We start from the raw sequence: 243793 nt of genomic DNA, 5'->3' as shown, positions 1-243793 counted from the left end.
CAGGCCCTGCTGCGAAGCAGGCGATGAGCACTGTCAGGTCACAGCATCACAGGCACAGGCAGCTGGCAAGAGTTGTGCTGCTGCATCTCCTGCAGCCGGCCGTCCTGGGAGAGCACGGTGGTGGACCACCCCTCCCAGCCCAAACTCGCTCCCCTCCCAGGCAGCCTCGCTGCATAACGAACGTTCATGTTGCAGCAGCACCGTCTCTGCTCAGCGGCTCGGGGGGCCCAGCCTGCGCACGCCAGAAGCTGGACTGACCCATGTCAGAGGTGATTAATTTATCAGGCTTTTGGCACCCACCACTCTCCGCCAGAAAAACAATATCCCAAATTCCAGGCCCTCCCGCCCAGCAGATGTGTCTGCGGCGAGGGCGACCGTTCCAGCCTGTCTCGCAGAAGCTGCCTCAGGGATGCAGCACCCGGGACTCCTGCACTGCCAGCTGCCTCCCGATCCCCACCACGCATCCACAGGAAAACCTCCACGGGAGCAAAACCCTGGGGCTTTGCACCAGGCTGCCATCCCGTGGGTCCAGCCTCTCACCCTCCGTAGGTGTCTGTGCTGCTAGCCACCAGGATGGGTGAGCAGCCTGGGAATGTGGTGGGTGCCAGGATGCTGCCCCACTGAGCCCTCGCATCCCAGGGAGGAGCAGCACCGCCCTGTCCCGGTGCTCAGCACCCTGTGGAGCTGCCTGGCATCAGGGAGCGTGTCTGGGCTTGAACCAAGAAGGCACTTACTAAGGCCTAATTAAACTGGTGTTAGTCTGTATCATCAGGGAAAGACGCCAGGTCTGTAAGGGACAGATTAACAAAGTTGTTATCATTAGTGGAGAGGGTCAGAGGATAAGGATGAGGCACAGCACCACTGCAAATGCTAGCTGACCCCTGCAGCTTGCCCTCCCCACCTCTATCAGGGTTTTAAAGCAAGAAACCGTCAGGGCAGTGATATCATTCAGATGTTGCAGAGCACTTGGATGTCAGGTGGCCAAAAAAGGGGAGAGATTTTTCTTCCTCTCCCCCCGCCCCGCTGCCTGCCCCCAGGTTTCAGAGGAGGGATGGAGCCCATCAGAGCCCAGGGCCAGCCAGCCCCTCTGCCTCCCAGCATGGCCACAGGGAGACCTGCTGCCCGGCTGAGGTCTGAGCTCGCCCTGACGTCAGGGTGAGGGGTGGAGGCGGGAGGAGCACAGGCAAACAGCCTCTTATTTATCCCAAAAGGTCACAAGCGCCTTGGAAGAGGCTGGAGCTGGATCCCTGCGGTCCAGAAGAGGCCAGGGTCTCCTCGAAGGAGAGGTTTCACAATTCATCTCATTTGTTCGCTGTGGCATTTTCATCACGGTAGTTCGACTTATGCAATTACATAAAAAACATCTAATGAAATCTCGGTGACACAAAACATGAACGTTTATATTGGCCTCCCCGTGCCGCGGAGTTGATCTTGGCCGGGGCGTCCAGACAGACATTCTGCATTCTTCAGAGATTAAGCACTGAAACGCTCCGGAGAAACCCAGCTGCCCGCTCCCCCTGCAGCCGCGCCGCTAATTCCAACCACATGCTCGCCGGCCGGGGAAAGGGAACACGTACCTTACACACACACACACACGTGGGTACCACCAGGGACCCAGCCTGGCACCCCACGCTGCCCCCATCCCCACCCCCATCAGCACAAGTACTCGTGGGTCTCTGCAAATAAATACATGCACAGCAACGTGACAGTGTAGTGGGTAAAGGTATAAATAAGATACAGCAGCAAAATCGTTAGGGCAATAAGAGGAGCGATGTCTAATGTCATGCTCTAGCAAACTTGAGCTGGGGCTGGAGCCCCTGCGCCTGTGATGGTGATGCCACCCATGCCACAGCTCACTGGGTTATCAGCCTGTGAGGTGTCAGGCCCCTGCCAAAATCAATGAGCCTGGGAGGCTCTGGGCAATGAGACCCTCCTCCTGGTTTGGTACCCACCTCCATTCTTTTCAAAACTCTTCTGTCTCCCATTAAAAATCAAGCTGATCTTTGAAAAAAGGAAAAAGAAGGGGAGGATGAGGTGTGGAGGGCAGAGAGTGGGTCCGTGGCAGTGCATGAAGAGCCAGGCAAGGAACTACAGTGTTTCCAGGGGTAAGGATGGGACAGGGATGAGGGGAGAGCACACCCCACCCCGATGCTGCCCACGTCACCCATCAGGCATGAGCTGCCCCAGACCCACAGCCAGGTGCCACTGGGCGATGCTGGCTGTGGGTGGCCGCAGTGCTGATGAGCAGAGCCACCTTGCCAGCACCAGCCAGGGCACATCCCACCGCGCATCCCTGCTCCCACCACGGCCATTCCCATGTTTTAAGACCCAGGGCAGTGACTTGGCAGCAAATCCCCATCCCAGTGCCCACTGCAGCCTGGGAAATGCAGCTCATCCAGCAAAAGCACCCGTGGACAAACACGCTGTGCGGAAAGGCACCTGTCATGCCAGGTGACACCCAGCTGGCACCACCAAAGCAAAAAGCAACCGCAGCATCGGTTGCATCACCCCGGCATGTGGCTGGCTGCAAACGCTGCGCGAGACCTCACTGCCGTTGTGGGGTGAAGAGGGGTGAATCCTCACCAGCACTGGCTCATGCCACTGGTGATTTCTGCAAATATGGGTCGGTTCAGGGACAGGGACCAGCACCAGCTCACTGGGCCAGGTGTGGCCACCGGGCTCCTGCCCCTCACCACTGGCTGCAGCTGGAGCTCTTGAAAAGCCCCAAACTGCTTCTCCTGCAAGGACAGGGGGTCTGAAGTGAAAACCCACTGGGGAACCCGCCAAGTCCACCACCCCCAGCCCCCCTGCCTGTGCCCTCATTTTCAGGGCAGAACATTTCTGACATACTACAAACCATCAGCAAAACAAGATGTCAGGGCTGTAACTGCTGCTGGCGTCAATTCTGCCGGGGCGTGGGAGGGATCCAGCAATAACAAGGGGGGGCTCAGCAAGCAGCAGCCCCCTCGCTTGGGTTGCAGCCTGGGCTCCAGCCCCGCGGGCGCATCGGTCGGCTGCCTGCATGGGATGTCTGCAAAGGCTCGGGCTTTATCGCCTTGCGCGGGAGGAGGAAGAAAGACAGAAGTGGAGGGGAGGGGGGGCGGGAGGGGAGAGAAAAGGAGAGAGGAAAAATAGCCCCTTATTCCACTTTCATCAAGGAAGCATCCAGCCGTCCAAAAAATTTAATGTCATATTTTAGCAAGAAAAACAGCTGTTGTGGTACTTTAAGGCCCAGCATATTTTGGCCAGGGTTGCATGTTGTGGATATTGGCTGAGTCAAGGTTAGCTGTTAAAAGGCAGAAATTCTAGACCCATACGAAGAAACATCGCGTTCTTTTGTATCCAGATAATATTTACTCCCGGGCCTGTTTTGTTTTGTTTTCTTCTCGCTCCTGGAGGGGGGCCTGGCCGTGGGGCTGTGGCTGCCCTTGGCATCACTGCTGCATGGGTGGGGGGGCTGCGGGCAGGGCACAACACTTTGGGGACGATGGAAGCAACCGGAGAAGCAGGGGAGGCTCTGCCTGGCACCTCCAGCTAGAGGTTTGCCCTCCGATTTTCAGCTCTGCCTGGCTCTGAGCCATGCCTCGTGCCGAGGGAGGGACCGCGGGGCAGGAGCCAGGGGGTGCTGCCTGGTGGGAGGTGGTGGGTCCATCCCAGCAGCACAGGCACCGGGGGGGGTCAGTCGTTTCCCCAGGGTGCCGCAGAGAGGATGGGGACCCATGTGATGCCCGCTGGTCTCATGGCACAGCACCCACCATTTCACCAGTCAGACCGGGTCAGGCTTTTATTCCTCCCAAGGGATAAAGATGCCAACAAACCCGTTGCAGGCGAAGGGGGAGAAGGGGGAGTGAGCTCCCATGCCATCCATCCCACCCCCTGCCCCAGGAGGTGCAGCTCTACCCCGTCAAAGGTGCCAGCGCACCTACAAAACCCCTGCAATATTAACCCCACAAAAACAAAGTGCAATTTTAATATGGTGTTTTGCAGCTTTGTCTTTTCATAACTTTGTCCTGTTAGAGCCTATCTGTGGTTTTCAAGCTGTCAGCCATTCAAACACCTGTATCTAATGTCAGTCCCCAAACCAGCCATGCCCAGGCTGCCGCGCGCAGGACAGGTCAGTTCCCTCCACAACGTCACAGCTCCTTCCAGCTCCCACCTGTGAGGTCCCACCTGTGCTGTGCCTGAGAGCAAATGCAGCTCCTGGGTCTAGAAAGGTGGGATGGAGGGTTGCATTTATCCTGCCTGAAAATGAACCCCCAAAAATCTGGACACAGACCCCCCCAGCTCCACAGCCCTGTGCCGAGCACGATGCCACCCAGGCTGTAAATGACTCATCTTCTCATAAAGCTGGTTTGCTAAGGAAGAAAGAAAAGCCTTTGCCCTGAAACAATTCCTCTGCGCTTGCCAAGCTCAGCAGGAGCAATCCATGCTGTCTCTCTGCTTCTCTGGAGCGCCCAGCACCGGCGTCCCCCCACCGTGGTGCCAGCTTCGGAGCCAGACCCCCACCCTCCCCCCAGCACCAGGGCTTTCCTCCCCACCTCCTGCCCAGCACCGTGCCTTATGAAACACAGAGCCACCAAACACACACCCGCATATGTTGCTAACCTCAGACGCTTGGATAGAGAAGGCTGCGGATGAAAAAAAAAAAGAAAAAAGAAAGAAAAAGGGGGAGAAAAAAAAAAAGTCCAAGGTGGAACCACAATGTTTATAAAATGGGTCACTGAATTATACATAAAAATATTTTCCTTGTGGATGCAATTACTTCCTGGACTTGTTATTCCACAGATGCTTAAGTTTGCCTCAAGCAACTCCAATAAATGCTTTACAGTCTGCTAGATCAACAGTAGCAGCGCTGGAGCGAATTGAGCAGCGCTGTTTCAAATTTGTCAGAAAACCACACAGTGTTTTCATGCGCACGTTTTAGAAACCCAAACAAAATGATTCCCAACCGTCGTGCTCCCTTTCCTTACGCTTTTAATGGGTTTCACATGAGCTCCTCCAGACACGGGCAGAGCCCTAGGGGCTCGGGACACCCGGGCAAGGGCTCCCCAAAAGCCAGGGAGCCCCCGGGAGGCGATGGGGACCGAGCAGGGGCAGCACCTTCCATCCCTCTGCCATGTAAACCCTGCTCCTTCTCGCTCCCAAATTTTCCCGTCTCATCCTCCTGCAAGGTCTGGCTCACCCGTTCGGTACTCAGGGGGGTGGGGTGGGCAGCGGGATGTATAACTGGCTTAGGAGGCTTTCCCAGGGGAAATGAATTTTGGGAGCGAGGGGTCGGGGCCGCCCCTACCTGCTGCTGTGGCTGGAGGAGGGTGAGGGAGAGTTCAGGGGCTGGAGAGGACACACGCCTTGTGGGGTTTAAAAGTGCAATGAAAAAAACGCAGAAGAGCTGCAGCAAAGCTGGTGGGAAGGGAAAGGAGCTGAGGAAGCAGCCGGATGGTTCCCAGCGTGGGCACAGGCTGGCTAGAACAACCTCCCCATGTCAGGGACACATAGCTGGGGTTTTTCTCCTCTATCCAGCCACTATCTCCCCTTGAGTTTCACAAAACTCACAGAAACTCAAGTTTACGCGTGGAGACGCTTAAAGGTTATTTTTAATGAACGTAGGGCTTGGCCCAAAGGCCCCTGAATAAAATCCTGGCCCATCTGGTGCATCTGGAGCTTCAGAAACCTCAAAGCTCCTTTTGCAATTGCAAGTGTTTAGTGCCACTTTCAATGACCTTGAATAGGAAAGCAGTGGAGAGCCGGAGTGTTGGGGGACACCCCAGGATCACAGGGCAGAGTGCTGTTCTGCCAATAAAATAAATTAATAACTGCCCAGGAATACTCAAGATTCACTCCAGGACTAACAGGTGGCTGTAACAAGATTATCCCATTAACAGATTGCCAGTTGAGCAGAAATGTGTTTTCAGGTCTCTGCTTTCACTCCAAATTTCATCCACGAGATTTTCTGTCAGCAGGATAAATAGGTTAAAAGGTGCCTGCAAAAATAGGCTTATAAAAAGCTCCTTATTCTCCTGCTTCAAAGACGCAGCTGCCTCCCGTTCCCCCTCGTATGGGAATCCCAGCTCATCTTTGCCTTTTTATAGGCCACTGCAGCACTTGGGCTCCTCTCCTGCTCTTCTCTGCCAGCAGCCAGGACCGATGGCTGCCTGCTGCCGTGTCACTGCCCCAGCCAGGGCACAGCCTTGTCCCCATCCTTTATCCCACGGGGAGATGGCACACAGCATGGAAGTCCCATGAGACCCAAGAGCGCATCCTCCTCCTCGGCGAGGGCACCCCACCGACCGCAATCCCCAAACTCCCAGCGTGGCAAATCAGTTATGAGCAATCCCCACCCCACCACCAGTGGAAAACGCTTTGCTGAAGGGAAGGAGCCAGGTTTCCCTCTGCCCTCGCTCCCAGCCCTGGGATGGGGACGGGGATGTGTCCCCACGGCCGAGCCGCACATAAGGAGCTGCATGACTGGTGCGGTACTGCCCGCCTTGGGGGTTAAACCAAGGGCCCTGCAGGGAACGCACAGGCATTTTTATTTGGAATTAAGTCCCAGCACATCTTCATTTTCAATTCCACCACTGTTGAAAAAGAAACATAAAACAAGCACGAGCAGCGGGGAAGGAGGGAGGAAGAAGGCAGCACTGGGTCTGCCCATGGCCCCAAATTAGCCGCAGAGAAACGTTAACATTCCTGTGCTGGCCCTTGGCCATAGGATGGAGCAATTCAGGAGACAGTGATGCAGTCACTGGCAAACATGCACACGGTCTGCGGGTCCCCATGCCACAGCCAGCGTGCAAAACCCCAGGGAAAGAGCTGAGATAGGGTGGGAAGAGCACAGACCCTCACCCTGCTCCCAGGGATGGACTCGAGGTGCTTTTAAATGCCACGAGTGGCTTTCCTCCCAAGGCAAAGCGGCTGGAAATGCCATGCAAAAGGTGACCCGTTCTACGTGGGATTTCACTGTAGCTGGACACCCTGCAGCTCCAGATCCCCAAAGCAGTGGTGCCCAGGTTGGAGGGGTCAGATTCTGCCTCCAGATGTGAGTCATTGTGATCTGGGGGTGATGGGCAGGACAGCGCAGGGGCGAGTACCCCCTTGGGGGGGGGAAGCATAGCATCCCTCAGAACTCACCCCATGCCAGCCCTTACTGCAAACATGCATCAACCCAGGTGCCCCCCAACTCCTGGGGTCCCACTGGCTCACCGCAGACCCCAACACCCTGCTGCAGACCGCTCAGCACCCCACACAGCATCCACCCAAGCCCCAGCCTAGGCTATGCCTGGCTGCCAGGGCAGTTTAATAACACTGGCCCGCACCCTGGCACCCACCGGGCGCCCCAGCCCTCCTGATTTTGCCATTTGCCAGGTGCTGGAGGCAGCGTGCCGCGCTCGAGCGCCAGTGAGGGCTCCAATCTGTTCCTCATTAGGAGGGGCAGACAGCCCAGCACGGGAGTCTGAGCCCTAATCTCCTTTCCAGTTGGTATCCGTCAGCAGATGTACAACAAGTGGTTGGATATTTTAGCGGGCATGTGTGTGACAGAGCTGATAGCTTTTTTTCCAGCCGGGGGAGGGATAAAATGCCGTGGCTTGAGCCGAAGCTTTGCCGGTTGCACGCGGAGCCCGACGGCAGGTCCCAGCGCCCCAGCACGGCTGCCAGCTTCGCTCCGCCGGCGCGGTGGTTTATTTTACCAAGGTCTTTCTTGGAAGAAGCAGTGATGAAGTTAACAGCCTGTGAGCCATAATTGGCTCACATTAAATCAAGGAAATGATATGTTTTGTTTTGCCCCCCTTTTTCTTTTTTTTTTAAAAAAAGTCATATTAAACAGGAAAAAAACACGTAGAGCCAAGGAAGGAGCAGGCAGCAGCTCCTAGGAATTTGGGGGGAGATTTGTGTCCCAAGCATGAAGAAATCCAGTCCTTGCCATCAAAGAAAAAGCAGCTTCACTTCAAAATACCTAGCAGAAATGCCCATGGGTGAGGGAAATCAGATAAAAAAAAAAAAAAAAAAGAACAACCCAGTCTGTGGCACCACAACATGCACTGCTTCAAAGCCTGTCCCAGCAGCTCATGGAATTGAAGTGGACACACTAAAAAAAAAAAAAAAAGTTTTGCTTAAAAAAATTCTTCTTGGAAGTTGTTTTATTTATCTCACCGCCTCTCAACCAACACAGAGTGTCAAATACTTTTCTGGTGCCTTAATGCAGCTCTGGATATACAGAGTATTTCGGAAAGGAAACTTTCTTGTGCTTGTTCTTTAAATTCTGGGTTTAGCCCCTGTAGCTACATCCTGGATGTGAGCTGAGCCGGGTGATGGCAGAAGTGTCCTCCCAAGGCTGCAGGTCACCTAAGCCATCAGGTCTTGGGAGGGATAACATCCAGCCTGCCCTGGACACGTCCCTGCAGCCCAGCAGGGCTTGGCTGCATTTCCACGCTTGCTGCCGCAGTCGCTGCGATGCAGCCTTGTGCTTACTGGGCTTTCACCCATCCCCATGAGCGCCCAGTGCCACTGCTTCACAGCGCCTGAGGCCCCTCCCAGCTCAGCACTGCGGCACCAACAGCCCCCAGGACTTGTTCCGGCTGGAGGCAGCTGCAGCAGCATCTCAGCTCATCCTCCCAGCGCTGGATTTTGTGGAAAACCTGAGCCGTTTCCCAGGGCTGGCCCATCTGAGAGTACAGCATCCCTGGGGGTGCTCAGCCCCTGCTTTCACACAGTATCCCTGCACAGATGTGCCTGCATGAAGATCAGCTGCATCACCCGAGCAAGGCAAGGCACAGATTTATAGGCTGCAAGGATGAGGGGGGACCAGCTCCCTCTCTCAGGAGCCACCACAGCCCTGGGGAAATTCAGGCTCCAGAACAGCGTGGCCCTGCACTGCCTTGACACTGCTCACACACACAGGCCTGGGCTAGCAGCCACCCAAAAGCTGCAGCAGAAGATGGACGCAGCGAGTGACGAAGCCACCACATCACATAGGAAGGGCTGGAAACCTGCAACCTGCCTCCATGTCCCCTTTTTATCCACCGTCTCAATGGTGGGTACTTGTAGCTGCATGCACTGGATGTTGTGGGTCACAAGATTTCAGGTGACCTGAAAAAAAGCCCCACAAGCAGGAAAAACCATCCTGCTTTTGGTGAATCCCCCACCCAGCTGAAGATCACACAGACATCTTCCAGCTCATCCCAGCTTCTGTGTTAGCCAGGTTGGAAACGGGACACCAAAATCCCTCACTCTAAGCGTGGGGGGGTGAACAAATCTTCCATATGTGTGGCAACCAAGAAAGCCCCCAAATTCAACCCTTTTCCAACGTGAAAACAACAAAAACTCCTCAATGGGAGATTGTAATTTTGTTTGGAAATGTCATTTCCAAATGGCACATGAGAAATCATGCTCTGACCTAGCGTTGCTGACAGGCAAGTATTTATTCCTACAGAATTTCCACATAAACCCATCACTTTTGTCAGTAGGTCTGGACACAAGACGAGGAGGAGGAAGGCAGCAAGAGGGGAGCCAGGAGGCACAGGGACAGGCAGCGACAGAGCTTTGGGTGCTGCAAGCCCCCAGGTCACTGCAAATACGACGGGTCTCCTCAAGGCGTATTTTTGAGGCAAGATGTAGCCTTTCCAACACTTTCATAGCAAGTATCTAGTATTTTTTCAAACCTAGTTATACTGTTTTTTCCAATACATTAAACCAATACAAGCCTCTGCTCCGGAGCCCCGCAGCACTTCATCATTCAACACCACTGCTCTCGCCCGTGTCGGAGCAGAGCGGATCCTGTCCGACATACATTTCTCAGTCTATTAAGCAGAGTTATTCTTTTGCTCAGTGTTTTGATACTTACAAAGCCATTACCATCCCTCGCATGCACATCCATCATCAGGCCTTCAAACTCCAGAAAGTCCCAAAAAACTATTTTCCACTCACCATGCAGCCTGCCAGGCTCTGTTCTTCTACTCTGCGTTCCTTCATCCATCGAAAGACATTTCAGCAAGTTCCGAGTCCAACAAAATAAAGAGATGGCAGCCTGAAGAGGTGGTGATTTTCTTCTGTGAGGGGGGAGCGGGGCAAAGGATACAGCAGGGAAGAGCTGACTTCTGTCTGCCTGGTTGGAAAAGCTAACCTGGGCTCCAGGCACCGGTGCCTGCCGGGGGTGCAGGGCACCATTTTGCAAAGCCCCAGGTCTCAGAAAGCCGTGGGGGGAGCAGCTGTAGCTGCCCCCTGGGCTCAAACACCCCCAGTTCCACAAGCACCACAACACAGGGGTGCATCCAGCCCAGTGCTGCCCCCCCCCCCTCCTTCCATGTGCCCCCAGCACCCTGCAGTCACCAGCCACCCCCTGCGCTGCTCTGGAAACCCAGCACTTGCTGTTTGCCCACGTTTTGCAGGGAGACGGTTCACCATCACACCTCTGCACCGCCCCGACGGCTCCCAGCATGGACCATGTGCTCCCCAAAGCCCCCCCAGGTGCACGCACAGAGCAGCGCCGGGCTGCCAAGCACCAGCTCTGCTAGGGCCTCACAGGATGCGGGTGACACAGAGAGGAGCAGCCCTGCCCCAGCCCAGGGCAAACCAGCTGCGGGGCTGCCCCGAGCCCAGCGCAGGCACCCAGCGGCGCTGCATCTTGACCCAGCAATCACCAGGTCGGACTTACGGGGAAGATTTATGAAAGGATGTGGCCAGATGAGCGGTAGAGACGACGAGTCTTGAGGAGTGACTGATTTCTCCCTTACAAGAGGAATAGAAATTAATTTATGAATTTGGTTAGTTAAGCTGCCAAGTGGCTTTGATGCAGTTTATGTTTTTGCATATGTTCATGATCTATTGCACAGCTGTTGGGGGAGGGGGTGGGGGGGAAGGTCCTATTGAGCTGGAGCAATGCATCACTCTGGCTGAGGCAGCCAACAGCTCTCAGCAAAACCAGATTGCCCTTTAATGGGCCACGGGCTGGTTTGCTGCTTTCCCAAAGCGGGCGCCTCTCTCCCCCTCCTCGGTTCACTCTGGAGGGCCTGGAGCCCTGTTACTTGCTGCAGAGGCAGGGAGCGGGGCAGGACCCCCTTCCCCATGCCCACGGCCGAGCACAGCCCACCAGAGACACCGCTGATGTGTCTTCTTTCACCTTGCTCGCCCCTTCCGCGGTTTGGTAGGACCTACAGCAAGTCAGGAGAATCCTCAGGGAGATGTGGAGCAGGGACAGGGGGTGGGTGCTTTATTCCTTTACCCAAACTGCACTTCCACAAAGAAACCATGGAGCGCAGAGCATGGATGTGGTGCTCACCAAAAGCAGGCGTGGGGACCCATTACACACACCGAGGGACCCCCACACACAGCCAGGGAGGGACCTGCCGGCGGGCTCAGCCCCGGCTCCCCCAGCCCAGCCCAGTGCGGGCGCCAACTCCCCAGTGCTTCCCGGCGTTACAGGTGCTTGGAAGTTTTTCAAGACACAAAGTAATTTCCTGTTTGAAGCAGCTGACAAATCTGCACAGAAACTGGATAACCCCTGGCGTTTCAGGGAGATCCGACTGCTCCAGCTCAGGGCCCCTCTCCAATACACTATTCCCCCCCAGATATAAGGGGCAGGAGGGTGGGTTGAGCACTCCTCTCTGTCCTGTGCCCAAGTGGCCTCAGGTTTAGGACAGATACTGCACCCTTCCATGAGGTTTGTGACAAGTGCGTACGGCAGCTGTGTCCCCAGGAGGTGCCCAAGCCTGGAACAGGGTCCCAGCCCAGCCCAACACCGTTCCCAGCCCAAGAAACACCCAGCCAGCCTTTGCCGTGTCGCCCTTCTCCCTCCCCAAATCTCCCACAAACTTTTTAGGGGGGAAAAACCCCCAACTTGGTAATTAAATTATCACATAAATAGAGCAAAACCAGCTCATGCACATTTATCAGCTTGACAATTTTTTTAGTTAGTAGTTGCTTTGTAACCAGAAGAATGAGAATTAAATCAGACACAGGCAATAGCCCTTTTGGGGCAGGAGGCGGCACTCGGGGCTCCAGTGCTGTGCGCCCACGTGCTGGGGTCACACCAGCATGGCCAGGCTCATTCTGCTGCGACAGCAGATCAGGTCCCAGGCTTGTTTTGCTGGGTCCCAGGGGCTGCAGCAGGCTGCTCCCAGCCACCCAGCACCCAGCCGGTGCACCCAAGCACAAGCTGACCCTGAGGAGCTGCCAGAGAGCATGGGGCTCAGCACCCTTGCTCCTGGGACAGGGGACAGCACAAAGCCCTGGGCAGGGAGGAGATGCAGATCCTGCTTTCTGAAGTCCCTCGCTACAAGCCACATCTATCTCCCAAAACAACCAAAGGGAGGGAGATGAATCAGCCAGAGGTGTTGTCGCATGCAGATGGCCATTTCACAGTAGTCTGCTCCGAGTTGCCTTCTCCCTGTCCAAGCCACCAGCCCGCACAGCCAGATCAGCACCCAGCACTGCCACCGATTCCTCACACCCCATCAGGATACATCACCTCTCCCTACTTCAGTTTTTGCAAATGGGTAGCTCCCAGCCCTTGTCTCTGAGACACGTGAACATCCGAAGGATGCCCAGATGACAGACTCACCAACGCGCAGAACCCTTTCCTCCACTCGTCCCCAGGCACGCCGCAGGCCAGCAATGCAGGGTTCACCCCTTTGCTCTAAGCAATATTGCTCCCAGCAGGAACCCACCACCCAGCACACCGACCTCTTCAAGAAGCCCAAGAGTAGGGCTGGCATGACGCTGCACAGGGCAGCACGCTCAGCCCCACCACGGTCCCAAAAAGCAGCAGCCAAGCAGCTCCAAGATGGAAAGACCCAGAGATAACTAATCAGCAAAGATAGAACAAGCCAAATGACATCAGTGGAGTAAAAGAGCCAACAATCTTCCAGATCCAAAATGCAATGCCTTTAGATACTGACAATTCATGGTTGCTATGTCAGGGCACAGAATTTTGCAAAATCTTGCACAAGGAAAATTGATGGCTTTCCTTGTGGAACATTTTAATGGCTATGCTCAGCTTTCCCAGGGGGGTCTCACTTTCTCAGGGCATAGATTTGCCACCACTTACTTGATTTGGATGAACTTTCTGTCAAAATCAACAAGGATTTGATCTGCGCTTCCTCCTTGCTAGAGATATTCATAGCAAAAACAAGGATCAGAGAGAGGAAAAAAAAGAGAAAAGCCCTTACCTTGCAGCAGCCTGGGCCTCAGGAGTCCTCACAGCCCCATTACCTGGTGAGCATCATCATGCTCAGCACCTGCAGCTTTTTTTTCTCCCAGTCCAGCCCCAGCAACACCCCCCTACCATTGCAGAGACTCAGTATGCCCAGTTTTGGGCAAAAGCTGAGGCCTGGGAGGATCAGAGGGGATGAAAGATAATGTTCTCAATGAGTGACCTTGGGGAATTTGAAGAGGAAGGATGCTGCAAAGTCACGCTGTGAAATTTGCAGCATCTTCCCTCTTCAGATTCCCTAAAGCCACTCATTTGCAGATTTTCCTTGGTCTGCAAAATGCAACCAGCAGCAACAGATCCTGGCACCTGCTGCCCCACATAGGGCTGTGACCTTGCACAGAGCATCACCACCCTGGGAGCAAACAGGCACTGCAAGCCCAGATACATGGAACGAAGTGCACGCAAGGGAGGTGACCGATGGCATTTGCTGATGGAGGGGAAGCTCAGGGCACAGGGACCAGCTCCAGGTCAGCTGGAAGTTGTTGTGACATCCCTGCTCAGACCAACACAGCACTGGAAAGTTTCTGGATGAGCTAGCTTGCCACCCTGACGCCCCCTCACTTCATGACCTCTCTTCCTGTACAGAAATCACATCCCCGAGTGCCTGAGTCAGCTGTAAATCCCCATCATCGATCAGACATGAAATACAGCACTTGATGGTTGTGGAAGGGGAACCAGATTGCACAGAGGGAAGAGTATAGCAGCCCCTGGCTGGCGCCGAAGCACCACTGGGGCTCCCACGTGGGCTTGGGGTACAGAAACCATCCAGGTGGTCCCAAAAGCCCCAGGAACTAAAATGAATGATGGAAACAAGAGGAGCACTACAGCAGTTTAGGGAAAGACATCTTTTGCTAATAAAATCCAAGTGCAAAGCCAATAGGTGTGTCCCTTCGCTTTCCTGCAGGGTGAGTTTGGACCTTGCAGCCCCCCAGGACCTGTGCAGGATGTCCCAGCACAATGCTACCTGCTGAGCCTTGTGGGGTTGGGGGGATCAGGGCAAGGGGGCAAAGGCACCCATGGGCAGCCCAAGGCCCTCAACAGCTGCACCTAATGTGGCAGAGATGTCACCCTCCCCTTTTCCATCCTCATCAGCACTCTTCTTCATTCCCCTCACCTGCTCCCTGGGCCCCCTTTGTGTTCACTTCCACCTCGTTTCCTCTCCTTCCTCTTCCTCAGCTGACCTCTTCCTCAGGTCTATGTTGAAAACCCTTCCCTGTTTGTGGTGTGGAGGCTCGGCTCGCACAGATGCAGTTTATCCTTTTAAAAAGAAGCAGGGTTTGGCCAGTCTAACTGGTGCAGACTCCTCGAGGGGAGAAACATGGTCTTAGCCAAGGGACATTTCTGCTGGTGGAGATGGCTCTGCAAGGATTGCCCCCTGTATGTGCCGCTGCAGCGATGAACCCATTGGTGTCAGTGGGGGCTGGGAGGGACAGGGGCTGGGCAGGCGTGGGGTGAAGGCTGCAGAGCAGCATCATTTCCCCATGGCTCTGTGCCTGCGGGTTTTCTGCCCCCTCTGTTTCCTCCCCGAGGCCAGGCGAGCGCAAGCCCACAAGGCACAGATTTCTCCGATTAGGCAACACCAGGCAGCCTCTCCCCTTTCGCTTTCAACCGCCTCTTGCTCCTCATCCCCGGCAGCAGCCCCAGCATCCAGCCCGAGCACAGCACCATCCGCACCACCACGGGCACCGGCCACGGCACTGCCATGGAGTCGAGTGCGCGAGAACCCCTGGTGAGGAAGACGAGCTCCTCGTATCAGACCTTCTCCAGGAGTGCTGGCAAGAGGCTCGACAAGGAGTACCTGCAGTAAGGGCTGGGCTGGGGCTGTGGGGTGGGCTGTGCCCCCAGTCCCAAGAGTGCCAGACTGGGGGGAACTGGTGGAAGAGCTGCCTCATACTGCTGTCATTCCTGAGTTGCCTTGAGATGGGGTCTCATCCTGCCCAGGGGGTGCGGTGCTGGGTGAGCCTGCCTGGGAGAGCTGCGGGTATGCGTGCTGGTGGGCATCCGACCCTTGTGGGGGCATGAGGTCCTGCTGGGAGGCACAGGGGCTTTGAAAGGAGCCCCCTCCCTGCTCCACCGGCACGAGCCAGCTGCCGGCTGGGTCCCTGGTGCCACCAGGCTCCAGCTTCTGCTTTTCTCGGTTTGAACCTGCTGAAAGCTGCCTGGTGTGGAGGACGGCATCAGGGCTGCCGGGGGTCGGGATCCCATCCCCTGCTCGGAGAACCTCCACCAGCCTAGGGCTGTGCCAGCCATCCCCCAGAGAATCCTTCCATGGGTGTCACGAGAGCCTCAGCAAAGGCTGGGGGAACCTGCCAAACAGAGTTAGAGTTTCCGCCAGCTGCAGTAAGGGCACCCACCACATCCTTCTCACTCCGTCTCTCCCTCAGGAGCCTCCACAACAAGCGGCTCTACCTGGCTGCATTTGCCGCTGTCCTGGGGAACTTCAATTTTGGCTTTGCCTTGGTTTACCCCTCGCCCGTCATCCCTGCTCTGGAGGCTCACCCCAGCCCTGCGCTGAGGCTGGACCAGCACACAGCATCCTGGTTCGGGGTAAGGAGCGGGGCTGTCCCCGCCAGGGGCAAGGGGCAGAGCCATGGGTGTGTGGAGGAGCCCAGACCCACCAAAGCCCCTCTCTGTGCCTCCCCGCAGTCGGTGTTCACACTGGGAGCGGCAGTGGGGGGCCTTAGCGCCATGCTCCTCAATGACCGCCTGGGCCGCAAGCTGAGCATCATGTTCTCAGCGCTGCCCTCCGCCGTGGGATACGCACTGATGGCCGGTGCCCAGGGGATCGGGATGCTGCTGCTGGGCCGCGTGCTGACGGGCTATGCCGGCGGCGTGACGTCTGCCTCCATCCCGGTAAGGTGCCGTGGGAGAGAGCTGCCCGGGGATTTGCATGGTGGGAGCTGGGGTGGTGCCGTAGCAGAGCTTGGGGTGTCTCGCTGCTTTTTGGAGGCATTGGCAGAGCTCCAGGGCTGCGGCTGGGCCATCGGGGAGGGGGAGGATGCACTGGGTTAGCAGCCCTGGCATGGCCAGCCCGAGTTGCCCCCACGGTGCTGGGCTTTCTTGCCTGCAGAAAAGGGAAGGCGGGTCCTCAGCCCTGCCTGGTTCCTCCCGGCAGTTATTTCCTCCCTTATTTACCAAACGCTGACCTCATGCTGCGTGCAGAGGGGAAGGCAAGAATTGAGTAACCCTGGGGCACATCCTTCCAGTAATTGGAGTCTGAGCATCCCTCTGGAGCACTTCTCCCCCACCGTGCTGAGGGAGGGAAGTGGTGGTACCTGCAAGGCTGTCCCCTCTGCCTGCCAGCACCAGCTTATGCCACGGGACCACTCAGATTTCCACCCTAAGAGGGCAATTTCCCAGCCGTTTGGGTTTCCCCTGCTGCAACGGATGACTTTGAGGTGACAGAGGACAGGTTTTGGTGGTGACAGCTGTATATTGCAGCTCCATTAAGCATGTGCTGTCCCTGTTTCAGGTCTACATCTCTGAGATCTCCCACCCCGGTGTCAGAGGCATGCTGGGCGCTTGTCCTCAGATCATGGCAGTGCTGGGCTCCCTCGTCTTGTACGCGCTGGGCAAGTATCTCAGTGGTTGGAGGGCGGGAAACCCTCTGCGAGACCTCAGGGAAGGGAATTTGATTTTAAACAACTTTCTCAGCAAGCTGATGGACCCCTTCCCCTCGCAGCCAGCTCACAGCCACCACCATGGGTGTGCCAAGGGCGTCTGGGCAGGATCACCCACATTTAATTTGCACTTGCATGTGAGCTCAGAGGGGTGAATCCATAACCCACGTGGTCCCGTGGCCATTACCGTGCCAGCAGACCCGAGTGCTGCGGAGGCTTGGTCAGGGCTGAAGAGCAGCATGCGATGAACTGCATGTGCATCTCACACCAGCATGTGCCCTGGCTGCTGCAGGATCTGGCTGGATACTCTAAGATTTGGGGGAGCTGGCTGGAACTTCACCATATCACACAGCTGAAAATGCTTCTTTGCTAAGGAGAAAAATGTGCAAAATCACTATTTTTTTTAGATCTCTTTTCACCCGCTAAATTTATTAAATTAAATTATTGGGGTGCCCACCTGGAGGCATGGCCAGGACACCCTTCCCTGCACACTTGCCGCTCCTAACCGCGCTGTTCTGGCAGGGCTGGCCCTGGACTGGCGCTGGCTGGCCGTCACTGGGGAGGTGCCCGTGCTCATGATGATCGTCCTGCTCTGCTTCATGCCCAACTCACCCCGGTTCCTGCTCTCTCGGGGGAAGGATGACGAGGCCCTGAGGTCACTGTGTTGGCTGCGGGGCAAGGACACGGACTATGCCCGGGAGTATGAGCAGATCAAGGACAGCGTGAGGAAGCAGGTGAGGAGGCTCACCACCAGCACGGGGGACGTGTAATGTGAGAACAGCAAAATCCAGCCTCCTTTGGGCAGCTCCTGAGCCATCTTCTGGGTGCCACGGTGGTGCCCAGAGGTGGTAACACCTCGGCTTTCTGGCTTTGTCCCCTCCAGAGCCCACGGATTTCCTGTGCGGAGATAAAGGACCCCTTCATTTACAAGCCCATCCTGATCGCAGCGGGGATGAGGTTCCTGCAGCAGCTTTCAGGTGTCACCTGCATCCTCGTGTACCTGCAGTCAATATTCAAGAAAACATCCGTCATCCTGGTGAGCCCTGGGGTTCAGCCTGCCTTGCCTTCAGTGATGACTGCCCAGTGCTCAAAGTCCCCTGCAGCCCTCAGACCCCAACTCTGAAGCCTTTTTCAAAGTGCCTGGTTGGCAGCAATTGCCAAGCACGTGCCCTGCAAACGGCTGCATGAGGATGGGGAGTGGGACTGGCCCCACTCTCCTCTGAGCTTCAGGCTCTTCTTTGCTGGCCTCTTACCTCAGGAGGATAGCTTTGACAAAGCCACCAGCCAGAGCCGAGACAACACGTGTTAGGAACCTGCCCTTTCCCTGGCTCTCCTATATCAGCTTCCCCACTGCTTTTGCCATTGCAGAAACCAGAGTATGATGCAGCTCTTGTTGGCTTGGTACGTCTGTCCTCAGTGGCCATTGCTGCTGTGTCAATGGATAAAGCTGGGAGAAAGATTCTTCTTTTTGTATCAGGTATGTTTCTCCCTCACTGTTGTGCAAGAGAAGCTCTTATTTAAGGATTTCCAGAGTGGAAACTTCAGCTGTACAAGACTTGGGCAGGGAGCGGGGGAGGTCTCTTTAGTTTGGCGGTGGCTCAGGTCCTGAGCAGAGGTGTTCCTGGGAGCTCCATCCTTGGCACAGAGGGGATAACTCACACGTCAATTCCGCTGTCCTGTTGTATCTCTCCACAGCTGCTGTCATGTTGGTCTCCAACCTGACCATGGGGTGCTACATCCACTTCATGCCAGCTTCTCAGAATGGCACCACTGCCAACAGGACCCTGGTGAGCTCTGCCAACCTTCCTCCTGAGCCGACAAACTACATCACCCTCATCCCCCTCCTGGCAACCATGTTCTTCATAATGGGTAGGTGCCAAGAGCACAGGGCTGGGTACCAGCTTGGGGGGGACATTTCTCATCTGAGGCAGGGTGATATGGAGCAAGGAGATTGGGCTTGGAGCTGAAAGGCAGGCAGATGTCCCTGGAAGACCAAAAAAGATGGCATCTGAAGTCACTCTGAGGACTGACAGAGCATGAATGGGGGGGAGTAATGATTGATGGGGAACAGGGCAGGATTGCACAAGGCTCCTCTTCTGCACTCCTCAGTGGGCTTTGAAGCCTCAACAACCTCACCTTACCTGTCCTCCCTTGTAGGTTATGCCATGGGCTGGGGCCCCATCACCTGGTTGTTGATGTCGGAGATCCTCCCTCTGAAAGCCCGTGGGGTGGCCTCGGGCCTCTGCGTCGTCGTGAGCTGGCTGACAGCCTTCACCCTGACCCAGTTCTTCCTCCGGGTGGTGGTGGGTACTGCCCCGGGAGGGTGTCCGGCAGCCCCTCCTCAGACCCTCCCCGCACAAGCTCACACCTGCTTTCTGCCCTACCTTCCAGGAAGCCTTCGGCCTCGAGGTGCCCTTCCTCTTCTTTGCTGTCATCTCTGCTGGGAACATCTTATTCACGGGCTGCTGCGTTCCAGAAACCAAAGGCAGGTCCCTGGAGCAGATCGAAGCCTTCTTCAGGACCGGCCGAAGGTCGTTCATGAGGTAGGAGCTTCCATCTGCCGCCGTGCCGGGCTACCCATCCACGTGCTCAAGGGTCACGGAGGAAAAACCGCCATGCTGCTGGAGCTGGAGGCTGGAGCTTTCTGTGAAGGCAACAGGAAAGGAACAGGCAGCAACAATCATCTGGCTTTGGATGTAGAAGTTGCCAACTGGAACTTCACCTTCTCCCATCATTCAACACTACCTGTTACACTTTGGGCAACGTGTCAACCTGAGGTATGGGACCAGTTAACCAGCACCAGGCTGGAGATAAAGATGCCCTGGAAAATGAAAGGTGTGGCTGCAGACAAGAGACCACACATGTCCTTCGCTCAGCAGCCACCAAAGCAGCCCCAGAGCCTGAGGGTTTGGCTGGAACAGAGTTAACCGCTGTAGTCGTTTTGGCAAAAGTTCAGCGTGTAGTTGCAAGAATAAAACGGTGTTGCTTCTAACTGCAAGATGTTGCCTTGATTTGCAGAGGAGGGAGCTGCAGGCAGGTGGGATGGGAGAGGCAGACGAGGACGGTGACCAGGGGACCGCAGCAGCCTGCAGCTTCCTAGATGAGTCTCACGTGCTTAGGGACTGTGAAAGAGGCAGAGCCGGACGCTTTGTACAAAAAGCTGCCACATTTTATTGCTCTAAAAACACACATTACGCTAGAAGCCTAATGAACAAGACCAAATACAGTTCACAAAGAAAATCCAGGACAAAACAAAGAACAGGAACAGACAAACATTCAGCTGTAGTGCAAGTGATTCACGGTGGGAAAGACACAGTGGGCACTGACAATACTTTGTACTGGGGTGGGTCCTTCCCACCACAGGGTTTTACTCATCCACAAAGAGGAAGGTAGATGCACCTCCATCACGGTTGTGTGTGGAGCCTCCACCTCCACCACTTTGCGATTTCAACTGCATAGTTAGTAGCGCATTGCTCTTACCCCTTTCCTGCATGTCCTGCAAGAATAAGGACTTTTCAATTTATTATTATTATTTTTTTTAGAGCCTAACCCTAGGTAATACACAGCTGCAGGAGGTGGTTATGGCTGCGAGGAACAAATGGCCTGGCTGAGTATCATGTCCAACCTAACTCTCCCAAAAGGGCAGGACAAGGGCTGAGCTGGGAGATGCTTTGCCCAAGCGTTTGTCCAACCTCCTGAAGTGCACTTGGCACCACGAGGGCTGGCAGAGCTGCTTGTGTCCTCCCATCCCTGGAACACTCAGCCTGCTGTGACAAGGAAGCATAGAGTAACATAGCATATGTGACCCAGAGCTCAAGGTACACTTGCTACCATTTACATCCCCTGCAGCAGGAGATGAGAGAAAACACCTAAGAGAAGATGTGCTTTACCAGAGCATTAATTTAAAGCAGCTTGAGACAGAGGAAGAGAAATGGACCGAAATCAAAACCACAGAAAAAATTCAGCATCAGACCTAACATTTTTGCTGCTGAGACCCATTTCCAGAAAGATGTTCAGCCCTGGCTGAAATATGCCTGTTTCTAAGTGTGGACTGATTACGAGAGGCCTCCAGAGCTTCTGGTTTCCACTGACCTTCTGAAGATCAGGATCTCTGGCAGCCCTGTGCTAGAGCGCTCTCTTTCTCACATGGCTATGGACCAGGTCTTGACATCTTCAATTCAGTGAAACCCTTCCCTGAAGACAGGGGATGCTTTTTTTCTGAGGAAAAAATGACAAAGATGGATTGAGCTTCCCAGGGCTTGGGCTAAGGAGGAAATGCCCCAATATGCAACGAGGTTGGACCTCTCAGGTCCTGTGAGAACCTCATTGGAGAAGTATTTTCTAGGTGACCTCCTTTCTTCAACATCGAAAGTCTGAGGGTTTTTGCTACATTTAGAGTCTGAGAAATCACAGTGGCTCTTTCCAGAGGTAGAATGGTCTTTTTATTCACTGCACACACAGAGAATCAATTGGTGTTACAAAACCAGCTCCTGCCCAGAGCAACGAGTTCTGGGCACACAGCAGAATGTGAGCTTCTCTTCTTCTCTTCACACCCAACGGGCAGCCCCAGGGGATGGTGGAGCTCATATGCACAAGTGCTGTCAGCTTCGCGACTGCCTGGGACACGGAAGAGTTGCACGCTGTATAAATGCACGTGGGTAAGAAGCTCACAGCTCATGCGGTGGACGGTGTAACAGTCCATTGCTAAGCTCACGTGTGCTGCCAGTACCCAGGTGTCTTTCCACACTTGGTGTCAACAACTCACTGTAGTCAACACGTCACCCACTCTCTTGAGTTCTCATGTAACAAAACTTCTGTCCCATCATCTCCCAAGAGGACTTTCCAAGACGGAGCAAGCAAAACCTCTTCCATAGAGACCCCACAGATTAGCCATCCAGCCTGGATGCCATCAGCAGGGATTGGGTTGAGCCTGTAAAATCTCTAGAGCAGGGCTTTTAACTTCATTTATCCTTACACAGCTTCAAGCACCCTGACGGTGCCTCTAAACACAATTAATAACCACCATGCACTGTGAATGGGCATATTAACTACTGTGATGCTACTACTCTAAAGGTCCTTTCTATCTCCACAAAAACAGTCTCTTGCCCACACGGAGGTGAGACCATCCACTAACTGTTACTACAACTCTGAAAAGCCATGGGTGCTGTCACCAAGCCATGTCAGCGATGGTGGCAGCGCCTGGCTTGGCTTCAGCTGCATCAGACGGGCACAATTCCCAAGAGCTCCCACTGCCGACACACATCTGTAGGAGTCAGCACTCTCGGAGCACAGATCTGAGACCCCTCCTGTTGCGGCAGGCACAGACACTGAACAGAGCCAGTGCCTTCAAGGGTTGTGATCAAAGGCTCCAGCTCAGCCCTAACAGAAGAGTCCCTGAGGCCCCACCAAAAGCGTGGAGCTTAGAGCTGAGCTTTGCAACCCACTAACAGTGGCAGAGCTGATGCAGACTGTTCACTTGTCTTGGCCCCAGGGTCAGACCCAACTGCCACAAAACACATCATGACAGCACAGCTGGCGTCCAAGGGACTTGTGCCATTGGTGCCAAGGGAGCAGAGTGGACCCGTCGGTGCCAGTGAGCCCCCCAGGTGACCTGGAGCAGCACCTGCCTGCAACAGCCCCCGGGACTGCTGCTGGTCCATGGCATTAGGACAATCAGGTGAAGCCAGCGAAGCTCCTACCAGTTCTGTGGTTCATCACCACGGGCGTAGATCAGCCTGCAAATGCTCCTCTATTGCCACTGCTTTACCCTTCGCCTCCCGTCACCAAAGCTACTGTGGAACTACTCACAGAGCCAAGCAGTCACTACCAAAGACATGCTCACAGCTACGTGCATCAGCCTGCAACATTCTTCTACTAACACTACTTAACTCCCCAACCCCCCCTGAAATCAAAGCAGACATCCTGTTTGCTAGGCAGGACTCTGCACGTGACCCAGCCAGTGAAGGTGCTGCACAGGGACACGGCTGGCTGGAAGAGCAGAGCGGCCACCGCTGCTGAGCACCCTGTGGGCTGCAGTGCATTGCTCCTGCTGCACCCCGTCGCTGCAGGCAGCATGGCCAGGCTGCAGCCCCTGCACACGTGCACGAGGAAAGCCAACGGCCCCCGTATTGCATGCAGTGACGAGGATCAGCCCAGAGCTGCGGGGTCTATAATGGCACAGCTCTTATTGCCACAAGCTGTATCTGGGCTATTCTGCGTCCCAGAGCAGCTGGTGTCAGAGCAATCATGGTCCAGAGGCGGGGGGAAGGGGCTTAGCACAAAGTGGCTCCCCAGCATCCAGCTGCAAGGGCCCATGAGTGTGAACAAACCCAAGGCGCGTTCCTGACCGGTGTAAATCCTCACACCTCCCTCACTTCCAAGGAAGAAACAACAGCTCAGGTTAGCTGGCAGCTTAGCCCCCCCATCGCCAGGGACCCGTCGCAATGCACACACTGCCCCGCACCCAGCCACCCCCTCGGCAGCGGCTCCATCCAGGCTCTGCGGGGACCTGCTGGTCTCATTCAGCTGATGCAAATACACACCGCACCCAAGGAAGGACATGCTGGATAGATCGTTTTCAACAAGAAAGCCACAGAGTGGCTGGCAGACAGACCCTCTAACAGACAGCAGTCAGCCTCCCACCGCATTTCCCAGAGCACAGCACAACCCCCCTGGCAGCCCAGGGATTCACATGGGACCACAGATGCGGGAGCTCAGCTGCCAGGGCAGAGGAGCCAGAACAGGCTGCAGTCCCCACCACCACTGTTCCACCACAGCTGCTACCTGCCCTAGCTGCCAAGTGAGTACCATCCTCCAATCCAGCACTTACAGCCCAGTTTTCCTCCTTTCTCCCTCCCAGAAAAGGGGGAAAACAACCTTTGTCAAGCTGGTGGCCCAGAAGAAGACAAAGGGGCCAAAGGACAACACACTTTTCAAAAGTCTGAGAAATGCTCTGAAGGCTGAAGTAGGGTTTTACAGCATCCCAGTTACGGCAGCCAGGGCTCTCCCTAGGCTCAGAGACCCCTGCCAGTGAAACAAGGCAGTCCTTGAAGGACAGGAAACATAGCACTCTTTTATCCTATGTCCAGACAAAATGAGTCTCATCAAAATACTTAAATAACTAGAAATAAATTATTCCCCCTTTTCCTAATCAACAAAAAGCAATCATGTAAAAATCAAATAAATTAAAAACTCCGGAAGAAACCATGATGAGAAGAGGGGGACGTGGGCTTAGTGAGCAGTTTTGTCCTGCATGGTACAAAGCAAACAGAAAATAGGGTGTGAAAACCACTGATGGAGCCTGGAATAAAGCAGCAAGACATCCCAGCTATCCACACTGAAACAGTGCAGACTTCTCTGTGTTTGCAAAGGAAGGATATGCCACCTTCCCATACAAAACCAGCTCAGGACTGATGCAAAAAGAGCGTGAGCCCAAAGACAAAGGCTGTACCAGACAGAAGCAAAGAGCTGGTCCCTTGCTCAGAGGGATGGATCGCAGGAGCAGGAGCAAATGCTGGGAGTGAGAGACAACAGAGCAGAGTCCCAGGCTCACGAGAGAAGGATGCTCTTGCACATCAGTAAGCCTTACACCAGCAAAAAATCCCACTTGGCTCAAGCCATAGTACCCCTTTTCAGCTGAGGTAAAGCAAACCTTATGTCCCTTCTTCCCCAGTAAAAAGAGTGAAGCTTAAGAAAAGTACCCTTATTAAGACAAAGTAATTCTTATAATTCAAGTAAATTGCAGTAACTGCCTGCAGCTGTATCCAGAGGAAGCAGGGCTGTGCTTTGTGGGTGCCGGGATCTGCCCCAGCACCTCTGGCAGCTCCTCTGCAGAGGGGGTTATTGTCTTTATGTGGGTTTTTTGCTGGAAGTCCTTTCCCATGCAGGGATGCTGCCCATGCCTGGCCTAACTGGACCCATATTAAAATATAGTCAATGGAAGAGAACCAAGCTTAAGCACCACCATGTATTGCTAAACCCTGGATTAGTGTATTACACCTGGAAAGTGCCACACCAGAGACTGTTACTACGTGCAATCAGGTTCTGCTCAGGTGTGAGGCCAGCAGCTCCCTGACTCCCATGAGACCAGTACAAGCAAGGAGCTGGCACGTGAGCTCTGTCCCTTCTCACCCCATCCAGGGAGCAGTCCCCAAATGAGCACTGCATCCTCGGCTCATTATCGGGCATCACTCCAAAGAAAGGCTACCTATTCAGGCTGGTAAAGCAGCACTCAAAGAGCCAGCACCTCTGCAGCCAAAAAAAAAATAAATTAAAAAATAGGGGGACTGGGAGATATTTTGTTGAGGGTTGAGAAGGAGAGAGGGGGCAACACGCTGAGATCTGGCTGCTGGTGTGAGAAGAGGGCACAGCCGGCCCCAGCCCCTGAGATTTCCAGTTGCTGCAGTGTCCAGGGAAATCGTGGCGTAACAGAGGAGGGAGCGGGCAGAGGGAAGGGCAGGGTGGATTTCCATATCTTCACCATCTCAGTGTCCAGGAGAGGTTACCCCAAGGTTGTGGGCTTCAGATAGCCTGTCCCTCCAGGTCCCCTGTGAGCTTCTCTTCATCCATTTGCTTCTGCTGCTGGTGGATCCGAGCGTAGGAAATGGCATCTCCCCTGCAGAGAGAAGGGACAACGTGGGGATGTGAGCTCCGGGTGCCCACCACGGTGGGTACAGCACCTGGCAGAGGGGTCCCCCAACCAGGGCCCAGGCTCCTCTGTGCCAAGGGATGCCAGGAGTGAAATGAGACTTTCTGGACTTCTCCAACCCCAACAGGGCTGCTCACCACCCCCAGAGCTGGGGCCATCCATCCAGCAGCTGCAGAAAGAGGGCTGGGACCCACAGGGCAACCTAGATTGAGCTCCCAAGGAAAAGCTTAGAGCTTCAGCAGACCCTAGGACCTTCCCTCCCAGAGCTTTGAGATGATGGCGGGGAGATGTTCTTTGGCAGCATTCACACCGGAAAGCACGGTTAGTACAAGAGGAAAGCACAGCCTTAGGGAGGCAGATGGGGGTGAGGGCTGGAGGTCCACCTTCCCCTTCCCTCCCCTCCACAAGCAGACAGATCTCTCTTACTTTTTGCCAAGCGCTGACAGGCCATAAAGCACCCCGGTGGCAAATGCAATGGCATTTCCAAAGAGCGTGGTCAACGTCAGGCTGAGCATGACAGGGAACACAGCCATCCTGGAAGACAGAGGCAGCCCTCAAAACCGGGCCCCACGCCCCATGGGATGCAGGGATGCTCATCCACTATGGCACGCCCACGTGCATCCCAACAAGGTTCCTAGGATGGTTTTGCCACCACAACACACCCCAGGAGCATCCTCACCCGCAGTAGAAAGCAGCTTTCTGCCAGGCCCGCAGCTTGTCCGCCCTCGCAGAGACGGCATTTGCAAACTCGATAAACTGGCAGCAGAAGGGGGCTTCGCACAGGAACAGGACGAAGGCGTTGAGCCTCCAGATAGAGCAAACCAGAGTTAATCCTGCCCGCGTGGTCCGGAGCGAGGGTGAGCAATGCTCCCCAGAGACCAGTCACCCCCATGCCCAAACGCAGGCAGAAGGGAACGGCAGGGCTGGACCCCACTGCACTCTCCCCTCTTCCTCATAACTCCCACACCCTGGTGCCCAGGTTTATTTTGCATCAGGGTATCTCAGTATTTACATCAAAAGGGGTAAAGAAAGAACATAAATAGAGTAAACCCAGCATCTCAACTCACCCAGTGCAGCAAGATCTGGCAATTCATGGAGCCTGACGGACACTCCACGCACACCCACTGCCCGAGCACAGCAGCTCTGCCCCTTGTTCAGTGGTGTCTAACTCACCGAACCTCCCTCCCCACAGAGAAAAGAAAAGAAGCTCTGCTCACATCATCCACACGCCGGCTGCGATGTTCAGGGGGTTGATGGTGACACAGTTCCAGAGACCAGCAAAGCACAGGCTAGAAAGCAAAGAGGCTTTCAGTGACCACAAAGACCAAGTCAGTGCACCCCCAGAGCCCGGCAGGCAGAGCTGCTTCTCCTCCCAGCCCTGCCCTGTGATGGGACCTTGCACCCATGCCAGCACGTATTTGTTTTCTTGTGTTTGGGGCAGTTTTGCAGAGGAGGGGCTGCCAGAAGAACCCTCGCCTTGGCTGGCACCTCTAGGTGCTGCCGAGCAGCCCTACAGACCAGCATAGGAGGGTGGGTGGAAAGGTCCGATGCCTGAACAGGAGCCCGGGATGCAGGGGAGGGGGTTTCTTCCCAGCTCCTCCAGCTGCCTATCTTTTTACTCTGCGTACTTGGTGTCTCAGCATGCCACTTGCACAACTATTTCTACTTTACGTAGAACAACAGAGCATTTGCTTTTACATGGAGTGACGTAACTCCATGGGCACATCATGTGGCACCCTGGGTTTTATTTGCTAAGGAACTACTGCTTTGTCCCAGGATGGACAGAGGTCCCAGCAGGCACCCATCTCTGAGCAACACAGGGAAAGTTCAGGAAAAACATGACTTGCAGCACCAAGACACACTGGCACACAATAAATAAAGCAGAGGTGATTCCAGTCTCTGTCCCACACCGCTGGTTCTGTGCAACTCTGCTAGAGATGGGCAGAAAAGAGCCAAGTTTGGGTCTCCGCTAATACGAATGGAAGCAGATACAGCAGAGCCCAAAATAGCCCCCGGCACTCTGCAGTGCAAGGAGAGGAACCAGCAGCAGCATCCAAGGCAGGCTGCACACATCTCCTTCCCGCCTCATTAAACTTGCAGAGCGGTCCTGACACTCGATACAGCTCTTCTCCTCTGCTGATGCCAGCAGCCTGCCACCGCTCACCTGGGAACCTGAGCCCGGGCAGGGAGGGCAGTGAGCAACACATTGAGTCCGCAGTAACCACCACCACCCTGAAAAACCCCAGCTAAAATTATAGAGCCCTTAAAGGCTGTCTTGGGGATGACAGGCGGCACAACGATGAGCAGCAGAGTCCACCTCTGAGAATAAACCAGCCTGGGTTCGGGTATTTCATGTCTGCTGGTGTTTTGCTAGGGGGGTCCCTGAGCAGAGCTGCTGTGAGCAGTCCTGACCTTCAAGAGCCTGGCACATGTTTGCAAGGTTTCTTTTAAGCAGTTACTGCTGAATCCTCAAAGTTCCCTTAAAAATAATTATCAGTAGTTACCGAACCGGGAAACAGAACTGCAGGCCTACGACAGACCCATCTAAGGTCACCCCACAATAAAGCGACCTCCTGGTTTTAGGAAACCACCCAGCAAGTTTATTTTTAAAGGCTTCCTAGGACTATTCTGCAGGAATCAAAAACTTTTGGAGAATCCTGCAAGAACAAGAGGAGGAATGCCAGAGGACATGTTAACATCCATGCTCCAAGGGCGCTTCTCATCCTCCCAGAGCAAAGGGACCACTGTCAGTGACATGGCTTAGCGGTGGGCTGGGCAGTCCTGGGTTAAGGGTTGGACTTGATGATTTTAAAGGTCTTTTCCAACCTAAATGATGCTATAATCCAATAAACTGAGGCACCGGGGTGGGATGATCTGCTCACAGTCACTCATGCAAACAGCTGGAGAGCTGGAAAAGCAACGGCAAGCAGGATTGCTGGGAGCAGCAGGCAGCATGGAGAGCAGGGCACAACACGGAGGCTTCTGATTCTTCCCTGTGACCAAGAAACCCTCGGATGTTGATGGAAGAGGAGCTCAGGAGAAGCACCATAGGCTTGTGACACTTGCTCTCCCCAGGAAAGCACACTTCTGAAAATAATGTTGAATGATTTTTCTGGCACTTTATCAATCAGCAGAGCCACAAAAACCAGCATCTTGACTACCCCCAAAACACAGCCAGGGCTGGGGCAGAACCCTGCCTGGCTGAACAGCACGGCGGAGCAGAGGTCCAGCTCCAACATGGATCTCACCACAGCACAAATCGAGGCAGGCAGAATATTATTTTCCAAGCAGGCTTTTGGCCTTAGCTTTTTTAATCGAGCCAACCAGGCATTGTTTTGTCAGGGTTCTGGTTTGGTTTTGTCCTCAAACACCCCAAAACAGCCCTTGAGCGCTAACTGTCCCTACAGGAGTTTCAACTAAGCAACCACCTCGCTTGCCAATGGACTAATGACCCTGCAAGCCTGAGCTGAGCAAGCCCCTACGTCAGCATGAGCACCAACCAGCGGGAAAGGAGTCAAAGGTTTATAATCACAGGAACACTGCACTCGGTGGCGGCTGCCAACAGCCACCGAGATAACGATTCAGTGACCTTCAGTCTCCTTTGCAGTGCGGCACATCCCACAGCAGCCTGGTACATCCTTGTGCCCCCAGGACAGGATCAGCTCCTGCCTCTGTAGCCAAAACAGGACGGAGCTGCCAAGGCAGGGACTTCTTTTTGCAAAACAGAGGCCTCGCAATGGGTTTAAAATGCAGATAATGCTGGATGGCACGTAAACTATGGCAGATAGACAGTTCTGCCATTTGTTTAACTGCTGTCCCACCTCAAATCCCTGAAGGAACACAAATAACTGGGAGCTAAAATGGGGGGGGGGGGGGGGGGGGGGGGGAGGGAAGAACGCCACCCCCTACAAAGCCTCTATTCATTTCAAGCAGCTGGTCACTGTCCCCAACACAAGCCTATTTTTGCTCCTCGAGCATTTTACAAAAGCCACAGGCTCTCCTCATCCTATTACAAACAGGAACACAAGGAAGAGAAGGGACTTGGCCAAGGTCACCAAGCCAGCCAGTGCAAGAGCGAGAAACACATCCTGATCTTTGTTTGCCTTGTTCCTGCTCCAGCCCCTGGACCTTTCTGGCTTAGGCAAGTTGTGGGCTGCAGGTGTTTGCATGTGGCAGGCGTTGTCTGCTGGTCTCACCTCCACTAACAAAATTTCTCTTCCTTTCTAGAGGGATTTTTTCCTTCTCTAAAAAATGACCCAGCCCTGTAGCTCAACATCCTTATACATGAGTTCTGCCCTTTCATAACAAGCTCTGAAAAGAGCAGCAGACTCCAGCCTTGCTGTTTGCTTAGTCACCCCTTTATCAAATGGCCCACCTTCAACAAGGCGATGATGAAGAAGGCGCATTTTGAAGGGGGGCATCACTAGCACAGGGCGTTGGAGGGTTGCCTCTATCCACAGCTCCCTACTCCTGAGAGGAGTTTGTGTCTCACGCTGCCTCATTCTCCGCCTGATAAACCTCCTGAAGGGAGACTGTCAGGGCTGGAGAGCAAGCTGCCTGGCTCCCCAAATCACCAGCAAGCCTGTTCAAAGCCTGGCTCTTCTTCCAAAAGCTGCTTCTCCCAGACACACCCGAATACGTAAAACTTGTCAGCTTTTCCTCTAAAAACAAGCCACGAGTTCTCCGAGCTGTGAACAAAAGGTTGGGAAAAGAATCCAAATATAATGGGAAAATAATCCAAATATAATTCAGCTGCTTTGAAACACGTATGCAGAGGAAAAAAAAGGATGTCTTCAAAGACTCACACTTTTAAGCCACACATGAGCAGATCCAGCATGAGGTGAGCGATGCCACCAATGCCACCCACCAGCTGTCCTCTCCTGCTCTGCACCCTGAGCTCTGCAGGGGCCAAAGCCATGTAAGAAGTGCCGAGGCTCCGGCTACAGCCCCAGCCCGTGGGAAACACGCCGCTATGCTAAACCCCCACCTGGGACCTGCACTGAAGACACGTCCCAGCTGGTCTCTTGGCCGCCTGCCGGGACCAGAAGCGCGGGGGCCTCAGGCAGAGCATGGCGAGGCCGCTACGGTTTGCCCCATAAGAGCAATCCTGCCCAATCTTTTCACACCTCCAGAATTTCAGCACCTAAGACATAAAACAGTGAAAGCAGCATATGTTTTCCCAGCCTAGCCAAAAAGGGCTGCAACGAGCCTGCCCGACAGTACCACGGTCTACAAGGTTGGCTGCAAAAAACACCGTGGGCTGGGCGGTCGAGTCCCGAATCCTGAGGCAAGCACGGGAAGGGGCAGCGAGAGAGGGCGTCAGACGAAACGCTACAGCCAAGGGAATAAATCAGGGCTGACTGCACTGGCTGAGAAACACTCTTGTCTGACTAGAAGTTGTGGACCTGAAGCAGAAAATATTCTCCATCCTGTGCGCTGCAGGAGGTCAGACTAAGCGGTCATAACAGTCCCTCCTGCTTTTAAGAGCTATTAATCTCTCCACAGAATGTAGCAAAACAGCACTACAGGACAGGCTGATTTCTGGCAAAGTTGCAAAGACTCTTTCCCTGGGAAAATTTTTTTTCCAGCAGCAGGTAATTCAGAGCGCAGCCAATTCACTTTGCTGTATGCCGGCTCCCTTCTTCTCTGTGTCCAAGACTAAAGCCCTTAAAAAACACACAACACAAACCAAGTCCATTATTCGCCTTCAGAAAAAAACCCAAAACCACAGGCAGGCCCTCTGCAATCAACGGGAGTGATGGGAAACAGCACTCAGGATGGGGAAAGAAAAGAAGTTGCAGGAACATGCAAACACCCAACAGACAAATAAGATGAACCAAATCCCATGGCCCCTCTTCGCGCCCTGAACCTGCCCCTGCTGAGCACCCTGCACCCCATGCCTGCGGTAAAACCATCACCTAGCTGGTCTGCCCACAGCCCTCCTGCAGTGCCTGGGACTCGGCTGCTGCTCCCATCGCTTCCAGCAAGCGCTGCGTCCAAGAAGAAACTCGAGGATTTGTAGATCCCCCTGTGACATCCCTTCTCCCAGGTAAGTCCAGCAGGTCTAGTGCACGCCAAGCGCATCCCTCGTGTGCCAGCTAAACCCACCCCACGCTCCAGGGACATCCGCGGCTCTTCAGCCCCAAACACAGCAAACTCGCACCTAGTGCAGCCACAAACCCGTCCCCCCGAATGGTGCTCGGTGGCATGCCCCCCCTGCGCAAACGTGACCCTAACAAGAGGCAGGGGGACCCCTGACGCGCGCTTTCGCATGCACGAGCGGAGCCGAGGGGGAACCTTTGGCTGCAAGGGAAGGGGATACTTACACATGCCCCCGATGACCCCGGCCATCCTGCAGAGCCACCTGTACCACCAGGTCATGCCATCCTCGGCGGAGGAAGCCGCTGGGTCAGGGGCTGCTGCTGCTTGGAACTGCTCATCCTGAGAGCTCATCGCACCCCTGCTCCCGGGGGGTCAGGAGGCAGCACCCCGCTTCCCCGCCTGAGCCCCAGCAGCACAGGATGCTCCCCACCACCCCAGGTGACGCTCCCCCCGTGCCCCGCTCCGGCCAGCCCCTAAACCCAGCCCTGCTGCTGCTGGGCCTCTCCCTGCATCCCCGTGCAGGGCCTGGCCCCCGGCAGCCCCCCCCCAGGGCTGACAATGGAGGGTCTCTGCCTGCAGCAGCAATGCCAGCGGCCGTGGGAGCTGCCTCCACGTCTGCCTGCGTATTGCATTGTGGGTCCCCTCCTCCAGCAGGCAGGGCTTTGATGTCACTCTCATTAAAAGGCTGGTGGGCAGAGCTCATCGTGTACATATTCATAAGCAGCCATGCAGCATGCATTGCACACCAGGGCCCGGGGTGCACGGGGGCTCTGGGTCCCACTCCCCCTGGCTGGTGACTAAGATGCTGTTATCCAGGCAGCCAGCGCACGCTCAGAAGAAGGGAAACACAATTTTTTTGTGTTAACATGAATTTAGCAGTGGTAGAAAATTCTGCCCTCAGGAGAAGAGGGAAACACTCCCCTTAAACTGAACAGAATACCGTTTTCTCCCTAGAAAATGGGAGTAGAAGTAGGACTTTGCAAGTCACAGGTGTCCCAGTTGGCAACCTGTTGGTATCCAAACAAATGGTACAGGGAAACAGCCTTAATTCTCTTAAATTATAAAGACAACAGCTGCATTGTTTGCAAATTAACGTGGAGCACACAGTAACCACAGCACATCTCTGCAGACCAGGGACTCTGCATAGTTGATCTGGAACAACAAATAGCAGTGAGACTTGGGATCCAGAGCAGAGTGGGAAGACAGATCCCATCTGCTAAAAGGTTACAAAAAAGGATTAAGAAAAGGATGTATTTTCATTAACATCTCCTGTTAGACAGGAAATGAAGGCCCAGTGCCTGCATCACCCACGCACTGCAGTGGGATAGCCGATATATCCAGCTCCTCAAGGATCTCGCTGCAAGAATCTACTTTCTAGCTCTTCCAGGAACGGAACGTAAATCTGGAGGCTGGCAAGCAAAAACCTCCAAGTTTAACCAGCAAAAAACAACTATTAAGAAGACAGAAGAAAACAGGATTTTTGCAGTTCTAAGAAGATGCCAGAAAATTCGACTGAAAGAAAGCAGAAGCAGGGTTAACACTGCCCAGACAGAACCATTTATTGCATCCAGAGTAAAGAGCAAGGGCAGATGCGTCCAGCCAGACTCCAGGTGCAGAAAAGACCCCTTAAGTGGTATATTGTGATTTTGAGGAAGATGACAGATTTGGACCAAAGCATGGTCCAATGTTCAAGATAGTAAATAAAAACAACCCCAAAAAAAGGTATTTAAATCAAACTTGAGTCAATATTTGTCACTGTTTTAAAATGCCTCTTCCTGCTACAACTTATATCATGCAGCCTCAATCTCTCATTTCACAGTGCCTGTGAGAAGAAAATACAAGCAGATTAATAGCGCAGCTACCGTTCTTATCTGAGTAAATATGTCTTGGCACCAAATCCGTTGTTAAGAAACAGAATTCTTTTATTTTCCCATAGAAAAGAAGTACTGGTATCTGTCAGATATATACTAGTAGAACCACAGGAGGGGTGGCTGGGGAAGGACCTCCGGATGCTTTTTAGTCCTCCCAGATAAAGCCAGCTAGCTGTTCACCAGGGCTTGACCAGGTCAGCAGTGCCCCAGTCTAGCCAACGCCTGAAAACATTCAAGCTTTCAGAGTGACCTGTCCTGGCGTTGCACTACCCTCCTGGGCAAAGAAACACTCTTGCCCTCACACGTCTCTAGTCTTCTTGCGCTAGCTGTTTGTCCCCCTACACATCTTTGTCTTCTTTAGAACATTCCGGGATTTCAAGGGACCTCAGCTTTAAGGGGCATTTACATAGTGAACTTAATGGCTAAACCATAATTGTAGCTACTTGTGATATACAGAGGTTTGTACCGGGACACTGAGCCACTGAGAAATTAAATGATTATCCTAAAAGGCCACGGTGTATTACAGAAGCAGGACCCTGAGTCTTCAGTGTCCAAGCCACTAACTGCAGACACGTGAACTGCATTAATACCAATCAATACAGACAGAGAATCCATATGAGGACTATTTGCTAAATATTTGGTAGTTACAGGTCTTTCGCATCACCTTTATAAATGTTAACCGAGATCCCAAAGGAATGAGTAGATATTATTGTTCGTACTCCACTGATGGTGAAGCAGCTGCAAAAAGATTAAATGACTCATGTGGCCTCGAGCAGTGAACAGGCAGCAGTGACTAATTGGCCTTTCTCAGTGCAGTGGCCCTGGCCCCTTTTATTTAGGCTCGATAGCATGATATTCAGCCCAGAAACTGGTCCGGTGATCATTAACATTTTCATGGAATTCAATTTCAGCTTGGCTTCCTGTCGATTCCCAGAAGAACTGATGTTTCCCATGGAACACCATCGTCTTCATGGTGCTTACATCACGGACCTGCATAAAGAAAGAGCAAACCATTGCATCATAGCAACCTACAACTGAAATACCCACAAAATACTGGGGACTTGTGATTTGGTCACCTATGGGGGAAAAGCTGCCCTATACAAAGGTTAGAAGAAATATATCAGCCAGCAGCAGTGCTCATTCCCCTCTATGTTTACATTAACAGAGATCAGAGCCTGACACTCTAGGATTTGTGATTGAACTTTGCATCTAGATGGAAATCTCTAACAAGGAGATGTGTCCATTCACATGCAAATCGGCCCCTTTAGGTTTCTGACTCACCAGGATGTAATTAAAATGCGTTTTGTTGCTCTCATTGTCTAGGTCAATGTATAGGGCTCGGATAGCTATGCGATGCTGAGGAGCCACAGTGATGAAGGTCCGACACACTACTGCTCGCCTTCCGCCAGGCAGTTGCACAGGATTCACTATTTCACCTTGGGGACCAAACAGCTGCTTGTCACAGTCTGAGACGGGGAAAGGGAGCAGGAAAGAAAATGATTTAGAGAAGTGTCCAGCATCTCCAAGAAGAAATAAGTTAAATTAAACACAGGCAGAAAAGTTTCTCTAAGGATTTTCATCTGGGGAACCTCCAAGCATCCGCAAACACCTGCAGGGGCTTGCCTTTAAAACGGAGGGGTAGTCCAGAAGTAATAATAACTTTAACACTCCTCAAGAAGGGGCTTACTAGCTGCTAAAAACGAAGCAAGACTTCCATAGATTTCCATAGGCAACCATGATCCGTGGAACTCTGTGGGCCTTGTCATGGGTGACGATCTAAAGGAACAGCAAAGCTGTCAGTAAGGTACCTTGGTAATATTTTTTAGTTGCAGTTCTGCTGTTGTACTGAAGGATGACCCCGTTTCCTGGCAGCAAAACACGCTGTTTCACAATCAGCGTATTCGTTCTGGAATTTATCAGTGACAAAGGGAGATTCCTGCAGCCTGTCCGCCACATCATTCGCCCAGAAAACAGCACTACCTCACCTGGAATGGACAAGCACAGGGACTAGAAACACATTTACTTTAAGTAAAAGGCTGCAACCTATCTTATACGAGTCTGGAATCAAGTAATTTCTGCATTTTGTCCTTATCTTATCAAAATCTGTCATGAAAACAGTCCAGTTAACTAATCTAACTGTACTGATTCCAGCATCTAGAGGGTATGTTACAGGAAGGGTTTGTACAAGCAGCTTCTTTAACCCCATGAGGTCTTTCACCTCATATCTATCAACAAAACAGGCAAGAAACCATTACGTAGGGGGAGGAAAGGCATCAGGTGCGTTTAGTCCCATCGAGCAACAACGTGGTGGGACAGAAAAATTTGTAAGACGGTTTCAGATTTTACACAGTCTCCAAGGCAGCAAGAACCTTTCAGGGCACCGAAGGCACAGGGGAGCAGATCTCCCAGGGCCAGGCCAGCCCCCCGCACACCGCGGGCAGTACCTGCGCTGCAGTTGAGGGAGCTCGCCAGGATGCTGACGGTCACCTCCTCCCTGAGGGGACGTCCGATGGCCACCGTGCAGTCGCTGCTCTCTACACCCATCATGTTGATGACCCCAGTGGCGTTAAGAAAGAGCTTTCCACAGACATCTGTACAGCAGAGACAGATGAGATAGTGTCCTGGTTTCGGCTGGGGTGGAGTTAACTTTCTTCTTAGTAGTTAGCACAGTGCTGTGTTTTGGCTCTGATGTGAGAACAAGGCTGATAACACACTAACACTGTGGATAATGCATCCAGAAGGAACGACAGCTGCTGAAAGACAGCCCCTGTTCCCTTTGCGGCACAACGGACACACAGCACACACCTCCTGGGTAAAGCATAGGAGCTCGCTGCTGTCCCAAGGAGCCAAGTCAGAAGAGCTTTGGGAAGCCCAGGGAAGGGAGTTATTGTTCCCAGCTCAGACAATATGGGCATCTCATGGCATGCTGGAAGGAACAGCATGTTGTCCCTCCTCATCAGAAATATTCCCTCACGCTGCTGTCCCTGTACGGCAGTAGGGTCACCACAACCCAGCTGCACGCAGCAAGCACCTCTCTCTACTTTTTGGTAGTGTCCTCCTCACCTCCACCGGTCTCTGTCCCTTCCCGAGGCACAGCTGGCGCAGCAGATGGAGGAAGATCCAGGTCCTTGGAAACTGCCTCTTTGGTGGCTGCAGCTGTCATCGGAGGCACGGCTGGTGTCCCTGCCTGCAGCTCTGCGCCACGGGACCCGGTCCCCACCACCTGCTCAGGACAGGGCCCCGCGGAGCAGCCACGTACCACAATGGCCTTGGGGAAGTGCCTGCAGAAGATGGGGTTCACCTGCTTACGGGTTAGCGGGTTGAGGCAGAAATCCTGCCGTGTCTGAATGCCATTCCCACACGAAGTTGAACACTGCAGAGGAAGAAACCCACAAGCCTTTATACGTGTGTTTCAGTTGGTATTTAGAAATAAATACATTTACTGGCTCAGACACAATCTTTTGTTCACTGATGCTGTTCTACCACTTGCCCTTTCAGTGCTCTAGTTCCACCAGCAATAAGACAGCCCACCTCCAAGTGGATTTTCCAAACTATATCTTTGAATTGCAGAACCACTTCCTAAAAAATCCGAAAAGACCCACATTTCAGAAGAAAACACGCCAAGGGCCATTTTTAATCTGCTGGCAAAACCTTAGCTGAGAAAGGTGGGAAGCAGACCTATAGCTGCTAAACACAGGGCAGTGGAAAAGATGGAAAACATCCCTCAAAACAGTTTAGCATTGCTGTGGAAAGTAAATATACAAGGCAGAAGTAGTATTTCTCCCCCATATGTTTTAGGGAAGCAAATGGCACTGCACTGGACACCCAGTGCTGCATCTGAACAGAAGCAAATACCTCTGACCACTCGCTGAAGCTCCATTCATAAGAGCACATTCGGATGACACAGGGGACACGGGTAAGGGGCTTCTCTGCCACAGGACACAAACGCTCCTCCAGCAAAACCTCCTTGCCGTGGTGAATCTGCACACAGGTGACCAGCTGAACAGCTAAGCCAGGGCCACAGCTAGAGGAACAGGGGCCAGCTGGGGTTACCTTCCATCTGACAGAGGATGTGGAGGAGAAAAATTAAGTCAGTAATGAATCCCCACCCTCCTCTGTCTCTCGCTGTAGAAAATGCGCTGCAACTCCCTCATCCTTCCCTTCTGCTTCCCAGCAGCTTTCTTCACCCCTCTGCCTCGCACGCTTTGCTGCCTACAGCACTAAGAAGGCAGCCTTTGAAACAAGGCTGGGCAGCCTGGAACAGCTTTGGAGCTGGACCCAAGCAGAGGGCATCCACATTTTGCAAGCCCACAGACTTGAAGTACGCGTTGAGCCTTACTCTGTGTCCATTACAGTCTTCCCCAGGGTGACATACGCAGGCTTAACTGCAAAAACAATCTTTATCTGCCTCCAAACACACATCACTCTGAACAGTCAGATCAGAAACAGACCCAGCGTATTTCATCCTGGGAGTGGCATCCTGCAGAACGTAAAAAAGATTCAGATGCCGGTGGCTTTCCAGTCCCACAGCAAATAGGGCAGGGTAAGCTCTTCTCTATTTATCAACCCTGAGCCATATCCTAGACGACACCATACATGTTCATGAACAACTGCTCTTCCCCAGTGCTTGCTCTTGTGACCCATACCACTATCTCGACCTCAGAGGGCACAACTCCAAATTACACGGCTCCCGCTCCTCTGGGTGAGGCAACCCATCACACTGCCACAATCGCTTCTGCCTTCTCCCCAGCCTCCCTTGCACAGCAGAGGAATTTGTGCGTCACCTCTCCTCCACAGCTTACACTGCATGAGCCCATATTGTAACGCCACCTGGGAATAATGCAGCCATCTGTCACCCTTCTTCACTGGATTTTAAATCCAACCAGTCTATGGAAGTACAACTGGAATTCCGTTAATGCACACACACACACTGGCTCATGTTTGAAGGGATCAGCACTCACCCCACCGCGTGCAGTCGGCAATACTATAAATCCTAAGGAAGGTGCAACCAATTTCCTTCAGTTCGCAGAGCAGCTATTCCAGATTCTTAGAGCATTTAATTCTAGCTACTTTCCTTGATGCTATGTGAAACTGTACAGCTGGCAAACATGTCACCACCTTTTGCAATTATGGATTTGTTCCTACTTCCCCAGCATAACGAGGGATCAAGAGGTTTTCAGTTTTCCCCTGGACTCAAACTCCAAAGACTTCACCTAGTTCTGCCTGAGAACATACCAGCCCAGGAATGACTCCCAGTTTGCTGAGTATGGGCCAGTGCTGCTGGTTTTGCAGCTGGCTGTGCCTTCAAAGCAGGGGAGAGGAAGATAACATCCTCCGAGTAGCCTGGCCCTTACTTTGCCATGTCCCTGGAACTAGAGAGAGGAAGGAAAGACCCTTCACTGGCTTGATGTCTCTTGGTAAGTGCTTTACCTTGGTGGGCAGGGACGGAGGTCGCAGACTTCCATCCTGCTCTCTGGCTTTGGCACTGGATGACAGTTTTCTTCTTGGGTTTCCTCTTTGGTGTCAAAAGCCACACATACATACTGCACCTGAGTCTTACCTAGAAAGGGAAGCGATCTTACTGCATGGCATGCATGCAAGAGTGGCAAATAAGCCAAGCAGTGTCAGTCGCATCTGTGTGTACAAACCAAGCCCCAGGCACACTTATTGCAGTCATCCCACCAACTCTGAAGCACAGCAGCAGCCAGCCAACCCTCTAAACTATTCCCCACCTCAGACAGACTCAAAAAAATTGTGATCAGAGCTACACATGCACTTAGAACTGTAGAGGGGAAAAGACCAGGTCCCTGAGGTTCCTAGGCACCAAGCTCACACCTACAGCCAATAGTTCCCTACAGCACTGAAAGATCTCACCTCTACCACAGGAGACGGAACACTCGCCAGCCAGAGGGCTCCAGACATACACAGTCCGATTTTCCAGTTGGATATGCCCAAGTGACTCTGAAGTCTGAAGTAATTGTGCATCTTCCTCCTCAGAACAGAGCAAAAAGACCCAGACTGACACTGACATCTGCTTTCCACACCAGTCCCAAGCTAGGGAAGCTGGGGGATACCTCCAGATCAAGCCTACAACATATTTGCTGTCACTGAAGAAGGAGGTACATTTAAGCACTCTCTCCATTTTTGCAGAACATTTAAGTATCGGGAATAGTTAAGGAAATCCAACAGCCAAGACCCATTCTAATTCACATTACCTGAAAAGAGATACCCGAGACTGAAAAAAGCATAAACCAGTATCTTCCCCATCTGTAAATGTAAACCTGGCTGTGGGTCCCCAGTATGGATTTGGACTGGTGATCCTGTGCTGAGAAGCCCTCTTCCCTGCTAGCAATCCTCCCTACCATGTCAGAACCTCTCTGTTTGCCAGTGAGGTATTTCCTAGTGGACCAGGGGTTATTTCTGTTTCTGTTTTTTTTTGGAGTCTGCAAGGAGAAATGAAGAAAGAACACAAGTCAACAGCTGCCCTAAACAAACCACCGCTATGAACTGATGAACCCAGCAGCATAAACTAAGAGGGGACAGGGCTGTCTGAAGTGACAGGATGAACCTTTAACTGGGCAGGCACCCTTGGTGTCAACCACCCTCCCAGACTCCAGTAGTAATGTGGTTCTCCTTAACAGGTAGCCTCCCACAGACCACAAGTGCAAAGCTCCCAGTGAGACTCCTGAAACAAGCCAAGCCAGTAAACTCACTTTGTCCCAGCCTAAAGGGCAGACATTGACCACACAGGGCACAATGGAGAGGGGTTTCTCTTCTGCTGGGCACAAGCTGTCATCCACAACAGACTCCGATCCATCACGAAACTGAACACAGGTCAGATTCTGCTGGGCAACTCCAGTTCCACAGACAGCAGAGCATTCGCCTATCTGAGACATCTTCCACCTAAATGGGAAGTAATTGTATCACCCTATTTCTCATCTGCAGAATGGTCACACCACCGATTACAGAAATAGGTCATACAGAGGACTCAGCTTCGCTATTCCAAGAGCCTTGTCTGGATGTGATTGAGAGGACAACTGCTGGAAATTTAAGTCCTTGCACTGACAGCTTTCTAGAACTAAAAGCACCTAAGCTAAAGAGCTATACTTCACAGTGTAAAGAGTTTTATTAAACACTAAAATGTCTATAAGACCTATGTCTGGGCAGGCTTGGCTCTTGGTCCGCTTTCTAGTCTAATTAACACAAGGGTCTCTCTAGAGTAAGACCAAATCTTTGTTGGCACAATCTTGGAAAGGATGTAAGCAGACATCTTCTTCTGGCCGTGCCCCCAAACTATTTTCATTTAGCAGGCTGCTGTAAGGACTGTCTCCCATTCATTCAGCTGATATTTCAATTACCTTATGGGACCAAGAATGAAAGATGGTTTGGGATCTGCTACACTGTTATAATTAGGAAAAAACTACTTCACACCTCTCCTGGTTTTGTTTTTTTTTCACCTTGCACAATGCAAATGAGGCTGCAGAGACTGGGTTAGCTGGCAGAAAAGAAGCAAGCAAAGCAAGAATTCAGCTGAGCTTCCAGAAACACCAACCTGTACAGGCATGGCTCCATGGCACAGGGCTTCTGCTCTGAAAGGGGCTGCGGGCGCTCCAGACACCACTGATCCTCTATTATTTCATTCTTTGTCTGGTCAAAGCACACATGATCCACTGGTCGTGTCCCTGGGATGCAAAAGGAAAAGGAAAAGGAAAGGAAGTGATCAACAAAGTGAACAGTTCACCTCTATCATGCTAGGAAGATGCAGTAATTTTGCTTTACTCACATCATCGGTGTAAGAAAATACCAAATTTGGGAATACAGACATTCTATAAACACACAAACCCCTTATTTCTCATAAAACTTTTCCTCAAGGGTTTTAAAGTGACTTTCCAAGATGAACACCCCAGAATATGAGAAGTTTGATGGATAAACCACTGCCAAAATAGAAAGATTGCTCTAAACTGGCCATTTGCAAGAACACGGTTATCCATCATAATTTGGTCCAAATTACTCCTAACGATCTTGGTGCCTGACTGATGAGGGACAGGTTGCTGAAAATAAGCTCTAGCAGTCAGCCATTTTTAAATGACACTGTAGAACTAATCACGTAACATCATCACACAGCCTGTGTACCCTGACAGCACCATGCCAATGTCCTCAGAGTGATCATTAATAACCAAAACTAGACTAGAGGTACTGGAAGAGGAACTGCAGACTTGCAGCGCCTGTGGCATGCAAGAAATGAAATATTCATCAACTACAGCTATAAAGAAGATCTTTAACAATATCGAACCTAACAGGTAAAGCAGGTGAAATTCCAAACTCAAAAAAGTTACAAGCAAAGCTGTAAAGAGCCTTCATCGCAATGAATGAGCTACCCACAGTGACAGGCATTCCTGAACCTCAAAAAGCACAATTCTGAGAAGCAAATGTCAAGAAACACTCAGCAATGTTAGCTTTTCACTACCCTCTTTGTTTTCAAATAACGTCTATTGGCAAGGAGGGCCTGAGCATCACTTTCAGCTCTCAAGATGCAATTTCAGCTTGGATTCTCAACTGTCAGTTAAGTCCCAGCTTTCTCATTTTTTTTGTTTGTAACTGCATTAGCTGGGAGGCCCTAGAGCATTTTGAGTTCTTTACTTCAGGGTTTCAGCCATCAGTTCACCTGGGGAACGTGCTGGAGAAAAGCTCTCCAGACATAACCAGACTTCCATAAGTATTCATGAATGAATTTTCTAAATCCTTGTCATAAAAGTCTTCAGAGGCTTGCCAGTGTCATCTGTATTACCTGGTAAACAAGATGTCAGACCGTCTACCACAGTGATCTGTTACAATCTGCATTATGATTTCTTCAGGGAGACAGAAAGGATTAGCCATGGCACAGGAATAGAATTCTAAGAAGGAAGTTTCATGATTAGCTCTGAGGCTTTAGTTAGACACTAGATACCACTTCGGTCTCAGACTTTTGATGTTTAGCCAACTTCAAATTACAGTCTTCAATAACTTTGAAAAATCTGAGAAAATTATTTAGTCTTAAAACCAAAAGTTTGGTTAAAACCTCTTTAAAGATCCTCTTCACAATGGAATGTTTTCACTATCATTGTGATGATTCAGTTCATTTGCTGATTTGCTAATTTAGTTCAGAAGATGTGCCACTCTGATTCAGTTTAACACTGGCAACTGCAGCTCACGTTCAGCAATTTGCTTTTAAACTCAGTTCAGTTGTTTAGTAAGTTCTAACCAAGTATCGCTGATGTCCTGTTTCTTTCAGTCAGCCCAGGAGAGCCCACAGAGTCAAGATCTGGGTGACTACCAGCCTGACAAATGAGAAGCCTGCCCAGATGTCTTCAAGAAGTAAAGACTGAGTAGGGCTGCCTCACCTTCCCCACAGGTCACTGAGCACGGCCCCTGCTGAGGAACCCACACGTACGTCAGATTCTCTCTGGGGACAAAGTAGCTGAAGGCGATGTCTGGGTTGGTGACGTTGCCATATTCTTTTCCATACCTTCGATAGACCTGGTGAAGGAAAAAGTTGTGGTCAATGCACAAATCAGCTCAGGCTCATTCCTTAGAACGGAGATAAGAGAAGCTAGTCTCCCTTCTTCCCACCCAGTCCTGAGCCTCGATGGCATGACCCTCAATTCTTGCCAGATGCAGTCAGAGTACTCGCCCTGGGAATTCTGTGCACAGGGCACTGAAAACAGATTAAGCCAAGCAAAAAGTTTAACGCAGTACGCTTTTCCCCACACAACCATCCCCCAGAGCTGCAGAAAGCCTGCGGGCAGCCAGCCCTCAGCCTTTCCCAAAAACAGCAACACCACCACTCTTAGTGGACACCATCTCCACTGGCCTTGGACACAAAGCCTACTGCACCTGGGTTCTGCACTGCAGCAGAGCCACACAAACTCAGCGTGGCCAGCTCTGACTGGCTCCTTTCCAACTCTGCTATTTTATTTCACCTGTATTTCAATTTCTTCTTGTGTTGGTCCATCCACATGGACTTCCTCCAGGCTTGGCAGGTTGTCCTTGGTGAGAAACACTTTGTATTTGATCTGGTTGTCTTCCAGAACCGATGGATAGGTGACGTTCAGTGAAATTTTCCCTTTTCCAGCAACCACATACTCTCCTTTAACCTTCACAGCTAGAGCAGCAGAAGTATCAAGTGAGGTTAAGAGATATGATGTGGTCACCAGGGCCACCTGGTGTTGGCAGCTACAGACTGCCCATTTGCTACAAACCAGTTTGATCCAAGTTGGCCATCCTAAAGAGCATGGTTTCTACCACTTCCCACTGAAGAGCATCCCACAAACAAATTGCATCATCAGGAAATTTCCTCCCAAATTCCATTTTCTTGGTTTTACAGCCTTGTTTTAGCCCTGCCTGTAGTCCCTCCTCTCCTTTTCATTCAACTCACCCAAGTGTGTGAAGAGTGGTCTCCGATTGGTAACGTGGACCAAGGTGGTGTTATAAGGCAAGGACAGAAATGTGACGTACTCTGGAAGGATGGAAAGAAGATATGGTCACCTTCCACTACTGTACTGCTGTTAAAAAGGCTGGGGATTACAGATCAACCTCTCTTCACCCTACTAGCACGCTATCCATTAGAGGATAAGCCTTACAGGCAGCAACAAAGCTTAATTGTAGACAAGGGTTATCTAGCTGAGGTAAAAAATACCAGGTTACAACAGTGATGGCCAGCAGGCTAAATTCACACTGCCCTTAGTGTTGTCAGCTTGGCTCGGACATAGCGATGGTGAATACAGCAAACAAAACTGAATTCTGCATCCCATTCTCATCTTTCTTTCCTTCTTTTTATGTTCTCTGCTAATATCTGTATGTGATACTGCAAGAGACAGATCAGTTCCCAAATGGATGTTTAACATCTCAGAAAGCATCTGACATAGACCCCAGCTCCCAGTAACTTACTGGACTTCCCAAATGGCTACATTGCTGATCCATGTCCAGAGAACTATGACCACTCTGACTACACAACAGCTACCTCCCTGCTACACATCTTAGCCGTCTTCTCTGTTAACTACCCAAACTCCGTTGCCATATCCTCCATAAAATAAAATCAAGCAGAAACAAGAAGCCACATACAGAATATTATGAGCACTGAATATGCATACCAATATGCACCATGCAAATACAGCAACGTAACACTGAGCCTGAGTGCGGGGACTACAAACCTTTAGCTTTTCCTTCAGTGTAAGACCCACTCACTTCAGTGCAAGTGGTATTATCGCCCCCACAGACCTTGCAAGAGTCCATTACCTTCTTGGAGTGCATCTGGCCATCACACCCGAATGCCTGAGCAAAGGGGAGAGTCTGTCAAGACTTGCCTATTCTGAGAATAAAAGAAGCGAATGAAAGTGACATTGCCTGAATCCCTGAAACGGCCTTTTTCATTTGTCATGTGACTTTAAGAAGACAACACAGACAAAGATGCATTTGCACCTAGACCTACCACTATACAGCAGTATGCAATGCCAGGGGTTGCAAAGTCTTAGCTGAGAGCACAAGTTTCATTAATTGTGGGACATTTTCTTTCCCATAAGAAGCAGCCCAGAAAAGTTTCTCCTAAAACAAAGGCTCTGCACTCCCTCTCTTCTATGAATTCTTCCGGGGGAGCAGGGGGGCGCAACCTGGTAAAGCCCAGGAGAACAGTAAACACGAATGGCACGTTCTAAAGGAATCTTTAGGTCCCCAAACCCCAAACTCAAACCTAGCTCACATCCTTCGGCCTGGCCTTCGATCCCATGGAGCTCAGAAAATAGATTCTATGCTCATTCCCACGAACGAGACCAATTTACACAAAGGTGCAGGAGGATCTCAGCAGGCTTAACAGCAAAACATGTGCAACTGCTGAATTTATGCTAGAGGCACAGATCCCAGGCTTTGGATGCTGCCATAAGATACGTAATCGGTGCCAATGGAAGAGCAGAAATCAGAGCAGTTATGTCTACACCCTCTGCTGTTCATTAGGGGGAAAGGCATTACAACGCATGGTGAAGACAAGGCTAATGAGAAAAACATAGAATTTTAAGAGTGTAATCTGGGAATGTAAAGAAACAACAGAAAACATACAACCCAGTCAGCACTGAGCAGTTACTGAAATGCAGACAGTGCGGGGGAGTTATATTCAAGTTCATCATGAAAAAATGCCTTTCTCACATCCAATCCAGAACAACAACAACAACAAAAGTTATACTTCAGTTTTGATAAGTGATACTGCGACAATCAATTTGCCGAGCTCTGATTCCCAGGTTTTACTCTTGATTTTGCTACAGACTCTGTATGTTCAAAATATGTAACTTTTCTCCAACAGAGTCAGCATTTTATAGGGCTATTTATACCATGCAAACTGAACAGCTAACGATGTCTGTTCAACCAACACATAAACCAATTGCTTCTTGGATTAGGGATGAACAGCCTTACATACTTAACGGCATAATTAACTGAATATATTATCTAGAGGGCATTGGCACTAGATGTACAGACAGAACAGTAGATTTGTTGGACTCCATCCAATAAGCTAGGAACAAAACCCTCTTTTAAGAAGAGCTTGCTCTGTCATTTAAGATACCTTTTTTTTTTCCCCCTGATCCTACTAAAACAACTCCTTTGGTGCAGATTACGTGTCAGAATTTCACCTGGATCCCCCAGGCACTTACTCTACAGCTTCCCATTACACACAGATTGAAAGCCCCATGGCGCTCCGAGTCATCCTGCTCACATCTGGTTCCATCTACGAAACTGTCTTCGCGGCTTACCATGAACTGGTTTTCAATGGCCCTGCACATATGCTTGCATAGCATGTCCCCTGCAGGAGGCAGGCAGAAGAAGAAAGGAGTTACTCTTTCAGAAAAACACGTGGCTGACCATCAAGCAACGGGAAGAAGTCAAAAGGATCTGGCAGAGAGGGTATCCAGGTTTCATGTGAAAGCCAAAACAATCAGTGAAACGGCCTTTTGACTTCAAAGTACAGACAGATCCAGGAGCACTCCCTTTCACAAAGAAACCACAGTTTCCCGGTTTTTCCTTACCTTTGGCAAAGCCAACAGCAGAAGTCCAGGTATAAAAGGATGGTGCTTCTACAGTGAGATACAGTGGCTTTAAATTTGTTGCTGCACATTGTTCAGCCATAAAGTCCTGCTGGGTCATCAAACAGTCCTACAACCCAGAGAGAGCTGTGTGGGTAACGAAGGGACTGAGCACAGGCTCCCAGGAAGCATCTTACCCGATAATTACAGGCGGAAAGCAGCGGCTGTGAAATGAAGCACCAAAACAACTCCAAATAAAGAAAATCACTTTCAAGGGAGGCTGCGGGACATGCAGAGAATTGCGTTTGGAAGCTGATTATCTTTGTTATTTATACAAAACAAACGGATAAGGAAAACAGGCACAATACAAGAATGTCCCTCTGAAGAAAACTATCATTAAGTGAGCCACTGTTTTCTCAGCATCTGCCCTGCTATGAGGGCATAAAGAAAATACTTCATTACACGTGAACAGCGCTATTAAATAATACTGCTGCCTTCAGACACAGTGGAACAAACACCTCTCCTGTTGCGAGACAGATGAAGGCTGTATTCCAGACCTTTAGTCCTCCTTCCCAGAGCAGTCAGCTGTGAGACATACAGTCCCAAAGCATACAGGTCTCAAAGGGTTAAACAGCATTAAGAAAAAAGCTCAGAAGATGTGATGAGCTCCATTACCTGAGTATTGCACATCTCTGCTTGAACGCTGGCACCACGGCACTCCTGCCCACCAAAAGCAGGCCTGGAAATGACAGAATTCCTCAACAGGGGCACGTTTGTCCCAGGCAAAGAGCAGGACTCTGAGCCCATGGCCCTGAATGAGCCCAGGGGCACTGCGAAACCCCCAGCCCCCCACCGCTTACCTGGGGTTGTTGCAGAACCGCTGCCTTAACACAACCCCACCTCCACAGCTGCGGGAGCAGGGGGAGAAGGGGCTCCAGCCAGACCACTGCCCATGGACTACAGCCATGGGATTCAGTTCTTCCAGAGAGCTGCACTGTCCCTTGGAGCACCACTAAGGCCAAGAATACACAAAATGGGCAGCAGCACCACAGTGAACCCAGCAGGGCTGGGATCTACAAGCACAGCACAAGACCCCACCTTTTGGCAGGCCAGACTATGAGAGAAGCCCAAGCTGAATGAGACGCCTTCCCACAAGAGGCTAGAAGAGTCCTATTCCTAATTGTGCTCCAACACAAGGACAGGGTTAAAACGAAGAGCTGACAGAGCATTTCAAGTAGAAAGCAAAGGCTTGGAAGAGAGGTCAGATGCCAGCCTATAGAACTGCAAAGCAACTCCAGAGACAGGACAAGGTGGAAACACCAAGAGCAGCTGGTACCAGTTTATGACTGGAGCATCTGGCATTAGCTCCCTGGCCAAGGGACAGTGAGTGCCACGTACCTTCCAGCCACCACCAATGTCTTGCTAAGAGTTCCATAGCACCCACACCAGGGGCAGCAGCCTCCTTACCTTATTGATTCCACACTCAGTGCCATCCAAGAGGGGAACAAGAAGCCGAGTACAGCTGGATTTGTCTGCTGGTTGTACATGGCATGAGAGAACTTCACAGATGTCCTGATGCGACAAGAAAATCAGGGAGTTCAGGGAATCACTTAGGCTCATCAACACAGCAGTCCCCAGAGCTGCTCCATTTAAATGGACCTTTGGTTTCCCCACAGCTACCCAACAACGCCAGCAAGTGCCTTCATTGCTCCTGCTATGGGGCAAAAGCTGTGGGCATGTCAAAAGGCCATCACTTCCAGCTGTAATGCTATGAAGATGATTAACTGAAGCAATTAAAGTTTCACCCACCTTAGTGCTTCCTCATTAACAAAACATGTCCAGGTGGCAGCTATTAGCCATGCTGCATTTCCCAGGCAGGGGGACTGAGCAACGGTGGGGGAGCTGAAGGAATCCAATGAACAAGAGCTCCCTAAGCCAGGACCCTGAGTAAGTGCACCCACCATCAGTGCCACCAGCACCACCACGCTCCTGTTTGGACAGAGGGCTCTGGGTACTCTGCAAACCTTAAAGGAGCCTTATGTGGTGACAGAGAGAAGGGAAGCATTTTAAAAGCCTTTGAAGGTTTGTTCTTTGCCAAGAAATCTGTAGCAAGAAAGCACCTTTCATCCCTTCCTAATAAAAAAGTCCCCAGCTCCCTTTTCCTGAACCTTGGCTCCAGAACATTTCTCTGCTGCCCCTAGTAAGACAGACAAACTTTCTACCTACAACATTGCTGTCAGCAAAGGTGCATGCTGTGGCAATGCTCCCGAAGGCTATTTTACATTGCTCATCTGCTCCATAGTACAAGCCAGGCTTCCATCCAGGGATGCTGCCGTCCATGTCCGGCAGGTCATTTAAGCAGTTTGTTTGGCCTGTGCTGATAGAAACATAAGAAATATCACTTTCCCAGCTGCAGGCAGTAAGGACAACGACATGTTTGCAAACTTGTACGGAGTTTCATTCTGGGAGTTGGCTGCTGCTTTCCCAGACAACACATGCTTACTGTGGGCTGTGATGGATTTAGTCGCAGCAGCTGCCTGGAGATGCTCACAGTTCCCTCCTGCTGAAGCTATAACAGAAGCCCATTCCTGTGCTTCCCTCAGCCAGCTCACAGCCCACAATGCTTCTTTAAACCTAGATGCTCTGACATTTTAACTAAAATTTCCAGGCTGAGCTAGTGTCTGAGAAGTCCAACACAGGCCAGGCATTAGTCACTAACCAAAGTAATTTCCAATCCCTTGAAGCAAAAACTGGGTTCAAGCTCAGCAACAGACACAAGTGCTAAGAAATAACAAACCCCTAAGCTTTTCAGTTCCTCACCTACTGAGAATTTTATTTTATTTTGTTCCTTGGCTTCTTCTGCTCTCTCCTAAGCTCCCAGCCCAGGGGGCACATGGAACTCAACCATCCCCTTACCTGACAAAGGCCAGGAACTCTTCTCGGCTGCACTGCGACCAGGTGAGGTCGATGCTGTTGTGGTTTCCTGCTGAACCCATGATGTAACCACTGCTGCTGCACTGATTCCCCTCACCATCGTGGGGGATCCCCAGACTGTAACAGAAGCAGCAGTGCCTGAGAAGAAACCCAGCAGCTGAGTTCCCTCAGAGCCTCTCTTCTCTAAGCAAGGGCTGAGCTCCCTCTGCAGCCTTTCCTTCTACTGTTGTCACAAAAGGTCTCCTCTCCTCTTTGCAGCTTATAATTGTCAGAGCATGCAGGAATGCAAGACATGCAAAGAACTCTTTCCAAAAGTTTTGAATAATCTATAGGAAACCCCCTGTTATACCAAGAGATCCTTTTCCTTCTTCAAAATCCCTTAAAACTGGGGAATGTTTTCACATACATACAAATAAAACATATTGAGATACTGTGGGGCTTTCCTACTGACCTGTGCCCAATCTCATGGGCTATGGTGACTCCAAGGTCAAAGCCAGTGTCCTGGGTAATAACACAGCTCCAGAAGGAGGAGCAAACTCCACCTAATTGAGTCACTCCACGTAGCTCCTTGTTCCCATCAGGTAACTCCAGGTCAAACCTAAAGTAAAGGAGACAGATACAGAGGAAATAGCAAAGAACCATTGCAGCTAATAAAGTCAGGTCTAGACAGGTCTAGACATTCAACTGAATTTATTTGCACTTTCCTGATCTAACTTTGCCAGCCACCTAACATTTATTTTGATGCATGGAACTCCCTGGGGGCAAGACAGTAGCAGTAGGGCCCCACAAGTGCCCACTGCTCAAAATCTGTGGTGACTCTACATTAAAAAATCCTGATGTCCCCAGGTAAGCAGAACCGAATAAAATGACCTAAACCTATTTGCAAAAGACAGAGAAGTATCACAATCTCTTTGAAGAAAGAGCACCGAAACAAAGCCATTGCACTAAAGAAAAGCTTGGCTTTGACAAATTTAGCCAAGGCAATTTACAACAAGGAGCCTGAAAGTCCCACAAAATGTCTGAGTCAGAGTAGTATTAGAAATCTTCCATGGAAAGCACCAGTGGGTTTTCACTTCCAGTTACTGTTTGACTTCTCTGCCCACAAAAAGCTGCAGTGGGTTTGGCTGTGCTGCTCTGGAAGCACATAATGTCTGGCTCAAGTCTGGCTGGTCAGTGCTTGGGGAATATTCCAGTTCCTTCAGAAACTGAAGCAACAGCCCCTCTGTCCAAGTGCATGACACTAAGACCAGGAGAACAAACCCACTTTCAAAGACTCTGTGATGCCCAGCTGCTGGAAGACTCAGTACAAAGCACTGTAACAGCTGGACACCAGTCTGTTTCCAGTCCTCTCCCAGGGCAGGGGAGCTGTAGTACCTGGTGACGTAGAGGACAATGTCAGCATGCTGGGGGTCAGAGTCATTCTGGGGGTTGACCTTCTTGCTCCACTCACAAACACTGATCAGCGAGGAGGTGATATTGGTTGTGATGTTCACCTCAGCCTAGAGTGAAGACACATGTTCGCACATTTCACACACCTTTTAGCAACCCCTTGGACAGCACTTGAACATAGTCCTCCTTGCTTACCTCTGGTTCTCTCAAAACAAGCATTTGCATAAGATGAACCCTGAAATGAGCACCCAGCGAGGCATCTCTCAGCAGCTCTGCTCCCTGTTAAGAGAATGAAAGGATTCAATAAAGAAGGCACTTGGGTGACTCCCACTACCTGTTCCCAGTAACAGGGCTGCATGCACTACAAAGGTAACACACCTGGTAACCGTAAGGGGTAACCATAAAATCACGGGGAAGTACAAAATTAAAGTATGCATTACAGATGTAAATAAATCTGTCAACAGATAAGAACTGTGGTTAGATTTGTCAGATACTCTGAAGCAGAGAGAATAATCTGCATGGAAAACAAGTTTCATAGGACAGAAGAGTGAATCATGGAATCACAAAACAGTTTGGGTTAGAAGGGTCCTTAAAGATCACCCAGTTCCATCCCCCTACCACGGGCATGGACACCTTTCCCACTATCCCAGGTTGCCCCAAGCCCCGTCCAACCTGGCCTGGAGCACTTCCAGGGATGGGGCATCCCCAGCTGCTCTGGGCAGCCTGTTCCAGTGCCCCACCACCCCCACAGTGAAGAATTTCTTCCTAATATCTAATATAAACCTACCCTTTTTTATTTTAAAACCATCATCCCTTGTCCTTTCACTACAAGCCCTACTAAAAAGTTTGTCCCCATCTTTCTTACAAGCCCCCTTTAAGTACTGAAAGGTTGCTGTAAGGTCTCCCTAAATGCTAGAGGGTTTCTTTGCAATACGCGCACACACAGAAAACGCATTAAAAAATTCTTAATAATAGCAAAGGAAGGCATTTAGATAAATCCTGTAATAGAAATAGAATGCTGAAATGCAAAATGCAAGATTAATTCAGTGGATGTGGTTCAATCTCACTGAAAGCAGCAGGGACTGGATCAAGGCTCTGGTGATAAAATACTTGTTACTGTACCTGACTTACAACGTTAGTAATGAAATGAAAAGCTACATTTTCTATGTGGGTTTTAAAGCTACAGCCCCAAAGCTTCTGACATCCACTTTTACTCACGCAGCTCCGTGTAGAAGGGAAAGTTTGCCATGCAGTGCCAAGGGAAGCAGAGAGGGACACCTGGCACATGAGCAGTGCTCTCTACTAGGCACAGGTAACCACAACCACCTCTGGAAGTGCACTCAGAGGTCCATCTGCCTGTGTCACAGCCTGTGACACTGTGAGCTCTCACACCGGGACAGCAATCCAAACAGCTACTCACAATGTTCAGGTTGGCAAGAATATATCGCTCCGTGTCCTCTTTGTGGTACAAGTAAACATCTGGACCGGCTATGACCATCAGCTCCAGATGTTTGACAGCTCCCTCAGCCCTCTTCTGCAGGCGAGAAGGAAACTGCCCTGCTGAACAGCACAAAAGGACACAGCAAGTTTAAAATGGCAGACAACACAAAAGGTCCTACAGGTCCACTCCCTCTTCCTGAAAGACTAGAATAACCCAGCTGGAAGACCCCTCCTCCAGTTGCTTGCTCAGGTTTCCCACTTCTGCTGGTTTCTGTCACCTGCCAGCATCCTTAATAATGCACTCATGCTATCAAAATAACAAATACCTAAAGGAAAACACAGTAGTTACACCTCAGTGAGGTAAGAAACATATTCAAGTATACTCAATTATTTGAAGACACAAATTTTTCCTCTGAGCTCATGCAAGCAACCCCACAGCTTTTCCCAGGTGAACCAGCAGGGCTTCCTCTCCACGTACATTACCTCTTGCTGTATTTGCCTCTCTTGTGGCACTTCTGAAGAGAATGTGAGGTCTGGAAAAGCCGAGGTCTTTCAGCAGAGCCACATCTTTTTTTCTGACAGGCCTGATATGAATCTTTTCCTCATCTGCAGTGACGACTCCTTGCTAAAGGAGATGAAATTCCACCTCTGAGTTATTCCAAAGACATATGCTACCAGTGGAGAACTGTGTGCCATACCCTTCTTGTTTCTCCTTTGTGATGCTCAGATTTATTAAATGGATGGTTCACACGTTTGGCGCATCAAGCTGCAAAGCTACAAAGGCTGTAAGAGCTTGTAAGAACAAGTTCAGTGCATACTCACCAGCTGCCCTTCACAGTAGGTCACTCTACATACAGCCCCAGGAGGCCGCAGTGGATTTCCACCTGCAAAGCAGTTGCCTGAGAATCGCTTCAGTAAGCTAAAGGAAGAGTTCACCACTTGATTGCTCACAAAGGAAGAGGAAAGGAGGGCATGATCCTCTAGAAATTCGAAGGCATAGAGCTCTCCCCAGGCCTCAACAGAGCAATGCTGAATGCGGCAGGACGTCAGCCCAATCTGTTCTTCTCTACAAGGGCAAGTTGGCTCGGCAAGGACAAACTCAGGTACTGAAAGAAATGAAACAAGACCAGAACAAAGCAAACAGTTATGAGAAACACTGATACACAGAAAACAAAATTAATGATCTATCTTCCTAGGAAAAAATACTCTCCAAATGACAGCTGTGGCCTTTTGGGGTCATTGTGTCAACAGACAAAGAACAACTATGCTTTCACATATCCCAAGTTGAGGATAACCTAATTGGGAACAGACAACAGCTCTGAAACTGGCTCCTCATTTTTCGGCACTTTCGCTGCAGATAAGAAGAACAGTTCATTTTAACAAAGGCTGAGACAATTTTACTTCCTTAGATACTAAGTATTACCAAGTGAGAATTATCGTAATACAGACAGAGACACTGGGATGAGCACTAGGTGAACTCACAAGCAGACAATACCCTTCCTTTAAGGATTTGAGAGTTCAAAACACATCTTTATTTCAAACTATCATCAATCCGGACCCGGAACACTAGCGTCTCCATGTATTTATGTTTAAAAAATTAACAAGTGCATTTAAAATTATTTTTAGTTTAAGCTTCCCACTCAGAAGATCTGGATCTGTTAATCTCATAGAAAAATACCAGTACAGGGAGTAAGGACCCCAACAGAAAGGTGTGAAAAGATTTACCCTATCTCCTCCAGCAGATTTTAAATACTGACCAAGTTCTTCAACAGCTTTCACACTGAAACGTGGATTGCCTCACTAACGTGACTCAGAAATGCTAAATGCTTGTCAGATCAGGGTTTGTTAATAAGTGTTCTTAGTGTTATCAAACGTACAGGGTTAGAAATAAACTGACAGATGTGTTCTAAAATCAAGAAGGAAGGAGCTCTGCATACCATCAGACACTGAGCTGGTTCCAAAATAAGAGAAAACATCTTCTGCATCCAAAGCGCTGAGAAATTTCTGCAAGAATAAGAATAGCTTTACATTTTTTTTAAGGAAAACAAATGGATACAAGACTATCGCTTAACTGAACCTAACCTGGAAGGAACGCCAGCGAACAACTCAACAAGTACCAGCGCCAAGTTCTCACGGCTTTGTTCTGCGCTAAGCACGGGCTGCACAACAGCACCCGGAGGAAATAGCTTTATCTTCTTGATTAGTGAGTTTGGCTGGATTTGGGCTTAGAACATGTTGTGTTGTCTCTTCTGGTTTTTTTCCTAGAAATAAAACAAGCCTTCCTGGAAACTGCGTTTCCGAGAGGTCAGACTCACCTCTCGGGACGGTGACGGCCAGCAGGAGCCCAAGGGGAGCATCATGAGCGCCCGGATCGCCAAGCTGACGAGCATGCTGGAGGAGCCGCGACCAGCGCCACGGCCTCAGCGCCGGCCCGGGGGTGATTCAGACGATGTTTGGCCCAAGGCATCACGTGGAGCGGAAGGGACGAGCGCAGGGTTTAAACAAACAGGGGAGCTGACCCTCTGCGGAGGGGGGCAGGCGGGGGGGCAGCTGCAGCCCAGGTTTCACCCGGACAGCTGGAGGGAGAGAGGCTTTGCGCAATGTTTGCAACTTGACTTCAGCCAAAGAGCGCGGCAATAACGAGTTTTGCGCCAGCCTTAGCGGCCAAACACACGAGAGGCGACTGGCGGGGGGAAAGGGGCTCGCTGCTGCTCCACCTGAGCCTGGGCAGGGCCCACGCCTCGCCACGGCAGCTGCCAGGTCAACCCACGGCAGCTGCCAAATCAACCCACGGCGGCTGCCAGGTCAACCCACGGCAGCTGCTAGGCCCTCCCCGCCGTAGGCCCAGCAGGAGCCCGGAACCGAAGCGCGGGCCTGCGTTCCCCACCGGGCGGGTGCGGCGCTGCGCGGCCCCGGCGTGGCGGGGAGCTGCAGCCTCGGCCCGGTTGGGACTCGCTGCCCCGCGGGGGCTGGGGGGCCGCATGGCGAAGCAGGGCCCCGCGGAGCCCGAGGCCCGCAGGACGGGCAGGAGGAGGAAGAGGAAGGCCCGGCGCGGCCGTGGGGAAGCAGCGGCGGGGCCCGCGCCACAAGGCCCCGGCATGGCGGCGGCCCCCCCCCGCAGCCCCCGGGAGTTCTCCTCCAACTGGAAGGCGCTGCAGGAGGTGAGGGGGGACCGGGGCACCCGGCTGGGGTGAGCCGGAGGCATCCCCGGGGGCCTGGGGCGGGGGAGGCGCCCGGGGGGCATCCTGCCCTTCTCTGAATGCGGTTCTGCTTTGTATGTGGTAATTACGAAAAAAAAATAGATATTAATGTGTCAAGAAAGTGCGGTGGGCAGGCACCTGGGATGGCCCGAGCCGGATGGTGCCAAGCAGCCATGAAAGGCAGGATGCCAGGAGCCCTCAGGAGAGGTGCTGGACCAGAAGTGGAGGGAAATAATACTTTTTTCCCTTTTTTTGTTTTGTTTGTTTGTTCTAGCTACTCAAGCAAAAGGCAAATAGCGCTAATGAGTCCCTTTCTGCGCGTCAAACATTCACGACAAAGCACCCAGTCAAAGCGGGAAATGGCCAGGGAGTCCCAGCTGTGAATGGGAATGTGGTGAAGGCCAAATCCACACATAAAACAGGCAATGGTTCTGCTAAAGACAGCCCTCCTCTGGCTAAGGAAAAATCCAAGAGCGTTGCAGTGGATGAGAAATTAAATAATACCAAAAGCGGTGGAAAAGGCTGCAAAGAAAAAAAGAAAAATGGCAGTATTTTAAAGGAGAAAGGTAATATAAAACATAAGAGGAGGAAAGCTGAAGAACATGCAGAGGAGCAACCCAAAGAGTGAGTACTTCAGGCATCATATGTGTATGTGGATATTTATTTTGGGAGGTGTACTTAAGGAGCACAGAGCAGTACATTCTAAACAGCTTCTTCCAGACCAAGTTTTGGGGAGAAATGAGACACATGCTGCCCCTGCTCCTCAGATATAGCAACAAACCTGCATAGGTGACAGTACTAGACTAATTTTCCTGGGGATAATTTCTTGATTTAAAAAATAAGTATGTTTTTTCTACAATATAAAGGTGCAAGACTCCTTTAAGACCATTAAATGTAATTAAATCTTTACTTACCAGGGCTGAAATCTGGTTTGATGACGTTGATCCAAACGATATTGAAGCAGCAATAGGACCTGAAGCAGCAAAAATTGCTAGAAGAAATCTGGGACTTGAAACAGGCCAACCCAAACAGTCTGTGGAGCAGGTGCTGGTTAAAGAAAAGGCTTCTGAAGGGTGAGTGGCATTCCAGCGGGAAGGATGGCAGCAGAGGCATTGAGATTATCTTCCAATAACTGTGATTTGCAGGTGCACAGCATAAGCTGACATCTCCCTGCATCTGCTGACAGATAAATTGCTGAGTTTCCCCAGTTCATATTGACGTGTGCACCTTGTGAACTCTGCTGTGGGGTCGCTGTAACAGAGGTGTCACCATGCTGTCCTTTGTCTTTTAGGCTGACACGAGCTGTAGCCATGGACTGTGAGATGGTGGGAGTGGGACCGAAGGGTGAAGACAGTATTGTGGCTCGTGTGTCCATCGTGAATCAATTTGGAAAGTGCGTTTATGACAAGTATGTCAAGCCTACAGAAGAGGTGACTGATTACAGAACAGCTGTTAGTGGCATACGCCCTGAGAACATAAATACAGGTAGGAGGTTTGTTTGGGTTTTTTTTTTTTAAAATGTTCTTTCAGGAGGGAAAAATGTAACAGGTTATCACAGAAACATTACTGGCTGACTTCGGAAAAAGTTTTAGACCTATTTTGGGAAATGGAAAACAAAATGTCTGAATGCTAAAAAAAACCCACCATGGGAAGTACTTAGTTTACAGAGTGGTCGCTAATGCCCTAGAAGAAATTAACTTGTGAATTATGTTATGGGAATAATAGCAATAGAAGCAAATAAACTTCCTATGTTCTTTATGGAATTCTCTATGCTCTTCTGACAAGCAGAAGATTTAGCATACTATACAAATGTATGTAACTGCAGTCCTAAGGATACAATTGCTTCCACAGCAAAGATGCACTGTTTTAGCTGCTGAAACAATTGCTTAGTTGTCTTATGCATATAATGGCAAGCATTTCCTTGTGTGGTATTTTTAGGTGAAGATTTTAAAACAGTTCAGAAGGAGGTCGCCAACATCTTAAATGGGAGGATTTTAGTTGGACATGCTTTACGCAATGATTTGAAGGTATACAGCTGCATGTTTGTTACTTTGGGGACAAGGCTCCAAAAGATTTAAAATTGATTAAATTTCTAACACATTATTCAGATGAACATACCTGAACTCCTGGGAACTACAGCTTTATCACTTACCTCAGTTTCTTGTAATTTCATGCTACATCAATTAGAGCCCTAGCCACTTGCTCACTAAAGTTCTTCAGCTTCCAAACTCTGTTGCTAATAGCACTGATCTGCCTCCTAAAGAGCCAGGAAAGAAACAGAATGATGCAAAAGCCCGTCTGCATGTTTGCTTAGTCCCCAGAGCTCAGCAGTCTGGTCATGGTTACCGGAGACAGCTATCTTATGTCATGCCATACCAGCACTGCAGGTAGTCTCTGCAGGCGGTGCCTCCAGATTAATTTGTTTCTCATACCCAAGTAGAACTGTGGTTCTTGAGCCCAGCCAGTGTCTGGATGATCTTGGTCTTGTTCATTCATGGGTTTGAACTGTCTCTTGCAACGGATGGAAGGAAACAGCAGGAAGCTCTACGTTCACCTGTATAAAGTTCCATGCAACAGCACACTTTTGGACTGGAAATGTAATTTCTTCTAGGTCCTATTTCTTGATCACCCTCAGAAGAAGATACGTGACACACAAAGATACAAGCCTTTCAGACAGAGAGTCAAGGTAAGAAACTGATGGGAAAGCACGCCTCATTTGACTCTTGAGCTGCTGACCCCCAGCTGCTAGCTCACTCCTACACTCGCCTCTACCTGACCCTGTTCCTTCTTTCCTACCTGAAATGGGGATGCCAGTCTTTTGTCATTCAAAAATCCTTGTCTAGTTGAATGCTTAGTGATTGAAATAATCACCAAGTTACATAGTTCAGTGCAAACATCACCAGTAATACCTGTGCACAAAATCTAGTGGCTCTTACATTCTTGAGCACTTGCATGGTCTTTGTAATGCTTTTCTGGACAGCAAAATAAGGTGATAGAGTCCTCCTTGTGGTAAGGCTTATGCAGTCATCTTAATGGTATCGTTTCCGTAGGGATATAAAAAAAAATAGATGGCTTCACGTTTCTGCAGGAGTAAAGGTTCAGATTATAGGGAGATACTTTAAATTTTGTAACTACAAACTCAGGTTTTCTTTTTCACAACAAACAAACCTTAGGATTATGGTAATACAAAAAATCCTTTCAGCAGTGCATGCATAAAGCTTATAATTCATTATTCTTGACAGTTCACCAGTAGAAGCAGAGATGTGCTGTACTTTGAGGAGTACACTTAAATGAATAATTTATATATGCACACACATCTATGTATGTTTTTCAAATAGTGCAAGACAGCACGATTCTACCTTTTCTGTTTCTAGAACGGACGGCCATCATTGAAACTGCTCTGTGAGAGACTGCTGAATGTTCAAGTGCAGACATCGGAGCACTGCTCAGTATGTATCTCATCAGAACATAACATTTTTGGGTAGATCAGCAAGGTACTACACATTAGCTCTAGGATCTGGGTTCAATCCAGAATGCTGTGGTTTCTATCTAGTCTCTTATTGAAAGTTAGCAAGCTCTGCTGGGACACCATCCTGCAGTGAGATTGTCACCTAAGCTTGCTTACCATTGCATGTCTCATAACACTTTGATTATTTTCTTATTTTCAACTATTTTACACAAGTCAACTGTATTTTGCTTAAATAGTAATTCTTGTTATTGAAGATACCCAGGGGAAAAAAGTAATTCTCAAGTATTGACAGCTTACCTTACAAGCAGCACCCTGCACCACTGTATTGTGGTAGGTTGCATAAAATAGCTTGAGAGCCTACTACTGAATCTCAGGAGCTAGTTCCTTTCTTTCAGTGGACGGGAGGATATAGCAGAGCAATGAACTGAAGAAGCAGGGCAAATTGTGACCACGTACTCTTGTTCACAAGAGTATCAAAAAGATATCTCCAAGATACCGTATCGAGTATTTTTCAATATATATCTATCTCAATGTATTTTCTGTATCAAGAGTATTTTTTCCATTATGGCTTTCCAGCTCACAATCAGAAAGAGAAATACGTAGCCTTGTGGTGGGCCGTGCAGTCTGAATACGTACTCATCCCCTCCACTAGTCACAGAACCTAAATCTAGAAAGAGATTATGAAATGTTAATTGAAAGGATGTATTAAAGTGATGGAAGATTTAGCTGCTTATTAACAACAATGTTCTTAAACCATGATTCAACTATGTTTCATTAAACCTCCTGTTGCTTCTGTTCTCTTTTAGATTCAGGATGCACAAGCAGCTATGAGACTGTACACCTTAGAGAAAACTAAATGGGAAGCTGCTGTTAAGAACAAATCTAACAACAAAAATTGTAAAACTTGAATGATTCTACCCTGTGTTTTTATCTGCAGCATTTGCTGGTTTCGTGTCACATTCCAGGGCAAATCTAGAAAGAACTCAGAACCGACAGCAGCTACTTCATAAACACCAATCAAAAGGCAATACATCTAACCTGGTACCTGAATGCTGCCACACAAGAATACTTCTAGTATCCCCTTTCTGGATGGTACCTATGCCTAATGCCTACCATTGTCTTTAAAAAATACTCATAACAAATGCCTGCATTTGTTAAGTACTTCAGTTAAATTTCTGCAAAGGAAACATACACTGAGTAAGTTTTTTTTTTAAAAAAAAAAAAGGTGGTTTTAAATTACACTAGATGAAGGAAGAAACTGTTATTGGTTTGCTGAAACACCCAAGACTAAAAATCTTTATTTCAGATACTTAAAAGTCTACAAAGTAAAGTGAATTCTTATTTACTGCTGTTAGTCTCACAGTTGTGATACCTAAGTGAACAGAATATATAACTGTTTATATATTATTAATAGCCCAATATTAATCTTTCTGGTGAGAAAAAACCTTTACGGTATTTCTGAAGGATCCAAGCTTTTTTTATCTGAACCAGAAGTGTACAAATCTTGTTCTTGTACAAAAAATTTCTTTTACTTCTGCAGTTTCAGAAGCGTTGCATCCACAAGGGTCATTATCTCCTGGAGAGAAATGTGAGAATTGTCAAATAAAAGGTTACCTTGTTGCTTCACTTATTTTTATATTCATTTATTAATAAAAACACTGTATCTAACATAGGTCTTTAAAGTGGCTGGTGTTTTAAACCTTTGTGGGGTCTGATTCTGCAAAATCCAAAGGAGCTATCATTACCAGACTGAATACTAATGCTATGATTTAAATAATCTAAATGGATACTGGAAGGTTACAAGGACTGTGTTTTGGAGATTTAGCAGTTGCATGTCACATGCTCTATTGCTAGAATGAGAGTGTTCTGGTCTGTCTGTGCTGTCAATGGGACATGAGGAACGATGAATAAGGTTTACAACGGAAGAGGGAGCTTTCTTCTCTTTCATGATTTTTCTGCATTACCTTCGAGCTGCAGCGTTCATTAAAACGGCACAGGCAATGCATGCAGGAGACACAGGAGAGCAAGTCTGCATTTAACTGTCTTTGAGACAAGTTATGTAAACAGCCTTACGTGTAACTAAAGAGCAATGTTATAAGACTAACCAGTTCTGTTGGCTTGATGAACAAACTTCTAATTACTAGTTTCTTGACAGCAAGCTGTTGCAAAGGTAATACTAGTGTAACACATTAAATAACTTGAATAACCTTGCCGTCTCTGGTGTCTCAACAGTTACCTTTTTTCAGTATGACTATTGTTGAAATTTAATATAAGTTAAATCTTCAGACAAACTGTGACAAGGGCTTGTTTTGTTGGGTTTTGGGGTTTTATTTTTTAAGGATGCCACTTGCAAAAAAATAACTGGATATAATATACTTATGCTTTATTCCTGTAAACTTTAGCCTGTTTTAGTGTGAAGGATGTGGTAAATTAATGCAATGCAATGTTGCAAAAGACCAGAACAGTCTTAAAAAAAAATTACAGCATAAAGGAAAAAAACCTTCCAACTACTTGTTTTCAGTAGTTAGAAATATTCTTACAAACTCACTCTTCTTATACACCTATACACTTCTGTAAGTTTCTGCACTATGTAATTCCAACTATTTGAAAATTATAAAATCCATAACCAGAAATAACAGGCTAAGCATCCAACTCCTATTATCAGGGACTTCTACATACCATGCTAGATGGAAACCGGATTTTTATTTCAGACAGCAGGTCTTCCATTTTCTGGGACAGCATATCCAGCACAACATCATCTGTAATGTAAACGAGCAGGATAATTGACGGTTACTCACAAGGCTGAAGCTAAAGGAGAGCAGAGAGAGGACAGATCTACACAAAGAGAAGGCAAGATCACATAAGATCAAGTTACAGTGTTGTAACATCAGAGTGGCATTTATAATTATTCAAGAACAAGTGGAATGAACTCTCGGTTCTAATTCATTCTCCCTTCTCAGATACCCAAGTCTTTCCTGACCCTGAGCAGCTGCTGTTACAGTTTTCTTTTGGGAGTGAAGGAGAGGAAGAGACTCAACAAATACCACACTATCTTACCATACTGAGCCATCTCATTAATCAGCATACAGATGTTTTCCACCACTTCTGGATTATCAAAGTGAAGGTGGTAGGCATCTTTGATCAGGTTTATTCCACTGCCTTTTGAATCCGTTATAAATCTCAAAGCTGATATTTCTGAAAGGGAGACAAACACTGCTGGGCTCACTGATCACTGCAAACTGCATTATCTGCTTTCCAATCCGCTGCTCCAGCTAGCACACATGTAATATTTTTTCCAGGAAGTCATGCCCATTACTTTCAGTCTTCCTAAAAGCTATGCTGAAGCACATCTGGGCAACAAGTACAAGACCATATATGCAGCTGACACTGTCGTGCAGGACAGAAGTGGTATTTGAATGTTTATTGTTTTCACATTGATTCAGCTCGACCCTTTTACACTGTTGAAACAACTTCATTGTAATATAACAAAACACTCTCAAGTTATTAATAGATCTGATTATACTGATCTAATACTTCTCACACATGCATGCTGGGTCTGTGGAAAGAAAAAAATTTGCACCTTCAGTTTCACTGTTTCCTCTTCCACTCTGTCCTGCAAGAAAAGATTAACTCGGTAGGACAGATGTCAATCCCAATCCCACTATGAACTCTTGAACTATACAGAGACATCCACTTCTGAGCTGATTTGCTATTAATAAAAAAAAGAATTGCTGAATGTTACCAGATAGCCTTAGAAGGCTTGCTAATGCCTGGCAGGCATTCTTCACCAGCACTGGTCTTTCTGGGTTCTTCCTGAGTGCATCCAGCAGAAGCGCTGTTACGGGCTCATACTCATTTTCAGTTAAGCAACCTTAAAAAGCAAACCACACACAAAACTCCAAAGCTTCAATATTCTCAAAAACCTTCAAAATGCTCCTCAGCATTTCAGATTTTGGCTCCTGTTTCTAAAAGGACTTTTCAATTATGTGAAAAATTACAAAAAAGCATGTGAAAGCCTGTACTGCAGTACAAAAGGCCAAATAAAGTCTTTATCGTGACTTGATCCAGGTCTAGGAGAAATTTCTGATATATCTTCTGTGCCAAGATTCCCTTTCATTCTCCAAGCCAAAAGGAATGGCCAGTCCTGAATATCCAGCTTGTTCTGCTGATGGGTACTTGAAATGAGATTGCTCAGGGTGTTTATTCAGCTCATCTTGGTGAAAACAATGGCGTTAAGCGCAGGGCAGCAGGTAAAGGTACAGCAATATTCTTTCATGAGGAAGAAATAAGACAGAGCAGTACTGCAAGAATGTGTTCTTTAGTGCACATGATAATGACAGTGATACTTTATTTTTTAATCTGAAATATAGTTCCCAATTTAAAAAGCAAATGGCATAAACCCAAACCTCCCAGCCCATGCTGCACAACACTAATGCTATGTTCAAAGGAGTAACACAAATGGGATTGTTGGTCTTAAGAGATAAGCTGGAGTGCTCTGCACAATGGGGGTTGTCGTAGCTGCCCATCGTTACAGTAATCGTTATCGGTACCTAGTTATATAATTGCTACAGCTCATCAAAAATGGCTTCATTAGGGAGCATTAGAGAGCAAGTACAGGGAAGACTGGTTAAGAGAGGATACAAGTTCCAAACTCTGCTGCCATCTGCAGAGCCTGCTAAGGCCAAGCAGCCTGTGTTTCAAGGCTCCTCACTGACAGACGTGGTCTGGCACACTAGCCTTTTCCATGCACAGGGGACAAGAAGAAAAGGAAAACACACCTTGGAGTGACAATGCCCATAAAGCTGAGCAAGCAGACTCCGTAACTGTCCCGTTCTGGAGGTGCTCTTGAAGGACCGCAGAGGTCACAGGAACAGCACTTTTCAGCAATGCTTTGTCTACATTATTCTCTGAATTACCGTAACAAAAAGAGAATGCATCAGTTAATCAAGTAATAATATCACAATTTGACTTACAATGTGCATGTATCAGTAAAACCTAATAGGTGATACCATTGGAGTACTGCGACATTATTTTAGTATGGACAGCGGCAGAGGGAAGGAATCCAAAATGTACAAAACCACATTCAAATTTTACAGAACTGACAGTAATGTTTATTGCAGAAAGGTGAAAACTGGCTCCTGGAGAAGTTCTTTGCCATTTAAATTATACATGGGGATCACAGTAAGAAACCTCCAAAAATAACCTCCTTTTCGACAGAATACGGTTGGCAGGATGGATATTTAGTTCCATAAATTAAATGGATGGTTTGCTGCACAGAGGGAATAAAACACACCAAGTACAATTGTGCACATTCTGTGCTTTCAGCCTTCCTTAATGATTGCAACACCATACACCTAGACAAGAACATGTCATAGAAACAAATCCCCTAAAAAACTCCCAGCATGGTCTCATTAGAAGGGGTCAGCTCAATCCATCACCCACAGCTCTCCAATACTGTCAGGTGACAGTAGTTTAGTTCTAAGGCAATGGGAAGAGTACACTTGCCACCTTGCCAGTCACATTTCTCCTGGAAAAGCAAATCTTGATGTCCAACTCAAGATTTACACCAGTGCTGCCAAGAGAAATGTGATTCAAAGAAATAAGGTGCTATTAATTCCAAATGCTATTCTGATACCTAACCTAATATGCTATTTTCACTGCACTCCCTCTGCTAAAAGCAGAGCAAAACCCACGTGACTGACAAACCAGAAACTGTGCGTACCCTTCCGTTACTGACGGTCTACTCATAAGCCATATCTTGGCCTGAACTGTAAGAATTTGACTTTGAAACCTTATCACAAGAAGGGTTGCTAAAGTCTGCATTAGATTTTAGTCTTCTCTCATATAACTCCAGATCACTTAAAGTTATTCTAGTAGTGCTGTGGAGACATCTCTCCAGAATGTGAGAAAGAAGAAAAATCCAGTCCCAGCAACAGGAATGTCTGAACCCTTTAGGCACAATACCTGCTGCCTTTCAGTCACATGACTCTAGGCACAATACTTGCTGTGTTCTACTTACCGCTCACAGCCAAGCTCCAGAGAACTCCACAGCAAGAGAAGCAGATCTTTTCATTATGAAGATAATTTCTTAAAATTGACAGGAGGTCTGGAATTACTCCAACTTTCTTTAGATTCTCTGCAGCAACTTCTGAAAACCAAATTATATGGAATCTGGTATTTTTGTCCCACTCACTGTCCTCGCAACAGACAGCAATTACATATTTAAACAGCAGTAACAAACCAGTAACAGGATACCATCAGCGGAACAAAAGAAAGCAAGAGAACAGACCAGATTCTTTTAACAAGATGCACTTAACCATACTGTTTAGCACAAGCAGCCCTTTCAAAAGGATGTTTGGCCATCCTTTTTCCTTACAGACCTGAAATTTGCAAAGCAGTAAAGGAACTGCAAGGGTATAAAATACTACTTTTCCAATCTTTGCAACCTAGCAATTCAAGCTACCTCAGCTTCAGAATTAGGAAACACTGTATAAAAAAAGTTTGATCTTAGATGGTAAGTTTATTCGTACTTGACACACTGTACTTTTTTTTTTTTAGATTACACCCTTGCTGTTAAATCCTTCTGTAACCATTTATAAAAATGGTTGACTGTTGAACTGACACTGAAAACAAGTAAAATACTATAAATATTTAACAATTACAAACTCAGGAGAAAAAACAAAGTACAGAAATTAAGTAGGATAGTTTCAATTCACCGTGGCACAGTCAAAAATAGAATCCAGGTTCTGTGCCCTCATTTTCCCAACCACTACTATTTGCACAGTTTGTACTTGTTTCTAAAAAAAGATGAAATGCAGGACCACTCTAGTAAATATAATTCTGTGAGTACCTGAAGCATCAGCAGTGTATCTAACACTTCCAGGAGTGTTATCTTACCAATATCTAGTCAGTCTTGCCATTCTCTACCACTATTAAAGTAGTACCTACAGACATCCACATCTCTCAGTGAAGTCAAGTTCTTAATTATATCTTAGATTAGATTATAAAAGGAGAAACATAAGAACATTCCCCAAAAGTGAACAAGGTGACCCACCACTGGCTGAAATCATCATCAATAATGTGCAGACCAACGAAAGTAACTCTTCATTTTCAGAGTGTTTTCTCACTGTGTCTAACAGACAGCTGGTCACATTCTCATCCAGGGCCATCACCACATCCTGTTCTAGAGCTGTCAAAAGTAAACATTTTAACAGAACAAACATTTCAGTTCAAAGCCTTATTCAGGCTTTGAATAAAGTCTGAACCCCCTGCTGCCAGACTAAGGAAAACATTCCATTAACAGCATTTCTTCACATAACATATCCAAAAGTTACTTAAAATTTTCTTTTGAGACACAACTCTTGCTATTTTCAAGCTTGTATCGCTATCAGGTGTTACTAAGGTAAGTTGCCAAGAAAGTGACAGCAGGGACCACACAAGAGACCAAAAAATGCTTTTATGGTTTTAAATTCCAGAACACTTACTCTTATTTATGCAGTCTAGTAACACTCTACGTAACATGAAAACAAACTTGGTAGCCTAAGATCAGTAGCCTGGTTTAAATTTAAAATTAACACCAACACAAAATTAATGTACGCTAGTCCTGAAGAAAGTTCATGAGCATCCAGACTTTATTAAAGCTAGTGATTCCTCTATTACTTTAAATTTATCCCCTAAAATCATTACTGGACCGATTTAAAACCTTAGCCACTACACCTAACTTTACAAGAAATAGGCTGTATTAATCAGGGTAAGTTGGAAGTCTCGTAACTGTACCGTGACTAAGAACTTCAAGCAATAAACTGCAACCATCTACTTGTAACTTGAGAGAATCTACATGAGTCTTCATGGCAAAAGTAATCAGTTCTGTGAACGCTGGCAAATAGGGCAAGGCTGCATGGAAAAGAAATTATTTGAGACAACATTCAGTTACACAGCTTAGAAGACTCAGTGAGTATATATACTCCAAGCACAACAGTTCCAGTTTCAAATAAATTACAGTCCCTGTGGACAGTGTGATACACCAGAACAACACTCTTGAATCAGAGAACAAAATACAAGTATAGATGGAACAATACAGAGTGAATGTTGTAGTCTCTGAGAAATGTCTTTTATTAAAGACAGCTGCAAACGTATGCAAGCTAAGTGTAGCTGGCACGTTCCTCATTAAGTCACACTGGCATTGTTCACTGGTCATGTAGCAAGTTGTGCAGCAGAACATTGTGCATGAGCCTAAAGCCACGCTTTTAGAACCTGTGGAGGGAAGTATTTCATCAGGGCCCCTAGTTCTAGGAAGACTTTGAGCTTTTGGAATACCTAACACAGCTATTCAGTGTATCCGCAAATATATGATCAAGTGTTGAGGAAAAAACGGATGGTTTTTAGAGATCCATTTTGGGCATCTTCAAAGCTGTGAGCAGTAGTCATGATAAGCCATGGTGCAGAAGTGCCAAACAAGTCAGTCAGATGCGTGCACAGCCTTGTGCTGCCATCAATAGGACTGAGTGAGAATCATGAAGAACCATTCATTAATTTTTTTGGAAAAAAAACAAATTATTTTTCTTTATTGATTACAAATATGCACACCCCTGTGCTTTAACATCATAAGCCAATGACAACACAACATCAAAATGCTATCACTATCAAATGATAGTGCATTTTATAACTGAGGTAACAGTGCTTTGAAAATATTAATCTTGATCTGAAAGATTAATCTGAAAGATGTGCAGATGCTGGGAGAACATACAGTTCCGCTCACACAGCTTTATTAGACACACAAACTAGACATATGTAGCTTCCTTTTGCTCTGTCTTACAGCCCTAGGTATTACCCCCCAGTTGCCCCAATGCTGATATGAATTACCTTCCTCAAATGTCAGTTTGCCAGTTGACCTTAGCTGCCAACTGAAATATCACTAAGTAGTTTTTTTCCAGTGCCCATTTTTCTCATCCAGTAAGACATCTCTGCTGTTCAACAAAAGCATTTACAAAACAAGTACCAACACAATCACATCAATTAGTGGCCTATTCCAGTACATTCCAAAAGTGAGAACTAGGAAGAGAGAAATTTCATTCTCATTTAATTCCTATTATCTCAAAACGTAAGGAAAGAGCAGAATAAATTAGTAAAGCAGTGCCTTACCACTTTTATCTCTTGCAAAGCTGGCAAGGTGCTGAATAGCTTCAGCCTGTACTTCTTCTATATCCCAGAAAGCCTGCATAAATTCTATATAAACCAAGAAAATTCTTCTAACCATCCAATACAAACACTTACAAAAAGCACTCAGATTTTCTCTATTCTGTCCAAGAACTGAATTTATATAAATGAAAATAATGTAATTTGTGATTGTTGAAAAGAGAAAAACTTTTCCCCTACTGCATCAAATATTTAAATATCAAAGTGTTATGATTCACCTGTATAATTGTGTATTTGGCGTTATATATTTTGTAGACCTGTTTGAATATTAAATCAGAACAGGGATAGGGGCTTTGAATGCATTATTCCGATAGCCTTCTCACATTAAGATAACTTCCTTACTTCCAAGGAAAATAACAGAGCAGATCCTTTGCTGGCATGAATTGACAAAAATGATCCTTCCTCCAAATAGCATCCCATTTTATTTCAAGTAAAATGAACACCCAATAATTCATTTTCAAGTAGAATACATGCTGACTGGAAAACACATGGTTTATTTCCTAGGAAAAATCCCCATTACATTAGTTTTCCTTATTACCTAGAACACTTGCAATTCCTCCCTCAAGGAGCACATCTATTACTTTGGGAGGCAAAGACTTTTCCAGTTTTACTGAAGACGCACCAGCAGCAGTTAGACATTCCCTAATAAATGGAACATCAGTCAGATCCCTATAATTATGAGAAACAAAAGCATTACCTGTAAGTTAGAACTAGTAAGTTACAAAAAAAAAAAAAAATAATTCTACAGGCTTTGTTTCATTTTGATATAAAAAGCTAATAATACTTCCTTGAAGACTGGATTATTTTTGACAATACTTAAAACAATTTACTTCAAAACAGGTAATGAAAGAAATTACACTGAGTAAGCCATGCCTCAACTTCAAGTTGATGGCTTGTAAAATTGTGTATAACATGGTTTGTAATGTAACTCTTCAAAAAAAACACCTCACACATCAGAATGCCTACTTCTGAATGAAGACTAACTCTTTGACTCTTAATAATGCAATTAGTCAAGGCAGTAAGATCAGCAGCCTTGACAATCTCTTTCAATAAGTAGCTAACATTCCCATCTTTGTCAAGGTAGGTGAGGTTTAGGACTAAAAAATAACAGACGGAAAGCATCCAGAACTCACTTTGCTGTGGGTCTCAAGCTGGGCTGAATCTGTAGCATCATACATAAAATTGGAAATAAAGGCGAAGAGCTGTTATCTCCATTTTGCAGTAGTGTTAGAACTCCCTCAAGACGGCCAGTATCCTGTCTAATATCCTGCAGCAATGAAGTTATCTCTTCTGCCTGTAAAAAGCGTAGTACCAGAAGAGCTTTCACACACTCATTTACAGATATCCTGGCGGGCCCATGACATTTTAAATCTATAATGAAACATTACTACATACATTCAGAACAAAGCAGGTCGACATGTCAAGTAGAATACAACCTAGAGACCAGATGTCAGACTTCTCAGTAAAAGAAAAATGAAATGTTTCCGGAGCCATCCAAGACTTGCTATCTGTTGAAATAAGAATCATACAGTCATGTTGCTGACATTGTACTATACACCATTTTCTGCATGAACTGCAGGCAATTGTTTTATAATTTAGAGATATCCTGCAGAGATTAGACATTTTTTACTGGGAATATGCCACAAAAGACTAAGAAACACACTATAACTAATCAACAATTTTCTAAGATGTTACTGCATATGTATCAAGCTAAAAAGGAATGGTATCTGTTGCAGTATCCGAGATTCACAGATGTATCTTTTTCAGTTGTGAACACAATTAATGCTGCAGGCAACTGCCCATGAATATACTATTCATACTTTAGAATACAAATAGCATAATGCAGAGAACAGGGAGGGAAGATAATTTTTTTGCTTTTTCACTGATTTTTCTCCAAGGACTACAAATATCCACCATAACTGAATCTTTTAAAAATTAAGTAAAAAAACAAATATCTACTTTCTTCCACTCTTATTTTCCATTTCAGCTCATCTGTCATAAGTGTTTCTGTACTGAAGTCGCTCAGCATGAAAGATGCTTCACCAATCACAAGTATGTTTGATGGCTTGAGATTTCTGCAACACAAATATTTTCTGTCAGCCTGTGAAATTAGAGTCTAATGATACTAACTACAGGTTGCCAGCATCTTTACACATTAGAAGGTTTAGGTTTGGGGGTTTTTTGTTTTGGGGGTTGTGGTGAGTGCTTTGGGTTTTTTCTGTTTGTGTTTTTTTATTTTTTTTTAATATACAAGTGATAATCAACCAAATGCTTTAAAATTTGTGATTGTGACAAATTTATCTGTACGTAGAATGCCATGGTTGTCTCTTACTTTAGATATACAAGGTATACCTTGTCCATCAGTCACCAAAATGTAAGCATTAACAGAGATGATAGATAATCTAGTATTAAAAATAGTATTAGAATTACAGCACATTTAAACACAGAGAAAACCTTGTTTAAATGGATAATTCTAGACAAAACTCAATAGATGACTTCGGAAGTCACAGAAAAATTATCTATATATGAAGTCCAGAATTTCTGCCTCCTACTCCCGCTTTTGGAACAGTAAAATTCACTGCCTCTGAGCAGCTGTGCTGAACCAACAGACATTGCAAAGAACAATGACCAGACAGAGAACAAGATTTCTACTCACCTGTGGAAAATATTTTGTTTGTGTATATAAAACAAAGCATCTACCATCTGTCCCAGAAACTTCAGAATCACCTGTTGAGGGGAATATACATGAAAGTGTAACCAACAGAATAACTTCCAAATACCTTTTGGAAGATATGTCCAAAACCACCCTTCAGCAAAACACTGGCCTTTGAAAGTTTTGGGGAGGACTTTGAGAAAGAGGAAATACAGAGTAAGAAATATAAAAGCAGTGAGACTGTCAGTTCAACTAGATGCCTCTTCATTTACCACATCTGTTATTTTTTCTGACTTCTGCCTTTTTTCCTTGATTACAGATGAAAGATCTCCTTGGCCCGAGTACTGCATTACCAGACAAAGGAACAGAGATGATATCTGTAACAAAACATTACACCAAAATTGTTTAATTTTTTGCAGGTAATAACATACCCAGTAAGAAAGATAAAACTGAGCACCTGGCCAAACTGATGGCTGTGATGTTCACTAATACCAAGGCGTTCTGAGAATATTAATCTCTCACAGAGGAGACTATATTTACTTTCTTTAATAAAAGATACAGCATGTTTGTTGGTTTGGGGTTTGGGATTGTTTTTTTTTTTTTTTGGGGGGGGGGGGAACAGATAACAAAAAATCCATTATCAAGCATCTTATGTGAAGCCATATGGGACAATTCAAGTCAAATATGCATCCGTAAAACCAACACAAATTTTGCCTGAGCACCGGAAAAAATCTGCAAGTTAGTCAAGGCTTTCAGCTTCCTATAGTGTCCTATAAAAATGTTTTCATGCCTGCATGAAAAATTGGTACTGCACGCTGATTCACATCAGAACCTGTGAGTCAGTGTGCAATACTGCCATGCAACAGACTCCAATCCATGTAACTTCACAGCTTTTCAGCATGTTTATTTAGGAGTTTAAAAAGCAGGCTTCTTTCAAATCAAATAATCTCTTTTAGTATCTCACATTAATGACCCCAAATTTAAACCTTCAAAAATGCTCACATGCCCACAACATTGAACATGTGTGCCCGTTTGCCCAATCCTATTTCATTCTCACCTCATTATCCCAAGTCACAAACAATTCCTTGTAAGTACAGATGTTTGGATGATGAAGTTTTAGCAAATCCATGGCCTGCATAGAATAAAAAAGATACAGAGAGCTTTCTATACAACTACACAGTCCTTCCCATTGACAGAACTCTAAATAATATCCTAAGCCAGTTCCTGACTTGGTCATGTTGCGTGTCTGATCAAAGTCTTGGAATGCGCAAGCTCTGTTACATATTTGCATGCACAAGCATCAAGTTAAGGAAAATATTTCACTAAGACTCTACTCAATGTGATGCTGTAAAAGCCTTGCAAGATTCAAGGATATAAACTGCTCCTTTAGGAGATGATACATAACCTCCTCCTTCAGTTCTTAACTTCCTAACCTGAAAACACATCTTAGAATATGAAAGACGAGATGATTTTTCTAGCGTAACCATTCTTTCCAGTAACCCCTATGCAAGCTCAAACCTCAGAAAACATGCCACTAGTGAGATGCTTATCTCCTTGAACCTGGTTTCCGCGTAGGAGTCTGTTACCAATTACTTCAGCAAATTTGCTGATGATACAAAAGATAAAAAGAATTCAACATACTCTCCTACAGTCGTGTTTGTGGCTGTGCAAATACAACAGAAAAACTAAGAAAAGCCATGCCCCCAGTCGGCACAACTGCATTTATTTCAATAGATGTGTACATCAGCAGAAAAATGGGATCAAACTTCATCAGTAAAGCCAGTCTCAGTACATCAAGAGGTCATCTCTTGAGTAGGATGAAGCATCTGTACAGACGTGCCTTCTCACTCATTTACAACTGCAGATATCATGCATACTGGACACGGAAACTAATCCATCATGTGCTACTTCACATATTTTGTTGACACAAATTTTGGTATTCTAGTAGTATTTCTGATGTTTCTTCTTACTCAAGCCACTGAAACAAGTTTGCATACACACACAAAAAATAAGGGACAAAGGAAGAAAAACAGTCAAATCATTCACACCAAAAAACATCTGAGAAATTAAGATATAATGAAATGCTAACTAGAAACTTAGTTATTGAAAATAAACTATGAACAGACCAAGAGTCTCCTTCAGCTTCAAGGCCAAAAGGATGAGCTTTGCTCTTTGTCTTCAGCACAAAACAATCTCTGAAAAAGGACTATCCTCTGAGAACAGCTATCCATTTGAACCCACATATTCAAATAAAAGAACAATATAAAGTCCTGGCCTGAGGTCAAGCAGAGGGCAGTGAGAACACCCCTCATATAGTTCTACCTGATCATCTTGACTATTTACTTAGTTAATCCTTGTAGATAAAAGGCTTTGTTCCGCTAAGACTTTGGTCTTTGCAAATGAAGTAGTAAAGCAAAACTGCACTGATACCTCCTTCAAGGCCTCATTTGCTTGCTTTTCTTCAATGCATTCAACCTGCACCAAACAAAAGAGAAGGATGAGTTTGTAATATAAAGGCAGGCAAACTTTAAGCCAGTACAACTGTGCCAAGAGGACTGGAACTGCAAACTGGGTATGAATTAGCGTAAGTTTTCTGTTGGGAGATGGCCAGAAACAGAGTGTTAAATGAATTCACACCAGCTAACCAGTCCTTCTCCCACACGGTCAAAGCAGCAGCAAGCCAGGTGAAAACACACTGGACAGACATAAATAGGCTGCTCCCCTTTGCCCAGTTTTAACCTCAATATTCTAGTAAAGTGACCTGAATGTTCTAATTTCCAAAGCAGCAGCACAGTAAACCATAAGCCTACCCTTACTCAACGGCCAAGCCACCTAATGTGTTCGTTACGATCAGAAGGGCCCATGGAAATGGCAAACATGCCAACAGACTCCTGTTTTCCTAGCAACCACCTTCTCACCTGCTTTATTATGTACTTCTTCTCTGCACTCTTCTCTGTTTTCAGTTCTGCTACCACTGCAGTGCCCAGCGCCCCAGGCTGGAGCTGCTCCAGCACCTGCAGCACAGGGGCGACACCGATACACCCACCCAGCTCCAAATAGCAGCACCACAGCCCCCTGCCTCCCCAGATGCTCTCCACACAGCACTCACCTCCAGCTCCCCGGCTGGGGGGCCACAGGCCTTGTCCCTCCCGGGAAACCCCCATCATTTCCCTCCTACTACTGGGAGCAGGGCCCATCTCCTCAGGGCTGTGCAGGCCCCGGTGCCCCCCCACCACGCAGCCCTGCCCTCAAGGCCACACTCTCCCAGAGCCACCGACAGCCCCTCCCCACGGTCACAGCACTGGCACGCCCGGAGTACCCACACCCCCTCCCCCAGGCCGCAGCCCCCCCCCAGGGCCGGGTACCACACACAGCCCCCAGCACCACCTATGGCACCCACAGGGCTGCAGCCGGCCCTTCCCGCCGAGCAGGGCCTGGCCCCTCGGCCAGCACCTGGTATCTCTCCATGGCGCGGCAGTGCCCGGCCCCTCAGCAGGGCAGGGCGGCTGTGAGGAGCCCCCGGCCCAGCGTAGCCCCTCAGGCACCGGGTGCCTAACAGGGCCGAGCCAGGCAGGGAGCGCTCCCCCTTCCCTTAGGTGACGTTTTCAGACCAAAAAGCTGCCGCTATACATTGAAGGAGAAAAGAAGAAAAAATAAATAAAAATAAAATAATAAAAACAAATTAGAAACGGAACGGCACAACCATATCCCCCGCCGCTGCTCCACACGCTGTTTCAGCGGGGTGTGCGGCCTCTTTAAGAGGGCGGCACGCAGGGGCGGGGCTTCCCCGCCCTCCCGGCGCCACCGCCCCGCCCCGCCCGCGCCGGCGCTGCCGCCCGCGCGGCGCCTTTAAGGGCTGGCCTACGTGGCAGCAGCAGCCGAGCGGCGGCGCGGCCCGGCCCGGCGCTCCCTCCCGCCTGCCCGCCCTTCCCGCGGCCCTCAGCCGAGCGTGAGGCCGGGCCCCAGGCGCGCAGCAGCCGGCAGCGCTCCCCTCCTGCCGCCATGGGCCAGAACGATATCATGAGCACCGCTGAAGACTTCGCGGATCAGGTGGGTGCCCGCCCGCTCGCCCTTCCCCGGCTGGGTGGCCTTTGTGCGCTGGGGCCGGGTGTGAGGGGGCGCCGCGGCGGGCCCCGCCTGAGGAGGGGGTTATGGCCGCCGCCCTGAGGGGCCCAGCTGGGCTGCGCTGCGGTAGACTGGGATGGCGGCGGCGCGGGCCTGGGGCCTGGTCCTGAGGAGGCTGGGGGCTTCCTGGGCCGCTTCGGCTCTGAGGGGAGGCTGGGGGCTCGGTTCCCCGGCGGCGTGGGGGCGGCTAGCGCAGGCCCGGCGGCTGGGCTGCTGTGGGAGCGGCTGCCCCCTGCCCTCACGCGAGGCTCGTGTCTGCTCTTGAGCCGCCTGTACGGCGAGGCAGGGGAGTTCTCCTTGGGAGCTGGGCTTGGGAGTTCTTGGGAGCTGGGCTTCTCCCTGGGAGCAGGAGGCTGAGCTGCTCTCGCTTTCTCAAAAGCTGTCTGGCTGGCAGATAGGGGGTAAAAGGGTGTGGGAAAGCGGGGTGAGGTGGTGGTGACAGGAAAGCAAAAATTGAAGCCTTGGCTGACACTTGGAAACCCAACCTGGAAGGGGTTTGCCAGCATTGTAGTACTGAGCTCAGAATTAGGGCAAAAGGAAGGCAAACAACCTGGTGTTGTCTTGTAATCTTTTTTTATATTTGCTTCGGTGGAAGCCCTTACAGATTTGTCTGTGAGATAAAAGTTTGTGATCTCTTATTATATGTGAGAGCAGGAACATTTTGATCTGCTAGTGATGGTGTTAGGAAGATCTCCACTGTCATGGTGATTCATCTAATTGAAAATAAGAGGCATCTAATCGCGTTTAGCAAGTTCTCTGGAAAATCTGATTCTGCCTGGTTCTTCAACTCTGCCGATGGAAGCAGCGTGAGTTGTGTGGTGCACGCTAACACGTCACAGCTCTGAGGGGGCTGTGCTGCTGCCTCTGTGTCTTGAGCCCAGTTTCACTGGGAAAACCTGTTCCATACTTCCTCCCCACCCCCAGATGGAAGACTGGTCTTGGAGACAGAGTTTCTTACGGTGTGTGGAGTATTCAGTTTAAGGGGTGTCCGCATCATCTTGGTCATCCTCTCTTTGCCCTCTCCTTTTGGAGAAAGTAAACTATCACTGTAGTGTTCAAATTACTTGCCAGAACTTACAAGCTTGTTCTGACCTTTTCATAACACTTCCCTGTTTATTCCTGTGTGATTATTTCTAGATGTCTTTAACACCCCTTTTTTCATACTACTGAAAGCTCTTTTGTCCAGCTGAAACGCAGTTTGCTTCCTCCCGAAATGAGTTTTAAATGGCACAACTTTATTTGTGCTTGGCTACATTCTATTTAAAGGTGAGTCTTTCCTTTAGCTGCAGAATTTGCAGTGTTTGCATACACTTACCCATCAGATTGCAAAACAATTTTTACAGCTTTCCAAGTAACTAACTCCTTTGATAATTCTGCCTCCAAATAGCTGCCTTGTAGCTCAGTGGGATACTTTCAGTACTGTGTGTGCTGCTAAAACTCAGTATCGCACCAGTGTAGGAGTGGAGAGACTTACTAAACAATAATCCTGGGTGTATATTGCAAAGTTAACACTTGGCATTACAGCAGCTAGTTAGTTCATCTTGAATTAAAAAAAAATACTTGGAACATTTGGACTGAAATGATGTTGAAACTCCCCTCAATGGAGGTGGAGGTCATGAGGCTGGACAGTGGCTCTTCTGGGAGCTGAATGTATTCTCAGTGATAGCCTTGCTTTCTCCACTCCTTGTACTAGTGTTCAAGACTTAAAGTCTTAATTTTTGTAGCATAAAAGCCCTGTGGGAAAATGTTACAGCTACTTCCATGGCTTATCAGTAAGTCCTGAATGTCTCTTACAAAAGCAAGAGTAATCTTGTTCCTTAAATTCAAGAACTAAAGCTTAACTTTTCTCAGATACTGTAATTTCCCTTTGAATTAGCAAATTATGCCTTGAGTGCCAAGATACTCGGTAATAACAAGTGGCTCTTAATCCAGAGGTGAACTAGTGCACTGAAGGCATGGTCTTACAAGGCAGCTAAGCTTGCCTGACAGCTCCCTGTCAGTGAAAGGGGTTGTCCTGTTTCTCTCAAGGCTACGTTCCCCTTTTCTCTCACACGGCACTCTTCTGTCACTGGACTGTAGAGCTGAACTGGCAGGGAAAAAGTGCAGTTTATTTTTTCCTATTGGTTCAGTTATCCACTTGTTTAGGTCAAGTAAGCACCAATGCTGGTGGTGGGATCACTTGTGATGAGAACTGGCCGTTAGTTTAGCTTGGCTGTACTGTGAGTTTGTAGCCCACAGGTACACAGTATGGCTAGTGAGCAGTTCTGCTCTGAGCTCTTGGCAGTTTCCAAGGTCCGCAGCCAGCGGAGGAGACAGCTACTTGGTGGGTGTTGGGAGGTGGTCCTGTTGATTTCAGAGAAGGCAATTTGCTAGATATTGGGGAGGCTGGGAAAAGCTATTAAGGGTTCTTAAAATCTAGGTGATACACAGTGCAAGAAAATCAGGATCTTGGTTCAAAATGATGCCCAACTACAGGCTTTATGGACTGGTTTGTTCTTTGAGCACCAGCCCAACGTTACTAATAATTTACGTGCTTGGAAATTAAGCCCTTTTTTAGTCAGTCTTGTTAAAATATTACATGCTAAGCCCTTCAGTGCAGTCAGAATGTACTGCTGACATTATTGTACTGAAAATAGCTGTGTCTGGGACCTGTACTGATTGTTTGGGGTTATAGAACTGGTTGTCTCTCCTCTGTAATCCCTGTAAGAGGGAGCAGATTTCAAGCAACTTTTCAAGTTTCTTTAATAATCTTTAGGAATGTGGGTGCCTGGTATTTCTGCTGTTCTAAAAAAAAAAAAGTTATGGACAAACATGCAAGGAAACTATTGAGTCATTGTACTGCACTGAAAGGGCTGTAAGGGAGATCCAGACTCTGGGGGTTTTATTTAATTTTCCAACATAAATGCTGATGCACTAGTTGTTCAGCTAGTTCTAACATCTTGGTATCCTATTTTGCAGAAGACGGAAGGGAGAAGAAAACATTTCATTGTTAGTCTGAACTTTTTTTGTGTGTTATATTAAAAAACCTGAATTTGGAAACATTTTCTGTAACTTCATCATGTCACTGCGCTGATTCCTTATCATTATAAGCCAAATGACCTAGTTGGAAAGGCTGGGAAATAATCTTCCCATAAAGAGTGATAGCAAAATGCAATACATGACTATAAATCCCATTTTACTGATTTGATTAATAAATAGCCTTTTTGAAAAGGGACGGTGTAAAGCGCGCTTCAGAAGTGAAAAGCATTGTCATGAGAAATCTTCCTGCAATTAAAAACTTGATTAAGGTTGGCAGTGTTCTAGTGGGTCAGAGCTCTCTTCTTGCCTTTTGAAATAAGTGGGAAAGCCTTGGTTCCCAGTTTTCACAGATAACTTGTAGACATTGATTAGCCCAATGTGATGGGTGTTGCAGCCCCTGTGATTTTTTTTTTTTTTTTTTCAGGTGGGATCTCCTTAAGTGGATACATACAGGCTGGTGAAAGGAAGTGATAGGGATTTTTTCCTATCTTAAGAAATAGGATTTTTCTATCCAGAGGATTGAGCATACTATTCCAGAGATGATCACAGGTGTCCCAGGCTGCTAGAGGTCTGTGGCCTCCCAGAACAAAGCAATCCCTGAAATGAATAAAAGCTAGATATTTGGAATATGCCTTTATCAGAAGCTCTAGACTAATAATAATTGTGTGATATAATAATTATGTGTGTGCAGCCCCCAAGAAGGCATTCTGCATAGATTAGCAGACTGCTGTCCATCACCATGCTCATAACTTCCCTGGTCCAAGAACACACATGTACACACAGAGCAAAGGTGTTTACTTGGACAGAATGTACCTAGATGACAGCAAAAATTCCCAACATCTGGCAGCGTATTGGTCTTAAAATATCTGTAATTATGCTATGGTGTATACACTTTAACAAAATGGACTGGATTTTTAACAAATTTGGAACTGTTAGAAAGCATGGTAAGAGTCAAAACAGAATCACTTTAATACCTGTCTTGGGGCAGGTCTGTTCATGGTTTTCAAAAGGAGGCTTGAAATATTCAAAATAGGTTTTGAGCAGAGATGTGATTTAGGGATCCCTGGATGTTCTTGTGCATCTTTGCTTGTTAAACTGAGAGGAGCATTTAAATCTTATCTTTGCCTTTCTAATCCCGTTAGAGGGGGAAGTGGCAACACAAAGCCTCTCTAGTGTGCTAGTGACTTGGCTGCCAACACAGAACCAGCTGTTCTTCTTTAAAATAGTTTTACTTCAGCGTTTTGTTGTTTTTTCTCAAGATGTTTTGCTTCTTGCAAGGAGACAGTGTGTGCTAAGAACAGTTGATGAAAAGCCCACAGCAGAATAAGCCATCCAGTTACTTGATGTCATGAGTTTAACGCTGCCACCTCCATCAATCTCAACAGTTTTGATTTGGCTTACATGTGTTGTGCTCAGTGGAGTGTGTGTTTCAACCTCCCTGTCTTAGTTGGGTATTTTATTAACTGCAGCTACCAGGTTTTCCCATGTTTGCTGCTTTTTTTCTGTGTGAATCATAAAGGAAATAGGAAGTGGTCTCAGGCTGCAGTCATTGAGCCACATGTTGCTAGTGATGTGTAGGGACAAACCCAGGATGTCTGGTACTATTAGTTTAGTCCCACTTCTGGAGATCTCCTGTTTCTTAGAATTTACTGTCTTTAGTTAAATTCCTTAGCTGATTTATACCCAAATCCTCTAACTGGGAATTCCCTTGATGTCTGTTACTTTCTAGAACTACCATGTAATTGTTCTCTTCTTTCTCTCTGGATCTCCATGGCCAGTTGTTCTGTTGGTTTGGATTTTTGTTCATACAGTCTGTTTCTGAAGCCTGTTTACTTGAAGCTTGCCACGTACAGAGGTTTCAACTTGTGGTAGCAAAGTAAATGCAGCTGCATGAGGTATGGATGTCCAAAGATGACATGTGTCGTGATAAGGAAGCTTAGCACCGCAGCTGCCTCAGGCTTTACTCTTTCTGACATGGCTTAAGCTGATGGGATGTACACACTTATGTTTAACAGATAGCGTTAAATTCCCTCTATATGCCATGAGAACATGTGAATGTTAAATGTGTTCTTGGCTTCTTCACCTGGATTGTTGGCAGTCGTTTGGTTTCAGGGAAGGGGAAGATTAGATCAGTTCATGTTGACCCACTTCACAACAACAAAGATGAGGCCTAGAGGCAGATATTGTCTTGAGTTTGCTTTCCCCGCCCCCCCCCCCCCTTTTCACAGCAGCATGTTTTTCCTTTTCTTAAAGATGCCCAGCTGTTGTCCTGTTTAATCCCCTTCTAGACCAAAGTTGCCTGTTCTGTGTCTTGACAAGGCGAACTTAGTTTACAAACCACTTTTGGTTTTGTACTATTTCCAAAACAACTTTATCCTTAGTATTCCTCAGCAAGTTTGTCGAAATGCACAGTGAAATCTGGGAGAGGAGAGATCTGTAAACCAAGATGTGTGTCTCTTTCGGTGACAAAGATCACAAATTTTCTTCTGACTCATTCATCCAATCATTTCTATGGTTTAAAGCCTGAAGTGGCAGCCCTGAGTCAGAGTACAGCTGCACTTAAAATGCCCTTGATTAACTTGAATCCCGACCCTTAGACTCTGGATGCATGCAGTACAACTAGTGTAGTTTGTCCCGATACTAGCTGTTTAACTGACTATTAAGCAGGTTTGATGAATTGCCTTTCTTGTGATGACCTTCAGTTACACAGTGAGCAAGGCTTGGCATTTGCACAGGATTTGGAAGAGTCTTTAGTATTTACTAATTAATGTGGCAAGAATAAACTTCCAGAAATGGCTTGAGTCTCCTTTCGCTGCACTTGCATATACGCTGGAAGTATGCAATGCTGCCAGAACTTTTCAAAAAGATTCTGCGTAAAAAGAAACAAATCAGCTGTATTGTCTGACTTGAAGTCAATGTAAATACTGAATTATGAAATAAAAGGCTTGTGTGCCTTTTCTGTCCATTTTTTTTAATACAGTTCAATGTGGTCTGGAAGATGCCCGTACACATGTTGGCTCCCCCACAACTTTTCAGGTTTGAAGTATTCTAATATTGCATAAACTGTTTGACACGTCAGACTGTGGGATAATGGGGTTTTGTTAAATGGCTCCACAGAGATCCCTGCGTTAGAACTAGGAGGAGGAGTCTGGCAGCTTTGCGTGAGGGCTTGGCATGGGCATTTGCTTTCACAAGTGTCAACCTGCCCAAACTACTCCTGTCATCTGAAGGTACAAAGCTGCTGGATAATCTTGTAGTTAGTTTTAGATTAAATTTACATTTGTTTCTTACTGGATTGCACTTACTCAAACAGTAGCATATGCTGACTCCAAATACGTTCTTCTAGTGATCTGGCTGAGCTGAGTCTGTGCATGAAATGGGCCAGCCAAGTGCCAGCTTGCATTCTGAGTGACAACCAAATCCTCATGGAAGTCTCCATTAAGTAACAACCAGTGCTGTTCAGGAAACTGGGTGACAGTTAAGCACTTGTCATAATCCAGAGGCTGCAAGTTTTCCTCTGCACCTCGCAGTCCTGTAGAGCATGCTTGCCCGGACACTGTTTGGCAATTCTGTTTGTTTCTTGTAATTATTATAATTGTAGAGCAAACTCGCCACTGGGCTGGCAGGGTAGAGGGGTATGTGGGACTAGGTACATCTTGCATTCACAAGAACTAAAGCTCAGCAGCCTCTGCTGCACAGTGATATAGTTTCCTTTTAGCTAGTACACTGAACTGTAGGTGTAAATGCCTGTTTTCTTTCTGCAGAGAATGCTGGGTTTAATAGAAGTAGAAACTGTGTGTACTTGCATGAAACGGCACCCTCCTCTGTGCAGCAGCTACGCTAATCTAATAGCTGCTGCTGCTACACAAGTACACATGCTTTGCACTGTTGCCTTTCTGAGCTGTTAGAGGGAACTAGCTTGGCAGAAAGCTTATTAATTATTTTTTTTAAGCTTGTACAGAGTTAGTCTTCTGTCAGCCTGACTCCCTCAATCAGTTTGGTACAGGGTGCTGAGTGCCTGAGCACGTGGGTGGGAGAGGATTGCCCTTTCAGCTCCTGGCTATCTGATAGTTGAACTGTAACATGAAACCCTGAGGAAGACAAACTAAACCCAAGGTCAGCCCTCATCTGGTAAGAGCTCCATCAAAACACAGTTCCTGTTACATAGAAAGGTGCTGCTGGATCATGCTTTTCTCCAAGTCCTTGTCTAAAATGCTCTTTGGATGGAGCATGGCAACAGGTTCTGCTGCTGCCAAGTGTTCCCAAACTGGAGTGGAGAAGAATTGTATTAAATCCAAGTCCCAAGTATGTGTTTCTCTCTGGATGTTGATGACCCTGTGTGCATGAGAACTGTTGATCTCAATCTGCAGAGTGCATGGATCTGTTATGCCTTGAGTATCACCTTGCCTTCCTTCCCTGCTAACGATGGTGTCTGCCCATGCAGTTCCTGAGAGTGACGAAGCAGTACCTTCCCCACGTGGCCCGCCTGTGCCTGATCAGCACCTTCCTGGAGGATGGCATCCGCATGTGGTTCCAGTGGAGTGAACAGAGGGATTACATTGATGGCACATGGAACTGTGGCTATTTCCTGGCCTCCATCTTTGTGTTCATAAATCTCTTCGGGCAGCTGAGTAAGTGGCTCTAAGGCTGTTACGGTGGATGCCAGAGCGCTCCAGTGTGTCTGCCACCCTGGCTCATGTAAGCACTGTGAATTGTGTGAGCACAGGATGCCTCGCTGATTTCTTAATAGCCATTGACAGCTTAGAACGGATAGTACTACATTGGCTGAATGAAAAGAACTCTTAATTGACTCACTTCAGCCTATCTTGGAAGTAGTCTTAGAGAATTTATTGTGACACACTACCTCTGAGTCACAAGATGCCAAGAATCCATTACTACAATCTGTTTTCAGTTCTGTACCTATATCTATAATCACATACCACACCCCTGAATTCTCTAAATGAAATACTCATGTTTTCTTAAATAGGGCAGTGTTAAGACTTTCTCAGCCTCCTATTTTTATGGGCATTAATCTCAATGGCAAGTCTTATCCTACAGTTGTACACTTAAGCCTGAGAGAGTGCTTGTGTCAGAGACTTTCAAAGCCCAGGAATCAAAATAATCCCAGAAGTGGAGCTTCTGCATGTGTGCAGGGTTGCCTTGGGGCATCGGAAGTGGAGAGGAGTAAAATTCTTTTCTGTTTATATTGTCTCTGATGTACTGTGTTTGATTCTTCTGCCAATTTCTTGGCCTGTGTCTGAGTTGGGATATTTATTTAGTCTCATTTTTGTGTAGTCAGCTTAATGTAGCTACCAGTCTTCATGTAAGTGGCAAAGGCTGTCAGTGCTTTGTGATGGAAGACTTGAGGAGGAATATAAAACAAAAGCTTTCAAGGAAAAAGAACATAATGTGTTTGCCCTAACAGTTATCTCAATTAAAAAAAAAAAAAAGGCAAATCCATAATTAGTTGAGTTTCTTTTTAACTTCTTTTAATGCTTTGATAGCTGCTGTACAGTCCTGTGTTGGGGACTGCATTCAGCATGTGCTTACCCTTTATAAAATAAAAGGTACTTCTGGAATGATATTTTAAAATGCACTAAAACTTCTAAGTTCTTGAACTGATTTGTGCCATTAAAATTTCCTGTCTGGTGTTCTTTGTGGCACATTTGAAAGAAATCGGTCTGCTCAGTTCAAAACCAGTTGGCATTCCTGCAGCATCTTTTCCTGTGCAAGCCAGAAGTGTAACTGTGTTCAATTTCCCCAACTCAGGCGGCTGTATCCTGGTGCTGAGTAGGAACTTTGTGCAATATGCCTGCTTTGGACTGTTTGGAATTATAGCATTACAGGTAGGAAGCTTAAGTCTTCAGCCCTTCTAAACTGTATCTTTCAAATCTTCTCTCTTAGCCCCAGTCCTACCAACATATTTAAATACAACTTGCAACCCTGGAACTTTTCTCCACCTTGGCCTAGTGCCAGTCCTCAATGGCATTGAACTGTTTTGCTGCTTCTGTCCTTCTGATGTGCCCAATAGATCCTTGGCTGTAATTGCAATTAGTCAGCTGGAGACATCAATTCAATACTTGACCTTGACCAATTTAGCAGAAGTAACTTGCAAGTCACCTGTATGTCAGTAACATGCCAAATGTGGAACTTGCAGTTGCTTTGGCCTTCAGCACACAGCTTTTAGAAAGGACTGTCCTCCTCACAAAGGATCCTAGCTAGGAGCATCCTTCCTGTCCAAAACCAACGCATTTTTGCAGGGGCTAATGTGAAAGCCGAATTCTGGCTTCTGTTCCCTGTTTTACGCTGACTCACTGGACCACATTCATGTAACCTACCTTGTTTTGTTCAGTATAACATACTTATAATTGACTTCTACTATGGATAGTACGGCCTTGAGATTGTAACAGAAATTCAGAAATTACATGGTGTCTTAACCTGTTTTATTCTTCGCCTAGACTATTGCATACAGCATTCTATGGGACCTGAAGTTCTTGATGAGGTATGCCTACTCAAAAATTTTTATCAAAATGGAACAAAAATTGTTGGCTGTCACTGCTGCTTACTGACAGAGGAAAAGATCTTTGTACATAGTATTTACTAGAAAGATTTTACAAATTACACATTTATGTTAAACAAGAAATGACAGCACTTAAAATGAGTAGAGTCTGTGGAAGGGAAAGACAAATCCCAACCCACTGGCATCTGAGTGCTTCTGTTACTAATGTCCTTGCTGAGAGCTCACAAAACTGTCCAAACTGGACAGGGAGCTTGCTATTATTTCCTAAATAGCAACTGTGCTTATGCATGACTGAAGCAATTTTCCAAGAAAACTAAAGCATGCAGATACTAGAGTGGTTTCTGGGATTTTAGATCTCTAACATCTTCTCTAAGTAGAAGAAAGGGTTCTTAAACATGAGCTTTCTTGTCAAGTCCTAGCTGTTACCTTTTTACCACTCTTCCCTGAGAGGAGGGTGGGGGGCAGCACAAAAACTGCGTTCTGGGCTTACTACAGCCCTGGAAATTTGTAACCTCTTTAGCAGTACTGCTGTTCTGTTTCCTCAAAGCAACTTCTGAACTACTTTGGCATGTGTGGCTAAACCTGAGGTACAGAGTAACTTCAACGTGATTAAATCCATGCTGTAACAAATGCTAAGCAACTTTGCCTGAGCTGTGGGTGCTGGGCTTCCCTGGCAGGCTGTATGTGTCTGGACAGGCTTGTGGAAATTTTGTGTACAACACTACTGTTTCAGCTGTGAAGCCTAATGCAGATGTGCAGAGTAGGTCACTCCTCACTAGCATGCAGATTCTTACTGAGTTTAAATTGTCAGATGAGACTTAAAATCTATAGATCACTGCAAACTGTAGTAAATGGCGCTTTTTTTTGTTCCCCTTTCTGTAGGAATCTTGCCCTTGGGGGAGGCTTGCTGCTGCTTTTGGCTGAGTCACGCTCAGAGGGGAAGAGCATGTTTGCTGGTGTTCCTACCATGCGGGAAAGCTCTCCTAAGCAGTATATGCAGCTGGGGGGCCGTGTGCTGCTGGTCCTCATGTTCATGACACTGCTACATTTTGATATGAACTTCTTTTCTGTAAGTATCTGAGTATAAAAGTGTGAGTTAAGGAACTAGAATAGAGTACCAGCTCCTAGATTGGCTGTAGGACCTGCTCAGCGAGTCTCTTTTAGTAGAATTAATGTTTAGAAAGTTATTAGATCATCTATGCCATGACAACCTGTTCTATTGAACTATCCATGTCTGTTCTTATGTTTATGTATCTCTTAAAACCATCAGCTTACACATTGTTCTTTTTTCCTTGCAGATTCTGCAGAACATTGTGGGCACAGCCCTGATTATCTTGGTGGCAATTGGCTTCAAGACTAAGCTGGCTGCCTTGACTCTAGTCATCTGGCTTTTTGGCATCAACATCTACTTCAATGCCTTCTGGACCGTCCCAGCCTACAAGCCCATGCACGACTTCCTCAAATATGATTTCTTCCAGACCATGTCTGTAATTGGAGGTCTCCTCCTCGTGGTTGCACTGGGTCCTGGTGGAGTCTCCATGGATGAGAAGAAAAAAGAGTGGTAACAGGAATAGCAACACTTCTTGGGACATAAAATACTAAGTCCAGAACTGATTGTCTATGGATTCAACAAAAACTGCCAGCATTTTACACATACATGTCCCCTTCCTATTAAAGGCACAGATGTTTTGAATTTGATTTACAGTGGCACCAGTAATATAATAGATAAAATCCTATTTCTTCAAGGAATGTTGCCTAGGCTTATTCTAACTTCCTAGATTTGGAACTAACCCAAGGAACCTGCATTTTGCTGATGCCTCAGTGAGTTGCAGTAGAACAGTTGCTGGTTTTAATGTCAGCAATGTTTTAAAATTTGAAATACTGTGAGCAGATACAGCTGTATCATTCAGTGTGCTGTTGGGTTCTAGCTATAACTGAAAAAGTGGATCCCCTTTCTCACCCTCATCGAAACAGTTTTGTGCATAAGGAGTTCCATTACTGGTTATAGCATTGCTTATAAAGGTGGAAAGCAGCATCAAAAAAAAAAAATCACTGTTATTTTGCTGCTCAGAGACCTGTAACTATATTTTTGTTTAACAGCAGGGGAGGTCTTTCCTGCCCCCAAACAGAAAGCAAAAAGAAAAGCCTGAAAGTAGTTGTACCTCCCTCTAAGTAAGGAAAGGGAGAGGGTTTTCTAACATGTCCCAGTCCTGCTCTTGAGGGGAACAAGGGAGAATCCTGTATTGCTAATCAGACTTAAAGAAGGAAGTTGGGGAGATACTCCTAAAGAGACATAATGTTAGATCCTGTGAAAATTCTGTGCCAAAACAACTCTCTTTCCGCGCCCCCCCCCCCCCCCCCCCCCCCCAGTTGTCCCTCCTGAATTCCCAAGAAGGGAGCCAAGTTGTGCTGCAGGTTCCATAGTAAAAGCTCCTTTCTGCTATTAACCAGCTACCATCCATATATGCCCCAAATCCATATCTGAATTGCAGGTTATTGGTGAAAGCGTCTTCAGAATTACAGAAGCTCCCCTTTTCCCCGCACTCAGTACATGCGAGATGAGAGCAGCCAATCTTCTAATCTGTAGTCTTTGCTTCTTAGATTCACTTCAGTCTGTCTCTCAGCTGTAGAAGTCCCAGCTGACTGAACAGCGGCAGAGCTGGGGTGCTGAACTCCCGAGTGCAGCCCCTGCTGTCTGCCGTCTCGGGGTGCACCTGAGGTGCGTAGGGAGGAATGTGGAAGTCAGGGGTGTGCTGCCATAGCCCCGGTTCTCAACTCTGTATGCAAATGGTTATAGCTGAAGAATGCAAGTGCATTCACTGTGCAGTGAACAAGCAGCCAGGGATGTAACTTGTGTGTTCAGAGGGAAGAACTCCTCAGCATGATGGTGAGGAGACAGGAAGGCCCTGTTTTCAGCTCTCGGTGCCACAGCCTCTGTGCCATGAACATGCTTAGTGCTGCTCAGAGGAGGCATTTTGCCCTCTGCTAGTCAAGTAGGTGAACCTCTTTCACTAGAGAAGAATTCTAGAAAGCGTGAGCCCTACCAACTTGCTTACATGACATTGATTCCTTGCACTGTTGTCTCCCTTGAGAAAGCTGCTCAACTGTTTGTTCAAGGAGTAATTCAGCTGAATGTCTCCAGCAGGAGCTATTTACCAGGGTCTCCTGGTAAGGACACTAACCTGGACAGTTCAGCTTAACGGTTGCTTTTTAGGAGATGAAACTAGGCAGAAAGAACTGATGACAAATAGTGATTTCATCATCTTCAGGGGAAAATAGCCTATGAAATAGCAAGATGTGGTGCTGCTGAAGGAAACTAACTGGTATTTGGGGGTAGATGGGAGGGGAAGCCAGCATTTAAGGGCAGGTCATGAAAAAGGTGTTCTTTTTTAAATAGGTTTTGAAAGAGAAGTTTCCATCTCCAGTGTTCACTGTGCCCATCTCTCCATAGTGAACCAAAACTGTCCTTTACATTACACATACACAGCACAGGATGCTTTTTCTCAGTTTCACTGCAGGTCTTACAGTAGTTTTAGACTACATCAAGGCAACCATTCTCAGATACCTTAACTGCTGTTGATGTCAGTAGCATTTATAAATGGAATGATAGAAAAAACTCCTGTAAGCACTGCTTAAGTTGGCTTTCTCAGCTTTGTGTCCTGTCTTAACTAAAGAGCTGGATGACAGACTAGTCTGAAATACTGACTGGTTTGTGAAAATAAAGTCCCCTTTCCAACAAAATACCCCAAGAAAAGGAACTGAATACTGTCCCTTGCAGCAGAAGTATTTCAGTACTAAAGGGGCACACTAGGTAAGGGCATTACAAGGTATTTCTAGGCAGCACGGTATGCACTTACTAACTGTGAGTCCTGAATGCAGAAGGTTCTGGTTTCCTACATACGCTGCTGTATTCGTGCATCTCCCAAAAATACAGTGACCTCTCCCCATGGCTGAGAAGCTCTCACAAGCAGGATGTCAGCTATCAATTGGCTGTGCAAAGTGTTCTGGAATTCATTCTGAATATATTTTTGCTCTCTATGTGGAAAAATAAGTATAAATTCTCATTTTATGCTGTATTTTGTACCTTAGTTGTGTTTGAAAATGTTTTGATTTTTGGAAACAATCAAAATAAAACAATGGCATCTTTGTATCCACTTGGCGTGTGTGACTGGTAACACTCTGCAGATAGGCTACCTGGAAATGCTGGTTAGTGGACTTGGGCTTTCTCTCCCATCTTCTGAAAATCCTCTTTCCATAATGGGGTCTGACCGCTGGGCTGCCTGGCCCTGACTGCACCAGTCGTCCTTCCCTGGAGGGGGGGGTGTGGGGGTGTGGCTTAAGGCTGTTCAAATACCAGTTAATTCCACCCCACTATTCCCCTCCCCAGTAACAGTTAACTAGAATGGGCAAACACTTTGTCTCATGCACCTGCCAGCATTGTTATACAACAGGCTTCAGGCTGTGTGTTTATCATAAAATTTATTTGCCGTTGGTTGCTTTCTTTAAGTTCTTGGGGTTTTGATGATGATGACTCTTGAATTTCTTCTGTAAAGGGCCTGACTGTTTCTGTAGAGGAAAAAAGGTTAAATCAGCTCATTCCTAAAACCCAAATCCAGCCTGGCCTAAGAAAGCTTAAAAGAGAAACAGTGTGGTCTCCTTTATCACCAGAGACACAACAAGCACAGAGCCAGCCAGGATCTTTCCTTGCCCTGCCCTGGAAGTTGGCATTTTCTCTGTGACGAGGGTTTCATTCGATACGAACGGTGACAGCCTCCCTGCAGCAACAAACCTAAACTTCATCCAGTCTTAACTTCACAGTTTGATATGGTTACAAAGGGTCTAGCACCTTCCTCAGGGGCTGCCCGAGAGTGTGAAAGGTTTATCCATCTTTATGGATCTAACATCTGCCTGCTTCCCACACTGAGAAGGACCGAGGTGCGTCCCATAAGGCAGGACCTGGCCAGCTCCTCAAAAGAGGCAGAAAAAGGCTCTGGATTGACCCTGTGACTTCAAAAGGGTTTAACTTGTGTTTGCGTGTCTGGGGAGGAAGGTTACAGAACCCACAAGACACGCTTCACTCTCCCTGTTAAGACAGCGTGCAGCAGGATCCTGTCAAAGATGAGCTCTTTATACAGGCAGGAACATCCCTAGTTACTGCGGACAGGATAACATTTACTGGTAGCAATTCACGCCTCAGGATGCGAGTCTGGCTGGCACACAGGGAAAGTCTGTTCTGAGCAGCTTTGCACCTTCTGCTGGTTCTCAGACAGGAATAGATCAGACAAACACCTACGGGAGGGGATCCCAGCTCCATGCTCCCCTGCTGCTGCAGTGACTCCCACCTTTCCTCTTTTGTTGCCAACTGCTCTGCTGACACGTGTTCTTCCACCATCCTTTCTGTTCACCTCACCATTCTGCTTGGTCCCATCATCCTCGCTGTCTGTTGCAAAGTCATCGCTGCCTTTTGTGGTTTGTGGAGCTGCTGGGCTTTTTTCTGGGAAGAGTGCAGCTAAAACACAAAGATGTAGCTCAAAATCAGCTCCCTGTGCACACAGGCTCTGCCTCCCCCTACCTTTACTTTGAGGGCATTTTGGAAGGTGATTTGCCAGGCTGCTTCCAGTCAGCAAGCATCTGTGTGTCACTACCGAAATACTCGGGGAAATAAACACGGTGGTGGTTTAATCTGCCCGGTGCTCTCACTAGCCCGTTCTGGCAAGGCAGCGCCTCCGCCTGTAAGCCAGCAGCATCGCCTGACCAACCTGTCAGACTCAAGGACTTGCTGAGAAACAAAGCAGCAAATCCCAGCGCAGTGCATCTTGTATCCCTCCCCCTCACACTTTATGTGATCCAACTCTGGTTATTACTTAGTGATAACTGCTATTTCTTACTTGGTGGTGATAAGCTTTTTCAAAACCCAAGAACCCCAAACCGGATGGAAGTCACGTGCCTTCAGCAACATGAGCATTATAAAGAAGCTGGGAGAAAATTAGCCGACAAATTCCCTTCAGGACATAAAGGATACCAATGTTCTTACGTGGATACAGGTCACTCATGCTGTCATCTGTCTCCTCTCCACCCTCGTCGCTGGACTTTGGCTCCCAGAATTCCTCTTTTCTGTAAGGCTGCCTGCTCCCATTCATTTGGTCATCAGGGTGCTGCGTCTGCTGCTTCTTCTGTCGCAAGCAGGCAGGGACGTACTCCACTCCTTCCTTCTGGCACTCCTCGTCTAACAGTGCAAAGCATTGGGCAGCACTTAGTGAGGCTGCCCAGTCACCCATGTCCTTTTAGTACCCAACTCTAGCTTACATTAAATGCAACTCAGAGGTATGCCAAGCTCCAACTCTATGGAATCCACAGCAACAGTATAGACCATGACAGACAGGAAAGATGTTAACACAGAGGCTGTGCTGGACATGTGAACCACCCTCTCTGGGGAAGTTTCAGAACTGCTCCTCTCAAGTCAGGATGTTCCAAGGTATTTGCTGGAAGGTGACTGCTCCCTACATCTGGGGTCCTCCTTCCTAGCTGAGGGGCACACACAGCAACAGCTGTACATTACTGTCAATCTAAGGAAAACTGATCCCTTCACACAGATCTACTGGAATCTCAGCAGCGTAGGGAAAAAAGTTGTCTGGTTATATCTTCAGAAAAGCTACTTACATCTTTTTAGGGCCTTCTGATAGCGCTTCCCTTGGACATGACGCAGCACGTGCTCTGGAAACTTGTTGATGTGTCTGAGAGTGAGCTTGCAAAACAGCTGGTGTCTGACAGACACAGGAAGAAAGAGCCAGCAACAGGGTTTAAGTATGCGATGACTTAATAACTTTTCACTTACAAGCACTGTGCTCAAAGTTGATACTTTATAAAGACTTTCCCCATCTCCCAAAACCCATAAAGACTCAAGAACTTTGTAAAGCTCAGCCACTTTATGTCTAAGATTGAACAAAGTGTAAAGCGTAATGCACAGAAGGAAGAATACCTACAGATTCTTTGTGCTGGGCACTATGTGGGGCTCAAACTTGCCATAGTCAAACTCTCTGGCAGTCTTTACCAGCCGCTGATACTTCTTGCCATTAGTATAAGCCTGCAGCTCCGACAGTCGACATGGCATCTCATGGCCTGTCAGCCTGCATCTCACCTGAAGAAAAACAGTAGCTGGTCAGGGAAGGCCAGGGGGCTACCCCAGAGCTGGGGAGGGCAGGGGAGGCCTCAGGCTCCCACCAGCGCCTTCCTCCGACTTCTACAGCGAGAGAAAAGCCTCCGGGCCAGGCACCTCGCTGGGGCTGAGCCCACCTGCCGGAGAACTTTCCCGGCCCGCTACCAACCGGTCTCGTCCCCCGCGACGGCCCCCTCCGGAGTCCCGGCCCCGGCCTTCCCTCACGAACCCCTCAGGGAGGCGGCCCCAGTCCCCCCTCCGGGGGCGGCCCCGACCCTCATGGTGCCCCTCCGCCCCACACGGGCCGGCTCCAGCCTCACCTTGCCCGGCTCCGCGAGGCTAAGGAGCGGGTGCTGCCGCAGGAAGAGCCGCTCCTTCTCGGGTACCGCAGTCATGGCCGCGCCGCCGCCAGGCGCCAGCCCCGCCATAGAGAGGCGCCGCCAGAGCGGAGCTCGCCTCCCCTTCCGGTGCCAGCCTCGCCGGGGAGCAGCCGGCACCATAGAGAGGGGCGGCTAGAGAGGGGCCCGCCCGTCCGTGCCGGGACTGTCTGGGCCGGACGCGGTGGCGGCGCGGGGAACGGTGGCGGCACGGGGAGTTGCCATGGCGACGGGGAGGCTGCTGCTGCTGCGCGCGGGGCCGCGTCTGCTACGGGAGCACCGGGGCCGGGTGAGGGGAGAGGGACCGGGCCGAGAGAGGGGAGAGGGGAGCGGGACCGGGCCGGGAGAGGGGAGCGGGAGAGAAGCCGGGCCCGGGTGAAGGGAGAGGGGAGCGGGGTCGACCCCGAGTGAGGGCTGAGGGGAGCAGGGCCCGGCCGGGGGAGGGCTGAGGGGAGCGGGCCCGGGCTGAGGGGAGCGGGCCTGGACCCTTGTGAGGCCCCGATCTTGCCCGGGGCCCGTCCCCGCCGTCGCCCGTGCGCCCGGCCGGGCTCTGGCCGCCGTGGGTCGGTGCCCCCAGTGCCGCGGTGTGGGCAGCGGTTTCGCTGCGCGGGGCGGAAAGTGAGCAGAATCGGAGGCACAAAGGCTGTAACGCGGTCCGTGTGCCGCGCCAGCGTGGCGGGAAGGGGAGGAAGCAGGTGGGCAGGTGCTCAGCTGTTTCTTTCAAGAACAGGTTAAGACGGTGTGTATGTTTGCTGGTGGCATGGAGGGAAACAGAAAGGTCATTTGCTGCCCTATAGTCAGCTCTGTAGCTGGAATTTGATTTTATTTTTTTTTAAATTATAACCTAACCCATAGTGTTTCACAGGCAGTTGCTCGGATGAGACTTAAATCATTGGGTAAACAAACTTTTGTGCAATCATTGGGGCAATTGATACCATTTAGATACAAATTTTACAAATCTTTCTTATTTCATGCAGGTATCACATTGCTTGATCAGAAGAACGTTTTTTGGACATCCCCTAACTAAAGCAGGTTCTGGTCTGGTCCAGCAGACTAAAGGTAAGAAAAGATTTGTTTGGCTTTTTCCCTGTTTCAACCTTATACCAAGAGGTGACATTTTCTGCAGGAATTTGGCTTCTCCTGTCCTGTACGAATCCTATTCCTCATCCTGTTTTTCTCTAGATGTTTGTTTGAGGTTCTGCAGACCACGGAGTTCTACAACAGCTGCTGACACATCTGGAGAGGACATCCTACTCAAATGGGGCCTTTTCCTGGTGCCTCTGACCACATTCTGTCTCGGCACATGGCAGGTACAAATAAATATTTCATTGTTTAAAGAGATGAGCATTTGAAGGCTGTCAGGTTTTTCTATCGCTGGCTGTTCAATCTAGTTCAAATCACATGCAGGGTAAAGATTTGCTGTTATTTTACATTTCTGTTTTCCAAGTGTCCATTTGTAAGCCTTTAAAGGGCACTTCTATTTCAATATAAATATTTCCTCACAGTCAGTAGCCTCCATTTTCATATCTCCGATTACCCTGTTTTAGGCCAGGTCTTCTTATGACAAAGATTTCGAGACTTGCTGGGTTTATTACATTTCTCTGTTCTACCATGAGGAATTACTTTTGTGTTTGTGTGCTTTCAGGTTCAGCGACGAAAGTGGAAATTAGATTTGATTGCACAACTGGCATCAAGAATTACATCAGAGCCCATCCCTCTGACCTTAGAGTAAGGAAGCTGAGATAGTTTATTATCTACAGAGCACTGACAATGTGCTGGGGATATTATACATGGTTCATGTGCTAGTGAACTTATGCTAAACTAAACTGTGAAAATGAAGGAATGCAATGGGAATCAGGATGTGCAAGCAGATTTAGGATAGAGATTCTGTTAGTTTTCTTATTTTTAGTAAAAGAATAAGTGAATGCTTCCCTGTGGGATACTCTAAATGCATGTAAAAAGGATGAATCTCTTAGGAGAATGTGATGTGTAATTTATACCGTATGTATTCCTCCTGGAGAAGGAGGATTGGTAGCTGGTGTCTGTGATGTCCCAGAGGAATTATTCCTGTAACAGGGAGTCTTGGATCAACAGCAGTCCCTGCCCCAGGTGTGGAGCAGTTGTGTCAGATATGAGAGAGATTTTTAAGGTCACTTGGCCACATGGCACAACTCATCAGCAGTTCAGTTGTTTGATTTCATGGGATGGAAAGGAAATGCTCCACGTTGGTTGGATGCGCAGGCAGCGTATCCACCTGCTGATCAGCTGTGTGTGCCATTGAGGTGGCAAGAAGTGTAAAAAACCTGCTCTCTCGATATCATGATCATCTTAATTTGGTTCACTGTAATAGTAATAAAATATTAAGCCAGCTGGGTCTGGAGTGAACCATTAGGGAAAAGGAGAATCCCACGATAAAATCCCCTAATTTGATTTGCCTGTTGCAGCCATGATTTTGTTTTGGTCTTGTTCCATGCAGCCCCATGGAACTGAAGGAGTTGGAGTACAGACCTGTAAAGGTCCGAGGGCATTTTGACCACTCCAAGGAGCTCTATATTTTGCCACGGTCACTTGTGGACCCTGAGCGAGAAGCCAGGGAAGCTGGGCGGCTGACATCTCACCCGGAAAACGGAGCAAATGTCATTACTCCTTTCTACTGCACAGAACTAGGGTAAGTTAATGACAGTCATGGTTCATGTGAACAACTTGCTTTGGTTTTGAAAAGCTGAATCATGGTAGTTGGGTTTATGTAAATCACTCCCTCTGCCTTAAAAGGCATATCTCACAGTCTCTTAGGTCATGGAGGCTTGATTCAAAATTGTATTTTAATTCCATATAACGTGCACTCAGATGACAAAAAAAGTGGCACCAAACATGAGTTGCTTCTTTCTTTGGTACTTAGTCCTAGGCAGCAGCAGGAATAAATTTCCTTTCACTGATGAGCCATACTTCTTTATGTAACCCTAGGGTCACAATTTTAGTCAACCGAGGATTTGTGCCCAAAAAGAAACTGAAGCCGGAGACCAGGCTGAAGGGACAGGTAAGGGGGATCCAGGCAATGCTGCATCTTACCTTCTGCCCTTTGATTTCCCAGAGGCACCACTGACCCAGACAGGCAGTAGCCATGGTCAGCATCATGGGAGGTTACTTAAATAGCCATTGCACTTTTCAAAGAAGGCAAATCTTTTCTTCCCACCTTCTTGTTAAGTAAATAATATTTTTTACAAACAAGGAGCTGTTCTTGATTTTTTCCCCTGCTGTTAACAGCACCGCCCCAGTGCAGGGCATGACCAGTTGATTTATAATAAGACTCTGCAAGTGCTGTATTTTTCTGCCAGGACCGGATATGCCTGAATAGAAAATGAACCTTGAAAGATGTTTTTTTTCTCCTCTGCCTTTCAGATTGAAGATGAAATTGACCTCACTGGGGTGGTGAGGTTATCGGAAACCCGGAGACCTTTTGTGCCTGAAAATAACATCGAGAAAAACCGCTGGCACTACCGTGACCTGGAGGCTATGGCAAAGGTGACCGGCGCTGAGCCCATCTTTATCGATGCAGATTTCAGTAAGTCACAGAGGAACCCAACCCCATGTCCAATTTATGATAAATCCCCCTTTCCGTTCAGTTAGTTATTTCCCCTGGGCACTTGGAAAGGTAGAATCATAGAATCATTTAGGCTGGAAAAAAACCTTTGCAATTGTGAAGTCCAACAAGATATCGCACCTCTCTTCTAGGTCTGCTGTTGTGAAGGTGGTAGGCAGTCCGTGCTGGGGGATAGTAGCATGCTCAGAAGAGATGCAGGCGGTGTTCCCTGCCCTGAGCACAACCAGTCACTTGCTGTAGGGCTGCCTGCCCCACAGCTCTGGCTTTGCTGGTAACTTGGGAACACTGCTACCTGAGGAGTAGGGCATCCACAGGGCTTACTGCCTTCATCCCATTTCTCACAGCAAGGACAGCTCTGCATAGTACAGACTAAAGATTTAACTTGTGCCCTGTGTCATACCTATAGGAAGCACAGTCCCTGGGGGGCCCATCGGAGGCCAGACAAGAGTGAGCCTGAGAAACGAGCACATGCAGTACATCATCACCTGGTAGGTTGTGCAGACAGCACTGACTGGCCTTCCATCTGTTTCTTTTGAATGTAAAGCTTTGCCTGGCATTCTTGCTCCTGCATCAGTGAGGCTGGATGAGCTCCCAAGCTACAACATCCTTAAGTTTTAACCTAAGTAACACTGGGAAGGCTATTTGAAATAATTACTGCACTGCAGCTGAAGTAGGGAGGTCTGGTCTATCTTGAAAAGGTGTAAACATGTGCTTTGCTTTTCTTTTATAGGTATGGCTTATGTGCTGCAACTTCATTCTTGTGGTACAGAAAATTTATACAAAAGTTACCTCTGTGAGGTAAAGGGCTAATTTATTTTGTACTGCGGTCAAGAGCAGACTTCTATAGAAGACAGCAGTCTGATCAGTCCTGAATAACTGAAGCACCCAGTTTCAGAGCAACATGTTCAGTCAACATGCAGCAGCTACCCAACTGCAGACAAGACTTTAAGCAACGGATGCAGACTGAACACATACCAGTATGATTTGGCTGCAGGTTGGAAGCATTGAACTTCAAAACTGTGGCAGTTGAAACTTGTAGCAAAACTGAATTATGCAATTATCTCAAGGATCCATTTTTCTGTTGTGGTTGGTAGTAAGCTACATTTTATCTTCTCCACTGCTGTATTTTCCAAAAGAGAGCAAGGGATTTCATGAATCGGTTTCTTTGCACTGAGTAGTCATTCCTGAAGTCAGGAGTGGTTCACAGCAGTTGCATCAGAATAAAGAGGGCCTATTTGTGCCTGCTTGTGACTTGCATTGTGCATCTTGCATCTTAACAGTGACAGAGCTGAGCTCAAGGTTACTGGGGATACTAGAGTCAAGCTGGATAAGGCCACCTGTGGCTTGGAAGAGCATGACAAGGGCTAGCAAAAACAAGTAGTAGCTACCTCAGCTGGAGCCTTGTCAAGCTTGGTAGCCTCTCACAATGCTGCGAGACCAAGTCAGTGGGTCAGGTAAGAACAGAAGCTGGATTAAGTACTCATAATGGAGATGCAGAGCCATTTCCAACCAAGATTTGCATAAGCAAGCTAGGCTTAACAGCCACAACTAGCTGAGCCCATTCAACTTCATGATCACAGAGCATGTGCTGTGGTCAAAGGAGAGGAATTACTACATAGGACTGGTCATTATGGGCAGTTGTTCATGTGAATGGCCTACTCCATGCAGCTGTTCTGTGCAACGCTGTTCCATCACTTGATGGAAGGCAAACAGAGAAGCAAGGTGACACTGATGAACTACCCAATGCCCAGAACACTCCCAATTAACACAGATCACTGTAACTTCATCTGGGGGTTTATTCTTTTTTATGTACACAAAAAAAGGTAGTAATCCAGTACATCTTCAGCCCAGCTTAGTAGCCAGTTCTTTAGCCTTGGCTTTTTCAAGCTTAGCAATGCGAGCCACCGATTTTGGACCCAAGACATTACCACCCCAGTGACGACGGATCTGCAAAGAAGTGAGAAGAGGTTAGATGCCTCATACAGCTTTACCATGTCATTCAATCAACTCGCTGAATTCCGTGCCTTTTTGCACAAGAAGAGCTCCTTGAACTAGGAAGCCCTACACTGTTTTGAGACAGTGCAGAGATACAAGAGTTTAAAATCTTTCCCCACAAATAGTGCTGGATTCAGCCATCACATCTGGACTTGGGAGTTCAGCCTAGCAGAAGCTGTTGCCCTCTACAACCCTAGCCCCATGATAGCTGCTTACTTCTACCTTGGTGACAAGTGTTCATGTTTTACTCCACCCTCAGCTAAAAAACCTGGACACACTGTAAGCAAGTCTAGGTACAACACACCCAACAGGCTTTAAGCTAATGTCACTATGTCTGAAATAACTTGCATTTCTCTGAGAAGCTTTTGAGAGTGTTAACAGTATAAACTGTAAGACAAGACTAGCAGCACAAATAATTTTACCTCGTCATATCTGTCATTGTAGTTGGTCTTGACAGCCTCCACCAGCTTTGCAAGGGCTCCCTTGTCCTCCCTGTTGGTGATAGTTTTAGTCATAACAGCAACATGATTTTTCAGGTAAAGCATAAGCATCACTTGCAAAGGGTTAATGACTCCAACCATCAGTACTTTAGGAACCTGCACTGCTCAGATTAATAGTTTTTACATATTTTAGAGTGACCATCCATTTTAGTAAACCAAAATGATCTATCTTCAGGATGCAATAGGGCTCTTCATACAAAAGGACATCGTTATTAGAAATTCTAGAGGTAGTATTTCAGTTTTACTGCTTTTGAACTAGAGACACCCAAGGTTGCTATGTATCTGCCCTACAGTGTGCTTATGGGCAGTCTGCCTTCTCCACAGAGAATCAAACCTTCACCCACAGAACACTTACGGGTTAACTTGGGTGAAAGCAACAGAGGTGCAGGTTTTCCTGTGGACCAGTCGTCCCAGTCTGGCTTTACCCTTGATGATGCAGTACGGCACTCCCATCTTACGGCACAGAGCTGGCAAGAAGACCACCAGCTGAAAAAAAAAGGAGAGCGTGCTGTGTAACTGAAGGACAACATCTTTTTGTGCTTTGAATCAGCCTGGTCTGTGGCGATTGCTCAGTGTTAAAAAGCTCTTTTTACTCTTCATTATTAACTCAGGTGAAGAAATTCATACATCACTGCAAAGGCCAAGCTTCATTGTATATCAGGACAACTAGGAACACACAAAAGCATTCCAGTTCCAGTAGATGTGTCTTTCTGCATTCTCTTTTCATGCAATAAGTTTGCCCTAAAATGCATTTTCAACCCCAAGTCCGGTTCTGGCCTCAGCTTAAGTTATGCAGGCAGCCTGCAAAATGTACCAGTGAGCGTTCTTACCTCAATGGGGTCTACATCGTGGGCAATAACTACAAGCTGAGCTTTCTTGTTCTCTACCAGAGTCGTGACACTGTTGATACCTGAAAAACAAGTTATAGATAAGCTTTGATTCTATGCAGTTGATTTTCAGAGCTTTTGTATAAGCCTCATACAACCAGCTCAGATTCCACAGCACAGTTTCATTATGAAAGTTATGAAAACTTTTCATATCCACTCAGTTGCACAAAGCAGCTATTCCATGGACAATTTGCTATAGCTCAGGGTTAAAAAGCTCGTCTATTTTGCTCTTCACTTTGAGCTCAGGTGAAGAAATTCATACATCATTGCAATAGCTTGTCCAGTCCTGCTTGGTTGAAGCAGAGCACTAACTCTTCTTACCAGTTTTCTCTCAAAGTGCCACGCTCCTACAGACATAAGTTGCCAAGTTCATGGACTAAGTTACCTGCTCGCAGGACTGGTGGCCGCTTAGTTGGAGCATCTCCCTTTCCTGCAGCTTTCTGCTCAGCACGAGCCAGTAGCCTCTGCTTCTTCTCTTGCTTATTTTCTGGCCTGTATTTGTGTGCCAGCTTCAGAAGCTGTGTAGCTGAAAGAGAACATCTACTAGTTAGTTGCATGACCTGAAAATGTAAGCGCTACTTTTCAAAATACTGAATTGCATCAGCGATCTTAGTGGTTGTCATCAATTGTATTTAGCAAAAATTTAACATCATTTGCACAGCGCAAGAGCAGAACACCTTTAGAACCCCCGTTTACCCCTACGTGCACCTCTGCTGGCAGTGAAAGCTCCTTCACTGTTTGGATGAGGAAATGCCTGTGGACCCCCACAGCAATTACAGTTAAAAGTGGTGCACTTTCTCCTTTAAAGCAAGCACCTTGTTTGGCAACACCTACAAGGGACTTGCTCTACACAGGTCAAAAGTTTCTTACAAAGACACTGTCCCCTGGAAAAGACTATTTACTCTTTCACAGAATACCCTGAAGCTCCTTCTTCCCCAGTTTCAATGTCAGCCTGCAGGATGCTGGCTTTCCCTCCACAGCCTGCACTCACAGAGATTTCTCAAACTGTCTGCTTACATAGTTAAAAGAACCCCAGGTGGTTCTACATCAAACTGGAAGAGCAGACTCCGATGGGAACACACAGTTAAGATAACCCTGGGTTTGGGTCATTAAAGAGGAACTTTGGCATTTTCTATACCCCTTTACAAAGTACACAGCAGCTATCAAGGCTTAACCCAGCACGTGCAGACAGCAACTTGCTGTTCACCTCACCCCAGTCACTACTAAAGCCTCCCTAAAATGCTTCCAAAGATACTCTCCAGCTTACTTTTGTTAAGTCTCATTTCAGTTTCTTTCCTCTGCTCTGAGGCACATCCCGTTAATGACCCAAGTCAAGAGAACTGCACAGGCCACATCCTTACCTGTCTGGCGGTCCAAAGCCTGCGTGAACTGGTTAATTGCAGGAGGCACCTTCAAGCGTTTGTAAAGAATAGACCTCTGACGCTGCAGCCTGATGTACCGCGGCCATTTCACAAAACGTGTGAGATCACGCTTCGGCTGGATATCCTGTCCTAAAAATACAGACTTTAACTCAAAGCTGTTCCAAACCCACAGAGCCACAGCACAGAACAGGCACGGATGCATCAGTGATCTTGGTGGTAATGTGTCAGCACTATCCCTCAGATAGCAAATATTCTTTCACATCATCTGCACCCTGTACAACAATGACACTGCCCAAGTCTGAATTGATTTACCGCACCACACGCAAAAGAGCAAGATTCATCACAACAGAATCATATAATGAAACTGTATAATATGGGAAATTCAGCAAATTGTCCATAGCACCTTCATACACCTAATGGAGGGCAACTCTTTTAATTGCAAGCAACCAGGCCTCATCACTCTTGCCACTCCACAGCTTTATTACAACATGCTTCTGTTTACAATTTAGACATTTGTCCATACAACAAAAAAACCGCTGGAGCAAATAGCCCAAATATCCCTTTACTCACCGATGCCAAAGTTCTTGGGCCTCTTCTCAAAGAGGGGATTGACAACCTTCTTAGCCTCCTGCTTCTTCACTACAGCAGGGGCTGGTGCCACCTTCTTGCCCTTGGCCTTCTTCCCTTTCGGCTGTAAGTAAGAAACACACCCTTCTTTCTTTTGCCTCCAACACCTGCGTACTGGAGAGCTTTCAGTCCGCCTTGGAAACGCGTTTTTCCCGGCGTTTCAGCGGCCCGGCCGCCTCCCGGCGCGGCCTCGCTCCTCCGGCGGCAGCAAACGCTTCGCTGTGGCTTTAATAGCTCCACGAACCGCCCGCGGATCTGCTCGGCCGGCGCCCCCCAGCCCCGCCAGCAGCGCAGACAGCCCCAACGCGGGCTACCGGCCACCCAGCCCGGCCCGGCATCCGCGGCCCGGCCGCCCCACTGCCCGAGGCGGGAGAAGCCCCGCGTCCCCGGGCCACGCTGCCAGGCCGCACCGCTGCGGGCGGGCCGCAGGCCCAGGCCCGGCCCCGGGCACCGCCACTCGGGCACGGACCACCCCTCCCACGCCTCCCCGCGAGGCCGCGGCCCGACGATACAGGCGGATGACGGCGGATGACAGCGGCCCCACCAGCACTTACCATCTTGGACGGCGGAAGAGAAAGGCGGAGCGGTGCATGCTGGGAAATATCTACGGGGCGCCACCGCTCCTCTCGCGAGAGGACGGCGCGGGGCGGGGCGACGCGGGGCGGGGCAGGGCAGGGCGGGGAGGCGCGGGGCCGCCATGGCGCAGCAGAGGGTGCTGCCACAGAGCAAGGAGACCCTGCTGCAGTCCTACAACAAGCGCCTCAAGGATGATGTCAAGTCCATCATGGACAACTTCACTGAAATCATCAAAACGGCCAAGGTGGGTATGGGCCGTAGCTGAGCCCTGAGGGGAGAGGGCCGCGCCCGCCAGAGTACCCAGGCTCCTGAGGGGAGAGGGGCGGGTTGTCCTCCGGGGCAGCTCTGAGGAGGGGCCGGTTGTCCCGGGGGCAGCTCTAAGGAGGGACGGGAGTGGGGTCCCTGAGGGGAGAGGAGATGGCTGCCAGGGGAGAGCGAGGCTGTGAGGGGGGAGATGGGGGGACCTCTCTCCCGGTGCCGCCGAGGGCAGCCGGGGGTGCTGAGCCGGGGGGAACCACAAGAGCAAGCGGGGGGTCAGCAGAAGTGATGTGTGGGTGCCATAGGTGGTCCACACCTGCCCTAGGCCTCCAGGTGTGGATTGAACTGAAAGGAGATGCCTTACAAGATAGAAATCATCCGTCTGGATTTTAGTATGTAAAGGTGGGTATGTATCCTTTTCTCTTTAGATTGAGGATGAAACTCAAGTGTCTCGAGCAACTCAAGGTGAACAAGATAACTATGAGATGCATGTCAGAGCCGCAAACATTGTGAGTAGCACTCTGCTGTACAAATCAGCGGGCAGCACATCCTTCAGGTACTGTTGGGTTCAGCGTTGCCTCTAGGGCAGCCCTATTAACACTCAGGAGGACTGCTGTTAGAAGAGTTAACCTGCTGTTTGGAGTGGCTGGGGAAGGCTGGGTAGCCTTGCTTGTTAGCTATGGGCTCCTGTCAGAATCCTCACGTGATTGGGAGTTTTTACTTTATTCACTTGGGCTGAAGGAGCAGCTTGGGAGATCTTCTTTTAGAACTGGAGCAAAGCACTGTTTGTGTTGATACTGTGTTGTCATGGTTTAACCCCAGCACGTAATCAAGTGCCACACAGCCCCTTGCTCACTCCCCCCTCAACCAGAGGGGCGGGGAAGAGAATCAGAAAGGAATTTCCATTTCTTCTTCTGTACAGGGGACACCGATTCTGACAAGTGTTGGTCTTTTGCATCACGCGGTGCGGGGGCCAAGGTAACTACAGTGCTCACCACAGGGGCTGGAGCAGCCGCAGCACCTGGCACAGGGGCTGGAGCAGCTGTTGTTTCTGCTGGGGAGGCTACGGTAGTTACAATTAGCTGCTTAGATCTCCACCGGATCCAGCAGGTGAAAATTACATTCAGTATTGCTAGCAATAGGGTCAGGACCTGCGCTACGGTGCTTCCAATGGACCAGAGATATTCAGAATTTCCAGAAATCCTAAACACTTCAGTAATTAGCCCTGGGGAGAAGGGGGAGGTGTGGACCCCACCCATAGGCTGACTCTCCGGAAAAATGAAGGCAAAGGTGCAGTTGTTGGCATTCCCCGCCAGGGACCACCTGACACACAGGGGTGATAGCACCAGCGCATACACAGACCAGATTAGGTTTACAACTAGTGAGTCCATCATACCATAAACCAGTACAGTATAGTACAGCACTATGACAGCTTTAGCCCAGGTCCCAGGGAGAACAAACAGCACAACAGGGAATACATACTGCAAGTAAATTGAATAATACAACCCTGTGACCATGGGCAGCAATATCAAGAGCAGAAAAATCAGCATTGTGGCCAACGATTATTGATCCAATACAATGAATACTGATGCAAGAAAATATAGTGAAAACCCTAAAACTCTGCTGTAGACAGGAACTGCATAGATAACAGAAACATCAACATGCCAGCAAGAGCCTGCTGTCTGTGGGCCCACTCAGCACTTCAGGAAGGGACAGTTCATACAGATGTAGATGAGCTCAACAAGAATGTAAATAAGGAGTCATCTAACAAGGACATGCTAACGCTAAAAGAAAACAAACTACTGAAGTGATAAGACTCAAAGACACTAGGGTAAAATAATTGTGGTAGTGGGAGATCACGACCTCCTACTCAAATGCCCCCCCCAAAGAGGATGGAGCCCCTGCTCGACCTCCTACTCAAATGCCCCCCCCCAAAGAGGATGGAGCCCCTGCTCAGGGAGCATGTGTAGTGAATTTAAAATGAACTGTACCTTTAAACTGAGGCGAGAAAGCAGCTAAGCAGTAATTAGTTAGTAGATATAGACTTTGGGCAGAACTAACCAACTTCACTGTATGAATATGTATTATGAATAAAATTAAGGGTGCAAGTTAGGAGGAGCAATCCCCCTTGCACCTGGCACTGCAGTAAACATACCTGCTTTATAACTCTCCTCAAGTTGTGAAGTACGATTCCGCATGTCAATACCAACAGCAGTTTTGTTCTAACAAAGTCTGGCTGGCCCTGTCGTTATCCTCAACCCTTCGAGCCCCAAGTTGGGTGCCAAAAAGCACTGTTTAACTACAGCCAGTAATTCAGGGCCGTGCAGCCGCTCACTCACTCCCCCCTCATCCAGAGGCAGGGGAGGAGAATCAGAAAGGAATGTAAAACTCAGGGGTTGAAATAAGAACAATTAAATAATTGAAAAAATAGAAAACCAAAAGAACAGTAGTTATGAAAACAATAACAGTTATAACGAGGGGGAAGGGGAGAGGAATTAAATCCACAGGGAAGGGAGAAAAGCAAACTAGTGATGCACAATGCAACTGCTCACCACCTGCTAACAGATGCCCTGCCAGTCCCTGAGCAAGGACCTGCAAGCCTCGGCCTACCCCACCCCCCCTTTATAAACCATGGGGTTGATGTCCCATGGTATCTCTTTGCCTAGTCCAGGTCAGCTGGACTTCCCTTGTGTCCCTTCCCAACTTCCCGTAGCTTACCTCTATCCCAGCCGAAACCAGGACATAAGTGCTATGTGATTTTTCTCCCTGCTACAAGGTCCGAGCTGGTGAGTCCCTGATGAAGCTTGTGTCTGACCTGAAGCAGTTCTTGATCCTCAATGATTTCCCTTCTGTGAATGAAGCTATCAACCAGCGCAACCAGCAGCTGAGAAGCTTGCAGGAGGAATGTGACAAGAAGTTGATTGCACTACGGGATGAGATCTCCATTGACCTGTATGAGCTAGAAGAAGAATATTACTCTTCCAGGTACAAATAGGGCGGTGGACTTCTGCCTTATTACTCCAGCCCTTTTGGGGTAGTTAGACCAGACAAACAAGTAGTCCTTAGAGTACAGGTCTTGAGAATGTTCCCAACAAAATTTCACTCCTGTTTTTAATTAGGTCAGACTTTGTCTGCAGCTAAAGCAACTGCCTTTTTCTTGTTGATCCTGTACAGGGTGTTGTCATGGTGAAGGAGGTACTCACAGCATCCAACTCTAGGTGCATGCTTTAGTTGGCTAGATTTCACAGATCATTTGCTTAGGCTTCCTTTGTAATCATTGTAAAAGGAGATTAATTTCCTTTGGGGGTGTAGGCTTCTGAGTATCCCTCTGGAGGAACGTCTGTCTCTCCCTAGAGAGAAGAGATTGATGTGATCACCACGTCTTTGTGGCGCGTTCTTTCACAAGTGACCTGGTTACACAGCGTGCCTTTTACCTTGTAGTCCACTGCCCCCAGCTGCCTGAAGTCCTGTTGGGGTAAACATTTGAAATGAGCAACAAAGACTTGCTCAGTTTCATTGAATTATGAAGTATTATGATAGGATTTTTTATGTAATAATGACTTATTACTGATTAGTTTGTGGGGTTTTTAGTATTTTAAAGAGTCTCTTAGAAAACAGGCTTTAGAGAATTCAGACACTTTATTTTTTTATTTTCTGTCATGCACTCCAGCACTTCTAGTTGATGATGCAGTAAATGAAAGCAGGAGAAAACAGTAAGAACCTGATTATTTTGGCTGCACTGTCCAAGCTAAGTGAAGTCAGTGCAATAATGCTGTGACTTCTAAACAAAAACTTAACTTTTAAAAATCTTATTTAAAATTTCAATGACTAAGTTTTCTATTTTTGCCTTTCCCTTCTTTCTAAAAATGCTGAATGCCTATAATCCCAGCTAAGTCAACCAATTGCTCAATATCTTTGGAAGTTAGGCCATTGTTTATGAGTAATATATGTATTTTAAGAGTAAAAAGATAATGATAAGACACAGCTTAGGAACTGCTACGACATTGGAAGAAAACTAGAGGTAAAAGTTTAGAGTTGTTTTTCAAACTTTACTCAGTTTTTAGGGGGGTGGCAAGGGATCCTAGAAATATCTCAGAAATGAAGAGTGACAGTTGCAAACCCAAGCACCAGTCCAGGCCCCACGGCTCAGGCTGCATACAGCACAGCAGTGAGCCGTATCCACAGTGATGCAGTGGGGGACCATAGTGCCTCACTCGTGTGTGCCAGACATGCTTCCCTCACACTGTTGCCCGACTGCCACCACTGTGTGTCTGTAGCTTTAATGTTTGAACGAAGGGGTTTTGACCATTCTGCTAGTCTGTTCACCAGCCTGGCACCAGACGCCATGTGAAGCAACCCTTTGTAACAGAACTAACATCTAAGCACATCTAAGCACTTCATTCTAGGGGAAGGTGTCCCTGCCCATGGCAGGAGGGGTGGAACTAGATGATCTTTAAGGTCCCCTCCAACACAAACCATTCTATGATTCTATGAAATGTTGGCTTACACCAAATGGATGTGTCTTTGTGCTCACTTTTGTAAGAGTGGATATGACGTGAGGAAACGTGGCAACTCTACAGAGCTATGATAGTTTCATGGAAACCTGTTATCATGTAGCACTTAGTCGTTTGCTTTTAGCACTTATTCCCTTCCTGTGCTCTTTCCTGTCTTTTTCTGCACCAAAGAAATTGTGTGTGCGTGTGTAAATAGAGAAAGAGTGATTTATTTGAAGTCCTTTTATAATTAGAATACCAAGATATTTTTAATGAAAACTTCTTGTCTAATGTGGGGAAAAAGGGTTTCTGTCAAGTCACCTGCTCATAGAGTCATAATCATGTTTAAATGGCTGCAAATGCAGTAGCCAGGTTGCCCATAAGGGGGTATTCCGTGCTGTCCTGGGGGCCTGGCTGGGGTTGCCTTTCTGCACCATCTGTTACTTTCTCATGGGTCTTGATCCCACAGGATTTATAAAGAGGTGTGCAGTCCCATGAGGCCAGGGCATGGGTTCCATACAGCCATCCTGCCAAACTGCTCTCCCATGCTCCAGTTTCCCTGAAGGTCACTGCTTAGTTTGTTTTAGGTTGTCCCTCCAGAGAAGGCCATAGCAAAGTGAGCTCCCTGTGGCCACACACCTCCGGGTGCCGAGCTGCGAGCTGCCCCAGGCTGTGTAGCTTGTGTGGTCTCTGTGCACTGCTCCCACCTGCTGCGAAAGGCCTGTGGAAGGGAGTGTCTCCTGCCCAGCGTTTGTCACTGCCATTGTGCTAAAGGAGCTGAGGAGGTAGCCCCTTGCCCGTAGTGAGTAACTAATAGGATGTCTCCATTGTAGGGTCAGGTTTCATTGCCAGGCTTTAGAAGTGCACATGGGTGTTTTGATGAGGAGACCTGAAAGCAGGTCGTTGAAACTAAAACTTGTTCTGAAGGAATCTTTGCTTTCAGTCCCTGTGTTCAGGTAGTTTCCTAGAGCTGTTCCTCTGTGCACAGACCTGGCTGTATGCCTCGAGGGGAGTAGTGAAGTCTCTTCCATGAGCTGAGAAACCCTCAGTCAAAGGATGGAGTAGTAGGCTGGCTGGTGCTGTTATGGGCTGTGCAGTAGCTGCACATTGACCCTGACATCTAAGGAGTTCTACATTGAGAGGCAAAGCTTAGACTTTTGGAACTGTTCTAACTGGGGCAGCAGGAAAAGCAGTTATGCTTCTGATGCAGCTCAAATTTTGTTAGTAACTCCCCTGCCAAGATGTGGTGGATGCTGTGACCAGGTTCTCCTTGGAAGCCGTGGCCTGAGTTCTAAGACTGACAGAAAAAGAGTCATAGTTCTGGTTCAGTCCTGAAGGTCTTTGCTAATTGAACCCAGCCTCACTCTGCATTGGGAACTGTAGCGAGGGGTGATCTTCCAAGGGATTTTACAAAGGCCCCAGATATAAAACTTGTCTGTATCCACTGGCTTCTCACTTCTACTGCAAAACCAGCTGGGTGACACTACCAGAAAAAAGCTTAGAAGCAGATGCTTGCAGCTAGTGCTTTGCGTGCTTATTCTCCAAAGCGGTAACTCCAAGTCCAGCTTGCCTTCTGTCATCCTAAACCCCAAACTTGCATTTATGTTCCATTGCTCCCTCCTCTGAGATCACAGGAGCTGTCTTGAGTGTGGGGTCAGATCTCAACATGTTTGATGTTTGTGCAATTTCACATGTCTCATATTTCAACACTTAATATATCTCCCTAAGCACCTATTCAAGTCCTTACATTAAAAATGTAAATAAAGCTGCAACAACAAAATCACTTGACCCATTGGGTTTGTTTTACTCTGAATGCAAGCAAGCTGCTTTCTGCTCCAGCACTCGCTTTGTCTTGGGTGTCTCTTGTGTGTGCAGCTCCTTCCTCTCTTTGGAATTTATTTTGTTCCAGTTTCTTCCATCATTTCTCTTTTTAGTTCTCAGCCTTTCCACATTGTGTTTTCCTCAGAGCGCAGGCAAGAATTATCCAGTTGTTTAAAAACATTACTTTCCCACACTGCTGGTTAGTTCATCCAGCTCTATAATCTACAGCGATCAAATCCAGCAAGCTGCTTTTAGAAGCACTGTTAGTTCAGGTTCTGCTGAAAATGGTAGGAGCCATCAGTACTTCATAATCAGGTTGAGGAGCTTCAATAGAAGACCCAGACCTTCACTGGAGCACTTTTTTGAAAGGGCAAGGGTGCAAATAGGTTTCTTTTTTATCATCACAGGGACAGACCCTAAAATAATTGTGCTGAACTTTAAATTTAAAGCAGGGTTTATAATTTTTTCCTCACATAGGTTGTGATCTAATTCCAAGTAAAGTAATTGCAGATGAGGTCATTGTCTCACTCAAATCAGTAGCAGAACTCCTATATTTGGGGTGCCAGGACTTCAGCACAGATCTTTTCAGGGACGCAGAGCATCTGGACTAGAACTGAGTCTCTGTTTTAGTTTGTAGCAGATGTTCTGCCTCTGAAATTCCCCTGATCCTCACCAGGCCTGTGAGGTTCAAGACCAGCCCTTAAGGGGTGTCTTAGGAAAGGCCAGTGTCACAAGACTTGTCATGAATTTGTGAACGCAGACCTTACCTCCAGGAACGTTTTTTGCCATTTTCTTAATGCTTTGCTTCTGTCTTGCTCCCCTCACCCTTTCCCTCCCTCCCCTCCTCTCTTATTGCACCTGCTGTCTCTCCTTACTGGGGTTGTTTTTTCTGGAAAGCTACAGTCTGTGTGACAGCAATGATCTTCCACTGTGCGAAGCCTACTGGAGACAAGACTTTGCCACGTTGTCCCCCGAAAGCCTCTCCATGCCTCTGACAGCTGCCACAGCAGAGCAGAGTGTTGCTACCTCCCAGAGCTCAACCCCATCGCACCCTCACGTGAACGGGCATGGGGCAGGCCCCACGGAGCACTCCTGAAGAGGATCCACTGCTGCTGATGGTGTTCCTCCTGGCAGCACTGCACTGCTGGAAGTCTTCCACCTGCTGTACTGCGCATCTCCTGCTGTCAGGAGAAGGCACTGGAGCTGTGTTTGCAGGTTTCTGCTGGCTGGATAGCCACAGGGCTTTCTCCACCCCTGGGACATTGCCATGAGTGTTCCTCTCCCTTAAGAGATAGTGATAAGTAAATACCAAGTTGATTGTTCTAACAAGTTAAGAGTTAGGTTTGCTTTTACATGATAGTTTATGTGTAGAGTTCATTAGAAATCCAGTCTGTTGCCATATGAATCTCAGTAAGTACACGCCGAAGTGTTGGGAGTTGAATTTGCTTGGGATAAACTTGAGCCAAATGTGGGGGCAGTACATGTTGTGGGGGTTTTAGCCTGCTTACTGACATTCTGGCTGCATTAAAGCACTCTCAGGATGGCAGCCAACAACCTCCATTCTACTTTAGAGTAAGAATCTTGTAGGCAGTCTTCACTGTCAAAGTGCTTCACGAACTTGAACTTCTTGCTCGCAGGCGCTGGGGAGGAGGCTCAGGAGATTATTATTGAAGAGCAGTGTACTCCCTTTTGAGGAGGATGGGGCAGACTGAGCAATCAGACTGAGGTATTGATGTTCCCATTTGCTTGAGGCCACAGATAGAACATGCTTTCATTAGTCCGATTCATTTTTCACTTAACAGAAGTTGTTAACATAGTCTGAGCTAACATGAACCCAGTATTAATGCTGGCTAATGGTTTTGTCTAATAAAAAATCTTGAGATGAATGGGGTGTATGGAGCAGTGAGGGATACTCGGGTACTCTTAGTTTCCTTCCAAAGAAACACGTTCGGTGCTTGTTCTGCAGCTGTTTGGCACTGGGCACATCTGCCCTTCCCCTTTGTGGTTGTTGGTCACCCAGAGCCGTGCAGCTGAACTGGAGCACGGGTGGGCACGGCGGAGCTACGGGTGCATTCCAGCCGCGTAGCTGAGCTTCCCAGCATTCTGCTGTAACATTGGTTTCCTAGGATGTGAATTTTGGTGTAATTTGTTTTCTTTTAATTTTCTTCCATTCCGTTTATTTTTGTAATTAGGTGATTTAATAAAACTAACTCTTTTGTATAATTTTTAAGGCGTGTGTTTTCAGCCACCAGGCTTTGTGACAGCAGGATATTACAGGGGATGTGCTTGGATGCCCCGCTTGGGGCCTGTGCCACTGAAATCGTCCTTGCTGTTAGGCCCGCCCGGGCCGGTACGGGCCGGCCTCTGATCGCCACCACCGGTAGCCGGCCGGGCGCTGCACGGGGCCGGGCCGGACCGGGGGGCTCCCTGCGGGTGGCTGGGGGCCGACCGGAGGAAACGGGGGCAGCGCGGGGACCCCGGCGCCCGGGCCCGGGCCCAGACGGACTGCGGCAGAGCCCCGTACCGGAGCCAGCGGGCGCTCCGCTGCGGCGCCTCATGCGGCCGGGCCCCGACTGCCCGCCGCGCCAACGTCACTTCCTGCCCGCCGCGCTAACGTCACTTCCGGTCGGCGGCAGCGCACGAGGGGGGCGTGCGGTGCTGGCTGTGCCTGAGGCCTGCCCACGCTGAGGAGCTGGCAGGGCAGCGCCTCCCCTAGGGCCCGGCCGCCCCGGGGCCATAATGGCCAGCCTGGCCGCCCAGGACTCCTACCTGCAGGGCTTGGCGAGGAAGGTCTGCGTGCAGCACGCCCCGGAGCCGCGGAAGAGGAAATTCGGTAAGGGAGCTGTAATGCTTCGGCTTCTGGCTCTCCCGGCCCGTCCATGGGATTCCGGGCTTGTGGCAGCCCTGCCTCCACGGGGTGGTTAGCCCGCGGGAGGGGCATCGTGCTGTTTTTTAAGGAAAAAAAACTCGAGGCTGCTGGGCATGTTTTGCAGGTTGCACTGTTGGTCCTGGGAGTCCTTGCTGTTGTGCACGTGAGGGTTGGTTCTGGGAACTGGGATTTTACTGAGATGTGCAAGCGTGCTTGGTCGAAGTCCCAAAATGTGTAATTTTTTAAGATTGAGATATGCTATCGCAATGCTGGAACTTTGGTCTTCAGTAATAACTGAATGTTATGAAGTGGGAACGTAGCATTGTCCTATTTTGCTTAATTTGGTTTTGTCTTCTAGTGTCTAAGCCAGGTCAGCCTGAGGATGCTGGCAGACAGCTCAAGAAAAAGAAGAGAAAGAAACCCAGGAAGCAAGCTGAGGAGACAAATGCTCCTTCAGTCAAACAGCTGGTCTCTAATGCCAGTAAACCTACTGCAGGACAGAAAGCAGCCCTTCAGGCCAGCAAATCATCTCCACAGGGTGTTACACAGAGCAGAAATGAGTGTTCAGCTCCTGGTAAGAATACCAGCTTTGTCAAGGTCATGTTGAAATTACCTGAGCTGAGATGGCTGCTTTTCAGTTGCTTCACACATGAATAGTTTTGAAATCCTTTAAGAAGTTCAGCTGAAATAAAAACATCTTGCTTATGCTGTGTGCCAAAAAAACTTTTGCTTATGTACACAAATTCGTAACATCACCGCTGGGCGGCTCTCTGGAAATAGCATTTAAACTGATTTGCAGAGTGTTTATGTATTTGGGTTGCTTCTGGGAATTATCACATGGATGCAATCTCTGTTGTGCCAAGTTGTCTTTCCACTATGAATGTGAAAAGCTTGATCACAAAGACAAGACGTCCTTAGCATCTTGGTTTCCACTAGCTTGGTGCTTGTCAGGCAGCCAAGGGGCATGCCAGGCCACTTTGGCTGGCAGCACTGGATGATAATACAGGCAGAAAAGGCAAAATACTAAAGCGGGGGTCCTCAAACTTTTTAACCAGGGTGCCGGCGCACAGATCAAGTGGCAGGAAGTCATGTGTGGCTGCTTAGTTTCACCCCCCAACCCCCGGCGGGGGTGGGGCAGGGGGGGGTCTGTAAATACTGGGGGCTGGATTGAGGACCCTGGTGGGCCGTATCCAGCCTGCGGGCTGTGGTTTGAAGACCCCTGTACTAAAGAAACCAATGAAATAGAAACTCTTGGTTTGTTGAGGTTTTCCATTCTATTCACAGCATGTAAGGAGTTCTCAGAGCTTTTCCCATAGCCATAGAAAGTTCTTCTGTTTAGCTAGTGCTGTCTTTTTAAGTGTTTTTATTTCCTTTCATTTTCAGGGAGCAAAAGTGAACTGTTTTCCCCTTCTTTTTCTGCAATGAATCTCTTGCGTCAGAGACTACATGAGAAGATTAAAAAAGCTTCTGGACAAGTATGAGAAGTCTTAATATGTATCTATACGTGTGTTTATGCAATGTAAATTCTCCCTAGCCTCCCAGGGGATAGGGGGGCAAGACTATGACCTTACAGGGCTCAGAAGCTAATTCTGTCTGCTAAGGATGTGCCTGTAGGTATTGCTGGGAGACCTGTGTGCGTTCTGTGTAAACGCATGAGAAGAGCTAGGGGACTGAGCTGGAGGAGAGCATGCCTCTGGTGATTTTTAGGAAAAAGAAAAGCACTAAGAGCTTGAAAGGGAATGTAGCTACCAGGTGTTGAGGGAGAGTAAAGGGTTTGAAATACCTTTACTGTGTTTAGTATCTCTAAAAGCTGAGCCCACAGCTCATCACAAGTAGTTTCTTAGGAGAAGTGTAAGATCAGGAACTTGGGGACCTCTCACTTTTCATTCTGCTTTATCCCTTTAAGGTTTCTGATTCATATCCATTCTTCTTAGGATGATGCCAAAGAATTACCCCCTGCAGTCCTGGAGAAGAGGCAGCGAAGGAAGTATGAGAGAGAGAGAAAGAAGCGCCGACGGAAGGAGTTGAAGATGAAGGCAAAAACAGAGAAGAAAGAAACTGAGGAGGTACCAATAGAGCCAGAAAGCAAAAAGGAGGAGAGCACAGCTGAGGTTGTCTTTAACAGGGTCGAGGTCCATGGGGAGAATGAGTTGAGCAAGATCCAGAAGAAGAAGGAGAAGAGGAAAGCGGTGAAAGGCAATATCACTCCTCTGACGGGCAGAAACTACAAGCAGCTGCTGAGCAGGCTGGAGACCAGGAAGAATAAGCTGGAGGAACTCAAAGATAAGGACCAGAAGAAAGCTGAGGAGCTAGAGAACAAGATGAAATGGACAAATGCGCTCTATAAGGCGGAAGGCGTGAAGATTCGTGACAACGAGGAGCGTCTGAAAGAAGCTCTGAAGCGTAAGGAGAAGCGTAAAGCACAACGCCAAAGGCGGTGGGAGGAGCGGACGGAAAAAGTGGTGGAAAGGATGCAACAGCGGCAGGAAAAGCGTCGCAAGAACATTCAGAAGAAGAAGAAGGATAGGATAGAGAAGAAGAAAGCCAGGGCCCGGAAGAAAGGCCGGGTGCTGCCAGAGGACTTGAAAAAAGCTGGTTTATAGCGAGCAGGAGGCAGCTGGTGCCTGCAGCCCAGGAGCTCTGCTTGTGGGGACTGGTGGCGAACTGTCCCTGAGCCCACCCTCCCTCCACACCCGAGTTCACCCCGGTCCGCCTGCCCGAGGGCTGCGCGAGCTGGCCGGGGTCCGGCAGCAGGCGCTGCCCTGGCTTCCCAGCTTGATAATAAAAGAAATCCCGCTGTGTGTTTGTTCATTGCGCTTCCGATCCTAAAGAAACGCCTTCCCGGGGCTTGGATCTCATTGTACTTTTCGTCGCGGGAAAGTACCGGTTGCGGGAGAGCGGGCGGGAGGGAGGGAGAGGCGGGCGGGGGCGGGGCAAACCTAGGCCCCGCCCCCCGCGGCGCCATAGCAATGGGGAACGCTGCGCCCCGCCCCTTTCTGTTGCTGTGACCGTGTACCGGGCAACTACGGAGGTGGTCGGCGGCGCGGTGTCAGGTGAGGTGAGGCGCACGGACGTGAGGCGCGGTGCGGTGGGGGGCGAAATGCGGGGTGAGGTGCGAGCTGAGGTTCGGTGAGGCGGGCGCCGGTGCTCCGCTCCCCTGAGGCGACCCAGCAGCCGCCGGCCCTGCGGCCGGGCGCTGCCCCTAGGGTCACAGCAGGGCCCTTTCCCCCTCGGCCCCCCTCCCCTCACACACCGGTAAACCCTCCCACAGGTATTTGTAAATCCTCCCAATGCTTTACCTGTAGCAGGATTAGTAGATAGTGGAAACCGTGCGGCAGGCATAGAGTTTCACCATGAGGAGGGTCTTCCCTTGGCCTTAGCTTATAAATCCCAAATCTAGAAACAGGCCTGGAAGCCAGCTGGGGCTGTGCACTGCGCTCGGGAGATCTATTGACAGAGCTCTGAGGCTGAGGTAAAAAACAAGGATAGGGTAAGGCCAAATGAATTAATTATGTTGATCAGTTTTTTGCTGGCTGTTAAAGTGACCTCAAACCAGAGATCAGTTTCAACCTTTTTGGATTTCATTTGGTTTAGTAGAAAATAGTTGTGTTATCTTCAGCATGTGCTTTCTAATGCATCTATAGGTGTTCCTGTGTCTTCAGTGCATATCAGGATATATTAACCAAAGACAGAATCATTACGATACAGCCGTAAGGTAAATTAAGAGGCATAGCAAGCCAGGCAGGGGCATTTCGTGCTCTGCTGTTGACTTTCCTTGTTATCACAAGCAAAGCACACAATCCAGTTTGCTTCAGTTTTTCCTTCTGAGGAAAGGGATATTTTTTTTTTTCTCATACTGGAAACAGCCTTGGATGAAAATTGTTATGCATGTGCCAAGTAGTGCTTGTTATTCTACCTTTGCTTTCTGGCCTTTACCTTGCTATTTTTGTCATTTTGTTGTTATTCTCTGTTTAGTAGACTGGAAAGAATTCTAATCGTTTTGATTATGGTTCTTTGAAGGTTCACTTATACACTCTTCGGATGAATTAAGGACCAAGACTAGGTTTTCTGTAAAGAGTGAAAGGCTCACTTTGGTTAAGGATTCAGAAACTTCTGCTGATGCCAGGCTGTTATGTTGAAAGAATGCCATACAGTGATGCCACAGAAAAGCCACCATTGTTCAGGTAGAGAACAGCATAAAAATGCCATTATATTATTCATGAGTATAGGTCTGAAGTTGTAAGATTTGCACTGGGAGCTAGCCAGACACCTGAATTCTTGATCACAACATTAATGACTTGTAATAGACTGTCTCCTTGCCTGATGTAAATTGGGTATAATGAGCTCCTGCCTCTTACAGTGCAGGTTAACAGGCTAATATTTGCAATGGCATACATCTTGTATGGTTTCTCTTTTAAAAATAAAGTGTATGTCGTTTTTGTTCAAAGCAATCTAGTTACATACCTGGTCTGATAAATTTTTTTGAGCTATATTTTAAACTATTTTAATGGTTTACTTGATGAGGCAGTAATGATTATGTAATAAGCAAGAAAAGAAATTGGTCTGTCCATCTTTTTCACCCTAACCATTCTGCTGACTGATGACACTCTTATTCTTGCTTCCTCCAAGGAGAAACACATACAGTGCCCCAGCTGATGAGAAGAGCGTTGGGCAGATAAAAACAATTTCCACATTTCTTACTAGGTTTTACTTACCAGTTGGTAGATTTGTATACCTTTTAGAGATAGTATGATTATCTTTGTAGTTTACACATACTAAATCTAGCAGTTATTGCTTTTATGCCATCATAGCAGATTTGAGGTTGTGACCAACCCAGGCTAATCTGTTCAATTAATCTCAGAAGAAGCAACATTTATTCTTTGAAGGTAGAATGAGTCTTATGTTAACTTAAATGTTAGATTTTGCCAATTAAATTTAATCTTATACCCATTGCAAGTCCCTCCTCTTACATATTTATTACAAATCAAAGCTTTATTCTCCTTCTGTTTCAGAGAAGCTACATTTCAAAAGGCTTGGAAAAGTGTAGATATAAATCCACCTGAGGAAGTCAGAGCCCTACCTGATTTTGTCGGTAAAATTGTTCTCCTTTAATGTCAGATATTTTAATTTGCTTTCATAGGAGGCACCATACATATAATGGTTTTAGCTGAATCAAGGTATAAAATCAAGCTCAGAAATGACCTGACACATTTTTGATGATTTGTAGGTAATTCTGAGGATAAAGAGTCTACTCACAGAAAAAACAGTTGTAAAATTGTCAGTCAATTACAGCATGTGTTTAGATGGTAAATTCCAGTTACAACGTAAGCAGATCTCATTCATGGAAGTTGCAATTTTTTGTATCATACCTGGAATTACTTCATAGCTTCCATGTTTTTATCCTTCTGAAAATCACAAATTAATGAAATAAAAGGAAATTTTAAAATATGCTTTACTATTTTTAACCTATATTTGCATACATTTCCCATCTCGTGGAAAGCTGTCGTGCACTGTAATAGATGCACAAATTACAGAAGTCAGAATGTGGATTTAGTGATTCATTGTGCATGCATTATATATTCTTCAGCAACAGTTCCAAGCTACATCATCCTCACTTCTCTCTTGGCAGTTCCTGAGAAAGCAGGGAGTGATATCTTGGAACGCTTGTCAGAACGCCGGCGAGACCGTCATTATGAAGCAGTAAACTCAATGGATCATGAGCTTGACTGCATTGCCAGGGTAAGAGTGGATTTTGTGATCCAGATAGAGTACCATATTAAGGTCAGGGCCTAGTATTCAAGAGATAAGACTGACTTCCTTACCTTTTTAGGAAATGGAACCCTTCTTTTTGGAATCTGGAAAATTCCTTCTGACAGAACTGATGGAATTGGATACAAAAATTGAACTTCATTTTAAAAAGATTGAGTGTGACACTGCTCTGGAAGGTTTCTCAATTGAAGTAAGGCAGCTCAAGCCATTGTCTCATCTTCAGTTATTTGTAGCTGGTCTGCATAACATAGTTTCTTATGTTTTGCTGTAGTTTTAACATATAAATGCTTCTTTTTTTTTTTTTTTTTTTTTTACATTTACTTTTCAATGACATTGACAGAAAATCCTTCTTGCAGGGTTTGGAAGAATTGCGGAATATCATCCATCAGGAATGCTTGACCAGAAGGAAGTGGATTAAGAAAACTATTGAATCCTTTAAAAACGCTGAAAAGAATCGAGCTAATAAAGTGAGCTGTAGTCCTAATAGCTGTTAATTGAACATAAGGTTATTATTTGCTTGTAATGCTGGATGCAGAACAAATAGCTTGTTTCCATGGGAGTCAAAGGGGTCTGCCAGAGGTTTTGTTGTGTAGGTGATTCCAGTCTTCTCATCAGTAGATCATTCTCTCATTTTATGCCCACATAATCAGAAGAAGATACTTCTTTTCCAGTTACACGGTCTTTGTTTTGCCCACAATTACTTGTACTAAAGATGCAAGGAATATGTGAGCTGCTTTTACTTTTCTACAGGGTAATTTATGTCAAACTGTCATCAGGTCTAATGTTATTTTGTTGGGATATAATGAATCTGCAGCTGAGAAGGTGCACATGTGTGCTCTAGCTAATTTTAGTTTGGGTAGGCTGGGTGCCAGTGGCAGACGTGCTCCAGTTATGTAGGCTTCAGTCTGACCTGTCAAAGTCATTGGACAAACTGTAAATGTTTGGATAAATAAATGAATAAGTCCATAAGGAAGTCCTTGCTGCTTTGTCCTTGCGGGTAAGCAAAGGCTATCTGTTACACCTGTGTCAGTTTGTCCTGTCTTTGCAATGTAGACATGATGAATAGGTCCAACAGTATCACCAGTAACTTTTGTGCTTGATTAGATATGAAAAATACCAGAGATTACCATTTTTGCTTAAACTTCCTGTCTGCCTAAAACAACCACTGGTGAATTCACTACAGATATTTGAAAGGAAGTTGGTTTGACTTTTAAATTCAGCTTGCAGCCTGTCTGCACAGCACTCAGTTATCACAGATATTAAAGACAAAACAGTTGAGTCGTAACAAATGGAATGTTTCAGTTACTAGTTTTATGAATAATTTAAAAAAAACAGTGTTTAAGATATGTAAGATAGATATTTTAAGATTCACTTCTCAATCTATCAATTTAATTTATTTCAATGCAAAAAAATGTCTTGTTCATATCATTGCTTAACTTAGGAACCTGACAGTTGAGTTATACAGATTGTTATTCTTTTATTGCACAGGTAACAGATGTACTGAGGAAGTATACTCTGATACTGGAGCAAATTTCCTTCTTCTTGGCAGCTGATGTTCACAGGTTCATGAATGATAAGGCCATGGTAAATCTTTCATACTGGGAGTCTGTTTTAACTACAGTCTGAATATTCTCAGAATGTCTTTCTTTTTAACTGGAATTCGTTATTTCTGCCTATCAATCACTGCAATATAGGAGAGTTTTCTATTTTGCAGGGTATTTTTCATCATTTGTATTCTTTTTACCTTGTTTTACATAGAACAGGTAATTATTATTTTTTGCATGTTACATGCTGCTTTTATTCCTGTTTGTATTTTTTTAATATGCAGACGATTAACAAACAACTCTTGGCTAATCGGAGGACAATTGCCAAGCTGTTCCATAATTTGATGAAATCAGAAGTGAATAAGGAATTATTACATCAATTGAAATGGGAAAACAGAGTTAAGGACTGGAAGCTCATCCAAAAGAACTGTATAGTTCAGAGTTTCAGGTCAGAGATTTTACAATTACATTTCGGAGTATGAATAACACAAAGTGACTGGTGTTTCCTTGTGTTTTTTTGTAAAAAGTAATGTTTTATCAGAAAGCTAAAAGAATTTGGCATTCTTTTTTTAGCTGGTATGTATAAAACATATTTTGTATTTGTATTTCAAACGTGATTTTTTCCCAAACATATACTTACTTCAATGTATTCTTCCATCCTACAGAGAATTTATGGCAAATGAAGAAATACAGAATCCCCCAACTGTGAAAAGAGAAATGGAAAATATGATAATGGATCAGATTGTACTTAGTGGAAAGAGACTGGAGTTTTTGCAGCAGCTTGGGTATGACAAAAGAGAGAACAGGAGGAAAGGAAAACAGAATTCTTTTTAGGGTTAATGAGAGACTTGACTATGAAATACACTTTGCTCCTTTTCAGTGTGTGATTGTACAATGCAGCAGTAAGGCAGGGCCTAAACTTGTTTTGTAAAGCACTTTTTAATGGATAAATGCATTACTGGATTTTAGTGCACCAGTTACACTAAATTGGGGGTGACTGAGGGCTAGAAATGCAGGAACACAACAGTTAGTGTTATTAACATTTGAAAGAGTAGAAAGGGGCAGACAAGGATGGGTAGATAAGTAAGAATTGATGATCTTGTCATGGCATTATTTCTGGGGGGCTGTTTAATTTGAAAATGAATCAAAAAGGACTCTTGATAGAAATCTAACAGTGCTATGTTTGAACGTCTGTCCTGACAAGAAGATGGTTTGGGTGCAATGCATTACCATATTTACAGTTTTTCTTTAATAAGTATGTAGCAACAATAGATTACAGTTAGTTTCTTGTCAGTAAATATTGGCCTTGAAAAACAGCAGTCATCTTGTTTTATTTTCATTGCTGATATGGCTGTAAGTAAAATAAAGCACAGTAGTATGGTTACTCCAATTCATAATCCCATCAGTTCTTAAAGGGTAAAATCATATTTGAAGATATCTGACTCTTGTTTCCTATTTCGATAGTGATTTATTCCCTCCAACACACACAAAAGCTGAGATAAATGAATGGTATGGATCTTTCATGAAGTTAAACAAAAGTATAGGTAAGTTGGGAAATCATAAAAACAGTCTGGAATTCAAGCAATCCTTTCATTCTGTTTTCTAGGCAGTAATGTAACAGTTGCTTTGAAAGTATATGTTTGCTATATGCTTTGTTCCATGTGCCTGCCTGTACTTTCTAAGTTGCCCTGAGCTAGCAATAGGACCAAAATAAGCTGCATCACCTCCCTTTTGCCAGCACAAGCATTTTTGCATGGTGAGATCTAGCAGGATCTGACTTGGTTAGCACCAATCTGGGGAGAATAGAAGGTTAATTTTAATGCAGATTGGTTCTCAATCACACAAAATTACTCCTTTTTTTGCATGATCAAAAAATCTCCTCTTGGAGAATGAGAGGGGCAGTATTTGAGATGCTTCCTTCCTCTGGGTCCTGGCTTTCTCTCTGTGTGTCCACCTTCTGTTTCTGCAGAGCGTATCCTGTCTTAATGTTTGCAGCCTGTATAGTAGCAAAGAAGTTGCTAGTGATTGTAAATAACTCACTACTTTTAAGCATAATGATAAAAAGATGTGTATTAAACCATCTCATTTTATTGGTTGACACTACTGGGATATATTACCTGTGCTGAGACTCAGCAGAAGTCCTCTGGCATGTTTCCATTTCACACTGCACTGTGAAATACAGAATCTTTACAATGGTTTGTTCTTCCATATCCTTCAGATACCCACAATGTAGAGTGTATGATGAAAATACGCGTCCAGTATGAGATGGTCCAGCAAAAATGTCTGGCAGAAATGCAGTTATGCAAGGTTAGTATCATAGCTTTGCCAGTTCCTGGAAGGACTGTTGGTAACGGTATAGAATGTGTTTTTACAGGAATGTGTGATTGAGGATCCACCAAACACTGAGATAACAAGTGAAATTACTATTTAACCTCTGTCTTATTCTGTTAGAATTTTGTTTCACAGTAGCATGTGGTATTTGTACTTGAAGTGTGTAAAAGCAGTAACAAATGTCAGTAACGACAGGAGTACTGTCCCATATGTAGGTGGAGGACGCAGGGTCAGAACCTTCAGCCTTTGTGCTGATTATCTTGGGAAAAAAATTCTACCTCTCTGCCTCAGTTTCTCCCTTTGTGTCCAAATCGAACTGTACTATTTACTAACATAATGTGAGATCTAAGGCATTGAATATGTCTCTACCCATTCACAAAAGAAGAAACACTAAGTTTAGCCATACTCTCTAAAAGCCACACAATATTTGTTATATTAATGCATGCTAATAATTTGACGTTCTTTTCATTTAGAATAAGCTGTTGAATCTGAATGTTTGCACAGAAAAAGAGGCTGAAGAAACTGTGAATTCTGACTTCCTTCACTTGACTGAGAAACTTAAAAGTCGGTTTGAAGAACTGGAGTGTATGGATGTACGTTTATTACATTTATTTTTATTACTCTCTGGGAGTAGTCTGTTCTTCCTGTGCTGCTGCCTGAAATGCCATACGCATCTTAGGCTGTTGATGGCATGTTGGAAAGAGGTCCATAGTCTGACTGAATACCTGCCCCACAAATAAAAAAAGTTTGGTTGTGATTCAAGGAGAAGAGTACATAAATGTTTGGTTTATGTTTATAATAGGTTATCAGGGATGAATTAGGTATAGCCCATCCTGCCTGGAGGCAGAGGAATGATTTAAATGATCTCCTGGATTTCTTTGGATCCTGTCTTTTATGATTCCATGCATGAAAATGACTGGGAAGTTGTTCCTAAAGTGATAGATGGCCAGATACTTCAGGGTATACGCAGAACTTTTTGATTCTGTGCTTTATGTATCAGAAGAATAAACAGAAGTTTTATACTGTCAGCTTCTAGAACAAAAATCCACATTCTTATCCAGTTTACTTGGACTACTTTTTCCCCTTGAAATAGAAGAGACAGTGTTGAATACTGATAGGCATAGGCAGCCTTTTATCATGTTCTATGTCCCCTTACTCATTCATTTCACTTTCCAGCAAACAGTTTTATAGTAACTTCTTCACTTAAATGTATTTCTTTAGAGAGACTTTCAGGAGCTGGCCAAACACAATGAGCAGAATTTTAGAGACTTGTACAGCTATTTTCAGGAGGTTATCAATCTCTGGGATGTCCATCAACTTAAACTGTCCCAGCAGCAAGATGAACTTCAGAAGAAACTAGATGACTGCAGATGGAACCAGGACAAATTAATACAGGTATAAACTTAAAAACAGGGATGTGGTGTGATGTAAAGAAAGGAATTCTTAGTGCAGAGAACCCTCTGGAATTTAAAATACCTAGTATAAAATTTAAAACATGATCTTTGACATTTATACTGGAATTTCTCCAGGGTAGGTTCATTCTGTCAGGTACATTTTTTGCTAACTGCTTGATTCACACTTAATGTACAGTCATATCTTATTCTTGATATGGCAATGGTGATAAAGATTGTATTTTGTGTATTAAGTCACTGCAAGTTTCTATTACTCGTAAGATCTTGTGCAAGTATAGAGTCTTGTTTGTATGTCAGGTTCTCATATTACGGGTATAATGTGCAACTTGGGGTGGCAATGTCAGAGATGTTCATTATCTATGAAAGATCTTCATAACAGATGAGTTTTGGTAAGGTAGCTTCCCTTCTTGGTGTAGAATATATGTACATAATTAAATTATTTGTATCCTAAATAGTTATAAAGCATTTTAGTAATTACTAGATCATTTTTACTGGGTTCTTTTTATGTGGCCTTAGGTGAAGGAAACTAACCTGGATATAATTTTGTATAAAATGAGAACAGCAAGCTCTGAAGAAAAGCTGAAGAAACATTTGGAGAAAGCCCTTTCTTGTTTAGATGGCATTAGAGCTAGGTATGAATTTTGTAGTGCAAACTTAAAAAGTAAAGCGTATTTGAACGTTGGTTGTACTACTTAGGTGTTGTTTATGCTGTAGTGGGAAGGCGTGGAAGAAACCTGCTTGCTACTTCATGTAAGAATGTAAAATAAAATAAATTCCATATTGAACAAGGTCAAGGCAAATAATACCCACATTTTAGAAGTAGGACTAAGGAAGACTGGTATAATTTAAAAAAATATACCAGATTGGTATTCTTATGTAGTTTGCCATGTCATCCATGCCACTGGCATAATTATTTATTTAGAAGGTAAAAGTGATAGTTCAGATTCTTGAATCACAGGGATCAGAAAGTAGGTCTGTGCCCTCACCTGTGCTCACAGATATGATCTCTTTCAAAGTTGCAAGGACTAGAAGTTAGTAATAACTTACTTTGGCTATCTGAACGTATTTTGCTAATCTTTGTGACATTTCTCATGATCAGGCATTTGCATCTTAAAAGTCACATCAAAATTGGGACATACCACTCTCCTCGCTGGAGTTCTCAGCAAGAGGTTTGAAGATTAAGTAGCCATAGAGGAAGCAGTTATATTTTCCCACCCAGAAGGTCTTTTCTGTCTGTTAGATCAGAAGCATATTAGGAGAGTGATATGGACCCGAGAGGAGATGCACACACCTAACACTGTAATTGTGTTTAGAGCTGTTGGTTCAGTACTCCTTATATTCGTTAGGACAATTAAAAAAAAAAAAAAAAACCAAAGGTAACATACCTTTTTAGGTGAGTGAAAAATAGAGCAAGAGGTTGCAGAGATGGAATGTAATCTATCTGAACGTTTGAACACGTACATAAATTCCCCATAATGATCTTCATATAGGAGACAAAGCAAATGTAAATGAACACAGGTGTGAACACTGATTTTTTTCTTGAATCAAGACTCAGCTTGAACTATTAGTTTTCATTTCTAAGTGAAATGAAAATAAACCAGGAAAGCTTCAGTTCCACCTGAGCATGACACAGAACTAACATGTAAAAAAGTAATTTGACCTCTCACTTCTAATGTTCCTTATGTAAGCAAGCACAGGTCTGGCATTTGGTGTTGCAGCACAAGCAAGCTATCAGGCTGCAACAAGGCTTTACCATTGGTCAGATTCTACTGTCTGTGCTATAGCTCCTTTCTCCAGAGGCCAGACCACCCTACTCCTCCCCCATCTAAACCTCTCTCCCACACTCCTCACTCCTCGGGCTATTTAACTACTCAGCAGGAATGAGTTACAGCTGCACATCATCCATGTCAATCAACCCACTGCTTTCTCGGCAAGGCCACAGCTGCATATTACCAATGCCAATCAACCCACTGCCTTCATTCCTCTACAGTCTGGGATGGTTTCCCATCCAAAATGAAAGATCTGAAATACTTTATTGTGAATATTTCTTAACTTTTGTGCATTTATATATTTATAATGAACTAATCTCTGCTAACATGCCAGGATGTGTTTGTATTCAGGCTAAAACAGTTATAGCACAATGTTCACCCTAAAGGTTTTATGAGATTGGTTGTAAAGTTAGATTTGGATTGAAAGACATTGTAGTCATCTTTCATTTTATTTCTATACATGCCTGAGTCTCTTAAACAGTGACCTTAAATTTGACAGGTACAAGGCATTCAACCAAGTTCTAATGGATGAAGTAATGGCTTACCCAGAAACTGTTTTGCAGGAATTAATTTCTTATAGTATGTCCATCAGCCAGTATTTTAATGTGAAGGAAATCTTCAAACAGGTATAAAGAAAACAAACTTCTAGTTTAAAATCTTACTGGTGTATTCATTTTTCACTTTGGGGAAAATTTACGTTAGCTTTAAAATTTAGATTATATAAACTAAAACGTTTTGGCGATAGGACCAAAGTGCTTTTGGCAGAAATAGAGGGGGGGGGGGACACAAACCCTTTCTTTGTTCCACACTTATAACTCTGTCCATGTTACAAACTGCATTTCAGCAAATTCACTTGCCTTTAAACAGAAAACTGCAAGGTAACAAAATCATATTAATCAATTTGAATGTTATAGCTTCTTTAGAAGTGATACATTCAAGGTTATCATATCTTATTGAAATAGATACATTTTAAGAAGGAATATGGATATCTTATAAGCAAGCAAATCCTTAATTTTAAATTGGGGGGGGGTGTGTTGTTGTCTTGCTTTTAGAACTTGCAAGGAAAGGTGGACTCCACATTCCAAGATCAAGGTAATACCTCAATGATACAAACAGATATTTTTGCTTGCTTGCTTTTCAATCTGTATTTCTTTGGATAATGACCAGTAAAACTCTGCTTTAACTGGACAGAACTAGTTAAGGCTTCAGAAGCTGAACATCTGGTGGAGCAGCAAGCTGAAAGCATTGTGCAAGACGATGAAGGAGAGGAAAAGACAGACAGTTGTCAACAAGAAAATGAAGAAAGAAACACAACTGAGAATGAGGAGGCCTTTCCACAGGAAACTGAAGCAGCAGAGGAAAAAGAAGATGGGGAGAGCATGCCTCATGCAAGTGGAGAAATTGAGCATGCAGGACAGGGTGTAAGCTTTACACAGGTAAGTGAACAAGAGAATAAATTTGAAAGTGAAGGTATCTTGCGCAAAATAATGATGAATAGGAAGTCTTATTTTTGCTGAGCTAAGTCTAAATTCCTTAAAATAGATTAGATTTAGTTTGTACACAAAGCATACAGGAGTCATTGTTTTCATTCACTTCTGGACTATTAGGGCTTTAGATCCTTTTTATGGGCTAACGGAGTGTATAAAACAGATTACAACCATTCTTTTTGCACTGCTTTTACCCTTGTAAATAACTTTTGCATAGTTGGGGTTTTTTTGAAATATCTTTCTTTCTTTCATCATAGTATTCTTAACCCATGGTGAATGATTTAAGCTGTATTTTTATTTAAGTATTATTTTTTCAGGTCTTTAGTTACATGAATTTCTTACTATAACAAAAATCTTTTAAAACATTGGTGACTCTGCCTATGGAGACTTACAAGCATATTCTCTGTATGAATTTTGTCTAAATGGAGAATAAGAACATGATTCTTAATATCGTTAGGATTCTTCCATTAGCTTGTGCACTGTTGATTCTATGCTTATACCTTTCAAGGTAACAGATGATGATTTCCAATTGTTTCCTAGGCTATGTTCAACAACAGCAAGGCAGAAAGCTCTGAAATTGCCACTGAGAGCTTTTCCACTTCTAGTGGAAATTCTTACACAGTTCTTGGAGTTGAAGAGGCAGAAAAGACTGACATCCCAGAGACTTATTTTACAAAATATGAAAAAAAAGAATCACTTCCTATGTACCTGAGAAATGTACTTATCAAAGAAACAGTGTTTGTAGAGCTGAAGAAAAGGTTAGTAGAAGTGTCCCTTTAGGGAAGAGAAAAATTCCAGCTGTTTGAAAGAAACATTAAACTAAAGATGCAAAAATTACCTAATTATTTTGATGTTATTCCTCTTTTTAAATTGATAAAGTTAAGAGAATTTTTTTATATTGCTTTTCATCCATGACTCTAAGTACCACATAAGCATTTAGCTGTTACAGAACATTATTTAGTGAGAAAACATATTACAGAAAGGCAAGTAATTTGCCCAAATTCCCTGCAGAGCCATGAAGGTAAAATTCCTGGTACTTAGGATATGCAGCCAGCTCAAAATCTCTACCAGTATTGTGCACGTGGTAATGAAACCATACTTTTTTATAGTCAGAAGTTCAATTCTTAGATTTAATATATTCAGTAAATTCCTATTTATTACTTACTGTTCCTTACTGTTTTCAATCATAGGATTCGCCTCTGCATTTTTGAACACTTGGAGAAATGGTTTGCAGAGTCCTTGTCCAACTCTGGTGCCTTTGTAGCTGCCAGGCAAGAGGAGCTGTATTCTAAACTTCAGCTGCGTCTTCACTTGCATCAACAAAGGCAGGAGGATATAAAGACAAACATCTATGATCTTAGAGCTGGTAGTCACTTTTATTACTCTGAGCATTACATATCTTCATTTAGAGATGACCATAAGTAGACCAAAATCTATTTCAGTGTCAGTTGACTCAGTAGCAGAGGACAAAAAGAAGCAGTTGAGCGTCTGCTATTCCTAGTATAATGTTACTCATATATTTTTAAAAAGACGTTTCTTTCCTATAGCTCATACTGGTTTGTGCTATGTCATGTTTGGAAAATAGCCTGCAGTGCCTTGATCAATTACTTGATTTTAAAAGATGTAGAACATTCAGTTCCTATCATCAATATTTGTAAATCCTTATTCTCCTTGAAATTATTTAACAAGTTTGCAATGTACGAAAAATAATTTTAAAAGTGTTGCAGAAGAAGGATTAGCAAGTGTTGAGAGAGATTAAATGCCAGGGCTTGTCTTCTGAATACAGGAGAGGAAGGATGTAGCTCTATGAAATTTTACTGAGCAGCTACAGATTGGCCACTAACCAGAACTCTTTTTTTTCTTTTTTTTTTTTTTTTTTTTTTTTTTTTTGTATGAGAAGTGTCGTTTTTTTCTGGTGGAAAAAAATTGAGACAGGTTTGTTGGTCTTGTTGGTCTTTACGTATAAACCAAAAAATTATCTTTTGGGAGAACAGGCGAATAATTTTTCAATTCCACTTTTTCCTGCAAAGAGGTCAGGTGCCTTTTCTGACAGTTTTCTTGAGGCTGACGAGCTGGCTTTTGACTTGTCCAACTGTCATTCCAGAAGGGAGACCAAAAATGATTTCCCCCTCCGCCCAAAATAAGGCAAAGTGTATTTTCCACTAAAAACAAAAGACTCCTTTACCTTTACTTTTGTTACAAGGCTGAGAACAAAGAGATAATGGAGATGACAGCAGTGACCAAAAATAAAGGAAAAAGAGAGCTTAGAGCAGAAAAGACATTTGTGATTTGAATGGATTAGGAGCTGCCAGGGATATATGTCAAACACAGGAGAAAAGTCAAAGAAACAGAATCAGATGGATTTTATTTGTATGTTTTAGACTCTCTGAGATCTGGCAGTTTATTTTACTGCTGCTTCTGATAACAGGTTGGCTGGTGGTTGTGATAGTCCTCAGTAAACAGGGAATAATGACCATATTGTAAAATTTCTTCTCAGCGGAGCTGTTGCTTCACAGAGAGCATCTAGAGTGCCACTGTGCAGCAGTGGTGGAAGCTGTGGAAAAGGAGAAAGCTGAATTTCTCAAATTTCATGATTACCAAAATAACATCATCAAAAACTTACATTCACGAATCTGTGACATGGAGTCCACCTTCCTCAATGCTCCTATGACTCAGAAGTAAGTGTGCCACAGGTGTTGCTGGCTGTGAATTTCCATAGTTAAATAGTCCTGATTACCATCTGAGATGTTCCTGATTTGCATTCTGAATCTATTTTGTATGTCATTATTTCTCAATGAAGACTGCTTCATGAAACCTTAAGAAAATGTAAATAATTTTTGTTTCCTGTATCTCTCCCTGAAGAGATTCAAATCAGTAGTGAAGGGATGACAATTTTCATATATTTTCAAAGTGCTGGCAGTCTTAAAGTAGAAAAGATGTTTCACCTGTTCAGATGTTATCCAGTTTACTGAACCTGCACAGTAATAGCGATTGGTTTTGCAGGATACTCTTCAATCGCATCAATTGCTTGCTGATATCTTCCAAGTGTTCAACAAAATAAGCACAGTTCAGTGAGTTGCTCTCAGAATAGTAATACACTCTTGTGTTCTCAGATTTTGTTCATGTCTTTACAGCCAGCAGTCTGAATCATGATCTATGCTCCTCTTTCTATGTTTTCCCTGTCTTTTATTATTTGCTGTTAGGTTAGTTTCTTCCAGCAACAATCTGGTCCCAGAGCTCCGTAATCATCTGGAAATGATCCAGGTTTCCCTGAAGAGTTACCAGAAATATTTGGAGGAAGCTTTAGGAAAATTAAGGAATTCAAATGTGAATTTTCTCAAAGCTTGCAGGTATAGAGATTTCATGGGAGTGTTGTTTATAAATAGTTACCTATTTCTGGGCATCAGCATCTGTTGCATGGGCAGAACAGTAAAATTACAGCTTATTTTTTTTATTCATCTAGTTTGCCATTAAACAAATTTATTTTGTTAAGCCACAATTATACTTTTTTCATCACATTTGTGTTGGTAGCTGTGTTTTAGAGCTGTTTAGCTACTATAGTCTTTGAGAAAAGGAGCACTTATAGCTACTTGCTTTTACTTTGTTGGTTGCTTTCAGATTATTTTTGGAGGGAGGTAACTTTTCTCCTGAGGAGGCAGTGTATTTCAGCAAGCGTCTTTCGGAAGAAAGTAAGCGTATTGACTCCTTTGAAAGTTCAATCAAGACAGACATGGAGAAAATGAAATCAAGCTGCTTGGATCAGGTGTGCAGAGTTTCATCCTTTCAAATTATGTATGATATTGGCATATTTGATGTGATTTATAATCAGCCTGCTCCCAGATTAGGACTGTAAAACTGTTCTGTGTGTAATTACATGATGGAAAAAATAAGTAGAAATGGTGAGGTTTGTTATTTAAGTTTTAAAAAGTGAAAATTAATTAGTTCTGTCTCTTGTTTCTGGTATTCTTAAAGGCTACCGAACTTATCAATCACTCTGAAACAAAGTTGCGTTATCTCTTTATGAATCGAGTCTTTCTGGAGAACATCCAACGATTTTTGAGAAATCTACGAGTGCAAATCAAATCAGAGGTACAAACAGAAACATCAGAACTTTGTTTAAATGAATTATAATAATTTTTCTTGTATTGCATTGAAGAGATTTTTTGGCTGAATGCAGATTGGACAAATGTTAAGTGACTTTTTATATTCATACAAAACCTGTTTTCTGCCATTATCAGCTTAAAACTATGTTTTTACTACTGCTGCAGTTATGCTGGAACACTATGGTCTAGCAGCACATTGAGTATATACTTCTGAATGGACCAGCACTTTTGTGGGCTGCAGTAAAGGACATTAAGTGTTGCTTTTGTGAATTATTGTTTTCAGCTTCTCCTCTGAGTACCAGTGATTGAGCGTTTTTACCAGTGAGTCTAGTGGTTTCAAAGTGGCAACTCTAAAAATCTCTTGAATAGGATTTCAATTCACCAATATCTCCTTCTGCTTTAGGTAGAAAAATCCAATTTGCAGGCAGCAACATTAAACTCTGATCTGGAGATGCTCCAGCAGAAGATAGATGCTTGTGCTCACCCTACTGTAGATAAAGAAGTAAGTTCTAATTAGCACAATATTATATTTAATTTGACTTGGTATTGATTTGACTCACTGTGCATGTTTGTATGATGTATAAACTAATCTTTTTGAGGTAGACTTATGTTTATATGCATTCAGGGGTTGGGCGAAACCAGTGCTTTATAACAGAATTTTTGCTCAGGAAGGTCCTGTACCTCTTTTCCTGTTTGCCAAACAAAAACCTCAGTCTCTGTACAATCTCATGGATTCCACATGTGTAAAATAAAATGGCAACAGAACAGAGTCAAATGATGTTGTATGCAATGGTTACTGTATTTTAAAAGTCTGAAATAGCTAGTTTGGTAAATACCTTCTGTATTATCATATCTTTAAGGCTTTGACTTCTGAAGAGTTGTATGGTTTTGCCAAAGTAGTGTTGCAAGAACTGAAAAAGAGGAGCCAGTATCTTGACTGCTTGCTACTAAAAACAGTGAGCCCACATAATAATGTAAGATAGCATTTAAGTTTTCTGCATTGAATTCAATGAGTGAATTTGTGTACATATATGTTTTAAAGGTTTTTCAGAATCTGTGCTTTGAATTTTCAAATGAAGAAAGATGCTTCGTTATGCCAAGCTGTCCAAGACATTGTAACATTAGGTCAGCTTTTTTAAGAGGCTGCATAAATCAGCGCTAAGTTTACTAAAAGTTTAAGATGTGCAGCATCACAATGAGTTACTCAGTTCTTTCCAAGAGTTTATTTTCAAGGTGTAGCACTGTTCATAAATACATATTTCACAGGTTTCTTTAAGTAATGTTTTAAAAAGTTAAATGTGTCCTGAAGAGATATTTTTTATCAATTGGGTTTTGGGTGGTTTTTTAACTTCCTTGTCTGGAAAGTCTGCCTTGGTTTTGTAACCTACAGTGAATCATTGTTTTAAGGGTACATAATTAAATACTGCTTATGATAATTAGGCATCTCTACTCTTAACTACTTTTAAGCCTCTCAGAGTTGTATTGTTGTAACAACATTACTACTGGAATTACAAAAAAGTTTCAGCTTGTGAAATACAACAGTGTAAGTCCGGGAGATCTTCTTTAGTCATCAGTAATTACATGTAACACTTTCACTAATTGTCTGCTACAGTCCACAGGGTTTCATTTTTCTTCCCATTTCAGGAGGACTTTACCCCTCTTGCAACAGATGTTTTGTTACAAGGTCCAATTGCTGTTACCATGCAAAGAAGCGCAGGTGTCAGAGCTGAGAACAAAGTGTTGGTGACGGGGCTGGATCCTGTCAAATATCCTTTGTTAGTTCCAAGCAGCATGGAAAAGCCTGCAGTTGATGATTTAGCAATAAGCGTTATCAAAAATTTACTTGAGTAAGTACTTTTTTGCTTAAAGGTATTTTTCTGTATATTTGCTATAGATGCCTCTTCTCTTCATGAGGTTCATAACACTACAAGGGGCTTCACCGTAGTATTTCTACATCTATATTCCTGAAGCACATAAAGGTTTTCCTAAATTCATATTTTGTAGTTTACCTTTCTATATACAGAACTATTGAATATCTTGTTCACAGGTAATTTACCACATACTTTTTGATCCAGACTAGCTTTAAAAATCAGTCTAGCTGAGACTTCCCTTTTTAAGTACAAGATTTCTAATAGCCAATACTGCATTGTGAGTAATAAGTGACATCTAGTTTATAGCACTATGATACATTTTAGGTATTACATTTTTGTGTTCTAGAGCCTTATTTAAGTTAAAAGGTGATTATGTGCTACATAGTTGAATCAACATACAAAGTGGGAAATGAACAGTATGACAAGTGTGTGATTTGCAAATAAATATTTTAATGCAGTGCTTCTTGTAGAAATTTTAACATTCCAGTTAAATAGTTAGTCCCATGAAAGTTCTTATATTTACCATCAGTTGAAAAAGTAATCCTATCTGCTAAATATTATCTCAAAAATTTAACTGCACTTAGCACACGGTAGGGATGGAGACATTGCATAGTTCTCTATATAGTATATAATATGGTATATAATATAAAATATCAGAGTATTCAGTAGCCAGTTAGCTCTATTTTTTTTTTGTTGTTGTTTCAGAATAAACCCATCCAGAAAATCTTCAGACTTAAATAAGGAAAGAAATGATCACTCAAATTCATTAGGACCAGGTGTGCCAACGTTTCTTTTAATATATTATATTCCTTTAAGTTGTAGTTCCTAGCATGTCTCTGAGCAGGTCTGGCATATGCCTTACATGCTAGTTCTGAGAGAGTTGTGCATCCCAGCTTTTTTCTTGAACATCTTTACTTCACAATAAGATGATGATTTTTGACTCTTAACCAATGAAAGCTGCAGAACAAGAAAATAATTTTAGAGAGTACCCATTTTGTACCCACTGATAGCAAAAGGGAAAGGGGGTGGAGAAAAAATTAGAAGTCATGAAAATAGATAGGAGATCAGGGATCCTTCTCACAGTGTATTATCATTCACTCAAAGGTGAGTGCAGAGGTAACCCCAACTGCTCCCTACCCAGCATTCCCATTTCCTTATCTCTTTTCTCCAGAGCTTGACTCCTCCAGCGACTCCCAAAGATATCCTCTCTCTCTTCTGCATTCCTAAGACCCCATCACAGCAAAGACTAGGGACGTAGCCCATTCATTCTCATTATTACTCCCTGCCTTAATGTTGTATTAAATCTCCTCCCACCTACCACAAATTTCTATGACATTCCTGTTACTTATGCCCCAAAGCTCTATTGCTGTTGCCACTGCTGGGTTACTTCAGTTCTGTCTGCCAGAAATGATTGTTCCTATAGTTGAACCCTTAATGTTGTAAGGAAACATTATAGACAGACATGAGAAAACAATTATATATATTTTTATAAAAATATAAGAAAAAAATCAGTTGGCATTTATACAGTATTCTTCATCTTCTGTTGATAAAGATAAAGCAGCTCGAATTCATCCCAAATCAAAAAAGAAGGATTCAGTTCAAATTCATCCCAAATCAAAAAAGGATTCTCACTTAAAAGTACCTGATGAAGGTCCTCAGAACTCTGCTACTCAAAGCAGTGCAGCTCAGACCACCAAGAAGTCATCTTTTAAAAAAAGAATGCCAAAAAGAAGGTAAGACCCCTGAAATGAGGAATTCCACTTATAATATTTCCACACAGAAATTTACCTAAACTTTTTCCACTGCCTCTTCTCTGCAAAATTCTTAATGCTTATTTGTGTTAGTCTTCTTTCCATCTGTGCTTAACATTTGAGATCTCTTTCCTGTTTATGTCCTCATGATCAGCTCTGCTTTTTTTTGTCCAGATTTTGGCTGGGAAAACATTCTTCTTTTTCTCCTTTATCTGCTGTTGTTTTGTGTTTTGAAGTTGTTGAAATATAGACTGACCCCACTATTAAATCAGTATGGCTTAACTTTCAGGTCTGGTGTCCAAATAGTATGTCTTCAGCTTAGTTCGTAGATAGATGAAACGGGCTACTGTAATAATGAAAACAATAGAGAAGTTTCGAAGAGCTGTTGAGGAGAGAATCCCAAGAATTTTTTTCCATCAAAAATTTTTTTTCCACATAATACTAGTTTTAGAATTACAGTTTTTCTTCAGTTTCATGTCCATTATATGACTGACTAGCTCAAATAATCAGCCAGAGAAGGGAAATGCTTGTGGATCATTTCAAATTAATGTTTTGCCTCCCTAGGCAGCAGAAACGCACCACATCAGTTCTCAGTGACCAGAGATTCCAGATATTTGGAGAGAAGCCTCCACAATCTGAGTAAGTCTTGTAAATTTGTAGAAATAAAAGTTAATGTGCAAAAAAACCCTACCTATCTATTTCTTTATTTATAGCTGTGAACTACAGAGTTCACCATTGAATTTTGAGGTATTTAATCTTGATAGTTATGGATCAAAGTGTTTACAGAAAAGTTCCTTTTTGTAGCATAATAATAATAAATATAAAAGTGATCCATTTTGTTCTGTTTAATGTCTGAAATGGGTGACCTCATTGGAGCCCATTTTGTACACTTAGAAAAAATGGGCTGGAAAATGTAAAATAGCCTGTCTTTCAGTTATTTTCACCTCTGAGAAGATCAATACATTTTATACACTACATTCTTGTGCTCAATATTACATTTATATGAATAAGGAAGGAACAAACTGTTTAGGAGGTGAGTATTAAATGGTTCCATTTTCCTTCTCCAAGAAAATTATATTTTTTCTTGATATGTGCAGTTGTACTATATAGATTTGAGATATTTCATATGTGCCATGCAAGACTATTAGAATTAATGCCTAAGATGTTTAAGTGCTTGGGAATTTTGTTCTAGTATTTCAAAATACTTCCAGTAAACAGCTAGACCCACCTTCAAATATTTTTGCTTTATCTAAAATGCACGGTATTTTCAATTTTTAGATATATATATGTGCATATATATAAAAATTGGCTGAGATTGCTTTTTTCTTACAATGATGTGGAATTGTTCTCCAGTAAGCATATACAATAGCTCAGAGTCATTGCTGCTTCTGAAGAGAATCTGTACTAATGGGGCTGAAGGTTCTTAGTTGTTCTGAATATTTGTGTATCTCTGAAAAATGTATTAAAATAAACCTGAACAAAATATTTGAAAAACAGTAAATATTGCCAATGGGATTATTTTACAGTGTGATTTTCTCTTTTTTAAATTTTGTTTTTAACTTTGTTTTCAGTACTTTTAAGGGGATTATTATGAATATTCTCTGGACAGGTAATAACAACTTGCTCTGCCTTGCTGAGGTAAGAAAACTCCGTGTTGTTCTGTCACTTTTGCTTTCATAGGTCTAATCCTGTGTCAGCTAAATTATTTGGTTGTTTGCAAGGTTCACATGACCATACAAAAAATTTCCATTCTTCACCAGTGCATCTAATTTTTAAATAGTGTTTGACACTGTGGTTTTAATCACAGGTTTCTTTATAAATATTAACTAAGCATTTCAGAATCAAAGGAAGAAAACTGGTCTCCAATAAGAGTGTGGCCGATAGCCTTAAGTATCCCTGCTACTGTTATATGCCTAGATGTGACTTGTTTGAATGTGTTATCAACAACTTTTCTTTCTTATCTTTACCTTCTGAAGGAGTTCTACCAAAAAGAGAAGACTGAAATCATAATGCGTGAAGATCTGCCAGAGACATTTGAACAATATGCAGAAGTGCTCAAACAGAATCTATTGTCATTGCAACGTCAGACAGATGATTATTACAATTCCTGTCTTAAAGGTAAATTCAGTTAAGACTTTTAATTTCTTGTGCATGTAATTTTTCAGTTATGTAAACTGAAAATTGCAGTGATTGAGAATGATGTAGCTTTCTTAATCCGTTACACTCAGTGGAAAAACTCCAGTTGATTTTACTGGAAATTGGGCCAATATTGTCTTTTACATATTAGCAGCTATGAAAAGTGTGGCAGAAGGGCACATCACTTAGTTGAAAGACCTGTACAAGGTCACATATTTTAGTAAGTGTATGTTTCTCAAAGCATTGGACCTAGAAAAACGAATGGCAGGGAGAGAATCTCTGAGGGAGAAAACTCTAGGTTGTTTGACCTTAGCAGTGTACATTCAGTCAGCCGAGCGTTTTTTTTACTTGCAATGAATATTTCTGTGACACATAAACACCCTGTCTTTTCCAAAAAGAATTTCAGGATCAGCTGAAGTTGTTTGAGAAGCAGCTCCCTTCTGTCTCCCAGTTGGCAGTTGATAGTCTTTTTAAAAAACACGAGCAGGAGCTCAGCTATTCCACTGGTCAGATTCAGCACATCTTCGATAAACAGCTGCAAGACTGGGAAAAAAAGAAGGTATGTATCATATTGGAATATATTGGACATATTGGAATGCTTCCAGTGTTAGCAATGCTAAATGCATCGGAATTATAAAATTTACTTTTTATTAATCTCACTGTTCGCTGGATTACTGACTGCTGAGCTAGCCACACATTTAGTTTCTATGTTTGCAGTTAGTCTGTTAGTCTTCTACTGGAAGCTTGGTATTGCTAGTAACTCAGTCCCTTCTATCACTGCTTCAAGCATTGGTCTGCCTCTGTATAATCTTGTACAGCTCTGCCTGTCATTTTACACTTAGATTTTAAACTCTCTAGGGGCTGTGACATAGTGGTATGGCTATAGAACTCATACTGTATGGATGCACTTCTTTGTAGGTACTATGACATAAGGATAATGAAATATCATTATTTACTATCTTTCAAAAAAGAGGTATATTTTATCCAGGAGTATCAGAACTGATAAAGGAATCATAATAGAGATTACGCAGAAAATGTTACAGAGCAGTATCTTGAGATTTTATTCCTCTGAGTATTAAGTTCAATTCAGGAAAAAAGTACAAATATAAAGATATAAAAAATATCTTGTTTACCACTTGATAGGAGAGATTATTATTTGCTGACAACAAAAACCAAGGTGAGATCAGAGGCCTTGTTCTCCAGCAGATAGGCAATTTGGTATATAAGCACAACAAGGTTTATTTCTAGACAGCCAAGGAATACACTAAATTTTGTCTTTCTGAATACTTTATATAAAATATGTGGGGTTTGCTTATTCCTTATTATGCCTCAATTGCACATTATTTACTTAGGGCATTTCTTTCTTCTGTATTTACCGAAAGGCTGTGCACAAGAATCAATTACATCCCTCCCTGGGACACCCAGACAACTTACTTCAGCTGGATGGTTTGTACCAAGACGAAATAAAAAGGCAAAAAGACCAAGCTGATGGTATTCGCCTCAACACACAGATGCTGCAGGTAATTGTAAAGCCGTTGCTTAGTATGGACTTAGATGTTACATTTGGAAAGGAGAGTACGTGTTGGATACATTTTTCCTCCCTGTCAAACTGGAAAACATTTTCCATTTTAGGCAATCCTGTTTATCTTTTATGTTAGGTATTACTAGCATTAGATCAATATATACATAACTGCATATGCACATGTACACGTGCATAGATCTATTGTGGGGCTAACTGATCTGATCTTTTGTGCCATACATGGAACATACTGAGGAGGAGACGACTTAGATATTAATAGCAGAATTATTGGCTTAAAGTGTAAAGTGGGAGCAACAGTGACATCCTCTGGTTAGTTATGTTACTTGCAGACAACAGATGCCTGGAGGGGTTTCTCCTGTGTGCATTTCATTAGTGCGAATAATTGACATTTTTCTACACGATATTAAGAACTGGAATAAGCAGAATTTTATAGGAGAGATCCAGGAATCAAAACACTTTCCCTGCTCCATCCTCTAGGGTTCTTGAAGGTCAGTTCCCCGGCATTAAAGGCCTTTGTTTACTTCTCTCAGGCTACTTAAAATTCTATCCTGTCTGCAGAGTATATATACTTTTAATTCTGAAGTAATATGTCCTTCTCCTCTTAGCTCTGCATACACGCATGGAAACACACATTCCCTGTTTTAGAATAATACCTGGCCAGAGCACTTCCACCCAAAGTACCTGAAGTCTAAAATGGCCTTTGCTTTGGGCAGAAGGATGCATTTACAGACAGCTGGTTTTATCAGGTTTAGAAGCTTAACCCAAATATACAACTACTGAGCACCTATGCACAGAACTGTAGTGTCTTGTACTTTAGGTAATCAGGTGGTGTTTGGAATACAGCAGAGAGGCACTTTTAGACCCTTTCATGTGCAACTTACAGCCTTTTGTCTTGCCTGCAGCTGCTGCAAAATGTCAAGTTTGGACACTTGTGTAGTTCTTTTGGAGCTAAACTAACAGGAGAGGAGATCAAATTATCAAAGGAATTCGTCTCATTTTTTTCCAATGTCCCAACAGGACTGTGTTGCTGAGCGTGCTCAGAACTTTTTTTCTGCACTGGCTGCCTTCACCGAAAATCTGCTCCTGGAATTAGATGAAAGTATCACTATTGATGATGTACAAGTAGCAAGTAAGTAAAGAAGAGATTGCTTGTTAAGGCCTCTGCTTCCTTCTCAAAGATTGCAATCATCTTTTCCTAGGAAGAGGAGACTTTTATATGCTATAGTACTTTAAATGGAAAGTTTTGCATGATCAGGTATGCAAAGCTATTTCTTGAAAGTGAAGAGCATCTAGCTGCATATAGTTACTTCTAAACAATTGTATTACTGCCATTGTTTTGTTGCTGCTGAGTATATCTTCTATTATCTCTCAGAAACTGAAATACCAAGAGAGGAGACATCCACTTTAATCTGTCATAAAGAATTCGCACTTCCTCTAGAAATCCATGAAGTTAAACAGTTAATTGAACGTGGGAGCAGGTAATGTTTGAAGATGCTGAGCACTGCTTTATGTAATTTCTCTTCTCTAAACTAGTATCGGGCACTGTCCTCATGGTTTTTTGCTGCAGTTGTTGAAACTGCTGAATACTATGCTCATCATTAGTGATGTCATTTAACTAGCTATGGGACAGTTTGGGTGGGTAATGATTTTAAAGAAAGAATAGCAATGGATCCAAATAAAAGTGAATTATATGTTGTATTGTGAAGTGATACAATTTCAATTATTGCTATGCCACTTTTAGCCACTTTAATAATTCAACACTTGCACACTATATTTATAGATCTGAATTTTCACTCAGAAGATATGAATTCTATTTACTGTGCAGAGATCCTGAGGTTTTCAAAGAAAAGGTGGTTGTACTAAATAATACAGCATTTAGGGTAAACCTTTTGTGGAGATGAAAAAAGTGATTAATCTTTTGCACTTTTAAGTACAAGTAACATGAATTAGTATGATCTGCTCTATTTTCTAACTTTCTCTCTCATGAGTTTTGCTTGCTTATTTGTTCTGGTTTTTAAAGGACTTGGCCAGGAATACCCATGACTACTATAACAGGCAATTCAGACTATATTCTTTGCAGAGAAACTGCATCAGTTAGAACAGCTAAGACTACACTGGGCCACGTAGCAGCAGTAGAAGCAAGAGATGCTGCATATAAGGTTGGTCTGTGGGAAAGGACTGTGAGTGGGGCTACTACTGTTGTGGATTTGTCTTTTCAAGAAGAACATTATAGCTATGTATAAGTTATTAATATACACAATGTTTTCAGATCTTAAAGCCATATTAACCGTGTGTAGAAATCCTTTCTTCTGTTTGTTTCTTTGTGATGTTGTCAAAAGCAGACAGTTGGTTTCTCAGGGAACCCTCTCATTCAGATACATTACAACGGGGAACTGTTTCAGCAGAGAAGCATGGATGGCATTAGAAACAGGACACTTCATGCATTTTGGCAGCATCACAATTCAAAAAGTAGCTGCTGCCACAATGCCATTTCAATACAGCTTGCTTTCACTCATCTTTGTAAAGCCTGCAGCTCTAACCTTAGACAACAAGAGGCTGATTTTTCCATAAAAGGTGAAGGGCTGTGGGGTACTTTGTACCTATCTTAAATCCTGAACTATCACAGATCATTGTTTCCATCATAAAAATGATCATAGAATCATAGAATTGTTTGGGTTGGAAGAGTCCTTAAAGAACATCTAGTTCCAACCCCCCTGCCACAGGCAGGGACACCTTCTGCTAGACCAGGTTGCTCAAAGCCCTGTCCAATCTGGCCTTGAACACTGCCAGGGATGTTCTTCACTAAGTTTACTAGAGGAATGAACACATTCCAGACAACTCTGAGACTCTGACTTGCACTGACTATAGCTTGCAAAACAGCAGTGCTCAGCAATTAGGAAATAAATGGTCTGTGTTTATGCATTTGTCCTGGAAGTAATTGTACTTCCAGTGAACTGAAGCAATTTTAAAATTTTATTTTTTTTTAACAGGGAAATATAAAATACACTGTCAGCAGTGGCAAATGCCATCAAAACTACAAATTTGCATGAGTGTTTTATGTATCTAGTTATGGTACCTAAGCACCTGGCTACAGGACAGTCTAGTTATGGTACCTAAGAACCTGGCTACAGGACAGTTTTGAAGTGAATGCAGCTTGTCAGCAGGGTGTGATATAGTAAATGCATGCCACAGAAATATTTTCCTGAATGTATGTTGCATTAAAAATACAGTATTTTATATTTTGGAGCATATACCCTTTAATAAAGGTGCCTTGAGGTTTTCATGGTAGTCTACAGATTTCTGTTTAGGTGAAATACCTTTTTAGTAGCTTTGTAGTAGTTCAGTTCATACTGGTGATTTAGGAAGTTCCAGCAAGGGCCAGAGTGCTTTCTGTGTTTGGGATGCATGCTTTCCTCTCTATTCTCTAGAGAAGGCAGCTTTTTAATCTTATGAGCTAATAGAGGTGAGATTAAGGTCATGCATTTTTGGCAAAATTTACATTTTGCTAAAAAAATTTCGTTTCAGAAGTCTGTAAAGGGAACACAGAAGGCAGACAGTGAATAATTTGTTGTTCATAAAGTTCTGTTATCAAAGGCAGAAAGTTAGTGGCCTGTATGCAATCTTCTGACACAGTGGATCAGGACCTGGTTTTAGGCAAAGTAAAATTATATTTCATGCTACCAATTTTGTCATTTATTGTTGTTGTTCTGTTGTTGTTGTCATTTGTTGTTGTTGTTCTCATTACAGAAATACAAATGTAAACTTGAGCAGCAGTTTGCCCAGATCAAGGAAGAAAGTACAGCTCGGCTGCTGACAGTTCAGCGTTGGGAAAATTGGTGGAAACGATCTGTCCAGAAGATTAAGGAATTGTACAAATGAGATCAGTCAAATTTTGCTGGTGTTCTTCTGCTCTGAACTGATGAGTTTGTGCTAATATCGTTGATGTTGTAAGATGTAGTCCAACAGAATTTTCTAATTATTTTTATTTTTTTTGCACTGAACAACTGCCATGGCAAAAGGAACTATTTTTTGTCTTTTGAAATAAAAAAATCTGACGAATGTGCTGTAAATGAAATGCAGACTCTGTGCAGTGCTTCCTAGCTGGATCTCAGCCAAGTAAAGTTAACTTGTTGTGGTGCTAGCTGTAATATGAGAATCTGAAAAGCTGGAAGCTCAAGCAGTGGGTTTGTACTGAAGTTCATGTCCAAGCCTCAGGCGTGATTGAATACGTCTGTGGCATGGCGCAGTCCAAGGTTATAGTAGTCAAAGGCAGCCTGTTTAATAATGGAGTCCAGTGAGGAAACTGTTTCTTCGGCACAGATGAAGCCTTTCCTACGGATATCCTCTCTTTCTTCGCATTCTGAACCACACTGTACTCACAACTCGCTACTTCAGTTTTAGAAATCTGAAATAGTTGATCTGCAAAGAATATTTTGCACAAAATGGTCTACAAGTGAGGCATTTATCCGCAGTCCAGAATGCTTTCCAAGGCAGGGCTTGAAGATAAAGTACTGCTTTGTTCTGGGAGGTCCAGCAAGTTCATTTAGGAGTAATATAGCTACTTTCAACCATATCGCCTTTTAAAAAAACTCTCTGAACAAATTCAAGGAACCTGAGTAACTATTAAAAATCTTTTAGCTGTTTCTTGTGTTTGTTAGGAGATTCTGTTGTTAACTGCAACCACATCTATTTCATTTTTGTTTGCATTCATTGTGAACCCTAGGGTTGTAAATCAGTTGAGGACAAATATGGTAAATGTCAGTGAGATGGTTTTAGATGCAAGGAGATGTTCTGAACTCATCTGGCTCCAGTATTCATGCAGATTTGTAACACAGAAACTGATGCAAAGTTGGAAAGCATCAGCTGTGCTCCTAATGATGCAATACTTCAAAATATGTGTATTAGTTTTCCTGAGGGATTAGATGTTTACTCCGAAAAGACACATGAAAGTACACTATGCCTATTACAACAGCTGAAACTGCACTAAAACAACCAGAACTCCCATGTCTTTTTTTTATTTTGTGTTAATTTTACTATTCAATTTGAGGATAACTTTTATTGTCCTTTCTTCTAGCTGTTCATTATCTGTCCATCCCCATCAGCCAAGTTCTGTGCTATCAGTCTTCTGAACGCTGTGGCAGTAAGTGCGTGAGGATGGTCAGGTGCTGAAAATAAGAATCCCCAGGAGACTATTTGCAAAGTGGTACTGTCTTATGTTTTCATTTATGCTTTGGGGGAAAATTTCAAAAGGATGTTTATGAAATTGGAAAGTGATATCAAGCAGAGAGGGCTGCAAGCGCCACGGAAAACAGAATTCAATCAAGGCTTGATGTTTCAGAGAACCGAAGAGTCTGAAAATGGAGAATAATTCTATAAAGTCACATACAAGGTTTTATATGTCATGGACCTGATTAGAAGGACCAGAGTAGAAAAGGGAAGGACACATCATAGCCTACAGATATGTAAAGGGAGTCCCCAGGTGCATGATCACGGTCATAAAAGGCAGAGACCTAAACTGCAGCAAGTGAGATTGTGGCTGGAAATTAGGAAGCCTCCTGATGCAAAGGGCAATAAAGCACTGGCCTAGGTTGCCTGCCTACCCTCTGTGTAGCCAGCTCTCAAATTATTGAAAAACAACTGTTTGAACACCCCTCTGCACACTTGTCCATTTTGCTTGTGCCAGAGGCGTCAAGCAAAAGGTCCGATACATGGCACTGAAAAATCCTGGCATCGGTGTGGCAGCTGCCATTACAGAACAAGCACAGGAGTTAGATAAAACTGGTCAAAGCACAGAATGGCAGCTAGAGAGGAAAGCCTGGTTGTAAATCCTTCTACATTTGTGGATTTGCAGCATTTTTAGGCAAGAATCTAGAACTGTTCAGCATGGAATCCATGAAGGCTTTAAATGGTGGAAAGCCTTAAGATTCATATTTTTTTTTACAGTGGGATTTTGTGATGCTTCTTGGTAAAAGCTGATTAGATTGGTTGACAGGAGAGTGAGGAAGAAGCACCGGAGAGCATTTCTGTATGGCATAATAAAGCAAATTAAAGAACTTTTTGCTACTTATCTTTTTATAACCAAAGAAATTCAAGTGGAAAAATTGTTACTGACTTTTCAGCTCTATTGGCACTGTTGTATATGCCTTACCAAGGGCCAAGACAGAAAAGATCTCTGTGATGCTTAATTCAGCCTCCTCCAAACAAGCGCCCTGTACCAGTTCCTCCCACTATCCGACTGTCTATAAATAGGAGATTGACAAACAGTCCCTTTTTTTTTCTTTCTTTTTTTTCCCTCCCCCCAGGCTCCAGTCACATGCTAGGAAGCACCGTGCTCTAATGCAATACTGCATTACAGTCCCTACAGCAGCAGCCTGGAAACCTTGCCTTGCGGAAGAACGCTTGATGTGGCTGCAGAGGATGCTGGGGAGGCGGAAGTAAGCTTGCACACACAAGAGACTTATCTGCAGTACTGTAGTTCTGTATTCACTGGAGGTAATAATGAACGTAGCCTAGAACAATTAATATGCCTGTAACAAGCCCCTTTGGAGGCCACATGCAAAGGCTTTTTGTGTTTGTCACAGGGCCCCTGGTTGACACTGTGGGAACCTTTACTTCCCTGTGAGCAGAAAGAGGATTAATTTGAGCTTTTAAGGTAAGTTGGACTAAAGGAAGTTAATTTTTATGGCTGTTAAAAAGGAAGCAATTTCTTTGACTTACAGAGAAATACCATTACCCAATACGCATCGTTATTGTCATGTAAGATTTCTTTGCTTGTATGGAGCCTCATTTTACCTTCCTCCTACATGCACCTTTGGAGGAACCTGTCCCTGGCAGTTATTCTTCTGTGAAAGTTGGAGTATATCAACTAAAGTTTTAACTGTATTAGCTCTACATATCACCTGATATGATTGGTTTTGGTAAATTTATTAAATTGCAAAGGGTGCATGCTTTAGATGACTAAATGGGATCAACAGAAAATAGATTCAAATCAGGAGGGCTCCCCATGCACTTATAACTGTGATTAGATCTCACTGAAACCAGGTTTCTCAAACGGCTTACAGGAACTGCCTCAGTGACTGAGTGCACTGGCTTCTACAGTCTGCTGGTTCTTTCTGTGTTCCTGATTTCAGAAAGACTGAATTAAAATGAAACTGCTTGGAGACCCTCATGGTCTTATGATAAAATAATCGATTTCTCTCACAGTGAGATATTTATAGACAATTTCCCTTGCTTTTTTTGTTCTTTGCAGATTGAAAGCTGCTGGGAGTAAGAAGTAACCCCTCTGAAGACATGATTTCCAGGAAAGTGGTGGGATCTTTTGTCTGTATGCTTGTTGTTACTGTGTTTATCTGGTAAGCATTTGCTGACAAGCTTGGTCATATTTAAAACATCCCGTCTATATCTCTACTGTGGTAAAAAGCATAGCAGCAGAAAAATATGTGGTGCATTTAACGGAAAGCCCCTGTTAGAGCTGTAAGAAAGAACAGTAATTCATATAATAGATAAAGTAACACTAGTAGAGGGAGAAGCCTCTGAAGGGAGACAGAAAAAAAGACCATTGTGTCTGAATTAGGCTGCTAGCACCATATCTGACTCACAAACAAATGCTCAAGTACAGAATATTCCAGTTACATTTCAATTCAGCCCTTAAAAGAGATGATTATCTGTCTCTTCAAAAGTCCAAAATTACTCCAATGTAACTAGAGATAGCTTTGGAGCTATCAAACATTGTAACTTTCAAACACCAAGAATGGTTGTAGCTTTGAGTATCACTGGCTACAGAGTATGCCTTACAGATTCTCGAGCAAACTCAAACATTGTTTGAAAGGAATCTGAGATCGGGCATTTCTATTAACTATTAAATTATTTATTATTAAATTATTGTTAATTATACTGTATTTCTGATGTTGCAGTTTACTCTTATTTCACATTGTGGGTAGTTGCATTTCAGTGGTAGTTAAGTGATTGTAAAGAAGAATGTATATAGATTGTGATCAAAACTGAAGGGAGAAAAAGCCTATGCAGCCGATTTGTCTGCTATGTAAATTAAAGGACAAACATTTAAAGTTCCTGGAAGTGTCAATATATTGCATATTTATGCATTTTGGGCATTGCCTTATGTGTTTCCATTTGTGTATGCTTTTCAAAAATGCGTAGCTCTACATTTTGCAGACCACTTGATGTAAATAATAATACTTTGGACCTGATGTTACAAGCTGGATGCTTCTGGACTCGTTTTGACCTGAGCTTCCCATTTATGCCTTAGCAGCAGTATATTACGTTAAAACATGAATACACTGGATCCTATGCTAATTAGTAAGGTAGACACAGTTAGCCAGAGTTACTTGTCAAAATCTGTGCTGGATTCTCAGAAGATCTTGGAAAATCCTAGGAAGATATCTTTCAAGATTACCTATCTTAAAATGTTTCTTTGCTATCACAGGGTTACGGCTTGGAAAAGAAAAGTGCACTACCTCCCATATTATCTGCCTTGCCCTGAAATCTTGTAAGTATCCCATTTTGTATGTCATGAATAACATAAATCATTATTATAGGAGCTGTACTTCACTGACAGTATAAATGGTTATTAACAAGTAGTCACCATTTTATTGTGGAAACAATTCCACATTTTATGAATCTATAATTAGTCACTCTCTTAAAAGGATAATGATGTAACCTTTTCTGCTTTAGTCTGCTTGCCCTTCAGGACAGCTCTGTATTTGTACAGCATGAGTGAGGCTTTGTTTGTTGTGAGTCACAGACACCAGGACCAACAGGTGAACATTGGCTTTTTTATCAGGGTGTAATCACACATGTGCACATGTACACACAGGATCTCACTGTGCTTTGAGATGCGGATTAAGTATCCCAGCTCGCTAGATGGAGAAATGCCAGTCAGAGAGGTGAAATGAATATTCACATAAGGAGTTCTGACAGCATCAGGAACACCCCCCTAGTCCCCTAATCATGTTTCTTTTCTTCACTCTGTGATCTGTGCTCTCCACTCACTTCATGCATGTATTTGTGTCATGGCAGCATTCAAGTGGCGGACAAGAAGCCTGCTCTGAACAAATGAAAGGGTAGCCACTTCTCCAGAAACCTTACAGGTTAAGGGGTCAGCTTCACTGCGTGATGCAAACTAATGTACAGTTAAGTGACTTAGTATGGGTCCCAAAAGCTGTCTTGAAGCTGCGTGAAAGAGAATTTACGCTGTGGAAGGGCAGGGTACATGGCCTAAGTGACTTCACTGCCACATTGGACCATAGTTATAACATGACAAGCCACAGCTTTTCCCATCCTTTGTCATGACCTACTGATCTTGTAAAAACAAAACAAAATAAAAAATGCAAATAGAAACAGAGGCATTTCTGATTATTTCAAGCCATTAAAAACCATTGTGCCCAGTAAGATGCTTATTTCTCTGAATGCTGTTTAGAGCATGATATATTTCAGGTAGTTCAGTTATGCAGCGAAGGGAGCACATAGATGACCAGTACTGACAGTCCCCCAACAAGCATGTGCTTCCCTGGATTTTGACCCCTAAATTCTGATTTACCCACAGACTCTGAGAGCTGCCAGCATCTCTCTGTCCCTCTTCTGTTGTGTGCTCTGTTTCAAAACTGTTACTCGCCTGACAGCCCTTGAAGGTGCGTACAGGCACTGTCTAACTCTCTCTACCAGGCAGAGCAGTGTGCACAGCAACTGGAGTGAGGACTTGGATGGCTGTCAGTACAGCAGCAGGTCCTGAAGCTGAACCTGGTTTGTATTTTAGGAAAAGCATTACAATCCCTTTCTTTTCCCACCCCATCATGCAGCTCCATGAAACTTCAATATACAGAAGAAAAGTTAATCCAACTTTTCCCACAGTAAGTACCAGCTTTTTGTATTTCTTGACCTTTAAACTGCTGTTCCTCTGTTCTGGGCATATTCATGTATTATTCAGTGGATATTTCTTCCTTTTTACAGATTATTTTATCAGCAGCCAAGAGTGCTGGCTCCAAAGTAAGTTTCTTTGTTTGATCTTTGTCATTTGTTTCTGCTGACTTTTGGTTTGAGTGCTCTGCGGCACCCACAGTTTCAAAGTCCTGGTGCACCCTGAACAGTACCTTGTTCCATGAGAAGCCTAACCATATGGGTATGTCTACAGCTGTCTATGCCACTCTAAGATTGTGTTTAGTCACTGTATACTTGTTAACATACCTCCTGTAAATTCCTAATTAATACATTAGCACACACACGCAGCCTGTCTACATGGTTGCTGCCAGGAACTCTTTTGGAGATGAGAGAGATGTAAGAGCTGGAAGACAGTGAGAAATACCTTCTGGAACGGTGTTGTAGCTGTTACCAGCTGTGGCAGAGCTTTGAGTCCATTTCAGGGCAAAAGCAAGCAGGTGCCTTGTGTGACCTTCAGCAATGATTTCAGCTAACCTGCTGGATCTTAGGCTGGAACAAATTGCGGGTATTCACACAGCCAAGTCCCTGTGAGAAGCCGTCAAACCAGTGAGTTTAAACAGACATGGAAGCTTTCAGGCAGCAGCAGCAAAGAAGTGACTTAGGCAAACACTCCTTGCCAGCTCATGTTTGTCAGCAGTCTCCTTTGGGCCAGCTCCTAATACCTGGCTCTTATCTCTAGCAGTTCACCTTCAACAGCCATCATTCTTTCGCATGTTAATAAACCCACCCTGTTGGTACATATCTTCCCCCCCAACCCCTGCTATTTCAACAGGCTGTGCTAGGCCTGAATATTTCTCTCTTCCATATTGGAATAAATTAATGTGCGAAATCAGCGAGTATATACTGGACTAAATGAGGAGAGAATCTTGTAGCTTTTAGTGCTCTATGTCTTCTGAAGGGAGTTCACTAGCACACACTGTGAGGATGCATACCATGGAAATGAGTCATTGGGAAACCCAGTACAGCCCTTAAAAATGAAATGAAAAAGTGCCCTACTTAGAGGAGCAAACTTGCAGATTTCCTTTTCTTTCTTTCTCTCTCCCCCCTCATACAGAAAAGGATAATTAACCCAGAAAGAGAACAGTTCAGTTAGAACATTTCCAACAAACCAAATTCTTCTTCCTGTATAATTTAATCTTTTAATCATAAGCATTATCATAGGAGGGAGTGAAATTGTTATTCTTGTATCCACTCAGACTGACAGTATTAGATCTGGGTTGAAAGCGTACTGCTGCCTCAGCTATCAAACTGCTCCCCACAGGTCCCTTGGTTTGGTTCTTGTGCTATTATTGCTTGGGAGCGTGTCAGATGGGAGACTGCCTCAGCCTCCAAATGTGACCATGTGCTGCGCGTGACAAATTTCATTAGCAAAGGGCTACAGATCATGGTCTGGGGCGAATGTGAGCAGGCTAGGGAAAATTACACATCATAAATGGCATCTTGTTTTAGTAAGGTAAGAAAGAAACCCTGAAAACAAAAAAGAAATTTGAAATAGCATTGCATAGCTGTAATAGGGCATAATCAGACTCTACTGCATGTATATTCAGTATTTCCACTACCCACACAGGAGATTGAGGATTTGCTATAACTTTGTTACACATTTGCATGCTGGCTCACATACAGAATTTTAAATTATATCTGAATGTGTTACAGCTATATATAAATACTGGAAAAATAAACTGTCATGCCACAAGCTGTGTTTTAATAACACAGCAATGGTGTATATTTTTATAGTAAAGATTTTCATTTTATTACTTGTATTTTAATCTGTATGTAGCAATCTGCACCAGACTGATAGCAAATATGCATAGCTTCTCATTCTGTGAGTTCAGTGGTCATTAGACTCCTCAGCAGAAAAGGCCTATGAGCGTAAGTGAGATTTTAGTAGATCCTCGGGTTTTTGCCAATTTGTTAAACAGTGCTTACTTTCATCCCAGGAACTGAAACGTCCGTGCTTTGTAACTGTAAACAAGAGGGCAGGGGAAAAAATTCTGAAGATAATACTATCCATAGTGAGTTAATGCTGATACACACACTCTTCTTCTAGCTGCCTTTTTAGTGTTTCTTTCCCATTTACTGGCCTTGAAACAAAAAGGAACAGTTACACTTCATTAACGCTCCCTTTCTTTTCCTTCAGGCGTCAGGATGTGCTGACAGTCACACCATGGCTGGCCCCCATTGTCTGGGAAGGAACCTTCAATTCTGAGATCCTACAGGCCACTGAATCTCACCATAGGGGTGACAGCCTTCACCACTGGAAAGTAAGTGAACCGCTCAGTGGGCACAGTTCTTGGGTTGATATACTTCCTCCGTGGAAAGATCATTTTGGCTTTTTTTGCCCTTAGCAGAGTTCTGAAGTCTGCCCCGATCTGTAGTAAACTTTTATGCCCATGTATTGTGTCCATAGTCATAGATAGCTGCAAGGTAACAGACTCAACACCTAAGGTACCTGAAGCATGGGCAGTATTTTCAAAGAATAGCGTGTTCTTTCATTGGTCAACAGAGGGATAATCCACTTGTTCCTTGTCTTCCGCTATACTTTACCTATTGCATGTGCAGTGTATGGATCCTTGCAGCAATAGCTAGTCAACATTCTTCATCCCTTTTCTTCCATTAAAGTACCCTTCATAACGCACCATACACCCCGTTGTCCCTGCTGTGCTGTTCGTGTGTTGTGTCTGCACAGATACACAAGGTTTGTGGGCCACTTCTTGGAGTCAGCAGAGAAGCATTTCATGAAAGGCTGTCGGATGAACTATTATATCTTCACTGACAACCCTAAGACAATTCCCAATGTCCTGCTGCAACCTGGACGAAGGCTTGTCATTGTCCCCATCAAGAAATACCCCAGCTGGCAAGAGATCTCCATGCTCAGGATGGAGGCTATAAACAAGCACATAGCTGAGATGAGCCACCAGGAGTTGGACTACCTCTTCTGCCTGGACATTGATATGGTGTTGTACAACGCCTGGGGCCTGAAACCCTGGGTGATAGTGGCAGCCATACACCCTGGTTATTTCAATGTCCCTCGAAGCCAGTTCCCTTATGAGAGGGGGAGATCTTCAGCAGCCTACATCCCTGATGGAGAAGGGGACTTCTACTATGGAGGAGCTGTGTTTGGAGGGCTGGTCCAGAAAGTCTATGAGCTCACCAAGACTTGCCACATGACCATCCTGATGGACAAAGCCAATGGGATCATGGCAGCCTGGCAGGAAGAAAGTCATCTCAATAGGCACTTCATCTCCCACAAACCCTCCAAGGTGCTTTCTCCAGAGTATTTATGGGATGACAGGAAACCAAAACCCCCTGAAATTCACCTCATACATTTTTCCACAGTGGATAAGAACTACAAAGAGATATGAGCTTGACCATTTGATCCCTGCAGAGACGTCCTCCACACAATCAAACCCACTGAATATTAGCTTCCACAGAACATGCCCCACCATCAATTTTTGTTCCCAGTGTGAACAAACTGAGCAAGGAACCTGTGGGTAGTTTCTGTGGACAACAGGAGTCTTAATGCATTTTGGAAGCAGCAGCCAAAGTGGAGGTGAGAATGAAAAGGTTTCTAGATTCCTAATCTTTGTAAATACAAGCATCCCACTTAAGGCTGCAGCCCGCAAAAAGCCATGCAAAAGGCCAGTTATCAAATGCGAGGCTGTCCTTATATATAGCAAGGCTGCAGATGCTTTTGCCTGAGCATTTTCCTGAGGCCTAGCAAGATGAAAACGGTATTTGACATTCCTGTGAAGATGACCTAGAGTTTTAGTAAAGACTTTTTCACTTAAAAAAAAAAAATGGACTTCACAGGGCAATAAATTTTTGTGCATTGTGACTTAAACTCACACCCTTTATCAGGATCAGGAGGAAACTTGTGCCCAGAGTAAGTTATCCCTGATCAGTGTGCAGCAGGATTTCTTGGACCTTCCTAGCAGGGAGCTGGTGCAAGCCATTGCCAGTAAGAATTCTGGTCTGACAGGACAAATAGTGTGAATTCATACAGCAGTTATCTTCCAAATTCCAATCTGTGTTTTGGAGACCCAAGTTTAGACAGAACTGGCACAGCCCAGACCTAGACTGAACTTTTTTGGGTTTATTTCAATCACAGATGTGCTCTGAACCTTTTCCCTGATACATGTCTCTGTAGATCAAGTAATCTTTTCCAACACAGAAAATCTGGTATCGAGAGGTTCATGTTCCCATCCATTGCTTCAATCCTTTCCAACTTTTCTAAGCTCTGTAAAATAAATTGGCTAGAAGCTGCTGGAACTGACAGTAAGAGCTGATGCATTTCCAACAAACAGGATGATTTAATTTTATAATGAAATGCTCTAGTGAAACTGTGAGTTCAGTCTAGAGCTGGAAGTAGGCTGGGATTAACATTTTCTTTGCATGAATGTGATGAGAAGCTGAACCAGGCATTTTGCATCCTTTAAAGCCTGACAGCTCACTCGGGTGAATGGGGAGGGGGGGTTTCAAACACAGGAGAACAGCCATGGCTTGCCAACGACGACTGCATAATTGTCAACTGAGGTCACAGCATGGAGGTTCGTGTGTCACCTCCCTTGCTGCAGCATGTCTGCCATAAAATCTTCTCCATTACCTCCCGAGGCGTGCTACCACAGGGCTTTGCAAGTCTGTGCCATGCTCGTTTAACGTGAGCAGGGAGAGAGACCACAGGAGCAGCAGAGGACAGTGGTGCTGTACAACGTGGAAAGGAGAAGCAGGGGTGAAAGGGCTAAGCTGACTGTTTCTAAGGGAACAGTTTTAAAAAAAAAAAAAAAGGAAAAGAAAAGAAAAAAAGGCTTATTTGGCAGAGAGAGAGAGAAAAGGGGGAAGAGGTGCCTGACTGTTCTTGCTTCTTTTCACATGAGGAAATTGCTGTATGGCAGTGTATCAAGTATTCAGAGCTTTAGGGCCCCATCACTGATTGCAGATGACTTAACGAGCCATTTCAGTCCTGTGTGAGCTGGCTGAAAATGGCACTTGCCAGTGTCATTGTAGGCATTTCGTCTTCCAGACAACTAATTAGAAAAGCTTTCACAGTACCCATAATATAAATAAGGTACACAGAATATCTTCAGCCCAAAACCCCTAGTGGCAGTTGGGTCTGTTGATTCATGCTTTATCCAGCGAAAGGTCTACCCTATTATATTTTCTCCATGTTCTTAGTAATGTGGTGCTGCAGGAAGACACCCCACTGCATAACTAAACCAGAACTGAATCCCCTGTGAAGATGTCTGTCTGGTAACTGGGCACCTCATCTAACCCAAAAGGGTGAAGAAAGATCCTTATCTAAATATTTCCCAAAAGATTTATTCCCTCCAAACCCAGGAATAATACTGTATATTTCTTATTTGGAAAGCAGTTAAGTGTCCAAAAGCCATGACTGAAACTATGGTCTCATTATGCTAGCTGCTATATATATGCATATGGATTCTTTTACAAGCCAGAAGGAACTGCCTAGTCAGAGCTGCACAGGACAAGCCAGATAATTCTATCTCCCGATATCAGTATCAAGCTCACAATACACGGCTGGACTGGGCTAGATCTCTTAGAAAAGCATTCAGATCCAATAAAAACATGGAGTGATGTAGCAGCCACACATCCATAGATCAGCTGTGCCAATGGCTAATTGCCTTTGTGCCTTAATTCTGCTCTAAATTGGTCTGTGTTTGTAGGCATTGGGCTTCATTCTGCCATACTAAATTACATGAATTCCCATGTGGATACTCATAGCCTATACTAAATCCACTATGAGACGACGTTCTCCAGCACAAATGATGTGTGACCGAGGGCGGTCTGTGTTTCTGGGGTTCCTGTTCTGAAATACTTTTATAATAGACTTGCTCTCCAGCTCTGCTTCCGAGCCACCTTTTGGCCAAATCCAGGACCCCGTGACCCCGTGATTGACACAGTAATGGCCTGATTTGTGCAGTGTGAAACATATTTATCTTCCTGGCAGGCCTGCGGCTTCTCCCCAGGGGAAGGTCTTGTGTCACATGTTACGTGACACAGTTCTGCTTGACAGGGCTGTGATTTGAAGCAGTACCTAGAAACTCCCTGTGTCTCCAGAAACACACTCCCCAGTGCAGTGTGGGAGATGCTCCCTGAATCAGCTCGTGCCCTCCTCTAATTAACGAAAGCCTGGGCTTTTGTTGTCATCTCCTGCTGATTAATCCCCTTCCCCCAACACCAGCAGCAAGCTTTCTCATTTGGAGTGTGCAGCCTGAGGCTTGTGGGCAGTGTGGGAGCTTCACAAGGACCTACTTTCTGATCTGAATTCCCCACCAACATCCACTGCTCAGTGGGGAAACTGAGGCACAGGGTAACAAGGCATCAGAGCGACACTCTTGCATGTGAGGTCTTCTTCCATTCGCCACAGGGGACAACACTGTCTTGCCTGTCCTTGTGCCAAAGGAATTTGGATGTGGAAACACGCACGCAGTACTGCATGAAAAGTGAATCACCACATGTAAATAAATCATCAGCCGATTTATGCTGCCTGAGGATCTGATGATGCTTTCAAGGTATTTCTGACTCAGGCCCCTGTTTGTCCTTAACTAAGCCTCAGATCAGTAGCTTGTTGCCTTCCCAAGGGCCCCTTGTTCCTTCCATCCCTTTCTTTCTGCTCGGCTGGAACAGACTCATCATTCATTGTCTATCTAATTTAAGAACCCATCTGACAGGCTTTTTCTTTTCTTGTCCTGGCTGGTGACTTGTGTGGTGCGTTCATGCCAAAGGGAAGACTTCTTTGGGGGGCAAGAAACAGAAGCTTCCAGCACTGAAGATGATCCTAGGTGGGGCCAGACTGTGATCCTCTCATTCTCCCCATGGACAGGACAAGAATCATTCCATTAAACCAAACTAGCACCCTTTCCCACTCCTATTCGGATTCCCTTAACCCTCCCACAGGTGCTGGCGTCTGACATTATTGACCAGAAAAAGTCGTTTTGAACCACTTTGGTATGCAGCGGTAGTTACAAAAGGACTGCCTTCTCTGAGATCTGTGGCTGGGGGGCATGGAAACAAGATGGTCTTTGAGCAGACGCAGATGAGGAAGAATAAGAACATCAGTTATACATTCCCTGCATAAAACCAGTTGGGAATAGCCATATACGCCTGGCTGGCTAAACGCAGTTAAAGCAGTACGGTAGTAGAAAGGAGCTGGATTCTGCAAGCTCACTGCCAGAATGACTGGCTTTATTCTTCTACCCTCTATCGTACCTGTTCAGAGAAGGGACTGTCTCGTGTCCATGCAGGGGCCAGCCTTGACCCGTCACTAATGAATATGAGACAGACGGAGTGAGGTTTTTTCTCGGGGGGAATTTGCTCTAATCTCAAAGGGCAGCTCTAAGCACCAGGGTTACTATTTTCTCACTTGAATCCTCCCCTGCTCTGCTTCGCCCCACTGCCCCAGCAAGTCCCTGTGGGATCCCTGGGGGTGACACACACACAGAGCAGCAGGTGTCCAGGTGGAGTGACAATGATAGCACCGGGCGCTTTCAGGGACAGCAGGAACTGGAGAAGGAATTGACAGGAATGAGTTGCACTTTGCTCACGCTAAATCACCACTCCTGCAGTTCTGCTCCACATGTAGGTCCACACAATCAAATAATTTAGGAAAGGGTTCCTGGCAAAATGCATTGGAGGAATGACTTTTAAATGTCTGCCTACCCACCCGACTCCCTCCTTTCTCAAAATGTAAGAGTAACGCTGTACTGACTCGACTTTTCTCAGGCTATATTTAGACTAAACATAGATCCACCAAATGTTGCTGTTTCATGTAAAACTAGTATGACGCGACACGAATCGAAAGGCAGCCTTAACCAGAAACCTCTGCTGCCTGTGTGCCCACCTCATCCCCCTGCTCCCCCCTCTGAACCTTTAGCTAATTTAAAGCAAGTTAGATGCGTACAAATTACTTTTTAAAAGTGCTTCATTCTAGGGCGAGGTTGTTGGGGGTTTTTTGTAGTGAGTTTTGCCAGCAGCAAATTACCTAGTTATAAACCTTTTGAAGTATGTATTTTCCCCACTGTTCAGCACTGACACCATTACTATAATTAGAACGATGTTGCTCAGTGGCAGCATCTCGTGCCAGCAGGAGCGCCCTGGCAGCACCTCCTCCGTTCCTGGCCATGCTCCCCCCGGGAGCCGCTGGTTCTGCTGCCCTGCAGCCCTGGGGAGCTGGAGGGGCAGATGTGGGGGTCTGCGCCTTGTCACCAATTCCCACTGTCACCCTGGCAAAATTGTTTTTCCCGCTGGGTGGCTCCCGGGGCAGGGGCTCGTTAGACACGGGGGCACCTGTGGGTGCCGGGGGTGTGTGTGGGTCCCCAGGTGTGCACCCCTGAGCAGGGAGCGCTGCACTTGGCCTTGGCGAGTGACGCAGCCGTCTCCTGACATCACTCTACGATGGCACATGTCATCGGCCTCATAAATATAAACGGTGGGTACCGGAGCCGTTCACGTGCAGCCTCTCCGTTTCCAGGGCAACCCCGCTGGCTCAGCAGCTCACGCTCCAGCACCTCGACGGCGCACCCCGACCTCCGGCAGCTTTTTTTCCCGGGGTCCCTCCGTGCCCCCGAAACCCATGAGGCAGCCAGGGGCAGGTGTCTGCGCGCTGCCGGCACGGCCCCAGTGCGGCGGGGTGCCGGGCTCACCTCCTTAGAGGTGCCCCGCGGGGCGGGGGGGCTTGCCCGCCGAATGACCTGCTCCTCTGCCCTGAAGCTCCCCTCTATTTATAGCTCGCCAGCCGCGCAGTGCCATCCCCCCGCGCGTCCCCGGCCAGCGCTGCAAGGTCCGTTCCTACGGCCCCGCGCGATGGCACCCAAGCAGGCGTGGGGGCGCAGGGCACTCGGCGGAGGCGGCACCTGCAGGGGTACAGCCCCCCGCCGCGCACCCACCTGCCGGCGCCTCCCCGGGATGCGGGGGCCAGGCCGGGCGGAGCCGGGCACGGCCCCCGCCCCCCGGCAGCGGCGCCCCCGCCCCGCGCGGTGCCGCCCCGCTCGGCTCTCCCGGCCTCGGCTCTCCCGGCCGCGCACGGCGCTGGCGGCGGCTCCCCGGGGGCGGCGGGGCCCCATGGCCGGCGCGCTGCGGGCCCGGCCGCCGGGCGGCGCGGAGGGGCGCTGAGCCCGGCCCCGCGGAGCCCCGGAGCGGCCGGCGGAGGCTATGCGCGGGGCACCATGATGATCGACACTCAGGTGAGCTGCGCCTTTCGCCCGCCCGCTTGGTCCCCCCGGGGCGCTGCCAGGGTGCCCCGGCTCCGGGGCGCAACCGCGGGGGGAGCTGCGCTCGGTCCCTCCGGCACCCAGCTTGGGGGGGGGGGGGGCTCGGGATGAGTCCGCGGTGCGCCCAACGCGTGTGCGATGCCGGGGAGCGGGTGGGCTCTGGCGGTGATGTCCTGGGGGTCGGCAGGTGCCTGTCCCTCGCTGCCGGCTGGCGTAGGGGGATACCGTCCAGACCCCTGCTCTGCGGCGTGAGCTTTGGCGAGGGGGAAGCAGCCTTTGCGGGGGTGTGCGTGCGTGTTTGTGGATCTCATGGCGGGTTTTTTTCGCTTTCTCTCTGCGTAATGGGTAAGTGCGGCCAGTAGAAGTGGAGATGAAGGATTGAGAACGAAAGCAACACAGTTCGGGACAGGGTCTGGCTGTCACTGAGATGCCGCAGCCGTTCATGGGCTGCGTGGCTGCTGGCAGGCTGCGAGGCTGCTGCGTGCTGTGCCAGCGAGCCGGGGCCGCAGCTTGCCAGGCAGCGCCGGGGCCAAGGGGCACCAGGAGGGCCCTTGTTCCTGCCTGGTGTGTCTGTGAGGCTAAATGAAGCCAAATTGAGCCGAGGTGGACTAAAGCTCTACGCTCACAAACCCACTGGTGCTTTTGGAGCAGGGGAGGGTGAAGCGAAGGCATGACATGTGGGGGTCTTGCCAGGACGTGGCACTCTGGTCCTGATGCTCCTCTGAGTGTGTTCATCCTCGTGTTCCTCTCCCACCGCAACCCCTTCCCAGGGAAGGAGGGTCTGTGCTGCTGCCCTTGTGGGGGTGGTGGGAAGGTAAGTGGGTAATACTGGCTCCTGGGAGCCCAAGAATGAATAAAGGGAAGGGCTGATGCTGTGATGGAAAAGTGGGCTGGGATCCATTTTTGGACTGGAAAATGTGCATACCAGAGCCGCCTCCTGCACCCAGTGGGTCCATTTGGTCTGGGCCTCATTTGCCTTGATCTAGCCCTGTAACCAAAAGCTAAATAAGCTCTGTTGGGGGTAAGTGTGTGAGGCAGGAGCTGGTGCCAGCATGCATGCATGTGGGATTGTGGCACATCTCTTTGGAAAAGGGGATTGGCAACCAAAATACCAGGGTTTGGATCCTGACCCTGCCAAGGGTCAAGAGCAAGAGTACTGTCACCATGGCTGTGAACTGGGGAGCATAATCTTGCTGGGAGATCCAGAAGATTAAAGGCATAAAGCTGTCTGGAAAAAGATGTCAGCCTGCCTTCCATGTTGGGGAATGCAGGTTGCATTCCTACAGAGTGCTTTGTATTAAGGTCTCAACTTTAGCCTTCATGTCACTTTTTATACTTAGTCCCATTTTATATATGGGTAAACTGAGGCACGTAGAGGTATTTGTTACAAGCCTGGGATTCTGCATGGCGGGTGTTACAGTGGAGAGCACAGGTTAGAAGTCCTGATTCTGCCTGCATGTCCTGCATGAAAAGGATGAGCCATTTTGCTGTTTGAGGGGTGCAATTCATTGAAGTCCTGTCACTTGTGACTACTAGTTAAGAGGAATTTCCAGCTGTGCCTGCAGCCGCACCCTGCCAGTTCTTATGGCTGTACAACTACATTTTTCATGCCTCATAAATGTTTCTCTCCCTGGTTGCTAAGGGAAAGACCCACACAAACAACTGGGAAAACTGAGTGCTGCAAAGTAAATAAGCTGAGCAAACAACAAGATTCTTTTTTTCATCTCTGATCTAATTGCTGCAGGTGTGTTGTTCAGGGTGTCATGACATGTGAAAGCAAAGGTTCATGTGCAAAGGTGAACTGCAGCCTTTAAAACCGAAACCTGCACGTGAGTCAGAAGGTGGCTTCCATCCTGAACCAAGCTCCCAGAGGCTGCAGACTCATCCCCTCTCTCTCCTTTACAGGCCATTTGGGCTGGAGAAGGGAACAGATGGTGGACAAGCAGTCTTGGGGCTGGCTGAGGGCAGGACGCAGAGTGCCTGAGTGCAGGCAAGCAAGGCTGGAGCTGAATTTGTTTGTGTCTCTGTCATCTGCTGTGAGGTAGAGAAGGGAGCTGTGTCTGAAGTGACTCCAGTGGCTAGGAGTTAAGTCTTGGTGGTGCTCTGCCACGGGCACGAGGGTGAGTTGGCAACAAGTGACAGCAAGTGAGAGTCCAGCTGGCAGCAGGGTCTGGGAGGAAGCTGGTAGAGAGATGAAAAGTCCCTCCTCAGCGTGGTTCAGCTGCTCCATCTGGAGCTCCCACTCATGCATGTGTGTATGTGCCTGCAGACAGGGCTGATCAGACGTGAGCAGAGGATGCAATGACTGCTGTAGGCTCCAAGATAAATCTCTGGGATACTGTAATGATTGATTTGACATCCTGTAGCTCAGTGCAGTTCATTATCTTCAGGGTCAGTTTGCTTTGAGATGGCTCTTTATGTGAAGAAAGGAGGGGCTTTCCAGAACTTTGTTTATTCTGGGCATCTTTGGGGTTGTGTTTTTTCAGTTCCTTGCAGTGTTTTCACTGTGCCATTCCCTATGTGGTGCCTGGCTCCTGGACCTTAAGAAGCAGGGGTCCTGATCTTGCATGGTAATCTGAACAGCAATCTGCACTATCCATCAATGCCGGTTTTGCTTCTGATACCTTTCCCATTGCTATAGCAACACATGTCTCGTGGAGGATGTCAGCACGCTTTCCAGGCAGTGTATGCAGAGAACCAGCTTCACCTGCCACCAGACTGCAATCACTTGTGGAGCAGGGGTGGCTAACAGGCAACTACACACAGCTGCTGGGGCTGGAGGTGCAGAGAAAATGCTCTCAGCCCCCTCAGGCTAACCCTGCTCCCACCAAGCGTCCCCTGACAAAGAGCATCTGGCAGTGCATGGTATCTAGTGCCAGGATCTGAGATTTCTTTCCAAAGGAGATGCTGGGGACGGTGTCAGCTAGCTTGCTAAGGCTCCGCAAGTGTTAGGGGCTGTTTGCCTCTTCCCCCCTCCCCTTGCCTGTAGAGAGGCTGGAAGATGTGCTTCACCTGCAGGGTGCTGATGGAGGAGGGAGGTTGTTTGCCTGCCTTTACCGAGTGAGCTTGCTTCACACCCTGCAATCACTAAATGGGCTCTGGGACACTCTCTCGTTCTGCTCTGCCTCCCCATCCTGCTGTCCTTTGCTCTTCTATGCAAACCAGAGGCTGTGCCCGGTGGTTCAGCTGCGGGTGGCTGTCAGGGCTGCGGTAGGGTTGCTTTCCCCCTGCAGGGCTGCTTGCTGCTGCCTCCGTGCCTGGCTTGGTGCTGGCTGGGGGTGCATTCTGCATGCCACGGTGACCGGCGGAGCGGTGCCAGCCTGCCCGAGTGCCTTGCGTGGGCAGCCCGCGGCTGTCGGGGCGCTCGGGGCCAAGTGGGGCTGTGCAGCAGATGGCACTGTTGTTTTCCCTATGAGTTATTGCCTGGGTTTTTTGCCTTCATCAGTGCTGAGAAGTGGCAGTGGTGACGCGAGCTGGGGCATGGCAGGCGCCTGGCTCTTGGAAAGGGACGTGCGTGCCAGGCTGGGCTCTGCTGCGAGGAGCAGATCCGCTCAGCGGAGCTTGATGTGTGCATCTTACTCACCGAGGAGAAGCTGTTTAGCTTCTTGGTGATGATTAATATGAGCCGGCTCCATCCTTGGAGACCTGAGGTCCAGTCCCAAAGCTGCTGTGAGACCTCAGCAAGGCCATGCCAATGACCGTGTCCCTGGTATGAAAAGAAAGCCCTGATCCACAGCTCCCTTTTGTGCTGGTTCCCACTGTTACCAGTCAACCCATCCCCCAGCTTTCCCTAGCACTCTGTAAACAACAGGCAAGCGCCTGACCTTTCCATCAGCAGCGGCTGGGAGAGGGGCCTTTGCTGCTTTCCAGGCTGCCACATCTGCGCTGGTGTGGGTGCAGGAGGACTGAGATAGGTGCGTGGGGCAGTGTGGTGGAACACGCTGCCGGGCACTCAGGAGTGGCCGTGGCAGCTGCTGGCAGCGACAGAGCAGAGCTGTGTGGGGGACAGCTCAGCACCCAAACATCCAGTTTGCTCTGCCTGGGGCCAGCCCCCAGCTGCTGCGGGATCTGCTGGCAGCGACGGAGCCTCCAGATGTTAGTAGGTTTTCCTGCTGGGCCTGCCAGAGTCCAGCCTGAGTGACCTGGAGTGAGGGTTCACCCATCTGTTTTCCTTGGGGATTTGCATTTTAAATGACTTGATTTCTTGGGGACCTTTCGGCTCCCAAGTCATGCCAGGTGCGCCTGCGCATTCACCCTCAGCCCTCGGCCCCTTGTCACCTAGCGCGCTCGGAGCAGGCGCTCTGCGGGATATCTCTATGGATATTCACTTTCTCTGTTGATATTCCCCTGCATTGCAAGTTTTGGCCATGGGTCAAAGACAATGTTTGTAGACATGAGCTGACGTCAAAGGCGGCTTGGTGGTGGTGTGCCAGGGGATCACAGAGTTCCCGCTCCCTGGAGGCCTGGGAGCACAGTGGGAGTTCATCCTCTGCACAGATTTACAGCCCACTCTGTGTTTGCTGAGCGGTGCTCTGGTGGGCCTCGCTGGCTCCTGCCTTCCTGTGCTCCGGGATGGAGAACATCGCGTGTTCCCTTGAGGAGGTGTAGCTGCAATACTGTGTCCTTCACCCTGCCTGCCTGCAGAGAGATTTCAAAGGTGGGGGGGGAGGAAGGAAAGGAGCAGGGCTGAGGGGGTCGGGGTGGGGGGAAGGAAGGGGCACAGCTGTGCCCCGATGGGTCACTTGCCTGCTGCTGCTCAGAGAGGGTGGAGAAGCCCTCCTTTGGTCTGCCCTGCTCCTGTGTAAGATCTGGAGAAAATCAGGCTTTAGACGTGGCGCCAGAGCTCTGGGATGTCAAGGCCTCCCAGATAAGGCTCCACACTTTCCTGTAGGATTTAGAAAGGAAAGGGAGGAGTGGGGGAGAAAATGAGGTGTGGTGTAGATACAGACTGCTGTAACCAGTGCTGTTAGGAGGGATTGCTTGTGTGACAGGAGAAACACTCCTGGCATTATCAGAGGGGAGGATGTGCTGCTGGGGTGTCGGTTGCTGGCCCAGCCTAGAGGTGATGCTCTGCCGGGATTCACTGTGTGGCTTTGTGAACCTGCTTGCAGCTTCCCCGAAGGCACATGCTGGCTGATACTACCCTGAAAGCTGAGTCTGGCTTGCACCCTTGTGGGCTTCTCAGGACGTCCACTGTTCCTTTTTATCTTTTCTCCTCCATGCGGTTCCAATCTGTTCCCTGCTCCCTGGCTATGAACACCCTGCCTAGCCTGAAGGCAGGAAGCAAACACTGCAGAGGCCACGTTCAGTGCGAAGGAGCCTGCCTGGCTCCATGCAGGCTGTCGGCACGGGTTGGGGAGGTTGGGGTCATCTCACAGGCAGGCCGTAGGCCCCTTTGAAATCTTTGACAGCTGCCCTGCTCTTTTGGCCCTGCTGCCTCCATCTCACAGCGGATTTCCCACCGTGTGTTTCCTGCCCGTCCCTCTTGGCCCTGTGTCCCATACGGTCGTGGCTCTCCGCCTCCCTGGGGAACAGACGCCACCGGCATGAGAAACAGCAATAGGCGGCCAGAGTGTCACGGCAAGGTCCAGGGCAGGCGGAAACACTCTGGTCGGGATGGCTCTGCTGCATACCCTGCTCAGAATTAGGGGGAGCGGGAATACAGCCAGCCCTTGCCTGCTTTCTAGCTCCTTTCCCCAAGGAGGTTGAGCAGCCCCAGGGGGAGGACCAGCGGTCAGGTCTGCTGGGAAGGGATGGAGGTGTCTTCCCATGGCAGTGCTGGTTGTGGTGTGCAAAAGCTTTGGCTGTGCAGACCCAGAAAACCGCTGCTGCCTGTGCTGTGGCGTGTCTGCGGGGCAGATCTGGTGGGTGCACACTGGGAGAGGGCAGCTGGTCCGGGACAGGGGCAGCTGAGGGAAGAGGCTGAGCTGTGACTGTTTGGAGGCTGGAGGAACAGTGGGGTCTGTTCTTTTTCTCTGGGAGAGGTCCCAGGTTAACTGCCTCGTGCCCAGCAGGCCAAGGGGAGTAGAAGTCTGTTCCTCATGCAAACGCTCAGGGCTTGTGGGTGTTTAAGGGCTCTGTTTTGCTTGGCAGAGGTTGAAAGTCACAGCAGGCTTCAAACCCTCCCATTCAGCATTTCCATGGTGACAGGCAGGCACTTCTGGTGGCTGTGCTGTCCTTGGTGGCACCAAAATAACAAGGCTAGAGCAAGCAGTGTGCTTTGGTGTGATGGGTTTGCAAGCCAGAGCCTGTGGCCCCGCAGCTTTGTTCCACTATGGGGGAGCTGGAAAAGGCTCCTTTCCCAGTGCTCATGGAGGGTAGTTTATTTTGCCTGCAGTGGGAGAAGCACTAAAAGGAGGAAGGATTTTGTTTGAGAGCTGTGCCTGACCTCCTGCTCCGTCACTGCACGTGGCACTGATGGGGATGCCTGCAGCATTGTGTCCCCTGACAAAAGAACCCATCCTGTGCTTCTGCATTCATAACCCATCATGGAAAATATTAGACCCGGCAATTTGCACTGCTGTGTGAATAACTAATTGAAAGGGAGGGGAGATGACTGATATATGCTTCCACAGTATGGGGAAGGTGCATTTCTGCCTGTGGAAAGGCATTTATCTCCCTCCTGTCACAGCACAGACCCTCCTCCTCGGGCTAACCGCTGCAGATATCCTGACCATGCCATTTGGAAGGGACCTGGACTCAAAGGGATTTGAGTTGGATGAGGCATCAGCCAGGCATCCATATTTTGTGCCGTGGCACAGCCCCTCCTGTGGCACTTGGTGGGAGGTCTGGCCACAGTACTCACAGCTGCTCCAGCCTCGGGCCCTGCACGTGGCTCAGCAGCATTTCCTTGGAGCTCACCAGAGCACCGAGTCTTCTTGCCCTTGCGTGGAAATTCAGCGTGGCACTGTGGTACCTGGGGGGGGTGGGAAACTGGAATTTTACGTCCTCCACAAGCTTGACTTAATATTTTTTTTAACCCCCTGCGCCAGCAATGCAAACTAGGGGGGAGGGATGCAATCATAAAACATTTTGTGAATATAAGTATTCTGAAATGTATCCTTTCTCCTTAGGGAGCTGCAATGAAATTCATGTTCTTCCATAAAATGTTCATATATTTTGGCCAAAGCAGTGTATCTTTTGCTGGGAAACATCTATAAGTACAACCAGGGTGGTGGTGATTAGGAAGAGATTGAAACGCAATGGTATTTGTCAGTATTTCAGGGGCCAAGTCTTGCAAGTTTGCATGCGTGGGCACTATTTTCCTGTGCAAGGCTTCCTAGCTCCTTTGCCCTCTGGCCAGAGACCTGCAGCCAAAGGATGTGTTTCTTTGTAGGACCCAGCTCTGCGGGGGCCACCACCGACACACCGCAGCTGCCCCTGTGGGTGTTGCAGCCCGGCTTTTGGGGAATTCACCCAGCACCTGTCAGAGCTGGGCGCTGCACCGGTGGGGCTTTAACTGCTTATACAACTCCCCTTTGCGCTGTTCCCAGTGCTGCTTGAAAGGGTGTTTAGTTAATAGGATTATAAAGCTTTCCTGTCGTTAGGCAACGGAAATCAATGGTGGGCCTCCAGGGCAGAGTTTCATCCGATTTACCGCACAGTCACTAGATGGCTGTGCTGGGTGTGAAGCAGGAGACTGGTATGGTGCTGGAGGGAGGGTGTTCTACCTCCCATGCTGCTCTGGTGGGGCCTCCTGCAAATGCAGAGGGTGCTTTCTCGGTCTGCTGGTGCCAGCCACATGTTTTTCCAGCTGCAAGGGTCCTGGTTGGTGTCATGCCTGGGACCCCATAGGCAGTGAGGATGCTGATGCAGCCACATGGTGCTGGATGGTGTTCCCCAGCTCCTATGTCTGCTGCTGGGCTGGTGTGGAAAACCCTGACATACTCCCTTTCTGCAGCCAAAAGTCATGGCTCTGCCTAAAAGCAGCACTGCTCTGCAATGCTTGAGGGGGCTTCACCCTCCACTCTGCTTTAAGATCACCTGGAGACGGTGGGTTGGTAGGATGGCTCATTAATCTGTGCAAAGCAAAGTGAGCTCACAATTTGCCATCCCCAAAATGCAGCAGCCCTCTAGCCCCTGAGGGGCTGCAGACCTGGCTGGGGATGGGGTGGGGGGAACACAGCCCCCTTTGGGGCGGGTTGCACATCTGTGCTGCATGGGGGCCGGGTCTGGGAAAGCTGGGATCTGGCTGCGGCCCTCGGGGAGGTCAGGGAAGGGCTTCCGTGCTCTCTGGGCTGTGTCTGCTGAAGCCAACAGCCCTGGGGTCTGGGATGTCCTGCCCTGCTGTGTCCTTGTCCCCTGCCATTCCAGGCTGAAATGCCTCTCCCTCCCTGATCTGGGACCATCCCCCTCGGGATAGGTCTGCAAAAGGCATCGGCTCCCCTTGCAGCCAAGAAAGCGATGTCAAACCCTCCTCTGTTTTCACGGGAAGATGGGGAGCAGCTGAACAGGAGGCCTGAAGGAAACTTCCAAGAAAGTCAACCTGTTTCAGGAATCTGGCTGTGCAACAAGTGTTTCCCATCCCCCTGGCTGACACAGGCTGGTGGAGAGGGGACTGCATGTGGTGGAAGCTTCTTTAAACCCCCTAGCCTGCAAATCCAGCACGAAGAGGGAGGATCTGGAGAACCTTTGGCTTAGTGCATAGGGCTGGAAACCTCTGAGCTGTCTCTTATCTCTCTGAGCCCACAGTTCCTTGTCTGCCAAGTGACATGGAACAGTGATGTGGATCTACAGATAACCTCCTGGCTGTGTGTTATGTAGGCTCAAGTATGTGTGAGGAGCTGAGAGGGTTTTAAATAACATGAGGTCCTGTGGATGAGAGCAGGCTCCAAGGGTGGGGGGGCGGGAACCTCCTCTGGGTTTGTTTAAGCTTCAGCTAAACCCTGGAAAATGTGCTAAGGGAACAGCTCTGCCCAGTGCTGGAGGCTCGGCCAAGTGAGTGAATTAGTGGATGCTCTGTCTCTGGCAAGTGCTCCAGACGGTGCGTTGTGCTATACATCACACCTGCATGCCCCCTGATCGCCTACAGGCCTGGCTGCATGCAGGCATATCCCGGGAGAGATGCCCTGGCCTTGCTGCCAGCCTGGTCTCTCGCCGCAGGTGGCTGCTGCTCTGGCCTGGCTGCCGAGTGGGATAAACCCCGATGGAGAAATCACAGTTACCAACAGTGGGCATTGTCACACTTGCTGGCGCCCTCAGCTCTCAGTTTCCTGCAGCACCTTTCTCTCCAGCAAAGGTTTCGTTTGCTGCGGGAAGCAGCTGGCCACGCTGCCGGGCTGGTGCGGGGACCACTGAGCTCCGTTGTGCCCACGTCCCAGCGAGGGGGCTGGCTGCACTGCGGGGCACGGGCTGCAGCTGGCCTTGGGGGAGCCGGGGAGTGCTGGTGTTCGGGAGCTTATTTCCTGGCCCTGATCTTTCCTGAGATCTCTCCACGCTGGAGTGTTGCGGGCTTCCCTGACAGGCAGGTGTTTTGGGAGATGATGGAGCTTTTCCTTGGGTTTGGAGCTGGCAGGGAACAGCTGTGATGGGCACAGGACAGTTTGTGGCATCCTCCCACACCAGTACCCCTGCAGCCCGCAGCTCCCAAGCCTGCCATGTGAGCCCAGCCTGGGAAGCTGGGCACCCAAGCATGAATACAGTCATCCCAGCGGTGCAGCCCCTGTGCCAGGGATTTCCCTACATTAGAGCGGCACCTGGGTCTCTCCGGCAGCGCGGTGGGGTGGGGTGGGGACACCAGGGAGGTGTCATTAACAGGGCTCAGCCTAGTGGAAACTGAGGTTAGCTTTGGGGTGCGTGAGGAAGGGGTGGTGGTGGCAGCTATGAACTGCAGGGGGTCATACGATGACTGCCCACCTCTGCGCTCTCCTGCAGTGTGGTGGTGCGGGGTGCTGGTGCCCCTCAGGGCAGAAGGGAGTGGGGAGCTGCTCTGTGACATCTGTCTAGGGACAACAGGTCCTTCCTCCACCCTGTGCACAAGCAGTTGTGCAATGGGCGGCATCGTGGCTGGAACAGCAGGGACCCCCGCCAGAGCAGCTCTGCCCACCCTGGGCTCCCCAGCTGTGTGCACCTGGGGCTGCTGCATTGGTGTCCCCATCTCTGGGGGAGGGCCCTTACGGAAACTCTATAAACTGTTGCCATGACAGCCCTGAGCACTGCTCCTTCCGGATGCTGTACCCGCCATGACAGCTCAGTATTACTGTCTCCCATGGGACTGATTTCAATAGGATAAAGTGCTTTCAGCACGGGACGAGGCAGATGGATCACAAGCAGCAGAGCCCTTTTATCCTGCCAATGCAGGGAAGCAGCCTCAGAAGCAGAAGGGGGGTGGGGGGGTGGGTACCTGACAGCCCCTTTCCTATGGGGGAGAGGTGGTCCTCAGTCTCGTTTGCATCCTCTTGCATCCTCTCGCAGCCCCCTGAGCGGCACCTCTGGTCTCTGTTGCTGCAGTGACAGTCTCCATGGAGACCGGTCCAGCACAGCCGCATCAGGGACCACAGACCACAGAGGGGGAGGCTATGGGGAAGCCGTGGGGAAGCATCCCCATCCCCTCCCCATGGGGACATGATGGCTGCCAGGGTGCACTCTCAGCCGCAGGGGAGCGTGGAAATTGAAATCCCTCAAGTGGCAAATGTGTGGAGGAATCCCAAGAAAACTAATTGGTTACCCCCTCCCCCCCCCCCCCCCCCCCGCCCGCTTTAATGCTTGTTGGCTTTCACTTTGCATTGGTAATTGCAGCTCTGCACCTATTACAAGGCTGTCTCATGCTTCGCACGGGCTTGATTGCAAATTAATTTTGCATATGTATCTATTCTGGGGAGCATGGGAATTTATTCAGCTCAGGATGCTGAATGCCAGACAGGCTTTCCAGAGACATGAGGTGCCGCACGGGCTGTGGCTGCTGTCAGGAGCAACTTTGAGGGAACAAGGGTGGCCTCTTCAAATAAATGGCTGAAAACAAGGGTGCAGATACAAATCCATGGGATTTGTTCTACTAGCTCATTTGCGACAAGACATACAAATTTCAAGTGAGATATACAGAAGCACCCATGAGCTTAAATATCAAGGTGTCTTGGATTTTCACTGAAAAATAGGTATTCTACCAGCTCATGGTCTCCTGGAAGTCCCGCTAGGCATCCACCGTCGTGCCTGTGCCTGTATCTGCCTCTCTAAATCTACCTCTAGGCTTTTTGTAAATGCCAGAGTTCTTCAGAGGGATGATATCAGGTTGGGATTTCTGTGTTTTTGAAAGCCGATTTCCTTTTTCTATTACCAGTAAGTATCAAAGGGGAAGAACTGTTGGGATTTTCCATTTGCCTTTCACTCGTCATGCTGCTTTGTTTCCTCTTTGCCTTTCTAGCAGCCTCATGCAGTGAAAATAAACCAGTTGGTTTTGTGTCATTTCTCTCAAGTGCAGCGTTCTCGTGCATGTGCAGGATGCCGTGATGTTTGGGCTGGCAGACAATACATGGAGTTGCAATTTCCTTTGAAAAACAAACTCGCCATTGTTATTTCTGTGGAGTTTCTTTAACTTTGTGGAAGTCTTTGATGCCTGACTGCATCAAGTGCTGGAGTCAGCCTTCCTTAGGTGGGCCTTTGTCCTCGTGAGTCACTTGGCATAAGGAATGACCACCATGGTGGGAGAGGTTGGTCATCAGTTCTTGGAGTATTCCAAGTGTTTACACCATTGCAGCTGTGCTGGGTACTAAGACCATCCTGTGCGTGAGTTTGTCACTGAAACCTGCATCCACCTATGCAGAGATTCAGTCGTGGCCCATCACAGTGTGCCCAAAATGATGTACTTGTAGGGTAGTGGAGGCTGTTCAGACCTTAAGGGATGGATGCAGGAGTCAGTCTCTCCCTGGGGCAGCAGCAAAGCAGTCGGGAGCAGGATGCACCCAGCATGGGGATCGCTGTTTATTTACCCTGCAGTTGCTCTGTTCCTGCCAGGACTGTTACTGGAAAACAGTGTTTTTCCAGTAATTGTTGCTAAGCAGTGAGGTCTCATGATGGGCTTTATCTGCTCAGCTGGATCTGTAGAAAACAAGATCTCCGGTACAAAATGTAATGGGGAAGCATCAGTGGCTGTGCTGGGGTTTCTCGGTCTGCCAGAAGTAGCCGCTGGGGTACGGTGATACTGGGAGAGATTTCTCCTCCACCTCCTGCAAGGCTGCCCTACACTGCTGTTGGGTGCCAGCAGTGAGTTGGTCCTGTGTTTGTGGGGATGGCTCCTCTGCTAACCATGCAGCGGTACGTTTAAGGTGTTCAACTGCTGTTGCTGGAGGTTCTGGGATCGTAGTACAGTTTCCACTTGTGCCAGCCAGTCTGGAGGAGCAATAGGATGAGGCTGTCGTTCAGAAATCTGCGTGGGATCATCATGTCTGGGCTGGTTTGATGCCGGGGGAATCTTTGCTTTGTACTTCTGCTAAAAATCTCCCAGTGGGAAATTGTTTGAAACTACTTTGCTGCTTTCTGTTGAAGGACCATTACGTTCCCCAGTGACTTACGCAGGTGTGCGGGGAGACAGGTGGGTGGACATGCACAAGCTGGCTGCTGGTGGGCAGGGGAAGGTCCCACACTGCCTCCGGGACTGTGTGAGTGCCCATGACGTCTGCCTGGTTACCTTTGGCTGAAGCCTTCCATGCACAGCAGCTCCCGTGTCCCTTCAGCCCCCACCCACTGTGTCCCGTTCCTGTTGGATTGAGACAGTTCTCCAGAACGGCCATTTCTTTGTCCAGACTCTTTGCTGCTGCTCTGCCTGGCATCTCTCCTGGGACTCTGCACTTGCAGTTTTGCTTTCCTTCACAGTCTGCCTGCATGCTGCACGACTCTTCCAGAAGGGTTATCCCTTTGGCATCTTCACGGCTGCCTGCTGGGAGGTTGCTGGGCTCTGGGGACCAGCAGAGCAGACTGAGCCCCTGCCAGAAGCCTATGCTCTGGCGTAGCAACCTCTGCCATCTGTCCTTTGCTGTTACCATGAAATCCAGGGGCACACCACAAACTGGAACACCAGCAGATGATGCGACTCCTACACCTTCACACTACCTTTGCAAAGACTCCTGTTCTTGTGGTAAAGATTAGCTGCTGGACAGGATAAGTGGATTCCTGGGGGTGGTAGCCCTTGGAGACTGGCACTTGAGTGTGATGTCTGTGTCCTTCCCAGGATGTCGGTGCAGTCACTTAGGCCTGTTGGAAGGTGCAATCCCAGCTGACCAAGCCCAGCTTGTTACTGGAAAGTTGTTGGAAAAGCGCGCTCTGCCAATCTTTTGTTGCAGGGAGATGATTTACCTGAGCTGGGGCTGAAGGCCAGGTTTGAATCACCTTTCCTGGAACCAGAGCTGTGGGTACTGCCCATGCTGGGGGCAGGTTTTGTTGCTGGTGACAGCAGTGTGAAATGTGGGACCGTCCTCTGTGGGAGCGCATATTGTATTGTCACCAAGACATCGCGTGCGTAGAGAGACAGCAACTGGCCATGCCAGGGTGTTTCCTGGGCTGTGGCACTACCTGTCTGTGATGAAAAGAGCCAGTTGCCAAAATGCTGTCAGCTGGGAGTTGGGAGACCGCCCTGGAAATACTGCTTTGTCCGTGTGCTGTGACCTCTCCTCCCCTGCGAAGCCGTTGCCAGGGCTGGTGCGGTGCTGCCCTCTGTGTCCTTGCGGCTGCTCATCTCAGCCATATGGTGGTTCAAAAACCTGTCTAATTTCCAGTTGAAACTTATTTTATGGTGGGTTCATTGCTATCTGTTCTCGTTCCAGGCTTGTCCATTAGTTCCCATTCCCGCAGCATGTAAGCACTGGTTTTCTCACCCCTGCATTTCTCTCAGGAATGGTGGGCTGGATCCTGCTGCAGTCCCACGCTCTGCCCCAGTGTGCTGGGAAGGTGTCCAGCTCTGACTGGGAGCGACACCAAGGGTCCTTGTGTGTGAGACCCATCTAACCCCAGCGTCTTGGCTGGCTCTGGCTCCTGTGTGAATGACTCAGCCCAGCCACAGAGGCCAGGAGGGAGCGGGGCTGGTGCTGGCTGGGTGCTGAGCAGGGCTCCAAGCCCAGCTTACCTAACGCTGCAGGAATGCTTGGCTCAGCGGGGCTCCTCGGTTCTCCCCTGAAACCCAGGCGTGCCGCAGGCTGGGCTTGTGGCCTCAGGCAGCAGCCGGGTTTGGGAAAGCCGGGGCAGGGCTGCATCGTCCAGGACCTTTGCCCTCGTGCGACAAGGGGCAGCCCCAGAGTGGGACCCGCTGCTGCCTGCAGCCATGGGAAAGCACCCAGAAACGCCTGCCTGCAGCAGGGTCTGCTCACCCTATTCAGCACCCCCGCCGGCCCCAGCAAGAAGGGCAGCTGTAAGGACATAAACTCCTTTTTGAGGGCGATGGGGACTTTTTGATTGATTTGGCCCCGTCATTTCACATGCCCATCTGATGGGTGCTTAGCTGCCCCAGTGACTGTGCTTGCTGCGTGCAGCTTGATGCACCCACCAAAACTGCTCCCCCCCACCTCTTCCCTCCCTGAAGAGACACCCTGGGTGTTTCCCCCAGTCACTGCGCCTGTTCCTGCAGCTGATGAGGCTCATGGACTTGACCCCAGGTTTATTCTTGTTTGTGAGAGCAATAACATCTGTGTGGTATGTGTATGTAGGTGATACACATATTGCTCCATGTTGACTCGCCCTACTGCTACTGTTGGTGCAAATTCTGTAGGGAGATGCTCTTTGTAGCACAACCACCCCATTTTGTGCCATACTCCCTCTAGCAAAACTCTGTTTTGGAGTCACGGGCTCTCTCTGGTGGAAAAGGCAGCTGGTGCCATACTCACCTGGGCAAAACTTTCCACACAGAATTGACCTGCAAACAAAATGATCACCAATATTCACTGTCTTTTAGTGCCATGCTGCATTTTCAGTGCCATAAGGTTCCCAAGCACTCTGGATGTGAATTATTTAAGCCTTGCTGTGGTCCTCGGAGTACAGGAAGGCACTGAGCTGAAACTGCCTCTGACAATGGAAAGCAGGGATGGAAGAAGAGAAGGAAAGAAAAGGGGAGGCTCCAGCTCCAATCATTCACGCTCTCTGTCTCACACCCTCTCATCCTTCCAGCTCTGCTTGTTTGCCTGCCACAACAGCCAGAGGGAAATGCTGTAGCTGCTGCAGACACAATTTGGTCATAATCAGAAATCAACAGCAGACAGGACCTGTTGTGTCTCTGAGACAATGCACGGGGTTTGCGAGTGCCATGCATGTAGATGAGGCTGAAAACCTCACGCCAGTGCAAAGCAGCAGCTAGAGCCAGCACCGAGATTGCCCTGAAAGAAAGGAGAGGCTGGGGGAAGGCAGCGTGCCGTGGCATGCTTGCAGAGGGCTGTTTCACCGATCTCAGGAACATCGCCAGCTACACACATGCACACACACAGACGCACTTGCTCACACACGCGCACACACAGCCTCTTGGTGCAGCTCCTCGCAGCTCTTTGATTTGCAAGGAAGGAAATAAGACCTCTTAGAGCAGCAGAAGCAGCAGCTGTTGGCAAGATGTGCTGACAAAATTGAGCAGGGAGAGATCTCCAATTTGTTTCACTGCCTGGGCTGGACCCGCTCCTGGAAGAGGAGCGGCGGAGGAGACAGAGAAGAATGAGCAGCCCCTCCATCCCCGGGAAGATGGAGGCAAAACCTTTGTTCAATGTGCAGAAGGCACTGGTGCAGCCTGTGCAGATGTGCATGTTGGATATCCCCCTGAGCGTGCAGGATGATGATGTAAGTAGAAGGCAAGCGAGCTGCCAGCCCGTTTTCGGCTCCAGGGACGGGGTGGGTGTGCAAGGGGCAGAGAGGTGCTGTGACCCCACCCCGGCGCCATCCGGGGGTGGTGAACTTCTGGCAAAGTTAAAGATGCCAAGAGCTGGTACCACCTCCAGATGTGATTGTTTCCTTTCTGAAGCGGTGTATTTTGAGGCAGACCATGTCTTGCATCTGCCAAATCCAAGGCACCAAAATGAAAGGAGGAGTTTGGGAAGGAGGGGAGGCTTCCTACATGGAAGACAACTTGTGTTGTAGCTCAGTGTAAAAGGGAGTGTTTGCTCTGTGTGTGTTCTGGCTCTGCTGCCCTGGGGTGGCTGATGGATGTGAAAACCTGGGAGGCAGCAACTGGCTGCAGAGCTCAGCTCTGCCTCCGCGCACCTTGGTGGCTGCCCTGCCTGGGCTTGCTGGCTGTGGGCACGCTCCTGCCCTCTCGCTCTGCTGTGGTGCTGCAGCTGTAACCAGCTGCAGGGTTTGGTCCACGATGCAAATATCGCTGTTGGTTGCAGCACTGAGGCGCAGGTTTCCCAATGTGTTGGGGTCAGGGGATTCCTGGGGAGGGCTTCTCTTGTCACCTCTACTCTGCCCCTCGCAGAAATACACCGTGAATCTGACTGTGCAAGGACGGACCCCACGATAAAGCTACTGGAGAACCCAAAATGGGGGCAATGCTTTCCAGAGCTGGCGGGTGGTGAGCGGTCAGCGTCCTGCCTGTGTACGGATTTTGGGTGTGATCCAGGTGCTTTTAAAATTTGAGGCAAAACTTCCTTTGATTTTGGAGCAGGGAAAGCCCATGTTCTTGCTGTGTGTGTTCAGTGTTCGTACTGTCACTGCAGGGGAGGCTTAAATCTGGATTTTCTTGATGGCAAACAATTGATATGTCATGGTTAGTGTTATCTTCCCTTGTATGTTATCTGTGTGGTTAAAGAGGTGAAATGACAGTACAGATTCAACCTCGCTTCCCTGGGAAGAGGGAGGACTTTCCTGCAGGGCGGTGTAGGATCTCAGCAGGGGTGGGAAGCCCCAGCTCAGCAGCCTGCAAGTGTCTCTGCAGGGACAGGGGACTTGCGGGGAGCCTCCTATATTTAGAAACACCTCAAGGCTTTGCCGGGATCGACTGCACTAATGAAAAAACCTGTGACGGCCACTGCAGAGCTGGCAGGGTGTGCCGGGGTGGGAAATATGCCCTGAAAGCGCAGGTGCCTCCCGCAGCATGTGTGGGAAGGAGGGAGGGCAGCCGGCGTGGGGAGGAGGCTGGAGCAGGGGATGAAGTGGGCGAACCAGCAGCTGGATGCTTTATTCTCCTTTAGCTGGATCTTCAAGCAGCAGATTTCTCAAGGCTTACGCTACGTGATAGCCATTCCCACTCAGTGTTTCGATCTGGTGCTGGATTTCCCTGCGGCGCGGGGGATCCCTCAGGGTTTGCCTGACACAGGTGGGGGCTTCCCTCCCTGCAGAGGGGAAAGCCTGAGCTGGAGACCTGGGCAGTGGCTGGGACCTGGCACGGGGGATGCCCTGGCCTGGGTGGCTTGGAAGTGACCTCTGCTTGCTAATCATATTCCTGGGTTTATTGCAGAAAAAAATCATTTTTTTAAGGAGGTCGTGCGCTGTGTTAGAGGGTTGGGCTTTCTGGTTTTGGTTGGTTGAGTTTTTAACAATTCCTACTGACTCTTTGGCAGCTGCTGGGTCACAGCCAGTCCTGGGAATCATGTCATGGTGAGGCACCAACCAGTGCACATTGGGGTGTCCCCAGCCCTTGGGTCATCGCTGGGGTGTTAGCTCCGTCATGCAGGGTTAGTGCTTCCCTGTGGAAAGTTAAACTGCCAGGAGGTCAGGCTGGGGGCTGGTGGTCTCTAGCATCCCCATTTCCATGTAAATTGAGGCTCTGCATGTGCACCTTGTGCATTTCCCAGCCATGATCACCTGTCCCAGCTTGGCGCTCCACTGGTGCTTTCACCCCCTGCCCTCTCCTGCGTTGGGCAGAGCAGGATGAGACCCCCAGGGGCGAGCATTGACTGGCAGCACCTGTGAGCAGGAGGCAAATCAGGGATTGCGCTGCCTCTCTGTGCTCATGTGCCACTGCTTCGAGGCTGAGTATGTCCCCTCCTTTTCCATTCCAGGAAACTGGGGGCATAGCAGCCCCCACAGAGCTGGCACCTACCTCTGCTGCAAAGCACCAGCCGGTGAGGAAGTGCTACTGGGGAAGTCCCCAGCAGCACTTCTGTCTGCGGAGTGGTGGGGAAACTCCTCTTTCACAGCTGAAAGATTTCCCCCCAGTCAGGCAGGGTTTGGTGTGTCACACACACCCACGTGCAGGTACCTACTCATCTCATGCCATCACTTTTGCCAGTCTGTGTGGACGTGGTTGAGGGAGCCGTGTTGGCATTTTCCCCTCTGTTTCAGGACTTCCAGGCTCATGAATTGCCTGTTTTTTCTTGGAGATGGCACCAGCTTGTTGGGAAAAGTGTAGGAACATGTGTTACATGGGGACCTTTGGATCCTTGCACCCAAAGGAAGCTCTGCTGAGAGATGGGGGGCCAGAAATCAAGCCGGGAGCATGCTAACAGCACCACAGCGGGCTGGCCCGGGCCCAGCGCTGCCTTCCTGACCCGTGGCAAGTGCTGGAGTACTTGGGCAGGTCTGCAGGAGGCAGGGGTGGGAGAGGGTCAAACAAATCAATTTCATGGGAAGGGAGTTGGAGCTTTTCCCGGCACTGCAGGTCTCGGCTACATCCCCCACCTGCCCCAAGCCCTGCTGCCCTTTGCAAAGGTACTCTGGGGTGGTGGCTGCGTTGCCGCAGTTAAGTTGGTTCTTTGTGACCCTCCCTGCCCTTTGCAAAAGGAGCATCATGCCCCGTCACCGAGCTCCTCTCTTCCCAAAACACCCTGTAGCCCCCGCCATGAGCCCTCCCTGCCCTTCCCTCCCCATGGCTGGTACCCCTACCAGAGGAACCGTGCCATGTGCTGCCACATGCTCCTGTGCCGTGCTCAGCCATCCGAGCCAGCCGTGCTCCCAGAGTGCTCAGAAACCTTCCTCGGGTCAGGAGCCTGTTTGGTTTTGTGGATGAGGAGTTGGGCGGGTGTTTTCAGTCTCCCCAGGTGGGAGCTGCCATGCAGGCTTCTGCAGCAGCAAGGGGACCGAGTGGCAGAGGAGTCGGGATGCAACCGTGAGGACTGGGAGTGTTGCAGGAGGGGCACAGGGGTGCAGTGACACCGGAGACCCAGGCAGGGGGCACGAGGCAAAGCCGAAAGCCATGGGAGCAGAGCTGTGTTCTGCTGCACCCCTGACTCCTGTTGGCACTTGCTTTTACGGGGCCACAGGAGCATCTGGTCACCGCTGCATGTGCTCCTGCTGAGACCTGGCGTGCCCGGGCTGCTGTCAGGTCTCTCCTCTCCCTGGAGGACAAATCTTGCCATCTCTTTGGCCTGGACCTCCTGCACGTGCAAGGCATCGTGTGGAAATGGAGCTCAGTGGACCTTTTCTGCAGGATCTGCCCATCAGCCTTCATCCCCAGTTGGGCCGTATCTGTGGGAAGGCCTGGCTTGAAAGATGGGCTTTCTTTGTGCTGCAAATCCATTCAGTGAACGCGCAACTGACCCCTTTCAGGCTGGGTTCCCTGGGGAGCAGGGCTTTGGCCTCAAAAAGGAGGAAAGGAGCCAGGCAAAGCACAGATCTTGGGACACTTCACAAAGACGTGAGCCCCAGGGTTTTCAGTTTGCTTGTTTTTCAGGAAAACTGCTCTACCCCAGCATGGAGCAGGGCTTCTTTGGGGAGCATGTCACCAGCAGGCAGTAGAGCATTGGGAGTGATGGAAATGGGTTGCCCATGCCCATGTTCAGTGGCTGGCCAGCTGGAAGAGGACACCCCCCCCCCCCCCCCCACCGGCTACCTACAACATGGTGGTGTGTGTCGGGCAGAGGAGGTTCTTGTTTCTCTCTCCCTTGCTAGCTTTCAATGAAGTTGTCAATCCCTCCCTTTCATAATTCAGTCACAGCAGTTGCAAAATTTCCCAGGGTGCCTCTCTTGCTATTATGGGTAGGGATTTCCAAAGCTTTGCTAATAAAAGAGCAACAGTTTCTATATCGGGGAAATGGGGAAATCAATGAACGGACTGTTGCAAGTGATATAACGGCTTTTTGTGGCATCTCAGGCAGTTCCCTAATATGATGGAGCTTTATGGCATGCTGTTTTGTCAGCTTAATTGGCAATATCCGCTCCCTGGGAGTGGGAGCCTGCAGGGCTGGGAGGCACCAGTGAGCTGATGCCCTGCGGTGGTGAGGGGCTGCTGCCCAGGCCCCGTGGTCCCAGTGCATCCCTCCTGCCTGGTGAACTGGTCCAGTCATGGTTGGGCATCCCAGGCCAATGCCACGCAACTGACCCCGCCCTGTGTCACAGTGAAAATCAGTGGGAAATACCCTCTTGTTGCAACGCCCAGTAAATGGCAAGTCGAGGAGAGTGCAGCATGGCCTTTGGTCTCCTCCAGCACAGCTGTGTCTGAGTTGGACGCTTAGTGCGGCTCTACAGAGGGAGAAGAAAAGTGATCAGGTGAAATTCTCAGTGTCCTGCTTGGGCACTTGCATCCTCCAGAGCCTGTCCTGGTGGCCTCCCCACCTTCGCCTCCTTCCTTTCTCCTCTGTGATGTCCTAATAAGCGCAGTTAGGTTTGACTTCAAAGTGGTTAGCAAATATTTTCCACTCCAGTGGACTAATTAGTTAAATTACATTTCACATGCTAATTTATTCCTCTAATATTATTTTTTTCCCAGCGTACTAGAACACAGGAGAAGATAAAAGCTTGGGTTGACCTTAAAGCCAGGCTCAGAGGAGCTGGAGATGGGAACAAACGATGATTTCCCAGGTTTGCTGTGGCACAGGCTGATTCCCTGCCGCATTTGAGGTCTCGTTCAGTTGAGCTTTAAGCGTAGCTGATTGCAACCCAGGTGTCTTGGGTGAAACACTGTACTCTGGCACATAGAAGAAAACCTTTCAGATCAGCAGTAACGAGGTGCTAATTTCCAGTTTCTATTGTTCCTGTGCAGCACCAGTATCACCTTGAAGTGCTGTGTAAATTAATCCTCCAGGGAGTGGGTGGGAATGGTGTTACTTCCCATGCCCCAAGGGGTGAGGGGATCTGCTTAGTCAACGGGCACCAGAGCCGGATTCAGTGTGGTGCCTCCAGGGTTGTGTCCCACAGCAGGGAGGACGGCTCTCCTGTTTATGGCTCTGTGAAGGGGCTGGAAGGGCACCTTCCTCGCCAGGCTTGGCAGGCTGAATCCCCAGGGCTGGCCGGTAGGTGCTTTCCCTGTGCTGGGCCAGTGGGGCTGAGCTCCCTCCTGGGGGCTGCCCGTGGGGCAGCAGGTGCCTTTGGGCCCTGGGGTGAGCTGGTGAGCGGGTGGGTTGCACGGTGTGAAAGCCTCTTGTCCTGCTGGTGTAGCCCTGCTGGGGCCAAGACATTTAACATCTCCAGCAGCCCCAGAAGCAGCTCCAGCCCCAGCAGCATCCCTCTGCTTCCCCAGTGCAGCTTTGCCAGCCTGTGCCCCTCGGCAGCAGAAGGGCTTCCACCAAGAGCCAAGCGGGGCTGCAAGTTGGTGCTCGCGTCGATCAAAGGCTGATGCTGTGTGCCGGGCGCTGAGGTGAAGCGATAGCTGCAAACAGCCCCACAATGAATCAAACTCTGTCATGTTTATATCAAAGGGTGTTTCTTTTCCACTGCCTGCGTATGGTAGATGTTATCGAGAGGGAGGAGCTGAAAATGAGCGCTAGGACTGTTTCCTGACCACAATTACAGTCAAAACAACAAATCCCTCCATCCCTGCTCTTGGCCAAACTCCCCTTTTCCCTTGGGCAAATCACCACTCTGTGTCCTTGGGGAAAATTAGAAGCTATGGAAAAAGTCTCCCAGGTTGAATTCTCATTTGTAAGGGCAGAAACTTAGAAGCACGCTGTAAAGCCTTGGGATTTCTGGGAATTGCCCTGGCCAGGCTGAAGGCTGAGCCCATCTAACGCCTTGCGTGCATGTATGGGGCAGCTTCAAGCCTGCTGGTGGCCCCTGCAGTGGTGCTATGGAGCGCTGCCACAGCCGCCGGGGACAGCTCGTGTAACCCCTCTGCCATGTCTGTACCCCTGTGCTGGTTTTACCCTCCCCTGGGACTGATGCTGCTGCCCCATCAGCCGGCTGGACCCCTGTGAGCTGTGAACGTGCGAGGCGATGGGCGACCTTTGGCTGGCTGGTGCCTGAGGCGGTGTCTCTGTGGCTGTCCCAGCAGCTTTTGGGGTGGTGGCAGTCCCCGTTTCCAGCCCTTCGTGAGGCTTCAGAGAAGGAATGGTTGGTGTGATAGCTGAGGATTCACACTGGCTTAAAGGGATGGGGAAAAGGGTCACCGATCACTGCTACATTTGGTCCACCGGTGCTAAAGCAACCAGAGTTGTAGCCTCTGTGTGAGCCTGTGTTTGTCGACGGAGTAAACAAGTGAAACACAGCCATGGGAGTGCCGGGCCAGTAATTTCAGGGTTACTTTAAATAAGCAGTTAGCAGGACTGTGCTGATGTGGTCAGGCAGACGAGGGTTGCCAAAGTGAAATAAAAACGCAGACCTCTGGAGCCTCGACCAGCGCCTGCCGCAACTCCCTGCGGTACCGTCTGCCTCAGGGGCTCATCCTGCCCGAAGGTTTGTCATCACAGTCCAAACACGGTCACCCCTGCAATGTCCTATTTGCAGATTTTGAGATGTGTGATACTCACCAAGCATCTCTGCTTGCCCTATGTGTAGCTGGCTGGTCAGGCATGATCACACCGGTGCCACCTCCGGGTGGCTGCTGTGCATGTGCAGCAGTGCCGGGTGCTTGCTGGCACTCCACCGCTGCAAGGGCTGGAATTGCCCGACCGACTCTTGCTGCTGCCCTGATGGAGTTGTTGGTGCGATTAAAGCAATGCTAATTCTCTGTGTATTGCAAGTGCAGAAGGAGCTGAAGTTTCCAGCAACTGTTCAATCGATCTGCTTTCCACATATTTTTATAAGTGGCCTGCCTGGATCTGTGCTTGCTAGCGCTAGCTGCGGAGCAGAAACTGCAAAGAAAATCGGGTAAAATACTGTGTGCCACATCGTCTACTGGTGTAAATCAAGGCAAACCCACCAGTTTTGGTGGTATTGCAATCTGTCTCTAGCTAAGGACATAAATTGATGTCCAAGGTGACATCCCAGAGTGTTTCTCTGCTTTGCTTTGCTTTTCCTTCCTATCCCTTAGCGCCAGCTTTTCTGAAATCTAAGGACAATGTAAGAGCTTGCTCCTCTTGCAGTTTTTACTCTGCAGACGTGTATTTCCAAGAGGTGCAGGCTCTGCTTCTTGCACTTTCCCTTCTCCAGTGAAATGGGATCTCTTCTTTGTGCTTTTGGCTTTCTTGCTCACAGCTCTCATTTTTCCATCCTGATGATACCTTGGGGACCCTCAAACTTGGCAGAGCATTTTTTGTGGCTCCAGGCACCGCTGAGGCAGATGCCTGGTCCTGGTGCCCATGTGCTGCTGGCGGTAGTTGGCTCCATCCCCACACCCCGAGGCTGGGCACCCCGATGAACGGCAGATCGGCAGCGGGCCGCGGAGCAGCTGCCTCCTGACGGTTTGATTCAATAAGAGCCCGTCAATACAATTTGCTGTCACCTGTCACTTTGCATTGGAGTTCTGAGCAGCGCCTGCAGATGCAGCTGTTGCAGGAGTGCACCGTGAGGGCTGCCAGTGCTGCTCGGTGCCCATGTGTGCTCAAACAAGGCAAACACGGTTTGCTGACTGGTTTGGCACATTATGGTCAGTCAAAGGCAGGTTGCTGCATGCCTGCTTGGGGTCGTTGCAAGAGCACAGGGGCACTTCAGCCCTGGCTATACTGCTCTCCCTAAGCGGAGATTGTGAGTCAGTAGGTGTGCGTGTCTCCTGCCTGCCAGTGCAGCCCCATCCCTCCTCTGCACAGCTTCCCGTGCCGCATCCTGCAGCGGAGCTGGCCCGGGGACAAGGCTGTCATCAATACAGCCGCTTGATTTGGAAATATGCCAGCTGCAAACACAGGGAAACAGAGGTTTCACCCCATTTACAGTCACAAATGTGACAGCAGAGTGTGGATATAGCCCTGGGCATCTCCATCCAGGGAATCCATCAGAGCCGGCCCGGTTTATTTACCCCATGTTTGGCAGCAGACAGTGAGCCCCAGGGCTGCGTGGCAGCTGAGACAGCCGAGTGGCAATACTGAAGCAGAGGTGTGCCCTGCGTGCATTGATGTGCGGTTAAATGCCTTGCGCCGGACCCTGTCTGCCCTCAGATGTGGCTGCTGCCGCAGGCGCGGGTGGCACTGCTTCGTGCTGACGTAAGCTCGCTCTGGCAGTCCATGGCGTTGCTGAAAACATCCTTATGTCGGCACACAGTCACTGCACGGCTGCACCTTGGCCAGCACCAACGTGCCTCGGCGCGCTCAGCACCTCTCCCAAGCCAGCACGTGGCTTCGGTGGATCCCCTGACCCTCACTGTGCACTAGTGTCCCCATGCACGACACCAACTGTTTAAGCATTGCCAAGCACAGGTAGGCACTGCTGCTGCATTTGGGTACGGGTGAATTTAGCCTTGTGAGCTTCAAATAATGCTAAGGGACTACCTTGCCAGGAGCACTGGTTTGAAACAGCTTGATTTGGCCACTGTGCTGGCTATCAAGTGCCATTTTGATGCAAATAGCATCTTTGGTTTCAGTGCGATGTGCTTGGGAGGTGGTAAAACACTATAACCCGAGTAACAGAGGACAGCCAAGATAGAGCTTGGTGTTGGGTCTGCCTGTTGTGAACCTGGAGTGCTTGAATTGCTTTGTTTTAGTATTACCACTGCTGAAAGCATTGGCTATGTCTTGCCCTGAGGAGGTGGCTCTCGCCAGATCCTTCTGCCCGGTGGCAGAGCTCTTAGCTGTGTCATATGACGCTGTAACGTAGCGACCCGGCAGGCTGGTGGTTCGGTTTGGGCAGAACTTGTGATATTTGGTATTTTTAACTCCCAGTTTCTGGAGTCATGTGTGTGGCGTCACACATGGTGTCTGGAGAGGGGAGCACATTGCTGGTGCGGCAGCAAACACCCTGTGTTGTGGTCCACAGCTGAGGCTTTCAGGCATTACCTCCGTGCAGATGCTATTTGTGAGCAGTGTCTCGGGTGCTCGTCTTCCTCTGTACCTCTATGGTAAGAATTTTCCTCTATCTTAAAGTGAGGTCTTGACTTTATGAACCCGAAGGGCTGTTTACATCCAAAGGCTGCTTTGTTGATTTTCTTGTTGTCTGTGTGCAGAGTCATGCAGATCTCTCCTCTGTCCTGTGTCCTTGCCCCTCTCCTGACTTCTTAGAGCTCGTGCTGGGGTTGTCCCCAGGTGTGCTGGGGCTGGGGCAGCACTCGGTGGCTGGACACCTTGGGTCTTCGCTCCCTCTGGCAGCAGCTCGAGTGGGGAATCCCTGATCCTGTCCTGCTAACCGCTGCCATCCACCTCTTTAGTTTGGGGGAGGGTTCTCTGAGCTCCAGAGGATAGCCAGCAGGATCAGGCCCTTGACTTGGAGCTGTTGAGGAGCTGTTTGCAATGAGCTATGTGGCAATCTTGGCACCGGCTAGCTGTGATGTTATTGACAAGGAAACAAACCGGGCACCCTGGTAATGCTGGTGGCTCAAGATGAGGGGGCTTGCTCTCCTGCCTGCCAGGATACAGCCCCCCAAACCCCACCTTTAAAATAGCCCCTTTCTGCTCTTCCTTTTCTTCTTTTCTTCTCCCTTTAGGTTCCTATGTGCATTTCTCAGAGTCTGGGTTTTTCTTTCATCACCGTACCTTGCCCAGCACTTCTACTTCCCATGCTGGAAACCAAGTACAAGTTAGAAACCACAGCCCAGTGAGGAAGGAGGGAACATGGTTTGTAGTGCCAGACCCTGAGCTGACTGACCAGAGCAGCTGGGAGGCATGTCCAGGGTCTCTGGGGAGATGCGCGGAGGACTGGGGGAGGCAGGATGGAGCCAACTGTTGCAGTGATGCAGGGGTCCGGCAGCATCGTGGTCGTGGGTCGGGGAGCCCCTGACCGGGGGGGTCCCGCCTGGGCAGCCCTTTGAGCTGTCTGGAGCCAGGAAATGGAGACTAATCCCTTCCCACCCTGCTGTGTGTGGAGCAAGAGGGAATCAAAAGCAGCTGAAAATCCCGGATTTCCCTTTTTATTCAGCAGAGGAATGGGGGAAACACAGGGACAAGCTACAGGGGCACAGCTCCACCTTTTCCCACTGCACAGGGCTGGATGCCTCTGCACCCACAGCCCCTGCCCCTGGGGGGACCTGGCCCTGCTTACCCATCCCCAGTTATTTTGGGGTCAGCACAAGGCAGGGCCCTGTCCCCAAGTGTGGGAGACCTGGCTGCTGCTGACAGTCCAGCTGGTTGCAGCCTGGCACCAAATTCCATCCAAGACCTACAACGCACCTGCATTTCCAGGGGCCCTCGATCGCCCCGCTGCCCCAGCCCTCTTGCTGCAAGCCTGCTCTGGAGAAGAGCCTTGCAAAAGCTGGTGAACCTCCACCGGGGCAAGAAGGTGAGAAAGGGAAGCTCTCCAGGGGTCTGGCTTTTGCAAAAAGGGGACTGAGTGGGTGTCCCAGCTGGTGCTGCACCTGCGTGCCACCGTGTTGCACATCCACGTGTCATAAAAACACACTGCTGCTTAACAGCGCTGCTCACATAGCAATGGGTAATTAACCAGAGATAGGGATATAATGTTCATTGCGGAGATTAAAAAAAATAAAATTGACCTGTAATGATGCTGGCCGCTCAGGAACTGATCGATCATCCTGTGCTTTCTGTGCCGTGAGAGTCCAAGGTAGGAGAAGCTCAGCGGGGGCAGGATGCTGCCTCGCTGCTGCAGAAAGTCTCACTGAAGCTGGGCGAGACCCTCAGGGAACAGCTTGTTTCACTCACTCTCTGGTCCCTGATCCTCCTGCAGAAGCTCTGCTCATGTTTTCTAACTGTTTTCCTTGCAATTAGGGGGACAGAAAATTCTTAAAATCTAATTACGTAAAATCAGGCTAATGCTGTCATGTCTGTCTGCCTGTGTCCTCTCTCCCAAATGACTTCTGAACCTGCTGGCCCGCTTCACACAAGTTTGGCTGAGGGCTTGCAGATAGTTAAGTCTGTGCAAATATGATGAAATTAGATGGTTGAAAGGAGGAAAAGGATCTTGTAAATGCCCCAAAACATCTGTCGCATCAGTTCATGTATTATTAGACACCAGAAATCCATGTGGGAGATGCTTCTTACAAACACTTCAACCACAAAACCATTTTCATTCTCAGTTCGTACATTTTTAGGCACGAAAGACCATCTCGAGATGTGAAACTGTAGGAAACAACACAAGTAGTTTCAGTGCTCACAGGCTGACCTTTTAATTTTAATGAAGACTGAAATTCTTTAGCACTCAAAGTGATTCCTGGAGCCAAGATTTAAAGTAAAAACAGCATAAATCATGGACCCAGAGGTGGAATGTCGGGAGGGTCAGCAGCACCGCGGCTGGACTCAGCACCATGGTGTGACTCAGCGACGCTTGCCGAGTTTGTTGATATTTGTGCCACTGTAACCGAGAGATAAATCTGGCCCTCGGCCACTGGCGTACAGTATTGTTTGGAAGAAAGAACACTGCTCCTCCATGCCAAAAACCCACAACAAAAAGAGTTTTGCTGGCCATTGAGCGAGGCACTGGAATAACTTCCCCCCGCTAAAACAATGCGGAGCGGAAACCTTTTAAAGTGGTAATTACCGAAGGGAAAAACATTTTTTTTTCTGAACATCCTTGTCTGAGGGACTAACAATACCTGGGAATACTAAAAGACTTTTACAATTCTTAATTGACTTTTTAGTCATGTGACTGTTTCATCTCTGCAATACCTGGCTCAGGGCTGGGCAATGAAACTTTCCCTTTCCAGCTCTTGCCAGCCTCTTTTCCTGAATCTCACGTGGCTGACACCAGTGAGTGTGTACTCAGGCTGTTAAAACAGAATATTTTGGTGTCCACTCACTGTGCCCCAGCCCAGACCGAGGTGAATTCGGCCCAAATAACTTGGCAGGGGCCACACGGCGTCAGCAAGCACCCGGCCCCAAGCACCCGGCCATGCTGGCTGCTGGTCCAGCTGCTGGACGTCCCTCCTGCCGTGCTCCTTCTGCAGCTCCTCTCCCTTCTCCTTCATCCCTGCGGCTGCGCCGGCCCCTCTGGCTCCTCTCTCTGCTGCTCACTTTCAATCACATCATCTCTTCACTCCACCAGAGCCCGGCTCCAAGGTTTCACTCCTCACTTCAGATCAAGTCAGCTTTCCTGCAGCTTTCACGGCGGCTTTCCAACCCGTCTGGGTTTTGATGTATGCTTTCCCTGACGTTTGTGCAGCCGAAGGAGATACAGGACCATTGTTGGAACATCCTTTTCCCTATCCCCCCTTAAGGGGCTTTGTTCCTGTTTAACTGGATTTCTTATTTTAAGTAACCTCAGTTATTTACTTGTGTTTTTAATGTTATATGCACGGTACACCTTTCTGTTGCTTCACTTATTTCCAGGATCTGGCATTTAGATCTGTTCTATCCTGTTCCTATACTGGGCTAACTGTTCTAAACCTAGGCTACATGTAAATCTGTTCTATTTTGCTACCTGTAGCTCTTCAGATCAGATCAGCTCTGCAGCCCAGCATCTTGCTGCAGCCTGTTTGGCTCTTATGTTTTAGCCAGTCTTTGGACGTAATTTAGTCTTGTGCAACATACCAGCTCTCTGTGCTGCTTCCCTGTGCTTGTGCTCTGGCATCACTTTTGGACTTCTTCACAGCTTTATGGCACCGTTCCTTTCCCTACGGGCGTTCAGATATGTCGTTCCAGAGATGGGGAAATGTATGCATATGGCGCTGATCAGGTTCAGGGAGCTAAGTCTGAGCACGCTGGGGTAGTCACACAGATGCAAACCTGCATCCCTGTCCCCAGGGAGGGCAAACAGCAGCGTGGGGTCACAGCACATCCCCAGATATAAGGCAAGTGCAGGCTCTCAGCAATGCCCTATACATGCTGGCAGGAGCTGTCACTGTGGCAGAGGGCAGGGGATGAGCCTCTCTTCCCCTTCCCTAGCCCAGGAGCAGAGCCACTGGGATGACAGCCGGAATAAAGCTGCCCTCCACTCCCCTGACTGGAGAGTGGGACCCGAAGGCTGGTCCCAGTTCCCTGGCTGGTGTGGGTAATGCAGGTGTACGTGCTACCTTCGTGGCTGTGGTGGTGCCGGGGGAGGCACGGGTGAGAGCAGGGCTAGAGAGTGTGCTGGGGGAGGCAGGAGCTGATGATGAGGACAGGCACCCTAATGAGCAAAGTTTCTTTGTTATCCGCTGGGATTTCTTTATTGATTGGTTGCCAGAGCCTCTTGTTTCTGAGAGTCTCCTTTTACACGATTCAGCTGAAGGTGTCGTTTTGGCTGGTGGTTGTCAGTGGAAAAATGTACTGCCTGCCCTTGACTGTATTTTTGAAAGGTGAGCAGAGCCAGAGCTTCGTTATGTTTATTTTCCACCTGGACTCATGAGCCTCACCATGGAGAGCACTTCCTGCTGTCCAGGTGATTTGGAAGGGGGTTTGGGTGGGAGTGATTGATGGGGCCACTCAGCCCTGCACAAGCAATGACATGAGCATCCCAAAGCTGTAGCAGTGGGCAATGCTGCTCCCTGTTTCACAGGCAGCCACCAGCCAGTCACTGCAGTACGTATTTTGTGTGTTCAACAGAGCAGTGTCTTGAACTGAGCTGTTGCTCCCAGTCTGGCCCCAGTACAAAGGTGCTGGGGCGAGGAACAGTCATGTGTACAGAAAATCCAGCATGCAGCCTCCCTTGTTGAAGGCTGTGGTAAAGGGAATAAGATATGCCCAGTAAATTCTCCGATAGGTTGTGTTTCTTCTGGGAGGTGGTGTAGCTGGAGGCAGATTAACTTTGCTTTGTGCATCGGCGTAGCCCCTGGCCGCCCGTGTCTGAGCAGGGCAGGGCAGGGGCCGGCAGCACTCAGGGACCCTCTGGGATGCAAGGGGCTCAGGGTGCTGCGCTGGTGGTGGAAAAGTGACTCCAGTTGTTGGGGGACCCTGGAAGGCTCGGGATGCTCTGCCAGTGAAACCGCCACCATTGGACCTTGCCCAACATCAGCGATCAGATACGTGTTTCCAATATGTAATCAAATCTCACGATGTCATTTTATTTTTCTGGTAGATGAAAAGGGCTGGTTTGATTTCAGAAACGAGTTTCCTCTATCTTCAGGGGCTACACCCATTCCCATCTTTCCCTGCCAATTTTTGTGGCTTCGTAACCTTTCTCCTATTTTCTCCTGGTGATTTTTCTTTTCCTGACTGTTGTGCAGAGGACCCATGCGAGCAAGGATGGAAACTGCAATAACTCTGAGCACCTGGGAGACTTGCACTCACCGCACGCTGATCGCTAAGCAACACCAAAAAATGTTTTTCCTGTTTTTCTTTTGGTTATAAGCACCTTAGGTGGTATTTGTTAAAAGAGCTGACTGAAACATGCTGGCAGAAAGGTGATGGGGAGATAAAAGCTGCCTTTAAAGACAAACAGCTCAAGAAACAGTCTTTACCAGGGGAGCTCTGGCGTGTCTGCAGCGTGTCAGGCTCCAGCAGTGTAATGCCTGCTGAGCTTGGCACTCGGGGGAACGCCACGGCTGGCAGCAGAGAAGCACGTGGAAAAGGAAAACGCTGCAGCCCAGAGCTGCAGCCACAGCTCCCTCTCAGCGTGGGGATGGTCCGTGACAAAACTCACTGGGTGTCTCGTGATCCTCTCCAAACAGCAAGTTCTGGACAAGCCTTCATGCCTGTTTTCCTGCATCCCCTTGCCACCAGTGCCCTGCAAAATGCTGTACAGTCTCTTGGTGCTTTTCACAAGATGGACCCTGTTGTCTTTGGCTTTCTGGGCATGTTTTAATGTTAGGAGTTACATTTTGCCTCTTATTTTTCTGAGTGTTTTCTTTCCATTTCAATGGCCGCGAAGGCATCAAGGCGCCTCTCCCCAGAAATGCCATCACACAGCATGCTATGGTCAGTTGTTTCTTAGAAAGTGGCTCGACTCCATCCTGCCCTGCCACATTGGCCTGGTTCTGCTGGGCTTTTAGAGGTCAGCAAGCCTGAAAAACAGCGGTTTGTCTTGTCACTTGCCGCTCTGTAATGAAAGATGCTCAAACACTACTTCTCATGCCATCCCACCCAGCTGTTGCATCGGGGAGAAATATTCCTGCAAGCTCTTGAGTCTCCGAGGTTTGTGGCATAATTGCATCGCTGCTGCTGAGCTTCAGGAGGCTGGAGTCTCCGCAGGAGATGCCATAGCCCAGCTGTGCGCAGGGGCTGCAGGAAATGAAACACAGAATAGCTGGATGGAGAGTTTTAGATCCTAATTGCCTGGGGATTTGGTGTGCTTCCTCTGCTAGGAACTGCCAATAATTAGGAGCTTGCCTCGCTGTGTTAGACATTTGGCGTGCTTCGGAGAGGCTGGAGGAGAGCTGCGTTCCTGAATTAACCCGGCGCTTAATCGGTAGCTGCCCGTGGGGGGCCGTGGGGAGGAGGGGATGTTGCAGCTGGAGAACAGGTGCCACTGGCAGAAGGGGCACAAAGTGCAGGAGAGCCTGGGTCAGCCTTCCTCCCTGCCAGCACAAAGAGTTCACAGTGCCTGATCGGCCCTGAGAAACTCCCAAAACCTGGAGGCAGAGTGAATGATCCAACTGCCTTGGATCTGAAATACTTGGCAGGGAATTTCTAAAATCCGAGCTTGCTATAAGCCGTGGCAAGTGGTGTGTGGCTCACCTCTAAAACCTGCTTAAACAGGGGCATGGGTGGTGTTTGCAAGTTCGAACTGGGACTGCGAGGGACTGAGGGCTGGCTGTGATCTGCTGGTCCCCAAATTTTGGGAGCAACTGCTCTAACCTGACATCTTTATGTGGATTGTACGGAATGGAGCAGTGACAGGAACAGTGACATCATTTCCCCTTCTTGCACAAGCCTGGAAGTTTTTTTCTTTGTCCAGAAGTAGAAAAGAGGGTACTAGTTTATTATTATTTCTTATAAAATAATTTTCCAGTTGAGACTGGGAAGTGGCAATGAAAGTCTTTCAAATTAAAATCTGAATGCCCCAAAAGTTTTGATTTAGGACTCAAATGCAAGTGCAACGAACAGCCTGACCTTTAGTTACTATTTCTTTTCTATCGGTAGTGCTTTTCCTCCAACGTGCCTTACAAACAGCCATGAGAAGGGCTTCCCCAGCCCCTACAATAGAAGGAAGTGTTCCCGTCTCCATTTTATGGCGAGCAGCCTGACACGGGGCACTGCAGGGATTTACTCAATGCGCCTCGTGAGTTGGTGCTGGAGCTTGGGACAGAGACTGGATAATGTTGTGACTCCCAGACAGCACAGCCCGGTTCCCATCGGGGGGCTGCCGGTTTGGGTCCCTCGTCACTCTGGTCGAACAGTGAAAGCTGGTGCTGTGTGATGCTCCGAGAGGCGGCTGGGCCCAATTCTTGCCTCCTGTGGTGGGAGCTGACGTTGCCTTCTTTCCTCTGGCATCTGCCCTGCTGTAGGATCGCGGAGGCTCAAGAAAATAGGGGTTTTGCGAGGCGGTGCCCGCTGCATGCCCTCGGGGCAGTGGCAGGAGCAGGGGGGTGTTTGCAGGCAGCCTGATGCCGTGCAGGAGGCAGCTAAAGCATGGCTGAGCAAAGCTGTGGGGTGGGCAGCCTCGCTCGCTCAGCCCGTGGCCTGATGGAAGAAAAAAACCCCCAGCAATATTGAGCACGGGAACTGGGTCACCGTGAGTTTTGTCCTGTAGGAAATACGCTGGAAAGCCCTTCTTGGAAGTGGAGCAGTGAGATGAAAGCGAAGGAGGGCAGTCGCTGGGAGGGCTGGAGGATGGAGCAGAGTGGGATGCTCGAAGGCTGCATCTAAGAGCTTGTACGAGACAGGGAGAGCCAACTTGGGGTCTGCGCTGAGCCCCGTTACTAAGAAACAAACTAAGATCTCAATCCTGACCCAAATGGATTGAGCTAAACCAGGAAACTAGCTAAGAGTTTCCAAAAGCCTCTCGGTGTTACCCACTCCACGTTATTCACCGTGCAGGGAAGCCTGCAGGCTGGAGACTGCGGCAGAGGAGCGTAGGTTTGTGATCTGTAGGTATCGGCCGTATGGGCTTGTATTTATTCAGCCAAGTGCTGATTGCAGAGTGGTGGAAAGAAACAAAGTAAGGGATTTCCCAGTTCCTGCACCCGTCTTTGCTCCTGCGCCCACTAAATTGATGGGACATTTATAGCTGGCGTCAATGCAAATGCTCAGCGTGTCGTGAAAAGTTTTTGCTGGGTTTGCCAAGTGTAAATTGTTGATGATTTTCTTTTTTTAATGAGTCAGTCATCGATCATTTTCTTAAATCCCCTGCTCTGGGAGTCACATCATATAAAAAAATTGCATTTTTCTGTTTCACCATTTTCAATTTCTAGACCTTCAGGGGTGCAGGAGAGAAACCTGAGGGTGTGATACTGCATGTTCCCTTGTGGCTGTATGCTTAGAGGCAAATAAGAAGCCCTGCAAAGTTATTTATTTTGAATCTCATGACTTTCAAGAGCCTGGTCCCTGACGGCTGAGTGTTTGGGGTTAGCTACACTGAGCAAACATCCTGAACTTGGGCTCCTGACCCCGCTTTGAGTGTTTTGCTTTTCAGACCCAGAAGGTTCCCAGGAGAGGAGAAAGGAAACTGGCTGGCTATTTTTAAACCCTTGCAGTTGCCTTCCTGCCTTATATTATTTATTATCCATTATCAGAAGTGTTTCTCCCCTGAAACCATCTTTAGTGGTCAACCAAGGGACCGGTGAAAATTGCCCATCAAACAGAGCTGCATCTTTCCTTAGAGGTCAGATGAAGCTGGAGGGTTTTGAAGGGTTTTGCCAACTGAAAATGAGTAGGGCTGTTATTACGTGCACTCGAGCAGTGCCACGGAATTCCAGTGGTGGGCCGTGATTACACTGCCCTAAGAGATAAACACCGAAGAAAAGCACCGTCTCCCTCCCAGAGACCCTACAGCCCAGAGAGGCAACTGATTGCTGCTGGAGAACCTGGTGCTGCCTCTGATTTCTGCATGCGCCAAGTGAACCGATGCACGCCACCGGTCTCGTTTCATAGCACATCTTGCTGCATCACGCGGTTTCTGCATGACGTGCTGGTGGGTCTGGGGACACCTCTGTGCGGAGCATCGTTGTGTCCTTTCTGCAGCAGAGAAAGCTCAGGTGACCTGTCTGGCACCATGGGGTGACCGGGGCAGGGATCGGGGCTTCATCTCTGCGCCTGGGCAGCCCTAAAATCTGCATCACCGCTAAGAGAGCATCCGGAAGGTGCAGGGCTGCCTCGGGGGCACGAAGCCCTGGCACAGGGCTGGCTCCCCTTTCCCAGGGTGTCCCAGGGAGTCCCCTTGACTCTCTGTGGCTTCAGATAAGGAGGACAATAGCCCACATTGTCCTCACTCATCCTTCTGCCTGGTAAACTTTCAAGTTGGAAGCACACCACATCCCTGGCAGCTGTGTTAATCCTTTCCTGCCCAGGCAGGAGCTGCTGGTGCCCTGGGCAGAGCTGGACGCGTGAGCATCGGCTCCATGTTCTCGTTGGGAATAAAGCCGCGGGGCTGGAAGGCCCTGGGAGGTTGATGTTATTTCAGCTGCGCAGAGAGCTGAGGCGTAAAAGTCTGGGTTTTGGTGGTGTCAGCAGCAGCTGCCCAGACCCTGTGACACGGTTTATGGGCAGCGTGTGAGGAGGGAAGAGGAAGAGCCCAGGGAGGGTGAAAGCACGCTGTGCTCAGCGCTGGGGGGGGTGACTAATGACAGGTTTGCCTGTTCCTCTTTGCCTCTGAAAACAAAATTGTTACAGGGTTTTGGCATCGTCTTGGGGGCTTGGGGCCTCTTTAAAGTGGGATCTGGGTCCCCGCTGTCCCCCCAGACCGTGGGTCCCTGCTGGGCCAAGCGCAGGTGCCCTGGCCCCTGCTCCCTGCCCTGCCGGTGCATGGCAAGGGCGGGGGGTGTCAGACCCTGCCCCGGCACTGACTCACTGCGGGGCCCCGGTCACGTCCCCTCATCCCCCGGGGGATGCTGCCGGTACCGTCCAGCTGCGGGCAGCGGAGCTGGGCAGCGCTCCCGGCACAGCAGCACAGCTGGCGGGGGGCTGCGCTCCTGCCGTGTGAGAAAACTTTGTCTGTTGGGACACAAACACGCGCTGTTAATGCTCCAGCGCTTGGATTTAAGACTTTTTCTTCGGGTGGTGGTGGGTGAACCCCAGTTCTGGGTGCTGCACGAACCCCTGGGGATACAAGTGTCCCTCTCCAGAGCCGCTGTCACCCCTACAGCTTTGCTCCCTCCCGCCCCGCCCCCCCGGTTAAAACCCCGCTGCTCGCATCCTCCCCCTCGGGGGGGTCTCCTGGAGCATCGCCCCCCTCCATCCCCATCCCCTCCAGGTTTCGCCCCTCCCGCAGCCCCCGCCCGCCGTTTCCGTGGGCTGCGCGGGTGCGGTGTCCCCCCCGCGGGGGCCGGGCCGTGCCGAGCCGTGCCGCCCCCGGGCGGGCGGAGGCAGCGGCAGGAATCCAGTGCCTGGTTTTGCAGCCCGGCCGGCTCCGTCCCGGCCCCGCCGTGACATCAGGCTGCTCGGCGGCGGCTGCGGGCTCCCGGCCGCCTGCCCCGCTCTGCGGGCGCTCCCGCCGCGCCTCCCGGGCCGCTCCGCTCCGCTCCATCCCGCCGGCCGCCCCTCTGCCCGCCGGCTCCGCGTCTCCCCGCGGGCATCCCCTCCCACCCCCCCCCCCCCCGGCGGAGCCCCGTGCCCCCCCCCGGGGGCGCTGGCGGGGCCGGCGGCGGAGCGCGGCGCCGGGGATGCGGCGGCGCTGCCCATGGTGAGCCGCCGGCGCGCCCCCCCGCACCATGCGGCCGCGCCCGCCCCCGAGAGGATGTTCGAGGGCTGCCGGCGGGCGCGGAGCCTCTGGGGCGGCGTGAGGCTGGAGGTGGCCGGCGAGAGCAGCCCCGTGGTGCTGCACAGCTTCACCCAGCTCGACCCCGACCTGCCGCCGCTGGAGGTGAGAGCGGGGGAAGGGGGGGAGGTTGGTGGTGGTACCGCTGCGGTGAGCTGGGGAGGGGGGCGCGGAGGGGGCCCCGCCGCACACCCCGCTTTGCTTTGGGGCTGCCATCTCGCTGGTGGAGTGGCCAAAGCTGGCCCGCAGGCTGGTGAGGGAGCGGCTGCAGGCTGCCTGCTGTGTGTAACCCTGTTGCAATGTATGTAGTAAGTGGGGGCCCCTGCTCGGTTTGCCCCTCTCCCCGTGCCTGGCTGGCAGGGAGGCTGCCAGGCTCTCCGCTGGGAGAAGCCACAGAGACGCTTTCCCTCCAAACAACCGGGAAACGGGGCAGATTGCTGAAACCGGGGCTTTTAATATTTTATTTGAGACTTTTCCTGCTGGAGGTAGGAGTCTGCTGTGATCTGAGCTGCTCGTAAAGGCTTCAGGCTTGGCCAAACCGCAAAAGTGTCCTCTGGGAAGGCTACAGGCATCAGGAGGACTTTGCTGGAGGATGCAAAATATTTGTGCTGCTTTGGATTCGGCGCCTGGCGGTTCAGGGTCGGACCAGTTCCCTGGAGGTTTCAGCCCAAGTGGTTTGTTGATGGCAGTTGTGTGTGGAGGCACCCAAAATAATCTGACTCAGAGCTGTGCTTTTTTTCTTAGAATAAATGATCATCTTCAGTGTGCCAGGAATGTCATTGATTTGGGGCAAACGTGTTGGGAGAAGCTCAGCTGGAGGAAGGTTTTGGTGTTAGAGGTGGTGCTTGCATGGCAGCGCCCAAGACCTGCGGGCTGGCCTGCGGGCGTGCTGGTGGTGCAGGGGTTAATACCAGCAAGGGTCACCAAGCCTGGCTTTGCTGGGATTTAGAGCCAGCTCCAGATGTGCTTCTCTGTTCTGGATGCTTCCCTGGAGGAGGGGAATCGCCACTAAACCCTTTTGGGTTGCTGTGCAGATAGCTGCGGAGGGCAGCCAGCATTTCAGGGGTGCCGGCTCCTTCTCCCAGCACTAAACCATTTATCCCATGACCTGTGATGGCGAGTCTCAGCTAGCCAACGCTGGGATTATCGGCTCCGGCTGTATCTGTTCACCTCTGGCTTTGTGGCCGGGGCTCATCAGCTCTGCCGAGAGTTCATGGAAGCTCCATCCAGCTTATTTTCCCCCCTTCCCCCCCTCCCTGCTTCTCTCTCCTGGGGGTGGGTGTACTGACATCGCCCAGAGTACATGGAGAACATCATCTGGTTCGTGTTATGCCTGGCAGGAAGTCCAGCCTCTCCGGCCCGCAGCGCTCCGGGAGGCCGAGGGGCCGTGCTTTTGGCAGAGAGAGCAAAAGGAGTGGGAAAGGGGGAGGAAAAGAGGGGGCGATTGCAGCGTGCTGCTCCTCTCACCCCAGGGGGAGGCTGCCTGGCACGTGCGAGCCCCCGTGCACCCCAAGCAGAGCAGGCTCTGGAGTGCTGGAGAGGGTTTGGCAGCATCTCTGGTGATGGGGGCTGCAAAGGAAAAGTCAGCAGGGCTGGGGGGCACTCGGCATGGCCCCCGCTGTTCCTGAGCGAGCCCTCGCTCACCTGTGCGCGGTGGAGAGAGAGGTGAGTACCCACCAGATCCTCTGAGGTTGGTTTGCCCATATTTCCCCTCTGGGCTGTACGTGGCTCTGTGCTGCGTGAGGGTCAGAGCACGGTCCTGGGGCCAGCCCTGAACAACTGGCCAACAGATCCCTCCTTTCGCTCTAGCATCCATTTGCAAGTGGTGGCAAGAAAAGTTACATCCCAGAGTGGTGTATGGTGACCTGCTGTCTCCCGAGAAGCTTTGAGATGCTCAGGGAGCCACTAATCTCTACTATATTCTCATGTGTGGGCTTCCACGTTGCTCGCTAATGCTGGCTGGCATCGCGGTGCACAACAGAGGGAAAGAAAATAAGAGTCTCAGTGTTGTGACAACTGTCCTGGCAGCAGCCTGGTGTGGTTATAATCCTCGGGTCGAGTTACTGTGCAAGACGCACTCTGGGAGAAGGCAGATTATTTGATTAAGGAACCCCCTGGAGACCATCGATGTTTTGTGGAGCCCCGTTGATAGCGCTGCCATCAGTCCCTGATGGGAGCCCTGGGCTGACACCTCTGCCCAAGGGAGCTGCGCTTCCTGGGCTCGGCATGTCCCCTGTGCTGGGACAGAGCTGTTTTTGGAGGAGCTGTGCCAGCTTATGAGGTGGATAGTCTGGTCCCACAGGGAATAGAGGATCCCTGGAAGGCTGCTGGGCGAGTTGTGGAGAATGCGGATCTCATTTTCCACTCCTCAGCTGAGCCCCTGCGGATGTCAGCAGGGCAGCTCTTTGGATGTCTCCTGCAGCAACAGTATCGATCACCCAGGCATCACTCTGAGGTCCTACTCAAGGTCTCATGGCCACGTGTTACTGGGTGTTCTCACCGTGATTTTAACCACAGGGAATGGAAAATTTAGACTGTCTGAAGCGAGGGACTGGCAGAGCAGCTTTGCAGACCTTTTGCTCTGGCCTTTCCAGTTCCAGTCCATCCCAAATCAGCAATGAGTGTCCTTCCTATCCAGTGGCAGCCACAGAGTGAATTTGGTGGCCCTCCTCCTGGCCCTTGCTGGACAATCATGCCATAAGCACCCCTGCAGATGACACAGACTGAAACTTTCATGGGGCTGATGTTGCGAACCTCTAGACAAGTGGCTGAGCTGACGCATAGCAAAGCCACTTGTGTCCCTGTGAATCTGGCTCTGTTTGTTTTCTGCACAATCAGGAGATTTTCAGTTGCTAAACGCATCCTCAGAAACTTGAATTGCTCAGCCCAGATGCCTTGGAGGTCAGTGCTTGCTCTTTACAGCTGGGAGGGAGGCGAGGGAAGGGAACAGATATCTCTTAAAAGGTATTTTCTTTTAGCTTCCTATGGTGCCTTTGGAAGAAGATCCTTTTCTCCCAGCTTGTTCTCCTCCCCCAGGCACAACCTGATATGCCCCTTGCAATTTGCCAGATGAACATCATCTGTTGATACTTCTTGGATGGGGACCTACCTTCTGGCTCCCTTCCAGAAAGGTTTGGAGCCGGCGGTGAGGCCAGGAGCGGGTTCAGATGCTGATTGTTGGGGGCTGCTGCAGGGTGGGAACAACAGAGTTGGGAGGGATTTTAATAATTATTATTGAATATGGTTAGAGAGAAGTTGGAGAGAGGCTTCTAAATGTGTTTGTATAAGAGTTGTGTTTCTTGGAGGCTGCCATGCCATGTTTCCACAGAGGTGGGATATCCTCCGGTACTGGGATCTCGCTGAGGTTTACTGGATTTAGCACCAGACTGGCAGACCTGGGAACGGAACACTTTGACCTATAGGCTGGATGGGGAACCCCTCCCTGGCCACCCCTGCAGCGGGGGAGGCAGGCGGTCCTGTGCTGCAGCTTGGGGTGCTTCAGGGCCCCCCAGATCACACTGTTTGGGAGCTGGGGGCTGCCTGTGAGCATCCCACCATTAGGGCCAGCGCATGGCTTGTTTTTAGGGCCACCTGAGCTGGTCCAGCCATAGGAAGGGCTTCACTGCTAGCAGCTCCTCCATCACCCTTTCCGCCTCTCTAATTGTCAGCCAAAAGACGTGTAATTGAAGGAGCTGAGAGCTTATTTAGGTCACTCTAGACCACATTTAAAGGCTGACTATCCCCTGCTTGTACTTTTTCTAACGCCCTTATCTCCAGAGCTGCCTAGTGACTGGCTTCCAAGCAGACGTATGCCTTTTCTTGAAATATATATTTGCGGCAGGCAGGGCTGCTTCAGTTCTCAAATATTTCTTCATCTCCCATGGACTCAGCAAGAGGGGGGAAAAAAATGTCGTTGCTAAGGAGCGGGATTTGGATACAAAGCTGGCCGAGCTGCTGGCAGGGGGCCCGGGGGGCTCCAGCGCAGCTCATGGTGGGTCGGAGTTTGTGCGTTACTCTGGTGGGATGGCACCTGCAGGGTCTGGATGAGGGGAGTCAGGATCTGGGCCTTGGGGAGAAAGAGTTGGGTTGTAGGACTCATACCCTCCATAGATTACTTTGTTCGGCCGGTGCTGTTAGTGTGCGCGGTGCTGGGTCAGACCCAACAGCAGCATCCACAGCCTGTCTAAAATGCCTGGTGGGGCTCTGTGGGACCGTCATTCTGCAGCAAGGAGCATCCATCCGTAGGCTGGAAGGTGAGGCTGGCACGAGGGGTCTTTGGAGGAGGGACTCTGTGCCCAGGGAGACCTGTTAAGCATCACACTGAAACTGTATTGCAGCCTCTGGCTGGAGCATGCCTGCTTGGGAAGATGGGCAGCAGGGGAAGGATGGAGTTGTTTGGCTACTTTTTGTCTTGTTCCTGTCCCCGTGTGGGTCATCCCAGCAGCCCCAGCCCTCCTGGCTCACGGAGCTCCAATGAAGATGCATTTGGACTTTGCTCCTGAGCTTTTAGGGAAAGGGAGCGCTGAGCTCCTGCGTGGAGTAATCCCGGCTGCTCCCTGGGGGCTTTGCCTTGCAGGTTGGCCATCGGCATGGAGACACCGGGAGGGAGTCAGAGCAGGGATGGAGGTGCAGGGAACCTACTCGCACGGGAGTAGCTTTGCTCAATGTAATCTGGTGTTTGCAGAAGGGCTTTTGTGGATGGGCCTTTTGTTCTCTTAATACCTGGGAAGGGCTTTCCCAGAGGCGATGGGGAAAGTCCTTTCCTAAATCTCTGGGTGGGCCATGCCGTCGCGTGGGCTGCAGGGAGCAAACGCCGCCCGTCTCCGTGCAGTGAAGTGGGGACTCTGCAACACCCAAACCCTCCGTCCGTCTTCACCTGATTTTGATATGGTTTTATGACATTATGCAAATAATCTCTATAAAGTTTTTGGCTCTATTCTCGGGGCTGTGTTGGTACAGGTTCTTACAGGGCAGTGCTTTTACGTTAGATAACCGCCGAGAGTTTCTCTCCAACATACCTGAGGGTCACTAGTTATGTGACAGCTAAATGTCAGTGGAGATTAAGCACGTGTGGCCGGTTTCACTTGCATAGCTTGACAGCAGTGAGTTTGTTTTCATTACACAGTTGGTATTTCGATGAGCCCGGCTGTCAGAAGCACGCTGGGATGGGGAAGGGCATCTTCCCGCTCTGCACGTGGGGTGCTGGGTGCCCGTGCAGCGGGGCCGGTGGGCACAGCTGCCTGGCCAGCCCCAGGCTCGGTGGAGGCGAGATGGAGATGGCTCTAGCTGCCAGGCACCAGCCGAGTCCCTGGAGCTGACAGGGGAGGAAAAAAGTTGTTTCAACTTGCAAACAGAGCATATTGGAGAGGAAACTCATCAGAGGCAACTTCATCTGGAATGCTGAGGCATTATTTTTAGAGTGGCTTTTCTTTCTGCTAACCACATGTTAACAAACAGCAGCTGGGCTGAGGGGCTGTGTGGAAACCTGCTTTTCAAAGGGCTCACTCCCCTTCTTACCAGGAACTTCTTTTCATGTGATGCAGCAAAACCACGCAGCCTTTCCCTGCACTTCGAAGTGGTTGGGTCTCCATGGAGACTCGCAAGCTGAGCCTGCCCCAGGCTCCCCGCTCCAGCCCTGTTTTCATCTGTGAAATGATGTGTTTGGTTTGGGTTCACCTCATAGGGTTGGAACCAACTTCAGGAAACCATCGTTTAGCCAGGCTGGGCAAAGCCAAGCATGTTGCCTGAGACTGGCAGGGTGAACACTCAGCTGTGGGAAGCAGGCGGGGATGCCGATGGGTGCACCACGGTGTGGTTGGGGCGTTCAGGACCTTGCCTGCCTGTTCAGGCAAAAACCTCAGGGATTTTGGTCAAAGACACTTACCTGAAAGGCTCAGGACCGGTGAGGTCCAGCTCTGTGCATCGCAGCGGCAGCAGAGCTGGTGAGCTGGAGGGTGTGTGTTGGGGGGGTGAGCCGTGGCTGATGGCGTCACCCCCATTCCTCCCACACTGTGACCCCCACAATCACTGCAGACTTTTCAGAGCAAAGCAAATCCTCAGTTTTGTTTATCATGTTAAAGCAGCCCAGCTTTTCTCCAAACGTTGCTTTTTGTTTGCTTTTGATTTCTTTCTTTAATGGATATTTGGTCCTGGCTGCAGTTGTGCAGGTCAGGGCCCCTTGGCCAGATCCCTGTGCCGAGTGTTGCTGGTGAACATCACTGTGATTACTGGGTTTCTAGACAATGTGGTTTACTAGATCCAGTCCCGGTTGCGACAATGAGAGCTGGCATTAGGAGAGGCCAGGCTGGTCCCTCCCTCGCAGCACGCTGGAGTGACTCAGAGAACAGTTATGGCTCATGCCAGTGTCATAACAAACACTTATTCCCAGAGGTGTTTCTTGAGGGGGAGGGTACCCCACAAACTCCATCTCTCCCAGTCCTCATTTCCATGGATTTTAGCATGTTCCTCAGCAAAACTCAGCTCTGGGGAGGATAGGGCTGTTTGGGGCTCGACTTTGGTCCAGGCAGTGTCAAAGGAAAGGAGCCAGGGAAGGATGCCCTATGGTTGTTGTGCACATCAGCTTTTTGGGTATCTCAGGGTTTGTTCCCCAAACTCATTTTAAATGGGAGGGTGATCCACAGGGATGCTCACCTGTGGATGGCAATGCCAGGGGATGAACAGGGCAGGAACAGACGAGTCAGGGTAGGAGCGTGTCTGTGCCGGCTCACCAAAGTGCTGTGGCCAGGAGGAACAGGCTTGCGTGGTGCTTTACCTGCCACGAAGGAGCTTTAGCCACGTGAGGGAATGCTTGCCTGCAAATGCCCACGGTGACCCAGCACCGGGTTGAAATCCCCATGACTGGTGTCCCCGAGCAGGTGCAGGCATGCTGCTGAAGATGCTGGTACACCTTCGTCATCAGCCGTCGCTGGAGAAGGGCTGTGGCTTAAGTGGCAGGAGAAAACTTAGTTCCAAAAGTCTGTGTTGAATCAGGGCAGGTGGGGAAGTGGAGTGACCCTGTGTGACACTGCCCGCTGCCTCCCTGCCACCCCCCGGGTTTGGCTGGCGCCTGGCGGAGGGCTGGCTGCCGGCAGGTCCTGCTCTGGCACGGTCCACAGCAGCACCCACATCTACGAGTGCAGAGCTGAGGGTCTGGGTAGGGAATTCATCCCATCACCCAGCTGCCCACACACCCACGTTCCTCGTGCCGCAGCCGCTCTGCACCCCCTGCGTGCGCAGGATCTGGCCCCCCAGCACTCAGGGTGGGGCCTCGCTCCAAATCTCGCTGCTTGGGCTCCTGGCACATGTGTTCAGGCACTTGACAACAGCTGGATTTTTTTTTATTTATTATTTAATAATTTTTTCCAGTTGTTTTCTCCCCAAAGGTGCCAATTAAACTTCAGCTCTTGGTTGCTTCAGCTGTGGAAATCGGAATTAGTTGGCTGAGCAGCTTGATCGCAGGCGCCCCAGGTGTCATCTTGTTGACTCCTGCCCCTCTGCCTGCTTATATAGCACCTAATGCCTCATTGACACCTATTTAAGTAATGCTGGGAAGGTGAGATTTTCTTGATCACAAAGCAAAAGTGCTTGCTCTTCTCGCTTCCAGCTTCCCACAGGCACCCCAGGGAGGGTGACAAGGAGCGGGGCACCATCCAAGAGGAGAATCTCTCCCAGCCTTTCCCTGGGACGAAGGGGATGACCTGGGACCTGCAGCTGGGCTGTGGTGGGACACACTGGGGCTGCGGGTGTCAGGAGGAGGCTGGGACGAGCCGGGCTCAGCCCGGATCTCGGCGTGGGGTGGCCGGGAACATGCCGGCAGCAAATGGAGGCATCCTACGTCATCCTGGCCGCGGTGGGAGTTGGGCGTGAGGGGCACGGCCGGAGAACAAAGCCTCGCATTTATTCCTCCGGTCCTTTCACCGGCAGCCCCTCATTGCCTCCCTGCGCTGGATTGTTCCTGCATTTTCTCTGCTTCAGCTGTTTACTGGGTCACCCTGATGCAGACACGCACACAAAGAGCAAGCCATGCGGCGAGGCTGTTCTGTGCCACCGGCACCGCGAGCCCCTCTCCGGCCCCGAGGAGCACAGTGGTGCCATTGAACCAGGCTGGGGGAGTGCCTGAGCCTGCCCTGCTCTGGGGTCGGGGTGGGCTGGGGGCATCTAGAGCCCCCCGGGCATCCTCCCCTGCACAGGCTGGGGCAGTGGGATTTTAGGGAGGGGGGGGGTCCAAGAGGTCTGGGCTTGTCGGCTTTGCCCACACTTCAGTCACACCAGCTTTAGCGGAGGGAATGTAAGTTGGCGTAAGGCAGTGTAAACACATGGGTGGACACATTTATTTCACGAGGGCTTATTTTGGTTCAGCTTATCTAAGCTAAAGATGTGTCTGAGCTAAATCGAAATTAACCTCGTTCAAATTGAAGGGAGACAGCGCAGTTACTATAAGCCAGACCGCAGCCAGACAGGGCCGTGGCTTTTGGACAGCCTCCAACGTGTCCACCCCAATCTGTGCACCTTCAAAATCACAGAAAGATAGGACTTTGTTTTCTTTTTCCCTCTGCAAGCTCCAGCAGGTGAGTTACTGCACAGCCAGCCATTTACAGCTTACCCAGGCTGCTTGGGAACGGCGTGGGGCAAAACTCCCTGGGAGATGTTGGCGTGGGACTGGTGGGATGGTTTGGTGGCATGGGGGGTTGAAAGCCACCTCCTGGCTCTGGGCTGGTGTCCTGTGCCAGGCAGCTGCTGGAGCCACGAGTTGCTTTGCCCTTGCTGTGCATCCCGCATGCCTTGCTTGTGCCACAGGTGTGCGCCCCAGTGTGCGCTTGGCTCGTGTGGGTCATGTACGTGCCGGGGGTGAGAGGGAGGTTTGACAAACGGAGCCGGTTTTAGAGCAGCCGATACACCTTAAAATTGATTTTTTGGTTGTCTGGACTGGCACATGGGCTACGAGCTGAGAACAGGGAAATATTTGTTCAAGGCTTTGTGTCTCTGAGAATGTAAAGGCTTGACTTTCAGGAGGGATGGACTCACTGGCTCGCAGGTGCTGGTAGACATGAGGGACCAGCATTACCAGCATTTGCAACAGCAAACAAGTCTGTGTGTTCTAGTTAACGATTGTGAAGACATACCTGACGTTTCAGGAGTGACCGTACCGATTGGTTTCAAGGTACGTCAGCTCCCACATGCCAACCTAATCAAACACCCGTGGCGGTTCTTGCTGCTGCAGAAATAATGTACTGGGAGCTCGAGGGGCCCATTTCAGCAGCGGGATCAATGGAGTGTCGTTAGGTCAGGTCGGCTTGAGCTGCAACCTCTTCGGGACATCCGTCCTGTTTTTCTTCGCATTTGAACAAGGCACTATAGAGCCGTCGTGTTGCGTATGACTTCCAGGTGCTGCTGCACACACACACACACAAATAATCAATTTTTGAACTTGTTTCTGCTATGGGGTTTGCAGATTTTTGTGTTCCGTCTTGGTGAAATACAGACCTTTGTTCTGAGCTGAAATGACTTTACTATGAGACAGTCTTTATTTAACCTTACAGAGCAATAGGTATTAATTTTTCATACACCGGTTTTCACCAGTCATGTCGTTCTGGTTTCACTTTCAGTAATTACCCCCTGGGCTGTAGGCGAGTTCATAGCGGAGCGATTGCTGTGTAAGCCAAGGCCAGCTGCGTCCCTCCTATGCGAGCCTGACTCTGCGTAGGCGTTGGCGCTGAGCATGGATGCTGCCGAAACGCACGCCAAAGTGATCACGAACACAAAGCTAAGGACTGTGGAGCAAGAGCTAGAACTGCTGTGTCGGCGGGATCTTTTTTCCATCGACTTAGAGAGGAAGCAAAACCTGCTGCACTCAGTTTTCTTCTAACCTTCAGCAGCCTCTGAAGGGAGCCCGTCCCAGCACGTCCCCTGGTAGGGAACGTGAGGGTGGTCCAGCTTTGGAAGTGTCTTCTCATGGGATGCAGATGTCTAGGTGGAGGTGCTGGTGGTCTTCTGTACTCCCAGGTGTAGGAAACACAGGGTTTGGAGTTTAACAGTCATCTGGCATCTCTGGCACTGCCAGCGGCAGATGGAGTTTACTTTTCTCTGGGGAGTCCCCTAGTAAGGCTGGTCCTGCAGCACCTGCATCAGGGGGCCTGATCCTGCCCCCTTGGAGTCTGGAGAGGACGGAGCGGATACACAAAGTCTTTGCAGATCTTTGACTCTTAATTTCCAGACCATAAAAAGAACGAAAAAGTCTCTACGTGTGAGCAGGCTCTTAGTTTTCTTTAAAAGCAAAACAAAAGCAAATGGGGGAGGAATCCTGTGTATCTGCTCTGTCTCGTTTCTGGACCCAAGTGCTGAGCTCCTAATCCTTGCTCCAGCCGCTGACTCACTGCATGCGAGTCACAAGATGCCTTTGTAACCGATCCACCAGCCGCTGCTTTCTCCTCTTCCTAAGCTGCCAGGGTGGAGAAGACTGCCTTGGATATTGCCGCTAACCCTGCTGGGTTACAGAGGCAGGATCAGACCTGCCGTCGATCTGGGGCAGCCCCAACCCTGAGGGAGGAGGTGTGAAGTCCCCAGGAGAGGCAGATACGGGGTGATGTGCACCCTTCCTCTGCCCTATCCTGCTCCCTGGGAGCGTGTGGTGCTGGGTGATGCGTGGCTTCAGGGCTGTTCCCTGCGGGTGCTGAGCGCAGCTTTCTATGTGGAAACACCTGAAGCAGAGCTGGGGGTGCCAGGGAAGCCCAGCTGCGGAGACCAGCAGCTGACGGGGCAAGAACAGGCTCTCAGCTGTCGCCGCTGTTGTGGTGTCCTGGCAAAAACACCCCCTTTTCATCGTGGGTTGAAGTTTAGCTTCTGGCCCTTTTTCTAGTCTTTTCTTGTTTCTCCCTTTGTCGTTACGTTTTAATGGGCTGTTGGTGCTGGGTTGAGGCAGCACTGAGCAGGCAGAGAGCTGAAAGCCCGAAGGAATGGTGTCCATCTCCCTAATACCCCTACGTGGGGGGCAGTGCCCAGGGCGGGCGGGCTGGAGCTCCATCAGCGGCAGCAGGAGCACAGAACCATTGTACCCCGGTGCCCCCACAGTCCTCGGTGGGGTGCTGTTTGGGAGCAAGGGTGCTCCTGCCCTCCATGGGGCTGCGGATCCAAAGCACGTGCTGTGGGTCACCGGGGTAGGCATTTCCCCGAAGTGGGGGGCGTTCGGCAGCTTCCGTGCCCACTTTGGGTGGTCTCTGCAGCCTTTCTGAGCGCGGCTGGGGGAAGGAAACTGCTGGTGAGTGCAAGGAGTGGACGGGGTGATCCTGCCCGGCAGAGCTGGGAAAACATCCACCCTGGGGCTTTTTGCCTGGAAGTCCCCGTGAGGAAGGGTGTTCTGCTGCGTGCGCTTATTTTGGCTGTGTAGGACGGAGGGCACTTCTGCTTTTGCAGGTTTTATCTTTGGTTCACGGAACTGCAGTTGTTTTCCTTTCACTCGATGGGGGTGACTTTTTTCCTATTTCCTTTTACATAATGTCGTACGCTTCGGTTTACATAAGAGGCCCCAAAGTCACTGCCATTCGTTGCATGGGTTGGGAATTTGCTCCTGCGAGCGAAACGAAAGTTAACTTGGGGCTCATGTCAGCCGTGGAGGGGACAGCCCTTGGTGGACCTGGTTTCGTTTCTGGAAGGGCCCGTTTCCCCTCTCGCCAGGGGGAAGGGATTCCTCCGAGAAGGGACTGGGGGTTGTAAGGACCAGACCCCCACCTTCTGTTTCTGGCTTTGCCAGCTTTCGTCAAGCCCTTTCAAACCTGTGCAAACACAGAACTTCAATGAGAAACTCCTGGTGATGTCTCTGAGGCTCAGCTCTGCCTTTTTTGTCTCTGTAGCTGGCAAGGCTGTTAATTCCCAACAGGCGGAGGATCCCGGCTTCCCATGGGCAGGGTTAGCGTCTGCTTCTCTCATGTGGCTGGTGGCAGTGGCCCTTGGAAATCATGGTGCAAAGATACTCCCAGCTGTGTTATACCTGCCTGTGGGACAAGCGTTTTGTGGAGCCCAGCTGGAAGGGAACAGAGTAACACAAGCATCTTGATCTTTAAACCAGCTGTTGTCCAGGGAGCATCAGTAAAAGCACTTTAAGCAGTTTTGCCTCTTCCACGTGTGCTGAAATTAATACCTTCTTCCAATAACAGTTCGTTATTTTGTGTTTTTGGAGCCAGTGCGCTAACCCAGGGCACGTGGGACCAGAGCTCTTAAGACCTGGTAATTGTTGGATAATTGCCTGTGTGTAACGTGCAGGGATGCTGTCACGCTCACACTTCAGCCTGTACTTTGCTTCTGTCTTACTAAAACCGCCTTGGTGACTGATCTCAAACACTTTCCCAAATGCAGATCCCTAGCCAATATTTTGCTTTGCTGTTTGGCTTTTGCATTTTCCCTTCCCTTCAGCCGGAGAGCAGAGTTGAGGGCAGATTCCCGGCTGCTCTCTGCCTGGCTCCTGCAAGGGTCCCTCGCAGCACAGCCCTTCCTCCAGGCTCGCAAACCTTGGCTACGTCTCAGAGCTCCTTATTAAACCTCCGTGTGAAGACGTGGGGTTCGACGCCACGCCGTGTACTAGAACATTCACCAGAGAGGAGCTGAGTTTATTGCACGGAGCAGGAATTCCTCCCCGGTGTAGTCACAGACGCTTTGAACTATCAGTGGGAGCTTGTTGCTCAGGCAGCCCGGGGCTATCTGCACTTGGAAGAGGCAGTCTCTAAAACCAGGCAAGCCATCTGGTGCAGACCTCCAGTTTCATATTGCAGGGGATGAACTCCTGCAGAGTTCACTTACGGCTGCTTTCGCAAAGCCTCTGCTCTGCAGAGCTGCGCGTCTGATACCCCGAAGTTAAACATATGGTTTTTCAAGGAAAACAAGGTGCCCCTCCATCGGGAGGCCTTTTTCCAGCTGTATGGAGAGGAGCAGGATTTGCACGCTGAGCTGGAGAGATCGTGGTCAAATGTTAATTTTCTGTGTCTTCCCTCTTTTGGTACCCATCGTGAAATGCATTGGATCTCACTTTCTGGGGTGCTGAGTCCCTTCTCTAAGAGTGATGGAAGGTGCCAGTGCTGTAACCATCAACATGCTCACAGTTAGTGCTTTCACAGATGGGCTTTTCTGAATGTTGCAGCTGTTTAAAGCGCTGCCTGGGCCCGTTGGATGCATCTCTTCTACCAACGCGATGCAGTGCGAGGCGGGGACTGCTCACCGGTGGCTCTGCCGTGGTGCGGTGCTGAGTTACTCAGGCTGAACTGCTGGTGGAGGAGGGTTTGTCTGTGGGTGCTGGGCTGTGGCGGTGCTGGCTGGGGCCAGACTCACGTTCCCTTCTGCTGCGAGGGGCAGAAAACTCCAGCGGAGGTGTAGGGCAGGCAGGGGGGAGCAGCAGCTTTGCAGTAATATTTACCAGCACTTGTCAGAGCTCTTCACAGACCATTTTGAAGATGCTCGTCTTTGGTTGATGTGCTGGAAATCCTGGTGTGAGTCCAGGTTTAGTACTGCGCTATTCTTGGTGGCTGGCACATGCACAAGCCACAGGTCAAGGTTTTGTGTCTCCTGACCCTGCTCCCACCCAATGTCCCCTCATCTGCAAAGGGACAAACGTGCCTTTGGTGCAGGTGTCAGAGTGGGACTTCACTGGCTCCATCCTGCTGCTGCTTTTTGCTTTGTTGGTTTTTAACCAGCATGTGCGGAATGCACAATCAGCATCTTGGAGAAGCAGCCGTAGGAAAGAGGAAGCTCACATAGAATATAAATAGCCAAATTTTAAAATGTACCAGTGTAACAGCTCGCCTGGTTCTTGGCATGAGCCTGGCTGAAGACCGCTGGGAAGCTGCGTATTTTGTGTGTGGTTTGCAAAGGGGGAACTTTGGGGATATCGCACAAGTCAGCAAGACAAAAACTGAATGAATCTGACAGTCTTGAATATGGGAAGGAAATGAAATTTGCTTCTACACACATCAAAATTGGGTGTATCCTCTGCACATGACACAAAATACGGAGTGGAAACCCCTGCACAGTTACGGCAATACTTTCCACTGTAGTTGCACAGCAGCTGCCAATGATTCACGGATTGATCCTGGGACATTTTGTCCTCTTACATGATTTGATTTCTTTATTAATTTAATTGCATCTCAACGAGCATCTGATTTTTCGTTTAAGGTCTACAACTGCCCAGCCAAATCCATTTGCTGAGTGAGGCTGTACAGACGTCTCCTCCTGTGGGCCAAAGTCAGCGTGACGGGGAGATGGGCAGGGTAGGGCTGGTGGACCGGTTGGGTGGTCAAGACTGGGAGAGAGCCCGGGAGAGCCGATGCATAGCACTGCTGGTGCTGATCCCTGTTCTCCATCACTGTCCCTTCGGCAGTGGGCTTGTGTGCTCGAGAAGCATCTACTGCTGTCGCTTCTGGAGGATGGTGTGTAGCTGTGGGCACCAGAGTCTGATGGTCTCTGTGAACAAACTGGGAAGAGTTTCCATGGCTTTGCTTTCTTTTTGTTGGAAACAGCATGTATAGGTGGAAGAAAGACAACTTGGCTGAGCTGGGCTCAGGTTAGGTACCATCGCTGTAGGTGGCTGATGGGGAGCAAGGCTTCAGCAGTGCTGGCAGCTCTCTCCTGAGGTCATGCTGGTCCCCCCCGATTCCCAGCTCAGGCTAAAGGGGTTGGAGGTGGCTCACCTGGCTGAGGAGCACCTCATTCCTATGAGCTGTTGATGGAGAGAGGGAGAGGTGATGGGGAAGAAGCCCAGCTCTCCCTCAGCTGCCGGTGCCTTTAGCTCTGTACCAGGCTCACCTTCCCCTCGCTGACACGTTTAAATGGCTTCGTCTTCTCCGCACCAGGGCCAGCGTCACGGGTGGCTGCTCCCAGCGCAGATGTGACGGGGGGCTGCAGAGGAGCAGGGAGTCGAGGTGGGCTCAGGGACTGGTTTGTGCCCCTGTCAGCGTTCAGGCCGTGGTGCCAGCTGTCAGGGGTGGGGGGCTGCCTGCCTGGGCCTGGGGCAGCAGAGCAGAGGGAAGCTGGGCTCAGATCTGCGCTGCCCCCAGCAGCCAGCATCGCCAGCCCAGGAGATTTATTGAGGCAGGAGGGAGATGCACTGCCATGTCGTGCTGTCTGGGAAGGCACAGGGCACGCTGTGCTGGTGGGTGCCTCTTCTGTTCTTCAGATTCAGACCTGTTTGAACATAGTTATGCCATAATTTATCCCAGAACACAGAACAAGAGAGGGACTGACGCAGGTGTCTGGAAGGATGTCTGGTCTGTTCGCTGCCTCCTGCGGGTGCTGTCAGGGTTGGTCTGGAAGCCGGTGAAACTCGGGAAGGACTTGTGGTGTTCCTAGCAGAGCCGAAGTTGGGAGCCTTACAACCCCTCGAGCTTCAGCAAACCAAACCTCGCCGCAGTCTGGCATGAACTGAGAAGAGCAAGTTCAGCGGAAAGTGAGGAAGAAGTCGAGTAACCCTGCCCAGGGGGATTCTCTGTCCTCATTCATTACAACCATGAATGAGAGGCTTTTTCAAGTTTTCCCCTTACTCTTTGAGCTGGCTGCGGTTCCCTGCCTTGATTCCTTGCTAACAAGCACTTGACTTGAGCAGGGTGCGATAACAGCGCGGTGGCTGCTGCTGTGACGGCAATAGTGAGGGATGGTGGTTAGAGAGCACGTTAGGTGCACGTTCCACACGTCAGCTCAGCATCGTGTTCGGCACTTTCTGCTTGGTGCCTCTGGATGTGCAGCATCGTCCGAGGCCAGGGCTGTTCCCACGTTCATGGGGAGCGGCTTGGGAAGGGGATTTTTTTGCAGGGAGCAGTGTCACTCCTGGGGCTCCATCCTGGGTTGCCCCATGGCAGCTTGTTCCCTGGCAAGCCCTGTGTTGTCACCATTGCTCAGGGGGGTTGTGCTCCCAGGAGGCAGGCTGCAGGGGAAGCCGTGGGCTGGCTCTGGCCCCTGACTGGCAGCACGATATGCAGTGGGGACTTGTCCCCGAGCCCCTGCACCCCAGCGCGTGGCCAGCTCATTGCGTGGGGGTGTTTTGCCCATCTGCTGAGCAGTGGGATTTGCTCCGTCTTACACCGTGCCCCGCCATTTGGCGTGGGGGATGAGGGCGGGGGAGATCCCCGCAGTGTTTAAAAGGATCTGGATAAATCTTCTCAAGAGAGGCACTGACTCAGCAGAGCGTGGTGAGAGAGGAGGAGGAGGGAACCAAATTGTCCTTGTGGGGCTGGGGCCACCGCTGAGCCCCGTGCTGGCATGTGGGGCTGGGGGAGGCGTGTGTCTAGAGATCTGCCCTGAGAGGCATCTCGTCTTTCCTCACCGGGTTTTGGGTGGTCTGCATCCCCCGGAGCAGAACTGTGAGCCTTGTGGCTGGGCTGGCCTGGAGGTGCCTGGCCCCAGGGGTGCAGGGACCTGTCCCGGCTGTGCCCGAGCCCACTTCGGTGCTGCTCGCTGGGGTTTCCCCTCAGCTTCCAGCTTTCCCCATGGATTCCTGCCTTGCCTGCGTGGCTGGCGCCGCTGAAGCTCGCGGGCGGTTTGGTTTGACCGTTATTATTTATTGCGGAAGGTGCGCTGAGGTGCTGGGGTCCAGCAGGGGCAGATTATGGAGATTACGGTCAGACCAGGCAGCGATGGCACCTTACGGGAAAGGCAAAGGCTCAGGGAGGGGGAAGCAGCCAGGGATGGGTAGGGGGGTGTGCTGCCCCCCGCCCCCCTTGCTGCCCGGTGAGGGGTCCCCCCCAGCACTCGGTGCTGGCACAGCCTGCGTTAGCAGCAGGGCTGAGCCGTGGAGCCAGGGGACGCGGAGCAGACAGAGCGGCATCCTAAAGCCCTGGCTCTGCCAGTGTGCAGGCTCAGGTGGACCTGGAGTTAAGCTGGCCAGGACTGGTGTCGCCTGGTTTCCATTTCTGAGCAGGCGAGGGAGACTCGCTGCCTGCCGGCTGTTGCCTTTGGCTTGCTGGGATGCCTCATATGAGCCCACAAGAGCATCTCTGCCACGCTTCACTCTCCTTATCTCATGGTGTATCTCATCTTCCCATGCAGAGCTCCACACAGGAGATCGGAGAAGAGCTGGAGGATGGTGTGATCTACAGCATATCGCTCCGGAAAGTGCAGCTCCATCACACAGCCAACAAAGGGCAGCGGTGGCTGGGGGTAAGCTGGGGGCTCTGCCAGCCTCCTGGCACAGGGTGTGTTCAGATCTTTCCCTGCCGGAGACATGGTGGCTAGATGTCAGGGCTTGGCAGGATCAATACCAGCCCCTGGCTTGCCCTCTTCTTGCTGCCCCATACACTCCTGTCCTGGGAGGTCCTTCCGAGCCTTATCTGGGAATCGTATGTTTTGTTGGGAGCAGGGATGTGGAAGCATCTGCTGGCCTCTGCCCCGTGGGAAGGGACATGGGGGAAACAATCTGAAGCTCCATTTTGCAACTCTGATTTGCACCTAGATTTTGGCAACCTTGAGCCTTTCCTAAGATTTCCCAAATGCTCAAGTCTTCTCACCTGAGTTGCTGGTATTTAGTGTCCAAGGAGACCCAGCTTCCCTTTCCCCAGGCCCATCACAAGAGCCCCAGGCACTGGTAGGGGGTCCCAGTCTAGACCCAAATGGTGGCTTGTGAGGCTGGTTGGACCACATCGCACTTGAACTTGTCTGTCTTCACCCAACCTACTGACTTCTGTTCCTGTCCTGGCAGTTTGAGAATGAGTCGGCTTTAAACCTCTACGAGACATGTAAGGTGCGGACAATAAAAGCTGGGACCTTGGAGAAGCTGGTGGAGTACCTGGTCTCAGCCTTCAAGGGCAATGACTCCACCTATGTCACCATCTTCCTGTGCACTTACCGGGCCTTTGCCACCACCAAGCAAGTGCTGGACCTGCTGCTTAACAGGTGAGGCTGCCCTGAGCCCCAAAATACACCTGGGGGTGACCAGTGCCTGACCCTCCTCAGCCAGGGGTGCCCCAGCATCTTCTTCTGCCATGCTTTGGAGGGCTGATGAGCTTCTCCCAACTCCATCAGTGTAAAAGTTTTGGGCAGGGCAGGGTGGACACAACTTCCCAGAGAGCTGGAGCCCTTCCAGCTGGAACCCTGCCACAGGGTGGCCAGTGCTGGCTGCTTCCCTCTTCCTGTAACACGGGGGCTGTAGCAGAGTGGGGGGAGCAGGACAGTGTGGGAGATTCATTCTGACCCCCTGGCAGACCCGGAGGTGATGTGGAGGGAGAAGAGGCAGTATTGCGAGGCAGCTGAGTCTAGGATGCTCACTGCCTCCTCGCTGTGCCCCACCAGGTATGGCAAACTCCATGTGCAGGCGAATGGGGACCATGCCAGGCATGCTGTGGATGAGAGGATGGAGCTGAAGAAGTAAGTCTGGCTGCGCTGTGCATGAACAAGATGGGTGGCTCTGGTGATAGCTCTTTGTTTCTCCTACAAAGGCATGTGTTGTCCCAGGGGTGCTCCTGGTGCCTGGGGCTCGGCGGGGGTGCACACAGGTTTCTCCTGGCTCCCAGTTCTCATGCTGGGCTTGCCTGTGTTTCCCCGCTCCCTGCAGCACCATCTCCTCCATCCTGGGCGCCTGGCTGGACCAGTACTCAGAGGACTTCCGCAAGCCCCCAGACTTTGCCTGCCTCAAGCAGCTCATCTCCTACGTGCGCCACAACATCCCCGGCTCGGACCTGGAGCGCCGAGCCCGCATCCTGCTGGCCCAGTTCCAGCAGCAGGAGCAGAGCGAGTCCGAGGCAGAAGGTGGGGTCCTTTCCCCGCTTGTGGGGGGTTGTTTGGGGCTGCAGGTGAAGGGAATGCTACTGGTTGGCATCGAGGGTCTCCAAAACCTCAGGTCTTGCCACGTGGCTGAGCTACCGTCCACCCTGCCTGCATTTCCACGGAGGTACACTGGGAAGCTAATCTGACTGCACCAGAAGTGGGATTTCTAAGTGGATTGGTTAATCTGCCTTTAATCCTCTGCAGACGCTTGTGTCCAGGTTTAAAATGACTATCCTTTTATCTGAGCCTTGTTTCTCAAGGCGTGAAGCCAGATGGGAATTAAGAGCCCAGGAGGTGGGATGTGGGTGTCTGCAGGGGGCTGGCGTGGGGCGGCGTGGGCCCTGGCTCATGGCAGCGATGCTCAGCTTCGTGCCATCCCTCACAGCTGTGGACCACGGCGGCTGCACCTTCCAGCTGGTGGAGGAGAATGGGGTTGGGGACGGGAAGCCGGATTTCCTCTCCTTCTCCCCAGAGATGGTGGCAGAACAGTTCACACTGATGGACGCTGTGAGTATTCGTCTGACAGCTGGGTGGATGGTACTCTGCCTGCCTGCTGCTCTGGGCACAGGCCTGTCTCTTCCCATCCATCGTTTCCTCCTGGCCTGTCCCCTTCTCAGGGAACCCAAGGAGACCCATCTCCATCCCTTTATCTTTCAGGAGCTCTTTAAGAAAGTGGTGCCATACCACTGCCTGGGCTGCATCTGGTCCCAGCGAGACAAGAAGGGTAAAGAGCACCTGGCGCCCACCATCCGCGCCACAGTCTCGCAGTTCAATAGCGTGGCCAACTGTGTCATCGCCACATGTCTCGGGGACCGGTCCCTGAAGCCGCAGCAGAGGGCTAAAGTGGTGGAGCGGTGGATCGAAGTGGCTCGGGTAGGACAGCTCACCATCCTGCTCGCCTCCCTCCTCAGCCCAGGGGCTGAGGTTTTGCGCTGCGTGAATCCCAGCGGATCCCTGAGCTTTCTTTAACGTGTCATCTCCTTGTCTGCCCCCAGGAGTGCCGCATCCTGAAGAACTTCTCCTCCCTCCGAGCCATCCTGTCGGCTCTGCAGTGCAATGCCGTTCACCGTCTGAAGAAGACCTGGGATGAGGTCCTGCGGTAAGCAGCTCCTGCAGCTGCTGGGAGGTTTCAAAGGGGAGGCCATGCTTTGGCTGCTGCGGCCCTTGAGCTTGCAGATGGGGTCATCTCAGCTCCAGCATTGCCTCCTGGAGTGTGCCCAAAACCCAGGGACCAGTGTAAGGTGTCAGGGACCTGAGGAGGGTGAGGAAATAAAAGCATCATCACCTGCACCTCCCTTCCATGCGGAGCATCCAAACACGAGGCTCTGCTAGAGCTGTGAGTGTAGCTGGGGTCAGCTGCAGGAGCAGAAGAGAGCCCAAGGAGGAGACCGCACCGTGGCAGCGGTGCTGACTTTTCTCTTGTTTCCCCCTGAGCAGGGAGAGCTTCCGCACTTTCCACGAGCTCTCAGAGATCTTCTCCGATGAGAATAATCACTCGCTGAGCCGGGAGCTTCTCATTAAGGTATGGGGAAGCGACACCTGCGTTGCCCTGTCTCGGGCAGGGAGCTCAGGCTGATGCCGGCAGAAATTTCCATGGTGGTCCAGCCACCGGGCTAAAGCCTTGGGAGCGCTGCTGTGGTCACAGGCAGGGGGGATGCAGGGCAGGGTGTGCTGAGTCTGAGGTGCAGGCAGGGGTTTCCAAACGGGCTGGGCTTTCTGCTTCCCTGCCCAAAAGTCATCATTGCCTGAAGCTCACAAAGGAATTCAGCAAGAGATAAGCATTGGGATAGGATCCAGTGCACTGGGTGACAGCTTCTCTCCAGAGTCAGCTGCATTTTAACAGCGAGGTGCAAAGTCCTCTTAATTTCAGGTGGGGCTGTAGGGTTTGTGAAAGGCTGCAGCAAAAATGTCCTCCTTCCCCATGGAGCCTCTGCAGTTTGGGGGCGGAGAGGGCACAAAATGCGAAAGGGAACAAAACATCCCATTGAGGAGGAGCTGGAAACAGAGCAGCAGTTGCTATTCACTAACCCTCTCCTCCCTGTGAGCCCTGAAAAAGCTCAGTTTTGATTTCCTCCTCTTCCCCTCGTCCCGCTTTCCCTCTGCAAGGAAAGCTGTACCAATGAAAGCAGGTGTGAATTTTAGTTCACCTATGAGTGCAGTTTCCCACCCGTGCTGATCCCTACCTCTTCTCACCATCCAGGAGGGCACATCCAAATTTGCCACCTTGGAGATCAACCCAAAGAGGGCTCAGAAGCGGCAGCAGCAGCAGCGAGAGATGGTGAGTCTGGCACAGCTGCCCCCTGTGCCAGCTGCCCCGGCTGGTCCCAGGTCACTGCTGACCCCGCTGTCCCTTCTGTCCCCATAGGGCGTGATGCAGGGCACCATTCCCTACCTTGGCACCTTCCTCACAGACCTGGTGATGCTCGACACTGCCATGAAGGATTTCCTGGACGTATGTACCTCCATCTCTATCCTCCCCTTGCTCTGCACAGCTGCTCCAGAGCCTGGGCTGATAAAAGGAGGGCTGGTCCCCTGTGCATCTTGTGTCCGACACCGCACCCTGTGCATCTTGTGTCCGACACCGCGCCCTGTGCATCTTGTGTCCGACACTGCGCCCTGCGCATCTTGTGTCCAACGCTGCGCATCTTGTGTCCGACACTGCACATCCACCTCTGTTAGCCCATGGAAATGTCCCTCAGCAGGGACATCAGCATGGGAGCAGTATTTTTCTGCCTGCTCCACACTGACATTCGGCTCCTTCTCTTCCAGGGTGGGCTGATCAACTTTGAGAAGAGAAGGAAGGTGAGAGCTTTGCCCTGGCAGCAGTGCAGCTGGGTGGAAGGATGAGGCTGACTTGGTGCAAGCCCAGGCTGTGCCGGTTCCTTTGGGGTTGTTCCCTCTCCTGTTTTGCCGTCATGTTCTTCATTGTTGGGAAGGGGGATTCTGGTCCTTTCTATCTGCCTCTGTGCATGGGGCTGGGCTGTTTGTGGAGGAGGCTGGGGCTGGCAAACACATCTGATCTTATGGCCTCCATTTGCTGCAGGAGTTCGAAGTCATCGCCCAGATCAAGCTGCTTCAGTCGGCCTGCAACAACTACAGCTTCACGCAGGAGGACCAGTTCGTGGACTGGTTCCACAGCCTGGAGCGGCTCAGCGAGGCCGAGAGGTGAGCAGGGGCCGGGGCCGTGCTGCCACCGGCGTGTTGGGAGGTCCCACCGCCCATCTCCTCCAGCTGCTGAGCCACAGCTGCCCAGCGCTGCTCCCCGCTCCACATCCCTTGGCTCGCTGCAGCTGGGGCAGCACACAGAGCTCCAACCCTCACCTCTCCCCTCCCAGCTACGGGCTGTCGTGCGAGATCGAGCCGCTGTCGGAGTCAGCCAGCAACACATTGAAGGCGAAGAAAAACACGGGGATCATCAAGCGATGGAGCGAGTGAGTCTGCTCATCCCCGGTGGGATGCAGGGGTATCTCTGGCTGAGCATTGCAGGGGACCAGGCTGGGGTGGCCACTGTCCTGCCCAGCCAAATGCACCTTCGCTCTGCTCCCTTCTCACCTGCCCCACATCTCTCCTGGCAGCCGGCAGCCGCCAAGCAGCGAGCCCTGTGCCAGTGGCAGCTCCCACTCAAAATCCTTCGACCAGCTCAAGTGTGGGCAGTACCTGTGCAGCGGGGATGCCACCGACTCGGTAAGCGTCACCTCTGCCGGCTCCAGCAGCTCTGACGTGGAGGAGATCAACATCAGCTTCATCCCTGAGTCCCCCGACTGCCAGGAGAAGAAGGTATGGGGCAGCTCGCGGGGTCCGGGCCACCAGAGGCAGGTGCAGCCATTGCCTGGGGACTGCCCTGGCACTGGGGGGGGTGTGGGGGGAGTCCCGGGGGCTGTTTCTGACCTGCTGGGGCTAGGGAGGCCCCTGCCCTGCGATGCTCTGGCAGCATGGCAAGGCTCTCGTGCCTCCAGTGGCTGTAGTCGTGTCGGTCCCCCGTTGTCACAGGTCAGTGAGATCCCTCTGGCCTCCCTCCCCCAGCGCTGGTACGCCCCGTCTGTGGCCGATGGAGAAGTTAAACCCACTGTGTCCTCCGCATCCCCTCTCCTTCCTGCCCTCCAGTTCTGGGAATCCACCTCCCTCTCATCCCTGGACACATCGGGCATTGGCTCAGGCTCCAGCAGTGCCTCGTCCTCTTCTGTCTCCTCCACGCCGGTGACGGCCTCCCGCACCCACAAGCGCTCGGTCTCTGGCATCTCCAGCTACTCCTCCCTCTCGCTGCCCCTCTACAACCAGCAGGTCGATGACTGTTGCATCATCCGCGTCAGCCTGGCCGTGGACAACGGCAACATGTACAAGAGCATCCTGGTGAGCGCAGGCACCCGCGGTGACGCCAGGGAGGAGCGGCTCGCCCCATTTGGGTGTGGGCGTGGGAGGTGACAGTACTGGGAGCTTTGCAGTTTTCTGCACCCCCCGGGTTAATAACACTCTGTGCTCACAGGTGACAAGTCAGGATAAGACCCCCGTCGTTATTCGCAAGGCCATGGCCAAGCACAACTTGGACGGGGACCGGCCTGAAGACTATGAGCTTGTTCAGATCATCTCGGAGGAGAGAGGTGTGTGCTGGGGGGGCTTTCCTGGGGGCTGCATCCCCAGCTGGCCATGCAGCCCTGCAGCCTGGGCAGCACTGGGTTGGAGCTGGGCTGGGAGGTGACAGCAAGACGGGTCCCAGCACCCAGGGACAACCCTCAGCTCTACTCTGGGCCCCTTTCAGGGAAAGGGTGCCCAACTGACCTCCATCCTCGGTCATTTCCAGAGCTGAAGATCCCCGACAATGCCAATGTCTTCTACGCCATGAACTCTGCCGCCAACTACGACTTCGTGCTCAAGAAGCGGGGCTTCTCCAAGGGGGTGAAGATCAAGCACGGCTCCAGCTCCACCCTGCCCAGGATGAAGCAGAAAGGCCTGAAGATCGCCAAAGGCATCTTCTAGCCTCAGCCCCACTGCCACCATCACCATCGGGGCCTTGGGGGCAGGCTGCTCTGGGCTGGGCTGCGGCCGGTGCTCCTGCTGCCCAGCACAGCGAGGAGTGACCCTCCCGGGGGGACAGCCGTGCATCTCCCTCCCACGCTGAGAGCCAGGGTGCTTTGGCAGCCGCTGTCAGCCTCCGCCACTCCTTGCACAAGCCCCTGTTTCAATCAGGTCTTTTTTCTACACAGGAAGGCAGTGGGGGGGAGGGGGAGGGAATAGCTCTTTTTTTTTTTTTCTCTCTTTTTTTTTTTTGCTTTTTTAAAACCTTCCACGGTGTGACACTAGTCCAGCCGTCGGCCAGCCCAGAGCTGGAGCCCGCCTCTGCCGTAGGTGCCTTGTGTCCAAGCAAGCCAGGGAGCGGTGACTCGCAGAGGGGCCATTTGCAAGGAGCAGAGCACGAGCCGTTACCCTCCCACAGGGTGGGGTGCTCTCCTTCCTGGCTTCCCTGGCGTTTTTACCTCCACATCCTTCCTCCCTGGGATAACTGGCATCACCACACATCTCTGCCTGTCCTTCTCGTGGGAGAAGCCGTGGATGCCCCAGGCTGGGAAGCGAGCTGGAAGGGATGGAGCCTCGCACCGATGCTCGGAGCCCTGTGGAGGAGGGCTGTGCCCCTGCCATGGTGGAGCAGGCGCCGTGTGCTCTTAACTGGAAGCCCACATGGTCTCGCTCCTCTCCCCGATCCACCGCATCCTCCAGCTGGACTTCGACGGCCCGTGTTCAAACTTGCACCAAAGATCAAACGCCAGTGTCTCCTCTACCGTCGGGGGAAGCTTTGGGCCGTGCCCCCAGCGCTGCCAGCCGAATGAGGAGGAGAGCAAATTTCTGTCTGAACTTGTGTAAATAGAGACCCTGGGTCTGCGCAGGCCGGCGAGGAGCCGGAGAGCTCAGGGTGCTCTGGGTGCCCCAGCTGCCCCTGCCTGACCCACAGAAAGTGCCACTCACCTCGGGCTTTAACTGGACTTTTTCAAACAGTGACCATGGGAGAAGCAGCAATGAGACTTTTTTTGTATAAAACAAAAGTTTACTGATTTTTCTTTTCAATATTTATTGGTTGTAAATAGAAGAGACGAACTTGTACATTTTACTAATCCACCCTCCCCTCGCCCTGCAGCCCAGTCCCTCTCCTCTCCCCACCCTGGTATTTAAGGCTGCTGGGAGGAATGTTGGCAGAAGCAGCATCGCTCATCGCTCTGCCATGCTCATGAGGTGCAGACCCCATCAGCCACCCCCTCTTGTTTCTTTACCACTAGTCGCTCAAGCAGGGGCCAGACACTTGTTTTAATCATTGCAGGAAACACTAACTGAAAGGGGACCTTTTCTGGCTCCTGGCTCCATCTCTTTTTGGTTTTTTTTTTTTTTAGTGCTTCCTCCCAGCACATGTTTGTTTCCCGTCTGTCCATGCTGCGGGATGGGTGCAACACCTTCCTCGGCTCCAGGAGAGGGGCCTGGGCTTCTGGCAGGAGCTGGGCTGCGGGCCCCTGGCACCAGGTAGGGAAGAGGCTGCTTAGGCTGGCACTGAGCTCTCCCAGCCCCGTGTCCCCTCAGGTGCCATCGCCCATCGCTGCACATGATGGGAGCCCCTGGCTCTCTGACGCAGGGGCAGCCTCCTGCCTCCCCCCCCGCCCGCCCTTGGGCACTGGCACCCCAGGGTCTTCCCTCTGCTCTGTGCCTGCCAGCTCCTGCCCACCCTGAGGCCATGCTGGTCCCCTCCTGCCCATGTACCCCAGCAGCCCAGCATCACTGGAGGGACTGGCTGTACCATATGTATTTTGTACCACTTCAATGAAGGAGCACACTGCCTGGTGTGACTTGTACACAGCAATGTAATTAGTCTTTGCAATAAAATACTGATGCTCAAACGTCTCTGTCCCAAGGCAGGGATTGTCCTGTTCTCCTTCCCCCAAATGCCAGCATGTTCCTGGAGAAAGAGGAGTGGATCTGACTGCAGGGGAGGCAGCGCTTGCGCCTTACCTTAACTCTGCTGGGTTGAGCTTTGGTTTGTGTTTGAGGGACCGGTGCCCCATTTTCAAATGAACCCTACTCATTTGAACATGCAAGTGCACTTCTCACCCATGGAGAGATCTGGGAATGCAGCTCCTCCTCCATTCCGGCGTGCTACCTGCTGGTCTGGATTCTGGGCTCGCTCTTGCGAGTTTGCTGCAGGGCTTGTTGGCCAGCAAGTGTGAAAATGTGGGCAATGCCTCGCAAACACCCACAGTGACGGCCATCAGCAGGCACTGCTGTCAGTGTAGAGAGACCGTGGTCGTCTTAGTACAAGTTCTGCTTTCCCACATCCTGGGCATGGTCGCTGAACCCTCAGCTGTCATGGAACGAGAGCAGAGACGATTCTGCCCAACAGCAGCCAGACGGCTCACGGAGTTCACACATAGTCCAGAATCTCTGTCTCCATTTCATTTTCACTCCCATCAGAAGGTTTGAAGTCCTCTTCCTCCTCCTCTTCATCATCCTCATCCTCTGCAGATTCATATGCCAGCTGCTCTTTGCCGTCTTCACTGCTGCTTGTATTTGAGAAAAGAGCTTAATTGGGAAGGAAGGAAGGAAGGAAGAAAGACACTGTGATGCCTTGCTCAGTGAAACCTAGGGGCATTTACAGTAGAGTTCATAAAATATGCGAGAGGAAGGCAAAAGCTGGAGGGGCACAGCTAATGTTGCATATCTTAATAGAATTTGATCAAGCCCAAAGCAATCTGTTTTCATACTCTGGGAACTCCAGCAGAACAGCAGCAGATCTGCAGTGCTGTGCCTTCTCTCCTGGCTGATTCTGACCTAACTCACTGGGATACTGCTTTGGCCCAGCATCATGCAAAAATAACTTTCTCACTTCTTGTTCAATTAATAACATTAATAAGTAAAATGCCACCAACAGATACATCAGTAAGAATAAGAACCTGATTACCGCTGTGCAAAGGTATTTAAAACCTGAAGGCCGTGGCAGTGGGAAGATGAACCGGAAAACTTTAGTCCCAGCCACTCCTAATTCCAACCCATGTTCACACTGCAGAACAGCTTCAGCTCACACTGTTATGAGCCAGAACACAAAGAACACCAGAACACCAGGTGTAGCACAAAGGAGGCGGCAAATACAGGAACACTGCTGCCCAGTGCTGACCACAACATCCTTATTCAGCCCACATCTCAACACCATCTGCAAGGCAGTAACACATTGTGCCGTTCAGAAGCGTCCTTACCAGGTCTTGTGGATCTGATTATCTGCTTTATCATCAGAGACATGGTATCTCGCAGATCATCACTAGTCTTTGGAAGGCACCACCCATCCCGCTCTGTGCATTCTGACTCTGTGCCATCATTCCGATGGATGATTTTCTGTAGGCTAAAAAGCAGCAAAAGGGAAGGAAACGTTAGCCTTCTAAATTCAGATGTAGGCTTCAAAGGAGACAGGCTATGGCTTACTTCTCTTTTACTTCATTGAGTTGGAATAGCATACTTGGTTATTCAGGTAACTGTCTTATGGGAAAGGAAATTCACATGTGAAGCCTGTTCCATTTTTATCCAGAAGCTAAACACTTCCTAAGTTTCTGGTCAATGAGAGAGGGGAATGGACTGGATATAACAACAGGCTTTGAAATCTAGCTCTAACAGAAGACTCAGCTGCCAGTGTGCAATACCTTTCCACATTCAAGTCACAGAGCTGGTAGAACATCTGCCGATAAGGCGGTAAGGCTCCTTCTCGGAAAATGTAGATGGATTCCTAAGAGGAAGAAAGAAGGAAAACATTAATGTGCATTTTACAGTGAAACAGGACAACTCTGGCATAACTGCAAAGTACTTCTGATGAGCCGATTCAAAAACCAGGCACTTCCAACAAAAACCAGTTCCAAGACATAGGTCTGCATATGGCAAAAGATAAAGCTGACGGAAGGAATGCACCTAAATTTCACTGCACTTATAGTCACAACAGCACAGCTGGACAGAGAACACACCTCATCTCTTCAAACTGCAGCTCTCTCTGCAGCCCGCTACTGCACAACAGTGCATATGTTTCATCCTAGCAAAAAGGGAAGAATAAAAGACTGTAGAAATATTTATTTTGCCCTGCTGGATTTTGCAGGATGAGCTGATAAACACATGGTCATTTATTGCACTTCACTGCCCATGAAGTTGCAATTTTATCAGTTGAAACAAAATGCTCATCACATCTAAGACTAGGGCTGAGTACCAATCCCATCTTGCAGCATGTAAGAAACATGCACACAGCAGGTGAAGTTCTGTAGTGATGTGTACAACTAGCAGCTTCTCGGGTAAACCCAAGGACATCAACTCACTCACAGCTGTCTCCTTAATGACTGACAAAGCAGGAAACGCCCCTTTTTCACTAAGCTATTCTAAGCTTCTGATAAGAGTAATGCTTACCTTTAGTTTATACCTGCTGGATGCAGGTTTTTTTGTACTGGATGCACCGGAGGTACCAAGCCCCTGTTTCAGATCATGTACACTGACTGTATGACTCACTGAAAGACAAAAAAAACCCCAAAAAGTCTTAATCAGAGACATCTTTCACTCTGTGGCATTGTACTGTCACTTCTCTACATTGATTCAACTTTGCTAGTCAGCAGAAACCAGACCAACCCAACAAATGAGCATGTGTTGCTTATTCTTCAATTGTGCGAAAGGTGGTGAGTTTGGTGGCTTTTTCCACGCATTTGTTCATCATTTTAACCTTTTCTACTCCTCCTTGATAAAGAGAATGACTCTCCCCTTGCTCTGCACCATCACTGAACAGAAGCGCATGCTGAATTCCTGCAGCATTGCTTGCACAACTCCCTTCTGTCTGCTAACAGATACTGTAGCTCAGCCAGGTGTGCACCCCAGACCCTCGCAACACTTCTCACCAGGAGACACTTCTACTGGCTTAACAGCAGCACCGTATTATACCCAGAAATAAAGCTGCAGTTTTGGCTCAGCTAGAACACAGGAAGACCCTTCACCACCTGTGACTAGAATGGGGTAAACTGAGAAACAGAAGAGCCAGATAACCCTTCTACTGGCACAGCGTACCTTGCTTCTTGACAGTGATGGGCAGACTGTAGTTATACGTGCTGCGCTTTGCTTTCACAGGCATGTCATTAGGGGCATAACCTAGAGGCGAAAAAAGAAAACCAGTAATGAACTGAGGACGAGCACCCTGCAGAATATCCCTTGTTCTGTAACAGAAGCGCTAGGCTGGTGTGTGTAAGGCAGGCTGATCCTTGGGGTATGGTGACTTTAGCTAAGTGGGGAGAGGAGAAAATCAACAAAATCCTTTAACTTGGAAAGAGGGAGATGTGACCTGATGTTAACAACTGGATGCCAGTTCTGTCATGGACAGATGACCTCAGAAGGTCCTTTCCCCCCACTTTCCCTCTGCAAAAATCACAGCAGGGGAACCCAATGTCCCAAGGTCTGAGACCTAGTGTCCTGCACAAGATGTTGAGGTCCATGAGGAATAGCTACTAGGTAAGCCACATAATCTACTGCTCAGTGCCTACCCTGAACAAGGGGGAAGATGATCTGCTACATCCACTTGGGCTTTGAACAAATGGAGGAGGAAAGTCATCCAGCTGTCCATTGAGTTTGGAATATGCCAAATGAGGGAAGACACACTGCATACTATGAAATAAAGTATTAAAGGAGTTTACAGAAGAACTACAGTAAGCAGTGAGCTCAAAAGGTGTCACCTTCGTCAGAGCAGAAACAGTTTGAAAAGTAAAAAGAAAAGTACTACCAGGATTAACCAGAAAGCAGAGAGAGCATCTCTGTGGGTTGGGCCCTTTTACCATATTTCATTCCACAGCGAATTCGGAAGTCCAGTACTTGATAAATCTTTGCTTCAGGGTGTTTTCTGGGGTCATACCCAAACCTAACCCATAAGCTTCTCCAAGGACCTGTTAACTGTATAAACACATATGGGGAGACAGTCACAAATACACTGTACAGTGCTGCAGAGGTTCTTAGAGAATTCTAGTATTTCCCCTCGTTGCCCTAAGATTATTTCTTTTACCACCACTTTCCTCACTTGCTGCATCAGTATTTATATACTGTAACTTGGGCAATCAGTGCATTGAAGCACAAATATTTGTGTGCTTTTACAAATTAACTTGCAAGGACACAATAAAATGTTTGGAAAACCTCTGCCACCGTTGCCAGATGGAGAGTCAATTCGCACATCTAACTGAACTCCAAAGGTGATTAGAACCAGCGGAGAAAACAGTTACTGAATCCTCCATGGCTTTAACTTCTGTTCAGAAGCAAGGCTTTCCTTCCCTCTTTTTCTTTACATAACATTAAGCTCAGGTACTTAGGACCTCAGAAACTGTAAGGGACCAGGAACACCCAGCTGATGCACCCTTGCTCGTGCCTGTCTGAGGCTGCTGAGAGGCAAAGGGCAGATGTACAGACTTACCATGTAATAGGCCAAATACGGCAACAGAAGTTTCAGCTTGTCCGGGTGGACACTGATATTGGCTTTCACTGCATTCCGAGACCAGACGGGACGGACTTCAAAGAGCTGAAATAATACAGAAACAACCATGAAAGAGTGGGAAGTGGGTTACCAATGACAGTTCAGCTTTCCAAATGGACATTCTTCTGTACTGGGGCCTTTGGCTCTTAGTATGAGCTATGAGAACAGTAATGTAAGAACTAGTGGCACCAAAAGGTACTTAATGTGAGTTGGCTGCAAAGAGACTCAAATCTTCACTTGCATAACGGAACTGAACACAACAGGGTCAGGGGTGTCTACTGACAGTTGCTGTCCCATTCAGCTACAATCACCAAAAATTTTTGGGCAAGTCAGATAAAATGGCTGCATGCATTTTTTTCCTGCGCAGCATGCTGCAATAATGCTCAGGTCAGGAATAAGGCACGTACCTTTCTCAGTTCTTCCTCCACCTTTTTATCCACAGGATTGGTACACATTTTCTTCCAGGTCTGTACAGCAGCATCCAGTGGTTTAGTTGGGATTTCTTCATCATCAAAGTTCACAAAGATTGCGTTGTGCGGGCGACGGGCCCTGCTGAGGCCAATCAGGTTCTCACCAGACACCTGGGGGTTGTTGTAGCCCTCCCTAAGAAACAGGGAAAGGATCGGGTTTGCTTTCTGCCCCCAGCACACACGGACTTGGGGCCTTCACGGGAACATGCAAAAACGAAGTTTGTGCTCCAGATTTTGGAAGAGAAGGGACTCAGCTGGGTGAGTTTAACTTTGGCCCCACCTCCCTATCACATAGTGGTGGTACCCGGAAAGAATCTCATGACACCAGTGAAGAAAGAAAATTGAAATTTAACCCCCCCCTGCAAAGCTACATCCATCTGCACAATGACAGAGGTCCCCTGCACTCTGGCAGGAAACCCTCGGGCAGTTGACTCTTAACCCCTATGAAATGCCTCTGCATTTGCTCCACTGTCATTACTGCCGCTCAGTAGGGTACGTGGGCAAGGCAAGATGGAAATGCAGTTAATTTAACTTTTTTTTAAGTGCCGATGAAGGACTACAGTGAGAAAATGAAAGATGTTTCTCGTGGGAGATTTCACAGACTGTTCTCCTGGCAAAACCAACCAGGGGCCAAAAGGGAACAGGTCCAGTGAGCACGATCACAGGAACATTTGGCATTGACTCCTGCACACTCTCCCCTCGGCTCCATCCCACTGGAAGCAGGCAAAAAGCTGGGCTCACTGTATCCCATGCTGCCTGTAGCGTGCTGGGGGAGGCAGGCATCTTCCTCAGATCACCAGGTCCCCTCACCTGGCAGGTCCTGAGGTGGACTTTTGCTAAAGTTTCTGCTGTCCAGGCAGTTTCTCAAATATCTCATTGTATCAAATCAAGAGGGATAAAACAGAACAAGGCAGCAGCTTAAAACAGGTGAAACACATGTATGATGTATTTAGTGCTGCTCTGATGCTTCAAGAGCAGAGATCCTATAATAAGTCTGAAGCCAGAATGGACTGGAGGCACCTTCGAGTGATGAAAAAAGAAATCTTAACTTGAAGACTTGTGTGTTAGAGGTACATATCAAACCAACACAATGTTTCACTACCTGTCCATTATAGAACCAAACACAGCTATTTACCACATCAATAGAAAAGGCACTAACCGGTGTTGTATATCTGGCCGATAAAAATAGTCAACAGGAGTGTCCAGACGTGAGAAAATTGGTGGTGGGATGTAGAGAGGTAATTCTCTATTGAAAAATTCTTCTTTCTCTGGTTTGAGCATTAGGACTTTGTCATACATGGAGGTTGGTTTGCCATCAGGAGCAGAGTGCATCGCCAGGTACTGGAAATCAGACATTCCTGCGAGAAACAAAAGTTAAAATGTTGTGAAATTCATTGTGAATGTAACGGCATTTCTCGCAACAGTCAGCTTTCAGGAGCAAAAGCCTGCTAATTTTATGCCAAGGTTTATACAGCAAGGAGGCTGTAACAACGGGACACTTGGTTTTTCGTTCCAGTCTTGACAGGTTTAAAGGGAAACACTTCCCACACTTCCCCTTCCCATCAGACACACTTATCTTTAAGCCACGTGGACACAAACCCCAGTATTACCTTGAAATTTGTAAACGGTGGTGACAATCCCAAGAATTTCCATTTCAAACTGGACTTCTGGCTGGATTTGTTCTTCGGCCTCCGACTGCTTCTTCTTCTTGGTCCTCCTCTTCACCTTGAGCAGCATGGTGGAGGTGGGGAAGCGATTGGCGCAGACGGGATGGCAGTAAGGGTCCCTGGGGCGGAAATAGAGCTCCAGCCTTTTGGCAGGGTCGGCGTAGATCTGTCAGCAGGGGCAGGCCAGGTCTCCCTTAGCGGGCACGGCGCAGCCCCCCTGCCCCGGGCCCGGGGGGGGGGGGGCTCCCTCCCCCTCAGCCGCGGCCCAGCCGCCCGCGGGACGCAAACCCGCGAACCCCCGCACCCTCAGGGGGACACTCCCGCCTCGCCTCACACCTCATCCCTCCGCCTCAAGCCTCCCCCCCGCCTCACGTCTCCCCTCTCCCCTTTCCTCTCCCGTGGGCAGCAGCCTCACGCGTGGGGACACGCTGGGCCTGCACGGCCCGGCCAGGGGGGTCCTGGCCCCGGCTACCCACCCCGCGCCACCGCCACTGGGGCCCTCCTCACCCGCGACACCCCCTGCTCTCCTCCCAGTGTCCGCAACATGGCCCCGACGTCCCGCACCAGCCCTGGGTACTCCACGCAAACCAATCGCGGCGTGCGGGGCAGCTCCAGCACGGCCGAGCCCCGCTCCCCCCACGGCCTGGCCGCCGCCATAGCTCCCCTGCCCAGCTCCCGCCCCGCCGCCACCCCCCCCCCCCCCCGCGGCCGCGGTACAAAGGTTCCGCCGCACGATGGTTCCTACCACGGGGCTGCGGCAGTGGAGGCGGCCTAAGCCAGCGCAGAGCAGCCGTCCCCCGTGGGGTTACTCAGCCCTCACTGCGTTTCTGAGGTGATTTCTGTGCACATATGGCGACAGCTCACAGTTGGTTTGCGTTCCTTGTTACAGCTGTAATTATCTAAAAGCTGGTACTTAACAGCAGGGGTGTGGAGGGCCTGCTCTGCCTTGCTGCCTGTGGGAGCCCTGGCAGGGCAGGCCCAGCCGCGGTCAGGCCACCAGCACCTTTGCCGGGACCTGCTGAAAACTGGTGGCCAAAATGGTGTGGTCAGTGGGAGCAGGGTAGCAGTGGTCCCGGTGCCCAGCTCCGGTGAGGCCACACCGTGAATCCCGCGCTCGGCTTTGGGCCCCCGGCCTCAGGAGGGATGCTGAGGGGCTGGAGGTGACCAGGGAGGGGTGGCAGCGCTGGGGCACAAGGTGATGGGGGACGGTGGGGAGTTCAACCTGGCGAGGAGGGGGCTGAGGGGGGCCCTGATCGCTCTCTACAGCCACCTGACAGGAGGCCATGGGCAGGGGAGGTCGGTCTCTTCCCCTAGGTAACAAGCAACAGGACAAGAGGAAATGGCCTCCAGTTGCCCCGGGGAGGTTTAGATGAGATATTAGGAAAAAATTCTTCACCGAAAGGGTGGTCAGGCATTGGAATGGGTTGCCCAGGGAGGTGGTGGAATCACCATCCCTGGAGGTGTTTAAAAAACACTTAGGTGTGGTGCTGAGGGATGTGGTTTAGTGGTGGACTTGGCAGTGCTGGGTTAATGGTTGGAGTTGATGAACTTACATGTCTTTTCCAACCTAAATGATTCTATGACAGTGCTGTGCTATGGGTCAGGGGAACACGCGTTGCACAGGGACTGGATGTCACTTACTGCCTGACCTTAATGTTAGGGAGAAAATCCTGCCACAGCAAAGAAATGGAAAAGCCAAAAATCACTCAGTTACAACAGAGCCTTTAATGAGCTGGGCCTATCTCTAAAAGGTGTCTTTTTCTTAATTCCACAGCAGTTCCTCGGTCAGGGTGATGTTGGCAACCTGCGGCAGCTTCCGATAGACTGAGTTCCAGAAGTCCACATACCGGGATTTCAGATTCTGCTTCACGGAGTTCTGGTTCATCTTGTTGTTAATTTCCAGGTAGTAAGTGCCCTCGTTGCTGTAGGGCGGCCAGGTAACAGGCACCTCTGAATTCCCTTTGTTGGGATCACTGAGGAAAAAGGAGACATAGAACTTTGGTTTTATCAGAGCAGCTTGTGGATGCAGCAAGGTTTGAATTATTTGACAGGGCCCCTGTCTGCTCAAGTGAGGCTTTAAGTGCGTGCAAAGAGAGAGCCTGACACTGGGCCAAGCAATAGCAATTCTGTCTGCTAGGAGCAACTTGCCAGCCTGCAGTCTCCTCCCTTGGTCCCCACTAGCATTGTCCCTGGCTGCATGCAGGGGCTTAATTCCTATCTGAACACCAGGATTCAGAAAAAAACTCATTGTTAAGTTTAAGCAGAGTTCACAAGTTCAGAAAATGCTTCTGCTGTCCCCAGGTGTTCTTTGGATGAGGAAGACCTAGAGCAAATTCCACCATTGGGAGAGATAGAGCCAGGCTCACAACAGACAGAGGGCACCCAGCTTTTGGGAATTGTTCCTGAGAAGTTAATAGGCAAAAGCAGCAGGCTGAAGTGCTGCAGCAAGCCCCAAATCCATGTGGAACCAGAATCACTCACCCTGTCCTGGCAAAATTGGTCCAGTAAGCAATCATGGCTTTTGAGACAGTCCTGTGCTTGGGCAGGTAGCCCAGGGGGGTGGCGAAGGGTTTCCCAAACACATACTGCAAGTCATCAGCGTGGTCTGCCCCTACCCAGCTTGGGTAGACAGGCATTCGGGATGGCTGGGAGAACACGTAGCTATATGTCTTGGAATTCCTGGGGAGATAAAATAGATTTGCTAAGCAGCTGTGAGTGGAGAGCAGAGAAGTGGGTGCAGATTCATAACCATGCTCCAAATACCAGCAGAGCCCAAGATTCAGGCTTGGAAGGTGCTCGCATGCATCTAAGAGGTGGTCTCAGGGGGAAAAAACATTCTTCGATAGATATTCTGATTCTCACCCTAACCCTCATATCATCCCAGTGCCAGGTCTCGTGGCATCAAACATTGCTAGGATGGAGTGTGAATGTTTTAGGAAGCATAAACTTGTTTTAATGGGAATGTAAACCAAATTCCTAGCATGATTCCCTTGCAGTGTTACAGAGGTAGTGTTTGTCGAGCTATGTGTAAGCGTGTACTCAGTACAAAAAGCCTGCCTCCTTCAAGTTCAGCCCTCTTAACCTGCTCCGCAGCCCCTTGGGCTTGCTGTGAAAGCAGCATTTTGGCCCCCAGGCAGGCTTTGGGCTCCTGCCAGGGCTGAGCTGCTCACCGGGCATTCTGCAGGTGCAGATTCAGTGCCCACTGTGTGGGAACAAGGAAGATGTAGTCAGTAATCAGGTCCACCACTGTCTTCTTCATAACCTCCTGGTCCGGCTTGTCACCCCACGGTTGCGTGTAGAGAGTGTATGTTGCATTGGCTCCAATCTGGCCCCTGTCCACAGTAAGTCCTTTGATCAAATTATAGACCTCGTCCCTGAAAAGACAAGTAGTATCAACTAATTACAGACCAGCAGCTCCAAGTAGGGCAGGGCTCATAGAAAAGGATCCCAGCCCCCATCGATGTTTACATCCAGCCCTGCAGTTAGCAATGGTTTGGTGGAGTAAAAGCCAGTGATTTCATTCCAGGTCTTAGATGGAGGGCATGTGCTTCCCAGCTTTCTCAGCAGAGCAGCTTGGGGCCAAATTGGCCACCAGTTCCTTTCATTCCTGGAGGAGTCTGATGGGACGGGCACCCAGCATGTACCTGCTCTGGACAGAGAGCATCAGGGCTGCCAAGCCTGTGACTGGTGCTGTGTTCAGGAGCACCTTAAAGGTATATGGGGAGGCTTCCCCACTAGGTAGTGCTTTTTCTTGAAGGCTCTGGATCTGGCAACATATGCCCTAGGCACCCTGGCTTGGAGTGACACCCTCTTTTGAAAGTGAGTTCTCTGTCCACTCAGGTCTAAGTCCTCAGAGTTTAGGAGCAACCTTAAAAGAGAAGATTCTTCCTGTTAGGAGTTTTAAGAGCATCCTTTACTTACGCAGTGATTTTCACAAGCGGGCGGTTGATAGCAGGTAAATCAATGCCAGCAAAGATATGTCCATCCATGTTGTTGACCCCAGCGATGTAGTCAATGTCAGCAGCATTGGCAAAGAGCTTCTCTGGCATGTCTGGGAGGAAGTCTCCATCGATGACAGGCGTGAGGGCGAGTGTATGAACCAGGGGAGCTGCGGCAGAAGAAAAAATTGGAGTCCATTAGGAGCTGAGAAAAGACAGATGTGTGGTCTGGCATATCCTGTGATCAAAGAACTGTAGAAAGAATAGGCCGAGGTGAATGAGAGCTTGGGCGGTGACTTCAGCATGGGCAGAATGTCACCCAGAAGCAGGGTGACCACAGGTTCATATTCAGTAAAACTCATGCCTGTAGGAGGGGGAGAAGAACAAGACATCTGCCAGCCAAGTACCAGCAGGTAACATCAGAAATTCCTCTCCTCCACCCAGTGCCTTCCTAAAAAGCACAGCCAAAGATAGGGATGAGCAGAACTTCCCCTCCCCATCCCATCTGGCTGTGCTCACTCATTGCCAGGACAGCCAGCTTTGGTTAGTGCAGCTGCACAGCAGTGGCTTGGCCACTCTGGGTCCTGAGCAAGGCTAAACGTTGGGGCTATTTACTAGGAGCATGAGGAAAGCAAACAGAGGAGAGTCTTCTTCGGAAAGAAATGCTCACATGCAGCAAGAGCAGAAGCTTTCCCTAGCTGGTGTGAGAGTGCTACACTCCACCCAGTGACTCAAATGAAAATAGCAGCATTGTGGTCAATTATTTTTTTGCTTGTAAGCTGTGTTCTGCAATTGCTCTTGCTGCTTTCACAGAACAGAAAGCCCAGACAGTTGCTTTGGAGCCAAGGCATGGCCCTTGGATAATTCCTTTGCCTCTACTGCCACGGCGTGATGGACAGTGTTCATTCAGCACAATGTGCACCTGCCTGTGGAAGGGTGGCTGCACCATCTGTCATTATTGTCCCCTTTCTGAAGGACACAGGCACTGCTTCAGCATTCCTAGCAATGGCCTCAGTGTCCCACCAAAGGCACGGTGAGCCCTGGGTGGGTGATGGAGCACAGCAAGGGCCAGGGGACTTACAGGGCAAGTTGATCAGCTCCAGGTGGTAGGCCAGCGTCACGGCTTTAGGGTCAGAAATGCGCAGGCAGTTGGCCAAGATAGTGGTGTTGTCTGTGGGGCAGCCCACCTTTTCTCCAATCTGCAGGAGGAGAGAGAGAGAGAAACCTCCTAGCGTTACCTTCCAAAGCCAGGCTTTGTTACCAGCTGCATAGAGGCAGAAGAGTGGTTGGTTTTAAAGCATCATGTTTCCACAGCTGTTGGGCAGCACGGCTCCTGCTGAATCCCTTGCTAGTTATGCTTTTCTCTAGGGAATCACTTTTTTGTTTTTTCCATTCCCTCAGGCAAGACTTGCACGTTACCTTTTTAGCCCAGGCGAGTGGGTCCCTCTGGATGGCCCAGCTGCAGAGACCGACGCCGCTCTGGCTGATGGCCCTCTTGAACAGGCCCTTGTTCTTTGGAGTCAATGTCTGTGGTGCAGAATAGAAACAAGAGGGTTTCAGGTGCAAACTCCTGAAGAGACCATTGCCCGCCAGACCCGGCCAATCACCCCAAATCTTGTGCACCAGGCCCAGGGAAGCTGCCAGCTCTCGTGCTATTTAACAGTTTCAGCAGTTAAAGTTGAAAGGTGATATGGTGAGAGAAAGAGCAGAGTGAGGGGGCATGGCAAGTAAATGCTGTTTCACCAGAGGTCCCAAGAGCGAGGACACCTGCCTGCAGCTGTGGGACTGATTAAACTGAAGAAGGAGCAGCTCAAAGCCAAGAGGCTGAGTGTTGCGGTCCCTGGGCAGAAGAGGATGTCAACCAGGCAGTGTGTATGGGAGAAAGCAGCAGAGCGCCAAGGGGACCATCTCTCCCATTTAGAGAGAAGTGGCTCTGGTGGGGTCCAACAAGAACAACACACCTGCAGGGAGACACTGACTGCACCAGCTGATTCCCCAAAGATGGTGATGTTATCCGGGTCACCCCCAAAGGCCTTGATATTCCTCTTCACCCAGGCAATAGCCATGTGCTGATCCTTCAGCCCGTAGTTCCCTGAATGACAGAGAGCACCCTCCATTGAGCAAGGGCACAGCAAAGCTGATGAGGACCTGTGACAGTCCCCTGAAGAGGGAACAGCTATGGTACCTGGCAAGTTTGCGTCTCCAGTGCTCAGGAAGCCCAGGGGTCCCAGGCGATAGTTGACAGTTACCACAATCACGTTGCCCCGCACAGCAATCTCCTCGCCATCATAAAGGTAGTTATTGAGGAAGTTGGCTCCCTGACTCCCTCCTACAAGGAAGGCACCGCCGTAGATCCAGACCATCACTGGCAAGTTGGTAGAGACTGGGAGATGAGGAAGAAAAGCAGTGTGAGCCACAACATAGCTAGAAGATGCTTCCCATCCATCCCCATACCCACTTGCTGAGCATCCCTCCACCTGGGCATGAGCAGACATGATACTTTGCAATAGCCTACAGCCAAGAAAGTCAACACCCTGTAGAAGAGGCTGAAACTCCCAACAGGCTGCAGTTGAGGGACATTGACTGACATTTCCCACCTTTCCCTCTCAAAGTCAGTGCTCCTGCAGTTGCCCACTGCGGGAGTGTAGCTGCTGGGAGGTACTCCAGAGCAATTTGTCCACAAAAGGCAGCTGAGAATCTCCTTTCCAGGTCTCAGCCAAGCACATACTGTGTCTTTTCCCTTGAGGAATCCAGATGTTCAGATAGAGACAGTCCTCACTCCCACGGACATCAGTTTGTGTAAGTGTCATCTGCATGCAGCGATTTTTGAATTTTTTTGTCTGCAGTGTTCCTGAGAGGAGAGAGGGAAGACAGCAGGTCCTAGTTAGAGGCATCAACTCCATCCTGTGGTTGCAAACTGACTGTCCGTTCATCCATCCTCTCCTCTGTGAGTCCAGCACAGAGGCAGCAAAGCCTCCCCAGCCCCTGAGACCAGTTTGAGGGAGTGACAAAGTGGGACCCTTCTGCATGTGAATTAGCTCCAGACAGCTAAAGCATGGGGAGGGGAGGTGCAGGTGCCCTGCTTCGGTTTTGTTACTTCATGTGATTAATTGAATTGCTTGGGAACACTTAGACACAGACTGTCATACCCACCATGAGACTAAGCTTTTTCTTGGTGCTGTTTAGTAGATGAAAGCAGGTAGCAACATCTCTGGCTTGTCAATAATGGACTAAAGAGAGAGAAGTGAAAATAAAACCCCAAACCAAAGGCATTCAAAAGCTGGATCTTACCATCCCAGCCAGGATGAGGTTGAGGGTCTTCCAGAGTCCTTGGAGGGGCAGCGAAGGGGATACCTCTGAAGATGTCAATGTAGTCCCCAAAGAGTCCCAGTTTTTTATTCTCACCTTCCACAAAACCTCCTTCGGTGAGCACCACACCCAGCTACACATGGCACCATTGAGAACAGAAAAATCCATTGCAGAGTTTGTCATGCTTCTGTCTTCCCATGTTGCCAGCACCCACACCTTGCCCTGGCCAGTCCCCAGATGGACCCACTCCAGCCCAGCTTCCCCAGCCAGCCCTTTGGAACCTTATGGAAAGGCCCCAGGTAGCTGCTGCTGGAGATGTGCCCCTGCAGATGTCTGCAGGCTGCCCTTCGGAGCAGATAGGCAGCAGCAATTCCCCTGCGCTCCCAAAGGTGAATGGCAGAAGGTGAGGACCTTCAGGCGTAAACCAGGCCAGACCTGACACAGAACTGTGCACAAACTTTCGGAAAAACGTTGTTGAGAGCCTTTGCCATGTTTAGGGCAGGAAAACACCCTGTCTCGGCTGTCACAGTCTGCAGGCCCTTTCATGGGCTCCAGACCAGAGGTGGCAGCAGCTTGCTCATTCAGGCATGAACAGCAAAATGCCTTGCAAGGCTGTAAGAAATGCTTTTGTACTTACAGTTGCAGCCCATGCTACCCCGAGGTAGGAGCACAAGGCAAAGCACAGGATCTCCCAGCGAGCCATGGTGAGTGCACACCTGAAGACCAAGTCCCCAGATGGAGGGATATATATATAGCTAGGAGTGCAGCTGTGCGTCAATGCCATGACCCAGTCTTGGCTCTTACATAAACCAGAGGAGCCTCTACACACCTGTCCTTCAGTAGGCTGAGGCCAAACCATGGCTTAAGGTAAGACTGGCGTCACAGTGTGAGAGCCCTGCAGATGTTGCTTTTGTGGGCTGGACGCCAAACCTAAGGAAATCTCTCAGTCTAACAGAACTTCAGAGAACATAAAAAAATCCTGAAGTTATGGAAAGCCTCACATAAGTGCAGGAGGCTGAAATCACGTTAAGCCAAGCATTAGAGCATATAATCGGTAACTACTGAGAAACCTTGCACGCGTAACACTAGGGAATGCACAAGACTCAGAAAACGCCAGCAGATCTTTAATGTCTCTTTAATGGGTGCTGACAATCCAGCCAGCAATGGCAGACTAATGAGTGGCCAACCACTGTGGACCTGAAGTTCTGCCCCATTGCCCGTTTCCTTCTGTCCTTGCTAACTACTGGGGAGGTCAAAACAGAGCTGAGAAGTGTGCCAGCTAGTGAGGACAGCAGAAGGGAATTACTCTGTTCTGTTATCTTCATCCTGCAGAAGAGAATTATTCACTGCCAAAAAGTGTCTTTTCCTGATGGCTTTATTTCCAACATCACCACTGAGGGTCAATGCTGAAGTCATGGCACAGTATTTTCACTCCCCTTAGCCGAGCAGAAGGGCAGCACCTGCCTTAGGGACTCGGGTGACACTGCAGTGCTCCCCCAGCACCTCCTCAGGCACCTTTTCTGTTGTCCACATGGCCACCAACCCAGCCAAAGTGCACTTCTCACCCATGGAGAGATCTGGGAATGCAGCTCCTCCTCCATTCCGGCGTGCTACCTGCTGGTCTGGATTCTGGGCTCGCTCTTGCGAGTTTGCTGCAGGGCTTGTTGGCCAGCAAGTGTGAAAATGTGGGCAATGCCTCGCAAACACCCACAGTGACAGCCATCAGCAGGCACTGCCATCAGTGTAGAGAGACCGTGGTCGTCTTAGTACAAGTTCTGCTTTCCCACATCCTGGGCATGGTCGCTGAACCCTCAGCTGTCATGGAACGAGAGCAGAGACGATTCTGCCCAACAGCAGCCAGACGGCTCACGGAGTTCACACATAGTCCAGAATCTCTGTCTCCATTTCATTTTCACTCCCATCAGAAGGCTTGAAGTCCTCTTCCTCCTCCTCTTCATCATCCTCATCCTCTGCAGACTCATATGCCAGCTGCTCTTTGCCACCTTCACTGCTTATTTAACCAAAGAAAGCCCTTCTACTGGCACAGCGTACCTTGCTTCTTGACAGTGATGGGCAGACTGTAGTTATACGTGCTGCGCTTTGCTTTCACAGGCATGTCATTAGGGGCATAACCTAGAGGTGAAAAAAAAACCCCAATAATGAGCTGAAGATGAGCAGAATATCCCTTGTTCTGTAACAGAAGCACTGGGCTGGTGTGGGTAAGGCAGGCTGATCCTTGGGGTATGGTGACTTTAGCAAAGTAGGGAGAGGAGAAAATCAACAAAATCCTTTAACTTGGAAAGAGGGAGATGTGACCTGATGTTAACGACTGGATGCCGGCTCTGTCTTTGACTTATGAGATAACCTCAGAAGGTCCTTTCCCCTCACTTTCCCTCTACAAAATCAGGGCATGGGAATCATCTGTCCCAAAGCCTGAAACCTAGCATCCTGCACAAGATTTAGAGAACCAGGAACACCCAGCTGATGCACCCTTGCTCTGCCTCTCAGCAGCCTCAGACAGGCACAAGGGCAGATGTACAGACTTACCATGTAATAGGCCAAATACGGCAACAGAAGTTTCAGCTTGTCCAGGTGGACACTGATATTGGCTTTCACTGCATTCCGAGACCAGACGGGACGGACTTCAAAGAGCTGAAATAATACAGAAACAACCATGGAATTGAACACAGTGGTCTCAGTGGCATCTGATGAGACTTGTTATGTTGGTCAGACTTCGGATTTGCCCATCATTATCCTCAGAAAAGCAGACAATGTCCATCTAGCAGGCAGTCTACTCTCTAAAAGGGCTGGAGAGCTCTGCACAAGGCACATTGCAAAATTCATTTTCAGAACATGGCCAACTCTAAGAAATAAAATTTCAGAGCTGTGGGTAGCATTTCAGATACATGCCACTCACTCACTTTCCTGACGTGACATTGTCATGCCTTGACAGTTTTATCCCATCCATCATTTCAAGGGGAGCTGCAGCTGTTCAGGACACCAAATATTCCTGTATCCCTGGCAGAATTTGCCAGTAAAGCCCTTCTCGTCTGATAGATTAGAGAACAGAAAAAGCAAATGTGTATTTTTGCTAAGGGCACAAAGGACAGCTGATATCGAACGGGAGTGGAACCCAAAGGCCTGGATGTGGGTCCCTGGCGTAATTACACAGGCTCATATCTCACTTGTTAACAAGGTTAAACTGGAAACCCCGTCCCAGAACCTTCAGAGAAGCCAGCAGTATTTAAAACCACAACAATTTCTGATGAGGTCTGTATGCCACAGTATAGTGCTCAGGTCAGGAATAAGGCACGTACCTTTCTCAGTTCTTCCTCCACCTTTTTATCCACAGGATTGGTACACATTTTCTTCCAGGTCTGTACAGCAGCATCCAGTGGTTTAGTTGGGATTTCTTCATCATCAAAGTTCACAAAGATTGTGTTGTGCGGGCGACGGGCCCTGCTGAGGCCAATCAGGTTCTCACCAGACACCTGGGGGTTGTTGTAGCCCTCCCTAAGAAACAGGGAAAGGATCGGGTTTGCTTTCTGCCCCCAGCACACACGGACTTGGGGCCTTCACGGGAACATGCAAAAACGAAGTTTGTGCTCCAGATTTTGGAAGAGAAGGGACTCAGCTGGGTGAGTTTAACTTTGGCCCCACCTCCCTATCACATAGTGGTGGTACCCGGAAAGAATCTCATGACACCAGTGAAGAAAGAAAATTGAAATTTAACCCCCGCCTGCAAAGCTACATCCATCTGCACAATGACAGAGGTCCCCTGCACTCTGGCAGGAAACCCTCGGGCAGTTGACTCTTAACCCCTATGAAATGCCTCTGCAGCACAAAAGGCTTCATCCTCTGCATTTGCTCCACTGTCATTACTGCCGCTCAGTAGGGTACATGGGCAAGGCAAGATGGAAATGCAGTTAAGATAATTTTTTTTTTTAAGTGCCGATGAAGGACTACAGTGAGAAAATGAAAGATGTTTCTCGTGGGAGATTTCACAGACTGTTCTCCTGGCAAAACCAACCAGGGGCCAAAAGGGAACAGGTCCAGTGAGCACGATCACAGGAACATTTGGCATTGACTCCTGCACACTCTCCCCTCGGCTCCATCCCACTGGAAGCAGGCAAAAAGCTGGGCTCACTGCATCCCATGCTGCCTGTAGCGTGCTGGGGGAGGCAGGCATCTTCACCAGATCACCAGGTCCCCTCACCTGGCAGGTCCTGAGGTGGACTTTTGCTAAAGCTTCTGTTGTCCAGGCAGTTTCTCAAGTGTGCCTGCCTCCATTGTATCAAATCAAGAGGGATAAAACAGAACAAGGCAGCAGCTTAAACAGGTGAAAGTCTCCGTCCCATTTCCCACCCCAGCAACCTACTTCCCCCATCCCTGAGCTCCCCCTTTTCCGTGGGTACCCTGTGCACAGCAGCTGGGGTGCGCAGGGCAACTCCAGCACTGCTGAGCGCTGCTCCCACCACCACCATGAGGTCCTTGAGATAGGGTTGGGGGCGTGTGTGTGTGTGTGTGTGTGTGTGCGTGTGTGTGTGTGTGTGTGTGTGCGTGCGTGTGTGTGTGTTAGTGTGTGTGTGTGTGTGCGTGTGTGTGTGTTAGTGTGTGTGTGTGTGTGTTAGTGTGTGTGTGTGTGTGTGTGTGTGTTAGTGTGTGTTAGTGGCACAGCCTTCCCGAAGTGTGAGCCTGGCTTAGGAATTGTGGGGGGTTTTTTTGTTTTTTTTTGTTTTAATATATATTTGCTGGTTTTAGCCTGTAGGGTGCAGTAGTACCACATTTTCATAGAATCATAGAACACCAGGTTGGAAGGGATCTCAAGGATCATCTGGTCCAACCCTTCTTGGCAAATTCAGGGTCTCGACAAGATGGCCCAGCACCCTGTCCTGCTGAATCTTAAAAGCATCCAGTGTCAGGTAATCCACCACTTCTCTGGGGAGACTATTCCAGTCGCTGATTACTCTCGTGAAAAATGTTTGTCTTGTGTCTAATCGGAATCTCCCCAGGAGTAACTTGTACCCATCACCCCTCCTCTTTTCCATGTGACTCATTGTAAAAAGGCAGTCTCCACCTTTTTTGTAGCCACGCTTTAAATACTGCAACATGGTGATAAGGTCTCCCCTTTTCTACCTTCAATAATGTAATTCGGTTGGCTCTGACACTTGAGCTTTCAGAGCACACCTGATTATTGTTAGACTTGGGAGGAAACCCCCAAACCTGTGAAAGCAGGTGGCAGTACAGGGAGATGCTTTAAAAGGAGACAGCCCTGGCATTGCTTGCACATGTTTTATATAGTATTATCTTCCTGTGTGAGTGGGGGAGAAGGGTCTGTGGCTTGTGCTGTGGTTGCTTCTTTTGTGTCTCCTAGGGAAGAGCAGCAGGTACTGTAAGTATGTACACCAAAACCTTGATCCCCCCAGGAGCCCTCAGAAAGGGGGCAAGGAAATTTTGTGAGCTCAAAGTTGTTGGTGGGGTGAGTGCATAAGTATTCACAGAAAATACACAAACCCATAGCAAGGTAAGTCAGTCCTGCTTAGTTCACTTCAGTGTCGAAAACATTAATTTCTGTGCTGGATAATGAGGTAAAACAGGAAGAGTGTGAAAGCAATATGAGACCAAAGTTGGCTTCAGTTTATCCATCCACGATGTGTGTGCACACAGTTCCTGAGCTCCTCTTCCTTCTGTACTTGCTTTCTGTGTTGCAGTTCATCTAGTGGAAGGCTGCATCTCTGCCTCGGTTATCAGAGGACCCAGTGGGCTGACAGGTTCCACAGACATGATGTGAACTCTCCATAAATTCCAGACACTCCTATTTTCATTAGGGTTTTCATGGCATTCTTGGAAGCATTGGGGTCTGACTGGAGTGTCAGGGCTGAATGCCATTAGGGAAAATATTACACCTCCTAGCTGAGGTCTGGCTGAAGTTTCTTCTTTACTTTCTATCCTATAGACTGTGTATCATGAGCTGTTAAGCTGATACTGTGTTTTACCTCAGGAGCTGTTACAGCAGGAAACAAAATTTTTACAGAAAAGAGCTGTAATATATAAATGTGATACAGTGGCCAAAACTGATAGAAGTTAAAACAATTTTTCTAACCACTCTCTGCTGTGCCTTAGATACCAAATTACTTGCAGAACGTTTTTTTCCAGGAATAGTGATGTTCAAAGCGCCAGACAATGGATTTCTAAACTATTGAAAGTCTTTGTTATGGAAAGCAGAAACTCCTGCTGAAAATAGTTTGCTTAGTGGAACTTTGCTGCAGTGTAAGCTGGAATGGACTATTCTGTTCTCATCTATACCAGTAAAAATCCATATCAGCCCTCTGCAATGCCCAGATAGCACAGGGCAGAATATACTTCATTTCCTTCCACATTATGTTCTCTTTCATTTGTAGTGTTTCACAGTGTAAAGAATCCAAATTACAACACTATTTTTTCACATCCCCTTCAAAAAAAAAAAAAAGTCTTCCCAGGCCTTTCAGTCCTTGAACCGTGCAACTTTACCAGCTTCTGTCTCCATCCTTTGAGCTGCAGTTTTTCCCCGCTCATTTTTGTAATCTGACATTGTGATTTGTTCACTTGCATGCTTGTTTTTCTCCACGAAGAAGATTTGCTGAATCATTAGGGAGGAGGCAAGGGCTCTAGAGGCAGCTGGTGGCCAGTGATAAAACCATGGCCACATCTAGTCTTCAGGGTTTGCAGATGACAGTCCTTCAGTTGAAGGTCTGAGTCACATTCCCTTCTGAGCTAAGATTGCTGTGGACTTTGGGATTGAGGAAGTGGGGTTGAGGAGGTGGTGCTCCAAAAATATACATTACTGATCCTGACAACCACAAGGCTTGTGTTGTATCTCCTGCAAAATTATAATGATGCTGTGAGAAAACTTGCAGGCTAGGGGCTAAATCCTGCTGACTGTTGTATGTTGTGCCCTCTTCAGTGGGAACACATAGTTAAGAAAATAGGAATTTGTCTTGCAATAGGTCATGGTATGTAGTGGTTTCTTCTAGACTTGCAGTAGCAAGGAACAGTGTGAGTAAAGATATGACAGGGCTCCAAGATGGTCATCTGCCTATTTTTTTTTTTTTGAGAGAACGCACCAAATTCCACTGGTACAACTTATGCAGCTGTTTCTATAACAACAGGGCTTAATTTTGCCCACTGCCTAATGACTGAAATAAGAGCTGGGAGCTAAAATGCCTTGGTTCATTTCTTAGGTCGTTTACTTGCTCTCTGTATGACCTTGAGTTACTTTCTCCCTGGCTCTTGGTTTCCTTGTGAAACAGGGATAAGGTGTTCCCATCTTTGTGGAGCATTTTGAAATCTTTAGGTAGTACATGCTATTCAAATGCCAAGTATCATTTAGTATTTCTAAATGCAGTGTTGTGGGACTATAGAGCAGGTGCACAGACGTGGCTCTCTGACTTTCTAGCTAATTGTTTCCTTAAGTTCCAGTTAAGATGGGAAACCTCAGCTGTCCTGTGTGCATTCTCTGAAACCATAAGGCCTTCTGCTCTGCCTTTAATGTAAGGCACTAGAAAATTAGTTTTGTGCATATCTTTGTAAGTATCTTGAAGAACTCAGAAATAAAATCTTACAGTGGTACCTGATACTCTTCTGAAGAACAGAGTTTTACTTGGGATGTCCTGCTTAGATATACTGCAAGGAGGTAAGATGGAGAGTTGGTTAACAAACAAAACTGGAAGTCCAGGTGACCTGAGTTCCATTTCTAGTTGTCCTACTCAAATTTGGGCAAACATTTCAAAATGAAGAATGCAGGCTGGCAGATCACAATGCAGAGACCTCGCTTTGATGCTTTGTGTGTTTTCACAGTGCCACCCCAGTGTGAGGTTACTGTGCACGTGCAGCAATTCTACCTTGCTCTCATCTGTTGATCTCAAAGCATGTCTGTGTTATTATCCTCACTTTGCAAATGGGAAAACCTCAGACATAGGGAGGGATAGTGACTGGCTCAGATCAGCTGACAATGTCAAAGCCAGGAATACACTCCTTTGAGTTTTGAGTCTCATATTTAGGGTTATCCATGATGTATGATGTGAGAAGATGCAACTGCAGTTTCTGAACTCTTTTCTAGGTGCTGTCACAGCTGGGTGTCCACTGAGCCTGACTGATTTGCAGTCAAGCTGCTACAGGCTGGATCTAAATAAGGAGCTAGGGCAGGGATGTCTGACTGACACACTGGTTCACCATGTCCACACTCTCAGGATGGGGCCCTTTCAAGAACAGGAATGCTCCATCATCTCTGACTTCCCCTTCCCCAACTGAGACAAGAGATAACTTCTATTTTATAAAGAGAAGAAACCAGTGGGCTTGACCACTGCCAAAAATCCCACCAAAGCTCCTAATACAGGAGGGCCTGGGATGTAAGATTAAGTCCCATTGCTTTAAAATTATTCAAGAGGAAGGCAGAATCAATGGGGTAGGGTTTTTTTAACTCCTCATTCTTCATGAGGAAGCCATGAACCTCAGAGTTGTGTTGGCCAGCACTGAATGTAGCTGTTGTACTTGGGACTTGCCTAGGAGCCCTTGATGCACAGAGGAATTTAACGGCTTAGAGCTTGCTCATGGCCTGGAGAACAGTAGATTATGGGTTGGAGCAGAAACAGCTGTGAGAAACTTGGCCTGAGAGTAGTGCAGAAACCACAGGGGTGTGACGCATGTAGCTCTAGATGTCTACAGATACTAGGCTCCCTTTTTCTTCAGGGAGAGAAGGAGGTGTGTTGAAGGCATGACTTCTGTCCTATTTTGCATATGTGCTTTAGGAGGAGCTAAATCGCTTCCTAGGGATGTTACCAGAAAGGGAGCCCCTGAGTGACTAGCTTACACTGGAGGTATCCTGGCCTACGTTGTTGCTGCAGGTTTCCCACCTCATATCCCCTGCAGGGCTTGGGACAGCACTTGCAGCCAAACATGAACACATCCTCCCAGCACAGGGTCAGGGTTTGTACTGGGGCCAGCTCTCAGTAAAATCCTCTCATACAGACAGGACCCAAGGCACCAGCTTGAACCCAGCCAAAGACCCAGAAGTGGGTGAGATGCAGGATGGCATCTGTCTAGATGCTCTAAGTGAGCAGCGACCTGCTCACAGTGTGGTCTGACAGACCCAAGAAACCCTGCATGTTGAAACAGCTGGTCTGATGGTGGTTCTGTCCTGCATGGCCCATCCTCAGCAGGGAAACCAAGCAGGGGATGTGCCATGTGGGAATCTCTTATTACCCTCCCTGTCGTGGCTGAGGTTTCTGGACAGGGAGCTTGCACAGGTCCAAGGGAGCTCATCCAAATGTAGGAGAGTCTCTCTGCTGTCAGCTGCATTGACCTGGTTATTGCTGCCCTAGGAGCAGGTCTGAAGGGGTGTTTGCTGGCCCATACTCTTGCAGCTCGGAAGGGAATGGTCAGGTTTTTCCTCTTCTATTCACTCAGTGATTTTTTAAATATTTTTCAGAAACAGTAAAGGGAAAACAAGGCAATTATCTGTACACCAAAACTTAGTGACTAATGTTATTCTGAAGTGCTAAAGTCCCCTCCCAAACCTAGGGAAGGCAGTGGGGGGGAGAAGTGCTGCTTTGGGCACCGAACAGGAGCAGCTTGCTCAGTAAGCATCTGAGTTGCTTGCTGTAAATCTGACTCTCCCTGCTGAGCAATGTTCCTAAGAAAACCTACCCTGTGCATCCTCTCAGGCCCCTGTGTTCACATTTGCAACTCTCATGCTGCACTTACCAGGGTTATTTGCATGGATGGGGGCTCCGTGTTGATGCCTGGGTGGCAGAAGCGAAGGGCTGACAGGCCTTTCCTGCCAATCTGTCTGTTGTTCAGATGAAGTGGTTGGAAAGTGCTCGCTCTCCAGTTCCCTCTTGGGCTCAGGCACTCTGATAAGGCACTGGCTCTGCTATCTTGCCCTGGGAGCTGTTCCTCCTCCCTAACAGGCCCACTTTGCTGGCTGACAGTTAGCAGCCGGCAGTGCTTGATAAACTTATCAGACCAAAGCTGAGCCCAGTACACGCTCAGCTCCTCCCCAGCCTCAGATTTCCCCATTCCTGGGGACTCTGCTCTCTGCCTGCCTTGCTGCCTGCTATGGTGAACACGATCACCCTTGGTCAAAATCAGCAGGTCAAAATCGGCCCCAGGACCAGATTGAAAAATGCTTTAATTGAAGCAACACCTTTAAAATGAGGGTGTGAAGTGGGATGTTTGTAGCATCCGTATCCAGCTCTGTTCCTCTGCCTGGAATATTATTCATCAGTGGAAATGCTGCTCATGTCTGGCTTATCCTCTCCATGTTTCTGCTCACCCTGTTTCTCCACCCATTTGGCAGTGTCGTGGTTTTAATGTTGGGGTCTGGCTGTGCATGCTTGGAGGATTTCTTTCGAAGTCAGTTATGAAATGAGGTTGCTTTGGTGAATTAAGTTTCTATTGCTTGTTATTAGTATCGCAGTAGCACTTAGGCGTCCCAGCCGAGATCAAGGCTCCATTGTGCGAGGTGCTGCATGGAGCAGATAAGGAGGAGCAGTCCCATTCTGGGCTATTTTACCGTTGAAATAAACAAGTGAAGGGGAGATGGGGAATTATTATCCTCTTCTCACAAATGGGGTGAAGCTTTCTGTGAGCTTCACAGTGTGCTGAACAACTTCAGAAATCCAGCAATTGTCTTGCCTGAGGTCATGCAGGAAACGTGGCAGATCTCAAGTCTCAGCTCGGGGTTGCAGCCTTAAGATCAGTGTGTGTCTGTGGTGACTGTTAGTTGCAAGACGGTGGGTGAGGAGCTCTGCAGGGATCTGTTTTTTCTTAGGTCTCATCCAGCACAGAGGCAACCAGCTGATTTAACAATCCTTGAATAATTTTGGCATGGATGTTCTGGGTTGTCTGCTCTGTGTGGATGTGCTGTTCCAGTGGAAAAGTAGAAAAACATCTCTGCTTTGAGGGCGGAATAAGTGATAAAAAAGTTGTTTGTGGTGTCCTTTTTTAATTCTGTAGCAGCTTTGCAGGTCAAGTTCCCTGTCTGTTCCCAGGTTAGGCCCTTAATGGCAGGCAGGAATGTTTGCCCTACACAGGGAAACACATCTATGAATCTTTTCCTGGGAGTTTATCTAATGCCTCCAGGTTTCCCCGTGTGTGCTGTGCTGATGGGCTGGAACTAACCTGCTGGTGTGTCCCCATCACCTATGACTGCATGGCCCTGGGGGAATGACCTGCTGTGAGGACAAGGGACTCCGCTCTTATCTTTTTTTCACTGAAAATGCTTTTTTGTGGGGTCTAGGGTGGAAGCAACTGGACTCAGCACATTTTTTTATTATTTTTGTTTTCCTCAATACAGCCTGTACTGAACTGGAACCTAAATTTTCCCTGTTCTTCCTCTCAGTTCTGGTTAGGCCTTTCCTAACCATTGCCAACACAATGTGAAAACTTCAGGGTTTGGCCCTCCCTAGGATTCTGCTCTGTAGAGGTTAATACAACCTGAAGATAAGCTCCAGTGTAATGCTGCGCTAGCTGGGAACACACCGCTGCTTCCTGCAGGTGTCCTGTGGCTCTCTTCTCATTAGGAAGAGAAAGATGCATCCCGTGTCCAAACTTAAATCCACCCTTGCTCATAGTATTTCTGAACTGCTGCTCTAGGTGCCTGAAGGCTGTCTGGAAGACACAGAGGCACCTCTCTCTCCACCTGACAGATGCCCGGGGTTACTGCTTTGCATGTGCCTCATTTGCTAAACAAAACAGCCCAGAGACCAGGATTTTCTTTCCCCAGCAATAAAGGGAAGAAGGCAGGAAGAGGACTGGGGAAGTGCAGAATACAGGGCAGGCTCGGAGAGAGGCAAGAACAATCAGCTCTTTCTTCAGCCACAAAGATTAGTTGAGATTTTGCTTTTTGTTATCAGTTTCCTTGATTGACTGACCAGAATGTTTTTGATGCAAGGGAAGATGGTGGGAAAGGGGTTGTTTTCAGAGCAGTCAGAACTGGGGAGGATTTGTATGTTTGGAGAGCAAGGCCAGGTGTGTTTGGAGTTTGTGCCAGCCAAGGCCTGATCCTGACAGGTGCTGAGCATCTTTGGGTACCCGTTGTGTGAATTCAGTAGTTCCAGGGATCCAGAAATCCCTTTGCTGGCTCCATGCAGCAGGCCAGCCTGTGGCTGGTATCATTTTGGGAGCGGAAGGCTCTCCCCTAGCCTGGTGTGGCAAGGTTTGGGTAATGCCAGATCTGCTTCCTTCCTCACTCCTTCTCCTGCATTTCCAGAGCTTCAGGGGCTGCAGATGAAAGCCCAGGGAACCACGCAGAGTGCTGCCGTTTGCTCCGCAGCGCAGCCAAGCTGGGTCCCTCCATCCTGTTCCTCAGGAGACAGCTCTCCCTGAGCAGCGATTGCAGCCAGCAAGGGGCTGTGGGGCTCTGCCTCATTTTTCCTCTGCGCTGCTCAGGCAGTGTTACCCTATGATCTGAAACCAGCACCTTACTCAAGAGGAAGAAACTGTAGTGCCTTAGTGGAAAACTCTGCAAATTAATTCCC

General features: G+C 48.5%; 16 protein-coding genes across 37 annotated transcripts; 9 read left to right on the top strand and 7 right to left on the bottom strand.

The window, feature by feature from the left end:
• The first annotated feature begins 14828 nt into the window (after positions 1–14828).
• On the top strand, positions 14829–21456 carry SLC2A6 (solute carrier family 2 member 6). Its single transcript, XM_080403030.1, has 10 exons — positions 14829–15007; positions 15589–15751; positions 15851–16057; positions 16677–16776; positions 17347–17558; positions 17708–17860; positions 18193–18301; positions 18520–18693; positions 18982–19127; positions 19216–21456. The coding sequence occupies exons 1-10, from the start codon at positions 14907–14909 to the stop codon at positions 19369–19371; spliced, it is 1521 nt and encodes a 506-aa protein (XP_080259156.1). The 5' UTR covers positions 14829–14906; the 3' UTR covers positions 19372–21456.
• On the bottom strand, positions 21244–31987 carry CACFD1 (calcium channel flower domain containing 1). The gene is made up of 5 exons (XM_080403066.1): positions 31794–31987; positions 26689–26760; positions 26151–26276; positions 25898–26005; positions 21244–25438 (listed from the first exon to the last, which is right to left on the bottom strand). Exons 1-5 carry the CDS (start codon positions 31922–31924, stop codon positions 25345–25347), a joined length of 531 nt encoding a protein of 176 aa, XP_080259192.1. The 5' UTR covers positions 31925–31987; the 3' UTR covers positions 21244–25344.
• Positions 31988–33470: 1483 nt separating this feature from the next.
• On the bottom strand, positions 33471–54706 carry ADAMTS13 (ADAM metallopeptidase with thrombospondin type 1 motif 13). Of its 4 annotated transcripts, none has more exons than XM_080402958.1 (29): positions 54566–54706; positions 54188–54254; positions 53073–53356; positions 52734–52875; positions 52231–52370; positions 51006–51089; positions 50796–50920; positions 49873–50019; positions 49404–49538; positions 48714–48864; positions 47955–48059; positions 47348–47499; positions 47163–47226; positions 46491–46617; positions 46119–46267; positions 44634–44754; positions 43859–43939; positions 43404–43585; positions 42825–42960; positions 40997–41126; positions 40158–40347; positions 39319–39436; positions 38875–39004; positions 37300–37504; positions 36508–36817; positions 35889–36035; positions 35253–35429; positions 34726–34910; positions 33471–34434 (listed from the first exon to the last, which is right to left on the bottom strand). In XM_080402958.1, the coding sequence occupies exons 1-29, from the start codon at positions 54638–54640 to the stop codon at positions 34276–34278; spliced, it is 4218 nt and encodes a 1405-aa protein (XP_080259084.1). In that variant the 5' UTR covers positions 54641–54706; the 3' UTR covers positions 33471–34275. The 4 variants fall into 4 exon arrangements, with proteins under 4 accessions (XP_080259084.1, XP_080259086.1, XP_080259085.1 ...); XM_080402960.1 differs by having other exon boundaries at positions 39319–39433; XM_080402959.1 differs by having other exon boundaries at positions 52231–52367.
• A 437-nt stretch (positions 54707–55143) lies between these two features.
• REXO4 (REX4 homolog, 3'-5' exonuclease) lies at positions 55144–61126 on the top strand. Of its 2 annotated transcripts, XM_080403032.1 has the most exons (8): positions 55146–55411; positions 55725–56074; positions 56368–56523; positions 56742–56935; positions 57389–57477; positions 58062–58136; positions 58825–58899; positions 59726–61126. In XM_080403032.1, the coding sequence occupies exons 1-8, from the start codon at positions 55232–55234 to the stop codon at positions 59825–59827; spliced, it is 1221 nt and encodes a 406-aa protein (XP_080259158.1). In that variant the 5' UTR covers positions 55146–55231; the 3' UTR covers positions 59828–61126. The 2 variants fall into 2 exon arrangements, with proteins under 2 accessions (XP_080259159.1, XP_080259158.1); XM_080403033.1 differs by lacking the exon at positions 58825–58899 and having other exon boundaries at positions 55144–55411.
• On the bottom strand, positions 60137–74454 carry STKLD1 (serine/threonine kinase like domain containing 1). Of its 6 annotated transcripts, XM_080403022.1 has the most exons (19): positions 74221–74454; positions 73686–73781; positions 73198–73242; positions 71825–71899; positions 71040–71144; positions 70771–70841; positions 70074–70189; positions 69510–69622; positions 69248–69408; positions 68653–68783; positions 68061–68144; positions 66696–66812; positions 65974–66108; positions 64939–65067; positions 63698–63826; positions 62662–62790; positions 61977–62114; positions 61599–61678; positions 60137–60495 (listed from the first exon to the last, which is right to left on the bottom strand). In XM_080403022.1, exons 1-19 carry the CDS (start codon positions 74233–74235, stop codon positions 60448–60450), a joined length of 1917 nt encoding a protein of 638 aa, XP_080259148.1. In that variant the 5' UTR covers positions 74236–74454; the 3' UTR covers positions 60137–60447. The 6 variants fall into 6 exon arrangements, with proteins under 6 accessions (XP_080259148.1, XP_080259149.1, XP_080259144.1 ...); XM_080403023.1 differs by lacking the exon at positions 73686–73781; XM_080403018.1 differs by lacking the exon at positions 74221–74454 and having other exon boundaries at positions 73686–74124.
• A 172-nt stretch (positions 74455–74626) lies between these two features.
• On the top strand, positions 74627–88584 carry SURF4 (surfeit 4). Its single transcript, XM_080403048.1, has 6 exons — positions 74627–74817; positions 82355–82541; positions 83680–83756; positions 84369–84412; positions 85313–85499; positions 85729–88584. The coding sequence occupies exons 1-6, from the start codon at positions 74770–74772 to the stop codon at positions 85993–85995; spliced, it is 810 nt and encodes a 269-aa protein (XP_080259174.1). The 5' UTR covers positions 74627–74769; the 3' UTR covers positions 85996–88584.
• SURF2 (surfeit 2) lies at positions 86786–92036 on the bottom strand. Its single transcript, XM_080403044.1, has 6 exons — positions 91907–92036; positions 91414–91568; positions 91091–91194; positions 90465–90656; positions 89773–89939; positions 86786–88996 (listed from the first exon to the last, which is right to left on the bottom strand). Exons 1-6 carry the CDS (start codon positions 92012–92014, stop codon positions 88910–88912), a joined length of 813 nt encoding a protein of 270 aa, XP_080259170.1. The 5' UTR covers positions 92015–92036; the 3' UTR covers positions 86786–88909.
• Positions 92037–92113: 77 nt separating this feature from the next.
• On the top strand, positions 92114–96819 carry SURF1 (SURF1 cytochrome c oxidase assembly factor). Its single transcript, XM_080403043.1, has 9 exons — positions 92114–92252; positions 92941–93022; positions 93146–93273; positions 93609–93691; positions 94440–94631; positions 94928–95000; positions 95363–95525; positions 95971–96052; positions 96295–96819. Exons 1-9 carry the CDS (start codon positions 92187–92189, stop codon positions 96359–96361), a joined length of 936 nt encoding a protein of 311 aa, XP_080259169.1. The 5' UTR covers positions 92114–92186; the 3' UTR covers positions 96362–96819.
• Positions 96820–97340: 521 nt separating this feature from the next.
• Positions 97341–101592, bottom strand: RPL7A (ribosomal protein L7a). Its single transcript, XM_080403049.1, has 8 exons — positions 101510–101592; positions 100899–101019; positions 100308–100457; positions 99332–99472; positions 98890–98969; positions 98415–98545; positions 97982–98051; positions 97341–97511 (listed from the first exon to the last, which is right to left on the bottom strand). The coding sequence occupies exons 1-8, from the start codon at positions 101510–101512 to the stop codon at positions 97407–97409; spliced, it is 801 nt and encodes a 266-aa protein (XP_080259175.1). The 5' UTR covers positions 101513–101592; the 3' UTR covers positions 97341–97406.
• An 8-nt stretch (positions 101593–101600) lies between these two features.
• On the top strand, positions 101601–110328 carry MED22 (mediator complex subunit 22). Of its 3 annotated transcripts, none has more exons than XM_080403054.1 (4): positions 101604–101775; positions 102218–102298; positions 104566–104774; positions 109007–110328. In XM_080403054.1, the coding sequence occupies exons 1-4, from the start codon at positions 101653–101655 to the stop codon at positions 109197–109199; spliced, it is 606 nt and encodes a 201-aa protein (XP_080259180.1). In that variant the 5' UTR covers positions 101604–101652; the 3' UTR covers positions 109200–110328. The 3 variants fall into 3 exon arrangements, with proteins under 3 accessions (XP_080259181.1, XP_080259180.1, XP_080259179.1); XM_080403053.1 differs by having other exon boundaries at positions 101608–101775; positions 109001–110328; XM_080403055.1 differs by lacking the exon at positions 102218–102298 and having other exon boundaries at positions 101601–101775; positions 109001–110328.
• Positions 110329–110704: 376 nt separating this feature from the next.
• On the top strand, positions 110705–113771 carry SURF6 (surfeit 6). The gene is made up of 4 exons (XM_080403038.1): positions 110705–110936; positions 111331–111546; positions 112356–112447; positions 112907–113771. The coding sequence occupies exons 1-4, from the start codon at positions 110843–110845 to the stop codon at positions 113573–113575; spliced, it is 1071 nt and encodes a 356-aa protein (XP_080259164.1). The 5' UTR covers positions 110705–110842; the 3' UTR covers positions 113576–113771.
• Positions 113772–113906: 135 nt separating this feature from the next.
• CCDC180 (coiled-coil domain containing 180) lies at positions 113907–140564 on the top strand (the record flags this gene model as incomplete). Of its 5 annotated transcripts, none has more annotated exons than XM_080402955.1 (37): positions 113907–114025; positions 114993–115156; positions 115985–116064; positions 116602–116711; positions 116803–116931; positions 117098–117208; positions 118230–118325; positions 118570–118733; positions 118951–119070; positions 119750–119829; positions 120504–120592; positions 121090–121209; positions 121838–122011; positions 122545–122660; positions 124297–124423; positions 124850–124889; positions 124989–125233; positions 125825–126042; positions 126475–126650; positions 127782–127962; positions 128488–128634; positions 128903–129047; positions 129257–129373; positions 129791–129889; positions 130248–130361; positions 131032–131234; positions 131964–132034; positions 132811–132991; positions 133574–133648; positions 134581–134647; positions 134986–135127; positions 135544–135704; positions 136528–136665; positions 137703–137814; positions 138058–138163; positions 138706–138844; positions 140433–140564. In XM_080402955.1, exons 2-37 carry the CDS (start codon positions 115092–115094, stop codon positions 140562–140564), a joined length of 4590 nt encoding a protein of 1529 aa, XP_080259081.1. In that variant the 5' UTR covers positions 113907–114025; positions 114993–115091. The 5 variants fall into 5 exon arrangements, with proteins under 5 accessions (XP_080259081.1, XP_080259080.1, XP_080259079.1 ...); XM_080402954.1 differs by lacking the exon at positions 113907–114025 and adding an exon at positions 114032–114687; XM_080402953.1 differs by lacking the exon at positions 113907–114025 and having other exon boundaries at positions 114032–115156.
• A 2633-nt stretch (positions 140565–143197) lies between these two features.
• Positions 143198–150914, top strand: GBGT1 (globoside alpha-1,3-N-acetylgalactosaminyltransferase 1 (FORS blood group)). The gene is given in 10 exon segments (XM_080403039.1): positions 143198–143337; positions 143935–144037; positions 145129–145191; positions 146501–146551; positions 146652–146687; positions 148777–148848; positions 148850–148900; positions 149326–149609; positions 149612–149630; positions 149632–150914. Coding segments are annotated over 9 exon segments (1008 nt in total). The 5' UTR covers positions 143198–143337; positions 143935–143975; the 3' UTR covers positions 150002–150914.
• A 4656-nt stretch (positions 150915–155570) lies between these two features.
• RALGDS (ral guanine nucleotide dissociation stimulator) lies at positions 155571–217273 on the top strand. 6 transcript variants are annotated; one of them, XM_080402989.1, is made up of 18 exons: positions 155571–155839; positions 208682–208792; positions 209331–209524; positions 209921–209995; positions 210183–210376; positions 210780–210901; positions 211052–211267; positions 211390–211493; positions 211832–211916; positions 212595–212672; positions 212760–212846; positions 213164–213196; positions 213438–213559; positions 213730–213825; positions 213970–214171; positions 214385–214744; positions 214878–214992; positions 215193–217273. In XM_080402989.1, exons 1-18 carry the CDS (start codon positions 155822–155824, stop codon positions 215366–215368), a joined length of 2388 nt encoding a protein of 795 aa, XP_080259115.1. In that variant the 5' UTR covers positions 155571–155821; the 3' UTR covers positions 215369–217273. The 6 variants fall into 6 exon arrangements, with proteins under 6 accessions (XP_080259115.1, XP_080259111.1, XP_080259114.1 ...); XM_080402985.1 differs by lacking the exon at positions 155571–155839 and adding an exon at positions 169929–171607; XM_080402988.1 differs by lacking the exon at positions 155571–155839 and adding an exon at positions 191215–191767.
• On the bottom strand, positions 217216–224736 carry GTF3C5 (general transcription factor IIIC subunit 5). Of its 2 annotated transcripts, none has more exons than XM_080403028.1 (11): positions 224536–224736; positions 223972–224194; positions 223521–223719; positions 222299–222494; positions 221832–221936; positions 221206–221320; positions 220448–220528; positions 219803–219900; positions 219058–219140; positions 218620–218762; positions 217216–217926 (listed from the first exon to the last, which is right to left on the bottom strand). In XM_080403028.1, exons 1-11 carry the CDS (start codon positions 224683–224685, stop codon positions 217727–217729), a joined length of 1593 nt encoding a protein of 530 aa, XP_080259154.1. In that variant the 5' UTR covers positions 224686–224736; the 3' UTR covers positions 217216–217726. The 2 variants fall into 2 exon arrangements, with proteins under 2 accessions (XP_080259154.1, XP_080259155.1); XM_080403029.1 differs by having other exon boundaries at positions 217216–217948; positions 224536–224732.
• A 998-nt stretch (positions 224737–225734) lies between these two features.
• On the bottom strand, positions 225735–232246 carry CEL (carboxyl ester lipase). Its single transcript, XM_080403024.1, has 11 exons — positions 231913–232246; positions 231258–231408; positions 230695–230817; positions 230152–230349; positions 229928–230058; positions 229386–229493; positions 229048–229165; positions 227950–228136; positions 227199–227402; positions 226510–226707; positions 225735–226001 (listed from the first exon to the last, which is right to left on the bottom strand). The coding sequence occupies exons 1-11, from the start codon at positions 232132–232134 to the stop codon at positions 225791–225793; spliced, it is 1851 nt and encodes a 616-aa protein (XP_080259150.1). The 5' UTR covers positions 232135–232246; the 3' UTR covers positions 225735–225790.
• Between the last annotated feature and the right edge of the window lie 11547 nt (positions 232247–243793).

This window comes from Falco punctatus, assembly GCF_963210335.1.
Source record: "Falco punctatus genome assembly, chromosome: 9".
In the NCBI taxonomy this organism is placed as follows: Eukaryota; Metazoa; Chordata; class Aves; order Falconiformes; family Falconidae; genus Falco; species Falco punctatus.
This window is presented reverse-complemented; position numbering and strand designations above follow the sequence as displayed.

Coding starts and splice junctions, on each gene's coding strand:
- SLC2A6 (XM_080403030.1), top strand. CDS start 14,907: ATGGAGTCGAGTGCGCGAGAACCCCTGGTGAGGAAGACGAGCTCCTCG. Junction 15,752..15,850: donor ACACAGCATCCTGGTTCGGG/GTAAGGAGCGGG, acceptor GCCTCCCCGCAG/TCGGTGTTCACACTGGGAGC. Junction 16,777..17,346: donor CCTCGTCTTGTACGCGCTGG/GCAAGTATCTCA, acceptor CTGTTCTGGCAG/GGCTGGCCCTGGACTGGCGC.
- CACFD1 (XM_080403066.1), bottom strand. CDS start 31,924: ATGAGCTCTCAGGATGAGCAGTTCCAAGCAGCAGCAGCCCCTGACCCA. Junction 26,761..31,793: donor GTCATCGGGGGCATGTGTAA/GTATCCCCTTCC, acceptor TTTGCTTTCTAG/CCTGTGCTTTGCTGGTCTCT. Junction 25,439..25,897: donor CTGTCAGCGCTTGGCAAAAA/GTAAGAGAGATC, acceptor TTCTCTCTGCAG/GGGAGATGCCATTTCCTACG.
- ADAMTS13 (XM_080402958.1), bottom strand. CDS start 54,640: ATGCTCGTCAGCTTGGCGATCCGGGCGCTCATGATGCTCCCCTTGGGC. Junction 52,876..53,072: donor CCTACTGTGAAGGGCAGCTG/GTGAGTATGCAC, acceptor CATCTCCTTTAG/CAAGGAGTCGTCACTGCAGA. Junction 36,036..36,507: donor AGGGACAGAGACCGGTGGAG/GTGAGGAGGACA, acceptor TCTGCTGTACAG/ATGTCTGTGGAAAGCTCTTT.
- REXO4 (XM_080403032.1), top strand. CDS start 55,232: ATGGCGAAGCAGGGCCCCGCGGAGCCCGAGGCCCGCAGGACGGGCAGG. Junction 56,936..57,388: donor CCCTGAGAACATAAATACAG/GTAGGAGGTTTG, acceptor TGGTATTTTTAG/GTGAAGATTTTAAAACAGTT. Junction 58,900..59,725: donor AGACATCGGAGCACTGCTCA/GTATGTATCTCA, acceptor GTTCTCTTTTAG/ATTCAGGATGCACAAGCAGC.
- STKLD1 (XM_080403018.1), bottom strand. CDS start 73,964: ATGGGCCCTGCTCCCAGTAGTAGGAGGGAAATGATGGGGGTTTCCCGG. Junction 70,842..71,039: donor CAGAAAAAATAACAGATGTG/GTAAATGAAGAG, acceptor TCCCCTCAACAG/GTGATTCTGAAGTTTCTGGG. Junction 70,190..70,770: donor AAACAAAATATTTTCCACAG/GTGAGTAGAAAT, acceptor TTTGTGTTGCAG/AAATCTCAAGCCATCAAACA.
- SURF4 (XM_080403048.1), top strand. CDS start 74,770: ATGGGCCAGAACGATATCATGAGCACCGCTGAAGACTTCGCGGATCAG. Junction 74,818..82,354: donor CTGAAGACTTCGCGGATCAG/GTGGGTGCCCGC, acceptor CTGCCCATGCAG/TTCCTGAGAGTGACGAAGCA. Junction 83,757..84,368: donor TTGGAATTATAGCATTACAG/GTAGGAAGCTTA, acceptor TTCTTCGCCTAG/ACTATTGCATACAGCATTCT.
- SURF2 (XM_080403044.1), bottom strand. CDS start 92,014: ATGGCGGGGCTGGCGCCTGGCGGCGGCGCGGCCATGACTGCGGTACCC. Junction 91,195..91,413: donor GTGCCCAGCACAAAGAATCT/GTAGGTATTCTT, acceptor TGTGTCTGTCAG/ACACCAGCTGTTTTGCAAGC. Junction 88,997..89,772: donor TTGGCAACAAAAGAGGAAAG/GTGGGAGTCACT, acceptor TTTCCTCTACAG/AAACAGTCAGGCCCTTTACA.
- SURF1 (XM_080403043.1), top strand. CDS start 92,187: ATGGCGACGGGGAGGCTGCTGCTGCTGCGCGCGGGGCCGCGTCTGCTA. Junction 94,632..94,927: donor TTCTACTGCACAGAACTAGG/GTAAGTTAATGA, acceptor ATGTAACCCTAG/GGTCACAATTTTAGTCAACC. Junction 96,053..96,294: donor ATGCAGTACATCATCACCTG/GTAGGTTGTGCA, acceptor TTTCTTTTATAG/GTATGGCTTATGTGCTGCAA.
- RPL7A (XM_080403049.1), bottom strand. Junction 99,473..100,307: donor GGCTTTGGACCGCCAGACAG/GTAAGGATGTGG, acceptor GTTCTCTTTCAG/CTACACAGCTTCTGAAGCTG. Junction 98,546..98,889: donor ACGATGTAGACCCCATTGAG/GTAAGAACGCTC, acceptor TTTTTTTTTCAG/CTGGTGGTCTTCTTGCCAGC.
- MED22 (XM_080403053.1), top strand. CDS start 101,653: ATGGCGCAGCAGAGGGTGCTGCCACAGAGCAAGGAGACCCTGCTGCAG. Junction 101,776..102,217: donor AAATCATCAAAACGGCCAAG/GTGGGTATGGGC, acceptor TTTTCTCTTTAG/ATTGAGGATGAAACTCAAGT. Junction 102,299..104,565: donor ATGTCAGAGCCGCAAACATT/GTGAGTAGCACT, acceptor CCCTGCTACAAG/GTCCGAGCTGGTGAGTCCCT.
- SURF6 (XM_080403038.1), top strand. CDS start 110,843: ATGGCCAGCCTGGCCGCCCAGGACTCCTACCTGCAGGGCTTGGCGAGG. Junction 111,547..112,355: donor AAATGAGTGTTCAGCTCCTG/GTAAGAATACCA, acceptor TTTCATTTTCAG/GGAGCAAAAGTGAACTGTTT. Junction 112,448..112,906: donor TTAAAAAAGCTTCTGGACAA/GTATGAGAAGTC, acceptor CATTCTTCTTAG/GATGATGCCAAAGAATTACC.
- RALGDS (XM_080402988.1), top strand. CDS start 191,585: ATGGTGAGCCGCCGGCGCGCCCCCCCGCACCATGCGGCCGCGCCCGCC. Junction 211,494..211,831: donor ACCTGGGATGAGGTCCTGCG/GTAAGCAGCTCC, acceptor CCCCCTGAGCAG/GGAGAGCTTCCGCACTTTCC. Junction 212,847..213,163: donor CCATGAAGGATTTCCTGGAC/GTATGTACCTCC, acceptor CTTCTCTTCCAG/GGTGGGCTGATCAACTTTGA.
- GTF3C5 (XM_080403028.1), bottom strand. CDS start 224,685: ATGGCGGCGGCCAGGCCGTGGGGGGAGCGGGGCTCGGCCGTGCTGGAG. Junction 221,937..222,298: donor TGGAGGAAGAACTGAGAAAG/GTACGTGCCTTA, acceptor GTATTATTTCAG/CTCTTTGAAGTCCGTCCCGT. Junction 219,901..220,447: donor CATCACTGTCAAGAAGCAAG/GTACGCTGTGCC, acceptor TTTGTCTTTCAG/TGAGTCATACAGTCAGTGTA.
- CEL (XM_080403024.1), bottom strand. CDS start 232,134: ATGGTTTGGCCTCAGCCTACTGAAGGACAGGTGTGTAGAGGCTCCTCT. Junction 230,818..231,257: donor ACCTCATCCTGGCTGGGATG/GTAAGATCCAGC, acceptor CTCTCCTCTCAG/GAACACTGCAGACAAAAAAA. Junction 226,002..226,509: donor ACCAATTTTGCCAGGACAGG/GTGAGTGATTCT, acceptor CTTTTTCCTCAG/TGATCCCAACAAAGGGAATT.